This window comes from Lissotriton vulgaris, chromosome 2_1 (genome assembly GCF_964263255.1).
Source record: "Lissotriton vulgaris chromosome 2_1, aLisVul1.2, whole genome shotgun sequence".
In the NCBI taxonomy this organism is placed as follows: domain Eukaryota; kingdom Metazoa; phylum Chordata; class Amphibia; order Caudata; family Salamandridae; genus Lissotriton; species Lissotriton vulgaris.
Window position 1 is genome coordinate 2,074,613,053 of NC_141687.1, and position 288,358 is coordinate 2,074,901,410.

Consider the following 288,358-nt stretch of genomic DNA (forward strand, 5'->3'; position numbering starts at 1 on the left):
GGCTCCGTTTGTTTTGCACTAACGTTGATACATGAATATATGAGCTGAATATACAAAGCGACTTGTACTGCCAAGATTTTGTGTCATATCATGCCAAGGTCTGCGGAACGGGATGCCTACAGTTTAGGGAAAGTCCACCAGAACAACTGGTAGACTAAGGAAACCGGGAGGATACTTGGTCAGTGGCATCACCAATGCTACAGAGAAATCAGCTGGCACAGGAAAGGAATGTAGGATAGCGCAAAACAACATTTAGGGTATTAAAAATAAGCGTGTGGGACCTTCTGTGAAGCTCACTGATGGAGTAACACAGATCTTCCATCATTGATAACTGCTGTTCCCCTGCACCATCCTCAGGGAGCTGGCTGGAAAGGCAAAGCTGACCAGGACAGTAAGGTCTTTTCTCTCACTTTACCTTGATTAGGAGGAATGTTATGTTAGTGATTTATTGTATTGTAACTATTGTGAGCCAACGTTGCCAATATATGAGAGTTTCTTGCTAATATTCTCATACTGTATGAGCTTAATGTGTGATTCCTTCCTGGGTGTCCTTATTGATTTGTCCCTAATACGATACGAATAGCTTGGGGTGGTTGTGGGCAACCTGCCCAATGCACTACCTGAAGCGCCCATAATAGGTGTTTGTCAAAATACAGAGGGTGAAACTGACCATCAAGGTAACCAGGTGCCATGTGGTGAAGCCCACTTTACTACACCTTCATCAAGTGTGTAAGAGCAAGATTCACCAATGGCCCTGGCCACTGGAGTCCTATTAGTAGCTGTAAAGCTTCTGTACTAACATCCCACTCCAACACAGACTGAATATCGACATACAACTGGTAAATCTTCCTGTTACCACCTGATGCCAAAGGTGGACTACAGTGGGGTTCCCTACCTGGCACCTGCTTACCTTGATGGTCAGTTTCACATCGAAGAAGCAGCCCAAGAAGGTGAGTTTTACTGAGGTGTATCAAAAAACTGTTGAGCTCCTGAAGAGGTCATCATAAAATGCATCTGTTCTGAATGCCACTGACTACATTTAACCCTTCATTGTACAAATGGGTGCTTCAGACAGGGAGTTGGAGTGGACCTGGCTCAACTCTATAGCAAGCCTAGAGAGTATCCCATGGCCTTTATTAGCTGCAAGTTATAAGACAACAGAACTCAGGCTTGGGATCACAATTTTGTGAAAATCCCTGTGCGTGCCCCACACTCCATCGTCTTGCTCGACAGCTCTACCCAGATGAAGCCCTCCGCTACGCAGCACAACTATCCCCTATACTTGCTGAGTTATTGCAGCATGCTGTTAACCACTCTGAGACCAAGTTGCAATCCGCTGACTGGGGATCGAAACTTTGTCTAAATATCCCTGTTTCAGCCCACACTAGCTCCACCACTACAAGATATCACAGACCAGGAGCTAAGGAATCCAGAAACCCATAACTTAAAACAACCATGCAACAACATCTGAAGCCTCGATCGGAAACCTACTGGAGACGGACTTCAGGATTCTGGAACCAAGACTCCGAAGGCTATGTCCTAACATCCGACCAAGCGCGACCGCATCTCCTAAAACGGCTCAAGGGTCCTCATGAGGATTTCAGCAACAAGAAGTCTGTCGTTTTATGCGCATTGGCGCCCGGAATATGCCCTGACTTCTGGCCAGGACCCACATTCATCTCCAAAACCGGCGCAACAGTGCCCATGATGACTCAATCCCAAACCACCCTGTCCGAATGGCAACGTTGTCCACACTGTCCGACGTGGATTGGATTGATTGATAACACCAATACCGAGGATCAAATCCCCCGGTGAGAGCACCAGTACTGGAGACGAACCCAGAACGGAACTGTACACACGAGCATAAACAGCGCTGCAGTGTTCATACCATCAGCTGAGACGACTCGGCCCGGCATGAGCCCAGCTCTCCCACACCACCGGAAAAGTGATGGAAGGACCGAAAGGTGCATAATTAACCCAAAAATCCGATGAATCCAACAGGGCAGTGCATACCGAACCAATTATCTGCTGAACCTGAACCCGACCGAACAAAATAGCGGATTCCGAACAATGTTCACTTTAAGAGCATTTAATATTAATTAAGTACCCTTTCTACCCCATCAAATTTCTGCCCAACGAGACCTTAACTGGACTCACCCTCAGCAAGGTATTTACAACGCTGCTAGTAGTTCATGCATGCTATGATAACCATAAGAGTAATGAATCAAGATGGCGGCTCCATAAGCAATACGGGGCTCAGTGTTAATGTTCAGGTCTTAAAGACTACATAATATCGAAGCGATTAATAAGCCCGCTGATAACATAGCACCCACCTTTAAAAGAGCGCAACAACAGCTACACCCTATAGGTAACATGCTTGATGAACAATGCCTGACACTAAAATGGCAGCGACTTGAAGACAAGATGGTTGCGTTATACTGCCTGACTTTAATTTGGCGTAGGCACAATAACAGTGTGATAGCATTACCGATAGAGATAATCAAGACTGCAATTAATATTTATATCAGCACCTGCACCGCTTGAGGAACGATACATTCACACTACTGATTTGCACTAATTGGGTGAATCTAGACAAGTTTAACATCGACATTCTAAGGAGAGACCCCTAACGGGAGCAACACTGAACATCAGAAACAAGAGCAGTTTGTTATTTGTACAGGACAGTTAAACAGCAGTTTTATTGACTGCCCCAGACATTTGGGTAAACTGAGATGGTCTCTCAGATGGTGCTTTTCCCTACACTAAATGACATCAAATGGGAATGGAAAGACTTTGACTATTACCTAACTACCTACCCCCTACCCTCCCCACTCTACTCCTCTCTTCTCTCCTGCTATCGACCTTTGCCCTCACCTGTCCTTGCCCTAGTCCCCACCCTGTTTACCTGCGAATTTCCCATATCATTTGAGACCTAGCTATTTTGTCTGATGCCCGATGGAGCTACCTGGTTTAGCTATAGGGGAGACTGGTCAGGGATTCCCTCCTTGGACGTCACCTACCCAGTCGGTCTTTAGCCAGTCTTCCTTTCGTCTCTCCTGTCGTCTCTTCCCGCATCCTCCCTCTTTTTATGTCTCTCCTTCTCTCCTCTCTCAATGTATTGAGACTGAACTTTTTTGTCTGATGCCCGATTGAGCTACCTGGTTTAGCTATAGGGGAGATGGGCCGTGGATTCCCTCTTTGGTCATCACCTACCCAGTCGGCCTTTAGACAGATTTCATTTTGTCTCTCCTTGTTGTCTCTTCCCCTGTCCTCCCTTTCTCACCTTCCCTGTCCCATCCCCTCTACGCTCCATTTATTTTGCCCTCCTTGTTATTAAATGTTTCCCATTGAGACTTAGCTATTTGGCCAAAGCCCGGTGGAGCTACCTGATAGCTATAGAGGAGATGGGTTTTGGGACTTCCCCTTCAACTGTCACCTACCCAGCCGGACTTTAAGCAGACCTTCCTTTGTCTTTCTGCCGTATCTCCCTCCCAACCTGTTTTTTATGTGAACCTCTTCCCTTGACTCTAGAGACTCAACTACTTTGTCTGATGCCCGATGGAGCTACCTGGTTTAGCTATAGGGGAGATGGGCCGTGGATTCCCTCCTGGTCGTCACCTACCCAGTCGGTCTTTAGACAGACTTCCTTTCGTCTCTACGGCTGTCTCTTCCCTTATCCTCTCTTTCCCACCTCCCCTACCCCCCACTTCTTTCTCTCTCCTTTCTCTACTCTCCTAATGTATTGCTGATTGTTTAATGTAATGTGTAATTGTTGATCTTTTTCTGTTATATTGTTGACCCACATTGTTGCCCTTCCTTTCGTCCCTCCTGTCCTCTCCTCCCACATCCTCCCTTTATTTATGTCTCTCCTTCTCCCCTCTCTCAATGTATTGAGACTGGACTTTTCTGTCTGATGCCCGATGGAGCCACCTGGTTTAGCTATAGGGGAGATGGGCTGTGGATTCCCTCCTTGGTCATCACCTACACAGTCGGTCTTTCAACAGACTTCTTTTCGTCTCTCCTATTGTCTCTTCCCTTATCCTCCCTTTCTCACCTCCCCTGCCCTCTCCACTACTTTTCTCTCTCCTTTCTCTCCTCACCTAATTGTATTGCCTATTTACTTTTTGGATTTATTGTGTAATTGTTGAACTTTTTCTGTTGCATTGTTGATTCTCATGTAAAGCGCTCTGATACCTCTGGGTCTTGCCGGTGTTAAATAAAACTCTTGAATTAAATTAAATAAATAAATCTGTTTGGTACTAAGTTTATGTTGCATACAGATAACAAACCACCAACTGGTAGATGGCAATGAAGGGTGAGAACCTCAACATCTGGAGATTTTCAATCTCATTGCAAGGTCCAGATTTCACAGTGGTGCTCAAAGTCGGAATGAAGCACAGAAGCAAAAAACATGCTCTTGCTGTTATGGGTTTAGTATGTAGATTATTGGTGGTGGCATTCAATGTTTTGATAATCCATAAATGTGACCAGGCCTTTTTAACTGCGTCCCTGTAGGGGAGGCCTACCTGCCCACTCATGTAAAGATCGACTTCTATGTACTAACCTAGATACTAACACTAACCTTATAAGTATGTGTTGTGCATGTTTGTGTGTGTGGCCTGCAGAGTGCATGCATTGTGTGCATGAGTGAACTAGAGTAATGAAGGCATGTGGGATCCTCTTCAGGATCCCCCTAGCCCGGCATTATACACAAGATGGACTTGAAGTTTTTTTCCCAAACGGTGAAGGTGTATTGCTGACATTCCTGAAGCGGGAGCTTGAGAACCAGACACTTAAGTGAGGAGAGAGGAGACCAGGCTGTTTTAGAAAGTCAGTTAGGTTTTTTGCTGAGAAGTGCTGCTGATTAGCCTTTATGTAGCACTGCCATTTGGTAAATGGTAAAGGTACAAGGTGGGAGACTTCAGTCTCTATTGTTCAAGATGAAAGGGCCCTCTCATGTGAGGCCAGGATTTATATTCCCCTGATCGCTTTTCAGTGTGGCTGATGACAGCAAGGTGCAGAAACCGCACACTTCAGTGACTGAAGTCTCTCCTGCAGTGAGGAGCATCATTCTACACAAAGGCTATGTCTGGCAAACCACGTGGAAATTACACTTGAAAGGAGAACCACCCTACACCAATTCTGAAAGTGCAGGCAGTAAATCTACAGCTACTATTTAAAAGTGGGGCCCACTGACTCATTCCTTATTCCAGTTCTAAGTTCTCTATCACTAAGGAAGGGAGTGCTCTTTTGAATAATAAGAGGACTGCTGTGCTACCAGGGCTGGTTTCTGCCTGACAGCCAGCTCCCCAGAGGTGAGTGGACATAAACTGAGTCTATCCCTCACTGAAAAATCTAGAGAAACGCCTGCCTGCTGAAAGAGGGAAGGAGCCTGCCAACACTGCAGGTGGAGTGATTGTCCAGGAAGAGCCGGGTGCAGCGTGACACCAGTGTTAGTGGAGTCTGACGGAGGAGGAGGGCGGAGGACAGTGGTGTTGATGGGTATCAGACTCTCAGTTCGTAGTTTCAGGTGGAAACCCGTAAAAACATGGCTTGACCTGCACCACGTTGACCAGAAAGAAGACACAGTTTGACCTGCATGTCTGTGAACAGAAAGAATATTCCAGCTTTACCTGCGCAACTGTGAGCAGAATGAATATAGCTGTTTGGCCTGTGCCTCAATGACCAAAACAAATATAGTGGATTGACGTGCGCTGCTGTCTCATGAAGAAGATTGTGGCTGAACCAGGCCCCTGTTTCCAAGTGATAAGTGCCCAACCGGAGCCGCAATGCCGAGTCTGAAAAAAGCTTCACTAGAGTTGCTGTTTCGCATGACTTCCCAGAAGATAAAGAAATATGACACAACAACCAAGTCGGAGGCACCACAAACTGAGCAGTTAAGTCTCAGTAAGTGGGAGTAAACCTTAAGCAGTAAAAGACTGAGCACCCTTTCAATATAACGCGGGATAAACGGCACCTGAGCCTAATCACACTATAAAGTTGTCCCTTGGGGCAAATGCCTGGACTTGAAGGGGAGGGAACATGGGGAAAGTAGCAGGTCGAGGGCAGCCAACCCTAGCTCCTAGGACACTAAATTGCATCCTACCACTATTGTGTAAGTAGCTTAGGGCCAGATGTACAAACAATAGGCATACTGATTTCCTAATTGCGATTATCTCCAAATAGCTATTGGGAAATTGGTATTCCTTATGTATGAACTACTATTAGTCCCAAATAGCGATTCCTAGTGGATCGTATATCAACCTACATCATGAATATTAGGGCCATATGTATCATAGTTCCGTTTTGCGATTCCTAAATAGCGATTTTTAAGTAATCGCAAAATGGTATGTATAAAGAAATTCGCTTTTAATTAGCGATTCCTTAATCTTCCTTAATTGCGAATTCGCATTTTGCGAATTCGCAATTAAGGAATAATTTCCAATGCATTCCTATGGGCCAGGAGGCCCATAGGAATGATTTCCAAATAATTCTCAAATTGCGAATTCGCAATTTGCTAATCGCAATTTGAGAATTATTGCAAGGGTGCAGGGGTGTCTCAAGGACACCCTGCTGCACCCATGTAAATTACATGTGTGTGCATACGGCGCACATACATGCCCTATGGGCATGTATGAGCGTCACATGCCACAATCAAAAATATAAATTAGTGTATTTTAAACAGAAATCGCAATTTACCACCAACTAAATTGCGATTCCTTAAGCTGAATTCGCAAACAGTAAAATGCTTCATACATAGCATTTAAGGAATCGCAAAATTGCGATTCCTTAAGTGCTATGGCAAATTAAGGAATCGCAAGTATTTGCGACTCCTTAAGATGCGATTGTTTGTTACATTTCAAATCATGCTAATTAGCCTTTTGCGATTCGCAAAGGCCGAAATTCGGCGAATTTCGGCCTTTGCGAATCAAAAAAGGCTTGATACATATGGCCCTTAATGAGGTAGGTCACATTTTGCAATCCATTAAGAATCGCAGCCATCAAAGGGATGGCGGGCTGCTGGGGTCAGCAGACCACCATGTCTGTGACTGCTTTTTAATAAATCAATCTTTTTTTTTTTTTAAACGCAGCCCATTTTCCTTAAAGGAAAATGGAATATGTTTAAAAAGAAAAAAATGAAAATTAGAAGTTTAATTTTTTTATATTCTCAAAGGGGAAGGGGTCCGCAGGGGACCCTTTTGCCTTTGCGAATGGGTTACCACTAGTTTTAAACTGGTGATAAAGTATTACTGTTTTGCAACCAGAATTTACTTGCAAAACAGTAATGTATACCATACCAACTGGGTATTTGGAAGGGATATCCAAGATACGCCCCTTCCAAATATCGAATCGTAAATAACAGTTTTGATTCAGTAACAAGTTACAAGATCGGATTTTGCATTTCGTACATTTCCAAAAGCATTTTTGCGGTCACAAACTGCACAAGTCACAGAGTCAGGCCTTTTGTAACTGCAAATTTTATGATGAGTGAGGACACTACAACTGGCGACGAAGGTGGGATGTCCCCACGCGGCTAACTCGGCACCCAGAGGTCATCGACCGGCCTGGAGCTCACCCCACGTCAGGAGGTTTGAGCGCGTTGCAAAAGTGCCCATCGAGTGCCCACCTCGGCGGCAGAAGCAAGCTACTGAAAACGCCCACCGAGTGCCCACCTCGGCGGTGGAAGTGCGTTACCAAGAACGCCTACCGAGTGCCCACCTCGGCGGCGGAAGCGCGCTGCTAAAAGCGCCCACCGAGTGCCCACCTCGGCGGCGGAAGCGTGTGGCCAAGAAGAACGCCCACCGAGTGCACACCTCGGCGGCGGAAGAGTGTCAACCAGAGCGCCTACCGAGTGCCCACCTCGGCGGCGGAAGAGTGTCAACCAGAGCGCCTACCGAGTGCCCACCTCGGCGGCGGAAGCGCGCTGCAAAAAGCGCTCACCGAGTGCCCACCTCGGCGGCGGAAGCGTGTGGCCAAGAAGAACACCCACCGAGTGCCCACCTCAGCGGCAAAAGTAAAAGAGAGCTGCCCCACCTGACCGTTGACTCCAGCGGTGGATCCTGGCTGCAAGCGGTGAGTGGAAACGCCGAGTAAATGTGACTCCGGTGAAGAAAGAAAAAAAAAACGTCCGGAATCTCGCCAGAAACGAGATTCCTGGGCGGCCATCTTGAAGTCAGGCAGCAGTGTCCAATCCCCTGCGAGGGATCATCGGCGGCCATCTTAAAGCCAGGCAGAGGAGGCAAACAAGCATTGGTAAATGCAACAAGAGTAACAAACAAGCATTGGTAAATGCAACAGAAGTAACAAACAAGCACTGGCGAGTGCACCAAATAGTATAAACAAACACTGGCAGCGCAACGAAAGCAACAAACAAGCACTGGCAAGTGCAACGGAGATAACAAACAAACACAAGCCAATACAAGACATAAATGAAGACACCGGTAAATAACGACGAGCAAGCGATAAGGAAACATAACAAGCACCAGACAGTGGAAATCTCGAATGCGACAAACACAAGCAAATGCAGGTCTGGAACACAACAAGCACGAGCAAAGGCAAATACCAAAGTAAACCTTTAACGCTACGCAAAGAGAAGAATTAAAATAAAGAAGGTGAGAAAATAAATGGTCCAGAATCATACCGAGATAGCTGCGGATCTTACCAACCTAAAAGGAAACAGTCCTGTGACCGTAGCAGATCAAAATCTTCCTCCCTCATGGCGGTGGGAAAAGCAACACAACGATCCAATCCCTACATTGAAGTGCCACCCCCAGTGACACAGACTGACATTCAGAGTTTGGGTCCTAAATGGAACCGGTGGCTGGAATCACTGGACGACTTTCTTGACGCCACTGGTGAGCGAAGAGATGGAAAATGTCTGACATTACTGCTCCAGCTGGTGGGTCATGAGGGCCGACGCTTAATTAGAACATTTTCTGAAAAGGACACAGAGACTTACGAAAGACTACAAGAGACGCTACGCGCCCATTTCAACGCAAAGGATGACGTGGATCATGAACGCATCACTTTCAACACAGCACGGCAGGAACCTGGAGAATCATTGCTAAACTTCATCACCCGGTTGCAAAGTCTGGTATAACGCTGCCACTTCAACACATTTACAAATGAGGACGCAGTTCGACTCCGGGTAATCGAAGGCTGTTCAAGGTCTAGTACAAAGCACAAGATTCTTCAAGGGCATTGGTCGCTAAAGGAAATAATCAGGAAGGCCGAAGTTGGAGAGCAGGTCAAAGCAAGAGAACTATCAAAAGAACTGCACCTATGTGCAAGTCACCAAGATACCAGGAAAGAGACATCTCTAAGGTCGGTGAATAAAGCCCAAGAAATAAACAAAACCAGAAACGGGGAGGGTGAAGACAGATCAGAGATAAGACAACGGGAGAGACCAACTAACATGAAGTACTCTGAGTCAACAACACAAAAGACCGGGATGATCCAGGAGTACGACAGCTTCACTAATTCAACCTCAAATTCAACGTGCAGTGCAAGTGATTATGAAGCAGATGAAGCATCAAGTGGGACAGATCGCACCAATGGACCAGATGACAGCCTGCCCAACAAATGTGCAAGAAAAGCAAACTATAAAAGACTGGACCAGTTACGCCAGCACTGGAAATCGGTACATGATCACACCCATAACACAGATGTCAGCGCACAAAACAGGCGGGAAGAAGAAGCAAACCGGATAAGACGGACTGACCCACCCGGACACCGGAAAGAGGAAGACAAACGCATCCACGGCATCCAAGACAATGAAGAAACTGAGAGGAGGCCATTATCATCACACGAGAGAGGTAGAGATAAAATACCAAGAGATCAAACACAAGAAATAAATATGTGGTCATCAAACAACCTCTCCAGTAAGACGACACCGAAGTCACTTCGAGAAAGGTACCCGGAGAAATATGCCAAAGAGAACTCCGACTCTAGGAGCAGCTCGTCACAGCCTACCTGTTTCAGAAATCCTCTATTCAAGACACACTCAAAGGAACGGTATCAAAGGAAATCGACAGAAGACTCCTCTGATTCAGAAAGCACGTCTGTTCGATCCCTCGAGTCGACCGAGTCATGGTCCCGACGACAGCCATGGCGTCAACCACCTGAGCACACCCCAGAACCAAAGGACATTAGTCACGTCAAGAGTCACGCATCCCACACCAATGTCCCTGAGTACTCAATCACTCCACAAGACAACCTGTCATGTCAGTCGCAGGTACATCAAGATATAAGCAATATACCTTCACCCCTGATAGGGTCAGCGAGGCTGACCCAAAGGGCCTACAAAAAGAAAACAGAGATAGTGGACATTACCCACCGGATGCGAAAGGACCATCCACTCACTCTGCAAGGAAAACCAGACGTGTTAACAGAGACAGATCATCATCAGATCAGAGAGAAACATGCACAGGCCCAGACAGTCAAAGGGTTCACCAGTCCCAAACATGAGTGGAAGTGGGTGAGACAACCAGAGGCAGCGAATGAGTCCCCGAACCAAACCAAGATGGACTTTTCAGATAGCGCCTCACCGTCTGGTATACATGACTTTGAACAGGAGGGCAGTGTTGCCCTCGACCGGACAAGACAAAAAGAAGTAAAGTCATATGCGGGTGCTCGGAAGAGAACCCGAACAACATCCCCTCATGAAGGAAATCGAGTGTCAATCAAACAAGAACCCCATGGGAAGTCTGACTGCCGACATCAAGCTGAGCTTTTCACAGTCACCTCAGAAACTGAAGATGAGTGGATCACCCAGAAGTTGATTGGAAACCACCACGAACCTGAGCACAAGAAGATCACGCGAGACGCCTCGCAATTCCAAAGATGCACTCCGGTAACAAAAGATGTTCTCGTCAAAGCAACAGAAAGCCACACAAAAGAAATGGAGATGCCTCTCCATAGCTTAAATAGGCGGCCTGCAGACCGTGTGGCTGACTGAGGAATTATAAACTTGTTGGACGCTAAGTTTATTTTGTTAACAAAGGGGAGATGAAACCGTATCACTTCATCGAAGAATTCTAAAGAAAGACAGTTGCTGTTTGCCGTGGTGTATATTATTTTGTTTCTTTTATTCACAGAGTGGGGAGATGTAATGATGTTGATGCAAATTGGCCAGTGACCTAACTGGTCCGGCACTAGGACCGGCCCGAGTGAGGGACGAGGGCGGGCGGAAAGGGAGGAGCTGGGAGACCAAAGGGACAGTTAGCCGTTAGCCCGGCATGAGGAAGGAACTGAATAAAGAAGCTGATGCCTGTAACTGTGTCCGTGTCCAGTTTATGATGAGTGAGGACACTACAACTTGGTTGGACACAATTAGTTATTGCACTAGTATGTGATTGATGAGTCCTGAGCTCAAGGAACCCCCACACTACCTCCCTGAGTAGCCAGTGTGACTGCTTGTCAACACTACCACTGAGAGTCTAAAAGGGCCTAACAATAATAGAGTATATATGCTGGGGATCTATATCTAAATTTCCAGTTTGAAACTGGTATAAAAGCTGAATAATCCCATTAGCACCTATGACTGTCAGCTATGGAAACGTTTCAACCTCTCCTGAACAATGGGTACTCTGCAGATGGCTCAGCACTCATGGTTTTAGGCTGGGCATGACCTAGAGAGAGGCAGTACGTCAGAAAAGTTGTGTATCACTTTGGCAAGTTCATTATGTGTTGTTGGTCTTATGGACGGTGCAACTGAAGCATTGGCCCCTACTTTCCTCGTGTGGGTTTGGTGCCCTTGGGTGTGAGGGTAGATCGCCACCGGATTTAAGAAGGAGCCCTCTGGGTCTTGTCATTCATGACTTTAAGCTGTCGGTAATGCAGCCTAATCTGAGCCGTTTATTTTGCCCTCTTCACTTCAGAAAATAAACATTGGCAGCGCGTCATGCTCATTCCAGCCTGATCGCATCACGAGGCTCCGTGTGACTGAAGACGAAAACAAGCCTGCTCAGCACATATTTAGCGCAACCACGAAGCTATTATCGCACGCAGCACCTTGCTGTTGTTGCTCTCGGGGTAAAATGCTTACATCACCTGAAAACAAGAACTCACGAGACAGGAGGATTCCATTTTAATTAAAGCCCTCTGTCACAGAGGAGAACGCCAGCAGCTCACTGCACGCTCAGATGTTTTCTTGAACTGAAAAGAATATACCTCCGACCGAGTGGTACTTTTTAAACCGCGAACAATGACGCGAGAAAACACTGAAAAAGCGGGTGGACATGGTCTTTGTATTGCACACACAGACATGCCAGATGCCACTGCATAAGTCAGATACACGCACAAAAGTAGATCAGATGGCCAGTGCACACCTTGAGGTATTCTTGCACATGCAGACACTCATGAAGACACAGACCTACTGCTACCCTGCAGACGTAGGCAGTGACATCAGAGCCTCCGTCCAGGCCCTCCCACTAGTGCATCTCGGTGGTGAGAACACCTTGCTGAGGGCCTCCCAGATTGCACCTCGGTCCCTTCAAAGGCATCCTTCGCATCACAGCATGCCTCACCAAGGGCCTGAAGAAATACACCTACTACTTTGCCCCCCTGATGCAACTTTGCTGGTCCCCGCACCTCCTTCGAGGCCAGCTTCAGTGTCCTCAAAGCAAGCCCCAGCGGAGCGCCCGCCTGTCTGATAATAGGTCTATTTCTGGCTCCTCCCCATAATAATAACCATAAGAACACTTTTTTAGAGTGTTGTTTGAGATCACCCATCCCAAGAAATCACAAAAAGAGTAGTGTCAAAGACAGTTTTGGCAGCACAATTTACATGTAAATAAGCTACAGAGATACAGCCAATGCAGGCAGTTCAAAAATGTGAGGATGTAATTTCACGTTAACTGTCATCTTACAAAATGTTTATAGCACATTTCTTCAAGTCAGTAGTTCGTTTCCTATTATTTGTCCACCTCGCCCCTTCCAAGAAAATTCTCAGGTATATGTTTATAACGGAAGAGACAGACAAGCACCACTCTGTTTACAAAGACCTTACTTAGAAAGCAGATACACTACACTAATACTACCCATGCAGGCCTCACAAGCAGTACGAATTACATCGAAAAACCTTATCAGTGTAGCAGATGATACCCCTACACAAACAAAAAACATATCAGACATAACAGTAAGCACTCTCTGCTACCAAGGAGCCGAGCTCACCAATAAGCCGCCGAAACTCATCTAAAATGATCACTCTCATATTAGTTTTAAATGTGAGCAATGCAAACAAGTGGTCCCCAAACACTAGCTTGCCAGATTCTGAAAATGCACATATTATGCTATAAATATTATGCTTTTCATTTTGGATACAAAAGCTACACTTACACAAACAAATGGTTGTTTTGTGGGCACAAAACACAGCTTTCATTTTGAAATATCAGATTTTTATTTTTTGTAAATGCATATTTGGGTCCGAAACATAATCTTGACATTTTAATTGAGTATTCATGAGAACCACTACCACATAGGGACAGATATTCACTTTGAATGCCATTAATAATCATCAACGATGATTGTACTACTGAATATCAACCCACCAAATATCATGGTACACTATTATAGAGCGGTACAAAAGGGGGTGGTGATGGACGGAGCATCTGAATCAATCAATCAAACACTCACACCCAGTCAAAAGATCTGGGTTTAATCCATCACCTTTCTTTAGCCCACTCTGCCACCCCAGTTCAGACATGGCCAGGGTCGGATTGGGATCACAATTCGGCCCGGGCACTGACGAAAAAAGTGGCCCACATTCAAGAGGCGTGGCCCATATTTAAGGGGCGCGGCCCACATTCAAGGGGCGTGCCCTTTCATGAAACACCATTTGCACAGACAAGGAATAAAAGTGGGAGGATACTGTTCTTGCACAGGACACAGGGCCAAGGTGCCAATGGCCTACATGCTGAGCAACTAAAAAAAATAGCAAGGCCCCTTTTTGTCACAAAATTATTCCAGCCCTCCAGCACAGGAGCACCTGAAAAGCAGCAACGCCCCTGCTATTACTAACCTACTTAGCCCTCCCCAGACCTTCAGCTCAGGAGCACATGAACAGAGGTAAGGCCCCTGCAATTAGTAAATTAATCAACCTCCAGGCCTTGGGAAAATGTCCTGGCAGGGGAGCACAAAACACAGCTTTCTGGGTCATCCAAGGTAGCCAGGTAGCAAGGGGGTGGGGCTGAGGTGAAGCTTGTGCATGGGAAGTGCCTTTCCAGTGTGTTCTGGCAGTTTGAGTATTTACCATTTAGTGTAGTATTACCCTTGTACCTGTGTATGGTACCCTTTTGTAACTTGCAAAAGTCACTTTTCTCTTGTAACACACTGTTTGCTACCTCTCACTTTTGTTTGCTTTAGATACTTGCATAAATGCCACCATTGTCTACGTAACGTTTGTTCTTGTGCTGGAGTGTCTGCCATTAATTGCAGTATTATACCTCTACTTGTATTTTGTACGCTTTTATAACCTGCACACATATCACTTTTTCCTCCTGTAAAGTATTGTTTGCTCCTCTTGTATTTTGGTTGCACACTATTGTCACTTTTGATTCATGTAACTTAACGTTTGCTTTTGTAAATTGTCCACTTATAATTTTCTCCTCATGTATTATTGCTGTTCCTAGTGTGAAGCGCTCTGATACCTTCGGGTAAAGTCAGCGCTATATAAAATCGCATAAATAAATAAAACAAAAAAATTCCAAACATCACCAGGCCCCCACAGCAAGACCCATTCTTCCTCGCCCACTATGCCCTGAATGTGAAGGGCTGTGGGCGAGGTGTTAAGACTAACACCATTTCTGGGCTGCATGGGCGCCCGGGGGCCGAGGTGCAAATGGCTCAAAGGCCTGAGAAACACCTGGCCCCCAGGGAGGCCGATTATTGCAAACAATCACCCCTCCCCAGCCCAGCCTCAGCTTGATTGCTTGGCAGGGCAGGGGTGAAGGAGAGGCCACAGCTGACAATAGCTGTCCGGCCGCACAGCGAGGCTGCTTTCATTTTCTGTGTCTCTGTCTCGTGCCCTCTGTGGGCCGTTTTTTTTTTCTCCCCTTTCCTAGTCCACTCTCTGTGGACTGGGACAGGGGAGAAAAAAACGGCCCACAGAGGGCACTGAGGCACCGGCCCTTCGGCCCATTCCCGAATTCCCGCCTTGCCAATCCGCCCCTGGACATGGCCCTGTGCAAATCAGTCTGACCCTGTGCCTCATGGGAACAGTCCAGCCCGAACTGCCAAGCCATGTCTTCCCTGGATCGGAAACAAGCTACCGAGGACCGGTTTCTGGTATTCCAGCCGTCTTCAGCCCGGCTTGCTTGAATCCAGTGGCAAAGTGAGCAAGGGACTCACGTCTGAGCATACCCTGCCACACTTATGACGGCCAAAAGCGGTACAAAAGGGGGTGGTGATGGACGGAGCATCTGAATCAATCAAACACTCACACCCAGTCAAAAGATCTGGGTGTAATCCATCACCGTTCTTTAGCCCACTCTGCCACCCCAGTTCAGACATGGCTATATGCATATCAGTCTGACCATGTGCCTCATGGGAACAGTCCAGCCCGAAATGCCAAGCCATGTCTTCCCTGGACCGGAAACAAGCTTCCGAGGACCGGTTTCTGGCATTCCAGCCGTCTTCAGCCTGGCTTGCTTGAATCCAGTGGCAAAGTGAGCAAGGGACTCACGTCTGAGCATACCCTGTCACACTTATGGCGGCCAAAAGCGGTACAAAAGGGGGTGGTGATGGACGGAGCATCTGAATCAATCAAACACTCACACCCAGTCAAAAGATCTGGGTTTAATCCATCACCGTTCTTTAGCCCACTCTGCCACCCCAGTTCAGACATCACCACCCCCTTTTGTACCGGTTTTGGCGGTACAAAAGTAGGTGTTTGCCTTTTAGCATAGGTTTAGTTCGAATTGGCAGAACTAAACCTATGCTAAAAGACAAACACCTACCTCTTCCCTGATACTAGACTTAGGTTAGGTACATTGGGGTAGGCGTATTTAAGAAGCACCAGTTGAGTATTTTAGGCTGTGTTATTTATGTATGTATTTTTACATGTCATAGCAACAGACAATGTTATTACAGTATTATTTTATATTACTGTTTACGCTGTATGCATTATACTTTGCATTCTGTCTAATGATTGTAGCAGTTCACCTCTCTTGCATGAGAAAGAAGACTGTAAAATAAACCCCTTTAATTGAAATGCCCGTCTTTCTATTTCTGTGCAACTCTGTAGAAACGAAGCATGCAAGATTGACTGAGAAAAATAGTTTTCTATAGTTTCCAAAACTCTGAAGATATTTTTCGATTCTTGGGCAAACAAAGTTGTCATGTTTATGCGGTTGTCAGGAACTAATGCCTTCTTGTGTATTCGAGATAGTTTGTAGTGACCTCTGAGCTAGCTGGCACTCACAATTAAGTTTGGTATATTCGATAGAGACATACTGGCCTCAGTCCTATGTCAAATCTATAGTGTATATTATTCCAATACGCAGAGCCTATTGGGAATATAGGAACAACACTACAATATCTCCTGTTATTGGCTTATCATCTGAATACTCGCCCAGTAAGAGTAGTGAGCCTGCACATGGATGCTGCTCATACTCAGCTTCAGTCAGGTGTCTCGGAGAGCTCTTTCTCGACTCGGGCCCAGGAATCTACTGCTTTTGGACGTTCATGCCTGTTCTCACCACTGCCTTGGAGACACATGAGAGATTGGGGCATATTTTAAGGCATCAACCCATACATCCATTTATACAAACTGCCAGATTCAGCACTAGGAATGCAGTAAACCAGTTAGCCACTCACCCCTTTCTCTCTCTTCCTTGACTCATGAGGCTGCACCCTAAATTCCACTGTGGGCCCACCTTTGTTTTAGTGGGCACCTCCAATAATGCCCAATCTCACATGCCTCGTGTGTGCCTGTGAGGCAGTAGTACAACCACAGCAAACGTTTTTTCCAGGTTCAGGACAAGAAAGCATCTTACCATGACCCCTGATGGAAGCTGAGCCTAAATCTCCAGCATTTCACTCAAAGAGAGTCAGACAATGAGAAAAAAGTTGGAATGTGGGAAGGACTAAGCAGCTATTGCTCCTGAGCACATTGCTACACATATCACTTCCTGCCTCTGTCCCTACAGGGCCCCAGGTTGTCCATTGTTGCTGTTGCCTGTCACTCCCAGCTTCAGGTAATAATAGCACCCCTTATTCACTAATTTACTGGTAATAATGAACCAGCCAGGCAGTATACATAGGTGATCATTTTATGGCTAAATTAAGGAAAAAAGTTAGATGGGACTTGCGGCCTGCAAATAATAAGAATACAATTGTTATACACTGTCCATGTTCTAGTGAGTGCTATGCCTAGTGAGAATTAATATAATACATTAAAAACCAATGCAATCAAGACCCTCTCTTACCAGAAAGTGTAACAGGAACAATCTATGAGCGATGGAATGTAATAATATTAAGCTTCTACTGATTAATAAAGAAAACAGCTGCCAGCTGGGGGTCCCCATGAAACGTCCACTGTTACAAACGTCAATTAAGCCTGCCAGTAAGACAATCTGAAAAGCTTTTACAAAATGCTGCTAGGCTCAATCAATTTCTACGACTATTTCACAAATTTACAAAACCATGGCTAACCATGGCCATAGTAGAGCAAACAGAACAAGCGTTGGCGCCCTCTCCACCAACGTTTCCTTTATAAGTACTGAGCCTTTAGACACTTTTTCAACAAAAACTGGTTTTTAAAATTTCGATAAACCCTTCTTGACCTTAGTGTGATTTCTGATCAAAACCTAATCCCCTGCTTTCAATGTTAATTCTTTGACATGGTGTGTTTTGGTAAAACGTTCTGCAACCTGAATTTTCATTACTTAAACTCTGGATGCAATAGTCTGCAATTCAGGTGTGTTCTTTTTGCTTACCTCTCTCACCCAGTCAGGACATACTGAAACCTTTGAAAATATTTTGCGTAACATCATTCATAAATGGTGATATACTTGTTGTACTATGTGAAGTTACTAGATATGACCAAACTTTCTCCCTGGGAAACATTTTGCTCTCAAGACGCATGGACGAGGCTGCTTGAACATTCTCTTTTAAGAACTTATTTATGGGTTCAACTAAACTATTGGCAGGTATAAACAGCACAACTAATGTGAAAACGATCAATGAAGTCCTTCATGCGCGCTTATGTGAATTGGGTGCCATTCTCTGAAACAATTTCTTTCGGTGCTCCTTCTACATAAAAAAATATTTTTACAACCTTGATTATAGCGTCTGTCATAAATGGTGATATACTTGTTGTACTGTGTGGAGTTACTAGATATGACCAAACTTTCTCCCTGGGAAACGTTTTGCTCTCAAGACGCATGGACGAGGTTGTTTGAACATTGTCTTTTAAGAACTTATTTATGCGTTCAACTAAACTATTGGCAGGTGAAAACAGCACAACTAATGTGAAAACGATCAATGAAGTCCTTCATGCGCGCTTATGTGAATTGGGTGCCATTCTCTGAAACAATTTATTTCGGTGCTCCTTCTACATCAAAAAATATTTTTACAACTTTGATTATAGCGTCTGTCATAAATGGTGATATACTTGTTGTACTGTGTGGAGTTACTAGATATGACCAAACTTTCTCCCTGGGAAACGTTTTGTTCTCAAGACGCATGAACGAGGCTGTTTGAACATTCTCTTTTAAGAACTTATTTATGCGTTCAACTAAACTATTGGCAGGTGAAAACAGCACAACTAATGTGAAAACGATCAATGAAGTCCTTCATGCGCGCTTATGTGAATTGGGTGCCATTCTCTGAAACAATTTCTTTCGGTGCTCCTTCTACATCAAAAAATATTTTTACAACTTTGATTATAGCGTCTGTGTTAGGAACAGAGGTGAAACCAAAATGCATCTATTTTGAAAACTAATCAATCAAAACCATCATGTATCTTTTGCTAAAGGGCAATAACTCAAATGTTCCTGCAAAATAAAGTGTCACTTTTTGCCAAGCTTCCTCCGGAAGAGGGACCATATGAATAGGTGACTCATGTTCCTTCCAGTACTAAACATGTACCAAGCAGGTGGTGCAATTATTAAGAACTTAATAAACATGAACTTCCAATGCAGGCCGCCAATAATATTGTTTTATATATTGGCATGTGCTACTGACACCCAAATAGCCCGTGTGTGCCTCCTTAATGATATCATCTCTGATAGTCATAGGAGGCACACACACACATCATTATGTACTAACACCCTTTGAACAACTGATAGGTCCACTGAAATCTGTGCAAAGGTCTCAAAGAGGCCTCAACATTTCTTTCCTGGGGCCAACCATCTTTTATGAATTGGGAAACAGACTGTAACATGGCATCCTGTTTGGAAGCGTCCAAACCACTGTTTATGTGTGATCACACCTTTGTTCTGCATCCTCCACAAAAGCAATCATATTCTCATTATCTTAAAGTGTGTCGGATTCTTATCCTCTGATGGGTAACCTGGAGAGACAGTCCACTCTTATGCTTTTACCACCATGTATGTATTTCACAGTAAAATTTTATTCTAGCAGCTTTGATAACTATCTGACCAATCATGATTATACTTTCCCTTACCCTGAACCATTGCCACTTAACAGGTGGACAATGGTTTGTGGTCTGTTAATAAATAAAACTGGGAGCCCCAAATAAGAGCCTTGAACCATTCCACAGCCCAACAGCATACCAGTGACTCTCACTAAAATGGTGCTGTAATTGGCTTCCACACTACTGAGAGAGCAAGTGGCAAAGGCAATGATATAACTGTGAAAACACTGCCCCCAATACAACGTGGGAGCTGTGCATCAACAGTTATGATAAACTTTCTACCCGCTACAAATGGAGTTAAATCTGGTCTGAAATAATGAGATTCTTCACTTTCTGAAAAGCTTCTTACACATCATCAGACCAGATATACTTCATCCTTTCTTGAGCAAATTCCTCAAGGGCTGCACAATAAAAGCATACCCTTGCACAAACTTTGAATAGTATTTGCTTAGCCCGAAAAAGCAGCGAAGTGTATCTTTGTCACTGGATGAATGCGCATCTTTAATAGCTTTATCAATGAACATTTTGGAGAAATTCCATTGGGAGTGATAGAGTGTCCTAAGTAGATAATGTTTTCTGCTAAAAATGTGCATTTATCTATGTGAAGAGTTATGCCAAACTCTTTAAAGTTTGTGAAAACTGTTTCAAGAGTGTGATTATGTTCAGGTAATGATTGTTAAAAAATCAGCACATCATCTTGAAACCCTCCAATATGCTATCCATGAGGTGCTGAAAAACACAAGCTGCTGAAGCCAATCCAAAAAGGGAGTCTGCAAAACTTAAATGCTCCAAAAGGAGTCACAAAGGTAGTTAACTCTTGGCACCTTTAATCTAATGGGATCTGTTGACAAGCTGATTTGAGATCCAAAAGTGTTAAAAATTTAGGGGCAAATGCATAAGAAAGTGGCAGAGCATGGCATAGCTCCAAAATTGCTAATGCCGTGGCTCATCGCTTTAGAAACGCAGGGATGTTTTGTATTTACAATAATACAGTCCACCCCTGCATTTCTCCCTGCGCTAGTACTAAATTCAGCTGCCTAGCACCAACGCAGGCACTCTATAGTGCCATAGTGCAACAATACCTGTGTTGAGGGAATGATTGTTTATGTGTTGGAAGGTGCCCTTTCCTGTACATAAACAATCATTTAAAAATGATGATTTGCAACTTCTATGTGTGCTGCATTGTGCAGCACACATAGAAGTTGCAAATCATCACTTTTTAAATGATTGTTTATGTGCAGGAAGGGACACCTTCTTGCATATAAACAAACATTCATGGCAATTTGCTGTTTCTAGTGTGCTATACAATGCAGCACACATAGAAACAGCAAAAACGAGGCAAAAAAAAGCATTTCTCATTGTTTTGCCATGTTGAGACCAGGTTTATCCTAGTCTTAATTTTGGCACTGCCTCCTATTTACGCCACCCATGTTACTAGGGGGCAGCTTCAAAATCAATGGGTGTTGCGGCGTAACGCCCAACGCAAAACCCATTGCACACCCTTTTTCACGCTAAGTATAGCATGAAGGTGGCCTTATTTACAAGGCAGCATTAAGCCACGTTTAGTGGCTTAATGCAGCCTTGTAAATAAGGGAAAGGGTTTATCGCCACATGAACCTCACTAAAAGTGAGGTTCCTGTGGCAATAGGGGCTTGTATATATGCCCCTTAGAGTCTTGAATGTCGGCAAGTATGTCTTGAACCTTGGGCAGAGGACGGCAATCAACCACAATGTTCATGTGAGACTGCACGGATCAGCGCACAAGCGAATCTCACCATCCTTTTGGGCACAATTACAATGGAACTTTCTCATTCAGAGGAGTCATTAGGTTGGATAATGCCATCTCCAACTATCTTCTCTAATAGCTTTTTTAATTCAGCTCTAACACTTAAGGGGAACAGGTCTAGCTTTGTGTGTAACAGGTATAGAATGCCTCTTCAACTTAATTGTTCAATTCAATTAAAAATGTCTTTATTTCAGCCATTCTGGTCATAAAAGTACATTTAAAAACAGGACACATTTCATACAGTTTGGTTGTGCAGAATGAAATAACGTGCTGGAGAGTGAAATATTTAAAAGGTCTCAAAAAAGCATTAGTATACAAAAAACTACTCAATCTTTAGACAATAAAAAGGTTAAAAATTGTTTCGAAGATTAAAAAAAATCTGAATATTCCGTCAGACCTGTTGAAGCCATTGGTGCCTAATCTTCTTGTATACAGGACTAACAAATAATACATGTTGGTCTGTTTCTGGGGTGTTATCACAAACCGGGCACCCCTTAGACTGTGCACCCCCCCAGTTATTTGCAAAGGCAAATAAAGTTTTTTAGCTATGGGGGGCAGAATAGCGTCAAGAACAGGTTTTAACCTGTACTGGTCTTTGACTTTTTCAAAAATTGTGCAGTCGGTGTGCCAATGGTGGAATTTCTCTTGATCCGATTTACCTTTTATTCTCTGAAAAGCTTTGAAAGAGCCTTCCTGGAATAGTTGGACAGGATACTTCAGCGTTAGCCCATAAGTTTCCCATCCTTAGAGCAACTAAGGTATTTTTAATATAGGCTAACCATGGGATTTTGCCCCCCCTGCAAGTTTAAGACCTCCTTCATCTCATCCCTGAAAGCCACTAACTATGGTGTGTACCATAGAAGTCGCCATTGGAGAAGGGGTCTGAGTGCGCCTTCCTCAGCAATTGGACCGACCCCAAGATCCATACGGAGTGGCGTCAATGATGTATTTTTCTGGAGGCCTAGGATTTCTCTAATGAAGATATGTTCATTCCTAGAGACGGGATCAGATGGTTGATGGCCCCAGATTTCTGCCCCATATAGAGCCGCCCCCCTTGCTTGTGTCTTATAGATTTCCATAAACAGGGCCAACCACTTTATGGGTGCTTTTCTTGAGCATCTTAGCCAACCCCCCCGAAGTTTGGGACAGTCTTAAACTGGCTTTCTTAATTTGCACGTGCCACTGCATTTTATCAGTGAGGGTTAATTATAGATAATCAAAAACTGTAACTTTTTCCAGTGGTTTCCAGTCTAAGCAGGGATTTGGACGTGTGGAGTCACCTGCATTAAAAAACATATATTTGGTCTTTAAGGAGTTTATCTCCAAACCCCTACTTTTGCAGAATGAGTGGAAAATATCTAGGGTCCGCTGAATTCCCATTGGGGATTTGGATAACAACAAGGTGTTGTCTGCGAACATCAGGGCCGGAAACCCTGTGTTTTGCCATCCTGGGGGCATCAACATCACTCCCACCAGTCAAGTCCTCCACAAGGCTGTTAATAAACAAACAACAAAGGGTTGGGGCCAAAACACACCCCTGCCTTACCCCTTACCCAACTTAATTGTGTAAACATATTTCTGAATGAGACCAATCTTACCAGAAACAAATTAAGGAATTCTTTTAACAATATCTTCAGTGGGATTAAAATCACCAGTAGTGAGCAAAGATGCATTTTCTACACCAGGAACAAGCATAAGACAAAGTTTTTGCAAGGTCCTGTCGAATTAAATGTGCTCTACTTGGAAAAAAAAGAACAATATGTTGCATTGTACTATGTATAACTGCCATATATGCAACTCACAGTGTGTGTGTAGCGAGTGCTATTGCAAGCCTGAATAGTTTGTTGTATGTGTTTACAGGTATATAATAAAAAAAATTTTTTTTTTAAACCTCTAACCTTGACTGCAACGTAGATTTTAGTTGACCTTGACTTGCCTAGACAAGACTAGGGGGCTTCCTACGATTTTGGGTGTGTGCCCGACATCATCAAGGATATAGTCCCACCGAAATCCAGTCGTCGGTCCCGACCACCTAACTTTGAGGCGACCGCACTTGGTTCGGTCGCAAGCTCTCTTTTCTGTATAGGATCTTGAGCTGCGGTCGGAAACAAGCCCACCCACAGCACAAGCTCCCATACAGAAACGGGAGTTTGAGTTCATCCCTCCACTGTGTGGCAGGCACCTCATGGTTCCTGCCACATGGTGCACGGCTCAAGAGTGGGCACCAGAGGTGCCCCCTCAGCCCCTAACCAGAGGCCGCTGGCTGAAGGGGGCCCTGCTAGGGGTCCCCAAATTTGCTTTCCGACAGGGTTTCCATGTCAGAACGCCGGGTATGGAAACCCTACCTGAAACCGACATCGTAATATGAACGGCGTAAAACGTTGTCCATATGGATTACATTCCGGTTCCAACTGGCAGAAGGGCTCGTTGAGCCCATCAGAAGCCAGCCGGAATATCCAGCCGGTTTCAAAACCGAAAGCCTCTATTGTAATGAGGCATGATGGTTTTGGAACCAGCGATCTCTGTAGAAAAGCCTCCGACCTAAGGTCGGACGCTTTCCGACCGAGATTATAATCAGCCCCACAGTGTCTATGAAGAACCCAACTATATTGATATACTGATCACCATAAGCTTTAAGATGTAAGTCTGTGTGCTGAGGATAACTTTAGAACCCCACTGTTGGTAAAATAAAGTATCAGATATGATAGTAATAGGTGCACCCGAGTCACACATCATGGGGACTCTGGTACCTAGAGTTACATGACATGAAGGTTCCTCAATTTTGTTATTAGACAAGAGGTCAATCCCCAGCTTCAGGACCATTATTGATAGATCCACAGGACGGTTCACTGACAAAATATGGACCCTCAAAATAGCGCCATACTAAAATATCATGACTAAAATATTGATGTCAAAAATATCGGCATCCTATACTTATACTTATAATGGTATGTACAAAAATATAAAGACAAAAATATTGGGCTTAATATCATTGTATTAAATATTGTTTTTTAAATAAATATAAAATAAAAAAATAAACATTAAATAGTAACATTAATTTATAAAAAGAAAATTGATTTAATATATAGTTTAACAAATATAACTTTTAAAAAAGTTAAACATTTATCTAATAATTAGTGTATATATTTACATATATCTAATTAAAAAAACAATTATTAAACTAATAATTTTATTTTATATTATAATTTCAAAATATATAACAAATATAACATATATATGTATATGTTCGCCAGTAGGTAGTTATAGTTAGGATCTATTATCCATAGGAAATCCTCAACATTCTATTTGGAAAAACTTTGGCGCCGGTTGACGGATCTTCGCAAAATTTTCAAAACTCGTGGCCCGCTCCGGTCCGCTCCTGTCCTGAATGCCTCGGGGTGATGCCTCAAGTGGGGGCAGAGAAAAAAGGGGGTCCCAAAATGTGTTTTCCCCATGCAATTTACCATAGAAATATTTAGTCACAGCTACATCCCGAACTGCTGAACAGAATAACACCAAATTTGCCAGAAAGGTAGACCTTGGTTCAGAGTCGTGCCTTTTGGTTAAATGGTGTAAATCCGTTCAATAGTTCCTGAGAAAATCAAAATCAAAATTAAAATCACATAGATATCTATGGCCGCGCAGGATCCACGCACCCTGCCGAGCACGAGCTGTATGGTAATTGGCTGCCAACACTCCAAACCAGGAAGTGTTGGCAGCCCTCGGTTCTACCGAGGCACAAGATAGCAGAAAAATACAGCTGAAAACACAAAAAGGGGGCAGGGTAGAAACACCCAGCTAGGCCTGCTTGGGGAGTCCCACAAGGACCCCCAGGGCCCTAAAAACATTTGTTTTTAAGAAACAAATCTGCAAAATCCTTTGTTGCTAATTAGCCCCCGGGGAGCCAAATCCCAGGGGCATGTTAAAAAAAAAGAGTGTGGGGGGCCCAATCCACCCACACTGCCCCAGGGACCACCACCCTCCGGGCAAAGTATGAAAAATTGCGGGGGGCACACGTCCCGCCAGCAGCCCCAGTGACCGCCACCCCCCAGGGCTTAATAATTTATTGTGGTCCCCGGAACTCGACTTAGTTAACATTGCAGGGGGTACACTGACCCGTGCAGCCCCAGTGACCGCCACCCTGGGGGCTTTCAGAAAACAATGGCAGGGGGTTCATGGCCCCCCCACAGCCCCAGGGACTGCCACACCCCGGGCTCAATTTAATTTTTATTGCGGGGGCACACTGCCCCCCGCAGCCCTGGAAACTGCCACCCCCGGTGCTTTTAAAAAAAAAAAAATACCCTGTGTGGGGCTACACACCCCATTCTAAAAAAAAAAAAAAAGCCGCCATCGCTCCCTCCTTTTATCACTCTGCAAACCCGTCCCCTGGTGCGTTTGCAGAGGGGGAACGAATTCCCATTGAATACTGGGGGTCCGTGGGGGCCAACTAGCCCACCAGGAACCTTCAGTATGCGCCAGGAGACTGTGTTGCAGAGATGTGTTCTGAGGCCATGCCCCTTTTTACACCTCTCTGCAACGCAGCTCTGTGGCACCACCTGGAGGTAGCTAGTGGGCTAGTTGCACCCTAGGGACCGTCAGTATTCAAGGGGAGTTAATCCCCTAACTTGAAACGTGCCACAGTGGTGAAGGGAGGGGGCAGGGCCTGAGTTCACCACTGTGGAAACACTCCCCGTGGTGTATTTTAAGTTGGGGAATTCATTCTCTTTCAACACTGAGGGTCCCTGAGGGCCAAATAGCCCAAGAGGTATCTCCAGTGTGTGCCAGGGAGCAAAGTTGCAGACAGGTGTGCAGAGGCCACGTCCCTTTTTACACCTCTCTGCAACGGCGCTTACTGGACATTCCTAGTGGGCTAATTTTTCCCCTAAGGACCCTCAGGATTCAAGGGGGGACTTAATCTCCCAACTTAAAACGGCCACAGAGCGTGTTTACACAGTGGGGAAGGGAGGGGACGGGGCCTGAGGTGACGAGTGCAAACACGCCCTATGGCGCATTTTAAGTTGGGAAACTCATTCCCCTTTAATCCCGAGGTCCCCTGGAGGCTAATTAGCCCACCAGGTGCTTCCAGTAAGGGCCACTGGGCTGCGTTGCAGAGAGGTGGTGCAGGCCGTGCCACTTTTTACACCTCTCTGCAACACAGCTCTGTGGCGCTTACTGGAGGTATCTAGTGGGCTAGTTGGACCCTAGGGACCCTCAGGATTCAAGGGGACTTAATCAGACAACTTAAAACGGCCACAGGGAGCGTTTACACAGTGGTGAAGGGAGGGGACGGGGCCTGAGGTGATGTGTGCAAACAAGCCCTGTGGCACGTTTTAATTTGGGGAAATAATTCCCCTTTAATCCTGAGGGACCCTGGGGGTCAACTAGCCCACCAGGTGCTTCCAGTAAGCGCCACTGCGCTGCGTTGCAGAGAGGTGGTCTAGGCCATACCCCTTTTTACATCTCTCTGCTTCGCAGCTATGTGGGGCTTACTGGATGCACCTAGTGGGCTAGTTGGACCCTAGGGACCCTCAGGATTGAAGGGGAATTATTTCTCCAACTTAAAATGCACCACAGGGCGTGTTTGCACCGTGGTGAAGGGAGGGGATGGTGTAGTAAAGTGCCTCTATATATACTGGACCGAAGTAAAATCAGCCGAACTACGAATTCCGATTTACTCACCTGTTATCACGAGAGACCTCAGTGCTGCATCTTTGAGCCCAGTACTGATCCTGGAAAGTAATTCTAACCGTACTTACCAGTAACTTGAATTTACTTCCATAGGCTAACATTGACTGGCTTCACTTGGAAATTCTTCTAAGTGTGGAGTTTTGGAACATTAAAATATTCCTCTAAAAACAGCCGAACTATGAATTCCGATTTACTCACCCGTTATCAGGAGAGACCTCAGTGCTGCATCTTTGAGCCCAGTACTGATCCTGAAAAGTAATTCTAACCGTACTTACCAGTAACTTGAATTTCCTTCCATAGGCTAAAATTGACTGGTTTCACTTGAAAAATTTTCTAAGTGTGGAGTTTTAGAACTTTAAAATATTGATCTAAAATCAGCCGAACTATGAATTCCAATGTACTCACCTGTTATCAGGTGAGACTTGAGTGCTGCATCTTTGAGCCCAGTACTGATCCTGAAATGTAATCCTAACCATACTTACCAGTAACTTGAATTTCCTTCCAAAGGATATCATTGCATGCTTTTTGCTGAAAAAGTTTCTAAGTGTCGATTTTTTAAACTTACAAATATTCCTCTAAAATCAGCTGAACTACGAATTCCAATTTACTTACCTGTTATCAGGAGAGACCTCAGTGCTGCATCTTTGAGCCCAGTACTGATCTTGAAAAGTAATTCTAATTGCACTTATCAGTAACTTGAATTTCCTTCCATAGGATATCATTGTCTACTATATAAAATATATATAAATATATTTTAAAAATATAAAATAAAATAAAACAATATTAAAAATATGTAATGTAATTTAAAAAATAAAATATCTAAAAATAATTAGTTTAAAAAATGTAGTAAATCAGTATAAAAAAATAAATATAACAATACATTTTCAATTCAATTCAATTCATCTTTATTTCGGCACTTTAGAGCCATAAAAGATACATGAATATAACAATACAATACAATTTTAAAAAAAAGAGGGGAAAATCCCGTTAGTTCGTTACAATTTACACAATATTCACAGTATAAATTCATTCATGGAGGGGTATAAGATTCATAAAATTAATAAAAGGCATAATTTACTATTTACATAATGTTCTCTTAAAATACAATTACAATTTGCAGCCATTCTTTTTACGGATAAAATATATTGAAAGAAGGAATCTACTGACACTAAACACAATAGTTCTACTAGTATCGCACTTGATTATTCTCATGGCCCCCCAGCGAGTTCTTACGCCCAGGAGGTTAAATAGGGGTTTTATCCATTTCCTCCTCACTTGGGCATAGACAGGACAGAAAAACAAGACATGCTGATCATCTTCCTTAGCATTCCAATCACACAGGGTACAGACATCACTTAACATAGGGGCACTTTGTTCCGTATTGCCCTTCACAGCCCATCTAGTCAGAGTAGTGTTATACAAGAGATTACTGTACCTAAATTTCATGAATAAGCTCATCGCTAACGGAGGTTCAATCTCATCGAGAAAAATCTCGAACAGGGGGCTATCCTTGAAAGACAAAAAGTTTTTAGTTAAAGACCCACCCTTATCCTCATTTCCCAGGCTATTCGCAAAATAGCCCCAAAACGTGGACTTAAGTATTTTTTTAGCATTCTTGGGCATTTTCTCCGGTTTATCCCAAAAACTGTGACAGCCCAATTTTTTTGAACCAGTGGCAAATGTGCTTAAACCAAGGGTTAGCGTTTGCCACATCCAAAATCATTATTTCTTTTAGATTGTTCTTCTAGCCCTCAAGTTCTGGGGTACACCATAACCTTACCCAATAAGCTAAGGGCCGTAGTATGACATGATGGTCTGTATGCTTGATGTCCAAATCCAACATCAACGGAATTAAAGGGGTACCTTGTGGCATCTTCACTAAATTTCTCAAAAATGTGTTCTTGATGGTTGAAAATGCATTTTTTGACATAGGTCCCCATATTTCTGCCCCATATAATGCAGCAGACTGAGCTTCGAATTTAAATAATTCCAAGGCGGGTGTTACTACTTTACTCATACTCCCGCCATGTTTTTTTATAATGGGAATTACATTCTGGGACAGCATCAGTTTGCTCTTTTCTACTTGAGTTTTCCATGTAAATTTGGAGTCAATGGAAACTCCTAAATAGATAAAGCTCTGTACGGCTTCTAATTTTTGTCCATTCAATGCCAGGTTCATCTTTTGAGATTTGTGCGGATTTAAGGCCATGTATTTGTTTTTTTTTAACGTTTATTTACAACCACTTTTTGTCACAATACTGCTTAAAAGAGTTCAGTATTGCCTCTAAGGCTCTGGGAGTTTGGGAGATGAGTATGGTATCGTCTGCGAAAAGTAACGCAGGAACCTTTTCACCATTCAATTTAGGGGTATCATTAATACAATTTAGCAAATGTGAATGAATATCATTCACATATAATGAAAATAGCGTTGGGGCCAGCACACAACCTTGCCGGACCCCGCGCTCAATTGGTATATTTTGTGATAGTTCCCCGTTTATCCCCCAACGTACCCTTGCAAAATTATTAGCATGCAATTTTATTATCTGGCCTAACAGGCATGATGGCAACCCTTGAGCATGCAAAGAATCCCACAGGAGATCACGTGGAACCAGGTCGAATGCTGCTCTAAGGTCTACGAACGCCACATAGAGATGGCCTTTCCTTATGTGCATGTATTTCCAATAGAGGCAGCAAAATCTAAAGACCTGGTCCACGGTACTTATCCTACTTCTAAATCCTGCTTGGAACTTGGTTAGTATCAAGTTATCCTCCATCCATATATTTACTCTATCCAAAATATGTCTAGAGTAAATTTTCTGCAATATGTCCATTAAGCTGATTGGACGATAGTTGGATGGGTCCAGCCTATCGTCCTTTTTAAAAATTAAAACAATCTCAGCTCCCCTCCAACTATCGGGAAAATTTGCCCCACGTGCCAACACATTACATAGATAATTGATATACGGTGCCCATACTACCAGCTCGTGTTTATAAAGGTCGCCAGGAATTTTATCAAGACCCGGTGCTTGGCCACCCTTCACAGCATTGATAGCTTTCTCAGTCTCCTCCAAAGTAAATTCTAGTTTGACATCAGGGGTAATGGACCACGGGGCCTCCTTACTTACGGTGGTTATCAAACTGGGATTCTTAAATAAGTCTGTGAAATGGGTAACCCAAGTAAGTTCATCCAAGTAAACATCTTTTATTACCTTCCCTATATGGTTTCCATTTGCCACCAGTCTCCAGAAACTAGTATTATCCTTTGACTTGGCAGCCACCAAAAGGTCGGCCCAACTAGATTCTTCCCAAGCTATTCTTTCATCATTTTGTATTTGCTTATAGGTTTTCCTGGCCTCCCTAATTTCCACTGAGGTCTTTATTTGTATTGCCTCTAATAATCTAGTTTTTGCTTGCCTACATGATTTACCATACCATGGTTTGCTGTAAGAGAGTTTACTCAAAGTTTGATGTACTTTTTTCGGCATTTTTGTTACTAGGTTTTTTAATTGGCTAGCAGCCGTCTCTTGGGAAGTCACTTTGCCAGATTGAAAGCGGAGCAACATTTGAGGAGGTGGACCGGATTGTAATCGCCCATACCTTATCGGGGAGACCTGAGCCTGACTGTTCTGTGGGTGCAGGACTGCGAGTCCCAGCAGGCAGGGCGCTCTAACCACCAGGCACACCTGCGACTCTTCCCGCCCCACCCCCTCCCCTGTATATAGGACTGCCCACAACCGCGCACGCGGGACGCGCGCGGGACGGAGCATGGGGCGAAGCCCGGGCCAAGGGCGGGCCCGTTTTTGCCCGTTCTTGACCGGTCTAGACCAGACCGCCCCCCCCCCCTTACTTTGGTTACTTTGGTTATCGAATTTTTGCCTGCTAACTCCGTAAATCATGGCTGGACGCAAAACCAGGAGTAAGTCGTCGACAGTCGGAGAGTCAACAGTGGGAGGTATGGAAAAATGTTTGTTCAGAGCTAACACTCTTATTGACACTGAAATTTCTGTCCTGGAAAATCGTTTGTCTCAGGAATTATCGGCTATTAAAAGATCTTTCCTGGGGACTATTGCTAACGCCAAAACGCCAGAAAGGTACCTGGATACTGTCCTTGCAGTACCCTCTGTGGCAGGCCATGACATTATTCCCGAAGGGCATGAACATTTTACACAGGACTTGGACATTTTAGTTAATGAGATTCTGCCTGAAATTAACCTAATTCTCGATAATCATGCATCTACTTCTTCTGATCATGGTGTTACTATTAATAATACTTTGTCACAGGGGGTCAAAGAAGGAGCTATCTCTAAAAGAAAGAGGGCTTATAAGAAGAAAGATGGAGGCAAGGCAAAATTAGCTAAGCTACAACATGATAGTAACTCCCCATCAATCCTAACGGAGGGGCAAATAGTCCTTACAAAAGGGTCAGTCGTATTAACCCAATCCCCTTCTACTAACCAGCCTGGTAAAGACTTATCAATCGAAAGCTTGGGAGATTTATTTAAATCTATTTTATTCCCCCTAGAAGCAAAACTGGAGCAAATAGAACTTAGATTGTCAAATATAGAGAAGGTTACATCTGCCATACTAGCGAACCCCAATAAGACCTGCAAGCCGAGTGCCACTACTGTCCCTGTACTCCAACCCGGGGGGCTTCCCGCCCTAGTAGACAGCGGGGCGCAAATCCATAACTGTAGACCCCCAGGTTTTTCAGGCCCTAACCCGGTGAACCAGGTACCACCTAAGCAGACATCTGCTCCCCTACCGGGGGATAGAAGTGCCCAGGGTAAAACCGATGACGGTCAACTAGGCTTACCGGCATCAGTAAAAGAGTATAGAGCCTCCAGACCACGCTTACCAGACCTTCCACCCAAAGCAAATCACTTCATGGTGGTCTTGGCGGGAGCACCCGCATTGGAAGAAGGGGAAGAAGAAACTTTTAGCTCCCTCAAAAGTAAGGTAGTCAGGTGGCTAGACTGGAACAGACCTCTGCCGGCCCATTTACATAATGAAATTATCATGGTAAGAAGGGTGCCTTGGTTGGGTAAAACAGTTAAGACCATAATTGGGGACTGCATAACCGTCAACTTTAGAGACCCCAGAACTGTCTCCCATATCTGTGCTGGTTTTAATAGATCATTTGACTCCACTATCCAGACCCTCCCATTGTCCTTCTTTTTCCCACCTAATTGTATGACCTATGGAAGAGGAAGGGGCGACTGGATCAAGGTTGAGCGGAGGGGTAGAACTAGAAGATATGATGTAAGACCGGTTCCCATGCCCTTGAATGCTCCATTCTGTGATTATAATCGGTTCAGTTGTCTGGATGCAGTTGACTGACTACCCCCAGCTGCCCAGCTATTAATAATGAAGGGATCTTCTGACATGAGTAAAGTAATAACGGATCGAAATGATGAGCCCCACGGAAATACCCCTGTGGAGGGCTTGCGTACGGTTGTAGTTCCCCCGGGGATAGTTCATCTATTGGCCCCTACTACCATCAACTCTTTGGAGTATTCTCCAGTGGCTGTAGTTCAACCGGATATAGTTTACCCACTTGTCTCCACTGCTAATATTCCTAAGGAGCAGTTACCATTAAATCTAGTACCCCCAAGAGATTCCCTGGTCCCGGAGGTTGTCCCTTGTGAACTTGATTATAAACTAGTGAGCTGGAATATCGCCGGCTGGCGTTAGAAGGAGGTGACTCTTGGTTGGAGGGAGTCCATTATTAATTATGACATCCTCTGCCTTCAAGAGACGTGGTCTACGGCCGAGATACATTTCGATGGATTTGTGTCCTATAATTGTCTAGCGCAACAATCCACTATGGGCAGGGCAAAAGGCGGGCTGGTGATTCTTCTGTCCGTTAATTTCCCAGTCCGAGTGAAATCCCATACCACCATTGGTTCCCACTCGCAAGTACTATGGCTGAAGCAAAGTGGGGACAGAGATATTTTGCTAATTAACCATTATAACAATGTGTTTGATCCTACTAGCACTTGAGAACTAGAGACTGTTGTTATGAAAATCGGTAGGGCTATCCATAACCCTTATGTTATCATATGGGGAGGGATTTTAATATTCGTACATGCCCCCGCTCGTTCACAAACGCATGTGGTTTTGATGGGGCAAATGGGGAGGACCGGGCCCATTTTGTCCACACTTCTTATGGTGAATGCCTTAATACATTCATGCTCAACTTTGATTTGTTAATTCATCAGCCAGCTGAAGATAGTGAAGGCAACATTGTACCGACTTTTGTAGGGAGGAATTCAGCTTCTGTAATAGATTATCTGTTGGTCTCAGTCAATATTAGCCCTCATTGTGCTATACCCGAAATTGTTGATTTAGGCCTTAGTGATCATAACGCCATCACTATGTTGACATCCATTTGGGGGACAAAGTCTTTAGACAAGCGTGGGATTGTTGCTGAAATAATACCCTGCAGGCAGAATGGTATTAGGATCAAATGGTGTGGGGACAACTCTGAAAAGTTGCTGCGTAAAATCGTGGTAGCCAGTTTCCAAGAGCTGTAACGTTGTTTAGATGATGATGCAGTCGCATCATGTACTGTCGCAGAATTTGAGAAACTAAACAATATTATAAAACGGACTCTCACCATTACCAATGTTAATAATAAGAGGGCTACTGTAGGTTGGTTTGACAGAGCCTGTACGAAATCTCTACAAGAGTTAAAGAAAGCACTCTCAAACCATCCTAGGGACAGGGAAGCCGTTAAACTTCTTAGGGCAACCTACAAACACCACCTGAACCATAGAAAACAGGAGTTAAGGGAGGAAGCGTGGGACAACTTGACAAAAGCGGCGGAGCTGCGGGATAGTAAGCTTTTTTGGAGTACCGTTAACAGTCCTTTCCTCCAAAAGGAGGAATTTCCTGTATTAACTGCCCAGGTTAGCGAGGATAGTTGGGTTAAATACTTCACCGGAATCTTTAATCCGGCCGGGGAGGACTCTATAAGTTCCAGTGCTGAAATCATTGGGCCTAAGCTACCCCTCGAGATTACATTGCTTGAGGTTGATAACGCTATCCGGAATAGTAAGGGAGGGAAGGCCCCAGGACCAGATGGGGTTTCGGTTGACATGTATAAAATGGACCTATCGTTATGGAGCCCCCTTCTGACACAGGTTTTTAATGCACCGGTAAAGGAAAGCACCCCATCTACATGGGGTGAGTCTTTAATTTTACCGATCTACAAGAAGGGAGATAGAGGAGAGGCTAAGAACTACCGCCCTATCTCCCTTCTTGATTCTTCGTTAAAAATAATGAGCAGGGTCCTTTTATTATGTTTGGAGGAGTAGGCTGAGGCTAATGGCATCCTCGCGGATTCCCAATTCGGTTTCCGCAAGGGCCTTGGCACTATCGAGCAGTGTGTTAATTTAGACTTAATTATTGGCAAATACACTAAAGCCAAGCAGGGCTCTTTATTCCTCTGCTTCGCAGATCTTACCAGCGCTTTTGACCTGGCGGATCATGCTTTATTGTGGTCCACATTGCTTGAATTGGGAGCCCCTGCTGCGATTATTTATTTCCTGGCCAGATTATATAATAAGTTGTCAGCCCAGATTTGTTTCGGCCAAGCTGGGGAATGTACCAAGAAGATTAAGGTCAAATCAGGAATCAGGCAAGGTTGTGTTCTAGCCCCGTTACTTTTTTCCCTTTTTATAAATGCCATGGACTCTGACCTGAAGAAGGTTCAAGCTGATGCACCCCAAGTTGAGGGCCAAGCGATCCCGGTACTGCTATATGCAGATGACACTGTCCTACTTTCTAGAACACCAGTAGGTCTGCAGATATTAATGAATTGTTTTTTCGATTTTATAAAGGGAAGGAAACTTAAAATTAATAATTCTAAAACTTTTATTATGGCGTGCGGGAAAAAGGTGAAAAAGTTGAGACCATTCCAGTTTAGGGATCACATAATTGAAGTGGTGGATAAATTCTGCTACCTAGGAATTACTTTCAGTAGCAGTGGCACATGGGCCCCAGAGATCCTTAATATTAAGGCCAAGATGGGCAAGGGGGCCTCAGGGGTTTTTAGATTTGCTTCTAAACTAGGCAGTCGTCGTCCACTAGATATGCTAAATGTTTACCAACATAGATGCGCTTCAGTGGCACTCTATGGTTCGGGTGTCTGGGGACATTGCCAACATGGGGATTTGCAAGTTGCCAAAAATGTCTTTTTAAAGAGGCTTCTTTGTCTTCCAACGTCGGCTTCAAATGAGCTGGTTCACAAAGAGGTGGGGTTGGAATATTTGACTGATTTAACAGGATTGAGGCCCCTTATGGCTTGGAGGTCCATTTGGGCCAAGGACGAAACAAGCTTCACTAGGAGAATAATAAAAGACTGCTTCAGCCTGGACAAATTTAGCTAGATCCCTTGGCTTAAATATGTTTTGACTACATATAAAGACGTGTTTGACATGGATGTTTTTGTGGACCCAGCAAGTGCCACTAACATCTCAAAACAGGAGCTCAAACTTGTCTATTTGGGGGATAAAGCTAAACAACGTAGAGAAGCCAGTAGCCAGTTTACTTCACATTTGTTTTACAATTCTAACAACCTGGCAGGCTATGGCTTTTCTAAGTACCTAAAAGTAATTACTAAGCAATCTCACCAGTATGTTCTTACCAGGTTGAGATTAGGCATTGTTCATAATCTGGTGGCTTTCCCCCTGATGAAAAAACATACGTTAACACCCTGTCCATGTGACGGAACCACTAAACAGAGCACGTTGCACTTTTTGTTAATCTGCCCCTTGTACTTGCATCTCCGTATCGCTTATCTTAAACCCCTTTTTAAGAAATACTCTGTGTCTACTGTTACAACTGCTATGAGACTCTCATTTTCACTTGATGTCCCGGATGTGAACAATTGTTACTTACCTGTAAACAGGTGGTTCTCCAGTATTGGTGTCTTTCATAGATTCACATGCTTGAATATTCCCCGTCGTCGGAGTGGGAGTCGCACGGTAAATAAAATAGCAATAAATGCTAAATATATAATAATATACAATAAATATATATATACATAATAAGGAAAAACCAAAAAATGCATAAAATAACCATCTGGTACCTAACCAAGAGTTTCCACATAGGAATGCATGGGGAAAAAGAAGTTCCAATGCAGCCTATCCTTGTCATTATGTTAGTCCAAACTGCAGCCAATCAGGCGCCAGCAGCCCTCTAGAACCTTCTCCTCAGAGCTCAAGCCCTCAGATTTTCGTAGCACAAGAGTGACCACAGAGTCTATGAGGAGAAGCGAGCCTCTGAGGGGAGGATGGGAGGGTCGCATGTGAATCTATGAAAGACACCAATACTGGAGAACCACCTGTTTACAGGTAAGTAACAATTGTTCTTCTCCAGTATTGGGGTGTCTTTCATAGATTCACATGCTTGAATATAGAATAGTAAGCAGTCCGTATCCGAACACAAAGTTTCCAGGATGCAATGTATACACAAAAGATTGGAATCAACAGGTGTAAACCCATGTCATAGAAGTTATAAAACTATATGTATACATAGAGAAGACATGCATAAGACTGGAAACCATAGGAGGAGGGTAGAACAGAGGCTCACCTTATTGAAAAAGATTACGGAGCACAGCTTGTCCCACTGCGGTATCCCCTTCGGCCATGGCACCCAGATTGTAGTGCTTCGTGAACGTGTGCCTGCTGGACCACGTGGCAGCTCTGCAAATCTGATGCAATGGAACTCCGGCAAAGAGTGCAGTTGAAGAGGCCACAGACCTGGTAGAGTGGGCTCTCACTGTAGACTGTAAAGGCTTTCCCGCTTTCTGATGGCAGAAAGCAATCGCCGAAGCCACCCAGCGGGCTACTGTAGGTTTGGTGACTGGTCGCCCTTTTTGAAAACGGCCATAGGCCACGAAGAGCTGATCTGATTTTCGGAACTGGGCCGTTCTGCTGATGTAGAATTTTAAACATCTTTTAATGTCCAAAGAGTGCAGGCGTTGTTCCGCAGGTGATTGCGGATTGGCAAAGAAAGACTTCAATATAACAGGTTCATTAATATGGAAGTCTGACGGCACTTTTGGAAGGAAAGTAGGGTTAGTGCGTAAAAGCACAGAATCCGGTTTGAACTGTAGAAATGGTTGTTTAATCGTGAAAGCATGCATATCACTCACTCGACGTGAGGACGTCAGTGCAAGTAAAAGCGCAACCTTCCAGGTGACATACTTGAGATCTGCGCTATGGATTGGTTCAAACGGAGCAGTCATTAATTGTGACAGGACAATGTTGAGGCGCCACTCAGGAGGAGGATGCCGAACTGGAGGAAAAGTCCGAAGAAGTCCTTTGAAGAATTGACGTATCAATCTGGATGAGCATAAGGATGCGGAGCCATCATGGCGGAAGCGTGAGATTGCCGCCAGAAAAACTCTTAAAGTTGCATGTGACAAACCCGACTGAGCCAGATGGAGAAAGAAAGGGAGGAGCTCAGCGGGCGTGGCACGCAAAGGATGTACTCCGGCGTCTGCACACCAGTGGCAAAAGCGTTTCCACTTCAACTTATAGGTTTTTATAGTTGATGGAGCCCTAGCCTGAGCGAGGATGTTACGACACTCCTGAGGGATGCTTAGATGTGCAAATTCACAGTGCTCAGGTTCCAGGCTGACAAGCTCAGGGAAGAGGGGTCCGGATGGTAGATTTGACCCCTGTTCATGGAGAGAAGATCCATTCGAGGATGAAGAAGAATGGGTTTGCCTTGAGACAGGAGTAGCAGCTCTGAGAACCACGTCTGTCGTGGCCACCTGGGAGCAATCAGAAGGATGCGGCAAGGCTCTCTCCGCATCTTCCAAAGTACGCGAGGCACTAGAGGGATTGGAGGAAAAGCGTAGGCGAAGAGATTCGACCAATCCATCAGAAGGGCATTGCCTTGGGACCCTTTGTGGGGATGCCAGCTTGCGTAAGCGGGGCATTTGCGGTTCTCTGGAGTCGCAAAGAGGTCGATTGCAGGGAATCCCCAACGGTGAAAGACCATATCGAGTGTTGGCTGGTGGAGTTCCCACTCGTGGTTGGATGAACGGGATCTGCTTAGGGAATCCGCCAGGAGGTTGGACAACCCCGGAAGATGTACTGCAGTGATTTGGATTTGATGATTGATGGACCAGTCCCAAATCGCCTCTGCCAGGCGGGATAACACCGGAGACTTCGTTCCGCCCTGCTTGTTTATATAATGCATGCAGGTCGTGTTGTCCGTTTGTATGAGAACTGACTCTCCCTGCAGCACTGGTTGAAATGATTTCAGGGCCAGAAAGATAGCCATCAGCTCCAACTTGTTGATGTGCCAGGTCCTTTGATGGAAAGTCCATTTCCCTTTCACGGACAGGTCTTGGAGGTGAGCTCCCCAGCCCTCCAGGGAGGCATCCGTCGTCAGTGTTAGATCTGGGGTGTTGGACAGAAAAGACGTGCCTGCTGCTAGCTGGTGTGGTTGTGCTCACCATCTGAGCGCCTTCTTCATGGGAATGGTGATGGAGACCTGATCGTTGAAGGAACCGGTGACCTGACGCCACTGCTTGTCCAGAGCCTGTTGGATAGGTCGTGCTCGTAGTCGGCAATGAGGGACAAGAGCGATGCATGACGAAGCCATCCCCAAAAAAGATTTCAACAAGCGGACTGAAACGCATTTCTTTGCGAGAAGTAGCGAAACTAGCCGGAGGATCCTCTGTTGACGTTCCCGGGAGACAAATGCTTTGGCTAGGTTGGTGTCCAACGTTGCTCCTAGGAAATCTTTGCAAGTTGTTGGCTGCAATTGAGATTTCTCCAGATTGATGGACAGACCCAAGGAACGGAATACTGTCTGGCAGATTGCAGTATGATGTAGAAGTTGTGCGCGGGATTGAGATTTCAGAAGGCAGTCGTCGAGATATGGGTATATCTGGATGCCTTGAAGACGAAGAAAAGCCATGACCGGAGCCAACATTTTTGTAAAGACTCGGGGGGCTGAACGGAGGCCAAACGGAAGGACCCTGAATTGGAAATGAAGGTGCCCCACCTTGAAACGCAGGAACTTGCGATGAGCCGCTAGAATTGGGACATGGAAGTAGGCGTCCCGGAGATCGATGGTAGTCATGAAATCTCCGACTGAGAGCAAACGCAAGATCTCTGTAAGCGTGAGCATACGGAAGGTCTGGTCCTTGAGATAATGATTGAGTGCTCTCAAGTCCAGTATTGGTCTCCATTCTCCGTTCTTTTTGATGACGAGGAAAAAACGGGAATAAAACCCCTTCCCTTTCTGCGATTTTGGCACAACTTCCACCGCACCCTTTTGAAGGAGAAGGCGAACCTGATGAAATAGTTCTTTGAGGTGCGGAGGTGGTGGTCCGGAAGGTGGCGTTGGAGGAGGTACCTCGACAAATTCCAATGCATGGCCTCTCTTCACAATGTCGAGTGCCCAACGGTCCGTAGTAATGGAGGACCATTGAGAACCAAACAGAGAGATTTGACCTCCAATTCTCCGTTCGACAGAGGAGTCATTGACGTTTGTTGGATTGACCTCTGAAATTAGACTTCCCTCTGTAAGTTCTGGCAGGCTGCTGACGGGAAGACTGCTGGCGGTTACCGGTGTAACGCTGGTTACCTTGGTTGAAGGACCGGTATTGACTGCTTCCTCCACGAAAAGTGGACGTAGTGCCACGTCCTCGAGCACCCCGAAAGGGCTGCTTCTTAAACTGAAGGGTACCCAAAGCACGTGCAGTGTCCGTGTCCTTTTTAATGGATTGTAGCGCTTCATCAATATGCGCTCCAAATAATGACTCGCCGTCATATGGCATATCTAGGATTCGTGCCTGAACTTCCTGCCGAAACGAAGTCGAGCGTAACCAACCCTGGCGACGCAGAACGGCCGCTCCAGCGAGCTGGCGAAAACCGGTGCAGGCTACATCCACTGCACAATCTATAAGTTCTTCTGCCGTCCTCTCTCCTTCTTGCAGAATTTTCTGTGCTTCTGCCTTGGAAGCATCTGGGAGTAACGCTATGTAGGCGGCCATGTCAGCCCAAGCCTGACGATCATAACGGCCTAAAATCGCCATTGCGTTAGCTACTCGAACTGTTGTAGAGGACATGGAGGAAAATTTTCGCTCAATAGCATCCAGGCGACGGCCCTCACGGTCCGGAGGAGCAGTGATTGTAGACGCTGGATTCTTTGAACCCCGTTGAGCTGCCTGCGTGACGACAGAGTCGGGCTTAGGTTGACCTGTAAGGCATGCTGGAGATCCTATAGGAGCTTTGTATTTCTTTTCTAACCTTGGCAGCTGTGCTGGTAAAGAGTTTGGCGTCTTCATTATTTTCTCCCCTTCAGACCAGATGAAATCTATAATCGGGACTGTGTGGATCTGTTTCAAGGGCTGGTTTTTGAAATCGTATAGGAAACAATCTTCCTCTCGGTGTGCTCGTGGCAATTTGAATCGCTGTGCTGCCCTATCCATTAATTGGTGGAAGCCCGCGATGTCTACTGGAGGAGAATCCGCTGCAGGCACCTGAGAAGGAGATGGTGTTTGAGCACGATAGTCATCCCACTCCGCCAAATGTTCCTCACCATCCTCATCTACTTCAGAAACTTCACCATCTTCACGCTCTGGAGGATTCTCGTCATCATCATCCTCTGGATAGATGGTAGTGTGAACACGAACTGATGTAGTTCGGTGAACAGTTACAGGCGACGTTGGTTGAGGAGGAGCCAGAACCGGGTTAGAAACTGGATTTATTACTGATGCGACCGTTGTAACCTGTGGCGTTGGTGGGAAACGCCGATTGTAGTCTTCCAACATACTTTGAAGGTTTGATATCATGGAGATAGGCAACATCGCAGTTGGAATCTGAGTGTGAGTTGTTTGATGTTGGCCATAAACATCTTCCTCGTCGTTACTGAAGTCTTGGCACTTAATATTTAGATCCGAAAGACTGTGAGCTTGGCCATCAGACTCTTGATCAGAATCAGTCGCAAACAGCGGAGATGGAGGATTAATCATCTCTTGCTCTGTAAGAGTCTCGAACTGTGGTTTGCTGGACTGCAAGGGCAAAAGAGGCATTGTCGCAAAAGAAGAGGCCGGCGTCGAAATGGTGTCCTGCGTACGCGTCGACGGCATGACATCAATTGACTTCTGCGATGGGATCGACTTGGATGCCATCGTCGACGAGGAGACCGTCGACGGAGCAGTCTTCAACGGTATCGATGGAGTCATCGTCGACGGAACCTTCACTTTCAATGTCTTCGTCGACGGAGTCATCGTCGACGGAGTCATCGTCGACGGAGTCATCGTCGACGGAGCGGTCGTCGACGGAACGGTCGTCGACGGAGCAGATGGAACAGGTCCCCTCGTCGACGGGATAGCCGTCGACGGTGCGCTCGTCGACAAGAGCGTAGACGGAGTCAAAGCCTTCACACTTCTAGTCGACGACGACCGGGTCGTCGACGAGTGAGCTTTTTTCGTCGATGAAGATGAAATAGGAATCACAGAAGACACAGTCTTAGAGCTGAGAACCACTCTCATCGACGATGAAGACGTCGACGCTAAAGCCGACGACGATCCAGAGGCCATCGTCGTTGTGACTGTCGTCGTCGATTTGGAACCAGAGACAGCCAGTCTCGTCGACGGAGTAGAAACTCCCGTCGTCGACGGCAAATCCGTTTTCCTCACAGAAAAACTGGACCTTGAAGCAGAAGGAGCCTGAGAGCTTTGTCTCGTGGGCCCAGACGTGGTAGGCAAAGGTGAAGACACCGCAGGGGTCATTGTGAGGGAAACTTTCCTCTTTTTAAGAAATGGTGAAGGCACCTCCTGCACACTACCACGTTTAGAAGCTGCTTGAGAACGGCCTGACCCAAGACTTTCAGCGTCAGAAATTACATTATCTTTGTCTTTAAGCCTCTGAAGCCAGACAAGTAAACGGCCTTCTCTGTCCTTTTGAGTTTTCTCTGAGAATTTTCTACAGAGTTTACAGGTACCCACTTCATGGTCCGGGTAAAGGCAGTAAATACACTTACTGTGTGGGTCATCATGAAATAATCTCAGCTTTCCACATGAGGAACAAGCTCTGAAGAGAGACTTCTTACTTGAAGACATTTTTGAAGAAACTGGAACACTTGAAGAAGAAACTGAGCAGAGCTCAGGGAGACTCCCTTACACACGACGTGCGGTAGAAAATCTGAGGGCTTGAGCTCTGAGGAGAAGGTTCTAGAGGGCTGCTGGCGCCTGATTGGCTGCAGTTTGGACTAACATAATGACAAGGATAGGCTGCATTGGAACTTCTTTTTCCCCATGCATTCCTATGTGGAAACTCTTGGTTAGGTACCAGATGGTTATTTTATGCATTTTTGGGTTTTTCCTTATTATGTATATATATATTTATTGTATATTATTATATATTTAGCATTTATTGCTATTTTATTTACCGTGGGACTCCCACTCCGACGACGGGGAATATTCAAGCATGTGAATCTATGAAAGACACCCCAATACTGGAGAACTGTTTTTATACTGCGACTTTTAGCCTAAAATCAGTGTCCGCTAGGAAAAGCATGGAATTTATGACATAACTGTGAATATACCCATTCCTGTATTAAATGCTGCTATGCCGATGTTATTCCTCCCCTTGTGCAATCGTACTGAATCTTGTATTTTATCCCAATTGTTTTAATAATTTTTTACTGGAGATGTATGTAATATTTTGTGTGCTTTTATGATTGTTTACTGAATGATCGAATAAAGCTTTCAAATCGAATCGAAATTGGATGAAAAAATTCATTATGGGTGTTCATAAATTTAACCGGGTTCACCGCCTTCAATGAAACCGTTGCATACGACGAAAATGTTTTGGCGAAAAGGTGGTAAATATTTGACAAGATATCGCCATGTTCCAATATATGGGCCCATTTTAGTACACGCCTATTGTTGTTTACTAAGATTTCATCACCGGTTCCCATTGCATCAGCTGTATTATTGCCTGGGACAACCCCATTAAGCAAACTAGAGTCGAATAGCAGTTCCAATGGGTAGTGATCGCTCTCACACCTGTTCACAACCTCCATATCAACCATATATGGCCAGATATCCATGGAAACTATTATAAAATCAAGATTGCTTTTCGATTTGTTCCTTACAAAGGTTGTTTTTTTCCCCAAGTCAGCAGGAAGGCGTCCATTACAGGCCCTTAGACCATGCTATACCGAAAGCTTCATTATTTGAAATGCCAAAACAGAGCAATAGACAGGAGCTACAGTATTCAACATGGGGATGTTATTTGCACTGTCCTCCTCTTCCAATATATTCTCCAGGCCTATAATCGTCTCGTAATTACAATTTAAATCCCCCGCCAGTATGACGGGTTGTTTTTTTACCATTCTATTAAGAAAGGAGTCCAATTCACCCAAGGTCACTGACTCCTTTGATAATGCTGATGGACGGTTGTAAACATTAATTAAATATATTACCTTCCCATCATATGTATTAACCTTAAGAGCCAAAATATCCATGGAGTTAGTATCTATTACCTCGATTTTTATTTTCAGGTTGACACTAACCCAAATGATAAGGCCCCCCCGATGGTCTTCCTCTTACAGAGGGCAATGCATTAATATTAAAAGTCTTATATCCTACTCTATGGGGACAGTTAAGGGACCATGTTTCTTGGAGAAAGCAACACACACTTGTCTCTATATAATTAGACCACTCTCGGTCGCTCAGATTTTTTCCCAACCCAGCTATATTCCAGGATATAAATTTAAAATTATCTCCCTGAATATTATAATTATGTTGGTGGTCCTGTGGTTTTACGACATCTGTCACAGGTCTAGCATCTGTATAGATATTATCAGATAGGTCCTTGCATGTTACAACATCTTTGGACAAACCTGTGTTGGTAGCGTATGCAGCCATTACTTGGTGTGAGTCTGGGGGTTCTCTACATATACCCTTCTCAAAAGTAGCAATAGGTACACTGTCTCTTTGAAAACAATTAGCCTTATATTTGTTTCCACCAGACTCAATAGATAGGTATTGGTAATATTCCAAGTGGTCTGGAGAATTAGGTGTACAATGACCAGAATTAATCACTTTAATTTCACCCAATCTAGTATTATTATTGCTCATGGAGTTATTTGGGCTTAGATTATTTTGAGTACCAGTTTTACCCTTCTTATACTGGGGCAGTCCGTCTACTGCCTCTAGGCAGCTAAATCTGTTAAATGTATCAATCCCTCCCCAACTGTTCGTATTCAATGGCCTATAGCCCCCATAACCCATCCCACCTCTTGCATGGTTGGTAACCCTAGTCCAACTCCATCCATTATCTGATTGTTCCTCAGGGGTATAAAAGTAAGATAGTGGTCTCGCCACTATCACATTACCATTATATTGGGGGGCCCCTGAGCAGATGTAATCCACTGTTCGTGGGTCTTTGAAATTTACAACCACACAATCTCCCTGTGAACTTTTTCTATTATATCCCACCCAAGGAAATGAAATGAAATGAAAAATGAAATGAAAAAACAATTTATAAAGCGCGATGGCAAACATTGGGCGTCCCAGCGCTGCAGAGGTTGGGCTAAGGCGGAGTACGCTAGATTTATATCGGTTTATTGAAAAGCCAACATTTAAGGAGCTTTCGGAAGGTAAGTAGTTTAGGCTCGGATCTGATTGTGAGGGGGAGTGTGTTCCAGATCTTGGCTAGGTTGTAGGAGAGCGAACGGCCTCCACACCTTGCTCTCTTGATTGGAGGCACTGTGGTGAGATAGGATGTCCCGGATCTGAGGTGTCGATTGGGATGATAAGCATTTACAAGGGGACGGTTGATAGCGGGGCCTGTTCCCCAATAGGAGCGATGGGCGATACACATGGCCTTGAATTCAATCCTCGATTTTACTGGGAGCCAATGGAGGTCCTTCAGTCGGGCTTTGACTGAGACTCGACGAGGGATATCGAGAAGAGTCCTGGCAGCACAGTTTTGGACAATTTGGAGTCTGTTAAGCGTGGACTGTGGGGCCTCAAGGTATAGGGCGTTTCCGCAGTCAAGGCGAGAGAGGATCAGCCCTTGGACCATGATCCGTCTTGAGTGGGGAGGGAGAAGGGGGAGGATCTTACGTAGTAGCCTCAGGAGCCCGAAGCATGTGGCGGATAGCTTGGTTGCCTGGTAATTAAAATTAAGTGTTCTATCCAGCCATATGCCGAGGCTTTTGATTTGTTCTTTGGGTACGGGGGGGGCAGCCTAGGCAGAGGGGCCAGATGGAGGAACTCTCCGTACCATTAAGATCTTACTCGTCGTGTTTGGTGGTAGAGGGTAGTTGGTATTTAACCAATGGGATACCTTGTTTTTCAATGCCCAGAAGGGTTATGTAATTGATGTGGCCAATTCCAGAACCCCTGTCAAAACCACCACGTACGGGCACTCTTCTGGGGGTAGATTAATGCTCCTACGCTTTGGTACCGTCTCTATAGGGACTTTGTCAGAATTTGGAATGGGAGTATTAGGACCAACCGGTTTTTGTTTATTATGTTCACCGATTGCCAGGGGTTTGACACATGATTTATTACCTTCAGTATTTAGAGGATTTGGGGTTGGAGTCTTAGGGGTTACCTTTTTTGGCACTGTTAAACGTTTTTTCGATACTTGGGGTATACTAGCTGATGGGGCTAATAAGGCAGCCTTTTTCACCTGATCACTATTCAGAGATTGAATATCCTTCTGTAATTTGTGAAGCTGGTTTTCAATGCCTTGGAGTTTTACTTCCAAGGGAGTCAGGAAAATTTTAAGTAGCTTCCTCAAAGTATCTGTTAACAAGCCCACCATTTCATCTCTTATACCCGTACTATCAGCTATAGTGCTATCAACTATGGATTCAACTATGGTGTCATCTAAGATAGTATCATGTAGAATTCCTGAAACAGAAATTTCGGGCAATATCTCTTCCTGCCCTATCATTTGCCCATTGATTTCTTTCCCCACCTCTTTACTACCACTATCATTTGTGGGCCCTGCTTTTATTAATTTGGCTTTTCTAGATGGGGCATTATTATTAGCTCTCTTCCGTTTGGAAATTGCACCCTATTGTCTCCCTCGCAATTGACCACTGCTATTGCCATCTAGCATATCTACTAGTGTAGTTCCCGGAATAATTTCCGGAGGAGTCAAAGTCTGGGGGTCAGAGATGGTTAAAACTTGGGGATCTAATTGGGCACTGGGGATATTATGCACCTCAACTTGCATTTGCACAAGATTAGGCCTACTTTTACTTCTATCAGGCGTACATGCAGATGCGATATGACCCATAGACGACCTTTTAGCTAATGCTAAATCCTGGGACACCCTTTGTTCCATTAATACAATACCTTGGTCAATCAAGGAATTAGTGCGTATGATAAAATTGTCCAAGGTTCCTATTAATTGTGACCCACCTAGTGCAGTTTTACTTCTAGTCTCGCATGTAGACTTCTCCCTTGCAACTTGTGCAACAATCACCACCTTTTACAATTTGTACATACAGTCAACAAGCGGCGTAAGAGGGGGGCCCGGTCCGGTCTTCTTCGGGCTTTAACCGGCCCGCCCTTGGCCCGGGCTTTGCCCGGCGCCCGCCCGCAAGCGTCCCGCGTGCACGTATGTTCGCCTACATAAATAGGAAATTCTGGGGAGCGGGGCGGGAAGAGGAACCAGGTGTTCGCTATGGCGCTAAGCAACCTGGTCCTCGCAGTCCCGCTGCAGGCTACAATAAATGCCCCGAGTCTGTAAAATTGCCGGTATGGCTGGCGGCGTTGTCCCCACAATGGCAGCAGAGTCCAAGAGTCAATTACACCTTCGAGCGGCACCCAAATAAAATATCTAAAAATAATTAGTTAAAAAAATTTAGTAAATCAGTATAAAAAAATAAATATAACAATACATTTAAAAATTGTCATTTACAAAACCTTTGAAATTCACTGAAAAAAACACAGGTTTCATACATGTTATAGTTAGGAATTAGCATTTGAAAAACCTTGGAAATTCACTGAAAAAAACATAGGTTTTAGGGGTGTTATCGTTAGCTGGACATTTCACTCATTCAAAACCATTGAAATTCCTCTGTTATAGTTAGTTGTACTACCTATATCTTACATCATTCATGACCTGGTCAGTGGCATCACTGATGACATCTCAAATGACACAACTGATGACATCACTGATGACATCATCCATGTGACAATCTGATACATCTCATCATACACTAGTATAACCTTTCAACACTCATTATAAAAATGGAGAACCATATTTGAAACATACCAAGACAAGTTTCTAAAATATCCACTCAGTGATTCCTACATCTACACACACATCGGAACACTTACCTATAGATTCACTCATACATGCTAACAACGATCAATAGAACACTAATAAATATACTTATGCACCTACATTGACATTACACACATCCTATTCACTTATGCAGTCATCCTACTCACTTATTCAAACAATTGATCATACTTACATTTAGTAAGCTACACATTTATACAAACACCACTTTACTCTCCCCTGAGGCGGAAAGCCGGGGGTTCTATCCTCTATTCTTTTCTAGTGATGAAAGCGGCATTTTTATAAAATTGTAAATATTTTAACCTGTAGCGCTTTTAATTAGCGCTGTTGCACCGCGTTCTCGTGTGCAAGATTCCATTGCACCGAGGCACTTGACAAGCACCTTCTCCTCCCGGCGTGGCCGAATAGGGGCTCACATCGCAGGGAAAGGCGCCATCTTGGAGGGAGGAAGGGTTGGCGGTCCAGTGGCAGGACGCCATTCGCCCTCCAGTGTATTTAAGTAGGTCAGACCACAGCACAGTGTACAAGATTACTCTCCCCTGAGGCGGAAAGCCGGGGGTGCTATCCTCTATTCTTTTCTAGTGATGAAAGCGGCATTTTTATAAAATTGTAAATATTTTAACCTGTAGCGCTTTTAATTAGCGCTGTTGCACCGCGTTCTCGTGTGCAAGATTCCATTGCACCGAGGCACTTGACAAGCACCTTCTCCTCCCGGCGTGGCCGAATAGGGGCTCACATCGCAGGGAAAGGCGCCATCTTGGAGGGAGGAAGGGTTGGCGGTCCAGTGGCAGGACGCCTCCCGCCCTCCAGTGTATTTAAGTAGGTCAGACCACAGCACAGTGTACAAGATTACTCTCCCCTGAGGCGGAAAGCCGGGGGTTCTATCCTCTATTCTTTTCTAGTGATGAAAGCGGCATTTTTATAAAATTGTAAATATTTTAACCTGTAGCGCTTTTAATTAGCGCTGTTGCACCGCGTTCTCGTGTGCAAGATTCCATTGCACCGAGGCACTTGACAAGCACCTTCTCCTCCCGGCGTGGCCGAATAGGGGCTCACATCGCAGGGAAAGACGCCAACTTAGAGGGAGGAAGGGTTGGCGGTCCAGTGGCAGGACGCCTCCCGCCCTCCAGTGTATTTAAGTAGGTCAGACCACAGCACAGTGTACAAGATTACTCTCCCCTGAGGCGGAAAGCCGGGGGTTCTATCCTCTATTCTTTTCTAGTGATGAAAGCGGCATTTTTATAAAATTGTAAATATTTTAACCTGTAGCGCTTTTAATTAGCGCTGTTGCACCGCGTTCTCGTGTGCAAGATTCCATTGCACCGAGGCACTTAACAAGCACCTTCTCCTCCCGGCGTGGCCGAATAGGGGCTCACATCGCAGGGAAAGGCGCCATCTTGGAGGGAGGAAGGGTTGGCGGTCCAGTGGCAGGACGCCTCCCGCCCTCCAGTGTATTTAAGTAGGTCAGACCACAGCACAGTGTACAAGATTACTCTCCCCTGAGGCGGATAGCCGGGGGTTCTATCCTCTATTCTTTTCTAGTGATGAAAGCGGCATTTTTATAAAATTGTAAATATTTTAACCTGTAGCGCTTTTAATTAGCGCTGTTGCACCGCGTTCTCGTGTGCAAGATTCCATTGCACCGAGGCACTTGACAAGCACCTTCTCCTCCCGGCGTGGCCGAATAGGGGCTCACATCGCAGGGAAAGGCGCCATCTTGGAGGGAGGAAGGGTTGGCGGTCCAGTGGCAGGACGCCATTCGCCCTCCAGTGTATTTAAGTAGGTCAGACCACAGCACAGTGTACAAGATTACTCTCCCCTGAGGCGGAAAGCCGGGGGTGCTATCCTCTATTCTTTTCTAGTGATGAAAGCGGCATTTTTATAAAATTGTAAATATTTTAACCTGTAGCGCTTTTAATTAGCGCTGTTGCACCGCGTTCTCGTGTGCAAGATTCCATTGCACCGAGGCACTTGACAAGCACCTTCTCCTCCCGGCGTGGCCGAATAGGGGCTCACATCGCAGGGAAAGGCGCCATCTTGGAGGGAGGAAGGGTTGGCGGTCCAGTGGCAGGACGCCTCCCGCCCTCCAGTGTATTTAAGTAGGTCAGACCACAGCACAGTGTACAAGATTACTCTCCCCTGAGGCGGAAAGCCGGGGGTTCTATCCTCTATTCTTTTCTAGTGATGAAAGTGGCATTTTTATAAAATTGTAAATATTTTAACCTGTAGCGCTTTTAATTAGCGCTGTTGCACCGCGTTCTCGTGTGCAAGATTCCATTGCACCGAGGCACTTGACAAGCACCTTCTCCTCCCGGCGTGGCCGAATAGGGGCTCACATCGCAGGGAAAGACGCCATCTTGGAGGGAGGAAGGGTTGGCGGTCCAGTGGCAGGACGCCTCCCGCCCTCCAGTGTATTTAAGTAGGTCAGACCACAGCACAGTGTACAAGATTACTCTCCCCTGAGGCGGAAAGCCGGGGGTTCTATCCTCTATTCTTTTCTAGTGATGAAAGCGGCATTTCTATAAAATTGTAAATATTTTAACCTGTAGCGCTTTTAATTAGCGCTGTTGCACCGCGTTCTCGTGTGCAAGATTCCATTGCACCGAGGCACTTGACAAGCACCTTCTCCTCCCGGCGTGGCCGAATAGGGGCTCACATCGCAGGGAAAGGCGCCATCTTGGAGGGAGGAAGGGTTGGCGGTCCAGTGGCAGGACGCCTCCCGCCCTCCAGTGTATTTAAGTAGGTCAGACCACAGCACAGTGTACAAGATTACTCTCCCCTGAGGCGGAAAGCCGGGGGTTCTATCCTCTATTCTTTTCTAGTGATGAAAGCAGCATTTTTATAAAATTGTAAATATTTTAACCTGTAGCGCTTTTAATTAGCGCTGTTGCACCGCGTTCTCGTGTGCAAGATTCCATTGCACCGAGGCACTTGGCAAGCACCTTCTCCTCCCGGCGTGGCCGAATAGGGGCTCACATCGCAGGGAAAGGCGCCATCTTGGAGGGAGGAAGGGTTGGCGGTCCAGTGGCAGGACGCCTCCCGCCCTCCAGTGTATTTAAGTAGGTCAGACCACAGCACAGTGTACAAGATTACTCTCCCCTGAGGCGGAAAGCCGGGGGTTCTATCCTCTATTCTTTTCTAGTGATGAAAGCGGCAATTTTATAAAATTGTAAATATTTTAACCTGTAGCGCTTTTAATTAGCGCTGTTGCACCGCGTTCTCGTGTGCAAGATTCCATTGCACCGAGGCACTTGACAAGCACCTTCTCCTCCCGGCGTGGCCGAATAGGGGCTCACATCGCAGGGAAAGGCGCCATCTTGGAGGGAGGAAGGGTTGGCGGTCCAGTGGCAGGACGCCTCCCGCCCTCCAGTGTATTTAACTAGGTCAGACCACAGCACAGTGTACAAGATTACTCTCCCCTGAGGCGGAAAGCCGGGGGTTCTATCCTCTATTCTTTTCTAGTGATGAAAGCGGCATTTTTATAAAATTGTAAATATTTTAACCTGTAGCGCTTTTAATTAGCGCTGTTGCACCGCGTTCTCGTGTGCAAGATTTCATTGCACCGAGGCACTTGACAAGCACCTTCTCCTCCCGGCGTGGCCGAATAGGGGCTCACATCGCAGGGAAAGTCACCATCTTGGAGGGAGGAAGGGTTGGCGGTCCAGTGGCAGGACGCCTCCCACCCTCCTCTATAGACTATAAAATGATGAGGCCATTCCATCCGCGCAGCGGGCGCGCCAAAGGCGCGCCAAAGGCGCGCCAAAGGCAAGCCCGTCTGCGCCCGTCCGCGCCGGACACGGGCCTAGGGCCACCCCCCCTGGCCAGAATGATCGCACAAGCCTTACATCATATCCACACTCTACGCTGATGGATCTCCGCCCGCAAGCCTTAGAAAAATTTATGAGGTATAGCCCTGACGCCATATCAGCGAAAATTGTAATGGACTGTAAACACTGTCAAACTTCCATTCCCCTATTAAATAAAAGAGTAGGTAGTGAAAATCTGAACCAAACAAACCAAGTGTTCACGATAGCCCTCATTAATGTGCGCTCATTAGCTAAACATAGGCAAGAGGTAGCCGATGTACTCATCGACAGGAACATAGATATAATGTTCCTGACGGAGACTTGGCTGGATAAAGCCTCCGACCCTGACCTTGTAATAGCCGTTCCACAAGGCTTCAAGCCCTATAGACTAGATAGAATTGGTAAAAGAGGCGGTGGGGTTGCTATAATCGCCCGTGATTCTTTTAAAATTCGTACTACTGCCATTCCTTCGACGGCATGTGAAGCACTTCAATTTGACATCCACCTTTCTCCCTCACACAATTTTAAAGGTGTATTACTATACAGAAGACCAGAGTCGCGGTCGGAATTCCTCACAGAAATTCTCACTATCCTGGAAACTACAGCTATTGATAAATCGGTGACTCTGTTAGGTGATTTCAATTTCCACCTGGAATGTAGCGAAGACAAGGATACTACTTCTCTGCTATCCGAAATGGAGGTTTTTGGTCTAACTCAGCTGGTGAAAGGACCTACTCATAATGCAGGCCATACCTTAGATGGCATTTTCACCAACTTGGAAAATATATTAGTGACTGAAGTCCTGCCAATGACTTGGTCCGACCATCACATGGTATTGGCCTCAATACAAATTAACAAAACATCTACCGCCACCACACTTCCCCCCAAACGAGAAGTGTTCAAGGTCTGGCAAGACATCAATATCCCCAGTTTTAAGGAGGCGTTACAGAACTCTACACCCACATGGGCTATTGATCCAGAAACCGCTATCGAACAATATCATACATGGGTAGGCCAGGCGGCTAATACACTGGTACCTGAAAAAAGAATCTCCAGGAATAGAAGCTCCCCCTCAGCACCATGGTACACCGAGGAGCTTAAAAAACTAAAACAGCAATGCAGAAACAAAGAGAGAATCTGGAGGAAAAAGTACGATAGTGAAGATAGGATAGTGTACAAGGATTTGTTAACCAAATACAAACTCCTGATCATAGAGACAAAAAAGAAGTTTTACACTGAGCAAATCGAAAGCGCTAAAAATTCGAATAAAACGCTCTTTGAAATTACTAAACATCTTGCGGGATGCGCCCCAGACCTTAACCCTCCCTGCTCACAAGATCTCTGTGATTCATTGGCATCCTTCTTCTTTACCAAAGTGAACGATATATTTTCAGCTTTTAGCCTAGGTGATAACCAATGCCATGAAAATGCAAATACCCCATCTCCAAGTAATAATTTTCCTAGATTTACAGAGGTCACAGAAGTTCACATTCAGGACATTATTAAAACAATTAAATCTGGATCAGCCCTGGATCCCTGTCCTTTAAATACTCTCCGCTCCATTATGTACACTGTTATTCCAGTTATTACCCAAATATGCAATCTTATGTTCCGCACAGGCATCTTTCCAAACCAGTTAAAAAAAACCTTACTCAAACCCCTCCTGAAAAAACCTGGCTTGGACAATGCAGAACTTAAAAACTATAGGCCTATAGCGAACTTACCCTTTCTGGCTAAGATAGTTGAAAAAGCCATGAATATTCAACTTGCGGAATTCATCGAGCAACACCATCTGCTCGATGAAACACAATTTGGATTCCGTAAATTTCATGGAACGGAAACAGCGCTCATCAAAGCAGCGGATGACATCCGATTAATCAGAGACCAAGGTGGCACAGCACTATTGGTGCTCTTAGATTTATCGGCTGCTTTCGACACGTTGACCATAAGATCCTGGTCAACCGTGTCGGAAAGATGGGCGTGCAAGGCCTAGCAAAAGATCTGCTAGCGTCCTTTCTAGCAGAGAGATCCCAGGCAGTTATACTGGGCCAGTTTGAATCCGCTGAGTTATCACTGCCATGTGGGGTACCTCAAGGTTCATCCCTGAGTCCGACACTATTTAATATATATGTGTCGGACCTCGCCAACACCATCAAAACGCACGGGATGAACCTTACCTCATATGCGGATGATACTCAGCTGATACTGGCTGTCAGAAATGATGGGGAAACAGTGGCGGAAAATTTCAAGACAGGTATGCTGGCCATTGGAAAATGGATGTCAGCAAACTGTCTAAAATTAAATTCCGACAAAACCGAGGTGGTCACTTTCGGCCACCTCAGCCCTAGCTGGTCCCCAACTTGGTGGCCATCATCTTTCGGAGCCGCACCCAAACCAGTTACGAAAGTAAGAAATCTGGGCGTCATCTTTGATGACAACCTAAATTTCATGGCTCATGCCAATCAGACGGCCTCTACGGCTTTTTACAAGCTACGTCTGGTGAGGAAGATCCTTCCTTTTCTCCCTACCAACGTGGGAAAGACACTGGTTAGCGCTCTGGTTCTATCAGCACTGGACTACTGCAATGGATTGTTTGCAAACGCCCAAGTTAGGATAATTAAGAAAATGCAAACAATCCAAAATGCAGCAGCTAGACTTCTCCTTAACATCCCTAAATTCAAGCCTATAGCAGAATCCTTGAGGAGTCTTCACTGGCTTCCTGTCAGGAATCGAATCAAATTTAAGACGTTATGTATCGTCTACAAGGCACTACACCATCAAGCGCCTCAATTCCTGTGTGACCATCTGGTCCCATATACTCCCACTCGAATGCTACGATCAGCAGGACAAAATGATTTGGTAGTGCCACGGACTAGGCTGGTCAACTGGGGAGACAGACGTTTCCTAGTTGCCGCCCCAAGATTATGGAATTCACTTCCACAAACCATAAGATCAAGTCCAAATTTAATGTCCTTTAGGAAGAAACTGAAAACTTGGCTTTTCAACCTCTGACAACATTTCCAATATGACATAGGAGGGTAATACAGTACAGCGCCGAGACGCCTGCGGGCAATTGTTCGCGCTTAATAAATGCTAAAAATAAATAAATAAATAAATAAATAAATGTATTGATATAGATAGTAACTCATACTTAGTGTGTTATAAAATCACTATTACAAGTACTAGTTTTCGATACAGTCACTCATACAATCACTGAGTCTTATGTATACTTATTTATCTACAACAACTGTCACATACACTGCCTTTTATATTTCTACTTTGTTGGACAGGTATCACTGAGAAATATATTTACTCATCACCACACACATAAAGAGATTCACTCACCCAAACAAGTGTTTCCACATACAGTCGTAACCTCATATACCTACTAAATCAACTATTTACACATCTTTGGACAGTCACACACCTCCCACCCAACAACACACACATTCACCCAACAACACACACCTCTACTAAAGAAACCAACAGCCGACCCCGCGGATCTCAACAACTACCGTCCCATCACCAATATCCCCACTCTCGCCAAACTGCTGGAAAAATGCGCACAACTACAATTGACTAAACACATTGAGCAATTCGATCTCCTCAACCCTCACCAGTCAGGTTTCCGAGCAGGACACAGCACAGAAATGGCTATGACTCACATAATTGACGACGCACTTCAAATGATAGACCAAAATGACACCTGCCTCCTCATCCTTCTTGATCTCTCCTCCGCATTCGACACCGTTAAACATGAGAATCTACTAGAACTACTAAACAAAAGAATGGGCTTATCTGGAACTGTCCTCAAATGGTTCACTTCCTTTCTCCGCAACAGGACGCAGAAATTCAAGAGCAACAACCTGATGTCCACGCCAGTACCTGTAACGCTAGGCGTCCCACAAGGATCTTCTCTATCCCCAACTTTGTTCAACCTAGTCATGGAACCTCTCACCACTTTGCTACAAGAATCCAATGTACACTTTCACATGTATGCCGATGACACCCAACTTTACCTCAAACTGCAATCACCCAATGACATACTGCTCCTGAACTCAACGATCAGATGCACCCAATCCTGGCTTGCCGACAATCACCTCAAACTCAATGCCCTGAAAACAGAGTTCCTCCTGATCGCACCTCCAGTGAAGATATCCACCACTCAACATTGGCTTAAACTCCTAACCGCACTCAATGTCCAACCCACCATCGTGGAATCAGCAAAATCTTTAGGCATAACACTCGACACCAATCTCAACATGCAGCAACATGTCAGCAAAGCAACAAAGGGAGCGAACTTCCAGATCAATACCCTGAGGAAACTTAAACCCTACCTCCCAGCCAAAGACTTCCAAACAGCGGTGCAAGCACTAATCATCCCACGAATTGAATATGGCATCACCGCCCTCTGCGGACTCCCACTAACTACAACCGCACCACTAAAAGCATCTCTAAATGCTGCAGCGAGACTCATCACGGGGTCAAAAAAACACTCCCACATCACCCCTGACTTGAAATCCCTGAATTGGTTGCCGTTTGAAGCCAGAATACATCTGAAAATAGCCTGCATGACACACAAGGCGGTACACCTAAACTCACCCGGCTACCTTGCTCAGAAATTGACAATCTCTGGGGGAATCAGAAACACGAGAGGCGCAAACAATCTTCTGCTGAAACCTCGAAGATTCCGGAAGGAGAAAACATACAAGCGCTCTTTCTCAGGAATGGCGCCTAGGATTTGGAACTCACTCCCTCCCGAAACCAGGCTTATCTCTTCCACTGCAATCTTCAAAAAAGAAGTAAAAGCTATCCTCATGGCTAAATTCACCTGTACTACTATCTCGAACCCTATCAACACCCTGCGATGATCTGTATTACTTGCTTGACCCCTTACCTATTTGTACGAGCTGTCTTAACACCCACTTGATTGCTTTGCAGCCACCCAATTTTATGATCTGTATTGTATGATCTACTGATTTACTTATTTGACTTTGTTCCCTCATGTTCCCTTCTGTACTGTGTGAACTATCGACCTACCTATTTGACTTTGTTCCCTCATGTACTCGTCTATGTAAAGCGCTCTGATATCTGCAAAGATCTTGTTCGCGCTATATAAAACTCTGAAAATTAAATTAAATTAAATTCACTATCCCATACAAATACTCACTTAACTAATTAATAACTCATATAGACTTTCACATAGCTAGTAACAAACTTATGTAGTACTTTACACAACAAGAGATAGAGTGATATAAATATTCACACAGTTTAATCACTATTCCATATATTTAGTGAGACACTTTAAATTAGTCACGGTTAATCACAGTGCAACTAAATCCTCCAGCCAGACACATATACATCCACTCAGTCTTCAATGCAGATTGCTATATATATAATACTTATTTAAATATCGAACCAAACCACATTCACTGGATGAGATCATCAGTGATGTCATCAGTGATGTCATTTGAGATGTCATCAGTGATGTCATCAGTGATGTCACTGACCATGTCATGAATGATATAATATGTGACACCATCAGCAGTGGATTGCGGGCGCGCGAGTTATAGTTAGTACAACTAACTATAAAGGAGGAATTTCATTGGTTTTGTATGAGTGAACTGTCCAGCTAACTATAACACCCCTAAAACCTATTGTTTTTTCACTGAATATATATATATATATTTATATATATCAACACCAGTCCCAGACAGCACACAGTATGGGCACCACAAGGACACGTACACTGAAGGTTTGCGCTCAAACTGCTTTTATTTTTCTTCACATGGTGATATGATGCGTTTTGGACACAGCCATATATATATATATATATTTGGGTCATGTGATCAAGGTTCAGAGGGAAGCGAAACGCGTCATGGCGGGCACGCTGGGCTCAATAAAGTCACTTTAAAGTTTTACACAAGCAAATTTTGGGTCTACTCTTCGTCATTTTGCACTACAGGAAGAAAGCAAGTGGTGGTGACGACTTCTTTCATATATATATATATATATACATATATATATATATATATCCCACTTCGATCCCCTGCGTACTGAATGCTGCCTGCCTTGAGAGCTGCGTCGTCTCTCGGACCCCACAGGAGCAGGTCCGTAACATATGCTACATATGCTAGTCAGGCCGAATAAAAACTGATTCTCAGCCAGCTACACAAGGCGTCGATATCTTTTGCCGGCAACAAGGGTAACGTGGAGAATATATATATATATGTATATAAACACATATTGAATTCACAAGTCTGTGAACATACCTGATTGATGGCAGCAAGACAACAACATCGGCAAACACCCGATGGAGGGCTTGCACAGTGACAAACTAGATAACTACAAACACCAGCATGCAATTGTATCTCCATCCCACTATGGTGTCCACCAGGGGGTCAGAATACACCTTAAATGCAAGAGACTGTGTGTCATTCACCCGAGATTGCTGGTTGCCAGGCGTACCTTCGAAAAAGGTCAGAGGTTGACCGAAACGCGTCAGGACTGCCAGTGCTGCCAATAAAGTAATCAATATCTGCAACAACGAGTGTACGGCTTTATCTTTCCACAGAAGGGAAGAAACCTTGTCTCATATCCAGGGGTTAGTTCCGCCGCAAAAGCAACACACCACCGACCAAGAGCGCCCGCAGTTACCTCAAAAGGGACCAATCTTGTTTGCTCGTGAAAACGCCATATGGTAACGGGCTACCACCGGAAACTGAAAGCCGGCGAAGGGTCCGAGCAGCCTCGAAAATAGGACTGCCAGAGGAGTGAAGTTGCAGGGAAAAGGTATTGAAGTCACAAGCCTGTGAACATGCCTGATTGATGGCAGCAAGACAACAACATTGGCAAACACACAATGGAGTGCTCTAACAGTGACGAACTAGATAGCTACAAACACCAGCATGCAATTGTATATCCTATCCCACTATGGTGTCCACCAGGGGGTCAGAATACACCTTAAATGCAAGAGACTGTGTGTCATTCACCCAAGATTGCTGGTTGCCAGGCTTACCTTCGAAAAAGGTCAGAGGTTGACCGAAACGCGGCAGGACTGCCAGTGCTGCCAATAAAGTCATCAATATCTGCAACAACGTGTGTGCGGCTTTATCTTTCCACGGAAGGGAAGAAACCTTGTCTCATATCCAGCGGTTGGTTCTGCCGCAAAAGCAACGCACCACCGACCAAGAGCGCCCGCAGTTACCTCAAAAGGGACCAATCTTGTTTGCTTGTGAAAACGCCAAATGGTAATGGGCTGCCACCAGAAACTGAAAGCCGGCGAAGGGCCCGAGCAGCCTCGAAAATAGGACTGCCAGAGGAGCGAAGTTGCAGGGAAAAGGTATTGAAGTCACAAGTCTGTGAACATACCTGATTGATGGCAGCAACACAACAACATCGGCAAACACCCAATGGAGGGCTCGCGCAGTGACGAACTAGATAACTACAAACACCAGCATGCAATTGTATTTCCTATCCCACTATGGTGTCCACCAGGGGGTTAGAATACCCCTTAAATGCAAGAGACTGTGTGTCATTCACCCGAGATTGCTGGTTGCCAGGCTTACCTTAAAAAAAGGTCAGAGGTTGACCGAAACGCGTCAGGACTGCCAGTGCTGCCAATGAAGTAATCAATATCGGCAACAATGCGTGTGCGGCTTTATCTTTCCACGGAAGGGAAGAAACCTTGTCTCATATCCAGCGGTTGGTTCCGCCACAAAAGGAATGCACCACCGACCAAGAGCGCCCGCAGTTACCTCAAAAGGGACCAATCTTGTTTGCTCGTGAAAACGCCATATGTTAACGGGCTGCCCCCGGAAACTGAAAGCCAGCGAAGGGTCCGAGCAGCCTCGAAAATAGGACTGCCAGAGGAGCGAAGTTGCAGGGAAAAGGTATTGAAGTCTAAAGTCTGTGAAGATACCTGATTGATGGCAGCAAGACAACAACATCGGCAAAAACCCAATGGAGGGCTCACACAGTGACGAACTAGATAACTACGAACACCACTATGCAATTGTATCTCCTATCCCACTATGGTGTCCACCAGGGGGTCAGAATACACCTTAAATGCAAGAGACTGTGTGTCATTCACCCGAGATTGCTGGTTGCCAGGCTTACCTTCGAAAAAGGTCAGAGGTTGACCGAAACGCGTCAGGACTGCCAGTGCTGCCAATAAAGTAATCAATATCTGCAACAACGCGTGTGTGGCTTTATCTTTCCACGGAAGGGAAGAAACCTTGTCTCATATCCAGCGGTTGGTTCTGCCGCAAATGCAACGCACCACTGACCAAGAGCGCCCGCAGTTACCTCAAAAGGGACCAATCTTGTTTGCTCGTGAAAACGCCATATGGTAACGGGCTACCACCGGAAACTGAAAGCCGGCGAAGAGTCCGAGCAGCCTCAAAAATAGGACTGCCAGAGGAGCGAAGTTGCAGGGAAAAGGTTTTGAAGTCACAAGTCTGTGAACATACCTGATTGATGGCAGCAAGACAACAACATCGGCAAACACCCAATGGAGGGCTCTCACAGTGACAAACTAGATAACTACAAACACCAGCATGCAATTGTATCTCCTATCCCACTATGGTGTCCACCAGGGGGTCAGAATTCACCTTAAATGCAAGAGACTGTGTGTCATTCACCCGAGATTGCTGGTTGCCAGGCTTACCTTAAAAAAAGGTCAGAGGTTGACGGAAACGCGTCAGGACTGCCAGTGCTGCCAATAAAGTAATCAATATCTGCAACAACGCATGTGCGGCTTTATTTTTCCACGGACGGGAAGAAACCTTGTCTCATATCCAGCGGTTGGTTCCGCCGCAAAAGGAACGCACCACCGACCAAGAGCGCCCGCAGTTACCTCAAAAGGGACCAATCTTGTTTGCTCGTGAAAACGCCATATGGTAACGGGCTACCACCGGAAACTGAAAGCCGGCGAAGAGTCCGAGCAGCCTCGAAAATAGGACTGCCAGAGGAGCGAAGTTGCAGGGAAAAGGTTTTGAAGTCACAAGTCTGTGAACATACCTGATTGATGGCAGCAAGACAAAAACATCGGCAAACACACAATGGAGGGCTCTAACAGTGACGAACTAGATAGCTACAAACACCAGCATGCAATTGTATCTCCTATTCCACTATGGTGTCCACCAGGGGGTCAGAATACACCTTAAATGCAAGAGACTGTGTGTCATTCACCCAAGATTGCTGGTTGCCAGGCTTACCTTCGAAAAAGGTCAGAGGTTGACTGAAACGCGTCAGGACTGCCAGTGCTGCCAATAAAGTTATCAATATCTCCAACAAAGCTTGTGCGGCTTTATCTTTCCACAGAAGGGAAGAAACCTTCTCTCATATCCAGCAGTTGGTTCCGCCGCAAAAGCAACGCACCACCGACCAAGAGCGCCCCGCAGTTACCTCAAAAGCGACCAATCTTGTTTGCTTGTGAAAACGCCATATGGTAACGGGCTGCCACCGAAAACTGAAAGCCGGCGAAGGGTCCGAACAGCCTCGAAAATAGGACTGCCAGAGGAGCGAAGTTGCAGGGAAAAGGTATTGAAGTCACAAGTCTGTGAACATACCTGATTGATGGCAGCAAGACAACAACATCGGCAGACACCCAATGGAGGGCTCGCAGAGTGACGAACTAGATAACTACAAACACCAGCATGCAATTGTATCTCCTATCCCACTATGGTGTCCACCAGGGGCTCAGAATACACCTTAAATGCAAGAGACTGTGTGTCATTCACCCGAGAATGCTGGTTGCCAGGCTTACCTTCGAAAAAGGTCAGAGGTTGACCGAAACGCGTCAGGACTGCCAGTGCTGCCAATAAAGTAATCAATATCTGTAACAACGCGTGTGCGGCTTTATCTTTCCACGGAAGGGAAGAAACCTTGTCTCATATCCGGCGGTTGGTTCTGCCGCAAAAGCAATGCACCACCGACCAAGAGCGCCCGCAGTTACCTCAAAAGGGACCAATCTTGTTTGCTCGTGAAAACGCCATATGGTAACGGGCTGCCACCGGAAACTGAAAGCCGATGAAGTGTCCGAGCAGCCTCGAAAATAGGACTGCCAGAGGAGCGAAGTTGCAGGGAAAAGGTATTGAAGTCACAAGTCTGTGAACATACCTGATTGATGGCAGCAAGACAACAACATCGGCAAACACCCAATGGAGGGCTCTCACAGTGACGAACTAGATAACTACAAACACCAGCATGCAATTGTATCTCCTATCCCACTATGGTGTCCACCAGGGGGTCAGAATTCACCTTAAATGCAAGAGACTGTGTGTCATTCACCCGAGATTGCTGGTTGCCAGGCTTACCTTAAAAAAAGGTCAGAGGTTGACCGAAACGCGTCAGGACTGCCAGTGCTGCCAATAAAGTAATCAATATCTGCAACAACGCATGTGCGGCTTCATCTTTCCACGGACGGGAAGAAACCTTGTCTCATATCCAGCGGTTGGTTCCGCCGCAAAAGGAACGCGCCACCAACCAAGAGCGCCCGCAGTTACCTCAAAAGGGACCAATCTTGTTTGCTCGTGAAAACGCCATATGGTAACGGGCTACCACCGGAAACCTTAAAGCCGGCGAAGAGTCCGAGCAGCCTCGAAAATAGGACTGCCAGAGGAGCGAAGTTAAAGGGAAAAGGTATTGAAGTCACAAGTCTGTGAACATACCTGATTGATGGCAGTAAGACAACAACATCGGCAAACACCCAATGGAGGGCTCGCACAGTGACGAACTAGATAGCTACAAACACCAGCATGCAATTGTATCTCCTATCCCACTATGGTGTCCACCAGGGGCTCAGAATACACCTTAAATGCAAGAGACTGTGTGTCATTCACCCGAGATTGCTGGTTGCCAGGCTTACCTCCGAAAATGGTCAGAGGTTGACCGAAACGCGCCAGGACTGCCAGTGCTGCCAATAAAGTAATCAATATCTGCAACAACGCGTGTGCGGCTTTATCTTTCCACGGAAGGGAAGAAACCTTGTCTCATATCCAGCGGTTGGTTCTGCCGCAAAGGCAACGCACCACTGACCAAGAGCGCCCGCAGTTACCTCAAAAGGGACCAATCTTGTTTGCTCGTGAAAACGCCATATGGTAACGGGCTGCCACCGGAAACTGAAAGCCTGCGAAGGGTCCGAGCAGCCTCAAAAATAGGACTGCCAGAGGAGCAAAGTTGCAGGGAAAAGGTATTGAAGTCACAAGTCTGTGAACATACCTGATTGATGGCAGCAAGACAACAACATCGGCAAAAACCCAATGGAGGGCTCGCACAGTGACGAACTAGATAACTACGAACACCAGCATGCAATTGCATCTCCTATCCCACTATGGTGTCCACCAGAGGTTCAGAATACACCTTAAATGCAAGAGTCTGTCTGTCATTCACCCGAGGTTGCTGGTTGCCAGGCTTACCTTCGAAAAAGGTCAGAGGTTGACCGAAACGCGTCAGGACTGCCAGTGCTGCCAATAAAGTAATCAATATCTGCAACAACGAGTGTGCGGCTTTATCTTTCCACGGAAGGGAAGAAACCTTGTCTCATATATACATATATATGTATATATATATACTCACTGAACAAAAAAACACAGGTTTTAGGGACGTTATAGTTAGGCTTACATTTCCCTGATGATATCACAAATGACATCACTGATGACATCATCTAGCAAGTCAGGGTTTCTAAAAAGTGTAAGAATGATATATATGTATATATGTATATATATATATATACATATATATATATATATATATATATATATATATGTATATATATAAACGCCAAGGTGTATTGAAGAATGAGTGGGTGTATGAGTGTCTGTATGGATGATTTGTTGGTTGCGTGACTGATTGTATAAGTGAGTGATTAAACATGTCTTAGTGAATGCATGGGTGAATGACTAATCTGCGTGAATATCTGTATCATTCTGTCAGTTGGTGTGTAAGTGGCTGCATGGGTTCATGAGTAGCTACATGAGTGTCAATATGGGTTATTGATTACTTGTCTAGGTGCCTGAGTGTCTGTGTGGGTGTATGGTGGGATGTATCACTCTCTGCATGGATGTGTGAGTGGGTAGTTCACTGGGTGTATGGGTTCATGAGTGCATCTGCAAGGGGTTGTATGGGCGAGTGAGTGTGTGTATGGCTGTGTTGTAAGTGAATGGATGTCTCAGTGGTATATATGTGTGAATAACTACATATGTGAAAGGCAGCATATGTGAGTGTTGGAGTTTATAAGTGACTATATGTGAGTGTGAGTGATTGTGAAAGTGGCTGTATGGATGAGTGTGTGCTTGTGTCAGTCTCTGTAGAAAAGAATAAGTATGTGTTAGTATCTGTATAAATAACTGAGGTGGTGTATATAACTGTATAGTTGAGTAAATGGCAGTGTGATTGATTCTTTGGGTGACTGACTAGGTGTGTGAGTGATTCAATGGGTGAGTGGCGGTGTGTGAGTGTCTGTATGGGTGTATGAGTACATATATCAGTGGCTGTATTGATGAGTGACTGCGTGTATGAGTAACTTTATGGGCGAGTGAGTAGATGTGTGTGTAGAATCAGTGGGTATGTACTAATTGGTATTGGTGTGTCTATGGTTTCGAGAATGGTAGTCTGTATTTTAGAGTGGGTGTATGAAATATTATATTAGGGTGTGAGGAGGAGAATCAGATGTTAAGTAGATGATATCATCAGTGATGTCATTTGAGATGTCATCAGTGATGTCATCAGTCTCTTTCCACATACCCAAAAGAAACCTCTGCTTCGCTGACTTCGCCCTGGCAGAGACCCCATGCACCAGCAGAACCAGAGAAGGCGAAATAACCTTCTCCTAAATCGAGGCCAAGACCTGGAACAAGCTCCCAGTCATCATGAAATACTCCCCAACCCCGCACACCTTCAGCTGCACCCCCCAGTGCCTTGAGACTCTCACAGGTGAATAGCGGTCTTTAAAAACCCCTGCTGATTGATTGATTGACTGACCATGCCATGAGTGATGTAATATGTGTCATCAACAGCAGTGCATTGCTGGGGCATGAGTTCTAGTTAACCCAGCTAACTATAACAGCTGATTTTCTCTGGTTTTGTACGAGCGAAATGTAAGCCTAACTATAAAGTCCCTGAAACCTGTGGTTTTTTTTAGTGAATATCTAAGGTTTTTTTAAATGTAAGTTCCTAACTATAACATCCCTGAAACCTGTGGTTTTTTCATTGAATTTGTAAGGTTTTTTGAATGCTAATCCCTAACTATACCGTCCCTGAAACCTGTGTTTTTTTCAGTGAATTTTTCAGGTTTTTTAAATGCTAATTTCTAACTATGCCCACATATGTAGCACATTTACAGAAAGAGGAAGAAAGGTGCAGAAGGAAGCAAGAAAATGCTGAAAGAGGCAACAGAAGTCCAGAAAGAGGAAGAAAGGTGGAGAAAGAAGCAGGAGAAGTAGAGAAAGAAGCAACAGAGGTGCAGAAAGAACCCTACTTTGACTGTACCTTTCCACAGACTCATACAAAGTAGCCTAATCACTAATCTTTATCCCAAGATGTAGATGTCTTAAACCTCAATTTTCTCTTGAAGGTTACTATTCATCGACTACTCAAAATGTTAGTCCTACCAAATGTAAAACAGCGATCCTAACTATATTGCTGTTGTAAGTCTGACCAAGTTTGTAAAGGTATGCATGTGTGTGTCTCTGCTTTTATCTAGTGACATGTTACAAAGAGAGGTGCAGAAAGAGGCGAGAGAGGTACAGAAAAAGGGAAGAAGGGTGCAGAAAGAAGCAAGAGAGGTGCAGAAAGAATCAAGAAACGTACTAAAAGGAGCAATATAGGTGCAGAAAGAGGCAGGAGGGGTGCAGAAAGAGGCAAGAGAGGTGCAGAAAGAGGGAAGACGAGTGCAGAAAGAGGCAACAGGGGTGCAGAAAGAAGCAAGAGAGGTACAGAAAGAAGCAACATAGGTGCAGAATGAGGCAACAGAAGTATAGAAAGAGGGAAGAGTGGAGCAGAAAGAGGCAAGAAGGGTGCAGAAAGAAGCAAGAAAGGTACAGAAAGAAGCAAGAGAAGGGCATAAAGAAGCAACAGAGGAGCAGAAGGGGCAAGGAAACTGTAGAAAGAAGAAAGAGAGTTGCAGAAACAGGCAAATGAGGGGCAGAAGGAGGAAACAGGGATGCAGACAGAGGCAAGAGAAGTGCAGAGAGAAGCAAGAGAGGTGCAGGAAAAGCAAGAGAACCATCAGAAGGGCAGAAAGAGGCAAGAGAAGTGCAGAAAAAAGCAAAAGAGGTGCAGAAAGAAGCAATTGCGGTGCAGAAAGAAGCAAAAGAAGTATTGAAAGAAGCAACAGAAATGCAGCAAGAGGCAAGAGAAGTGTACAAATAGGCTAGAGAAGTACAGAAAGGGGCTAGAAAGGTGCAAAAACAGGCAACAAAGGTGCAGAAAGATGAAAGAGGGGTGCAAAAAGAGGAAAGGGGGTGGAGAAAGAAGCAACAGAGGTGATGAAAGAAGCAAGAGAAGTGCAGAAAGAAGCAGCAAATGTGCAGAAAGAGGCAAAAGGGGTGCTGAAAGAAGCAAGAGAGGTGCAGAAAAAAGCAAGGGAAGTGCAGAAAGAAGCAAGCGAGGTGCAGAAAGAGGCAAGAGAAGTGCAGAATGAGGCAAGAGAGGTGCAGAAAGAGGCAAGAGAGGTACAGAAAAAAGCAACAGAGGTGCAGGAAGAGGCAAGAGGGGTGCAGAAGAAAGGAGCAACAGAGGTGCAGAAAGAAGCACGAGAGGTGCAGAAAGAAGGGAGGTGCAGAAAACAGAAGAGATGTGCAAAACGAGGTGAGAGAAGTGCAGAAAAAGTAAGAAAGGTGCTGAAAGAAGCAAGACAAATGCAGAAAGTGGAAAAAGAGGCGCAGAAAGAAGCAAGAGTGGTTTGCACACCATTAGTACCAATTTAACACCCACATTTAGCAATAAGTAACAGATGAACTAGGTTTCCAAAGGGCCTTTCACCCTGCTGTAACACTTGCTGTTGCATTTTTGGTAACTTTTGAGCCGTAAGAGCTAGAAACAAGTTTTTTTAGTTCAAATATGCAGATTATGCAGCAGATGATGGATTGTGTGGCAAATGCGTAAAATGTATAATTGTGCAAAACTCAGCACAGCTGAACAATCGCATAATTCCAGTAGCCCTGCTCATACCTCTGACTAGGTCCAGAAGTGCGCCTCAGTGGTTCCTTCTTTTTTTGTCTCATTGAGTTTATTGTTTAGCTTCTATGGAAATGAGGAAGACTAAACCTGAGGTTATCACTCCACAACACAGACTACCATACCACATAAATACTCTCCATAACACATAATCCCACTCTACATAATTCCTATACACTAAATACCACATACTTTCTATCCACATAGTTTCACTGCACAACATACCACATAATGTCACTACATACAGCGTACATCCACTCCACTCCACTCCAAAAAACATTAGTAAAAAGCTCAAAAACGTACCAGCCAGGTAGAAGGCTAAGATCTAGTTCAAAATCTCTTCTTACCCCACTACGAGTTCGCGCAGTATGAGTGGAGGACGATCCTTCTCCTTTCTTGCCCCCAATCTCTGGAATAAGATTCCAGCCCATCTCCTATCCATTATTGATCATAAGCGCTTTCAGAAGGAATTAAAAACTTGGCTATTTGAACAGAAATAAAACTGTCCAGATCCGACCACCAGTCTATAGGAGTCCCGCAAGCGCCACAAGACCTTCTAGTTGATTTGAGCACTTTACATTTCTTTTGACTTGTACTTTGACTTTACATTTACATCGCCAATAGCTCTAACTCTCGCAAATGCGAGACCTATTACATACCAAATGCTTTTTAGGTCTCGCTCTGGAATTCGCATCCGAAGGATGCGTCCAGGGTCGGAGACTTATAGCTATCTGACACGGGGGAATGGGCGGACAAGAAACTGTCACGAGCTTTAGCAGGCAGATTTGGCTGCGCGAACGCGCACGTTCCGTCCTGCGCCGCGCACTTCCCTCCCATACTCCCAGCAGGTCAGCCTAACGCGCATGCATGCACACGCATTTACACTTACACAGACACGCAGGCACCCAGACAGGCAACCCCTCCCACCCCCCCACAGTCACACACACACAAAAACACACACGCATACACACAGACTCCAAGACACATACACACACACGCACGCTCACACACATACACAGCCCGCCGCGCGCGCGCGTGCACACACATGCCCCCCCACCCGCCCTCGCAGCCCAGCAACAAGGCAAAGCCCCACTCACCGGCTTCCTCAGCTCTCACCGGCAGCAGGACTCTTCCTCCCTTCTTCGGCACCGGGGCGCAGGGTAGGCTCCTGCCTGCTCCGGTGCTCCAAACAATTGCGGCTCTTCCGTGGGAGGCGGGGTAGGCTCCCGCCCTCCTACTTCCTGTTTCCGGTTGTCCCGCCCGGCCTTCCTGACTTTAGGTATTTAACAGCGGAGTATTGCCTTGTGTTGAAGACTGATATTTAGTTACATGGAATTTCATAGATAAACCTAGTAAGCAAAAGTTTTGATCTTGGGCCCCCTCGGATAAACCCTTGAGGTAAAAGATTTGCGCTATAATAATCATTGTTGGACTTAATTAGGAGGTATTTTATATACTTTTGACTAATGTAATATACATATTTATAATTTGTCCAACTATTGGCCTGGTGACTGCCTTGGGGTCAATCTTATGCTTGATACATTAGCCCTTGGTGCTGGTGTTGAGCCTACGATAAAAGTTATAGCAAGCAGGCCCCGCCCTCCCACTGCTCACAGGCCGGCAGACATCGCTGTTTATTTATTTATTTTTACTTAATACATAAAGATATGCTAATAATTGCTGCCGATGCCGAGGCTCCAAACATGTTAAGGGCATCCGTTTTAGCACTTCCCTCTCCCGTGTTATGTTTAATTTGTGGCTCCGGACCTATTTATGACCTCCCCTCTAATCAACCCCACCTGCCCTGTGCCCAGTCTCCCTCGCGCGAACACACCCAGGGAGAGACAGGCTCGTGCACGGCTCTCCCTGGGTCCCCCCTTGCGGACGGGAGGGCGGGAGGATGCCTTTCCTTGAAGATGAGAGCTGCAGGATTGGAATAATGCAGGACGGCGGGAGCGGGAGTCGGGACCCAAATTGAGGTGGCTGACGGTAAGTTTTATTTTATATATTTTTTATATTTAGCTCCCCCCCCCCACACGCCCATCATGCCGGCCGCGAGAGCAACCAGTAATTGGTTTTTGTCCAGCAGGATTAATTGGTCTGGCCGAGGCTGTATATTCCGCATTTTTGCCTGACAAAACTTTGGCGCTGAGATGAAGTTAGGCCGTTAATAGGTTAATAGTTCTCCGGGCTGGTGGTATGTATAAACAACAGGCAGGGCTTTAAGTGGAATGAAAAAACTGGGGGGTCTCTCAAAGGGGCGTGGCCAGTGTAATTGGGGGCGTGGCTTTAAATCACTTACGCAAAAAATCTGTGCATAGTGTGCCTCCCGACTTGTAATTTGCTGTTTCCGTCATTGCATCCAGATATTTGATACAAGTAACATCATACCTACAATAAGTAAGTAATATTGGCTTTGTCAATGGTTATTACTTGCAGAAGATAAATAAGCTGCAACTATAACTTGTATATAATATTGACAAAGCTTCCAATTAAATCCTTGGTGACCCTACCACAATGTTGCTGCTCCTGAGTTTCAGAAAGAGAAGGGAAATCCAGAAAGAAAATGACTCCTAAGGGATTTCCCTTCCCCCACAACGTTCACCAAGTCTTATTTACAGGCCCCAGCAAACAGAAGACGTGCTTGTTTTTAGGCCACATCCTACAGCTGTTCGTCGGGACACCTGTCTGCTCCTCCTAACTGGTTGCTCCTCCTGCAGTCACCTTCTTTGTTGCAAAGCCTACGTGTCTAGCAGTCACAACTATGATATGCTAATAATTGCCGCCGATGCCGAGGCTCTGCATCATTTGTTTCAGATGCTACACTTACCCATCCCAACCGTGTTTCTTTTTTCTTTCTCTCCCCACCGCCCCTCTGAGATTGCGGTTTAATTATTTATTTTTAATTACTAGATAGGGATTTGCTAATAATTACAGTCGATGCTGAGGCTCAAATTATGTTAAGGGTGTTTGTTTGTCCACTTTCCCCTACAGTGTTATGTTTACTTTGTGGATCTCTCAACCTCACCCACCCTCACCCTCACTCACACTCTCACACACCCTCTCACCCTCACACCCCCTCACACACCCTCTCACCCTCTCACACCCCCTCACACTCACACACCCACATACCCTCACCCTCACATACCCTCACACCCCCTCACCCTCACACCCTCTCACCCTCACACACCCTCACCCTCACACCCCCTCACCCTCCCTCACCCTCACCCCCCTCACCCTCACCCCCCCTCACCCTCACACCCCCTCACCCTCACTCACCCTCACTCACCCTCACTCACCCTCACTCACCCTCACACACCCTCACTCACCCCCACTCACTCCCCTCACCCTCACACACTCTCACCCTCACACACCCTCACACACCCTCACACACCCTCACTCACCCTCACTTGCCCTCACTCACCCTCACTCACTCACCCTCACTCACCCTCACAGGATAGCAAAACATAGCATAACATAACAAAGCATAGCAAAACAAAACAGCATAGTATAACAAAACATAGCATAGCATAACAAAACACAACAAAACATAGCAGAACAAAACATAGCATAACATAACAAAGCATAACATAACAAAGCATAGCATAACATAGCATAACATAACAAAGCATAGCATAGCATAGCATAACATAACATAGCATAGCATAACATAACAAAGCATAGCATGACATAACAAAGCATAGCATAGTATAACAAAACATAGCATAACAAAACAAAACATAGCATAACAAAACAGCATAGCATAACGAAACAAAGCATAATGTAACGAAACATAGCATAACAAAACATAGCAAAACACAACAAAACATAGCATAGCATAACAAAACATAGCATACATAACAAAACATAGCATAGCAAAGCATAGCAAAACAGCATAGCATAGCATAACAAAACACAACACAACATAGCATAACAAAACGAAACAAAGCTTAGCATAGCATATCATAACAAAACATAGCATAACAAAACATAGCATAGCAAAACAAAGCATAATAAAACACACCAAAACATAGCATAGCATAGCATAACAAAACATAGCATAGCATAACAAAACATAGCATAGCATAACAAAACATAGCATAGCATAACAAAGCATAGCATAGCAAAACACAACAAAACATAGCATAACAAAACACAACAAAACATAGCATAGCATAACAAAACAAAAGAATAGGATAGCAAACCTAAACCTAGCATAACAAATCAAAGCATAGGATAGCAAAAAAAACATAGCATAACAAAACACAACAGCACATAGCATAACAAAACATAGCAAAACACAACAAAACATAGCATAGCTTAACAAAACACAACAAAACATAGCATAGCGAAACAAAACATATAATAGCATAGCATACCAAACACAGCATAGCATAGCATAACAAAACATAGCATAGCATAATAAAACACAACAAAACATAGCATATCATAACAAAACATAACAAAGCATAGCATAGCATAACAAAGCATAGCATAGCATAACAAAGCATAGCATAGCAAAACATAGCATAGCATAACAAAACATAGCATAACAAAACACAGCATAGCATAACAAATCAAAACATAGGATAGCAAAACACAACATAGCATAGATCCTCACTCAGCACCACTCAGGGGCACCACAGCATCACTATGCGCTACCACAGCATCACTGAACGCAACAGCATCACTCGTTCGCCACCACAACACCACTCAGCGCCACCACAGCATCAATCTGTGCAACCATTCAACACCTGGTTCAAATATATTCTCTCAATGTTTCAAGCTTTATTACAAATGTCACAAAAAGATGTTAATATTTCACTTCTGTTCTTGGATTTTCGCCACAATAAAATACAATGAACATAATCTTCACAAAAGTTATTTACAAAAGTTTAATCTATTGCCATTATAAATTACAATTACTTTTATTTAAGTATTAATTATTTAAAAAAATTAAAAGCCATTGTTATTTGTAATATCAATACATCTAAGTCACGTAAATACAACACATATTGCATTACAAATGCTATAGGTGTAACATTTGTGAAAGTTAAAACTATTGGCATTGTAAATGACAAAGCTATTACTTTGCAATTTTCAAAAGCAAAACCTAAATAAAAAAATTGTCATTTACAATACCAATAACTCAAACTTTCCTAATGCGAGACCTATTGCATTGCAAATGCTTGTTTAACTAGAAGTAGCGTTTGCAGAGTGGTGGAGAAAGGGGGCTGGGCCTCTGACCAGTGCACATGAATTCCGCTGTGTAGGACTATCAGTAGGTATGGGGAGGGCTTCTTGGCCACCAAAGTACCTCAGGAGTAAGGTGGACATTATCTCCCAACCAGTAGTGTGCCAGGAGGCGTGTTTTCAGAGTGGTGGAGAAAGGGGGGAGTGGCCTCTGAAGACCTTCCAGCAATGCCACTGTGTGGGACTTACTTGAGGTAACAGGATGGGTAGATGGACCCCAAAGACATCCTTGGGGGCCAACTACCCCTCCTATTACCCCAAGTAAGTCCCACACAGTAGGATTGCTAAGTTCTCATAGCAGGCCTCGCTCTCTTTGGATGTGGATTGAAGTTTTTCATTGCTGGTGGCTCTTAGGGGCCACCTACCTGTTACCTTCAGTAAGCCCCACACAGTGGGATTGCTAAGAGGTGGACACAGGCCATGCCTCTTTCTCCACCATTCTGCAAACGTACCCCCTGTTGTGCTTGTGGTTGGGGAATGAAGTCCCCTTGCCTCCTGAGGGTCCCTGGGGGTCAACTAGCCCTCCTGTTACCTCTAGTAAGCCCCACACAGCTGGATTGCTGAGAGTGGTCAGAGCCCACGCCCCCTTTTTACACCACTCTGCAAACACGTCTCCTGGCACACTGCTGATTGGGGATGAAGTCCACTTTAGTCCTGAAGTCCTCGGGACACAAGGGGACTGCATCACCCCACCAGCAGTGTGCCAAGAGATGCATTTCCATAGTGTTGTAAAAAGGGGCAAGGCCTTGGACCCCCTCTCAGCAATCCCACTGTGTGGGGCTTACTGGGGGTACCTGGTGGGCTAGTTGGCCCCTAAGGTCCCTCCCCAGCAAAGGAGACTTCATCCCCCAAACCAGAGTGCACAACGGACCCCACATTGTTATTAATGAATGCCCCGGGGAGGTGGTGGTCCCCAGTGAGGTACAAGATGGCTGCCAACATTTCCTGTTTTGTGGCAGCCAATCAGAGTCAGGCTCGAGATCGGGAGGGTTCAAATTTCCTTTGCGGCAACCAGATACTAATATTTCTAAATATATCAATTGCTCAGGAACTACTGAATGGATTTACACAATTTAACAAAAAGAGTGTACTCTGGACCAAGAGCTACCTTTCTGCGAAATTTGGTGTAATTCTGTTCAGCAGTTCGGGCTGTAGCTGCGACAAAAGTTTCCTGTGGAAATTAACATAGAGAAAAAGTGTTTTGGGACCCCCTTTTTCTCAGCCCCCACTTGAAGTATCACCCTAAAGCTTTCAAGACAGGAGCTGACCTGAGCGGGCCATTAAGTGTCAAAAGTTTGCGAAGATTCGTCAAATGAGCCAAAGACATTGGCAAATCAAAAAACGCTTTTCCTACGGAAACTAGGTCCTAACTATCACTACCTACTGGCGACTGCCAGTAGGTAATATACACAAATTCCAATAACATAACATCTTTAAAAACCAAACTGTTCTAATTACATTTGTTTTTAAACCAATTAAAATTCTTTACATTTAGTAAATATTATTTTACACATTAAAATCATTAGAAAATAAAAATATTATAATTTTAAATAAACAAAAACATACTACTTTCTAACAATATAAAATACATTATAATATATAAAATGAAATAAATATACTATTCCCACTACAATTTATACAACACTAGGCAAACTATTATAGTAAATGTATAACCAAATGTACTACTCCTACTTCAAGCAAAGCAAAAATAATAAAACTGGGTAAAATTTACACATTTCCCTCCAATAAAGGCAAAAGTGTTGGATTCCGGATATGTAATTTTTACTATTCCCATTCCAGCCAGTACAACAGTAGGGAAAGTGTTGGATTGCAGAGAAATAACATTTACTATTCCTACTCCAGTCAGTACAACAGTAAGGAAAGTGTTTGACTGCAGAGGGGTAACATTTACTATTACCACTTCAGTCTCTACAACAGTACAGAAAGTGTTGGATTGCCGAGAGGTAAAATTTCTTATTCCCACTTCAATGAGTGCAACAGTAGGGAAAGTGTTGGATTGCGGAGGGGTTAAATGTACTATTCCTTCTCTAGTGAGTACAACAGTAGGGAAAGTGTTGGATAACAGAGGGGTCAAATTTACTATTCCCACTCCAATAAGGGCAACAGTAGGGAAAGTGTTGAATAGCAGAGGGTTAACATTTAGTATGCCCACTCCAGTCAGTACAACAGTAGGGAAAGTGTTGGATAACAGAGGGGTCAAATTTACTATTCCCACTCCAATAAGGGCAACAGTAGGGAAAGTGTTGAATAGCAGAGGGTTAACATTTAGTATGCCCACTCCAATGAGTGCAACAGTAGAGAAAGTGTTAGATTGTGGATGGGTAACACTTACTACTCCCAATCCAGTCAGTGCAACATTAAAAACACACAAAATATCTTGAACAAAATTAATTATTGCACAAACAAACTAAATAAAAAAACATATAAATATGTTGAAAAATAAAATGGAAATATATTTATAATTAACAAAATAAATACATGTGAAAATGTTAAATAGATATCACAAATACCTACAAATAATATAAATAAAATACAAAAATAATTTTCATACAAATAAATATTTTTATTTATAATTGATTTATTAACCAAAAATATTTATCACATATATTTAATGTAATTGCTCCCCTCTATAACACCACAAAACTCACAACCTGCACCTAAAACTTAGCTTTAAAAGAAAAAGATTTACACTATTCATATAAATATTTATCAACACACGAATTATCATTAATTAAATATTAATTATCAATTAATTGTAATCAATGTGCAATATACCCCACAAAACACACAGCACACACATAAAAGTAAACAGAATATTTTATACACAATTAACATAATTAACCATCAAAATATTAATTAATATTAATAAAAGAATTATTATTAATTTCTTACTTTACACCCCAATCCCCTACAAATTCCAGAACCCACATCTAAAAGCTAAAAAACTAAAATGCAATTACATAATTAATGTAATTAATTATCAATTAAACAAACATTAATTAAAAACGAATTATTAATTAATTAAACTTAATTTACTCCCCACCCTTTACCCCTATGAACCCCAGAACCCGCATTTAAAAAAAAATATATACATAAAACACTTTACATAATTATCAATTAGGTAGGTTTTCACTCCAATGACACAAGGTAAATAGTACCTGGTCACTACTACTGATTATTACACTGTATGCTGCCACAACAGTGCTCGTGCTGTTTAACTCCTGGTGGAGGCAGTAGCCTTCCACCACTACGAGGCTAGCGCTTTGGGTGCAGCTGCCAGTCCAAGAAGACTGCACTCCGTGAGACAGGCCTATGCCATGGCGCAAACGCATTATCTTTGTTCACCTATGACAGGAAAAATTTGCATTAGGGATCCAGACAAAGATATAGTTGGGCACTCAGGATACACGTCTTTACCATGTAGGCGTGTTTTCTTCCCAACAGAAACATCATTGAACAGCATGCTATTGATGCATTGCCAGAGCTCAAAGTTTCAGAAATTCCACCATCCACCATTAGCTTTGGCAGAATTTCCACCGGGCTTTCACCCCTAAAAAGGCACCTACCATAAACTAGACCGCTATTTTGGTGAAGAAAGCCCCACAATTATTATGAAAACCCCAAAATGTAGCAAACTTTCCACCAACTGTGTGGATAGGTGCCTATATCCATCCCACTGGCGGACAGAAATTTAGAGGAAAAACGCTCCCTTATGAAATCCCTTGGCATTGCTTGTTTCCCACAGTCAGTCATACACTTCTCTTCGTCTTTAAACGATGTCTTGTTATATTGAGCTTCTGTTTAATAGAACACCGGCCACTTTCAGGTCAAACGGGTTATAGCTGACTTTTGCATTCTAAAAAGCCGTTCTATGACTTGTGTCAAAAGGAAACTAGGAAATCTAGGAAAGTCCCTGCTGAATGGGGTCAGGACTCTGACGCGTTCTCGAGGGTGTGTGCGGTTACCGTGACGGAAGCCAGGAAGTCCCTTGTAATATTCAGATTAGGCGTGGGATAGTCTGCACATAGAGAAGAGAATAAGATTCACTTCTCTGTGTGTTGTAACAACCAGCGCCGTTACCTCATACTTTGATAGCGGATGAAGATTTTCCCAAGATTCAGACGAAACTAAACATCGGACCTGCCCATTTTCGCTCTCTTCTTCGGTGCCTGGTCTTCTCTCTCCCCCCCCCCCCCCCCCGCCCCCCCTAAAGGACCATTGAAAGGACAGGCCCCTACCAACTTTTCCACACTAAAATCATCAAATCCCCCTGGGTAGGTTTGTAAATCGATACTTAAAAACACCGTTCTATTCTCTCTTTGTTATAAAGATCATGCATTGCTTCTCTGTGCAAAATCAAGATGGCCTCCTGCTGGCTGTCATCATCCACGAAGAGATGGAGGAAATGCCGCATTCAGTGCAATGTCAATTCAGATGTGTCACTTAGTGGGGCTCAAATGTGCCTACAGCCCTCTATAATGGTATGCAAGCACTTTGAGACTTATTGGCACATTCTTTATGCCCATTCCCCGTATTAATCATCCCACTCGTTATTTACCACCGTGCTAATTGCCTCAGTCAGTAACAGGAGGTCATTCATTTTTTCATGGATCCACCGCCTCTGCTGAGTGCTGCTCCATGTGTTTACTGCCATTCCTGTGAAACATCTGTATGGTATCACACCAGGGCCTGCTCCCTCCAGTACCTTTGTGTATCAGTGACGCAGCCAACCTAAGTGCAAATTCTGGGAGACCCTCGCCTAATTTTGCATTTGAATCCTGTCATCTTGTGTTATGCCACTACCTTATGCGTCCTAACATTTTTCTCACTCACTGCTCGGGTTCGTCACACTGTTTACTGCAGACAGGAAAGGGGCCTAAGCCTACTGACCTTTTTAACCACTAGTAAACTGGATCAGCCTACATTTTCTAAGGTATTCCAGCAACGTTTTCATTCATTTCACCATTCGTGGCTCGTGATAAAAGAAGGACCGTCACTGCTCTAATTCTGATTCTTCAGCAATGTTGCTAAGAAAATAAGAACTTTTTTTAGGGAACTTGATTTGGCTTGAATAAAAAAAGCTGTCACATGACACCATAGTTTGGGCCACATTCACAACAAGCATTTGCAATTCAATAGGTCTCGCATTAGGAAATTTTGAGCTATTGGTATTGTAAATGGCATTTTTTTTTATTTCTGTGTTGGTTTTGAAAATAGCTATATTAATAGCTTTGTCATTTACAATGCCAATAGTTTTAACTTTCGCAAATGTGACACCTATAGCATTTGTAATGCAATATGTGTTGTATTTACGTGACTTAGATGTATTGCTATTACAAATAACAATGGCTTTTCATTTTTTTAAATAATTAATACTTAAATAAAAGTTATTGTAATTTATAATAGCAATAACTTAAACTTTTGTAAATAACGTTTGTGAAGATTGTGTTCAGTGTATTTTATTGTGATGAAAATCCAAGAACAGAAATGAAATTTTAACATCTTTCTGTGACATTTGTAATAAAGCTTAAAACATTGAGAGAACATATTTGAACCAGTTGTTGTTGAATGGTTGCACAGATTTATGCTGTGATGGCGTAGAGTGATGTTGTGGGGGCGACGAGTGATGCTGTGGCGTTGAGTGATGCTGTGGTAGCGCATGGTGATGTTGTGGGCCCCTGAGTGATGCTGTGGTGGTACTGAGTGGTGCTGATGATGCTGTGGTGGTGGTGGTGCTGAGTGGTGCTGTGATGGTGCTGAGTGATGCTGTGATGGTGCTGAGTGATGCTATGGTGGTGCTGAGTGGTGCTGTAGTGGTGCTGAGTGATAATGTGGTGGTGCTGAGTGATGCTGTGGTGGTGCTGAGTGATGCTGTGTTGGTGCTGAGTGGTGCTGTGGTGGTGCGGTGGTGGTGCTGTGGTGGTGCTGAGTGGTGCTGAGTGGTGTTGAGTGATAATTTGGTGGTGCTGAATGAAAATGTAGTGGTGCTTAGTGATGCTGGGGTAGCGCTGAGTGATAATGTGGTGGTGCTGAGTGACAATTTTTGTACGGAGCAACAATTATAAGGTAGTGAGAGAGACAAGAAAAATACTAGCTATTTACAGTGAAAAGTACAGACCTAGTAGATTAATAAGCAGAGTAAGCAGGAGGTACTGCAGCACATGTCTGTGAGCGACGAGCAGCGGCGTACACCAAGAAATTTTAAATCGCGCTTACAAGTATTTTTTAAACATACTATAGTGTAACATTTATGACATCTTTGTTATCACCGAAAATGTCCCTTACCTGAGTCACCAGCAATGAACAGTCGCTTTTGTAAAACCAACCTCATCCAAAGGTAAAAAAAGGAAATATTTTGCTTTAGTAGGATTCAGGTTTAAAGAGGAACCAGAGTCGAAAATTCCGAAAAGAGTAAATACAAAGTCGGCAATGAAATAGAGCCACTAGCAATAAACTGGCACTTTTGTAAATCCTACGGTTAGAACAAGACTCAGAGATTGAGTTGTTTTTTTGATGGAGTGGGATGGAGCCAATCCAAAGTCAATGTATAAAATTGGAAGGAAGAGTCATCAGGAGCCAGGAGAAGGATCTCAATTAGAAGCAGGGCCTAGGAATAGGACCTCTTTCTTTGGACCACTGAACCAGGGCTAATGAAGCAGTATCCATCTTATAGCTTAGGTGTGGTGTTCTGCAATCTACTAGTTGCCTCCCGTACCAGGGCTTTGTCTCTGGAACCCTCCCTAAAAGCTTCAGAGCCCTAGGTAGATTGACCCAAGACTGGTTAAGAATATGACAAACATGAGGCTGAAGAATGGCTCAAGCGGAATTTATTGGTACTGTTGGGGTACTGAAGAGGATGATTGTTGTGAGAAATAAAAATATTTTGCTGCATATTTTGGGAGGGATCGCTAGTGTCAGAGATGAAGGACTGAGTGTAACTGCAATGGGTGAGGTAATTTGTGTTTTTTACACCATCCAAACTGCTCTATTTCCAGTATTGCCACTGAGATCGTTCTGTAAGTTGCAATTTTTAATGACCTATTTTTGAGAGTATTGGACAATTTGACCTTCTGTATTATTAAATGAACAATGTGGGCAACTCTGCGTGTGTACCATTTTATATTTGGTCTAGGAGATGCAAAGGTGTGCACTTGGGATGCGGTGAAATTTAAGGCTGGAGATGTTTTGCATGAGAGAATCAGCATTGATGGTATTTTTCTCTTGGCCCACAGTGAGGCGGGCCTCACAGAGTTAGGGTTGGCCTCATTGCCGCGTGCACCATGAATGTTGAAAACGAGGACATGGACAGACCATGCGAAGAGCTGCCAGTCCCAGAGGCGAAGATTGGGTATCTTGAATTCTGAGATGTCAGGGCCCTTCCACTTCACTGGTGAACATATTGACTACTTGAGTAAATCAAAAGGTGCTGTCATATCTTTGTTTGCCTCTTGTGTGTCAGGACAGGTTATGAGTTTGCTGAGCAGGGACAGCAGAATGAGATCATCTGCTAGGCTGCCAGGGTTAGAGGTAAAAAGTTACTGCGTTTTCGTTGAAGGATTATAGACTGACTTACAGGTGACAGATTTTACCAGAAGGTGTCATGTAAACTGTGCATCATCTTTCAGCCGGACTGGGTAAGATGAAGCTTTTTTTCTATATTTTGTTAGGATATTCTAGTTAAAAAGTGGTAGCGCTGAGAGTATAGAACCAGATGTGGTTAGCCAGGAGTCACTGAGGAGTAAATAGCTAAAGCTGCTATCATAGTTAAGGTTGTGAATCCTTGTGACATGTTGGCAATACCCATACAGTGAAGAGTCCACCTCTGATGAAAAGCCCCGAATTGCATGTGATAAGCGCTGTCAATGGTAGATTCAGCAAAAATTGAGCAGAAGCATGTGAGACTGTGGGTCGAACAAATGAGGCTTCTGCTGGTATTGTTGTGCCTACTCCAAGCTTTGTGACCACTTGTGGAAATAGGAGCGCAATTTCCCTCTCATGATAAATAGGTCACAACCCTTTTGATTAGGCACTTGTCAGGTTTTCTTGTGCTATCTACTGGTAAAGAGTGAGACTTATGAGCGTATGGAGGAAGGGAGGTGCACGTGGCTGCAGCGAGAATATGCCATGGGCGCATGGTAATTGAGCAGGTGTGATTTGATGGTGAGATGCTTAGTGGGTCAGGCAATGGTGATTTCTGGACTTTTTTGCATGACTGTCCATACCTGGAATTGGAAGCTATGTGTCTTGTTTTGGTTGGTGACTTGATGTTTGTGAAGTGGAGATGCGCTCCCCTGGGTTTGCAGAGTTTAAGAGAAGGTTTGAAGTTGATGGTGGCCAGCAGAAACACAGCCTCACACTCCTTATACTACACAGGGTTCAACAAAGTACACAGGGTTCCCCATAATGCTTGGTGATAATAATAAACAAAAGCAGCAAGGTCACTGCCCCGCCCGAGAACAGTTGTAATTCAAGGCGCGTGAACTCGCGTTCCGTGGCTGCCTTACACGGGGCACGCTCTCTGTGAGGGTGACAACGTTCAACTGGCACGCGCGGTAAAGCCGCGTGCTCGGGCTCGAGCCAGAGCCGGCGGGGTGGACGGATGAAACGCTGCTGCTGGTGGATCCTATTGAGAGGCAGCAGCTGGAGGCGGTGCCCGGGCGAAAAGCGGCATAGCCCAGTATCCCTGCACAGTATCAAAACCCGCCGCTCGCACCCTAAAGGCCAAGGGATAGCCACCGCGGCCTCGAACTGGGCTATACCAGTGCACCACTTTCAGGGACTACCTTTCCTAGAGGCTGTGCTTGGCGGGCCTGTATGAGTGTAGGGGCGACAGGCAGTCCGGCAGAGAGCGGGAGCCCAGCGTCCTGAGCAGAGCTCCCACCGGGGGAGGGCGGAGTCAGCCGCGCTCAGTATGTCTTCGTCCCTGGGGGCCCCCTGGTTTAGGGCCCGCACCAGCCCCCCAAGATCCCTGACCTGAGCCACCTGACTGAGGAGGAGCGCAGCATCATCATGGCAGTCATGGACCGGCAGAAGCAGGAGGAGGAGAAAGAAGAGGCCATGCTCAGGTAAGCGCCCCCAGCACCGGTGTGTGTGCGTGTGAACAGGGGAATTCTTGTAGGGAAGGTGGAAGCTATCGGAGTGCCTTTTGGGGATGCTTTGGGGGCGCCATATCGATGGTCTTATATAGCTGCTGAGCAGGCATCTAGGAAGCTCTACCTCCTGCACTTCTAGTCCTTCAGGGGAGTGGAGAATAGGGGGTACAGAGTGGACCGAACCACCGCGAGACACTGAGCGAGAGAGCAGCGGCGCACACACTCGGATGCAGCCCCCACCGCGTGGGCAGCACACGCACAGAAAGGAACCCAACGCCAGGAGGGGCGGAGCGCACGCACACACGCGGTGCTCCCACGCCGATGTAGGACATAAAAAATATCCTATTTCTTGGCTCATTTTCAGGACCAAGTTAAACTATTGCACTGCTTTACCCTGAGGAAGACGACCAACGCTTGGGACTTGAGCAGGCAGGGCACTTTGCAAGGGTAGATGGGAGGGCACTATTAAGTTCACAGTAGAGCTCTTTGGAAGAGATGATAAGTTGTCTTGATTCAATGGAAGGGGGTATAGAAGGGAACTTTAGAAGTGAGGTGAGGTAAGGAGGGGAGTGTGTGCGTATGTGTGTGCATGTGGCTGCGCGCGTGATTGAGAGAGGCGAGAGGCGCTGTGTGAATGTGGGACAGGAGATGTGCATGGCACCGGGCTGGACATGCGCGTCCACAAACCCGAATCGCTGCACGTGCCCCGGTTTGTCTCCCTTGAGAGGCATCACGGCAACAATAGGTCTCGAGGGTGAGACCTAAAAACAACATCTGCTCCCTCAACAGCTGAAAACTGACGTCTGCCTACACAGTATTGCCAAATACAATGTTACCCCCTCAATACAAAAATCACACAAATGCCAATTATTTGGCAAATTACAACTCTTCCTGGCACATTAGGTGAAAACACACAACTGCCACCTACACAGGTGATCACTACAGGCCTGATTTTTACTAGGTGAAAAGTAATTGCCCTGTAATCCCATTTTCTTTAGCATGACAAACCCCAGAATGCTTCCTCTGCAAGAGTGAAGTCCTAGCTGCCATGAAGCAGGTTGAACATGACTGCCACCTTAGCAAGAAATACACAGGATGACTCAGATGTTGAGGGATAGCAATATAACCACTGCCTTCGAAGAGGAGCACACAACTTCCTCATCAGTAAGTGAAAATACCAAATTACCTCCTCAACAGGCTAAAAGGCTTTCAATTTCCTTTTTGGACAAAACACGACTGACTTCTGAAAAGGTGAAATGCGTCACACTATATAATAACTGCCTGTTGAGATCACAATCTGTAATAACTCCCTGGCGAATGGCATTGTTCCCTCCTTTTGTAAAACAACTTTAGTCACCCTCTCTTCAAAAAGGATACTTAAGAACCTAATATCTCTTCCAACTATCCTATTTCCATTCTTCATTTTTGTACTAACATTTTAAATATTTGGATGAATACACAGCTCATTTCTTATATTGAGGAAAACAGTGTCCTTAATGCATTTCAGTCCAGTTTCAGATCCTCATTTAGCCCAGAAACAGTGCTAGTGGCTGCAGTCAATGACATCTGTATGATCTTGAAGCAGGGAGCCGAGTCTCTACGCGTCCTTGATCTGTCATCAGCCTTTGACAAGATCTCACATGCTGTCATGCTAGAACTATTAAACGTTATTGGTTTGGGAGACAACGCTTTCAGATGGTTTGAATCCTTTATTGTAAAATTGAACACAGGCTGTTCAGAGGGCTTTATTCCGTGCAGATTTTAAAGGTACGCCCTGTGGAATCTCTCAGGGATCTGTTCTCAGTCCAACTCTCTTTAATATATATGTTACTCCATAAGCGTATCGGATCACCTAGTCTGGGTTCTAATTTTATGGCTATGCTGATGGCACACAGATCATCTCAGACAAGACAGAGGTGCTGATTTTCGGTAATCCTTAAGATTGGTGCCCCCTGCGGTGGCCCCAGGCATAAGGGGAGTGCCCTAAATTGGCAACTACTACCTGGAAACTTTAATATATACACCATATAAAAAGCTAATGGCCACTTGTTTTTTTAATCATAAAAAATTATAGATTCATCCATTCATTCCTCAATACTCCAGCAGCTGTTAATACAAGCCTTGATTCTCAGCAGGTTGGACTATTGCAATGCATTGTATGTTGGCCTCCCTGCCTATCTTATGCTGAGACTGGGGAGGCAGTTTTGAGTTTTACCTGCTGTAGACTAGCAGCATGTATCACCTGCTGAGAAGCCATTAATGCCATTTCACTTCCTGAGCTGGAGGTTATTTTTCATTTAGTGAAGGCTTAGCAATGTTTTTAATTGCTAAGACAGAAGTCTCCTCTATAGTCTGCTTATGGCTATCCACATGCTGGTATTGGTGGGCATGTCGGTGGGTTTGTTATGCTGGCAAGGCAGATCTATGTTCTCTCCTTTTGAGGAGGTAATCATATTCTTTTACTTGTTACTGGGACTGTTGGGTGTTTTCTGCTGCTGAGTAGGCATTCGTGTTTTTAACCTGATGAGAGCGCATTTATGTCCTCTCACCTGCTGAGCAGGCAGTCTTGCTTTTACCTGCTCAGGAGATATTTATGTTTTATTTCCACAAGAGGAAGAATTATTTTTGTTTGCTGAGAAAGTTGTGTGTTTTCTTCACTCTTGTGGGCAGTTGTGTGTTGTCATCTTCTGGCGGAGGCCGAGCGCAGCCGTCTAGACGAGGGGTGCCTTTTAAGCATGCCAGAGATGGAATTGGTTCGAGATGTTGGATAAATGGCTTTGTGGCAGATGCAGAGAGCCTTCAAACAAACAATTTTTCCTAACTGGGAGCCAACGTTACCAGTTGCACATAGGCACTATCAAATCTCTGCATGCCAAATATCAGTCTGGCAGCTGTGATGCGTGGAAACATACAACTGCCTACAAACCATGTACACATTATTTCTAAATTTCTAAAGCGCGAACAAATACCATAAATGGTGTCTCGGCGCTGGGCAGACAAGGAGGCACATCCTGTGCATTATTGAGTGAATAGCCATGTCTTCACTTGCCTTCTGAAGAGCAATAGTGAGGGGCTGGTTTTTATGTGATGGGGCAAGGAGTTCCAGAGCCTCGAGGCGGCCACCATGAAGCGTCTGTCTCCCCAGGCGACTGTTCTCACTCGTTGAATGCATAGTGAAGCGGATGAGGCTGATCTTAGCGCTCTTTTGGGAACGTACAGCTGCAGTGATTCCCTAAAGAAGTCGGGTCCTTGGCTGTTCAGTGCTCTGTATATAATGCACAGAGCCTTGAATTTGGTTCTCTTTTTTATTGGGAGCCAGTGAAGTTGGTAAATGACTGATGAAATCGGTGCAAACTTGGGTGTTCTGGTCAGGATTCGCGCCGCGGCGTTCTGCACCATTTGTAGCTTTTTGAGGACCTGCTCCTGGGCGTTCAGCAGAAGCCCGTTGCAGTAGTCCACCTTGGATAACACCAAGGAGGACATCAGGGTTTTCCCTGCAGACAGTGGTAGGTAGGGTAGTAGCTTTTTCACCTTCCGCAGCGTGAAGAAGGAAGAGGAGACCACTGCGCTGGCGTGATTGGTGAAACTTAGTTTGTTGTCGAACAACACTCCTAGGTTTCTGACCTTAGAAACTGGGATAGGTGGATTGCCCATTTCCGATGGCCACCAGATCGGAGACCAAGATGGTTTTAGGTCTCCAAACACCATTACCTCGGTCTTATCGGTGTTTAGTTTAGACAATTATTGTCCATCCAGTGACTAATGGCTCTCATACCGGTCTGAAAGTTGGCTGCTACTTCAATCCCGTTCTTATGTACTGCCAACACCAACTGGGTGTCGTCGGCGTACGAAGTCACTCCCATTCCATGGGTTTTAATGATCCTCGCCAGGTCCGACACATAGATGTTGAAAAGTGTCGGACTCAGCGAGGATCCCTGGGGGACTCCGCATGGCAGCACGAACGTTGGTGAATAGAAGTTCCCCATCTTCACTGACTGTTCTCTATTGGCTAGGAAAGAGGTCAGGAGTTCCGCAGCCCTGCCCTTTATGCCCATAGCTTTGACACGGTCGATCAGGATGTTATGATCGACCGTGTCAAAGGCCGCTGATAGATCTAGCAGGATCAGAACAGCCGAACCACCCTGGTCCATGATCTGTCTGATCTCTTCAGAGGCCTTGATGAGCACATGTATCCATACTGTGAGTACATATAACATACAAATGCCAGGCAGGGGGCAACCATGTGACTGCATCCCATGCAGGTTTAAACCTATGACTGCACATCTAAAAGTTGCAAAGGACTGCCCCATCAGCAACAAAAAAAGACAGAATTGTACAGCATCATTTTTAAGATATCCTCATCAATTATCCGCTATTCCTCATTTATTATTTCCTGAATCATCACTCCTCTGCGATCACCCTCATTAGCCATCCGTCCTCCCTCATCCCTCAACCATCATGTGTCAGTGTCATCATTCTAAGCTGAAGATGAATTTTATGCACGGCTGTTCTCTCGGTAAGTTAAAACACACGACTATCTAACCAAGGGGCAAAAACATACGACTGACTGCTCCTTTGGCATCTGGAAACATAACAGCTCCTCTCCTGCTCCCCTCTCTCTGCCCCCTCAGTGTGTAAAACACACCACTGCATACTTTACCACCATAATGTAAACACTCTGCGCTGCGGAACTGGGCAGGGGGCCTACCGCCGGTCCGCTTTCCTCCTCTCCCCCGTAGCCCCCGCTTTTATTTAAATTTTATTTAGTGCATTTTTATAAAGCGTGGACATTACCCGAAGGTGTCAGAGCGCTGTACAGTAGAGCTAGTTATGTTACAAGAGAAAAGTGGTACAAAATAGAACATTACAAAGAATACAAATGAAGGGTATACAAACACAAAATCCAACACAGCACACAGGGGGGTGGAATGCACAGGAAAAAATACAAATTTACAATGAAGAGCGAACTTCCAAGAGGGGCCTGAGAATGAAGGGTACACAAGCACAAATTGCAACACAGCACGCAGGGGTGAGAAATGCACAGGAAAAAATACTAATTTACAATGAAGAGCGAACATACAGAGTGCAACCACTCTCCCCAAAGACTTTTAGATAACAGGGCACAGACGGAGCCCCCAAGACCCTCAGAGCAGTTAGATTCACAGGATGGTTGCTCTGGAGCCCCAGAACTAGAAACCACATGAGATGGGCAGGAGGGCCATTGCTCGGCAGAGGGAAAGGGCACGGTGCGCTCGGGGTGGCGCTGGTCACAATAGCACCAACCAGACATGCCAATAGACCCAATTCAGGGCAGACACACACAGCCCGTCTGCTCCCGCCTCCAGCCCACTGAAAGCCCCCAGAGGAGGGCTGGAGGTCTGCCTGTCACTGGGGACGCCACCCATGAACTGGTGACTCCAACTGGGGCCCGTCCCTCCCCTCTCAAAGCATATCCGCTCTATGCCTTCTCCACAGCTCAGACCGCTTCCATCCCCTGAAACTCTCTCAGAGACAGGGCAAGGGGGCAGAGGGTGACAGACAGGGTCCACGTGGGTCTACTGATCACCCCACTCCCCTGTTCAGGGTGCATCCAGAGTAGACGGCCAGGTTATTTAAGCGCTGTAAAACAAACATATGCTCCACCCTCACCAGAATGTGTCCTCACTAAACTTCAAGGGCCTCGGGCGCAAATGGGGCCTCCTGAAGGGTTCACCTGCACCGAGCAGGGCTCCAGGGGTCTGGGTGATTCCTGTGGACCCCGGGCTGCTCCGGCCCACAGGAACCCTTCAGAAATGGAAGGCCCGGGCCTACGGGTCGTTTGGAGAGACATCGATGCGCCTGGGACTCATGTTAATAGAACCACCCCCATCTTTTCACACCACATCCAAAGTGGACTTCTCCAGAGCGCAGGCTAGTCCCAAGTCCAGAATCCCCTCTGGGACCCCTCGAGATGACTGGGGGGCGGGGCTGAACCTGGGCAGCGCGCTCGGTGGTCTGGGCTGCCGCTCTGAACATCTCCCCTCCTAGCAGCGCCAGGCCCAGGGCGAGCGTGGAGTAGAGGCCCTGCAGCTCCACTCTGCCTACTGATTAAAGGTTCAGCCCCCCCCTAAAGTTTTTCTTAGCCCCCCCGAAATATGGCTCTAGTTGCGCTTCTGGTATAGGTCATGTTTATTACGGAGGTGGGGGGAGTTACTGGACTCCGGTAGACCAGCCGGCTGGGACTAGGGCCTAGTTTCAGGGTTGCTAGGATGACAAATTCCCATAGCAGGCAGCCGAGAAAAAGACCCCGGGGGCAGCACGCGCATTTCTAACGGGCATCTTTGTGAGTTTCTCACTGCGGAGAAATAATGCTCCTGCGCGCTATGCCAGGCCCTGGGTGTGGGGAATTTATTTTACTTACAATTGGGCTTAAATACGATCACACAACCCCTCAAAGCCATTTTTATCCCCCTGCACCAAAGCCTTCCTGCACACTCCCTCTGGTATGTGTGTGACCTTCACCCCACCACCTTCAAATTACACTTGAATCTGCGCTGTGTCCTGCATGCAATATCCGCGTGTTTGAGTGTCACCAGGCCTTTCACTTTTAATTTCGAATCCGGCCCAGTTGTGACGGTGCCACGCCCCAGCCCAGACAGTGTCGTGCAATTCAAACGACTGGACAGAGATGACGGTCCTGACTACATTCACCTGCAGACAGGGGGCCGGGGGCTGGAAATAATTAAATGTTGTGCCTCGCTCTTTTTCTCCATCGTCGCCTCGTCTCTCTCTGGCCTCTGACATCACGAGATGCCTGCCTCCTTGACCTCCCCTCACCATCACGCGCACTTTGCGTGAACCCAGCCCCAATGCGCATGATCAACACCCAGACCCTACCCTAAGAGGTGAACTACACCTCGGATTGTCGGCCACGCGCAGACGCAGGGGCCAGGCAGAAGAGACATCTGCGCGCTGCGTGCGTCATGGATCTGTAGCAGCAGGTGCATTTATTTAATACATTATTCATTATGATTATGAATTGCCTAAATCGGACACGGCCAGTACAGAAGAAGTTCACAACAGTAAGTACTACTCTACAGCAGGCACTCACGTTGATCTTAAGTGACGGTGCGTGTTGTTTTTGCCAGGCTCTCTCTTATTCTGTGGGGGCGGGGGTGGGAGGCCCGGGGTCCGTCGTCACGACTCGCGCGTCATTCTCAGAGGCCCCTGAGTCCTCTAAGCAGTATGAGAAAGTGTCACTCATATTCATAGAAATGTATGAAAATGTAACAAATGGCAATTTGAAACCTTGGCAGCTATGTATGCTGGCTTGCCAGCGAAAGCGGGACAGGCGCTGTGCGCGTGGCTGGACGTGTGCGTCCACAGACCACAATTTGCGCGTGCCCCGGTCTGTCTCCCTTGACAGCCCATCTCCACGACAATAGGTCTCCAGAGCTCGACCTAAAAAGTAGTAGCTTTGCACTTACAGAGTTACATCTATATGAGAATGTAAATTCACTACGTTCTCAAATTCACAAACATTACCAGGTACACACATGGGAAGAGGTGCCAGGTGCAGGTTTCCATGCGTATTCAAGAAAAGGCCATGTGACTTGGCACCTATTCCTACTGTGTACAATTCTCCCTAGAAGAGGACTTGCAACAGGTGAACAGGCTTTCCAATGCTAAGGCATATTTATTTTCTCCTTGGGGAAACCCAATAGGGGAATGATCTATTTCCCTTCCCATCCAGGGAAAAACATTTATGCCACCCCTTTAAAGGAGTATAAATTACAGGGCAGAGAGGGGAAGAACAGGTGTTTATGCAGTGGCGGCCTGCGCTGATCGGAGTGGCGGGGAGGTGTGGGTTGTAGGGGGTAAATACAAAATTAAAACCGTACCTCGTGTCCCCGTCCCTTGTCGACCTCATTGCGTCCCTCCACTCCGTCCTTGGGCCGGAACAGAAAGGACACCAGAAACATCCAGGCTCCCGTGAGGCAATGATTGGTCTGAGCACTGTGGTTTGGCACTCAGACAGGTAATGGCAGCCTGAGTATGTTCTCTACCCAGGCTGTAATGCAGCTCACGTAGAGAGCATGCTATGTGTGCATGAATGTTTGGCAGACCCAAGACTGCTGACCAAATATTCATGAGCACGTAGGGAGTGAAAACCATTCCTTCCCCCCCTGCTACTTCAGCAGAGCAGCTACTTCCCGCCCAGCTTCCCCAAACTGCCACGTCTGCAATGAGACAAAAATCTAATGATAATAACATTGAGGTATTATCATTTTATCTTTTCTTACACTGCTGAATAGCACTGTATTTGTGATTCTCAACAAAGATCCATGTTTGTGGACATTCACAAACTTCCAAGGCTAACAAATGCCTTGAAACACCCACTTTGCCTTCACTTCAGAGAGATATATGGTGCAGAGAATTGCACACTCATGGCAGAGATATATGCACACTTAAATGGGCTTATGCCTGCTAGGAATCCTTTTGAGAATACCTGGCAAGAGTACAGAAGGTGAAACTTGCATTTATGACCGAATTTACTTTTGCAAATAGGCCCATTATGTCTACAACCCAGTAAAATTACCATAAAAGTATATGCCCTGACCAAGCGAAAAACTTGATTGTCTTTCCTCTGAAATTTGATTTGCACTCTGTTCAGAATGGAATTTGAACCATGACTAACTCTTCTAACAAACTTCTGTATGGGATTAATCATCATTTCTTTAATTATTGAAAGCACTAGACTACCCAATCAAACAACCACTCCCCAGGTTCATCTCTGTCCTGATGAGAGCCTGATATCTTGTTAAGGGTCGAAACGCCATCAATACTAAGAAAGACAGACTTTACTCCTGTGTGTTACGGGTCACGGAGGCGGCAGTCGTGGAGGCAAGCGCTGATGAGGAACTGAACTACGAGTCCCGGCATCCTTGGCGTAAAGCATTGCATCAGACGCCACGCACTAGGCGCGTCTCACGTGATGCGGATATGCGGATTTAGCGAGGCAGCGGGGGACAGACGCCGCTGATTATTCCGCCTTGCTGGAGGTTTTGCTGTCAACAGTTACTGCTGATTCTTGGTCGGGTAAGTGTGATGTGTGCACCGCTTTCCTTCTATCCTGTCTGGATATCCAAAGTACGTTTGCTCATTCGATTGGGGGTATTCCAGAGATTTCGAAGTGCTCATTGTTTTCTCTTCCCTACGTTGATGAACTTCCCATTGCATTCTAAGTTCTTGCGAGGGGAGAGATACGTTGACTTTATTGGCCTAATACCTTTCGTTCTTGGCATAATTACTGTGTGCTGAGATTTCCCTATGTTGGCGAACTTTTACTATTTCCAAAAGTTAATGCGGGGGAAAATCTTTCTCACCCAGCCCTATAACTGAGATAAGGGATCCTATATTCTGTACTGTTTTGTATACATTTATCCAGCGAGAAGAGTGACGTAACTCTTCTCGTGTTTTGGGCGCTACTGTGCTTACTCCTTATGAACACTTCTGTTTCCTCGAATGCTATGCCTTCTGCGCATTTATAGAATATTCCTTAACATTGCTTTGCTGCTGCTCATCGTTTCTATGTTCCTTTATTCTATATTTTCACAGGGGGACTACGACTGTTACTCGTGTTTGAGCCATTGTGGGTACCTCATAACCACAGGTAGATCTAGGGGACATGGGTGGGGTATTTGTAGCCATAGGAGGTCTTGTTCTGATGATCTCTTTATGCTTTACAGTATTCTAGGTGGTGATAAGAGGTGCATGCTCAAAACCCCTGTATGCCAGCATGTGTATTTTCTTTTACAGGTTAGTGGAAGTATGGGTATTAAGGGAAAGCAGGAGATAAAGAGTATTGTTAGAACAAGTGAGTAATTACCTCTCCTTTTGTGTCTCGTTACAGGTCTCCCTCCCTGCTGTCCCATCCTTCCCTTCCCCCGCTTAACCACCCTTTAGTCTGTGTGTTCTCATATCCAGACTTGAGGCTGTTGAGAGGTGGACCCCATAGAGCATCAGTTCAATCCTGAGGATACATTCAGGCCTGGGACACTGTGTGAATTAATACAGGTGTATACCCGCTGTGTTAGAAATATATATAATGCATTTTGGCTGTCTCTGACAGTAATAACCAATATACCATGTATGTTTATTTTCATTTTAACTTTTTCCTTTGATGTTTTTGGTTCTTAGCACCTGGGGTTCTTACATAATATCCCCTCACGATACACTTGAAAAATTAGGGCCCGATTCCAATGTCGTTTATAAGGCCTCCGAATCGGATCAGGCTTTCCCAGATCCAATTCGTAGCCCTTGTTTATGTCCGAATCGTACAAGGGTCCGAACTACCAAGCACGATGCAAAGATCGCATATGAGTCGACCAAATCGTTTCTTTGACCCAAACCTGTCTTTACGACTCGTTTGTGACTGAATCGTGCCGCACAATCGAGCCATATTCCGACCGAGCCAGTACGATGCACGATTTTGACAGCTGCTTTGTCTCTGTCTCAAAACGGCTGTCAGAAGCGTACTGCAGGCAGCCATAGCAAGCCCCCCTTCACCAGGGGAACTCTGAATCTGTCACCGGGGTGTGCCCATGGGTACCCCGATCCAGGCATGCACAGTGTAGCGGGCACCATGGGGTGGCCACCCCAGGGTGTACACTTTGCCCCACCCACCCCTTTTCTTCTATGGGAGCCTGTGTACACGTCTGTACACGGGCTGCCATAAAGTTCAATGGAAGTCAGAGCGAACCGAGTCCATAAGCATGCAGCAGCAACGTACTCGCTTGTGCGGACTCACAGAGCATGTCTCATTCGGAAATCCCTCTGGATCCGATTTGTACGGAGAGCTTTCCTAGCAAGATTGGAATAGGGCCCAAAGTGTACGTGAATCAGGAAATATAGTAAACTTCGATTCGGCTGAATCGAATTTATTCTAAAATACTGATTGGTTACTTCTTTAGGATTAACCATAACAGAATTTACTTTCTGCAAAAGCATTATTGTTTTGTTACAAAATTAAGTCTTTTCAGAATTTCCTGAAATATCATATCTTTGGTTAAGAAAATGAGTTCCATGTGAACACTTGTCCCAGGTTATATACTTGATACCCATGTTTACATGGACATTTGGGTTGTGCTTTTGTTAATTGGAATTACAATACGCTGGAAGCACTTCATTATATTATAGTACATTTATAGTAGGGATTTAGCAGGACTTTTGCATCAATTCTAGCGAGGTTGAACACTTTGCTACTTCTCAGCATGGCAAGAAATACATATCAAGTACTGATCTGCAGCACAGTACCCGCAACAGTGAACAAGCAGTCCGGAATGATAACAGCAGTACTTGGTAGTCTACTGCCCACTTATATGCATCTCAGCAGCCACAATGCTATGAAGCCGAAAGTGAATCCAGTCTTTGCAGACAGGAGGCTGTTAATAAGCTGTAAGACGCAATCCACCCCTGATAAGTTGAATGATGCATCACAATGCTGTGTTCTGCTGAGTGGAGCCTACATGCATACAGCAAAGGCTCAATCTCCACTCTCAGATCAGGGACAGATGTTGTGTACAAGGCAGAAGTCCCAGCACTTCTCACCAGGGATACTACTCCTTTTAATATACATCGGAGTCATGGCACTTAAGTCAGCATCGTCAGCTACAAGCCTTAGGCATCCTGACCTACCACTTAGTATAGTACTGCCAGAGGCGCCTGAGACAGCAGTGTACTAGTTCTCAGATTTCTGAATGATCACCCCTGCAGTATGTTTATGTTTGTACTGATCCAGCGCTCCTACTAAAATTCTGTATAAATGATGTCACCATCTACCACCAGACTTACCAATCAATACCAGGCCCATAGAAACAACAGAGCAGCTGAATCATGAGGCGAATGAATCTGATATGTTGTTATTAGACATTCTACAATAAACAAGACCAGCTTGTCATTTTAAAAGTTTATTTTAGAATTCTCAAAATTGCATAAACTTTATTAGCTCTTTATTAATATCAAACAATTATTTTTATTTATTCAGTTTAATGCATTAATCATTGGCTCAAAATCTGGCAGTTCAACATTGTATGAAATAATGAATTAAAGAAAACATAACCCTAAGTTAGCTTTCCGACCTGAAAAGGAAAAGAAAATCAATAAACAGTTGAATGCTTACAAGTCCATGGGAAATCGGACAGCACTTCGCCCTCAGGAAACAGTCAGCCCCGTTCCCTTCAAGAGGCCCAATTTTTTATACCCTATTTGCTCGCTAATCTAACTAAATGTAATTCTTTAAACAAACTTCAGCACCCTGATTGGTTGGTGACTGTCAGACCACCAAAATCACTTCTTCCAGGAAGAAAACGTCATCACATTATTGTTCATCCTCATGGAGTGACAACGACTTCCGAGCGTATTGCAACAAATTTAAAAGTTGCCTTTCTGACTTCCACCAAAGCTCGGCAAAATCATCCCTGTCACTTCCTCAGCCTTGTAAAAAGAACATCCAGAGCAGTTCGTGAATAAGTTCCATTGTCAGAGCCACAGTCTTTTCAAAGGTGAAGCACAAAAACATAATTCCATGGAAAGTTTCCAAGATGACTGCATATGGCTCCAACTCTTCTCACGTACAGGCCGACCAACTTTTCTTCAGAACCAGAACCAAAGCTAGGCCTCAAACCACACTCGGGCTAGTATTTAAACAAACACAAAAAGAGTGATTAATTCAGGTAAAACAAACCCTTCTGTTACCCACCCCACCATTGCTAATAATCAACCCACTAATAAATGACATCTAGCAGAAGCAAACAAATAAAGCAGCACATAAAATATCTACCATTCTTCATATAGTCCAGCTTTATGTTTCTGAAAGAGTAAAAAGATGATTAAATGATACACAGACAGACGATCACAACATAGGACAAACATGTAAGCACATATAATAAAGCACATGCCATGAATGATCAGCCGCATATTAATAGTGACAAAGACAAAAGGACAAACATGACAAACAAAACAATATTAATCATGTGTTACAAAACAGACTCGCAAATGCAACAAGAGCACATGTTATTAGTTCCCGCGTGTTCATGTGTGGTGCAAACTTAATCTAGGTTGAGTTAATAAAACAAATGATGCAACAGCTCATTAATTGATTAGTTCATGTTATAGGGAAATGAATCCACGAGTCAGAATAAAATAATTTCTGAAGCTCGCTTCATCAACTCCCTCATCTGGTGATTTTAAAATCACCAAACAACACCAAAAAATTTTCAGGAAATTTTTCACCCACTTTTGGAGACTACACACATTGGATTCTCTCGATATTAGTCTCCCTAAACCCCTGTTTCTGCTGTCTGGTCATCCCTTCCAAACTGAACCCTTCGCATTTCCTCTAACTCATATTCCTTCTCTTGTTCCTTTCTGAGTTTATAGATCCTTCTCTTTTCTTTCTGATGCTTTCTTCTCTTGTGAATCAAACAGCTAATTTTTAGCAGCATTATCACTATGATGATGACAATTACTGGATAGAGCACTTTGCCAATGATTGAGCTACCAACTTCAGAAAACCATTCTTTAATAGCCTCCATTCTTTTTCCAATTTTTTCAGTGAAACTCTCTTCTTCCAAAGGTTCTATTTCCTCATGAAATTGCGTAATGTTTTTAACAAGAAACTCTATATCCCGACTTTTGTCAGGTATATAAGTACAGCAATGTTGGACATGTAAGACCCCACAAACTCCCCCCTCTTTTGCAAGCAGAATGTCTAGAGCAAGACGATTCTGCATAACCATGCTTCTGGTAGCAACAAGTTCTGTGCTAACCAATTGGAAACCACTTGCAGTATCTGTTGACAATCTATCTACAATTGTAGAAACTTTTCTGATTTTGATTGAGTTCATAGTAATTCCCACCATGGGAATAACAGCACCAAAGATGTCTCCCAGGATTTCTGAAAAACTTTCTCTTTTGTACCTATTCAGATTCAGATGTTCACCAAATTCAAAAGTACCCTTTTCATTTCTGTCAACATGAAAAAATTTTGGAAACACCAGGCCAAGATAACATGTCCCGTACCAGTGGTCTGGGAGGCTAAAATATGCTTTATTACCACAGATAAAATAAATCCCAGGAAAAATTGGATATTTACCACCTTTAAAACCCCATCCCCCTACAATACGATAAGTATCTTCACATTGACTATTACCCACGAAATAATTATCATAAAGCGTATTGTCTCTCCTGGTGCAAAGTTAACCACTAACTGGTTCATCTATGTGAATTGCAACATTTGTATTAACACCATTTAATTTTGCGTCCTCCATCTGCCAGTATTTAGATTTAGCATGCTTAAGCATTTCATTTCTCTTGTAAACAGCCCTTCTCTCCTCAACCATGTTCAGGAAAGTCTTTTCCTCAGCTCTCATTTTGCAAGTTAAATTATTTCTATAAGCGTATTCGTAATTGAGTTCATTAGTAACTAAAAAGAATTCCCTCATCTGCTTCGCAGGCCTAACTTTGTTTAAGCTATTTACAACTTTGAGATTTGCAAAAACCTCATCAAAGTCTGAGTAATAATACTCCAGATGTCCAGTTTCATAAAACAGGCTAGCAATCACACTGCAGGTAATGCCATAAGTGAGAGGTAACATATTATAAGTCACCCCCTCTGAAACAGAAGCAGGCAATTTTACACAGACATAACAATCCTTAACATTCATTACTTTAACATATTCAGATAAAAGCCTTGAAAATGAATTGCTTGAGAAATCTCCAATAGACCTATCTTGATGAGTCTCTGGATCATGCTCAATAACTCTGCTAGACTTGCCAGCGTGTTTCTCATGTTTAGACTCAACCTTACTAGTTATATTAGTCTTAGATTTCTGCTTATTAACATGAAAAGGATAGACCACAGCTAGAATTAACCAAAGTAGAATTAATAATATCACACAAATTGAAGTCATTTTACAGCATCTCTTTAAAATCGAACACCTAGAAGTATCTGATCCAGGCATTCTAAAAATTAACAAAATTTTTAAAAATGTGAGTAAACTACAAACTATATCCCCCCTCTTACATTTTTTTTTTTTTTTAGAACAAAACCCTAAACAGCTTTTCTTTGACCTTGTGTCACAAAATATGTGCTCTCCAACTAAACAGCTTTTCTTCGACCTAAAGTCACCTAACAAATTTTCTTCAGCCTTATGCCAGGAAACTCGACCCAAAGTAACCTAACAAACTTTCTTCAGCCTTATGCCAAGAAACAAAACCCTTATCTAGATTTTTAACAATCTCAATCCTTGTCACTGAGTTCTAAATCTTCCTGACTGGTGCTTTCCACCTCAACAATTGGTGGAATAATGATATAGGTCCACTCTGGGGACTTATATTTCTGATTTGGCTTTATTACTCTCTTTGTCTTTCGAGTGATTACCTCAATTTTCTTGTTTTCGTTTTTCTTTTCAAGTTCACCTCCCTGACTAGATACCTCGTTGATTTGATCTTTTGATTTCTTCACCAGTTTGAATTTCAAATTGTCTTCAGGCCAAATGTCTCCTTTTCTCAAGACCTTTTTCTTTGGCACACATTCATTACATTCAGCTTTCCAAGCTCTTTTTCTGAATTTTCTTATTTCAGATTCTTCATCACTTTCATCAGTATCTGTATCTGAGACTTCAAATCTGTACCTTGGAATTTCTTTACTCGGCAGCTTCACTCCATTCGGAACAATATCCTTACTGGTACTTGGTAATTCTTCTTCTTCTTCAGGAATCACCTTCAGCTTCCCAGTTTCTGGCTTTTTGCTCTTGAACACAGAGTTACTCTTTTGCCTTTCAATACTTTGGCTCAGATTTTCTTCTCGCTCAGAATCTTCTGCTTCTTCTGAATCTCCCTTTTCTTTTAGAGACTCCTTTTCAAGCAGATCATCATCAACACCTCGATCTCCAGTTTCAATATTCAGATCTTCTTCATTCAAGTTCTGACTCTCATCTAGATTTTCTTGATGTTGATTTTCTTGTTGATCATCAGACTCAGGATCTTCTGGGTCTCCTTCTAAATCTGAATCAGCTGTTGTGTCGCTGTCTTCATCAGGATTTTCAGGAGGTGGCACACGAATCGTATGGCTTGCATGAATCCACCTTTTTAGTCCCTTGCACTTAACTGCATTTGTTGTAACTAAAATTATCTGTCTTGCTTTCTGCCACCTTGGGACTAAACAGTTTCTTCTTCGATGAACTTTGGTCCTTACCCAGTCTCCGGGTAACAAATCATGAGCTTGGACTTTCTCCTTTGAGATTACATCTGTTCCCACCTGATGAAACACAGAATTGACTACATCAGAGAGGTTCCGGCAATAGTCAATGATTGCACTATCATTGATACTCATCAATTTGCCAACTGGAACAAATGCTTGCCTCATCACTCTGCCCATCACGATGTCATGAGGGCTAAGACCTGTCTTTTTCTCTGGAGTGCTTCTCATTGACATTAGAACAAGTGGAAGTGCATCCGTCCACTTCACTCCTGTGGCTAAACACATTTTTGAAATTCTATTCTTGATAGTTCCATTTACTTGTTCAACAACACCTGATGCTTCTGGTCTGTAAGCACAATGTAACTTTTGTTGAATATTCAAAGATTCACAAATCAGTTTCATCAATCTGTTTTCAAAATGAGTTCCGCAATCACTTTCAATGGTAACTGGAAATCCGTACCTAGGTATGATCTCCCTAAGAAGCAATTTTGCCACAGTGACTGAGCCATTATGACGTGTCGGGAAAGCTTCCACCCATCTTGAAAACAGACAAACAAATACCAATACATATCTCAGTCTGTTGTGCATCGGCATCTCTATGAAATCCATTTGTAATCTGGTAAAAGGACCACCCTCCCGTCCTATGATTCCCAAACTTACAACAGTCTTTCTGTTAGGATTCATCTGTTGGCAGGTCAAACATCTTTGGCAAAGTGATTTTGCAATGATTCTAAATTTCGTGTTGAACCATGTTTCTCTAAATAATCTAATCATGGAATCTCTTCCTAAATGTCCTGGATCATGGTACATCCGTGCCATATCAGCAATCATGCAGTCTGGCATTACAGGCCTTCCATCTTTGTGAACCTAAATTCCATTTTCCTCTCTTTGTCTGCATTCATTTTTTAACCATGTGTTTTTCTCTTCCTCACTTGCCTCATCTTGTAGATCCTTCACTTCCTGCCATGTTTCAACTACAGAAATTAGCATGAGAGAATTTATTGTGTGACTTTCGTCTTTTTCCCGATTGATTGAATAATTGTTTTTGGCGCAGTACTGCGCAATCTCATCTGCGTACGCGTTTCCTTTGGTGATGTAATCATCACCTTTCTTATGAGCTGCACATTCGACTACAGCAATTTGTTCTGGTAACTGAATGCCATCAATCAATCTCTTGACCAACTTTGCATTTCTGATTGGTGTTCCTGCAGAAGTTAAATAACCTCTTTGGGACCACAGTTGTCCATAATCATGAACAACACCATAACCATATTGACTATCAGTCACTATGGTTACTCTTTTGCCAGCTGCTTTTTCACATGCTCAGATTAAACCAATTAGCTCTGCAATTTGATCAGAACGAATTCCATCTAAAGGTGAACCTTCAACAATATCCGAAACTGTGCAAACTGAATATGCTGCCCTTAGAATTCCTTCATCATTCCTCAAACAAGATCCATCTACAAAATAGACTATGTCTGATTCAGGTAAAGGAACATCTTTTATGTCCTGTCTTGGTTTTGTGCAGTAATCTACAACATCCAGGCATTCATGATCAATGTCATTTTCATTACTTACCTCAGTAATAACTCCATCTGGTAATAGTGTAGAAGGGTTTAAATTCACGCACCTAACAATTGACACATTGTCTGATCCCAGAATTGTTTTTTCATATTTTGTCAGTCTGCTACTTTTCAAGTGTTGAGTCCTACTTCTGGTAAGAAGAATTTCAACTGAATGAGGTACGTATACCTTTACAGGAAATCCCATAATGATACCCTCACTTTTTTCAAGACTTACACTTGTTGCGGCCACTGTTTTTAAGCAACCTGGCAAAGCTTTTGCAACAGGGTCCAAAACAGCTGAGAAATATGCAATTGGTTTTCTCAACTTACCATGCCTCTGAATCAATACAGACAATGCACAACCCTCTCTTTCACTGCAGTACAGTTCAAATTCCTTTTCATAGTCTGGCATACCCAGAGCAGGAGCTTCACATAAGCTCTTTTTTAACTGCTCAAAAGCTTCCAATTAAATTTTTGACAGACTAATTGGATCTTTTATGTCTGCTTTTGTTAATCTCTGCAATGGTTTTGCAATCACTGAAAATCCACTGATCCATTGTCGACAGTAACCAACCATTCCCAGAAACATTCTGACCTGTCTTTGTGTGGTCGGTGGTTGAATTGCTCGAATCATTTTAATTCTTTCAACTGTCACTTTTCTCGTTCCCTTTGCAATTCTGTGACCAAGATATTTCACTTCTTGTTTACAAAACTGCAATTTTGCAGGTGACACTTTATGTCCCTCATCTGCCAATCGATTTAACAGGGTAATGGTATCAGTAACACAATTCTCTCGTGTTTTGGCTGCCACAAGCAAATCGTCAATGTACTGTACCAATGTGGAATTACCAGGCATTACCAAATCTTCTAGGGATTTCTTTAACAATTGATTAAAGAAAGATGGACTCTCAGTATACCCTTGAGGTATACAACACCATGCTAGGATCCTATTTTGGAACCTGAAAGCGAACATTTGTTGGCTTTCTGGATGTAAGGGAACAGTAAAGAAGGCATTACACAGGTCTATGACCGTGTACCATTCTGCATCATGTGGAATCTGGTAAAGAATTACTGCTGGATTTGGAACAATTGGACAACATGGAACAACAATCTGGTTAATTTTTCTCAGGTCCTGAACAATTCTGTATGTTCCATTTGGCTTTTTAATACCCATAATCGGTGAGTTACATGGGCTGCTTTCAATCTCTTTTAACACACCTTGACTTATGAATTTTTCAATCACAGGAATGACACCCTCAATTGTCTCTGCTTTCATTTTGTATTGAGGAACATTTGGAAAATCAATTCCCTGCTTAACAGTGATTTTTACTGGATCAATATTTTTCATGAGACCCATATCATTGCCTGTTAGGTCCCAAATTGCTGGATTAACTGGCTTTTTTAGCTCTTCTGGCAAGTTATTTTTATCAAACACAGGAAACAGTAATGTTTTCTACTCATCAACCATTAGCATAGTCAATTTATAAAGTCCATCTTCTTCTGCAGTTTGCATTTCAATGCCATCTGGTGAGCAATATATCTTGCAATTCATTTTGCACAATATATCACGACCCAACAGATTAACAGGACTGCTGTCACAAACTAGAAATCTGTGCTTATCTTTGTAGTTGCCTATTTCCACTTTTACTGGTTCTGTTAAACTTGTTTTAATTTGCTGATTAGCCATACCTACAACTTGGATGGACTCCCCAGAGAGAGGAAGATTTTCTATTTCTGCTGATCTAACAGTAGAACGGGTAGCACCTGTATCCACAAGGAAGGTAACATCTACATCATTTACTTTACCATTCACAAATGGACCAGACTGATCTACCTCAAGAGTGGGTCCAAGCACACACTCTTCTTCCTCTCTCAGGCACCGTCATGAGTAATCTTCTGAAGAATCACTTTCCTCTTTATCTTTTAACCAAAATTGAGAAGCATTTGACACGTTAATTTTTGACACATTGTTTACCAAATTACCTCCACAGAAACCTGTTTCGGAAGAAAATCTCTGTGTGTTAGCACTACCAGGGAATGGTGCTTGAGGTACCTAACTCTGCTGAATTTGACTCTGCTGTACCTGGTTCTGCTGAAACTGGCTTTGCTGTATCTGGCTCTGCTGATTCGCTATCTGTCGTCGCTGCTGACTTAATTCATTTAATTGTTGCTGTAGCTGTTGCTGTTGCTGCGGATTTAACTCACACTGCACCTGTGGGTTCAACGAATTGTTTTTAAAATTTCTGGGCGGGTTTTTACACTTGCGTTTCCAGTGTCCAATTTCACCGCAATTAAAACATGGGAGCTTTTGTTTTAGCTCTTCAACATTTACATTAAATTTTGGCTTATTATTATTAAAATTATTCTTGAATTTCCCCTGATTCTGCTGCTGCATAGAAGCTAACTGTTGTTGTTGCTGCTCTGCTACCTTCACCTGTGCCCACATTGCCTTCTCCTTAAGATATTTCTGCTTCGCGTCTATCTCATCACTGCAATATTTTGCCTTCCTCAGGATGTCATCAACTGAAAGTGCTTGCCAACAAACAATTCCATTTCTAATCATGTCACCAATTTCAGGTCTCAGGCCATATACAAATCTGTATATAAAGTGGCTCATGTCTTTTTCACTTAATTTTTCATAGCCACTGTATTGTTTAAAGACTAACAGTAATCTTTCATAAAATGAGTGAACTGATTCTTTTGGTTCCTGGTTTGTTCTGTCTATTTTAACCCAGTCCACTTCTTTCGGGGGAATTTTTCCTTTCAACCAGTAAATTACTTTATTATAAATGTCCATGACATCTTTTGCTGGGGCACCTGTAACCGGGTCTCGGGGAGGTTCTTCTTTTGGCCAATCTATAGAAATTTTGCATTCTGTCCAAAGATCTGATGGGACAACAATGTCAAAGAATCCATCTAGATCAATCCACAGAACTTTTGACACCTTTATAAATCTGTCTACCTGTCGATACCACTCAACTGGCTTTTCTCTCAATCGTGGAAAATAATTAGTAAACAGGAGAATATCCTGTATGGACCAAGGAACATGCACATACCCTCCTCCAGCTATTTCTCTCATTGGAAATTCAGAAACTACATCGTTTCTTAGTCTTTTATCTTGTTCTTTCTTTAACCATTTTATTCTCCATTTACCTAATTCGCCTAATTTTCAGAGAAAACTTATTAATTCTCTTATATGTGTCATCCTTCCAGCAGCATTTAAATTATCAATGTCTCTTTCAGAGAAATCCACTCTGTAATGTTTCTGCAAATGTTTCTGTTTACTCAAGTCAATTTCTAATTCAGCAGCCATTTCTTCCAGTTGTTCATACCTGTTTTTCGTTGTCCACTGAATACTTTTACAAATAAACAGTAATTCATCATCCTGATACAATTTCAAATTGTCAGTACCAATTGTGCCAATGATTAATTCCTCCAGGTCAGCTTTTAATTTAGCTACATCAAGCTTTTTATAATCAGGAGCTTCAGGGCTAAATCCATTTTGGGATAATTCTATTCTATTCAAACTTTTCTCTGACAGGCCTGAATCTGAATCTGCCACTGATGGTGTTTGCGAACTTGACAAACTTCCATTTAATGTTAAATTTGGCATCATAGATTTTTCTCTATGAATCTCTTAAAGTTCCGAATAAAATCTCTCAGCAACTTTTTGAATTTCTGCATTTAGTGGAACTGTCAAAGCTGTTTGTCTATTGTCTCCTTGATCAAAGACCGGTACAAAAGGACCAATAGTAACTGGTACTGTCACTGCTTCCATGGCTTTTGTCAATTGTTGAATTAAATCTTGCTTCGCTTTATTATAACTAGAAATTTCTGGATCAGCAGGTAATCTCTCTTGATTTCTCACAAAATTATTTTCTTGTGGGACTCTGCTTTCTCTGGGTGTACTACAATTATTTACTGATCCTACTCTTTCAGGTAATTTCAAAAATCTGGGAGAACCTTCTTCAGCTTCTCTAGGAGGTGCACTTGGAGAAGTTCCTGTAGAAACTCTCGGGGTATATTGAGAACCTGCTTGATAAGGTGGCGGTTTGCGTTTAGTTGCATAAATGTCTTCTAAAACTGCATCATCTAATTCCTCATCAATTCTCCTACCAGCTGTCTTTTGTTCTAAGTCTTCAGTAATCATTATTCTCACTGGATACAGACCATCGTACATATCTGCCTTTCTCCAGCGCCTCACTTTATCTTCATGTGTTTCTCAATTTAAAATATATTTTGAATTTGTAGGTGCCAGGCATTTACGTTCACGCTCAAGTTCCATCATCTCAACCTCCCATTCAACCAGTGCCTCAAATTGTGTAGGTCTTGGCTTTGGCACAAGATCCATCATTTTTTCTCTCAAATCTCTCAAAACTTTCATATTAAATGACCAATCCTCCGGCCATGCTAATACACCATCTTTTTGTGTATAATGCATCCAATTCACCTTCCATATAGGCTGTGGGTGTTTTATACTTATGAAGTAATTTACCACCACGCGTTTCAATTTTCTTGACAGGTTTAAAATAATTTTTCATTTTCTGAAACCATGAAGGCTTCTTTTTCTCATTATTATTCCAATAATCCATGTTTTTAAGTCAAAATCGTTGTTCCGTAAGCTTCGAAAATGTTTCTCTGGTGTTCCGCTATTTCAACCAATCCGTGCGCGAAAGACACCAACAAGCCAATCAGGTTAAGCTGCGTCACCACCTTTCTCTTCCAATAGAAATACAGTATTCAGAACTGACCAATCCGGTACCAGCTCGTCACAGTCACGTGAGCCAATCAGTGCGCTTTCTGTGACGTATGTTAACCAATCACAGCGCGAACCGAAATGACGTATGCTACCGCTGCAGCTTCTCTGTGTGTTACTCCGTAAACTCACCCCTCCTTCACAAAACTTTTTCACGGCGCCATTTTAAGCAAAACTTTCCAATGAAATTTAAATTAGTAACTACGAATAAACAAACCACTTGTCTGTTTCGCTAATAAAGTGATAGTTTTTACAGACATTCAGAATTCACTCTCCGCATAAAATAGACGATGCTATTCCTATACGATCATTTATTCACGCAAAAATACGAAAACCCTGATCATTCACACACGAGATCTTGGCAGGACTTGAACCAACCATAGAAAACGTCAAACGTTGATAAGAATAGACAACACTATCTCACCCTTCTCTCAAGCTTGGATAAATCCTACTACTCTTTTCACAAAAAGTTTTAAAACGGGCAAGCAATTCCCTATGCTTAATGCTACGATTTCATAGGCAATCCTCACTATTACATTCAACCAGTCAATCTAAGGTCCCTAAACTTGTGTTGTACGTCCACAACACGTGATATATTCTATACCACCATTTTGAAACAGACCAAATGCACTGTGTAACTCTTCTAGTCACAATACCTTTTGCCGGCAAATAACCAGGAATTTTTCACACTGCTGGAAAAAATCCTTACAACTACATATAACAATCTGACAAAATCAGAAAACTCAACATATGTTAAACATTAATCCTATGACTATACCTACATATATGTAACATGCATGTCAAAAACAACATATAACCGTACGAATGCTACCAAAAACTGATCCAGCGCTCCTACTAAAATTCTGTATAAATGATGTCACCATCTACCACCAGACTTACCAATCAATACCAGGCCCATAGAAACAACAGAGCAGCTGAATCATGAGGCAAATGAATCTGATATGTTGTTATTAGACATTCTACAATAAACAAGACCAGCTTGTCATTTTAAAAGTTTATTTTAGAATTCTCAAAATTGCATAAACTTTATTAGCTCTTTATTAATATCAAACAATTATTTTTATTTATTCAGTTTAATGCATTAATCATTGGCTCAAAATCTGGCAGTTCAACATTGTATGAAATAATGAATTAAAGAAAACATAACCCTAAACCCTAAGTTAGCTTTCTGACCTGAAAAGGAAAATAAAATCAATAAACAGTTAAATGCTTACAAGTCCATGGGAAATCGGACAGCACTTCGCCCTCAGGAAACAGTCAGCCCCGTTCCCTTCAAAGGCCCAATTTTTATACCCTATTTGCTCGCTAATCTAACTAAATGTAATTCTTTAAACAAACTTCAGCACCCTGATTGGTTGGTGACTGTCAGACCACCAAAATCACTTCTTCCAGGGAGAAAACGTCATCACATTATTGTTCATTCTCATGGAGTGACAACGACTTCCGAGCGTATTGCAACAAATTTAAAAGTTGCCTTTCTGACTTCCACCAAAGCTCGGCAAAATCATCCCTGTCACTTCCTCAGCCTTGTAAAAAGAACATCCAGAGCAGTTCGTGAATAAGTTCCATTGTCAGAGCCACAGTCTTTTCAAAGGTGAAGCACAAAAACATAATTCCATGGAAAGTTTCCAAGATGACTGCATATGGCTCCAACTCTGCTCACGTACAGGCCGACCAACTTTTCTTCAGAACCAGAACCAAAGCTAGGCCTCAAACCACACTCAGGCTAGTATTTAAACAAACACAAAAAGAGTGATTAATTCAGGTAAAACAAACCCTTCTGTTACCCACCCGACCATTGCTAATAATCAACTCACTAATAAATGACATCTAGCAGAAGCAAACAAATAAAGCAGCACATAAAATATCTACCATTCTTCATATAGTCCAGCTTTATGTTTCTGAAAGAGTAAAAAGATGATTAAATGATACACAGACAGACGATCACAACATAGGACAAACATGTAAGCACAAATAATAAAGCACATGCCATGAATGATCAGCCGCATATTAATAGTGACAAAGACAAAAGGACAAACATGATAAACAAAACAATATTAATCATGTGTTACAAAACAGACTCGCAAATGCAACAAGAGCACATGTTATTAGTTCCCGCGTGTTCATGTGTGGTGCAAACTTAATCTAGGTTGAGTTAATAAAACAAATGATGCAACAGCTCATTAATTGATTAGTTCATGTTATAGGGAAATGAATCCACGAGTCAGAATAAAATAATTTCTGAAGCTCGCTTCATCAGTACCATCTTTACTAACGTAGGGCTTGTTAATAAAATGTCTGACTGTCTCTGATAGGGTCAGTAGCATAACAACAAAGCAAAGTGTCCATGTCAGCGCTACCAGAGATTCTCAAAGCAACAACAATTGACAGGCTCAGAGAGTTTCCGTTCCCCGCCTGGGCTTTGGGTCTCATGCATCCTAGACTCTAGGTAAGACAGGTACTTTTCTAGCTGAAACTGAGGAAATTAGAGCTCAAGTTTATGAGGATTGAATTTTGATAAAATTAAAAGAGAAAATAGTTTAAGAACCAGAAATGCCAATGGAGAATATCCTGACAGTAGAGCGATCAGAAGAACTGTCAAAAGCCCAAGCATTCCACAAGGAGCAGTCCTGCAAATAGCAGTAAAAACACAAGCTAGTTAACCAGATTATTGAATCTAAACTCATGGAGAGGAAGAAAGAACAGGCGGTCATCAGCCAATCATGTGGCTATTGCAGAGGACAGCTCAGCCTCAAAGTGACTGCCCAGCCAGCGTCATGCACCAAGTGAACGACTTTGTGAAAGTCTGTTGGTCCACCCGTACTCACAAGGCAATGGCAGTGAAGCAGGTGAATATGGTCACTGGTCCCGGTAGTGTGGCTGTAGAGGCTGATCTGGATAATGATGAAAAAAAGGGCACAGTATACATAGTACTTGTGGTTGACTAGGTCCAGTGAAGTTGACATCTGCCTCTGAAATGACAAATATTGATTGGTGGCAATCCAGTCACTGCCATCATTGACACTGGACATCCATTACGGTGATGGCCAATGAATCGTATGAACAAGTTTGCGCATGCCCAACCCTTACATTGATATGGGTAAGAGTCTATGCCTCTTGCCATTCCCAGCCTCTGACTTCGGCTTTTTAGCAAACGTCACTTACAACTCCATAACCATCCCGTCCAAAACCCACATCACTCAAGGTTGGGTAGAGATGCGACTACGTTGACAAACAGGAGCATATTTCTAATTGGTACAATCTACTTTGAAATGGCTGTAGGGGCCATTGCGTCGGTGTCCCTGTTGTAGTGATTCACAGACCTATAAAGCCAAAATAGGCGCAGCTGTGTGTAGATAGGCTCCTCCAGAATCTGGCGACATTGACATTGTGAGTGAGTTGAATAGGGGAGGTTTAGGTCTCCAAAAGGGACCTTCAGCCTGGGTATCATCAGCATATGCTGTTCCCACAGTCCAGTTATGACTCTACATTCTCAATGCACTGAGCACTTGAACTTTGGAATATCCAGTGCAACAGATGTATTTAAATATGCACTCCAAGAGGTCCTGTCAGGCCTGAGCTGCATCATGAATGTCAGCAATGAAACGTTTGCATATGCTTTATCTGCGGAGAAACATCACAATGACCTCAAAAAGCGCTCCAAAGGTTGAGATTGTGGCCTCACATTACACAGAGAAATGTGTGAAATTCTGCAACCTGAGTACTGCTATTCAGAAGAAGGGGTGAATCCAGATTCTGCAGAGTTGCCAATATCAAATTGGCTCACTCCATGTCATCTGTCACAGAAGTGCAGACCTTCTCAGGGATGCTCCACTTTTGTGGACGTATCATTAATATAGCATAGTAAAGCTGTAAAAGCAGAAGGTTACAGCAAAGAAAATTGAGGAATATGTTAGATATATGATGGAGTGATCTCAACCTTTGCCAGTACCGCTGGCCAACATCTGGGTGGCCATCGCAGCAGGTGAGTGCATCCAAGTATGATAGCTGCCATGAACAAGTGGAACTGGACCACTCTGAAGTTTCATTTTTCACATTGAACTAGGGAGGCTCAGCCAGTATTAGATTCTCACTACAACATCCAGCACGAGCGGGCACTTGTTCCAAATGGCTGTCTCCTGAGAGGGCATTGCTTGGCTATACCAAGGAGTCTCGCCATGCAGGTGATATTTTAGCTCACGTGGAGAAGTGTGGCTCAATTCTTCGGCAGACCTTGATGCAGAACGCTGGCCAGGGACCAGGGTTCGATTCCCGCCTCGGCAGGTCTCGGGCTTAAATTCTACTGACCGGATATTCTCGCCTCAGTGCCGATTCTAAGCATGGGTCCCACGCTGCAACTCTGGGCAATAGCTTGCTTAGTCTCCACAAAGGCCCCCTGATACACAAGGGATGCCTGGTTTCACCATGGGATGCCCAGGAGTGGACACCCCACAAGGAAAAGCCAGGAGGGGTTCCCTTGTGGTAGGAGTTCAAGCGCCGGGATGCCTCCGGGTCACTGTTCGCGCTATACAAATACGCCACATTTACATTTACATTTACATTAGAGATGGTGAAAACAAGTAATCATATCAGGGGCAAGGTTTGGCTTCCTCAGATTGGTGAGCTGGTTGAATTGGTGGTCACAACACGTAAGATGTACCATGCATCTGGAAATCTGGATCTTCCAGCTCTTATCATCACAGAAAAAAGTCTTGATGGTCCATATATATTAGCGTGTGCTGTTTTGGCAGCCTTCCAAATGGATGGTATGTGATAATAGTGATAATTGCTGAAAGTGTCTGGAGGTAGCGATTTATTGACTATGTCAGCAGTGAAGTGATTCCTAAGTTCGAGAAAGTGATATTGAATCATGGTTTGCTGTGAGAATTCCACACAGAAAATAGTCCTCATTTTAAGGGAGAGAAGAAATCATAGTACCTCAAATCATTGAATATTATGCATCAGAAAATAACCCCCTGATGGTCACAGACCAACTGTGAGGCAGAATGCTTTATGTGCACTATCAACAGAGTTATCCATATTGCTCATGGCAACCATCACCCACTTACATGACCATTATATTCTCTCATCGGGAAGCGCAGATAGACTTTTCATATGACCATGGTTGATCCCAGAGCCAAGTGTGCATGGCTCGAGTTGTTAAGGATGTCATTCATCATCACCCGGTCTTTTGGACAATAAACAAGTGTCAAGAATCACTGCATTTAGTCTACAGAAGAGGGCCTGGGTATCAGACCTGAAATGGGTGAAGTTTAGCTGGTTCGAGACAATCACAGAGGCGCCATAATATGTTTTCCTGTTCAAGTCTGCTCAATAGCAAGTCATATTCAACAGGATACATTGGTATCTGCTCGTCAAGATGGTGAGAAGAATAAAAGAATTCTGTAAATGTTCACGCAGTTCTGGGACCAAGCAGGTACTGTACCCGGGGATGATGAAGGAGACACCCATACATCTCAGTGAGGGGACAGTACGGTTCTTGGTGAGGAGGACAAGACAGTCTAGAGATATTCCCTGATGAAGCAAGCCAGTATGGAAAGTGAGTCGAGAATGAACCTACCAGACCTGGACTGTTGATGCTCCAGAGGCCGGTTGGAAGGCCCTGTGGTTGAGGACAGTGGAAAACAGCCTTGCATAGTCTAAGAGGCAGTGCTTTGACTTCTGCTTGTTACTGTACCATGTATGTAATTGTGTGTGTACTTTTATGGATAAATGTAATATCCGAATAAAGTGTATTGACTTGACTTGTTACTGTATTTTTCATTTAGTAGAGGTGGACAAGCCATCAAATTAACAGGGAGAGCAGAGCCGAGCAAAGGGTCTGGCTCGGATCTTAGAGCCCATGCAGGAGCTAATCCCTGAAAATACTTTCTATGTAGATTATACGACAATCATCATGCAAAATATGATAAAGTCTCTTCAAAATTAAAAAAAAAACTGTATTTCTTTTAACGTGGAAGCTTTGACAATAATTAGAGACATTATAGCACTGCTCTTTATTACACCTCTTATCTTTATAGCACTGCTCACATATTAATAGTGATAATTTTGTACAACTGGACGTCTAAACTCACTTATTTAAAGTGTGCTAATACCCGATAATGTAGAAAAGATAACATAATTTATGCCAGGAAGCCGCAATGTATCCAGGCTTTCTGATTTCACTTTATGCCAATTTTCTGGTTATCTATTTGTCTTTGTGTAAGTTAAGGCTTTGTTTTTACCTCTTAGTGCATTATTATACAGTTTTTAAAATACAGCGCTAACTCGGCCTGAAGATATTAGAGCACTATACTTGAGCACCAGCATTACACAAGGTCATCTACATTTTTTAAAGGCATGGGTTGATTAAGTGAATTGCCTACAACCACAGGTCACTGAGTCAACTGCGAGACTCGAACTTGGGGGCATATTTACAAGAAATGACACATCTGCATCAATGCGTCCGATTTTTTGCGCCTGCCGCAAATGACCTAACGATGCCATGGATGCACAGTATTTACAATACAGTGTTCCATGGTGCAAGGATTCACAGACGAGTCAGAATTTCTGATGCAACTTTTGGTGCTAAAGTGACGCATTGCTGGAGTAGGTCATAAGACTAATGCAGCTCCTAAAATGTGTCAGAGCAAAGAGGCAAGTTCCATGTTAAAAAGCCTGCTTCAATCCTAACGCCTGGTTTGAGAAGGCGTATGGATTTTGATATAGTCAAGTCGTAGAGTGACGCAGTGAAAAGTTGTACATTTCACTGCATCTACGTGGCTTTTAAGGTGGGAACGCCTACCCTACAAACATACCTGGCGCAGGTATAATGTGATGCAGGCCCAATGTGTCAGTTTTGTGAATATGGAGCAGTGTTGAGCACTTCACCACCCCAGTTCAGACCCAGCTATATACAAATCAGTCTTGACACTGTCCCTCATGGTAACAGTTCAGCCCTAACTTCCAAGCCAGATCTTCCCTGGAACCAGAAATAAGCATCCTGCGACCAGTGCCGGGTAACACCCATCATCAGCCAGGCTAGGTTCAATCCAGGGGTGCAGTGGGCACGGGACCCACGTCTGGGCATACCCTGTCAAATTAAGGCACACAAAGCAAACACAAGGAAATGATGGACGGCGTGCTGAAACTTTTCAGACACTCTGCCCCAGTCACAGATTTGAGTTGAATCCATCAACGTTCGTAATCTCACTTCGTCACCCCAGTTCAGACCCAGCTGTCTGCAAATCCGTCTTGACCCTGTCCGTCATGGGAACAGTACAGCCCTAACGGCCAAGCAAGGTCATCCCTAGACCAGAAACAAGCATCCTAGAACCGGTTTCGAGGTAACACCCCTCATCTGCCATGCTAGCTTGAATCCAGTGATAAATTTAGCAAGGGATCCACATCTGGGCATACCCTGCCAACATAAGGCAAACACAAGGAGATGATGGACGGAGTGCTGAAACTTTTCAGACACTCACCCCCAGTCACAGATCTGGGTTGAATTCATCATCGTTCTTTAGCTCACTTCGCCAACCCAGTTCAAACCCAGCTATATGCAAATCACTCTTGACCCTAACCCTCAAGGGAACACTCCAGCCTGAACTGCCTTACCAGGAATAGGCACAGGATCTGCCCTCTTTGCCATCTGGGATGAACTGAAGAACACAGTTGACTGCAAAGGGGTTGCAGCTCTACTTCTCTTGGACCTCTCGGCTGCATTTGACACAGTTGACCATGACACTAATACAAAGCCTCCACGAAGCCGGAATAGAGGGGACTGCTCCATCCTACCTTTGCAACAGATCTAATGTCATCCATACCCCCCCTTTCGTGTTCAAACAGTACATCAGAAAAGCAGGGGTCCTTCAAGGCTCTATTATGTCGCAACATCTTCATGAAGTCATTACTGGCACTGATCAATCAATTTCACCTCATGTGCTATAACTATGCAGATGACACGTTATTACTCCTTCAAATACAATGCCCCAAAGACAATGGAAACTCGCCAATTTTCTGTTGTCTCAGAGCTGTGGATCCATGGATGACGTGGAACCATCTCAAATTGAATGCTTCCAAAACAGAAATACTCATGTGTGGCAATTGGAAACATCATGACCCACTCGCCATGTGGCCTGATAATCTGGGAACACTGCCTATAATATCGAAGGAAGAAAGAAACCTCGAAATGACCAAGGACTCCAATCTATCGATGAATGCCGAAGTGGATAAATTAGCAAGATCAAGCTTTGTTACTATAAAAACTCTGCAACAAATCTTCCCCGATTTGGGATTTTCAAATAAGGTCCAGGCTACCATCTCCATTGTTTTGTCTAAACTCGATTACGCCAATAGCCTCTACCATGGATTACCTTTAACGACCATGAAAGACTACAGAGGATTCAGAACTCGACTGCCAGACTACTCTTACATATAAAACCGCGAGGCCACTTCTCCCCTGCTTTGAAAGCCATACATTGGTTACCGGTTGCCAGAAGATCCATGTTCAAGCTGCTTTGTATCACCCACAAAGTGATACATGGAAAAGGACCCCTCTTCATCAGGAATACAATCACCATACACATTCAACAAAGGAACCTCCGCTCTAGAGTGGCACCTCACCCTAAAAAATCCCAAGGTACAAGAAAATAACAATTGATGACACATCATTCTCTGTTCAAGCAGCCAAACTATGGAACTTTTTACCCCTCAACATAAGATCCATGGTTAACCATCTTATCTTCAGAAAACTATTTAAGAAGTGTCTCTTCCCCACATAAGCACCATACCTAAAGAGATAGAAATATACATCAAATCTCTCTGTAAATAAGCATTTATTTGTACTACAGCTATGTACCTATATATGTGAATTGCTTTGTATAAACGTGTAGAATACTTATCTTTATATAACAAGGTAACTGCTGCTATTTCATGCATATATCTATCGGTACATTGTTTACTGTTTTTTACCACTACTTTGTATTTTTATTTACTCCTTATGCAACTGGTGTTATTGTTTTTGTGCTAACTCTGTAAAGCACTCTGATACCTTCGAGTCAAGTTCACTCTATATAAAACTCATAAAATAAATAAATAAATATTTGAAAAATATATATAGTTATTTATTTGTTCTGCTTAACAAATGTACATATTACAAATAGTTACATTATTCTATGTTTTTAAAATGTATAGAAGTGACTGCATGAATGAGCAAATCTTTATATCATAAATATGTTTCTACAATTGATCTACAAATAAAACGAATTTAAAGCCAGTGTTTATTTAATGCATCTTTAATTTACGTATACTACCTTCCTTTCTGCATCTATACACCTTCAATCAATCAATCAATCAATCAATCAAGACACTTGTATAGCGCGCTACTTACCTGGGAGGGTCTCAAGGCGCTTGAGGGAGGGGGTCCGCTACTGCTCGAACAGCCAGGTCTTGAGTTGTTTCCTGAAGGCGAGATGGTCCTGGGTCAGTCGGAGGTGGATGGGGAGGGAGTTCCATGTCTTGGCCGCCAGGTAGGAGAAGGATCTGCCTCCGGCGGTGGCTCTTCGGATGCGTGGTACGGCGGCGAGGGCGAGGCTGGTGGATCGTAGCTGGCGGGTGGGTGTGTAGAAGGTCAGTCGGTCGTTGAGGTACTTGGGGCCCAGGTCGTGGACAGACTTGTGTGCGTGGGTGAGGAGCCTGAATGTGATCCTCTTGTTGATTGGGAGCCAGTGCAGGTCCCTCAGGTGGCCGGAGATGTGGCTACGACGGGGGATGTTCAGGATGAGTCGGGCGAGGGCATTCTGGATGCGTTGGAGTCTCCTCTGTAGCTTGGCTGTGGTTCCGGCATAGAGGTAGTTTCCGTAGTCCAGTCGGTTGGTGATGAGTGCCTGGGTGACCGTCTTCCTGTTTTCGGTCGGGATCCAGCGGAAGATCTTGCGGAGCATGCGTAGGGTGTTGAAGCACGATGAGGAGACGGCGTTGACTTGTCTGGTCATCGAGAGGGAAGAGTCCAGGATGAAGCCCAGGTTGCGTGCGTGGTCTGTTGGTTTGGGAGCGGTGCCCAGGGCAGGACGCCACCAGGAGTCGTCCCAGGTGGAGGGCGATGGTCCCAGGATGAGAACTTCCGTCTTGTCCGAGTTCAGTTTCAGGCGGCTGTTCTTCATCCATTCGGCGACGTCTTTCATTCCTTCGTGTAGGCTGGTTCTGGCGGTGTCGGGGTCCCTGGTGAGAGAGAGGATCAGCTGGGTGTCGTCGGCGTAGGAGATGATGTTGAGGTTGTGTTGGCATGCAATGGCTGCGAGCGGTTTCATGTAGACATTGAAGAGGTTGGGGCTGAGTGATGATCCTTGTGGTACGCCACAGATGACTTCGGTGGCCTCGGAGCGAAACGGGGGGAGGCGAACTCTCTGTGTTCTCCCGTCGAGGAACGAGATGATCCACTCCAGTGCCTTCTCTTGGATGCCGGTTTTGCTGAGGCGTTGAACTAGGGTGCGGTGGCAGACCGTGTCGAACTCTGCGGAGAGGTCCAGGAGGATGAGTGCTGCTGTTTCCCCATTGTCGAGCAGGGCTCGGATGTCGCCATGTACTTATGGATCTATATCTTTGTTACTTTAATATATCTTTTGGATCTATATCTCTATTACTTTTACTTATTTATTACATTTCTTCTAATTCAGTATATCCAATGCCCTACCCGTGTTTTTCACCTTATCCCTCTCTCAATATATCCTCTAACTCAATTCTCTGACCCATCGCAAACCTCTTTGTACTACTCTTTCCAAAGCACTAGCCATTTCTCACCCTATATCTCTATCAATATATCCATTACCACCACTCTCTCATTCATCGCAAACTTCATACCACTACTATGATCCTCAAAATAACCCTTTCAAGACTCTTCCCTACTCCACCCCTCCATGCATCATCGCATAACTCTTGTTACTCTTCTGATCTCCCAAAACAAGCCTCTCTAAACCCTCCATATAACTCCTCTGCCTCCACCTCTATTTTACTCATCCCCCTCCACCTCCCTTTTATTCTTCCCAAACCTCCTCCTACTGCTACGAGCCCCAAAACAAAAAGAAAAATTCCTTCCCTTCTATCCCTCCACTATCCTTTTCAATCCAAATAACAGACTAACATGTCCACCACTCAAATTAATTTCATAGTTCACTATAATAATTCCTCACCAATCCTTTATGGGTTCTGGAGTAGCGTGTTACTCACTGAAAAAGCACTTCAACACCTCATCAGGGGTAGCAAGCTCTATATAAATGCAAACCTTTTTACCTCTTCTACCCCTTCGCTATCCTTCACAATCCAAATAACTGACTAACGTAATCACCACTCAAATTACTTCCATATTCTATTATACTAATTCACCTCTAACCCTGTATGGGTTTCAGTAGCGTGCTACTTGCCAAAAAAACTATTCAACCCCCATCAGGGGTAGCAAGGGCTACATAAATGCAAACCTTTTTACCTCTTCTATCCCTTCACTATCCTTCTCAATCCAAATGACTAACTAACATATCCACCACTCAAATTACTTTCATATTTTCAATACACTAATTCACCTCTAAACCTTTCTAGGTTCCTAAGTAGTGTGCTACTCGCAGAAAAAGCGCTTCAACACCCCATCAAAGGTAGCAAGCGCTATATAAATGCAGACCTGTTTTCCTCTTCTATTACTCCAGTATCCTTCTCAATCCAAATAGCTGACCAACATATCCACCACTCAAATTACTCTCATATTTTCACTATACTAAGTCACCACTAATCCCTTATGGGTCCCGGAGTAGAGTGCTACTTGCCGAAAAAGCACTTTGATGCCTCGTCAAGGTGGTTAGCGTTATATGAATGCAATTACAATACAGATTGCTCTGACAGTGCATCAAAAAAAATTATGCTGCAGCAGCATTAGCTCCTTGTAAATATGACCCCTGGTTTCCCAGCTCCACAGTCGGCAGCTCTGGCCTTAACTCCACATCTTGGGTAGAGGGTGACAGGCAGAGAAGTCACACGAAAGCTCGGCTCGTTATAGGCTCGATGTTCTTACACGACCTCCAGCTGAGCCAGAGCCAGGCTTCAGACTTGAAGTTTTCAGTCTCTCGCTCACCTCCATCAAATAGCCATGTGTTTGTTCGAGTGAGTGGGTAATTCAGGACTCAGTTTGCGATATCTGTTTTGAACCTGTCATATTTTGAGAGGAATGCAATGGTGGGGATTTGACTTCTTGCAGGGGTGTACCAGTTGACAAATGGCTGTCTGGTAATCCTCTTGGAATGTTTTTTTGAGCTATCTGTAGTAGGGTGACCAACCGTCTGTAAATTTCACAGACAGTCCGTAATTTTTGCCTTCTGTCCATTGTCCGTGACCATATGTTTAACGGACGCCATTTGTCAGTAATTCTGCTGATTTTGGGTGACAGCCAACAATTTTGTGGCTTTCACTCTCCAACGGTTGGTCAAGACGTGTGGAGAATCTAGGATTGGCTTGAAAGCCTTCAGCCAATCCTAGTGCTCACTGCTCCTCTAATGCAGGACTGTTCTAATTGGCCCTGATATTTCAGGGCCAATGAGAACAGCTTTAGGGCACCAGCCTTACATTACTTTAGTAGGTGTAGAAGCATGCTTTCAGTTTTGGTTTCATAGGGTTTGACTCATGCATTTTACGTAGAGTGACGTTGTTCGCCAGGCAAGTAATCTATCACAGCCCTAGTCTCTGGACCACAGAGTCAGCTCCATTACCCCTTGCAAAGAACTTCTCAAACAGTCTGTAAGTTAAATAGATGTGCTTTCCATTGTTCTTTTACGTGTGTGTTTATTTCCAGTTCATTAAAAGTTTGTCTGCTATTTTCACAGTTTCCCCAAGTGTACTAGTTCCTAGGTTCTCTCCAGCTTTCTCTCTATCTCACCCTTTCCCCCTTCAAGCTATGCCTCACTCTTTAGATAAGAGGAAGGCTTATTAACCAGATAAGGGGATACTGGGCCGAAGTTAATGACTTCAGTCACTGTCTCCCCAATTACAAGGAGTCACAAGTTATTGCACCCAAAATCGGGGAAATCATGCTGAATATGGAATTACCAAGTTCAAGTTTAGAAAGTGTTTCCCGATTTAAGGCCTTGTGCCTGAGCATTCAACAGAAACACATTTGTTTTTACTGTTTGCATTTCTGCACCCAGTAAAGCTGGAATCTGGAGAACAATATCCCATCTAACATGAAATGGGTTCCTCAGTATTCCTGAGAACAGGAGCAAAATATCATATCAATATCACAGCATGTTTTTCTGTACATGTTGTTTATGACTAAAGAAACCCCATCAAGGGTTTCACCTCTAATGGAGAAGATTTTCAGCCTCGCTGTACATTAATGTTGAATGCTCATTATTGTAAGAAGGATCCTGTAGGCATGTAGGTTCTTCAATTGTTCTTTATTGATATTCAAGTAATGGCGATACAGCAACACGATAGTACTTCCTCCGTCCTCCCTTCCAGTAACTGACTACCCCAGCATTCGCCCTTGCATACATTCCACGCATTCCACACGAGCACATGCACACACGCGCATACATACACATACACGCACCACAACACGAGACACACACGCGCACAACACCAACACGATACCACACACCCTCCTCCTCAAAGAGTCTAGGTACCCACAACAGAATCAACCTAATCTATAATCAGAAAACCGGACAGGCAACTTCCTTACTCTATCACTACGTCAGAGACACTCATCATCAACGCCGGAATGAGAGAAAGAAGGTCTAACATCACCAACATCCCCCACACCATCACCAGGCTCACAATCGGTACTACAACTACCTGTACTACAACTACTTGCATCACTAGATAACTCCAATTCTTTTGCTAGGCCAAAATCATCACCTAATAAATAACCGCTACAAGACCCACCATCATGATGTGCACCAACCACACCACTCCTCTCATTACAAAGACTCAATTGGCGAAAATTCCATCTTTTACCATCTTCTAATTCAACAGCACTACCAAAAACCTTTATTACTTTTAAAGGTTTAGACCATACACTTTCACCCTTCAACACTTTCCTGGGGTTCTTCACCCTGACCAACTGACCAATCCTAACTAAAGGCCAAGCATGTCTACTACCATGATACTGCTGGTTACGATCTTGATATCTCTTAACCTCGGATCTGACTTCTTTATCAATATTCCTAGTGTTGCATTGCATTTTATCATTCCTTTTCCTCAACCACCAAGGCACCAACCCAGAGAAGGGTTTCCTGCCCCTCAAGATCTCGAAAGGCGTTCTCCCTGTAGCTGAATGGGGGGTAACACGATAAGCAGTCAGCCTCTCTTGCAAGGCTTTCCTCCAAGGCAACCCTGCACTCAATGCCAACTCAATTGCTTCTTTAACCACTCTGTTGAAGCGTTCAACTTGGCCGTTGCCTTCTGGGTGATATAATGAAGATCTAACGTGTTTGATACCCATCACTTGTAAAAATTCTTCCATCTTCTGTGATACAAATTGGGGACCATTGTCTGAAACTAATATTTCAGGAACACCCTCTCTAGAAAATACATCCTCTAAAAACTCAATAACCACATCAGATGACATCCCACTTACCATTCTTACCTCGGGCCATTTTGAATAATAATCCACTAGTACAATGGCATAACAGTCCATAGATGATAAAGCAGAAAATGGCCCCATAAAATCAATAGCTACTTTCTGCCACGGATATTCAGGTAATTCTACCATGGTTAATGGTACATGTAATGGTTTAACCACTTTATCACTAGTACCACAAATCTTGCAATCCCTTACCAGTCGGTCCACCATAGAATCTAACCCTGGCCACCAAAACCACTCTTTGACCCTTCTTTTCGAACTGGACATACCACCATGTCCTAAGTGGCTTTTCTCAGCAATATCTTTCCTTAAGCCCACAGGGGGAACAATCCTGTCGCCTCTTAGGATAATATCATTGACAATACACAATTCATCTCTAATCTTAGAGAATGCAACACATTCACCACGTAAACTGGACTCTCTTGGCCAACCCTCAACTATAAAACGTTTAATCTCTTTCAGAACTACATCTTTCTCCATCTCATTCATCCACGATGTTTCAGAGATACCACTAATGGCATCCTGAGTCCCAACAAGAAATACATCATTAGTGGTAAATGCTACTTCACAATCAGTATTGGTTACAACTTCCTTAGAATCCACATTGGGTAACCTGGATAATCCATCCGCAACTACATTATCTTTACCCGGAATGTACTCTATGCTAAAATTAAACATCTGCAGCTTTGAAGCTAATCGAGCTAACCTTGGGGTTAAGTTTTTTCCTCCCTCAGGTCTTAAAATATTCACCAATGGTTTGTGATCCGTGCAAATTCTAAATTTCCTCCCCCATACATACATTCGAAATCTTTCAGCTGCCCACGAAGCAGCCAATAATTCTTTCTCAATCACGGAATAGTTCCGCTCCGCTTGGGTCAAGGTGCGTGAAGCATATGCTACTACCCATTTTTCAGACTTAACCCGCTGGGAAAATACAGCCCCAATTCCATAACCAGATGCATCCACAGATAACACACATTCAGCCGTTGGCAAAAAGGGTTTCAGACAAGGAGTAGTAACTATCTCCTTCTTCACTTCCTCAAAACATGTCTTTTGTTGCTCATCCCATGTAAAAACTGCACCTCTTTTTAATAACAATCTCAAAGGTTCAACTTTTGAGGCATAATTTTCAATAAAACGTGAATAGAACTCTGTGAGTCCAAGGAATGACATCAATTGCTCCTTGCTAGTAGGCTCCGGAACAGCTAAGATAGCATCAACATGACTGATTTTAGGTCGGATCCCATCCTTAGATATCACATGTCCTAAGTATTCAACTTCAGATTTCCCAAATACACATTTCTCGTTTTTTATGGTCAACCCACTTCTTCTCAATGCATCTAAAACCTCAAATAAACTTTTATCGTGACATTCTTTGTCTTTCCCATATATTAAAATGTCGTCTTGAAAGACCTTAGCATTTTCAATACCTTGTAAAACCCTGCACATTTCCCTTTGGAATACAGCAGATGCACTGGCGAGACCAAATGGCATTCGTTTGTACCTGAACATTCCTTCTGTAGTAATGAAGGCAGTGCAATGTCTAGAATCGTCATCTAATACAATTTGATGGTACGCACTGGTTAAGTCAATCTTGGAAAACCAAGATGAGCCACCAACAGACGATGTAAGCTCCTGCAAATTAGGAAGAGGGAATGTGTCCACCCAGATAGCTTCATTTAAACATCTTAGGTCCACACACAGTCGTAAATCGCCATTGGATTTAAGCGAAATTACGACTGGCGAAACCCAATCCGAGCTTTCAACAGGTTCAACAATGCCATCACTACATAGTTTCTTAAGTATCTCACCTAACTTCTCCCTATAGCTGATGGGAACATTCCTAAGTTTTTGTCGAATAGGACATGCGCCCTCTCTTAATATTATTTTATGTTTGAACCCAACCATTTTGCCAATCCCATTCGAAAACACATCAGGGAATTTTTCTTGTAAGTTTGAATAAGTATTATTCTCAATGCATTCATCCTGAATAGAATAGACAGGACATTCCCGTCTGGGGTCGATTTTCATGCCCAAATCAAAAATATGTGGCCACCCCAAAATAGTTGCACCTTTGTCGGCCACATAAATTTTACCCTGGCAGGAATTACAGCCAAAGGTTATTTTAGCACTTATGAACCCTTCTAAAGGTATTTTATGCCCAGTGTAACTACCAGGTCGTACATCAGGACCTAATAATGGTCTAGTAGGCCAAAGAGATTTAAACAAATCCATACCCATAATGGTGTACCATGCACAAGAGTCTACCATGACCTTTACTTCCAAACCATCAATGGTGACAAGACATGACGGTAATTTTTTTACATTATTTGTTCCTTTAAGAGACTCGTCCTGTATACTACATACATCGCCTACAACGTAGAAAGCATCATCTTGATTATTAGCATGAACACAATTAATATCATCTTGCTCATCATTTTGTAAATAGTTAACTTTAGCTTTGAAATCCCGACAAACTCTAGTAAAATGTCCCTTTTTTTTACAATTGGTGCATATTTTGTCAAGAGCTGGACACCACTTATAATTTGCTAGATGTGTCGAAGACCCACATCTAAAACACGCAAACTTTTTTGATTCACCAGTTTTTACATAAGTTTTTTCATTCCCCTTTTTATTAGAATAAGATGAATAACTAGTCATCTTACTATCAGTCTTACTATCAGTCTTAGGTTTATAATTATCAACCCTATTCACAGCATTAATAGATGTAGAATCACTATCATTTTTTTCATTTCTAACTTCACGAATGCATTGGTCAGAAATTTCTACACTTCTAGCAACTTCAATTGCATTCTTCAATGAAGTGCTGCCAGATGACCATAATTTCTCCTGGATTTTTTTAGATTTAGTCTTCATAAGGATCTGGTCCCGCAAAACCTGATCGTATGTGATGGTTTCAAATTCGCAGGTGACTGCTAAACCACTTAGAGCGGAAACAAATTGATCAATTGACTCATCACTTTTTTGAGCCCTTGAATAAAACTTAAACCTTTCCATCACTACGTTAATTTTCCTTCCAAATCTTTCCTGCATCTGTTTGACGGCACATTGATAAGCACCCATATCACCAGCATTTTCAATTTTCGGTAAATTTTTGAATTCCCTCAACCCTACAGCACCTAATCTATGTTTAAGTAGTGAAACCTTCCTATCTTGAGAGGGTTCCTCTTCATTTAACACTTCAACATAAGCCTCAAACATATCAATCCAAAGATCCCATGCAATAGGAGGTTCACCAGATTCCGCCAGAAAAAATGGAGGTGGATGAATTGAAGACATTACAATCACAATATAAAGTAATACAATTTAACACTTGCAAAAAAGAAGAAGAAAAAAAATATGCTTTGCAGATACTTGCGCAAACAGTTCACCAAAGTTCAAGTTAATATGCAATTTCCTTGTACAAAAAGTTCACCAAAGTTCAAATAGTGTGGAAAATGAATAAGACTTTGTACTTGTAGCAAAAAAAAAATAACATCAAAATAGTACATAAGGATGTTACCCACAACGTAGAATCAACTGGATGGCCAGCGTTAATTTTGCTTATAAACGCCGTGTATGTATTTATTTAAAATTGACATCTGAACACATTGCTTAGATGCAATGTTGAACGCGTTGCTCTGATGTTGTTTTGATCGCGTTGCTCAGACGCTATAATAATCTGTCGACGCGTTGAAATGATGAAAAAAAAACATCCAAAATGGCCACACGTTGTGCGTAGTACGTGATGACACTATCACGTGACGGTGACAATCCGCTACGGGAAGACTAGAGGTTCATCCGCACGCGCAACTGTTCTTCACGAGTTCAGTTCAAAAGATGCACCATACGTTGCTGTAGATGGTTTAAAGAAGGTAACTTTTCACTTCCACAAATTACAAGTTCTGCCAATGGCTACTCACTGTTGTTGTTGAAAGTCTCTAGTAGTAATCCGTTAGTAAGTAAATGATAACAATCCAATATTCACTGGTCCAACGAAATTTTAAGGTAGAAATTTTTTTTTTTTTCTTTAAGGAAATCGATGTTGCTGCTGCCAAATCCCGCTCGTCGCCATGTATTGTAAGAAGGATCCTGTAGGCATGTAGGTTCTTCAATTGTTCTTTATTGATATTCAAGTAATGGCGATACAGCAACACGATAGTACTTCCTCCGTCCTCCCTTCCAGTAACTGACTACCCCAGCATTCGCCCTTGCATACATTCCACGCATTCCACACGAGCACATGCACACACGCGCATACATACACATACACGCACCACAACACGAGACACACACGCGCACAACACCAACACGATACCACACTCATCCTGCCTCGGTTTGTCATTTATAAGCTATTGAGTGGATGATAGTTTGCCTGGATTTAAAAACAATATTTGAAAACGCCTGTTCCGGTGGGTACCACTTGGTTCTAGTAGAATTCCCTGCTACTTGGATGTGGTTAGGGGCAATTTTGCAGATCTGTATCTGTAGGAGTCTCAACTGACTTTATTACCTGTTCTGTCACTTTTTACCTCTTTCACCTGTCTTTCTCCTCTCTTATAACCCCTTGTGTGTCCTTTTTGCACTAGTCTCAATATTAGGTCCATACCTCTCACCTTTCCTCCTTCCTGCCTCTCCCCAGCTGTTTTTTTTTCTAACCTGTATCTGTCTTCTTATTCCCACCTTCTTTTTCGTTCTATCTCACTATAAACGACATAATCTATCTGTCACTTTATCAATACACTCTCCATTGTCTCCCTTCTTTCATCTGTACTTTTTCACCTGTCTACCACCCCACCCTTTCAGCTGTCTTGTAACCTGTCTCTTTATTGCACCTTTCTCACATCTGTCTCTCCGCTCTTCCTGTCTCTCTTCGGCATCTGCCTCTATGTATATCACAACTCTCATACTGTCTTTCTATATAGCCAGTTTTCCTCTCTCTTATTCTTGGCTGTCTCGTTGTCAACTGAATATCTGTATATCACCTATCGCTGTCGCATGCCTCATTCTTTTTCACACATCTACTTTTCACTTACACCTGTCACCCTTCTCTAGTGTACCTGTCTCTCTTTAGCATCCTCTTCATGCTCTTCCTTCCTTATTCTCCCCTCATAGTTTTTCTCTTTCACCAATTTCTCCTCCTCTGCTGTACTTATTTTTTGCTCCTTTCACACGCTCAGGGGGTGGAGGAGTAACCGGTTGGTTCCACTTTCAGAAATAAATAATTGTTTTGCAAGTGTGTAGCTTAGCTTACAGCCGGCTACTGGTTAGAACTTTCATGACTTTAATTTCAAATGATATAGCTGAAAGGTACAGAAAGTAAACAAGTAAACAAGGTTCATTAGAGCTTTGTATCACTCTGGTTTCTGACACCGCCCTTACTACTCTGAGACCAGGGTGTCACTGTTGCACTCATAAATGATGCCCATGACATAATCTTGTGAGTTCAAGAACACTTCTGCGGGAAATTCTATGTCAAGGGAGTTCAAGAACACTTCTGCTGGAAATTCTATGTCAAGAGATTTGTGCTCCAGGTTTCCAAGTACTGTGGGTGGGAGTTTTGATCTCATGGATATTTCCTTCAACAACATCAAAGTTTTATCATTTCAGCCGGATGCCAGTCAAATATGGTTGTTTTTCTGGTTGAGAACTGTGAGCCAAGACAGTTAGAACTCTCTGGGAGGTGGCTACCCAAGGAAAAATGGCAGTCCCACAGAACGTCTGAAAAATACTTATTCTCCTTTCTCCACTATCTGATCTAATCATGTGCAGAGATGTGGAGAACAGTAGAGCCAGACAACAGTTCATGGAGAGTCTTTTGAGCTTGCACAAATGAGACACTTCAGGGCTGAGTGGGCAGGATTCATGCTCTTTTAATGTCTTGCCTGTAATATACTATTGCGCGACCTCCTTCGTAATGTCTTTTAAACGTACCCTTTGTCCTGAATTGTTGTCCTGAATTTTGACATTCCATCCTGAATTTTTGTCCGGAATTTTGACCCTTTGTCCTGAACTTTTACACTTACTGTTCTGAATTTACAGCCATGCCAGTTGGTCACCCTAATCTGTAGAGAGAAGGGGCTGTTAATAAAAGGTTCACCGTTACCATTGGCAGGGTACGTGGCATAACACCAATGGCAAGTAGCCATGTCATGGTTACACGCTAGAAGTGACGCCACAACCAGGTCTTTAAGTGGGCTGGGTCTCGCCAGGTCCGGCAGTTTTTTGAAGGAGGCCTCGAAACAGGTCTTTATTGGGCTCTGTTTTGTGCCCTGGCACAGGTCAGGCGGTCCGTTTTTTTCAAGACTGCAGTGACAGTAGGCACATTGATGTGCGTGTGCTCACACTGCTCACACTGTTCACTTGTGGAGAAGTTACGGCATGATGTCATGCCAGGTGAGCGTTATAGGGGGAAGGGAAATCCTTTAAAAAGAGACATTTTCTCTCTGGATTTCCCTTCTCTTTTTGAAACTCCGGAGCAGGAACATCGAGTTAGTGTCACCAGGGCTTTAAGTCGAAGTTTTTTCAATATTATATACAAGCCATTGTTGTGTGTCGATTTAGATACAGTTTATATGTTTCCCAATATATGCCCTTATATAGGCAGAATTCTCATTGCCCTCATTTAGGCATAGAAATCCTACCCTTATTTAGGCATTCTCCATGCTAACCAAATACAGGCATGGCCTCCTACATCCGTCCATCCACGTCACAATGAGTTCTTGGAAAACCAGACACTTAAGCCTTTAGGGATTCCCCTTGCTTGGATTATTGATTTTTCCAAGATCTCATTTGATATGCATGAACATCTATTCCTTAGGGGTTCATTCCTGACAATCCTCTGCCCAACTTTTACGTCAATACTGGCATTCCTAAACACTTTTAAGGTATAAATATACCCTCACTTGCCATGGCAAGTCACCGCTGCATACTTGCACGGCTCGCCAAGGCTATTTCGGAAGGAACTCGAGTCCCCGCCTGATGCAGGGACTAGCCGCTGTCATCCTCCTCACACAGAATCCAGCTCCAGTGTTTCTGACTCCCCTTGCGAGGTGTTAGAGATCGAGACCCGGAGAGAGATTCCAACCTCTCTCATTCTAAGGTATGGAGCAGACTAGAACCTAGAGGGACGTTTGGCAAATCTTGGCAACACTAATCCAAACTATAGCTAAACTAGACTATAGAAAAACAGCACCGACTTTTTACCTCGTACTACACTTAGGTTAGGTACACTGGGGTAGGACTAGCTAGAAGCACCAGATGAGTATTTTAGCCTGTGTTATTTATGCATGTATTTTTATGAATATATGTCATAGCTACAAACTATGCTATTGCAGTATTATTTTATCTCACTGCTAACGCTGTACGTATTATACTTCGCATTCTATCTTACGATTGTAACAGTTCATATCTCTTGCAGGCGAAATAAGACTGTTCAATAAACCCTTTTTATTGAAACGCCCGTCTACCTATTTTTGTGTAAACTCTGTAGAAACGAAGCATGCACGATTGACTGAGTGAAACTGGCATCTATTGTTTCCACAATTCTGAGACTATTCCGATTCTACAGGGAAACAAAGTTGTCATGTTTAAGCGGTTGTCAGAAACGAATCCCTTCTTGTTTATTCGAGAAGTTTCTAGTGACCTCTGAGTTAGCTGGCACACACAAGTAATTACGTTTAATGTACTCAATAGGGGCATACTGACCCCAGTCCTATGCCACAAATATAGTGTATATTATTCCAATGAGCAGAGCCTATCAGGGATATAGGAACTACACTATCCCATAGTTGCTGCTTATTTATCTTATGCAGCTAACAATCATTGACAAAGCTAATGGTCCTGACTTGTTGTAGGAATGGTGTTACTTGTTGTCTCATATATATCTGGATGCAATGACAGAAACAGTAAAATACAAGTCGGGCGGCACTCTATGCTAAGCACAGATGATTTTTAGCTTAAGTTTGTAAGTCACGCCCCTAATTTCATTAGCCCCTCCCCTTTGAGAGACCCCCCCAGTTTTTTAATCCCACTTAAAGGCCTGGCCACAACAATTCTGACTTCCCTCAGCAGGGCTCTCCACTCCCATGCTGCTCACCTATTGAAACCTGGTCTCTGACTCCTCTTCTATCTTTCATTGTAACCCCCTTTTTTCCCCATCTCCCTCACCCTGATTTTTCCTGCCTCAAACATTCTAAGCGGTGCTTTGCAATACTTCACTTCAGTCGCCTTTTCTTACTATTGTTCCTTTTCTACCCTTCCCTTCTGATTCTGTTGTAATGTCTGGCCCCCTTCCTCTCAAATGTCATTCTCTTCCTCTTTCCTCCACTTCTTAATTCTGTTTTCCAAACTCTTCCATTTTGACCTCTCCTTCTGCCCTACCATTTCCCCTTCTGCAACCGTCCTTTCCTCGGCCACCTCTTCTCTTTATCCCCTTCTTTGTCCACTCAAGTATACACTTCTCAGCTCCATCTTTCTTCTTCCCTATTCGCCTCCATCTTTAAACTACACTTTCTTCCCTTCCGCCTTCGCTTCATCCTCTCTGCTTCCCCTATCCCTTCTTTCATCCACACTATTCCACATCCTCCCTTATTCCTTTCCTCTTTCTGAACTGAAAAGAAACACCACAAGCATTGGCAACTTTTGAGGGATGATTTCAGATCATAATTCTCCTCCAGCTTAAACCGGGGTAAATATAGCTCCACCTCATCAGCGGTCATTGTTTCTGGGTTTGTCCAATCTGCAAATTTCTCATAGGTAAGTTGCTGTTCAAGCTTTGGGACCTTATAAGTGTTTAGACGTGCAACAGTTGATGTTGTTGCACCAAGCATATTGTACTGCATAACTAAATACTTATAAGGTTCCAAAGGCAAGACCTATTGGCTATGCCAATGTTTGTTTAGCTTAGTAAGCTGCACGACAGTTAGAATGCGGAGAAAATTACTAAAGTTGGGGAACCAATGCTTGGGGGTTAGGCACTGGATTCAAAACAAGAGGAGCAAGGGAAAGGTAACCATTATCTATGAAATATCAAAGAATAATTAGGGTTAGTTCCTAAAGGAAGAGTGGTGTTCATGGGGATATCCAGTGAGCATTTGTTTGGGTTACTAGTTATAACATATGTTTATTTCTCTTTACTTGGCAAGCGTTGACAATAGGGAGGAATGTATATCCAATAAGATTTAGGCTGAAATAGTCGATAACTGAACGTGCTAACAGTGATGGTTTAAAAGCAGTACAATGATTGAGCATGGGGGTGCTGCATGACATCATGTAATTCCTTTCTGCTTGCAAATGCGTGCACATACTTAGAATGCATCACAATGTATACCTAACAAAAACCAATTAGGAAAGTTTTGAAAACAGTGGTCATCAATGGTGAGATTTCAAATAGGTAGTATTTTCATTTAAGCCAGGTGCTGAGGTCCAAACTTCATATTAAGAAAACGTTAATAATGTCAAGTTTATAAAAGTTACCTCGATAATGTGTTACTGTAGTGTGGGGTGTCCCCACATTTTCCTTTTTTCTTGGTGTCTGAGTTTTGCTAGATATTTTACCTAATGTTATATTGTGTTTGTTTTCCTTTTCTTTCTGAGTGAGGAGATGCATTATCTTTGCAGTGTCACTGAAGTCTGCAGCAGTGCCTGGTAACCCTGCTTTCGGAATTGTGTGGAATAGTTTGGTGGTGGTCAAAAGAGATGTAAAAATCACCTGGACCATGTAATGCTGCTGAGTCTGAGTTACATATTCCAAATAAAGTTTGAACTTGTTATGCCTCAGTGTCATTAGAAAGTGCTCAAGGGTTTGTGAATCAGACTGTTACATGGAAACCTTCCCTTACAGTGGCATATCTACGATATTCAATCAGCGGGGTTCTCCTAAATATTAAAAACGAATGAAATTACATATCTGTAACCTAATCACTGTACTCATTAAGTGCGCAAGTGAGAGAGAGGGAGCGGGAGCAGGAGGTGAGCCTGGGAGTGGTGCGTGCGTGTGTGCACGCGGAGTCTGCTAATTTTCAAGCACTGCACTCGTGCTTGTGGCACGCCCCTTCTCGCTCCCGCAAGGTGAATGCAGCCACAAGCACGAGTGCGTGCTTCCAAAAAGAGCAGAGCAACATCTAAAGGTCCTCTTATGTAGCGCATGCCCGCTGCGTAGGGGAGACCTTAAAATCTGTAGCTGGCTACATGCCACATGATGGCTGTAATGGGAACTGCAGCATTCAACATCACTGACTACGTCCCTTTGATAGGACTAGATGGGCAAGAGTATTTAAAATGGCACAAGAAGTCCATGGGTGTGCTGCTAGTGCCAACAAATTATTCACTAAGAGTTATCTGGAAATGGGGAGCAGGGGGGTTAATGTATGTAGAACAGGCAGCTGAAAAAAACAAATGGTTAAAGCCTTAATATATAGCTTATTAATTAAGAAAATATACATGACTGTAAATCCTGATTTGTTTTTTTGCATTAAAGCCTTGTTGTTCACATAAGTGGCGGATGCTTTTCCATACTGCATACTGTGTTGATTACAAGTAAGCACTTCACCCCAGTGGTGAATGTTCTACATTATAATTACCTCCTTATCGCTAAAATGAATTCAGATCTGAAATGAAAACATGAATTATGGAAGCTATAACACAATGATGCGTGTGGGAAAGGATTTTGCTGATTGTGCCGCTCATGCAGCAGTCACATGCTACAGCACATGAGGGACGCATTAGCAAACTCAAGAACTGTGTCCTGGCAAATAATAAACTCGTTAGCCATGGCAATAGGTCTAGCTTTTAGGTTTTGCTAATGCTTTTTGCTGGTGCTATGAAAAATGGTTAATGACAATGTTGAACGGCAACGTCAAAAAAAATTATCAAGCATGATAAATAATGAATAGTCACACATGCATCACCACTAATCAGGGCTGGATTTGGATAGCAAACGAGCCCTGGCAACTACATCCAACCAGCCCCGCATGTCAGGTGCTGGTGGGTCCGCTGCCACTGCACTTTTGTTACATGGGCCGATTTTGCAGCACTGCTGCAAAACTGGCACCCACCCCAGTAACAAAAAAACGGCTCCCACCGGTCGAAAACTAGCCCCCACCCTTCCAACCCGGTGCCTGCTAAGGCCAGTCCGGCCCTGTCACTAATGAGTACTTTTACTTCATGACGCCCTGCTCAGTTGCTCCATTGTGATGGCGGTTAAGTATGCACGCATCACCACATATGTACATGTTTGCATCATGCCGCTAAGGCAGCCATTATTTATTTCTTTTTTAATTTACTATTTTGAGACGGCGTACACTCATCTAGGAGCCGTAAGTTAAATATATATATATATGTGTGTATAAAAGCACTTATTTAGAAAGAAGCGGCCTGTAAAAACTGCAGCTGCAGGTTCCTAAAAAAAAATTGAAAACATCAAAATGAAAAAACAAGATGTGAGAGGTAGGGATCGGGGAGCAATGATGAAGCGAGAGGGGGCAGAGCAAGTAACTTCTGCAGAGCAGCGTGGCAAAGGGGAGCAGGGTGGCGGGAGCAAGGAGTAACCTGATGTGGGGTGGTTAATAATAAATACATTGGGCCAAACAATGACCTTAAAAGGGTATTGAGGGGAAGGGGGAAGCAATAAAGAAGCAAACAAATGATTTTTACAAGACCTGAGGCTCATATTACGCTATCTTCTCTCGCTTTATTTTGATAGTTTTTGCTACATTATTTGATTTATTGTGTGGTTTTCTCACCTCTTGCAAGGATTCAGTAAAGCTATTATGGTGCTAGGAAACTCGTAATGACCAGTTTCCAAACCATATACTCAGGATGGCTTTACTGGGCAATTATAATATCTAAGAATGGCCTCAGATATTTTAGGGGCCTGTCTCCTCATGCAGATAGGCCCTCACACGAGGGATATGGCACCCTGCCTTACCTAGGCTCCACGCAGTGCTGGGCAGGCTTAGCACACAGGGATGTATGCCATGTTGACTCTTCACTTGTATCTGTACCCAAACATGCAGGCTGCAATGGCAGTGGTGCATGCTGGTGTTGAGAGGTCTTTGAGGGTGCATATTACATGTGCCAGTCCTCAGAGGCCTTTTCTCTGGCTACAATGCCCTTAGTATCATAGGTACCCCCTTACAACAGACTTACAGGTGAGACAGAGTTGTGCCAAATGTGGAAACAATGCTACAGGTTTAGGGTAAGAACACAGGCCATGGGTACCTGATTGGCAGGGACCAATGGCACACTCACCCAAAGTGCATTAGAAGTCTGGCAAAAAGAGGAGGGTTGGGTTACTGCAACAGAAACCCACTTTCCTACATTTTCCATTAGGAAACTTGTCAGCTTACTATTTTCCATAATTTTCTGGAGATTTTTTTTCACTTTACAAACAATATTTGCATTATTTCTCATTATGTCTGAGGAAGCAGACACTCAAGTGTTTAAGGATAACTTGAAATCCTATATTAACGATGATGTTCAGCAAGCTGTAGCAGTTTCGATGCTGGATGTGTCAAAGAATTTAAGGAGTGTCCCTTTCTAAAATGCTTTCTTGCCCTGCTAAGAAGGGCAAGAAATGTGTAACCACCTCTGGTGTCGCTAATAAAGGAATTCTCTGAGCACTGGTCCTCCCATCCGAGAGGTTTCTTTTTTGGGGCTCCCTTCCTCTTCCCTTATTGTTACCCATCTTAAAGCCATTGATGATGATGATGATGATGATGATAATGTCATGAAAGACTAACAATATTTATGGACTTCCAGATTCTATCAAATTATGGACCTCTGGAGAAAAGGTGGAACATTTCTCCTAATGATGCTGGTGTTTCGCATACAGTGTCTAATGATTTAGTGGACCATCTTGTGGAACCCATGTTTAACCCCTCCTTCATTCATCACCTCAGCTCTACTGAGTGGTTCCCTTCAGAGCATATGGCCGATTATATGTCTTTTTACCTTTGCCACGCTCTGGATAAATCTTCATGAAATGTTGAAATCGGAATATCCCCGTCCATTTTCTTCTCAACAGCATTTCTTCAACTCCAGTTATTGATCTCAATATGCTAAAGGTTCTTTTTACAAAGTGTGGGAAAGACCCAGAGAAAGGTGTTGACAGATCATGGTCCAATAGTCAAGATCAGATTTAGGATATGGTTGGCCCTCTGACTAGAATTTTGAATTTAGCTGAAGAGGCTAAGATGAAAGGCATGCAGGTGGATCCAGACACCTTATCTAACTGGGCCCAATTGGCTATATGTATTTCGAGCAATGTCCGTATTTCTTAGGAAAGGAGGACAAGCCTACGATGTATAATTGACCCCAAACTCAGTAGTCTGGCCACTAAAGAAGAAGGCCCTTTGGCTAATGGCCTTTTATTTGGAGTGGTTTTTTTTAAGGAACTTGGAAAATATACCTCAACCTTTGCTACTAAGGACAAGGCCCAGCTTTCCCTCAAGAAAATATTTTCTTCTCTGGCTTTTTCCTGGCAAAGGTAAGATCACTTGCTTCCCTCACCAGAGGCTCCTTTGGCCAGTAGTCCCAGGTTGATGTCTACACTGGCTACAAACCCCTGTTCTATCCCTCATCATTCTAGAGGGATACGTTCCTGGGTATATTGAAAGAAAGGAGAACAATTCTTAGGTAAGAGTTTCCAGTTCTGGCCTACTTCCTGTAGGAGGCAGATTAGCTCTATGTCTAGATGCATGGTTTTCTCCTATGACAGATCACTGGGTAATTCACACCGTTCAAGGTTATTGAGTAGAGCGTTACCAACCTCCACTGCAGTCCTGTGTTCCTCATCCTTTTATTTTTTCACAGGTGTAAATCACTTTTAATTCACAACAAAACCCATTCTCCTAAAGCCAAACAGGCAGTCGAACAAACAAATCTCAATCTCTCAGGTTTTCTCTGCACCATCTTTCTAGTGCAGTAGAAAAACAAACACATTCCTCTTGTGTTAAATCTAAAAGTTTTCAATAATTTTGTTTCAAGATGAAAACCATTTTCCATATCAGAGTTAAACTTACTTCAGGACGATTGATTAGTCAGATTGGAGCTTCAAGATGCTTGCCTGTCAGTTCCAATACATACTTGTCACAGAAAATATCTTGTACCAATAGGGAATTTTCTTCTTCTGCTTCAAACCTCTACCTTTTGGCCTTTCTTCAGCTCCTTTGTGTTTCATCATGTCACTTGGTTTTCCATTCTCAAACAAGGCTTTAAAGTAATCTGTTTCTTCTATACTGGATTTTGATGTCCCATGGTTTAGTATTCTGTAACATGTGGCTGCCTCGAGCGCAACTACACACAGATGGGGGCCGCGAAAATACAAACGGCTCAATTTTTGTTCAAGAACTGCTACTCCCATGAGGCCTTGCACCTCGCTGTGACGAGGCGGGTCCACCCATATATTCACGTGGGCAACCCGGAAGGGTGTCGGAAATTCTTCCTACAGTACCCTTGGTTGCAGTTGGCTCTATTTTGGATTCTATCTGGAGGGTATCGCGGAGGTGTGCCCTACTCCTTGTTCCAGGGTCCTCCCTTTGCTCTGAGGTGAGGGTTGCTATACTGAAGAAAGACCGATTAGCGAGGCTTCGCACGATCGGCATTGTCGGCCGTTAATCACGAGTCCTCCGTTGGTGAGCCCATGTCTGGAGCTTGTGTGGAGGACGGTTGTTGATCAGAACGACATTTTCAGCCGTTCCTTGGCTCTGTGTCCTCCGTTGGCTAAGCTGCCTCTTAGGAGCTCGTGCGGAGGATGGTAATTGACTTGAATGGCATTGTTGGCAAACACTGGGACCAGAGTTCATGCAGAGGACGTATCCACATATTCTAATTCCTACGCAGGTTGGTATGTCCTCAGCTTGCGTGCATATACACAGGAGCAGCAGTCAACTCGACGCTGCACTGCAGGTACCATTAAGTCCTGATGGGTGCAGATTAACCTGAACAGGAATATAACTTTATTGGTTCTTTTCCTTTTGATGACTCTCCTTAAATAAACTGTTGGATTCAGGCTAATACTGTGCAGCGGGTTATTGTGAACAGCTTTCCCTTGGGTGTTTGGTAGCATTAGTTTCATGTGACATTTCTATTACAGGAAGAGAGGTATGTAGTATCAACCTGAATTAACGAGAACTATGTCTTTAGAACATCCGCTTCCTTGAATTATTGATGCATCTGTTGATTCTTTATATTCCCTCAGCAGTGGTATCCTTTTCTTCTCGCCACACCCAGAGAGCTCAACAATCCAGACTGCTAGTTCTATACAAAGCCTATTTTCTTTATTTTACAGGTATAAAGAGAGGGTATAGCATAGATGAATTGATATGGCAGAAGTGTTGGTACAGGTTATGTGATTATTGTGTTTTGTCATTCCAGATCTCCCTCCTCGCAGTTCCCTTCCCTTACTTCCCTCACTTGATCCTTCTATTGACCTGTGCCATTACAGCAATCAGGCTTGGGTAGATCAAGAGGTGGACCCTTTTATGCATCAACCGATCCTGAGGACTTATGAAGTAACATATTCAAAGCATTTCACAAACTTCTACTTGTACTAGGCGTCCAAGGCCAATAGTATTGTGCTCTCATTTTATCCTCATAGCATTAACCTTCAGCCACTTTGTCTGCCTCATGCCTCGGGTGGGTCTAACGACTCAACATGAAACAGATAACTATGAAGCCTTGTTTGAGAATAGAAAAACAAATTACCCAAGGATCTGCACCAATCCCAGTCTCTAGGAAGAGCTGCATGCCAATAGCAGGATAGTCTAATACTAACCAGATACCCGCTAGTTGACCCACCAGTCCTTAATTGGTATCTCAGATGGTACCGAAGAAGGTAGGTGGTAGTGTAAATAAATGTCCCCTCCCAAAACATTCGTCGACTGGAGTGAACAGGATCCCAAACCACAACAATGGATGAAAAAAGATTCTGTTTCCCGTTGTACAAGGACAGTGATTTTAATGGGTGGTTGGGACAAGTATGAACGTGAAAGGTGAGTGAATGTATGAGTATGTCTGAAAGGAGAGAGTGGTGTTTGAAACATTTAGGAGTATGATTATTATAATGGCAAGAGGTATTTATTTCTTCTATATGTCTTTGTATAAAGTTATGTCTCTGTGTCTTGGTATTTCTTTAGCGTAAGGGTTCTTTACACCATCTTTGAAGTAAAAAGCATTGATCAAAGAACCACCCATTTTTGATAAAACTGTGCTGCACTATATATACTGTATGTATTGACACAATGTTTTATATATAATCACATAGTGATTTGTAAAATGTGTAAAGTAAAGAATTAAACAAGAAATTAAAAAAAGAAAATAGATTGACACAAAGACCAACTGTATTTGCTTTTAGGGAAATGTATATATAAGGCGAGCTGTAGTAGCTATTTAGTAGTTCCTTAGGAAGCAATACAGATCATGTGGCATGGTGTTTTTCATTATGTTGTTTAGCTCTTCTCAGGCAACCACCACAATCCTTGTCATGGTGAACCACAAACGTCACTAAATTAACCTGTTCTAAATATTCTGGTAGCGTGCCATAAAGCAATCAGGCTTAACTTAGTGGAAAAGTATAACGTATTTATGCAGCACACAAGACAAAAATCCAATCAGCAGAATAGGACATAGTTTTAGTGTCTTGCGAGATTAATGACAGAATCCTTTTAGCTCCTAACGTACTCCATAGAGCTGTGACGTAGGTGTCAGAGCGGAATGTAATTAAAGCTTGTTTTAGAATGTTGAGTTCGAAATTACACGCAGATGAATAAAGACATGTAATATTAAGCTCCTTGTGTGGCATAGCCATTGACGGCTATATAGGCTGGGGAAGACACAACTACTGGCGATGAGATAAGGGATAAGTAACCCAAAAAACGACTGTTGTCTCCCAGAGAGTTAGCAGTGGTCCAAGCAAACTGCAGATGCGTGGCAAAAAAAAAAGGCCCAAAATATAGACAAAGAGGAGTTACAAGAAAGTTTAAGAAAGAGAGAGTGAGAGACAGAGCAAATAAGTGGTGAATCATACAGAGAAAAAGGGGAAGATCACAGAAATATTTAGTGGGACGAATTACAGGATGGTAAACAGGGAAGAGAAGTATAAGGAAGCAGCCAGAATCGACTAAAATATATTTTTGGAAAGGCAAGAGAGAACAAGGATGTCTGATGTTTTGCCACACAAACAACCGCCCCTGGCCTTGAATTCTGAGTCAGGTTCTTTGGATGCACTAAACAGTAAGGTAGGACTGGGACAGACAACGGGCCATGGCACCAAAGTAAAAGTGGCGACTATTAGTCAATTAAATAACTAAAAAAGTGTTTCATGTAGCCAAACGGGGGCAGGTTTACATTCGTATAAATATTCTGTATAAGTATTTTGCAAGGTATGGAAGACTGCATAGATTTGAGCTTACTGTAGACAATTTTTATTTTAATATCAGGGAAACCAACAGTAAAAACTGGCCTATAAATCATTAAAAAGGCCCCAAACCAGCCAAAAAACAAGCGACCACATATTGACCTGTCAGACCAGTCCTGCGGGCACTGCCTAATTGCTTTATAGATCAGTACAACCCTGGTAAGTAGCAACAATCAATGGTTATGCCATTCTCAATCTGGCAGTTGTTTTGCAATGGAGGGCTGGCTGTGAGTGGCCAGGAGTGTATATTAAACTTCAGTGTTTTGTCACTTTCTTTCAACTGCTGTGGCAGTGGGTGATCATAAGTGGTAAGCTGACCAGGTGGGCCAGGGGTTGTTACCTCCGACTCTACTCTGTCCCCTGTCATAGTGAAGCCTTACTTTTTCTGAGATCATTGCTATCTACTCTGAGGTTCCAGGCCGGCAGAGCTGGACTGCATAGTGCACATGGGGGCAGCCTACACCTTTTTCCTTTATGAATAATCATTCTGAAGGCAAGTAAGTGTTGGTGCCTCACCTGGCCGGAGTCATGTGCCACTCTTATCAACCGTGCTGCAAGCTTCAGAACTACTAGCTTGCAGGGGAATAACAAAGGCCCCCGCAACCCCCACAATGCCGGGGACCCCCAAACCTCCAGGGGCCCCCCCTCAGCACAGAACTCTGGCTGCAGAGCTCCTGATTGAGCCTGGAGGCGTCCCCCTGTGCCTTGCAGGGAGGCCACCTCGAATTTCATTACGCCATTGCTACCTTGGCAACAGCCAAGACAGCACTCATTGTTATTAACACTTTGAGTGACACAGCTGCAGAATATATGAACTTATGTCACCAGCATAGGTACTGTCTGTGCAAGCACAGTGTTAGACAGAATACACAGACATTGCAGGAGTCAGGAGAAATCTGCTATAAAGTATGGTCTCTCTGCAGTGGCGAATGGTTCAGGGAAGCGAGGTGGGATGGTGTGGTGGGGGCGGGGTAGAGTGGGAGGAGGGGAAGTCGACAGACAACGGAATAGGTATAATTAAATAAATAAATAATACCTATTCCGTCGCCTTCCCCGTCTGACGCGCTCACCAAGCTTACCTGAGCCAGCCGTCGCTGTCTCTCTGTAAGGCCTTTGCTGATGTTCCAAGGTGCTGTCTTAGCTCTGACTCCTTCATAACACCTACGGTGACATGCATCAACAAAACGTTTTGCGATTCCTTATTAGCGATTTTTAAGGAATCGCAAATAAGGAATCGCAAAACGGGATGCAACAAGAAAATAGCGATTTACTAAGGAATCGCTAAAAATCGCAGAAATATTTGCGATATCGCAATTTGCGATATCGCAATTTGCGATATCGCAATTGCAAAATCGCAAATTGCGAGGTCGCACGTTGATGCATATTGATGATGTCAGAACCAGGAACTGTGCCCTCCAAGCCTCATTCTGAAACAGAAAGTTTGCTCTGAGAGCCTCATTTTCACTGCAGGAGCACAGACAGAGGAGGGAGCTGGTACTGGGAGCAGGAGATTAATGCTGTTCTGCACTGTTTAACCTCACAGATGCAGAACATGGTGAGGCCGGGGACAATGATGTCCAGGACATCCAGCTCAGCAGCGCCTCTGAACCAGAAAACACACCAGCTCCGAAAAGCATCCAATCACGTGTCCCACAGTCACGTAGGACACCTGTCCAAAGTCTAGTACCCTATCACACTGATGATGAGGCTGATGCAGCACCTCATGCCAGCAACCCACGAAGTACCTCCGCCACAAGTAGATCATCCTTCAACCGGAGAGCCAATTCAAGGTTGACAAGGAGACGACGCAGAGCACGAAGGCAACAGCAGGGGAAACAGTTGAATGAGGTCTGGGGTGGCTTGGAGGGACAGATGCTTCGGTCACATCGCCTGCAGGCAAAAAACACAAGATTGATCAAGGGCGAAATTGCCAAAATGTTAGGTAACCTAGCTGTGCTTGCCACTAGTCTCCAGGATATGACAAGAGTCATGCAGGAGGGTCAAAATGCACACAATGCACAGCATCAAGAACTCATGCAGCAACTGAAAATGCAAGTGGCGTCCAATAACACACTGGCCACAGCAACAGCTATGTTGACACGTAGAATTTCAACAATGCAGACCGAAATGTCCAATGATAATACTGATGTTGCTACAGGATTACAGCAAGTCACAAACGCAGTAGAGATGGTGACTGCATCTACAAGTGGTGTAAACATCCCTGCACCAAATGTAATCAGTGAGGGTGCCTCAGGCATGATCAATACACCAATGCCAATTGTTAATGAGGCTAGACGGTCCAAACGCTGTGCCATCACATCCAGACCCAGCCTAGGGCAAGAAGATGCTGCTGCCGAGAGGCGTCTCGGTGTTCGGGGCAAGAAACGCTAGGCTCCCATGCACAAATCCTGTTGAGATGGTGAATTAACCATTATCACATTGTGACCTCATCACTGACTGACAAGTATTTAAATTTTTTAAGAAATAGTAAATGTTGTTGGCAACAAAAGTGTGCCCAAAGTCACTTTTAAAGTGTGCCTCTGTTTCCAGGTCACATATTCTTATTATTAAAAATTACTTTGCAAACCATACTGTCTTCGTGTCATCATTACTCACCTTAAAAGTAATTTTGTGTGACCTCCATTCTGCGTCTGCGTCCTTCTGCTGCGTCAGATCCTTGTTGGGCATGTTGGTGAAGGATTGGCTGGTTTTCATCCTCAGAGTCACTGTCAGAAAGGTCAATTTCCAGGCCTCCCTTTGTCGCTATGTTGTGCAGCATGGCACATGCTGCCACAATTTTGCAGCATTGCTCTTGGTTGTACTTCATTGCTCCTCCTGTCTTATGTAGGCGTCTGAATCTGCTCTTTAGTAGCCCAAATGTTCTCTCTATCACGTTCCTTGTTGAGATATGCGCTGCATTGTATCTTCTTTGGGCGGCTGTTGCAGGATTGAGATAAGATGTCATGAGGTAATTGCGCAAGGCGTATGCGCTGTCGCCTACATGTGAGAAAAGAAGATATCTCAACTATATGTTTCAGATATGCATTTGTGACAAGTTTGTAATGCTGTGTAACACATATTTACCTAGCAAATGTCCCTCTCCATACTCTCCCCTTGCAAGTCGGGTCTGCATGCCACTTTGCCTGAAGATGAATGAATCATGTGCACTGCCAGGAAATTGCGCAACAATGTCTGTTATGATGGTTTTGGCATTACACACAACCTAAATGTTGAGGGAATGGTAGCATTTCCTATTTCTATACAAATATTCCTGTGTAGCTGGGGGACATATTGCAACATGGGTGCAATCTATACAACCAATTACTTGTGGGAAGCCAGCTATTTGATAAAATTCCTGCTTAGTCTTAGCTAGGTCATGGGCTGAGGTAGGAAAACTTATATGTGCATGTATCCGGGACATCATGGCATCAAGGAACGCTTTCAACATTCTTGATAATGCACTTTGTGAGACACCCCCGGCTACTGCAATTACTCACTGAAAACTGCCTGATGCCAGTAGGTGTAGGCAACATAATATTTGTACGTGCGTTGGGATGGCTTGGGTCCTATGTGTCTGTCGTTGAAGAATGGGGCCCAATTCATTAATTAGATCAAGTATCATTTGTTCATTCAGCCTATACTTATCGTATATTTCGTCATCCTGCTGCCCAAGCAAAGTTATGCGCACTCTGAATATGCGTTCATTGATTCGCCTCCTTCTCTGTCGAGCACCTAGCAGCTGCATCCTCCTCGCCATCAGGTACAGACCAGCCATTTTGAGCTCTGGGGCCTTGTGTGGGTGTGTTTTATACAATTTCAGTTGGTTTGCAGGTGTTTCAGGTTCGTTTTTTTTTTTACCACCTGGTTGTGTCCCTTCTTAATTTGCAAGTGCAAAATTGCGATTTTTGTGCAAATCGCAATTAGCGATTTTTTTATGCATATCAATTGCGATTCCTTATTTGCGATTCGGTAAATGCGATTCGCAGATAAGGAATCGCACTTGTATTCTCAGAATTTTTTTGCGATTTCTTGTTTTTATGCAAATAATTTGCGATTTTCGCAAATATTTGGATGATGCATTTCTACACTGTCAATTGCGATCGCAATTTCTCTGAAATTGCGATTCGCATCATTTGCGAATTCGCAAACGCTTGATGCATGTGCCTGCTAGTCCCTTACAGGAGAAATGTGCAGAAACTCTTCAAGATTAAACCGTTCATAAAATGGGCCATGAATACCTTTTATCACTGAACCCACACAACTACAAGAACAAGGCTAAGGCAAGAAGTTGAGTGCTGTCTGATATTTATATCAAGGTCATGACTCATCTTTCTGACCCTTTAATTAATTAATTGTACTTCTTCTATGCATTAGTGCTTGAGCAGGGGCGGTGGGTGACATCTGAAAGTGGTGAGGCGCAAAGTGTTTTGCATACAGCACCGTAGCAAGCAAGCGCAGCAAGCGAGCCCGAACCCCAAAAGGGGGGTTTGAGTGGATTACCTCTCCAAGAAAATTTTGAAAAAAAAGAAGAAAAATCGTGCATTTTCAAGCAAATTTGAGAAAGCATGAAGGTTAATAAAGCAATTGTGAAAGCGCAGCTATTACATTAATAGATGGCATAACATAGGTAGCTGCTTATTCAGTATAACCACAGAGCTTCATACATTCCGTCCTATTACGCTCAGGTGCTGAATTCAGACTATAAGACTTTCATGAAATTCTCAGCTCCAATAGTAGAAGAAGTTGCACAGCAGTTGGGAAATAGCCTTCACAAAGCATTGGTAACGGACAAGTGTTGACACGCCAACTGCATTTTCCTGAACAGTGAATCATTGTAACAGTCATTGCAGAACCAAAGCTTTACTAAGTATTAGATCAATACTTTATTGTGATATGCTTCAGGAAAGCAGGCACACTAAGTTATGCCTGCTTGATATATTTGCACAACCGCAACATCACAATCAATTCATAAGTGTTGAAATGCTAGCAGAAATATCATATGAGGGACTTCCACAGTTCTGCCGCTGACCTGGCCGTGTTTTCATCTGCCGAGGCCACCTTCATACCATTCATAGCATTTGTATTCGTAGAACGCATACATTCCAGAGAAGATACCACCAAGTTGACTCAGTGACATGTAGAACATTTCCCCTGGTTTCACTTGCACTAGTGCATACATGAATGCCTCCACAGGAGCACGCACCTGCAGTGGTGCAGCACGCACCTACGCATGCATCTGCACCAGTGCTCTACCTGCACTGCACATGCATAACATGTTCACTCATATCACAACAGCACTGCACTTCACACCCTGAACCTTACACTGTAGTTGTAAGTTAACCACTGGAGTGGCCCCACTCACCCCAAGATTAAATAGAAAGATACCTCACAACGGCGATTGCCTCCCTCTGGCCCTAAATCACCTTTTGGTGCTCCCCTCCCTCTTACTGTACAGGGCTGAGTATCTCTCTCCAAAATGCTGATGCTCCCAAGACTCCTATACTATTTCACTAACTTGCCAGTGGGTATTCCCAGGAGCACATTCAGATTACTGAATGCAATGCTCGGTGGCCTCATCTGGAACAAGGGGAGGCGCAGAGTAGCTCTGACCAAACTGCAGCTCCCAACAGAGCGAGAGGGTTGGGCACCCCGGTCCTTGAGCACTACTACCTAGCAGAACAACTACAGCTGCCTACCGGCTGGCTGACGGGCACCATTTAGCAGATATAGACATGGAGCCCAAGAAGAGGGCACTTTGAGTTGTGCAAAATGATTTCTCTCCAAAGCAGTGCTGGCCATGCCCTGTAGCAGCCTCCTAAGAATGGCATACAATAGCTTCAGAAAGGCACTGGGAGTCATGCTGGAAATGTCACAATATGCTCGGGAGATCCCCCCATACACAGAGGGTGTTGGCCACCTGGCTTACTATGGTCCTTTTATGTGAAACCCAGGACCAACAGATGTCGCTCATTCGGGCTTGGGAGAATGTTTGTGCTATATAAAACTCCACACAAAAAAGATCTTGGACCCTGTACTTCTGTTGTTCCTCCCTATCCCTTTTGCCTCACTGAGAACGTATGCAAACCACTCTCATGCCAGTATCTCGCGTGCCATTTTTTGTGCGCCATCTTCTCTTGTGGAGAAAAATTACTCGCAGCAACTGAAAAACTGTAATTTGCATAGCACAATTAATGTTGTGACAATTAAGCATATTTTTCACAAGGAAAATTGCCTTCCCTTACACTAAATGAGAAATTACAACTGGAACTTGAAGGCCAACAAGAGACATCCTTTGCATAATGCACCTTTTTGAGGCACACGGATCCTAGTTCAGTATATTGAATGAATGCTTAAAATGGCTGGCTTAGCAAGGTTCTTTATTATTAAAAAAAATGAGCACACAATTTTATAATCAAACACACTGCGAGGACTCAGACCTCTGACCCAAGATTTTAGACTTCTCTGCAGTGGACACAGTGGACGGAGGAGAGGGAGGAGACTTTTTTTTATAACCATACATGTGATGATGGTTAAGGAAAGAAACGGCAGGGATGAATGAAACCTCCCATACTAAAGTAAGGTTTTAAAAATGTTGGTCAGACACGGGACCAACATTACACTGTTAGCAAGAGTAACGATGGGTGCCAAGTTGGGTGCCACGTGCATCCCTTCTGTTACAATGGCTCAGCAAGTAGAGCACTCACTGCTGCCATCCGTCTGTGACTTACAACCCGACTCCTAAGCTAGAATCGCCAGGTGTCCATCACTTTGAGACTAATATAGTCATTACATTCGATTTGCTTACAGAAGACTTAGTGTAGAAGACAAATCTGTTTTTGTAGAAATAATGCTGATTTAAAAACAGCCAGGCTCTAGGGGCCACCTTGCTGCACAGAATCATTTTATGCGCATACCCAGCATGGACCATCTGCAGAAGCAAACTTTACAATTTAAATAATTCCTCGAGCGAGAATGATATGCAGGAGATGGATGCAGCTTAAGGCACACCTTTCATCTGTGCTCTTGATGGAAAATGCCTTTTCAATCCACTAGTGGTTAGTGTAACTGCAGGGTAGTTCACTGGAGTTCCATCTCATCTCTTCCTCTCCCTCACCGTCCCCTCATACTTGAACACAAAGCAGACCCCGACACAAAGCAGATGCCAAATGAAATCAAAAGTAGCTCTCGTAAAAACATATTCAGAGTAGTACCCTTCCCTTCTCTTCCCTAGGGGGGCACCGTTCAATACATAGGAAGCATCCTCTCGTTATTGTGCAGGCCCGGGGCCGGACCATGAGGTGAGGAGTGAGTGAGTGTGTGAGCTGCCCCCCACAGAGCAGTAGTGGCCAGAGCAGCCTCCGTGACCGTGCACACTTCTTCTTGTCAGTTGTCCCACACAGCAGCAGTGAGTAAAAAAACATCACAGTCACACACATACACAGGCCATCAGCAGGGCAGGCACACTTCTTCCTCGCTTGTACAGAGCCGCCGCTGCCGCCCGGGTGGCACATACATATACATACATGTGCGCTGAGTTAGAGTAGACAGGAGCATCCTGACTGGCCGGCCATCTCGCCTCGTCGCCACAGGTCCTGCCTGTTCGCTTTACTGAGTCCGGATCTCCGGCTGTGGGTTCTAGCACACACAGGACGGTTCTGTTCTGTATGACAGGCATCAGTTCGACTAAGGCACTTACTCAAAAGCTAAGCATATGGAGGTGTTTTACGGGAATATAGAGAACCGAGATACAGAACACGCCAAAACATACATTTCTATTTACTGCATAAAAAAGCTGCATGAAGGTGAACTGGGCCCAGAAAGAAACGTAAAGGTGTGAATGGGAAGCATTATTATTGTGAACCTGTGGTGTAAGAGTCGATGTAGCTCAACAATTTTCCAAAAAGTGTGCATAGGGAACTAAACAATGAATATTAAAATTTTGCCATAGGTTTTAATTAGAACTGAATAATACAGATGTTCTATCTTTGTATATGCGGCCTATCTTCTATCATTCTGCCCCGTGAGTAATTGACAACTGGCATTTGAATTGTGGCCTCTCAGCTCAAGAAATAAAAACCGAATTCGGGTGAGGATTCATAATTATTTTGAGAGATTGAAATATTTAGGAAAAGGCCAAAAGGTTAAAAAATACCCAGGGGCTAGAACTCACTCCTTTCGGGGCTTCCATGTCGAAGGACTATATGTGTGAAAATAGACCAGCCAATGCTGCATAATTATCAAGGCAAAACACACAGTTATAAATGTGTAAGTTTCCCACCAGTATATATGTCTCTTCTTTTAGGCGGGCTGAGTCAGCGGAGGTGTCAGGGCGGCCCTTCATGTTTTGTGTCTGCTGCGTTGTGTACACTGTAAATACTGCCTTGTCCGTGCCACACCAGCCGTTTACCGGTCGCCAGCCTGCCTCGTGCTTGCTGTTACTGAGTAAAGATTAATTCGAGCACTTGATGGGTTTGTAAATCAATCAGCGTCTCATCATTGTCTTGTTGTCTGATGATTCGCGAACCTAACGGTAACATTAATTACTGCTCAGCCTCAGCCTCAGTCACAACTCTGTCACTCTCAGAGGATTTATTTGTTTTCATTCACTAATCAGTAATGAATTATCAACACTCAGTCTCACAGTCACTCTTAGACTCAGACTTACTGACTTTGACTTAGTCTTCTTACTTTTTCACACTTGGAGCAGCAGATGATGAATGGATCGGATCTACGCCACCATCCACGAGGGAGCAGGTCAGTCTCTCACTGTCTCAGACTCTACTCAACTCAGCAGGATAGAGGATGGCAGGGGTCGGGGATCGGATCGACTACACCGGGTGGGTCTCCACGACTGTAACTACACGCGACTGCTGCCTGCGCACGACGAGCCACCACGAGCCCTGGCCTAGACGACTAGTCTAGAAATTGAGGACGTCATGGCGCGCGCGTCCCGAAATGGCCAATCACTGCATGGCTTCACATGAAGTCACACAGTGATTGGCCATATGCAGTGCAGCTGCCACCACCCATGCCCGGCATCCAATAATGGATTGCCTCCCCTTCAGCGTGGTGGACCTGCTAATCCTGGCGCTGCATGCAGCGCCTGGATTGGCTAGGAGGGCACAATGACTACTCGCCCGGTCGCCCTATGCAACCTGCAGCTTGGCAAATGCAGCCCCCCCTTGGTCCCACTTTAAGGGGAACTTCAGTCAGGTAGTGTGTGAATGCTCGGGCTAGTAATAGCCCCAAAATTCACTTGTGCAGTACTGCTTCTGGCCTGCGGCAGCTGAGTGTGGACTGTCACTCAAGCTGCAGCAGGCCAGCTCCACCCCCTACGCACTCCGGATTTAGTCGGGTGTGTCCCGGCTGGTAGCACGCTGCTGCTGCTTACAGTTATAACATTGATTCGTCATGTTTATTGCAATGTTTTTTGTGTGCGAGTGCGACAGTGCGTCCATGTGGCTTAGTGGGGCTACGCCCCTACGCCACAATGGACGCACCGCGGCTGTGTTTGAGGTTGTGATCTTGGCTAATTACTCTCCTGCATTCTGTCAAAGGGGTTGTGCATGCTGCTGGGCAGCAACAGGGCAAGGCGCCACTTGGATCCATGTGTGCCGGCGTCTGTGCAGCACAGCTGTTTAATTATTTTGTTTTACTAGCTTTCATGTAATTTTACTGAGAACAGAGATCTCATTGTGCACAGACACTCTTGGAAACCGGGCTCTGGCTTTCACAGTGAAGAGTACTGTGGCTACACATGCTGTGACAGAATACCTGCCAACTCACAAAATAACTTTATCTTGTGAGAAGGGGGTGAGGCCTAAGAGGGGGCAGGGCCTGGTGTCAGGAGCTACCTAAGAGGTACTCTGCCCCTACTAGGCCGCCTCCATAAAAAGAAAAAAAAGAAAGGGTCATCGAGGCTGTCACCAATGGACATCGGTTGCCTTCAGCCTCCTAAAACGAGCTGGAAAGCCACTGTTTATAGTGGTTTGCAGCTCATTTTCCCTGCCACATGTGATTTTGGCTTCTCACAGGGTGGCAATGTGAAATGAGCCAAAACCGTGTGCGTTGACAGGTATGTGACAGTATAGTTGCAGTGAGACAATAATAATTTTTAATTCGTCCAGGTAGCAGCCTATACAGCACACCAATTTTACAGTGCTGCCTTGACCTTGTTTAATTGATTTTATTCTTATTTTCTTAATTTTTAGGCCATCTAGGCTTAGTACCTTGTCCATTTCTCGTCCTTTCCTATGCTTGCTCGGCACAGTTTATCACTTACCGCCACCCACGCCCGCCTCCCCAAGACCCCTGCTAGCACCTACTTAATGAATGCCTCAGTGCAGCTGCACCACTGGCACATCAAAGGCAAGCTTGTCTGGACCTGGGCCATGCACCAGGAACTCTGGTCCTCCGGACACCCACACGTACTCCACCGCAGATCTCCGAGCCCTGCACCCCAGATGCCAAAACATCTGCAGCCTCATATCTCTTCATTCCACAGCAACACCATTCACCTGCCACAGCTGTTGCTTCACCTACAGTGTAGGACCACTTGCTGTCACAGAGACCCATGCCACTCCCACTGTAATGACTAAGACCACCCCAGAATCACTCCAATACCTACTGATCAATGCCAGATCTCTCTGCAAATACGCTGTAGAAGTCTGGGACACCATCTCCACCCTCCCCAGGGATGTAATATTCATCACAGAGACTTAGATAATCCCCTTCCTGCCCCCATAATTGCCACCACAATGCCCAACTGTTAAAAGATGACACCCCAGGACTGCACTAAAAGAGGAGGCAGTGTCATCATCCACAAAGAAACAATCCACTGCACCACCATCGTCGACGACACCATACCGATGATGTAACATCTCAATTTCTAACTGCACACCGATGACAAAACAACCATCAAAGGCACACTTGCCTACAGACCCCTTGGACCAGGCACGGGCATCAGCGACACCATCACAGACTTGCTATCAAGCCCAGCGCTACATCTTCTTCGGAGACCTCACCTTCCTCCTGTAAGATCCAACAGACACTAACTCCGTCAACCTCCTGGAACAAAAAAACAACATTGGCCTCACCAAGCTGGTCACAGATCCCACACACAGAGCTCAACAAACTCTGAATCCTATCTTCACATCCAGAGGCAGTCAAATACAGCCATGCCACAGAACTCACTTGAACAAACTATTCTATTATCCACTTCATCATAGCAGGCGCACTCTGCACCACCTCAAACCCCCCCAACACCTCCTTCTGGAGCAAAGTAACACAGACACAACAGATGGATGCCATCTACACCACCCAGCCCGACGCCGCAAGCAACCTGGCAGAAGTAGTCCAGAACCTCATCACCTGGATCACCAATGCTGCCGACTTAGTTACCCCATCAAAACATCTAAAACCCACAGATCCACCAAACAAGCCAGCTGGCTCACACCAGAACTCAGTACGATGAAACGCAGCGGCAAAAAAATGGATGGAAGATCACACACCCACAAAGACGCTAAAGACCGAGCTACATTTAAGTCAGCCCACAACAAATACTACTGACTACTCAAAGACGCAAAAAAGTACGCCCTTGCAGGCAGCCTGTGATCAGGCCCAGTCGCCCCCATGCTCCTTTGCTGCTCCTGCCTGCCTACCTGCTGCCGCTTCCTGCCTGCTGCCGCTTCCTGGTTCTTCGTGCTCGGGCGACCCAGCCGCCGCTGAGCTGCCCGCCCGCACCAGCTTCTTCCTGCTGCTGCCTCCCTGCGGCCCCGCCCCCCGCCAGCCCATTCGCCGCCCCGCTCCCGCCAACCAGCTGTTCCGCCCACCCGGCTCCCTACTTATGCTGCCCTCACGCACGCGCAGCGGTCACGCGCAGCGGGCGCGCCGATTGTGCACCGAAGACACGCCAAAGGCAAGCCCGTCTGCACCCGTCCGCGCCTGGACCGCGCCCAGCGCCAGGACCCCTGCTCCCCACCGCCGAAGCAAGACTTCACGACAAACCTACGACGCCGCCACTCTCAACGCACTCAATGCTGGCCGGAACCCTGCCTGCTACCGAGCCACCCCGAGACACACCCACGGACCCTTCGCCGGCAAAGCCTGCCGCTTCACCTGCTACCGGACCTGCACCGCCCCGCCCCGCCGAGTCCAACACAAACAGCAACCACCTGAAGTGCATCCTGCTGAACACCCGCTCCATCCACAGGCACGCCGTGGAACTCTGGGACCTGCTCGACGCGACAGCACCGGACGTCGCCTTCCTCACCGAAACCTGGATGAACGCCTCCTCAGCGCCCGACATTGCCACAGCCATCCCGGACGGATACAAGATCACCCGGAAGGACCGCATCAACCAGACGGGAGGAGGCATTGCCATCGTACACAAGAACACCATCCACATCTCGACTAACTCCGACGAAACCTTTTCCACCGCCGAGCACCTGCACTTCCAGATACACACCGACCCCAAGACCACCCTCCGAGGCACCCTCATCTACAGACCACCGGGACCACGCACACAGTTCAGCAAAGACATCGCAGACTTCATCAGCCCGCACGCCCTTCCCTCCGCCGACTACATCCTCCTAGGGGACCTCAACTTCCACCTGGAGAACAACAACAACAGAAACACCACCTCCCTGCTGGACAACGTCGCCAACCTCGGACTCAAGCAACTGGTGAACACCCCCACCCACTACGCCGGACACACGCTGGACCCCGTCTTCTCATCCAGCAAGCACGTCTCCTTCAGCCACGCCACCGGACTCCACTGGACAGATCATAGCTGCGTCCACTTCAGCTTCAGTAGAACTACGACCCACCACCAACCGCAACGGGTTCCCCGCCGCAGCTAGCGCAAGATCACCGCCGAGCAGCTCACCGCCTCCCTCAGCCAGAACACTCCCACCAGCACAACGGACCCCAACGAAGCAGCCAGCAACCTCACCAAGTGGCTGACCGCCTGCGCCGATGACCTTGCACCACTAAAGAACCCTCCCAGCAGACCCGGCAGCATGAAAACCCCCTGGTTCACCCACAAACTCAAGGAATCCAAGAAGAACTGCCGCACCCTCGAGAAAGCCTGGCGGCTCGACCACACCACAGAAAACTGGACCGCCCTCAAGCACGCCACCCATAAACACCATCAGCTGATCCACGCCACCAAGAAGACGGCACTCAAAGAACGACTGGACAACAACGCCCACGACAGCAAGGAACTCTTCAGCATCGTCAAAGAGTTCTCCAACCCCAGCGCCGGAATCAACAACATCACTCCCTCGCAAGACCTCTGCGACTCACTCGCCTCGTCTTCCACCACAAGATCGCCGACATACACAACAGCTTCAACGCACAGACCACGCACCCTACCACCGAACCAACGCCCGCCACCACCACCCTCTGCAACTGGACCCCGATCAGCACCGAAGACACCACCCGCACGATGAACTCCATCCACTCAGGATCACCAACCGACCCGTGCCCACACCACGTCTTCAACAAAGCCGACGCCACCATCGCACCCCATCTCCGAGACACCATCAACTCCTCCTTCCACACCGCCACCTTCCAGGAGAGCTGGAAGCATGCCGAGCTGACTGCACTCCTGAAGAAACCAACGGCGGACCCCACCCACCTCAAGAACTACCGTCCCATCTTGCTCCTTCCTTTTCCGGCCAAAGTCATCGAGAAGACCGTCAACAAACAGCTTGCCGCCTTCCTCGAGACGAACGGATCCCTCGACCTCTCGCAGTCCGGATTTCGGCCCAACCACAGCACCGAGACCGCCCTGATCGCAGCCACCGATGACATCAGAACCCTGTTCGACAATGGGGAAACAGCGGCCCTCATCCTCCTGGACCTCTCTGCAGCGTTCGACACGGTCTGCCACCGAACCCTAGTGAAGCACTTCAGCAACATCGGAACCTGAGAGAAAGTGCTGGAATGGATCATCTCGTTCCTCACCGGAAGAACCCAGAGAGTCCGCCTCCCTCCGTTCAGATCCGAGTCCACCGAAGTCATCTGCGGCGTACCACAAGGATCTTCTCTCAGCCCGACCCTCTTCAACGTCTACATGAGCCCCCTCGCAGCCATCGCACGCCAACACAACCTCAACATCATCTCCTACGCCGACGACACCCAGCTGATCCTCTCCCTCACCAACGATCCCACCACCGCCAGAGCCAACCTACGAAAGTAAGGATGAATGACGTCGCCGACTGGATGAGGAACAGCCGCCTTAAACTGAACTCAGACAAGACGGAAGTCCTCATCCTGGGATCATCACCCTCCGCCTGGGATGACTCCTGGTGGCCCCCGGCCCTGGGTACCGCTCCCAAACCAACGGACCACGCACCGCACGCAACCTGGGCTTCATCCTGGACTCCTCCCTGTCAATGACCAGACAAGTCAATGCCGTTTCTTCCTCGTGCTTCAACACCCTGCGCATGCTCCGCAAGATCTTCAGATGGATCCCCACTGAAACCAGGAAGACCGTCACCCAGGCACTCGTCACCAGCCGACTGGACTACGGGAACGCCCTCTATGCCGGAACCACAGCCAAACTCCAGAGAAGACTCCAACGCATCCAGAACGCCTCCGCACGACTCATCCTGGACATCCCCCGACACAGCCACATCACTGGGCACCTGAGAGACCTGCACTGGCTCCCCCTCAGCTAGAGAATCACGTTCAGACTCCTCACCCACGCACACAAGGCTCTCCACGACCTGGGCCCCAAGTACCTCAACGACCGCATGACCTTCTACACGCCCACCCGCCGGCTACGATCAACCAACAACGCACTCGCCACCGTACCACGCATCCGCAGAGCCACCGCCGGAGGAAGATCCTTCTCCTACCTGGCAGCCAAGACTTGGAACTACCTCCCCACCCACCTTCGGCGAACCCAAGACCATCTCTCCTTCAGGAAGCAACTCAAGACCTGGCTGTTCGAGCAGTAACATACCCCTCTCCCCCAGCGCCTTGAGACCCTCCCGGGTGAGTAACGCGCTATATAAATGCTGTGATTGATTGATTGATTGATTGAGCATCAAGGCCACTGCTAACCATGCCAAGGAACTCTTATTTATTTATTTATTTGCGCTTTTTGTAGAGCACGACACTCATCCCAAGGGATATCACGGCGCTTATACCAAATAGGAACTGCTGATGGCGGAAGCTGAGGTACTAAAGATTGGGAAAAAGGTGGGTTTATAACTTTTTCCGAAACTGGAGATAATTTGTGGTATGTCTCAAGTCAATAGGGAGCTCATTCCACCTTTTTGCTGCCAAGGAGGAAAAGGAACGGCCACCTCTTCTAGCTTTGTAGAGGCGTTTGGTCATAGCCAAAGCCAATTGACATGAGCGTAGGTTCCTAGTAGGGACATATAATTCGATCTTCCCTTGAAGAATTGTGGGGCCAGTCTTATGTAGAGCCCTATGGGCATGGCTAAACAATTTGAAGGCAGCCCTCTGACGCATCGGGAGCCAATGAAGTCTCTTTAAGCATTCCGATGCCGAGTCTCGTTTGCCTTTGTTGCAAATGAGTTTGGCTGCCAGATTTTGCAAAACCTGTAAGCGAGAGAACAGATGTTCATTCATCCCTACAAACAGCGCATTGCCGTAGTCCAGGCGACTAACCAGTAGGGCCTGTGTGACTGAGCATCTGCAATCCAAGGGTATCCAAGGAAATATCCTGGCGAGAAGTTTTAAGATGGCAAAGCTCTTGCCACAATGGGATCGAACATGATCCTTCATGGACAAGACATTATCCATGATGATTCCCAAGTTCCTGGCATGTTGTTTTGGAATGGGGGCCAAACCCAATGAGGGTGGCCACTATGTGGCATCCCACACCCGTTTGGCACCACCAAACAGAAGAATCTCAGATTTACCTGCATTCAATTTTAGGCAGTGCGCATGCATCCACTGGGCCATTTCGGAGAGGCAGTCATGTAACTTATAAATGTGGGGTATTTGTAAAGCGCACTGTTACTGTAACCGAGTGTCCTGGCGCTGCAGACCGCTGGGGAACACGTTCTGTTTTCCCTGTGAGATGGTCCCTTACTGGGTATCTCCAGGGTGAAACCAGGCATCCCTGGCGTCTGTGGGGGGCCGTTGTAGAGATGAGGCAAGCTTAATGCCCAGCGTTACCGAGTGTGTTCCCAGGTTAGAGTAGGCACTGAGGCGAGAATTACCGAGTCCGTTGACCCCTGGTCCACAACCCTGCCGCGTCGAGAATTGAACCCTGGTCCCGGGCCGTTCTCTGCTTACAGGTCTGCCGCCTCTAACCAGTGAGCCACACCTCTCCACTTAACCAGTGAGCCACACCTCTCCACTTAGTTTTGGTTACATCAGGCCCCTCATCCATGGCCACCATCAGCTGCGTATCATCCACGTAGGAGCAGATGCCAATGCCCCACTTCCTTCCAATGTCGTGAGGGATGACATATAGACATTGAAAAGAGTGGGGCTCAGTGAGGCGCCCTGGGGGACCCCGCAGCCAATGGAATTGGGCCTTGAATGGAACTGACCCATATGTACTGCCTGAGTGCGGTTGCTCAGGAAAGAATGCAACCAATTCAATGCCGTGGATTGGACTCCTTTACTCCGAAGTGTGTTCAGCAGGCAGTTGTGGGATACCGTGTCAAATGCTGCTGACATGTCAAGCAGTATCAGCGCCACCGCTCCACCTTGATCGGTGGAGGATCTGATACTGTCCGACACTGCCAGCAACGTTGCCTCTGTGCTGTTATTGGCTCTAAAGCCAGTCTGGGAAAGGTCCAGGAGGAAATTACTTTCTAGGTACCTAGTCAGATGTACATTGACCAATTTCTCCAAAACTTTGGAGAGGTAGGGAAGCTGAGAGATGGGTCTATAGTTTTCTGGATTGAGAATGTCAGATCCAGCTTTCTTCAAAAGGGGGGTCACAGAGGCGTGTTTCCAGGCATCAGGGAAGATGGCAGTACTTAATGATTTATTAAAAAGTTGTGTGATCAGGGGGCAGAGTGTGGACGCAATTCTTGAAAACACAAAATGAGGACAGGGGTCCGAGGGGGAGCAAGATTTAACTGTGTTCAAGGCTACTAGGACCTGATCCACAGAAAGTGGTTCAAAGCCGGTTAAGCGGGGTACATTTCCTAAGTCTGGTACAGCTATAGATACTTCCGATAGAATCATAGTCTTGGATGGATTCTCTGTGTTGCTATAAGTATGTTGGGGAGTGAAGAAAGAGTAAATTTTCTTAATTTTTTCAGCAAAGAAGGTGCTAATACGATCACAAGCCTCAACTGAAGAGGTGAGTGTTTGTGAAGTACTAGATGGTTTGCTAAGCTAATTCACTATTTTAAACAGTTCTTTTGCTGAATTACTGTTTTCTTGAATGCGCTGAGTGAAATAATCCTTCTTTGTATTTTTGATGGCAAGAATATACCGCTTTCGTTTATGGACATAGTTTAGTCTCGCTTCACTGTCCTTGGACTGTCTCCAAAGATGTTCAAATTTTTTACATTCTTTTTTAAGATTTTTTAAATGAGGGGTATACCATTTCTCGGTTATAGATTTTTTCCTGGATTCCCGCATCGGGGCTAGTTTATTTAATGTTTGCAATATTCCAGCGTCTAGTAAGGTAACGTCCTTACAGACAGAGGAGTCCTCTGGTAGTTTAACATTAGCCTCTTGAAAATGTTTCTCAAAATTGGATTCATTGATTAGCCTCGAAGCTCGTTTGGAAATCTGAGGGACTACCTTAGATTTCAGAGGTTTACCGGGAAGGTGAAGTGAGAAGGATATCAGGGAGTGGTCCGACCAGGATTGGGGATGGACCTCTCTTATGTTAGTGGATTCAATGTTAGTAAATAGTAGGTCCAGTGTATGGCCAGCTATATGAGTGGGGCCCACTACCCACTGCTTAAGATTAAGGATCTCCATGTCATATTCCAGCTGGGAGGTTCCCAGAGCATCCATTTTCTCATAATGAATGTTAAAATCACCAACAATTAGATAGTTTTTATGTTTTAGACAAAGTGGCAGAAGTTGATTCAGTAATTTGGCGCCAAGACTGGCTTGTTGTCCATGGGGGTTGTATATAACTGCACCAGCTAAGATGGTAAGACCCTCATAGAGGACTTTAAAAGGTAAGGTCTGATGTTTGATGTGGGCAGTTATTGGTTCCGCCAAGCATGTTAAGTGATCCCTGAATATCACAGCAACCCCACCTCGTCTTTTACCAGATCTATCTTGCATAATGATTTTATACATGAAATGTTCTACATCATAAGAGCTCTCCTGCCCAACAGCCATCAAGAAAAGTATTACTCCTTCACAGGAACTCTTCAAAGCTTTAGCAAATCATTTCCACAACAAGATATCCACTATCTACAGGAACTTAGAGGCCGAAATCATTACTTCCTCAGCCTCCTCACCCAAAAAAAAGCCTCCACCGCCCAGCAACTAACTGCATGGGAGCAGGCCACCACACCAAACACCAAATCCATCATAAACTCCATTCACTCAGGAGCACCCACGGACCACTGCTCCCACCACCTCTGCAATCTAGGAAGAAATTAAATCAGCCACCAAATCACCACAATCGTCAATGCATCCATTGCCACAGCCACCTTTCCCCATGCATGGATACACGCAGAAGTCAGACCTCTCCTCAAGAAACCCTTTGCCAACCCATCTTACTGCACCCATTCCCCACAAAGCCCTGAAGGAGGCCATCAACCGGCATGACACCAAACAACAATCAGGTTTCTGCACCAACCACAGCACTGTGACTGTACTTATCACTGTCACGAATGACGTCCTCACCTTGCTCTACAGAGGAGAACTGGGAGCTGTGATCCTGCTCGACCTCTCTGCAGCTTTTGACACAATATCCCGCCACACACACACAAATCAAGAGACTGCACCACATCGAGATCAGGGAAAAGACACTCAAGTGGAATGCATGATTCCTCTTGGGATGAACTCAGAGAATCCTCCTACCTCCCTTCACTTTAGAACCCACAAGCACCATATGAGAAATCCCTCAAGTTTCATCCCTCAGCCTCACCTTATTCAACACCTACATGAAGCCTCTAGCCAACCTCATCAGAACCCGCGGTTTCAACATCATATCCTATGCCCATGATATCCAGCTCATCCTCTCCCTCTCAGCAGACCCCACCACCGCTAAAAACAAACTTCCATAACTGCATGAAGAATGTCGAGGATTGGATGAAGGACAAGGATTGAAGTGCTGATCTTTGGCAACAACACATGGTGGCCCACCGAACTCGGACCCACTCTCATATCAAAATACCATGCCTGCAACCTCTGCATTATTCTGGACAGCAAACTCACCATGAAACAACAGAATAACAGAGCCTCTTCCGCTTGCTTCCATACTCTGCTTGCTCCAAAGCATTTTCAAATGGCTCCCCATCAGCATTAGAAAAACAGTCACTCAAGCCTTAATAACCAGACACCAGGACTACAGCAATGCACTGTATGCAGGAACCACCAGCAAACTTACGAGAAGGCTCCAGACAATACAGAACTCAGCGGCCAGACTGATCCTCAACCTGCCCTAACAGACCCACATCCCCAAACACCTGAGAAACTTCCACTGGCTCACTGTCAGGAAAGATGCCAATTAAAGTTACTGCCACACCTCTACAAAGCCCTCCACAACCATGTCCAGATTACATGAACCACTGCATGAATTTATAACCATCCAGAAACCTTTGCTGCACCTCCCTCGTCCTCCCACAGATGCTGTGCATCCGCTGCAGCCACAACAAAGGATGTTCCTCGCTAGCAAGTCCTGGAATGCCCTCCCCCCTCCAAACACTACCCTCGCTGAGAGACTTCAGGAACATACTCAACTCCTGGATACCCTCAACAGTGATTAGCTGTGCTTTACAAGTACTGATTGGTTGGTAAATAATTATGAAGCTCAGCTCTCTAGCACCGCATCGTGGGTGATTCCAGAGATGCTATATATATGTGACTAATGCATTTTAGTGCGCCGCTGATGAGGCTAGTCCTGAGCAAAAGATTTTGGGGTCTAACTTAGAGTTCAGCAGATGGGTTACTCCTTCATAAACATGAAGGGTATCCCATCTTCGGCATCACAATTCCATTATATCCAATGGCACTTGATCTAAGAAACGTTTGTGATTGAGTAATCAGTCTGCTGAACTCCAAATTAAAGCCTATAGTCCTTTAAGACCTTATCCACCATCATAATACACTTCTAAAGCCCCCAGGGAGGGGCCTGGCCAAGATGGAGGTGTGAGTGGGCATGTTTTGGTTGTTCTCTGTCCCCACCGGTCCTAACGCATTGTCATAGCACCTGATCCACCAAGACTGCTGGCCCCAGGACTGCCACCTCAGTGGTGCGTGGGATCCAGGCACTGGGGACCGTGGAAATATGATGAGACCACCCCCCTGAAAGCAGCTGACTGGTGCCCAGGATCACCTGAGGCAGGAACAGCGGCAGGCTCTCGTCGCTGGACTAGCAACGCAAGAGTGGGGTAGCCCTCCGGTCCCATCGGCACCAGCTTGGCGGGTAGAGTGGCACCCTTAGCACAGAACAGCAGCATGTGGAAGGGGGCCCGTTTGACAGGCCACGCCGGATCTCCAGGAGCTGGGTGTGACAACACCATGAAGTGATTTCTATCCCCTGGGACTAGGTGGGCAGATGGGTCCTGGCAGAGGCACCATTGCGTGAATATTGGAAGCGCATCTCGTGACCACCCCCTTCCATGGCAAAGGGGCAGATGATTCTGACTCATAGCTGAGTAGGGCCCGCTGGCTCTTGCTGGCTCAGGGCTGAATCGGTCAGAGTGAGGCTCGTGTGCCTCCGACCCATAGGTTATCTTGGGAAAAGGAGCTGAATCAGCACAGTGAGCCTGGGGGTGCATCAGGCACTAGCGACACATATGGGACAGCAGGGCCCTTCACCAACAGCCACTTGCCCTTGAAGTCCTCTACACCAATTGAGCAGCAATATGTCATAGGGGGGGGCCTGCACTGAGAGTAACCCTGGGCATATACTCTGCTCTGCATGCGGAGCGTGCAGAGATTTGCCCACTCCGCGTTCCGCTGGGAACACGGAGTATAGGGCAAAACTCCGACTCCACTGTAGAGTTAGCCAGCCCACCCCCCTAAAATACAGTTACAAACTATTTTAAAATGAAATAAAAACACACTTACCTGTTCTGTGGCATGCACAGTTCTCTCAAGATGTACCTCACAAAGGAGAGAGACGACGAGGAGGAGGGCAGCCCTGGGATGCAACAGGGTAGGTAAGTGGTTTTTTTTTATTTTAAATTAATCTTTAACGGTTTTTTATTATATGGGAGTTGAGGCGGGTGGCGGAGCGCAGCGTGGTGGAGTTCCATGGAGTTTCCACCCAACTCCGTGCACCTCCGTGTAGTCTCACTACGCCAGCTCCATCGGGGTTAGCCGAGAGCAGGCATGTTAAGACTGTCATACCTGTTGAGACTGAGCTTCACAGATACCCCGCTTTCCCTTACATAGCTTTGCAGGACACTATCGGGCTAACAGGACTATACTTTTTATTCCACGGCCCACAAGACATATCCTCCATTAGACCACTTTCTAGCTTCCCTGTCTGCTGGGGAGCAGGTGCTTGCTTCTAATATTGAACCCTGCTCGCTGTCAGACGATGCACATATAACATTAACCCTACGCACTTCCTCCCTCCCTACGCAGATACCTCCCTAAAAACCATAATAAGAAACAAAGAAGAAAATATATTATTTCACATATGTGCAGAGTAACAAGGTTATGAAATTCATGAGTAGCAGTCTTAAAGCTAAACATAGAACGCTTCTACGCATCAAGCCGGTGGTTAGGAACTTATTATTAAATGGGGAAGACTAGCTAAATTAATTTAGAACATACTATTGATCCCTATACACCACAAAAGAGACCCTCCTGTGGAACAGTGTGACTGCAAACTCTGGTGCAGAGTTCCCAAGCAGAACTCATTGCAAATCTCGTTTTAAAAAAACAATCGTAGGTGAAGAAATTCAGAGAGCAATTAATTCTCTCAAAATATATAAGGTGCTGTTCCTGATCATATAAACGCAGAAACCCACCAAACATTACTTTGAGGAAAAAAAATCAAGGAAGCACTTGATGAATTCTAATTTGTTAGTCTGTAAATGTGACTACACGCTCTGAGGTAGCCACACTACACTTTACAGTGCCTTTCTAGTATAGTACAGATTCCACAAACAATTTACAGACAGAAACAATTGTGATGTGGTTGAGCAGACCTGAATCTGGGTGGCACTAAATATGAGACACACTCCTTTTCTTGGAAGTCATTGAAAACCACAAGCAACAAGCCTTACAGTGCCTAATTGGCATGATGAAGCTTCTAACAAGTGGCTTTGAAAAAATGTACACCTAGAAGCAAGATAACTTCAAGAGTATTCGCAAGAAATTACTAGTCCAGAGCGATGAATTTGAGCAGATGTGAGTTCTGGGCATAGTCAAGCCCTTTCATTCTAAGAAGTCAAGAAGGGTTCTGTGAAGCTGTAGGGAGGTGTTGGGGATGTCTGATATCACGTTGATGAGTCTGTAGATAGCACTTTCATTTCCAAACATACTTCAAGGCGTTATCATCTATGTAGCTGAGACGTGCAAAATAATCTTGATTTATGTGCAGTAAATAACCCATTCTCAAAGGATATCAGCAAAAAAATAACCACTCACTGAACGTTCCACTGTGCCTATTTCAAAAGTGTTAACATCTGCCTGTACCCTAGTATTATATTTAATTTGTTCTAACTTTTAGACAGTGAGAAAGTGAATCAACATGTGGATCAAGTGTGTTTGGTTCAAGGGTGTATTTCACATCTATTGCTGCGATTCTATCTGCATATTCCTTGTGGCAGGTGAAGAGAGCAGAATTTCTATTATGGCTGAGATACCCGCCACCCCCTCTCAACACAATCCCCAAATGAGGGAAACCGGAAACAGTTCTTGAAGTTTTTGGAAGTGGGAGGGAGTGACCCTCCCGGCCGTATTTATTAAAACAAAAAATTAAAACATTTAAACATTAATGTACAATTTCATACCACACTGCGATGTTTGGCTAACCTTAACAGATTCTCTAATACAGAGGTTCTCCTAGCCGATCTAACATCCTACAAAACATTTACTTGAAATATTGAAATTGTACATCCTATCGTTTAAGGGCCAACGGCAAGGTCGTAACCGGTGTCAAGATCCCTAACCAGACATACCCCGCCCACTTGGGAGGGGCGACAGCACTGAGGCGTACTCACGTGCAACTACTACAATTTCCCTTGTCTTGACGGGGGCACTTATCAACTCGACGCCAGTTAAAGGTCGTTCGAAGACTCGTGTGAGGTATCTAGAAGGTATCGTAGACCTCCCCCCAACCCCACACAACTTACCGCATCTGCCGTCGCAGATGGCCCTGGCCCCGGGAAATTCCCCTGGAGGGGGCTGTAACCCCTCCTACACAGGAAGGGGCCTTGACCGCCTTTCCTCTTCTTCCGGCGACCCATCCTTAGAAGGGACCGCCTCCCCGTTGAGGGGCCAAAGGCCACCTCCCCCGAGCGCTCCCATCCGTGTTGGGTGACGCCCACTCATAGGGATCTTCCAATTAGTGCTCACCGATCATGACCTTACCGCCTACCGACTAAAATAAATACGACAAGTGCTAACTAAACGAACAACATTGGCCACTATGACCGAAAAACCTGTGTCTAAATGGACTTTAAATCCGACATTCTTTAATCATCAACTCGTAACATTATACCAATCTTTATTACATCAAATATCAACATAACACCAAAACAACCTGAAAACGAAATAGATTAACTGATCAACTTTATTAAAACAACTAGCTGTCCTCAGGGGCTGGTGGGTGGGTCAAAATTGGCTCTTCGTTCCGTCTCGAGCTCACGTGCAGCGGGGAGGTGCAGCTTCAGAGCACAGGAACAAGAGGATGTCTTCTGGTCTTGCGTCTCCTTTTATCCATCTTCAGGGCGGGCGTAAACCCGCACCTGCCTGCCCCGAGGGCGTGGCCGGCGGCGTCCGTGTCTAGGCCAGCCCACTCACGGGCGGGAAAAAAGCGCGCCCCGGCTACGCCGCTTCGGGCATACCAGCCGAGACGCGCCTCCCGCCCAAAATGGCTTCCCGGGGGGATCGAGGCACTCTGCCATACGTTCGGGGGGACCGAGTGGTCGCCCCTTTCCATATGGCTGAGATACCCGCCACCCCCTCTCAACACAATCCCCAAATGAGGGAAACCGGAAACAGTTCTTGAAGTTTTTGGAAGTGGGAGGGAGTGACCCTCCCGGCCGTATTTATTAAAACAAAAAATTAAAACATTTAAACATTAATGTACAATTTCATACCACACTGCGATGTTTGGCTAACCTTAACAGATTCTCTAATACAGAGGTTCTCCTAGCCGATCTAACATCCTACAAAACATTTACTTGAAATATTGAAATTGTACATCCTATCGTTTAAGGGCCAACGGCAAGGTCGTAACCGGTGTCAAGATCCCTAACCAGACATACCCCGCCCACTTGGGAGGGGCGACAGCACTGAGGCGTACTCACGTGCAACTACTACAATTTCCCTTGTCTTGACGGGGGCACTTATCAACTCGACGCCAGTTAAAGGTCGTTCGAAGACTCGTGTGAGGTATCTAGAAGGTATCGTAGACCTCCCCCCAACCCCACACAACTTACCGCATCTGCCGTCGCAGATGGCCCTGGCCCCGGGAAATTCCCCTGGAGGGGGCTGTAACCCCTCCTACACAGGAAGGGGCCTTGACCGCCTTTCCTCTTCTTCCGGCGACCCATCCTTAGAAGGGACCGCCTCCCCGTTGAGGGGCCAAAGGCCACCTCCCCCGAGCGCTCCCATCCGTGTTGGGTGACGCCCACTCATAGGGATCTTCCAATTAGTGCTCACCGATCATGACCTTACCGTCACAGGCCGGATAGTTGACCGGCTATCCGGACCCCCCAAAAAACTCCTACCTAAAGGTCATGTTTCAAAGATTTCAACCATGCTAAGAGGTCCCCTAAGAACAACTCATTCCCCACCCAAGACAAATGCACACCATCCCCCGAATACATCCTGTCATCATTAATACAGCTATGAGAAATAGAATGCAATGTCCTGGAACGGAACAACCTATTCACTTTATTGTTAAGTTTTCTAACAGAGTGATTCAAAGCAGGTATAGAGATAGCCCCCCGCCACACCTTTCGTGGGATCAAATGGGACCATGCAATTGTGCACCCCGGAACTCTCCTCGCCAACCAACTTACAGTGGAAAGCATTGCCTCCAGGAGTAGTCGTCTACCGATGGTGACCAAATCATTGCCCCCAACATGCACTATTACTATAGACGGCGGTGACCTTGTCCGCCCTAACAAACCCTCAAAGAATGTTTGAAACTGGTCAATACAGAGACCGCCCCTTCCGTAGAAGGACATCCTGTACCCGTATTCCCCAGCTACGTGAATCATGTCACCTGCTTTGAATACGTCCGTGGCACGCCTCACGTATGAGTGGCCCACGACCCACACCTCCTTTTTCACAGCCGGTGATGTCTGACCGCTGGCCCGGTGTAGGGTCGACTGCATAGTCCGCCCCGCCTCGTAGGCTTGCGTAACTGAAACCAAACAAAAAAACAAGAAGCGTGAGTACAAAGTACATAATTACAGCTTCACAACATGTGCAACCGCACATATCTTTTATAACAATTGGAGGACCAACGCCCCATTCGTTTCACTTGCTCAACATCAAGACCCCTTGCTGTAGCTTCCGTAGCAGCCCCTATCCGAAAGGAATGGGTCCCAAATTCGCCCGGGTTCAAGCCCGCAGCGGCAACTGACATCGCAAGCACCCGCTGAAACTGAAATTTCGTCAGTGGGGTGGCGTCCGCGTGTCTTAACAACGTCCCCCCCCATGATGCCACCCTTCGTGCTAGGTAATCCTCTAAACACTTTACCGGACATATGGAGGACCCAGGAATCCTGCGTACGACGACGCAGTCACCCATCCCATCTTGGTCAGTCTTAGACCTAACAAAGGAGACAGTCATCGTGTCTCCCCTGATCTGAACATGTTCCCGGCACAAACCCCCCGCCACATCCAGTTTGTTCCTTGCAACTAGTTCGCTTACTCGCATTGCTCCGTGAAATGCTAGCGTAAACGCGGCTCGGAACAGCACTGCCTCAAACTGAGATGAACATGTGGCAGGAAGTGTAGCCAACAACTGGGACAATCTATCCAAACCTATCGGGCGCCTGACATCTACTCTGCGACCCTCAAGGCGTTGCCACCCACGCAGCGCTTTCTGTACAACGAAAGACGCTGTTGGGTCCTGGATAACGTGTGCTCTGTCAATAAAGGAAATGTCAGCACGATGCCTCTGGGCCGTAGCCACCGATTTCCCAGCCCTACGTAAGGACATCAGGAAATTCACCACCCATTCCTCATGCCCCCAAAGTTGCTCTCTATCACTCCCCAAAAAGGCTAAATAGGCCCGAAACGCCCCTTCATATGCCATCCTCGTCCTTGGTGCTAGACTCTCTCCCACGAGGTGACGAAGTTCGGGGCACCGAGAGACCAGAGAGCTTCGGTAAAGGGTGCCGGCTCCGGGTCCGCTGAGGGAAGGAAACCCGAAAAGGCCTGCATTTGAAAACGAGACAGTGCGTCAGCTGCCTGATTCATCACCCCTGGCACATGTTTTGCTCTGAATAGCACGTTCAATTGCATACATAATAACACAATTTCTTTAAGCAGTCTTAAGATCAGTTTACCACGTGCTGCCTGACTATTGATGCACTCGACCACGGTCATATTGTCCGACCAAAATATGACCGAGTGATTTTTGAACCCATCGGGCCATGTTCTCAAGGCCACCAAGATGGGAAACAGTTCGAGGAAAGCAATATTACTCGTCAGACCCCTCTCATGCCACCAAGTCGGCCATCTTTGTGCCGACCATTTCGTGCCGAAAATGGCGCCAAAACCTATGCTTCCCGCAGAATCTGTCCATAGCCCCAGCTCCTCAGCAGACACGGCTGGTTTATTCCAGACGATTCTACCATTGAAATCCGCCAAGAATGCTAACCAAATACGCATGTCCTGGCGGATCTCGGCCGATAGTCTCGTGCGATGATGGCCTTCTTTAAGGCCGACCATCGCTTGGGCAATTGAACGGGAAAAGGGGCGGGCCATTGGTATTACCCTCAGGGCAAAATTCAACTGTCCCACCACCTGCTGTAATTGTTGCAGCGTAACTTTTGATGCATTTATACACAGTTGCAGCGCAGCCCTGAACTTCAACACTTTCTCGGCTGGCAAACGGAAACACCCCTCAATGGAGTCCAACTCGATCCCCAGAAACTCGAGGCAAGTCGTAGGACCCACTGTTTTACCCGGCGCCAATGGCACACCTAACTGTTTCATCAATACACAAAATTCGGCCAAGGCCCGGCCACATTCAAGACCCCCAGCTGCCCCAAGAAATAAGAAATCATCAAGGTAGTGCATTACATCTTGGAAACCCGTTTTCTTTGTGAAAACCCATTGAAGAAACGTACTGAATTTCTCGAAATAAGCACAGGATATAGAACACCCCATTGGCATACACCTATCCATGTAATAATCACCCTGAAACATGAAACCTAGGAGACGCTGGTCGTCTGGGTGTACCGGGAGCAATCGGAACGCTGACTCGATATCTGATTTCGCCATCAGCGCCCCGGGCCCCAGGCGATTCAAAATGGCTACGGCCTCATCGAAGGATGCGTACCGCACCGAACACACTTCTGGATCGATTGCCTCATTTACGGAAAGACCTCGTGGGGCTGATAAATTATGAATTAGTCGGAACTCTCCAGGGTCTTTCTTGGGGACTACCCCTAAGGGAGAACAAACAAAATTCTGGACTGGGGGTAGACTAAACGGGCCAGCGACCCTACCTCGAGTCACCTCTTTTCGGATCTTATCCCGTACTACGGTTGTATGCTGTAAGACAGAAAGTTGGTTTTTACACTTATCCACACCCTGAAAGTCCCCTACCGGGATGCGGAAACCATACGAAAAACTGTCTCGCAGCACCCCAGCAGAAGTACGATCCGGGTAATCACTGAGCCAAGGGATCATTGCCAGGGTATCAATGGGAGTGGGTAAAGGCGCCCCTCGGACTATATTAGACCTGTTTGGCACCTCCTCTCCCCCCGTTATCACCCGTTCTGGCTCTGCACGAGGTCTCAGGATGGGACGACCCACAACTACTACATTCATGTTTGAATTTACACGATCCCTGTGGTCTCGTACATTTTCCTCTGTTGTAATTAAAACAGAAACCCTTCCTTCCGGTATTGCCGGTAGGTTTCGAGTGATCCTCGCCCCCCGAACCTGATCGAAAGGGCGTCCCCGCATATTGTCGGGAGGATTCACCCACATTACTTCCTACCAACGGCATTTTTAACATCCCTGACTCCTTCATTTTATCCCAGGTCAAGGCATCATAACAATCCCAGGTTAAACTTTTATTATGCTCCTTTTCCTTTCTGAACATATTATCGTAACAAAACCAATGATTACCCTGGTGCGATGTCGAGTACCCCATGATTCGTGATTGGTAGATTGGGAACTCGGAAAGCAACTCAGGCCTACGTTCCCCCAGGATTGATGTAAAGATTCCCCAGGCATTGCCCCAATTGGCGATATTCTCATTCACTTTAAAGGCGGCCATCTTTGCGCGCCAAACACTCGGATGCATGAGGTCCTTCTGACTCTTTACATGCTCAACCTCATAATGATCCACAAGTAACGAAAAAATGTTCACATACTCCCCCGCCCAAATCTTCTCCTTAATTGCCAAAGGGACATGTTGCCCCAACTTTTCTCTCCGAGAGGGTGTTGACTCATCCCTCGCGATCGGCAATGGCCGCTTACCTGCACCTGACGCTGCCTCTGTGGTCGCAACCGTCCCTGGTGTCTTGTCCCCCACTGCAGCCGGCACGGGCACCTTGGCTGCTTCCCGTTTCTCACGCAATTGCTTAAACAGCTCCTGCGCTTCGACAGCCGTGGCGCCCTCGTTACCTTTTCCCAACCACGCTGCCAATTGTGCTGCCAACTCAGGCGGCATATCATCCTCGGACACGGGGGTGATCGGATTCCCCTCCTCTGGCACGGGAGTTGGAGCCTCGAGCGGAGCACTGGGACCGGGGATCTCCTCTCCCATTGCCCCCCTCCTGGGCCTCTTGTTTTTCCCTCCCGGGACTGCTCCCGCCAAAGGACGTTTCGGACCCCTTTCCTCATTCTTGTCCACCCGCTTCTTTAGCTCGGACATCTCTTTCATGATAAAACGCAGCATCTGGTCGGTATTCATGCGCTTTTCAACCTTCTTCGGCATTCTCCAACAAAGTAACTGAAAAACAAACAAGAACGATTAAAACGCTCAAAATTGGCTCTTCGTTCCGTCTCGAGCTCACGTGCAGCGGGGAGGTGCAGCTTCAGAGCACAGGAACAAGAGGATGTCTTCTGGTCTTGCGTCTCCTTTTATCCATCTTCAGGGCGGGCGTAAACCCGCCCCTGCCTGCCCCGAGGGCGTGGCCGGCGGTGTCCGTGTCTAGGCCAGCCCACTCACGGGCGGGAAAAAAGCGCGCCCCGGCTACGCCGCTTCGGGCATACCAGCCGAGACGCGCCTCCCGCCCAAAATGGCTTCCCGGGGGGATCGAGGCACTCTGCCATACGTTCGGGGGGACCGAGTGGTCGCCCCTTTCCATTCTATTTGGTACATTAAGATTTTACCTAGCTAAATATAAGCTAAAATAACTACTTAAACAACCAAAAATCACACAAATAATGGCATACCAAATTTGGAGGAAACCCTAGAAGAAATGTCACAGGAGGAATGGGACATGAACACGCTGCATAACCTATTAAAAAAAGGGCCATCACTGCTGGTATTGCTTTTCATGTGGTGAGAACATTGAGGATTTAGCAAAGCTATGTGGTGAGAGATCGCGAATATCATAATTTTAGTCTCTATGGCCACAGCTTTATCTGCCACGTCATTAAAACAAGCCATCTGATCAACATTTATTAGATTTCCTCTCATCTCACTCCTATCACCTAACTCTTGCACAAATTCAACGCTACATAAATGCTGTAGAGGATGTGGCCACCGCCAACAGCCATTGATGCAGATCATCCGTATGTGTCCTTAATTGCTTAATTGCTGGATCTGAGAAAGAAGCGTCCATGGCCCTGTTTTATGAGGATCGGAGCATGTACGGTTGATGAAAAAATAACTTATGTCTTCAAGGGACGCATCATCAACTGAATTTCAGACTGGTAAAATATATAGACCTGGCAACCAAAGAAAAAAATAAACAGAATTGCTGGGAAATAACCAAGAACATGATTTTACCAAGGTCTGCCAAAACTCCCTCTTGAATATCGTCCCTGTTGAGGAATTTCAATTTGCTTTTACTTTAGTTTACCATTGTTGCGATTTGCTGGGGTGAATGAATTGACTCTCGCTATATTTCTGTGTAACATTGTATTGTATTGTATTCTAATTGAATTTATATAGCGCTTACTATCCCTGACGAGGCGTCAAAGCTCTTTTTTGGCAAGTAGCATGCTACTCCGGGATCCCATAGAGGATTAATGTTGAATAAGTATAGTGAAACATGCAAGTACATTTTAAGTGGTGGATTGGTTAGTCAGTTATAGGTTATTCATTTATTTGGATTCAGATTCGGAAAGATAGCAGAATCGTGAAGCACGCTAATCCGGAAACCCATAAAGGATTAGTGCTGAATTAGTATGGTGAAATAGGAAAGTAATCTGAGTGTGGATATTAGCCAGTTATTTGAAGTGAGAAGGGTAGTGGAGGGATAAAAAGGAAGACAGGTTTGCATTCATGTAGCACCTGTTACCCCTGATGCGTGTCGAAGCGCTTTTCTGGTGAGTAGAACGCTACTCTGGAACCCATAAAGGATTATTGTGGAAAACTAGTATAGTGAAGTATGAAGTAATTTGAGTGGTGGATATGTTATTCAGTTATTTGGATAGAGATGTGTAGGTTGCGGGATAGAAGAGGGAAAGAGGTTTGTATTTATATAGCTCTTGCTACCCCTTGATGAGGTTTTGAGGTGCTTCATTGGCGAGTAGCACACTACTCTGGAACCCATAAAGGATTAGTGGTGAATTAGTATAGTGGAATATGGAAATTGAGAAGTGAACATGTTAGTCTGTTATTTTGGTGCTTCATTGTACCCACAGTGTCCTACCTGTCTTGTCTGAGAGGCAGAACTGCGTGCGCCCACCTTGATGGCCATGTCTATTAACACCTTCCGTGCGGCGCAGATTCTTCCCCGGTGCTGGACATTCCAGAACAGGGTGTGGTCATGATGGAACCATTCCGTCATCAGCACAGCTCAACCGTGACTGATGACAGAATGGTTCCGTCACCAGCATTGAAGGGGTTAAAAGAGGCTGCATCCATCGAAGAGTGTGAGGTAGAGGAACACAGCACAGATGCTTTATTGTACCCACTGTGATCTACTTGCCTTGGCTGAGTGGCAGCACTGTGCGCACCTTGATGGCCATGTCTATTAAAAAAGACTGTATCCATCGAAGAGTGTGAGGAAGAGCAACACTGCACAGATTTTTTATTGTACCCACGGTGTCCTTCCTGCCTTGGCTGAGAGGCAGCACTGCGCGCACACCTTGATGGCCATTCTATAACATAGAGCAAACTTATTGCACACACTAGCTATTCGCAACAGATGGAGAGAAGCTATTGATTTGGGTTAGATTCTAGTGCAACGTACAGGAGGATGGAGAGAATGAAGATTGTATTCACGCCTGGCAGTTCACTCAGTATCTGCTGAATATATGACGTTACAACGCAAACAAATACAAAGCATGCTTTTACAACGCAACTTTTACAATGCAAGTGACATTACATCACAGGCTTTTACAAAGCATACCATTACAGCGCGAATATAGTATAATACATTGAATGATCCATTACAATGCATATTACAACAACGCACACTTTTACAATGCAATATATATACTTTTTTTGTATAATAAACTCCTGGAGCGGGATGCAGGGAAAATAGGTGTTTTGGGTGGGGAAGTGTATTAAAACATGGATATTGGAAATTAATATATAAGTATTAATACTCGAGTACTGAAATTAATAATCAAATATAAATTGAATAAATTATAAAATAAAAGTAAATACATTTATTTAAAATATTGTTGCAAAAGATACTATTTTATAACACAATATTTAATTAAAATTGCCCTCTTCTAAAAAAAGAATACTCGAGTAATACAATTAATACCCAAGTACTTTTTTCCCAATGTTTCTTTTTTTAAATATTTATACTAAACATTACCAAAATATATAAAACACATATAAAATCAAATTCAAACTTAAAGCAACAAAAATAATTTATATACAATATTTTAACATAACATACATTTAACCAACATTTTTTAAAAATTTACTATATAAACAAAATACAAATAAACATTAATACACGTAATAAAAAAAAACTACCATTAGTAAATCTCAAAGGTCCACATAACAAAACACTATAACACACAAATACTATCAACACAAAAAATAAATCTTTCATTTTTAAATTCCGAAAACAAAAGTCCTACAACTCTTTCAGTGAAATTACTTTGACTTAGAAATACTCAAAATGAACGTTATAGTATACAAAAAAAGTTACTAAAACTAACATAACAAAATAATTATTTCCATTCTCACATACCATTAAAAACACAAAGAAAAATTGTACACAAAAATATTCCTTTTAAATTACGTGCAACACAGCAAAACATATAAAAGAAGCTGACCACTATTTTAAAAACTGTACTTACCTGATTACCAGAGACTGCACATGCGTTATACTACTGAGAACGACAAACCTCATAGTAAGCCTTCAAAAACACAAAGTAAGTACAAACTATACAAATGTTTAACTACTTAACAACTTCTAGATAAGCAAATATACTACAATAAAGTATGTTACATTTTTTTCAGTTTATTTGAAAACATTCAAAATCCAACTAAACATTGCAAAATACTCTATTTTGTACAATATATACATAAAGTAAGTGACTAAAACTATATATACATTTTTTTACAGTTTTTAAATAAATGTATAATAGTGGGTTTATTAAAAAAAATTCAGAAAATAAAGTATACTGTTCCAAATACAAAATATTCCTGCATGAAGCAGTGGTATATTAAAATAACTATTCCTACTCCAAACACTGTTTCCGTCCTATAAAATGCTGCATAGTTGTGGGTTTAAAATTACTATTCCAAATCCAAAAGCTGCTTCCCTCTCAAAAAATGCAAATTAATGATGAGGTTAAAAATACTATTTCAACTCCAAAATATACTATACAGATGCAGGATAGTGTTATGTTAAAATTACTGTTACTACACCATAAGATGCTTGCCTCTGAAATGAGGCAAAATATGAAATTATTAAAATAACTGTTCCTACTCCAAATAGTGTTTCCCTCTAAGATATTGCTCGGTAGTGGTGGGGCTAAAATTACTATTTCAACTCTAAAAGGTTTTTACTTCAGAAAAGGTGCAGGACAGTGGTATGTTAAAATTACTATTCCTACTCCAAAGTGTGTTTGCATTCGGTAAAATGCTGGATAGTGTTGTGAATAAAATTACAATTCCAACTCTAAAACATTCTTGCCTCAGAAAAACACTTGGGATAGGGTGGGTTTAAAATTCATATTCCAACTCCAAAAGGTGCTTGCTTCAGGAAAGGTGCAGGATAGTGGTATCTAAAAATTACGATTCCCACTCCAAAGGATGCTTTAAGTCACAGAAAAAGCTGGAAAGTAATGGGGTTAAAATTACTATTCCAACTCCAAAAGGTGCTTGATTCAGAAAAAGTGCAGGATAGTGGTATGTTTAAATTACTATTCCTATTCCAAACGGTGTATATGTCCTATAAAATGCTGGATAGTGGTTCATTTAAAATTACTATTCCAACTCCAAAACATGCATACATGGGGACAACGCTGGATAGTGGTGGGGTTTAAATTACTATTCCAACTGCAAAAGGTGCTTGATTCAAGAAAGGTGCAGGATAGGGGTATGTTAAAATTACTATTCCAACTCCAAAGGGTATTTGCCTCCTGGAAAATGCTGGATAGTGTTGTGCAAAAAATTACTATTCCAACTCCAAAAGGTGCTTGCCTCAAAGAAAACACTGGATAGTGATGGGGTTTAAATTACTATTCCAACTCCAAAAGGTGCTTGCTTCAGAGAAAACACTGGATAGTGATGGGGTGTAAATTACAATTCCAACTCCAAAGGGTGTTTGCCTCCTGTCAAAAGCTGGATAGTGTTGTACATAAAATTACTATTTCAACTCCAAAAGGGGCTTGCCTCAAAGAAAACACTGAATAGTGATGGGGTTTAAATTACTATTCCAACTCCAAAAGGTACTTGCTTCAGGAAAGGTGCAGGACAGTGATATGTTACAATTACTATTCCCACTCCAAAGGATGCTTAAGTCACAGACAACGGTGGATAATGGTGGGGTTAAAATTACTATTCCAACACCAAAAGGTGATTGCTTCAAGAAAGGTGCAGGATAGTGGTATGTTAACACTACTATTCCTACTCCAAAGGGTGTTTGTCTCCTGTAAAATGCTGGATAGTGTTGTGCATAAAATTACTATTCCAAATCCAAAAGGTGCTTGCTTCAAAGAAAAAACTGGATAGTGATGGGGCTTGAATTACTATTCCAACTCCAAAAGGTGCTTGCTTCAGCAAAGGTGCAGGATAGTGGTATGTTAAACTTACTATTCCTACTCCAAAGAATGCTTAATTCACAGAAAAAGCTGGATAGTAATGGGGTTAAAAGTACTATTCCAACTTCAAAAGTTGCTTACTTCAAAAAAGGTGCAGGATAGTGATATGTTACAATTACTATTCCCACTCCAAAGGATGCTTAAGTCACAGACAACGGTGGATAGTGGTGGGGTTAAAATTACTATTCCAACACCAAAAGGTGCTTGCTTCAAGAAAGCTGCAGGATAGTGGTATGTTAACATTACTATTCGTACTCTAAAGGGTGTTTGTCTCCTGTAAAATGCTGGATAGTGTTGTGCATAAAATTACTATTCCAAATCCAAAAGGTGCTTGCTTCAAAGAAAAAACTGGATAGTGATGGGGTTTGAATTACTATTCCAACTCCAAAAGGTGCTTGCTTCAGCAAAGGTGCAGGATAGTGGTATGTTAAACTTACTATTCCTACTCCAAAGAATGCTTAATTCACAGAAAAAGCTGGATAGTAATGGGGTTAAAAGTACTATTCCAACTTCAAAAGTTGCTTACTTCAAGAAAGGTGCAGGATAGTATTATGTTATAATTAGTATTCCTACTCCAAAGGGTGCTTGCCTTAGAGAAAACGCTGGATAGTGGTGTGGTTTAAATTTCTATTCCTACCCTAAAACATGCACACCTCAAAAATAATACTAAATAGACATGAAGATAAAAGTATTATTTCTAATATAAATGATAATGAAAAATAAATTGCTAATCTGACTAAAACATCAACTTATCTCAGTAAAACATTATGTTGTATTTTGACCTACATGAGAAATGTTTTCACAAACTAAACATATTTATACTTCTTTTTAATATACCAACAGGTTACTACTACATCCAAAAACAAAATACCTAGAACATTTTCACAAGAATACATATCGAAATATTCACAAAAAGTTGAGAAAAGCACATTTCAAGGTAATTTCCTTATATATAAACAACAAGTAAACAAATTAAACAGTATACAAACACAAATGAAACTAATTTAAAAACATCATCATAAAAATGTCCAAATATTTTTTCTTTCAGCTTTCAAAACTTTCAACAATCATTTAAAAGAAAAACATAACAAGTTCATTTTCACATCAATACATTTTTATATTAAAAATTGTACTTCTATCAATAGAAATAAATTGATGTTTTTCTTCCACAGAAAAAGATATATAACAGTTAAATAGATAGTTTAAACATCATTAAAGAAATGTAGACAAATAAGCACAAAAGTATTTCTTTAAAAAATTGCAAAATTGTTGTCCAATTATAAAACCTGAAACTGTTCTTCCTTAAGCAAAATTATATTATTATATTTCAGACAAATAATGTTTAAATATTTTCCATATACTAACAATAAATATCTTTCTACTTTTTCAGAACACAACTCAACTAAAACACACTCACAAAATCAAGAAACAACCTAAACAATAGGATAAAGGTAATATTTCAGAAACAAAAACCAATATAAAAATATTAACTATATTTCTCTCCCTAGGAAGCTTTTCAATAAACAATATATATATAATAAAACCCCAAAAATATATTTCTTTTCAGAAACATAAAAGAAAAGCAATAAAATCACCAAAGAAGAAAAATCAAACCACAGCTAATTCAAAGGTAAGAAAACTTGAACTATTTTTAAATACAACAAATTCATGTTTTCGTCTCCCAATAAAGCAGTAATCCTTATGTAATAAACCTACTAAGTTAGAAAAACAACAAAGTTAAAACATTAAACAGAACATGAAAATGCATAAATTGTAAACTGCAAAAATGTATTATATAAAATATACAGTCATTTCCCCTCTAAACAGGGTGTGTTTATTGTAAGGAGAGACAACCTGAACCCAGGTGTCATTGGAGGTGTGTGCAATATTACTCAACTCATTGCAAAGGCAGAGTGGTTACTCTTGGTGATACTGTTTTAAGATCCACAGACCATAAGCACTCGGCCTCTGCAGAAGAGATTGAACTTAGAGAAAGGATTAATGAAATAAAAGATATTGCATCCACCTCCAATTAAACCCCGACATGTTGCAAGTAGTATGCCCAACTTACCTAATTTGCAAAGAATTATTAAACATCAAAAACAAACAAGTAACCCACAAAGAGTCAGACCCCAAACCTACTCTAACACAATAATTCCACCTGAACTCTCTGTTACCTATTCTAATGAACCTTTTCTCTTGCATGACAACGAAAACCCTCAAAAGAGAATAATAATCTTTAGCACACCCCATAACCTAGTAAGATTAGAAAACAGTGATATTTGGATGATGGATGGAACATTTAAAAGCACGACCCATCCATTCACCCAAATATACACTATTCACACATACATTAACAATACTGTAGTTCCCTTAATATACAGTTTACTCCCTGATAAACAATCCTCAATATATATTGAATCGTTATCATGGATAAAATCTAACACATCTAACAAAGGTCCTAGAAAAGTAATAATTGACTTTGAATTAACTATGTTTAATACAATAACAAAAACATACCCCGATACCCAAATTCAAGGATGTTTCTTTCACTTTTCTCAGGCATATTGGCGTAAACTACAAAAAACATCTTTGATTGAGGATTATATATCAGATAACAAACTTCAGTTTGAACTTTAAAACTAATTGTTCCTCCTGAAAGTGTAAAAGAGTATTACACTTCAATGACAGAATCAGAATATTTTACAACAAATGAAGAAAAATTGGCACCCATACTCAATTATTTTGAAGACACATGGATTGGCCCTGAAAGCAGGTTGGGTCACAGGAGGAGACCACATGTCCATGTGGAGTGGTGGAACTGTTACTCGACCTACTTAGAGGGAGGAGCAAAAACAAACAATGCCTTAGAGGAATGGCACAACTCCTTCAACAAATCAATTGGCAAACCTCATCCTAACTTCTATCATTCTGGGGAAATTTTGAAGAAGGAGCAAAGTTTCCAAGAAATGAGAATCTTGCAATCATTATCAGGTAGTCTGAACCCACGTATTTCTATCAGAACTAAGGACATTTCAGAATTCAACAATTTACGTTGACAATGGCTTCTGAATACCTTAATAATTTTGCTCACATCCTACATTTCTAACACACAAAATATTTTTACTTGTCTGTTTTGCCCTAAAACAACTCCGACTATTTCAATTAATTATTTCCCAAAAATATTTAAATTAATAATAAAGGTCGGGTCTCCTTACCTTAAGAGGTTTTCTTTATTCAACTCTGGACATCCCATCCAGTACTTTACTTATTTTATAATCCATATTAAATAACAGAAAATCCATTTGAAAAATCCATAGTCCAATGAAAACAATATTAATATGCACACTAAAAACTGTGCATATAAAAATACTGTACCCAATAAAAAAATCACAAAAAATAAAGATATTGCTCCAAGAAACGCAACAAATTCCAACGTTGCAATCCAATTCTTATCAAAATAAAATATCATTTCAAAATCCATAGAAATCCAATATGAAGCGACCCAATAAACAAATCCCGATATTTGTTCTTTTAAAAAAAACACAACAAATTCCAAATAATCGATCCATCGAGCCCAAAAACCCTGTTGAAAAATACTGATAAACACATCCAAAAGATATTTCTTTGACTGATATTGTAAAAAAATCTAACCGCGACGATGATAAAAATATCTTTTTTAATATAAAGCGTGTTGCTAAACTAAAAAAGCACACATTTCAAAACACTTTTGTTTCATAAAGTGTTTAATATATACCATTAACCACTTTACGAAACAAAAACAGTTTCTTTTAAAAAAGAGACCCGACGTGGGCCTACTACTGCAACATATATTGGCGGAAATTAGTTGGTAAACACACATCAAAACTACGTAAAACTACGTAAAACACATTTGTTACATCGATCTCCCTCTCTCGTCTCTCCGTACAATACACACTACCACTACACTATGGGGGATATTATGATGCCTGCCTTCGTCCCGAGAAATAACACCGCCAGCTAAGGGTACGGTAGTTCTGCAAGGGCAATTAGGATGCGCCTGCCACACAATTTTTACATTGTGGCGGGCGGTGCTGTCAGCAGCACCCGCTACAGTTCAAAAAGGGCATTTGTGCATTTGAATGCACAACGTGGCAGGCGGTGCTTGCCACGTCGTACATGCAAATGCAGGGGGGTACCATAGATACCCCCATGTGCCCCCCCCCACCAACATCCTGGGGGCCCGCAATGGCCCCTAACTCAGGAATCCGCATGCCTTTCTGTGGTGGCAATGCCGCCACTGAAAGGCTGTTTCCAGCTGTCATCGTAATATAGCTGGTGGTGTCTAGCAGACACCGCCACCATATGCAACCCTTTTCCGCCCGGTTGACCCGTTGACCGGGCGGAAAAGCGGCAGGCGGTCTTCCCATCCGCTGCGTTCCCCCCGCCATTACAATATGGCGGGGGAAATGGGAGGCAGGTGGGGGATGATGTCGGGCGGATCGCCACCACCATGCGGGTGGTGGCGATCCGCCGACATCAAATAGACCCCTATGTATTTTAATGATGTAAATTTGTCTTACTTAACGCAGCTCTCCCTTGCTTCTATTCTATCCAGCGATGATCTCCATAATGATGAAACTCACGTTAACGCGTCAACGTCATATCAAAAGGACAATTTCTCCCATTGAAAGCAATGTAAAAGCATGAGAAAGTTGTACAAAAATGTATTTAATTTTTTTTTACTGGACATAATAAAATACACATTTTATTTTTTATGAAATGTGTATATTCGTACTGTATTTTTTAATATATCTTTCTTAATTTATTTCACTAATTATAAATATGTAAAAAAAATTAAAAATAGTTATAAATACATTACATGTGTTGTATATGTTTATACATTTTATTTATATCCCCAAAAAATTAAACTGCACTTTATTACCTTTTCTATCAGAAGGACTACTTTTCTGTTAAGCATCACAGTATAAGTCAGGAAAATACTAATCGTCTGCATGCGATTCGTATTAACATTCCTAAGCGCTTTTGGGCAAACAGCAAATTTTGACAATTTGACATTATTTCAATTGTCCCAAAACGAAGACGCACTCAACCAGGAAATCTCGGCAGAGTTCTTTTATTGCAAAGCAATACCTGGCATCAGCACTCGGATGCAAATTAATCGCCTTACGCATTTCAGGCCGCATGGCCCTTGTTAACAGGCATGAAAAAAAAATAGTTGCATCAGCATATAGAGGCTCCTTCCCCATGACTTAATTTTACTTTCATGGGGCCTCTCAGGTGAGTTCAATTACCAGCATGCATGCTGGGATTCGTAGTTCCTCTGAATGTAATTATACCCTCCGATGGATGTGCTCCACTTTACCATATTAATTCAATATTTCTGCCCTCCAGTGGGTTTCTGATATGGATATATACATATCTATATATATATAGATAGATATGTATATGTATGTAAGCAAGCCATTTGGTAAATGAGCAACAAACAAGCGATGTGTTCCCCGTAAAGGCCACCAGGGAAACGATATCCGTAAACAGTACAGGAGTTTCAAGAGGCCATCAGGGGAAAGTTCTGTAAAGCAAGAGGAAATAATTATTAACTCCATAAAAGCTTGGTTTTGTGAGAAGTGGAACTGACATGCATATAGAAATAACACGTACTTGAAGAAATAATCAAATCAGGAAAATGGAAGCGCGAGCTGCTAAACGCGCAGATAAAGCTAACAACATGTTCAAAACAACTAAAAACAGGCAAAGACAAAGAAATTCCAAGTGCTAGTAATGCTAAAGCACCACAAATAAATGTCTTGAAACAAATGTACAATCAAGTGGAGAAATTGTATAAAAAAGAAATAAATAAAAGTTGGGAAGTGATTGCCCTTGAGAAATATATCGAAGTAAAGAGAATACCGAGGGGGCTAAGGATCTTTACAATGCCGACTCATCCGGAAACAAAAAAATAATTAATTGAAGAATGGGTACAAAACATCACAGTATGCTCACTCAACATGATGCGCATCTTAATAAAACATGCAGAAATTGACATCACTGACATCACAGCTAAAATTAACGAGATTGAAGATAAAATTAAACAATATGCCAATAAAGAAGAAACTACAAAATTGAGGAAAGAAATGTATGACAGACTAGAAAAATATGAAACTGAAATAGAGGAACGCAAAGAACGCAAATTCAAAAAAGACGAAAAAGATTATGCATCAGGGAAGATTTTGACCTTTGCTAGAAGATTTGACAATCTCAAAAAGAACTTCCCGAAAAATGTCACAATTGCACCTACCAGTACCAGCAGATCAGAAACAAGTGACCCAGATGGAACAGACAGTGGAGCAAGTGACACTGGTTATGATTTTTTAGAGGATGTGTGGCTCTGGAATCTGGACAAATCCCTGTCCAGAGGAGGGGGCCGCGGAAGAGGAATATCACAGACCCGAGGAAGGGGGCCAAACATCACTGCCGGAAAACAAGGAAAACCAGAAGAGCCAAAAGAAAAAAAAGCATATCCTCTACGGAATCGAACATAGAGAATCTAATAATGAATTTATCCAAACATAAACTTACGGAAGAAGAAGAAACCTCTCTATTGAATAAAGGACTATCTTTCTGTCCGGAGAATCATTTCAATCCCATCGAAGTAAGAATTGATCTTTATAAATACATACGCAAACTTAAATTAGCTAAGATGCATGCATGACGACCTAAACGAATTTCAGATGTAGAAGCAGTTGAGACACCGGATGATAGATCAGATTGGCAGATCCAAGTGATCCCTGATCTCCAGAATATATTTGGATTACTTTACGATGATGAAACCACGTTAATATCAGGATCCCAACTAATGGAAGACTTGAATGTGAGAACTGACCAGAGAATCAAAAGCGGTTTGAAAAAGAAATCAGGATTCTGTCCGACATTATCACCAGGCAACAGAATCGACATGTTCTCTGAAGCAGTGATAGAGGAAATAGAAAAACTCTCGAATCTAAGGAAGAAAAATAACTGAGAAAACTTAACAAGTAAAGAGAGGAATGCCATAAAAACACTAAATGACGATCCTAGTCTGACAATAAAGCCGGCGGACAAAGGCGGCAATATCGTCTTGATGGAAACACAAGACTACATTAAAGAAGCCAACAGGCAATTGAATAATCCCACCAACTACAGCAAATTGAAAACAAATCCAATGAATCAGATGACAATACACCTCAATGGATTACTAGAGAACTGGCAAAAAAGTGGATTACTAACTGAAGATGAGAAGAAATTCCTCATTAATGAATTTTCAGTGACCCCCACGATTTATTTTTTTATCAAAAATACATAAGACACAGATTGATCCACCAGGGAGACCAATTGTCTCGTCCTGTTCAAACCTATATGAAAACGTTTCACAATACGTAGACTTATTTTTAGCACCGATTGCGAAAAGTCAGAGTTCATACATTAAAGACACTAGTCATTTTTTACGAATACTGAAAAACATCACTTGGAATGAGAACTACCTAATGGTGACAATTGATGCAGTCTCCCTGTATACGTCCATAAAGCATGAAATAGGATTACATGTGTGTCACTATTTCCTAAAACAACAGAATATTGGTAATTTGAAACACACAGAAATGCTCATGACTATGATAAATCTTTGCCTTACTAGTAATGTGTTCTTATTCAATCACCAACTATACAAACAAGAATGCGGAACATCTATGGGCATTTCATTCTCACCGAACTATGCGAATATCACGATGGGATGGTGAGAAAAAACAATTGCATGGGACCCCACAAATCAAACGGACCTGGAGAAACTAATCCTATGGGTCCGATACATAGACAATTTGTTTTTAATCTGGAATGGCACCAAATCTGAATTTGACTTGTACTACTCCAAACTGTGCAACAACAACATAGGACTAGAATTCACATATAACACAAGTAAAAAAGAAATAGATTTCTTAGATTTGAAAGTATATGTAGAACACGATCAGATACAAACTACTCTTCGGAAAAAGACATCCACGAACAGCATCCTGCATGGGACCATCTTTCACCCGCAACCACTACTTGCAAGCATCCCATATGGCGAATTTATTTGCATGAAAAGAAACTGTTCAAATGAAAATGATGCAGAAATAAAGATCAAAGAAACAACAGAAAGACTGAAATCTCGTGGATACAGTGAAATAACTCTTGAGAAATGCAAAAAGAAAGCTGCGATGAAAACTAGATCAGCAATACTAGTTCCTAAACCGAAAGTAGATGATTTACAAGGCCCACCACGCTTTGTGACAACATATAGCAAAGAAAGTGGAATCATCAAAAGCAAGATCAAAAAATACTGGCACCTCATATCAGAAAAACTCTTCTCTCAAGGACCAATTGGTGCACAGTCACTTTAAGGAGGAAAAATCTAACAATAAAAGCAAATGGCTCACTGACCAAAAAAACTGGTTCAGAAAATGCAATGTCTGGAAAGCATGCAAAATTGGCCAAAACAGAACCACTTTTGAAGAAGTAGATGGAAGAAATACCCCGATCTCCGGAAAAATAACCTGCTCCTCCACACACGTAGTCTATATTGTACAATGTAAATGTGGATCAAAATACATCGGAAGCACAATCTGTTCTTTGAAAAAACGTATCTTAGAACACATTAGAGCTGTGAAAAACAAAGATATGTCATATGCCACAGAGAAGCACATGGCGGTTTGTCAAAAAAGCGACTGGAGAGCTATGTCCTACTATGGCATACACATGATAAATACGGATGACCGTGGTGGTAACAGGCAGCGTAAACTGAGACAGACTGAATCAAAGTTCATAATCAGACTTAAAACAAAAATGCCCGGGAGGATAAACTTTGACGGAGAACTTCATGTACATTTAGAATGAAAATGGAGAAACCAAACAGAACTGAAAGAACAAATGGAAGACATGTAACAGCTATAGGAAATAGGGTACTATACCCAAGTTAAAACTTGTACATGTGAATGCAATTTTGAACTGGTACTATACCATAATGACAAGGACTGGCGCATAAATGCAGCGCGCTATTATATACTTTTGTGTGAATATCATAACAAAATACAGCGCGTAACAGCAGCGCGTGAATATATTATCATGTCTAAAAATGTAGTATGCGTTTAAAATACTGTATGTCAGAATATTGAAAATGTTATTGTTGAAATCATGAACCACTAGTCCCACAATGCACCTTAACAGCAAGGTGGGATAAATAGTAAACATAGAAGATTGCCCACATACCGTGAACAAAGTCTGTTTCTAGGCTGAAACGCATTGGTCTGAGCTGGAGTAATAAACTGAATTGCAAACATTTCAGAACTTTGTGTGCCGCATCCTTTGTGAGAAAATTGTACGTTTGGGCCTGGAACCGGCCCCTATGCAGAGCACCCACAGCTAAGCGCGCCCGGAATCGAAGGATCACTTTGCAGAGAAGTATATATATATATATATATATATATATATATATATATATATTACCTACTGGCGGTCGCCAGTAGGTAGTTATAGTTAGGATAATTTTCAATGTTAAATCTCAACATTCTATTTTGAATAACTTTGGCGCCGGTTGACGAATCTGCCTGAAATTTTCAGGAAAATGGTCTCATGGCGGTCCGGTCCTTCCCTGAAAGTTTGGGGGGGATTCGTCAAGCGGGGGCCGAGATAAAAGGGGGGTCCCAAAACACGTTTTCCCCATGTTAATTTCCATAGGGCGGTCGATTTCACTTTTAGCCCGAACGGCTGAATGGATTTCCACCAAACTTGGCAAAATTGTAGGGACTGGTAGCCCGATGTGCCTTTGCTATGTCTCAAGATATGTGCTCCAGTGGATTTTGAGTAATTTAGGTTCAAAAAAATATATATATCTATAGGCGCTCTCCCGTGCGCGCACCGGAGTGCGCTCCAGGCGCGACACGCGACTTGCGCGCAGGAAGCTGATTGGCTCTCAGTTGTCTGTAAACATTCTAAACAGTGCGGAGCGGCCGCCATCTTGTGTCTCGGTAAAATCGAGACACAAGGGGTTTGAAAAAAAAAGGGGCAAATGACCATAAGGGGGAAGAGTAGACCCCCTCTGACCCCCTAGGTTTGATGTAGGGACTAAAATAGGGTCCTGCAGGGCATTAAAAAATTTTTTTCGTTTTGCGCGGGGGAAGCGCATGGTACGCGCACCGGCGAAGCACGGGGAAAATCCAGGACCATATTTATGAAGGCCTTGCGCTGTTAGTTTTGCGCTTCCTGTGCGTCAATTTTTGTGACGCACCAGCGGTGTAAAAAAATGCGCATTGTTATGCAATATTTAAAAAGTGACGCATCTATCTAGATGCGTCACTTTTTAAATATAGTGCAACGAGGTACATTTTATTACACTGCTGGTGTTATGCGTCACTTTTCTGTGCGCACTCCTTATGACATTCCAGATGTGTCATATTTAATGTATGACGAATCATGTTGCAAGGAGTTACAGATACGTCAGTATTTCTGACATATCTGTAAACATAAAAGTGATGCGAGGCAGGTGCAAGATTTTGACGCAACAGCATCCTAAAAGTGACGCAGAGAAATCTTATAGATTTCAGTACGTCGTTATTACCAAGCTTTTTGCGGGGGAATGCCCCCTTTGCATACATTATACCTGATGCAGATACAATATGGCGCAGAGTTTTAAAAAGTGACCCATGTACCTAGATGCGTCACTTTTTAAAAATAGCGTCAGGTATAATGCATGCAGAGGGGGTGTTCTCCCGCAAAAAGCTTTGTAATAGCGACGCAGTGAAATCTTTGAGATTTCACTGCGTCAGTTTTAGGATGCTGTTGCGTCAAAATCTTGTGCCTGCTTTACAGCAGGTGTTAGACTGAGGCAAGACCTTTCATATGCTGCTTTCCCCATTTGAAAGGACACATTACTGGAGTTGCGTCACTTTTGTGACGCACTCCAGCAATGCGTTACTTGGAATGTCATAAGGAGTGCGCACAGAAAAGTGACGCATTGCACCAGTAGTGTAAAAAAATGTGCCTCGTTGCGTTATATTTAAAAAGTGAGGTATCTAGGTAGATGGGTCACTTTTTAAAATCAAGCGCCACATTATATCTGCGTGAGGTATAATGCATGCAGAGGGGGTGTTCTCCCACTAAAAGCTTTGTAATAGCGACGCAGTGAAATGTTTGAGATTTCACTGCGTCACTTTTAGGATGCTGTTGCATCCTTTAAATATAGTGCAACGAGGCACATTTTATTACACTGCTGGTGTGATGCGTCACTTTTCTGTCCACAGTCCTTATGACATTCCAGATGTGTCATATTTAATGTATGACGAATCATGTTGCAAGGAGTTACAGATACGTCAGTATTTCTGACATATGTGTAAACATAAAAGTGATGCGAGGCCGGCGCAAGATTTTGACGCAATAGCATCCTAAAAGTGACGCAGAGAAATCTCATAGATTTCAGTACGTTGTTATTACCAAGCTTTTTGCGAGGGATTGCCCCCTCTGCATACATTATACCTGATGCAGATACAATATGGCGCAGAGTTTTAAAAAGTGACCCATGTACCTAGATGCGTCACTTTTTAAAAAATAGTGTCAGGTATAATGCATGCAGAGGGGGTGTTCCTTGCAAAAAGCTTGGTAATAATGACGCAGTGCATCACTTTTAGGATGCAGTTGCGCCAAAATCTTGCGCCTGCTTCACAGCAAACCTTTCACATGGTGCTTTTTCCATGTGAAAGGACACATTACTGGAGTTGCGTCACTTTTGTGACGCACTCCTGCAATGCGTTACTTTTGTGTTTACAGATATGTCAGAAATACTGACATATCTGTAACTCCTTGCGAATTGATTAGTCATATATTAAATATGACATATCTGGAATGTCATAAGGAGTGCGTCCAGAAAAGTGACGCATCGCTATTTTCACGTAGCGATGCGTCACTTTTCAGAAATGAGGCCTCCAGTTTATTCACTGTGTCATAACTTTCTTTTCTAACACTCACCTTCTTTCATTCCTCCTACTTCACTTCCTTTCACCTCTCATACCTTTCTGTTCTTTCTTACTCATTCTCCTTTCAATTATCAATGCACTATATTTCACTTACTCTTCATTTTTTAAGATTATAGCTCTTTGATGAGAATTGGAGGTAGTTCTGAAAAGAACTTTTGGTTTTCTTCTTTTAACTGAAGAGGAACAAAAACAGGGAATAGAAACTGCTCAACAGGAGCAAAAAGAAAAGAAAAAAATTAGGGGTGGGAAGGGCAGTGATGGTTCTCCAATGCCCGAACCATGAGCAGGACACTTTGCTCCCCATAGGTGAGGAGTTGATTGCAGTATCTGCATCTGACGACCCCATGGTTGAATGCAGGTTGAATGTTTGCTACCTGCCCCTGAGATTGTTCTCTTCCAGAAGAAGTTGCTCCTCCTGTTGATGTAGAGGCCCCATCTCTGGGAACCTCCTGTGCCAGAGCCCTGACACTTTCCCGGGCAAAATTCTGGGGGTGCCTCCTCTCCACATGGCGAATCATGGTGAAGTTGCCAAAAGAGTATTTTTTTGGGGGGTTACCCCGTGACAGGACCTGTTTGCAGATCCTGCACTCTACTTTTGGTGCATTCACCTTCTTCTGGCCTGCTGGAAACTTAAAAAATTTCCAGATGAAATGTTCCTTCACCTTTGGGGTAGGAGGCTCTTCATCAATGAAATCATTGGAGTCATCTTCACTGCTGGATGGTCTGGCAGCCATGATGAATCCAGGAATATGGAGCAGCAAAAAAGGCAGGTCTTTCAGTCACAAAAGTGAAAGAAGAAGTGAAGGAAATGGGTGGGGATTTCATTCATTGTAAAAAAAAACTGTTAGCAACCAATGAAAAGTGTTATTTTAGGGTCACATGACCCGACGCGTTTACGCTGCGCGCTCCGGAGCACTTCCGGGTGCGTTTACGCAGCGCGATCGTAGGCGCTTCCGGGGCGCAAACGTGGCGCGATCGTAGGCGCTTTTCCGTGCGTTTATGCGCCGCGCACGTATGCGCTTCCGAGGGCACTTACGTTGCGCGCCGAAGTGACGTCATCAATCTTTTATAGAAATGCATAATCATTTTCCATATTAAAAAAAACAAATTTTATTTGTATGGTACGAAATGTTTTGCATTATTATTAACTTTTCATTCATATTTTTTTTTCACGAACGACAGTTGCGCTCTGGGTGCGCTTTCAGATGAGCTCTCGGAGAAGCTTACAGGAGAGCTTAGCTGAAAGCTTCCCGGAGCGCGCACCCAGAGCGCAAAAGAAAAAAATTATTTAAAAAAATGAATACTTAAAAAAAAACAGCAAATTGTAAAAAAAAAAAAGGTTAGAAACTCGATATACAAAGGAATTAGCATTTAAAAAACCTATGAAATTCACTGAAAAAACCATAGGTTTCACACCAGTTATAGTTAGGAATTAGCATTTAAAAAACCTATGAAATTCACAGAAAAAACCATAGGTTTCACACCAGTTATAGTTAGGAATTAGCATTTAAAAAACCTATTAAATTCACTGAAAAAACCATAGGTTTCACACCAGTTATAGTTAGCTGGAAATTTTACTGATATAAAACCATTGAAATTCCCACGTTATAGTTAGATGGACTCACTATAACTTGCGCGTGCAATGCACTGCTGATGATGTCTTATTAAGCCAGTTAACCAATCAATTTTTAAAAACCATCCATTTAGACACTTATTTAAACATTTATTCTTCCATCAACTTTTACATATACATATATAAAATATATTTATTTTTCAGAAAGACACACATTCACTGGATGGTGTCATCAGTGATGTCATGAGTGATGTCACTGACCATGTCATGAGTGATGTAATATGTGATGTCATCAGCAGTGCATTGCACGCGCAAGTTATAGTGAGTCCATCTAACTATAACGTGGGAATTTCAATGGTTTTATATCAGTAAAATTTCCAGCTAACTATAACTGGTGTGAAACCTATGGTTTTTTCAGTGAATTTAATAGGTTTTTTAAATGCTAATTCCTAACTATAACTGGTGTGAAACCTATGGTTTTTTCAGTGAATATATATATATATATATTACCTACTGGCGATAGCCAGTAGGTATATATAGTTAGGACCTAGTTACCATAGGAAATTCCGAACATTGTATTGGGAATAACTTTGGCGCCGATTGAAGGATCTGCTTGTAATTTTCCTTAAATTTGCCTCGCTCCTTCCCTGGATTCATCAAGCGGGGGCCGAGAAAAAAGGGGGGTCCCAAAACGTGTTTTCCCCATGTTAATTTCCATAGGGACATTCTGACAAGTCTACAGCTCGAACGGCTGAACGGAATTACACCAGATTTGGCAAAATGGTAGGGACTGGTATGCAGCAGTGCCTTTTGTATGTTTGGTGAAAATCCCTCCAGTAATTATTGAGAAAATTGAATTTGAAATTTTTCAAATGGCATTTTCTATGGGACCTTTAGACACGGCTACAGCCCGAACGGCTGAACGGAATTACACCAAACTTGGCAAAATGGTAGGGACAGGTATGCAGTAGTGCCTTTTCTATATTTGTTGAAAATCCCTACAGTAGTTGTTGAGAAAATGTATTTGAGCAAATTATATATCTACATGCGCTCACCGTACGCGCACCGTATGCGTACGGTACACGTACCGTACGCGTACGTGCGCGTACCCTTACGTGCGCAAGCGAGTTTCTGATTGGTTGGCAGTCGACTGTCAACATTCCAAACTGTCCAAACCAGGAAGTGTTGGCCACCATCTTGTTTTTCAAGAGAACTGAGGCACAAGAGAGCCCAAAACAAGAGTGGAAAACACGAAAAGGGGGCAGGGTAGAGACCCCGAGGGCAAAAAAAAAAAAATAAATTGCGGGGTACACGCACCGTATGCGTACCGTGCGTGTAGCCCGCGATTTAAAACCCCTTCTGGGATCCCCTGAGAAGGGCTTGGGGGTCAGGGGGTCTCAACCCTGCCCCCTTTTCGCGTTTTCCACTCTTGTTTTGTGCTCTCTTGTGCCTTACTTCTCCTGAGGAACAAGATGGCTGCTCAGGTGGTCCCAGAAGGATAATAACATATATAAACGTTATCCGCTAATAGAATTATCATTTACAAAACCTTTGAAATTTATTGAAAAAAATATAAGTTTCACGCCTGATATAGTTAGGAATTAGCATTTAAAAAACCTTGCAAATTCACTGAAAAAACCATAGGTTTCAAGCCTTATATAGTTAGGAATTAGCATTTAAAAAACCTTGCAAATTCACTTAAAAAGCCATAGGTTTTACAGCTCGTCATGAGCACACGAGTAGTGTACTGCATGACGAGCTGAACTCGTCATGAGCATGGAAGGGGTTAAAAAACCATAGGTTTCAGGCCTTATATAGTTAGGAATTAGCATTTTAAAAACCATTGAAATTGCTCCTATATAGTTAGTTGTACTAACTATATTTCGCGCACCCGCAATCCACTGCTGATGATGTCACATATTACATCATTCATGACATGGTCAGTGACATCACTGATGACATCTCAAATGACATCACTGATGCCATCACTGATGGCATCTCATTTGACATCACTGATCACATCACTGATGATATCATTCATGTGATTATACAATGCACCTCCTCACATTCTAATATAACCTTTGATACACCCACTGTTAAATACAGACTGCCATTCTTGAAACCATTGACACACCAGTTACTACATACGCACTCACTGATTCCTAGGTCTACACACACACATTCACTCATTCACCCATAGAATCACTCATACATACAGTCACTCATCAATACAACACTATCATATGCACTCATGCACCTATACAGACACTCACACACTGCCACTCATCCATGGAGTTACTCACACACCTAGTCAGTCATGCAAAGAATCAATCACACTTCCATTTCCTCAACTATACAGTTATACACACAACACCTTACTTATTCAAACATATACTAACACATACTTACTCAATTATACAATCACTGATACAAATACACAATGATCCATACAGCCACTCGCACATTCACTGGCTCTCATGTATAGTAATTTATATATGCCAACTCTCATATGCACTGTGTTTTACATATGTACTTACTTGGACATGTAGCACTGAGATATCCATTCACTCACCAACACACCCATGCACACAGTGAACCGCCCATGTAGCTGTTTCAACATGCACTCTTGAACTTGTTGCGTGTTTATCTAGGTTCCTGATCGATACTGTGACCTTATGCCCCTATTCGGCTATAAATCCATTTATTCCCTATATTGGCATAACCGTTCAAGTGCGATTTTCTGAAAAGTCATCTCTGGCCTCACACGAACAGAGCCACATTCCAGCATGACTCTCTGCTACTTCCTTTGCGACCAATTAGTGCAATGACAGTGCAGCAGTCCCTATCTGATATTCCTAGATAACACTCCGAGTTCTTCAACAAGATAAAAACTTAGCAAACCTGGAAATCCCCGCTTGCTATGTTTTGATTAGTAATGGAACTCTAATGAGCAACTGATAACTATCACTTCCTAGTGACATCTTTAATTGACGTCTTATGTCCAGCAAACTTGCGTCAAACCCGGCACCTGTCAGGTATAAATATTACCAACGTTGCCTTAAGCAATGTTCATTGCCTGTTGCTGATGCCAGCTGCCTGCATGACCCTGTGTTGGTAAATCTAGCACTCTGTCGCTGCAGCCTGCTATCCTGTGGTGGTGAAGCTGCTGATTACCATTATCGCCGCTACAGCGCGAACTATGGTGCAGTACGCTTAAGGAGCTGAACAGCCGTCCTCTGCGAAGACATCCAGCAGATTCCAGCTGCCCGCGGACGCTGTCACCCCTCCTTCCTCGACGCGCTGAAGAGAAGCCGCTGCCTTTCTCGTGCAGAGAAATCCAGTCCCGGCGCTTCCGGTTTACCCTCGCGGGTGACTGGGATATCGAGAGAGACCCCTGAAGGAGATACCAATCCTCCATCATTCTATTCAGAGGTATGGTGTTGACTAAACCCTTAGACGAGAATTCTTGAAACAAACCTTGGCAAAACCAACTTAACTTAAAGCTACTTACTTACTCCCCTTTCACGTGTTAGGCTTAGGTCAGGCACACTGGGGTAGGCTTAGTTAGAAGCACCAGTTGAGTATGTTAGCCTAATGTATATATGACTGTATATATGTTTTATTACTTTTAAACCATTGTATGGCTAAGAAACCATATCAATGCTTTTACAGTTCTATTTCGCAATACTTATCTTACTGTACGTACTTTTTATAATAACAATTATTGCAATTGTGGCAATACATTTCTCTTGTACGAGAAGAAAGACTGTTCAATAAATGTTAACCTTTATTGATACACGCCCGTCTCTCTATTCTCTACATCTCGTGAAAGTAAACTGCACTAGACTGACTGAGTGAAATCCATGTCTATTGTTTCACACGACCCTAGAGATTGACTCTTGATCTGAGGAGCAAAGTTGTCATGTTGCACAGTTGTTGGAAAACTGAATCCCTTCTTGTCTGTGCCAAGGAAGCTGATCACTTCCTATGCAGAGAAGAAAGTTTCCAGTGACCTCTGAGCTAGTTGGTAACACAACCCAATTAAGTTTAGCATAGTCAGTGGAGGCTTGGAATATCCGCAGTTCCACGTCGATACTACTGTTTATGTTATTCCAATGCGCAGGGCCTAGTGGGAAACTAGGAACTACACTACATGGCGCCCAACGTTTGGTAAGGCGATAAACTAACGCAAGACTTGTAGAGTAACTCAGTCGTGCATATTTCACACCCCTTTCTCCCGTAAATACTCCAATAGACGTCTGGAGTGGGTGAAAGGTTAAAATCCGCCCGACCTTAGTAGGAAGAGATTCCTATGTAAAGCTCTGGTTTATTCAACGTTGAAGGATACAGTGTTCCAAAATATTGTGCATCTAATCTTTGTCTCCTTGGAGACCTACTCTGCAAACCTCGCATTTTTACAATGCCAGAAAACGGAACCTCTGGGGCCGCAGCAGATGCGACTCAGCAAGGTCCCGAGTACACAGACCCGGATGCTATTATCATCCCGGTCCACTTAAGAAGATCTATAACTTTAAAACTTATAGAAAACGGACTGACACCTCAAGGTGGTACAGTAATTTTCGTGATAGAGGCTCACGAGTATCGGCAGACAGAGGTATTCTATTCATGGATAAACTTTCCAGCGGTAAACGCTATAACAAAAGAGTTTCACTATTACAAAATAGAGGAACCTCCGGGAGAGTACGCTCCTTTCGAGGAGATTGAAATCCCACTTAAATTTCAAGAGCACCTGCTCTGGTTTAATGGCGCCCTAAAACACAATGATCACATAACCAGGCTCGGTCCACTAGGTAGACCAGGAGCCACGTGGCCGGTTCTAGCCAGCTACACACCACATCCTGACATTGCAAAAATGTCTAAGGAAGAGCTGTTAGCACAGCTAAACACATTAATAAAAATACATAGGCAATTAGTCCAATATGTAATGCGGACTGCAACAGTCCAGCCAGCTGTTAATGTACCACAGCTGACCCCTCATCAGGGGAACACAAATAAAATTACACCACAGAACATACAGTCATGTCTTGGTAAAACACCCGTAAAACGGGAACAAATTCCTTTCTGGTTAGCCCAGAAAATCACTCAAATAGAGGCAGTATTTCCTGATACTACCCCTATTGAGAAACACAGAATCTTGACCATCTGCCTTCCTATGGGAATCGCACCACACGTGGAGGACTGCGACACTTGGGGTACAGTCTTTGCTTCCATTTACACAAAAACACACGGTGTTCCGTCTATGGCGGTAATACCAGAAGTGCTAAAACAGATTCAAAATGAATTCGGTCCAGAGCCCGCTTTAAATCTAGGTATGAAATTACTGAAAGACTTCAAACAGGTCACGGCTGTATTATTAGCCAACATAAAGGGAGAAGCAGCATCTCTGACGATTCGCCAGAAGTTGAAGGAAACAGATATAAAAGATCCTGTTGAGCTTGCAAAAATCATAGAAAAATGCTATGAAGAATTAGGTAGAGACAGCTTGGGTGGGAAACCGGTAAAACCCCAACTACTCGAAAATCCTGAAAAATTATTTATTAAAAATAATTCAAATACTCCTAAAAAGAGCTGGGATGGAAATAAACAATCCACTCCCAAGGAAAAAGTTTTCCAGTCCAGAGGAAGGTCTCCTCGACGGAGGGAAAGAACTCCGACTCGAGAACGCCAGTCTCCCCAGAGGGAGCCCTCTGAGAAAAGATATAACCTTAGAAATAGGGATAATCTGAAAAAACCTGATAGATATCAAAGTATTGATACACGTCCCTCTCGATCTCTTCCACAGAATTCGGAAAGAAGAGGACGGTCAGACCCAGGAGAGCACACCAAGTCCAAAGACAAGGAACTTGCTCAGAGTAAAAAATCTCAATTTCAGAAAAAGAAGGTAGCCATTATTAGAGTAATCAACCATGCCGAGAATACTGAGGACACAGTTGAAAAACGGGGAGTGGGCATTGACAATGTTGGACAGTGCAGCAGAAATCAGTATAGCGCGCAAGATCTTGATGAGTCATCTGGAGACAGTGGACACGAATGAATTCATTCAGGTTGAAACTGCCGACGCCAGACTTAGCGAGCCCCATAAAATATACGAAATAACATTGCGTATAGAGGGTGATACGACTAGGAAAATTAAGAGTCTATTTTGGGATAAGCTCTCAAAAGGCTATGATATTCTGTTAGCTGAAAAAGATTGGCCCCCAGAGTTTGTCAGGGAGTGCCCTCGTGGCGAAGAAGTGATTATGCCTGCCTTCTCGAATCACATTCCGATTCATAAAAAATATACATATGCAAGGAAATGGGCAGTGGCCCAGGCACATGCATTGTATAAAAATCATGTAGGATGGGATGAGGATTCACCGCCTCACAAAATCCAACTAAAAAGTGAACCAACTGCCCAACGGCAGTATCCCATAAAGCAAGAAGCTAAAAAACAAGTCAGGGAGATCTTAGATCAACTTGAGTACCAGGGGGTGATTGAAACATGCACCTCTCAAATGAACAATCCTTTGTTTCCTGTCTCCAAGCCAGACAATTCATATCGTCTAGTTTTGGACTACAGACATCTTAATACATGTTGCAAAACTTTTGCAGTACAAAACTCGCATAGTGCAGCCCTAATGAATAACATAGTTAGGAAAAAATATAAAACGACATTAGACATTTCTAATGGTTTCTTTTGTCAAAACATTGCACCAGAAAGCAGATATTTGACCGCTTTCTCCGCATTTGGGTCGCAGAAAAAATTCTGTCGACTCCCACAGGGGTTCAAGAACAGCCCAGGACTATTCTCAGCTAGGGTAACAGAGTTACTACAAATCTATGATGATGAAGCATTATCTTACGTAGATGATATTTATCTCACAGACGACGACTTGGATACTCACTTGAAAAGAGTGAACACCATTATACTTGGGTTCGCAGCAGAGGGTTACAAATTCAACTTTAAAAAGTCCCGAATTGCCCATCTGACAGTACTGTTCTTAGGGTACGAATTATCAAGTGAAGGGAAAAGCCTAGCGGACAACTTCTTAGAGAAGTGCGCTGTACTCCAAGCTCCAAAAACGCTGAAGAATTTATAATCAATACTAGGTTTTCTGAATTTCGGAAGAACTTACATCCTAAATTACGCAGAGAGGGTTAAACCTCTCTACGAACTAATAAAACCTGATTTAAAACAAATCAATTGGACTCAAAAACACACAGAAATTTTGAGATCACTGCAAACAGACATGTTAGCAAAAACTAAATTAGATACGCGTGACAACACGATCGATCTTGTAATCCGAGTCATCCCAGGAAGATGCGGATTCACGTACCTAACCTCTAATGAGGGAGAAAAGGTACCAATTTCAATTAAATCTCACTTGTACACACAAGCAGAAAAAACATTCAGTCACACAGAAAGAACTGTGAACGCAGTGCAAATCGCATTAGCAAATGAAAGAGAACTAGCACACGGCAAACGGATTAATATCCTTACAGCGGAATCCGCCTTCGAGGCGCTATTCAGCCCAGTAAACCTGCCTACAGTGTCACTGGATCCGAAATGGATACAGTGCATAGATTCTCTAGGAGCTGAAGACGTGAAATACTATTTCGCCCCGCAATTTGAAGAACTGAATGATTTAGAGTATGAAGAAGAATATCCTCTGCCAATCGAAATTCTGCCTCTCCCACAATACGCATGTATAATCTATACAGATAGCTTTGTACAGCATTTCAACGTATAGAGAAAATCCTACGATGCAGCATGTGCGATCATTAAAGGTCGTTGGCTGTGCGGTAAATTCAGACCGAAAGTAACAAAAACTGAATCTGTAAGAAACTGTTCGGTTCAAAGAACTGAAATCAGATCTTTAAAGATGGCGCTCGAAAATGCAGAACGTGAATTCCCGACACTTATAGTGTGCGATTCTTATTTTTGCGTCAATTCTTACAACAATAAACTGCAGAGTTGGATCGAAAACGACTACAAAGATGACACAGGTGCCACAATAAAGCATAAATTGCTCTGGAACGAGGTAGCTCTTTTACACAAAGAACTACAAAAGACTCACGTGATTCACGCACAGAGTCTTCGACGTGATGGCGTTCACGTTGCAGGGAATTCATTGGCTAATACAGCCAAAGCGGAAGCAACTAAACCGGCTTCCGTAGCCACAAAAAAGCGTACAGATAAGTATATAGACGGGAAAACCATGCTGGCAGTAAAAACGACCGTAAAAGGCGACTGTGCAGCACTACCCGTAAACTATCCACTCAATTATGCATACATAATCGATGCAAACTCCGTTCCTTTTGCTCGAATCCCTGGAGTGGGGGACAGAGTAATTCCAAACAGGAGCAGGAGGGGCTTCCTCTTACTGGAAGCACACATGGGGTTGGGTCTGAGACACCAAACAATCAAAGCCTCTCTGAAAGAATTGCAATCAGAGTACTGGTGGCCGGACATGAGTGAAGGAATTCATGACTTCGCAAAGAACTGTCCGGACTGCAACAGAGATCGCAGTGATGAACCGGCAAGTATAGTTTCAGAAATCCTGATAGACTGCATAACGCGATCTATCTGCGCACTCAAAGATGAGAAGCGCGCCCCAGTGTACACAGTTAAGACGAAAAGCACTTAAAAAAATGAGGCCCCAGCACTCGGCTGACGCTAGAACGGTTATAAAAGATTTGCGAGTCTTTATCGGCACATACGCAATTACCACGTTCCATTCTGACCAGGGTCCTGCTTTCAGCTCTCGAGCCTATAAGGAGGCCATGGCTAGCATGGGGATTGGGTTGCGGTATTCTTGTCCGTCGCACCCGGAAGGGAATAGTGTGGTAGAAAGAAAAAAACGTGACATAAAGCAATCTATAACAGCGAAGGTATTAGGTTCAGGCGCTGGGTGGGTCAAACATTTAATAAGTGTCCAAACTAGTCTTAACAACATGCCAAGAAATTCTCGACAAGGTTTCAGCCCATACGAACTATTGTTCGGAATTAGAATGCGAGTTCAGGACCTCGATAGTCAGATGTCAGTGGTACAAGAAGAAACAACGCACTTTGATGTAAAAGATCGTTTGGCTGTTTTACAGGAACTGAATGAAACAAGAAAATCATTAAGCAACATAAAGTTAAAGCAACAGCCAAGTACCACTGACGAGGCACCACCCGCAACAGCCCCAGCAAGGCCTGTCTGGATTCCAAAGATTGGGGATCTAGTCAGGGAAAAGATCGCGGTTAAGAAGGAATTTGGGCCTTCTTACAGAAAAGCAGTACCTGTCTTAGCAGTCACTGGAACAAGATCAGTTGTGCTACCGCCCCTTGCTGGTAAAAAGGAGAACAGAGTCGTGTCTATCGATCTGGTAAAACCACAAGCATGTGGCCTATAATCAACAGTAGGCCCAGTGGACTCCCAAGAAACAACAGAATACCCAAACTTGCAACAATCCAAGAGGTTCAAACTGAAAGACTAATCACATTCGATTAGCCTGCAGTGCATAATGAAGGACTATGCAATAATGCCATGGAACTCGTGCCTCTTGAAACACAGATTGAAACAGTTCGTCGAGAAACATCACCAGTCTACAATGATGTGGCATCAGAAAGTGCTACCGAGAGACAGATTGAAAGAACAATCCCATCAATTGAAGAACTGCCTCTGGTTATTTCATCAACTTCGACAACTTCTCTGAAGATTTAAACGACCCCGAAGTGATGCCAGAAACTAAAAAGACTTTTGGAAAGGGGCGACCATTCGGTCCCCCCGAACGTATGGTGGAGTACCACGATCCCCCTGGGAAGCCATCTTGGGCGGGAGGCGAGTCTCGGCTGGTATGCCCGAAGCGGCGTAGCCGGGGCGCGCCTTTTCCCGCCCTGGAGTGGGTTGTCCTAGACACTGACGCGGCTGGCCACGCCCTCGGAGGCAGGCGGGGGCGGGTTTACGCCCGCCCGAAGACGGATAAAAGGAGCAACAAGCCAAGAAAGCATCCTCTTGTTCCTGTGCTCTGAAGCTGCACCTTCCCGCTGCACGTGAGCTCGAGACGGAACGAAGAGCCAATTTTGAGCGTTGTAATCTTTCTTTTTGTTTTACAGATATCTTCGTTTGAGAATGCCAGGCAAGAAGGTCGGAAAGCGGGTCGGTACCGATCAGATGCTCCGCATGCTCATAAAGGAGGTAGCCGATTTGAAGAAGCAGATGGCGGCTAAGAACGGGGAGGGAGGACCGAAGCGAGGCATCGGACCAGCTTTGCCAGGAGTAGTCCCTGGTGGGAGAGGCAAGAGGTCCAAAAGGGGGGCACTTGGGGGGGAAACCCCGGTTCCCGATACCCCACTCGAGGAGCCAACCCCGGTTCCGAAGGAGGGGCATCCGACCCCCGTGACCGGGGAAGATATGCCTCCCGAGTTAGCGGCACAATTAGCAGCGTGGTTGGGAAAAGATAGTGAGGGCACCACGGCTGAAGACGCCCGGGCAGTAATGAGACAACTGCGGGAATCTAGAGAGGCTGCGAAGGCACCATCTTCTGTTACCCCGCCAGTTCCGGCGGCGGAAAATGCATCAAGCCCAAGTTCGGCGGCAAATGCAGCATCTGGTTCAGGTAAGCGGCCATTGCCGATTGTGGGGGAGGGGTCTGTACCTTCACGAAGGGAGAAGGTGGCTCAGCACGTTCCACTGGAAATTAAGGAAAAGATTTGGGCGAATAAGTATGTGAACATTTTTTCTTTGCTTACCGACCATTACGAGATGGAGCATGTTAAGAGCCAAAAGGAGCTCATGCATCCGGGTGTTTGGCGCGCAAAAATGGCCGCCTTTAAGGTTGATGAGAACATAGGTACTTGGGGCAGAGCGTGGGGTATTTTTACCTCCATCATGGGCGAGCGCAGGCCCGAGTTGCTGACCGAGTTGCCTATTTATCAGTCACGTATCATGGAGTATTCCGTATCGTACGGGGGCAATCAGTGGTTCTGTTATGACAATATTTTTAGAAAAGCTAAGGAGCACGACCCAGTTCTAACTTGGGATTGTTTCGACTCCGTTTCATGGCAAAAAATGGAGAGTTCAGGAATGTTAAAAGTGCCATTGTCAGGGAGTAACGGGGGGGAATCTTCCCGCCAATCCTCTGGGACACCCTTTCGGACGGGTGCAGGTAACGAGTACCACTCGAAGCCGAGTGGCAACGCAGGTAAAAAGGGGATTTGTTGGAATTTTAACAGGGGAAAATGTACGAGGCCCCAGGGGTCATGCAAGTTCAGACATGAATGTGGGGGGTGTGGGCAGCCATCCCATCCTGAGTCCATGTGCAGAGCCAAAACGGGTGATAACGGTGGTAGGGGAAGCGCCAAACAGGTCTGAAATAGTCCGAGGGGCGCCTTTACCTACTCCGATTGATACCATGGCAATGATTCCTTGGCTCAACGAATACCCGGATCATGCTTCCGCTGGGGTGTTGCGAGACGGGTTTTCATATGGTTTCCGCATCCCAGTGGGGGATTTTCAGGGTGTAGCAAATTGTAAAAATCAACTGTCGGTCTTGCAGCATACGGCGGTGGTACAGGTAAAGATTGGGAAGGAGGTGACTCGAGGTCGTGTCGCCGGTCCATTTGATTTGCCACCGGTTGCTAACTTTGTTTGTTCCCCTCTAGGGGTGGTCCCCAAGAAGGACCCGGGTGAGTTTCGGCTGATACATAACTTGTCAGCCCCACGTGGTCTTTCCGTTAATGAAGCGATAGACCCGGAAGTGTGTTCGGTGCGGTACGCATCTTTCGATGAGGCCGTTGCCATGTTGAATCGCCTGGGGCCCGGGGCGCTGATGGCAAAATCAGACATCGAGTCAGCGTTCCGGTTGCTCCCGGTGCACCCAGACGATCAGCGTCTCCTTGGTTTTATGTTTCAGGGTCGCTATTACATGGATAGATGTATGCCAATGGGGTGCTCGATATCCTGTGCCTATTTTGAAAAGTTCAGTTGTTTTCTGCAATGGGTATTCACAAGGAAGACGGGTTTTCAGCATGTTATGCATTATCTCGATGACTTTCTGTTTTTGGGGGCAGCCGGGGATCCTGAGTGTGGACAGGCTTTACATGAATTTTGTGTCTTAATGAAGCAATTCGGTGTGCCATTGGCGCCAGGTAAGACTGTGGGTCCCTCAACTTTGCTCGAGTTTCTGGGGATCGAGCTCGACTCGGAAGAAGGTTGTTTTAGATTACCCAGGGAAAAAGTGTTAAAATTCAGGACATCCCTTGAAACATGTATTCGTGCGACAAAAGTAAACCTGCATCAATTGCAACAGGTGGTGGGTCAGTTGAATTTTGCCCTGAGAGTAATGCCAATGGCACGCCCCTTTTCCCGCTCGATTGCACAAGCCATGGTCGGCCTGAAGGAAGGACATCACCGCACGAGGCTCTCGGCAGAGGTTCGCCAGGACATGCGCATTTGGTTGGCATTTCTGGCGGATTTCAATGGTCGAATTGTCTGGAACAAACCGGCAGTGTCCTCCGAGGAGCTGGGGCTTTGGACAGATTCCGTGGGGAGTGTAGGTTTTGGCGCCATATTTGGTACACAATGGTCGGCTCAAAAATGGCAGTCATGGTGGCACGAGTGCGGGCTGACGAGTAACATTGCCTTCCTTGAACTCTTCCCTATTTTGGTGGCCTTGAAAACATGGCCGGAGGGGTTTCGTGATCACTCTGTGGTGTTCTGGTCTGATAACATGACTGTGGTTGAGTGTATCAATAGTCAGGCAGCACGTTGCAAATGGATTCTGAGACTGCTCAAAGAAATTGTGTTATTGTGTATGCAGTTGAATGTGCTCTTTAGGGCAAGACATGTCCCGGGGGTACTGAACCAAGCGGCTGATGCGCTTTCTCGTTTCCGTATGCAGGCCTTCTGGGGTTTTCTGCCCGCAGCGGACCTGGTGGCAGCACCCTTTCCCGAAGCTCTCTGGTCTCTCGGTGCCCCGAACTACAAAACCTCGTGGGAGAGAGTTTAGCACCCAGGACAAGGAAGGCATATGAAGGGGCGTTCCGTTCCTATTTGTCCTTTTTGGGTTCTGCTGGGGGGGAGCTTTGGGGACAGGAAGAGCTTGTCGTAAGATTTCTGCTGTCTTTACATCGGGCAGGCAAATCAGTAGCTACGGCCCAGAGGCATCGGGCCGCCATTTCCTTTATGGCAAGGGCTCATGGGATCCAGGACCCGACAGCGTCTTTTGTGGTGCAGAAAGCGCTACGTGGGTGGCAACGCCTTGAGGGTCGCAGAGTAGATGAGAGGCACCCGATAGGTCTGGATAGGTTGACCCTGTTATTGTCCGTACTCCCGGCAACGTGTTCATCCCAGTACGAAGCAGTGTTATTCCGAGCTGCGTTTGCGCTAGCATTCCATGGGGCTATGCGGGTAAGCGAAATGGTGGCGAAGAACAAGCAGGATACGATGGGGGGACTGTGCCGGGAGCACATTCAGGTCAGGGGGGAGACGATGACAGTCTTGTTTGTTAGGTCCAAAACCGATCAGGGTGCAAATGGGGACTGCATAATCATTCAGAGGATCCCCGGGTCTTCCATGTGCCCTGTGGTGTGCGTAGAGGAATATTTAGCGCAGAGGGTGGCATCATGGGGGGGCCTTGTTGAGACACGCTGACGCCACCCCACTGACGAGGTTTCAGTTCCAGCGGGTGCTTGCGAAGTCGATTTCGGCCGCGGGCTTGAACCCCGGCGAGTTCGGGACCCATTCCTTTCGGATAGGGGCTGCTACTGAGGCTACAGCCAGGGGTCTGAGTGTAGATGAAGTAAAACGTGTGGGGCGTTGGTCCTCGAACTGTTATAAAAGGTATGTGCGGTTGCACATGTTGTGAAGCTATAATGATGTACTCACGCTTCTTGTTTTTGTTTGGTTTTCAGTTGCGCAAGCTTACGAGGCGGGGCGGACTGTGCAGTCGACCCGACACCTGGGGACCAGCGGTCAGACATCACCGGCTGCGAAAAAGGAGGTGTGGGTCGTGGGCCACTCATACGTGAGGCGTGCCGCGGACGTATTCAAAGCAGGTGACATGATTCACGTGGCTGGGGAATACGGGTAAAGGGTGTCCTTCTACGGAAAGGGCGGGCTCTGTGTTGACCAGTTTCAATCCTTTTTCGAGGGTTTGTTAGGGCGGACAAGGTCACCGCCGTCTAAAATCATAGTCCATCTTGGGGGCAACGATTTGGTGGCCACTGGTAGACGACTTCTTCTTGAGGCAATGCTTTCCACAGTAAGTTGGTTGGCAAGAAGAGTTCCAGGGTGCACAATTGCATGGTCCCATATGATCCCACGGAAAGTGTGGCGGGGGCTATTTCGGTTTCTGCTCTGAATCATTCAGTAAAGAAAATAAATAACAAATTGAGTAGATTGTTTCGGTCAAGTACACTGCATTCTGTTTCGCATGGTTGTATCAAAGGGGACAGTATGTATTTGGGGGATGGGGTTCATTTGTCCCGGGTGGGGAATGAGTTACTCATAGGAGACCTCATAGCTTGGCTAAAGAGTTTAAAACATGACCTTTAGGCAGGAGTTGTTGTGGGGGGTCCGGATAGCCGGTCAGCTATCCGGCCTGTGGCGGTAAGGTCATGATCGGTGAGCAGTAATTGGAAGATCCCTATGGGGGGGCGTCACCCATTACGGATGGGAGCGCTCGGGGGAGGTGGCCATTGGCCCCTCAACGGGGAGGCGGTCCCTTCTAAGGATAGGCCGCCGGAAGGTTCTGGTTTGGTCTAGGTGTATTTTTCCTCCTGCTTTGGCTCATCATGGTACTGTGTTTGGGAAAATTCATTGAGGGAAAATATATTACAATGGACACAGCAAGTCAGAACATCAACCTAGTCCTGAAACCACACAGATCATCCCACGTGAAGAAAAGAGAACTGTCAACAGTAAATGTCACAGCAATTCCAATACCTGGTGGGGTAGTATGGGAGAAAACTGACTATGAGATCTATGGTCCGGTCGAAATCCTGAAGTATCCTCATCAACTGAAGGTTTCCTTAAGTGACTTTTTGACACCTAGTACATTCTCTGATGATTGGGACTTTAACAGTATTAATGTCATGATGTCTGATTTAGTAATGTCAGCTAGATTCACAGATCATGATTATTTACAAGGTTCATCTAGTTATGAGCAGTTATTCTGTTACACCCACTATGGGAATCATTACTTGCATAAATCTGCACAGCCTAGAAATGTTTTTATGTATAATCAATGGGAACATTGTTCTACACCACCTAAAAGCAGTTCTAAAGCATTCTTTGAGAAATTCAAATACTTCTCAGGGTTTAACACCAGTGATGCAGAAATGTTTTATTATAAACTGTTAGATAAAACAGGAATGAAAACAATGCTGACAAATTCTAAATTGATATATTCAGAAGCATTTTATGACAAAATGATGACATTTGGTTTTGATTATTGGAAAAATAATATTGAAACGAAAACAATTTGGGGTACAAAAGATTGGCAGGTGCAAGGCATAGAAGCACTATTTAGAACCTGCATGATACCAGAACAAATGTTGTTTTTAAATAACACAGTACACCAAACATCTTGTCTTGGCCTAGCTAAGATCAAAGACCTTAAAACACTCTATACCAAAGCCAATACCTGAGAATACAACCACAGATATTGAGTTAGACGTATCACAAATTTTACATTTCAACAGAACACATCCTGATTGGAAAAAGTGGTTAATCTGGCCTACAGACACCAATAGCTGTCAAGATAGGTTCCTGAATAAAACACAGGGGTTAAAAATGACCAGATTAGACTCCCAGAGACAACATCCAGGGATTATAACAACATACAGTGTAGGGAAACTCTGCCTTGAATGGCTAAAATCAACCACACTGGCTGAAATTAAGCAACACTTGTCTTTGCTAAAAGATGGTGCTGATTTGCGCGATTTCATTCTTGGACCACTCAAACAGCGTCACAAGCGTTTCATAGCGACCAGCATCTATGCCGCTTACAACGAGGGTTGGAAAGTAAAGCAAATTGAAACTGCTGAAAAAATACGAGAAATTGATCGTATTAATTTGGAGAAATCACTTTCTGTGGTAGACAATGGGTTAACGACTCTGTCTTCCAGAATATATTCTTTGGGCAATATTGTATCCTCTGCCTTTGATGTGATAGACAGAGATTTGCTAATGTTACAACATGGCCAATCTCAATTACGCTCTATTATAGAATTAGGCTGGACGCTGCAAAATCTTCGTTCAGGCTATGTGCCTTGGCGTTTAATCAACACAACGTCATTATTTTCTAGTTTTAACCTTACTGATAAACAGATCAGTTTGGCACAGAAAGGAGCAGACTATACAATCCTGAGCATCGAAAAACTCGAGAGATTACCATTGACAATGTCAGAGAGTCCTGTCATTGAATGGATAATACACGGAATTATCACAATTCCGATTACAACTTTCCGATTTAAAAACTGCCTTGAGTACATACCTGCTGGCCAATATGAACAATTGGGTAAGGGATATGTAAAATCCGAATGGAAATTACCATACACTCATTCTTGCTATAGTGACAGCGACAAAAATGTATTTCTTAGTGGTGACAACTGTAAACACTCACTAAGCGGTATACTTTTGTGTCAGGGTATTAATTTACCAAAAGGAAAGAAGGGCTATTGAGGATCATAATTGGGTGGAAATTCAGACCGCTGCAAAAACATATAATCAACGTAAATACTGGTCCTTAATCGCGAAAATAACAGGCACAAAGAAAAATCTACAATCGATCCCGGTTCCCCCGAATGATTGGGAACTATATCTCTCAGATCTCTATAAAGCAAACCCAACAAAACTCGAAGTAAGCAGCAAAGATTTGAAATATGAAAATGCCGAGAGTTTTTTAATACAAACTACAATCATTTCGGTGGAATACAATATACGTAAGGCAAGATCTACAGGCGCATCTGGTCCAGATGAGATCCCGATAAAGGCGCTACAAGTTGCACCGAAAGAATGGAGCAAATTATTATGCCCTCTCTTTAATTACATCTTTGAGACTGGACAAATTCCAAAATCCTGGCAGGGGAGCATAATTATCCCAATTCATAAAAAGGGAAGCAGAACCCAAGCTGGAAACTATAGACAGATCGCGCTCATGGACGCAGTCGGCAAAGTGTTCGCGGCAGAGGTGTTAGATCGCTTGAAAGAATGGGCCTTTACGTCAGGATTGATACCCATGTGTCAAGCGGGCTTTAGGCCTAAGCATTCGGTTACGGATAATATAGCAGTAATTCAGGTAATCTTTGATAAATATATTACCCTGAAATCCCAGGTAGTCTATGCCGTATTTATAGATTACTCAACGGCATTCGATCGGGTCGATCGACTTACCCTATGGAAAAAACTTAGGGGGCTTGGAATACAAGAACAACTGTTGCAAGCAATAATAAACCTTCATACTACTACCTGGTGCCAAGTCCAGATGGGGGGAGAAAAAGGACTTACAAAAAGAATTCCAACGGAGAACGGTTTAAAACAAGGGTGCCTTCTAGCCCCGCTCCTTTTTTCCCTCTACTTAAGTGATCTGCCTAACCGATTGCAAACTGGTTCTAATTTACCGCCAAAGATCGCCCAACAAAGTGTAATTTCATTACTATACGCTGACGATATAGTATTATTAGATCTAACTCCTTTCGGACTGCAGACATCATTGGACATTTTGTTTCAATATTCAAAAGAAAATTACCTCATACCTAATATAAAAAAAACCAAAGTGATAGCTTTCTCAGGAAGAAAACGTAGCGCCAAGTACACCTGGAAGATCGGGGAAGAAAAGTTAGAAGAAGTAGTTAATTATCCTTATCTCGGGAGGATTCTTTCCAAAAATCTAACGAATACAACCCAGGTTACTAACCTGCAAAGGAAAGCTGATATTCATGTCTCTGCTCTTTTGAAACTATACAGTGCAACAGGGAATAGACATCTTTCTGCACTGTTGGGGACATATAGAGTAAAAATACCTCCTGTGTTAACCTATGCGACAGAATACATTCCCATTAAGCAATGGGCTTTCATGGATCTAAAAGAGGGGAAAATTCTTCGAAGGATCATGAAAGTTTCCGATGCTGTTCCTGTGCAGGCACTGAGACTAGAATTATCAGTCGTAAGCTCTTACGCAATAGCTATCGCCAACGTAATAAGATGGGCCTACAATTTGATACATGCAAAAGAGAATACTTTAAGGTCCGCCTTAAAAAAAGAGACTTTTTGTGTAGAGCCGAAAAAACAAGTGTTTTTGGAAAATTTGGCTGTGGCATTTCGGCTGGCACACATTGATATTGAAATGTTGAGCTTTTGGACTCCGGCGCAACTAAAATTGTTCTTAAAAACTTTCACCCCTAAACTGAGCTACGAACTGGACTGCTCACACTGCAACAAATTGTCTATTTATAAGCCATTTGTGGAAAAGCTCGAATATAAGCAGACCCAAACTTATATTGGGTTTACTCTGCCACATGGAGTAAGAAGAGCAATCACAATGTATCGGTTGGGCATTCTACCTGTCCTTGTATTTACTTCCAGATGGCTCCCAGGAGGATCTCCTATGTGTACCTTGTGCACTGGTGGTGATCAAAGTATAGAACATTTGCTGCTTGTGTGTCCCAACCATAAAGTAACCCTAGCTCGTACCAGATATCTTAATCCAATATTTCGCTCTTGCAGAATTACTAGGGGGAGAGAACTTTTGGACTTATGTGGTCAACCTTTGAATGAATTTGTTTGTTACAACTTGTATAAATTTTTAAAAGAATTTTTATCTTTGTACTAATTGTGCAGCATTTTTTGTATATGAAATGTAAAATTTTATTGTGGTCCTCTGTTGAGTACCAACACAAATAAATTTTTGACTTTTGACTTTTACATGGAGCATGTGATGGAAATTCAAACAACCTTTCATGCCACCAGCTAGTCACACCTGCAACTCAGATAGAGCCCTTCTTTATGCAACTCGCGAACGGGAGTTACATTCTTAGAACGGATCACAGATGTTGTGGCCTGACGCCAGGGAAAAGTTATCTAGTACAAGTTACGTCCATGGTCAAATGTTGTATGCAAGCATTGTTCCCGAGCGGGCCTCCAGACATAGTGACTCCCCTCTGGCCTCGTCTGAATCTCTATTCTATACGAATTGATACATTAAGCAAAATGAAATCTGTACCTTTACAGACAACAGTGCCTATAACGTCATCTAAAGAGACGTATGATCTTCTAGTCGCAAGGACGGCTACTGAGGTTCATGACCTTTTATCAACAAATTGCCCCGTGCATTTCGTAGAAATGTTCAGCCAACTCCTTAACATGTCTAGTGCAACAAGCATCCCAGGCATATTTAAGACAGTCTTTACGGGACTGCTAACACCCTTCCAGGCAATTTTGGGAATCTTTCCTAATTTTGTGCACTCCATTTTTGGCAGCATACCACTATTTTTGGGACTCGTTGCAGGGATTCTATTTTTGACCCTCCTGCTACGTTATGGCAAGCCTCGGCTCAGACATAGCTCCCATGGGAATGGAAGAGACAATCCTAGCAATGCGCTACCGGGACAGGATAACTAACGTCCTCGGATTGGCCAGGCTGAGAGATCTAAACATGACCTGGTTCCTTTCATTCAGACCGATATGGCAAAATTGCATTTTACCTGTGCTACGGTGTATGCTTTGCGGCGATGAATGTGTGTTGGACATCTGTCTTTCACTTCCATCAGCAGTACCAATGGACGTCGATACTTTGCTCAGTCCAATAACGGCTCACGCATTGTGTTGTCCCCAGCGGCTACCAATCCTGATGACGGCATTCGTGGAGACTCCTGTACTACAGCCAAGTGGTAACAGTGGAGCGAGTGACAAAATCAACATCATCCAGGTACAACGTTCTGTGAGCATTGCTGGTCCTGCCTTCGATGACAGCAATCATTCTCACACCTGCCAAGTTACAGCGCTATCTAATTTGGTTGAACTATCACCTGATTTTGTAGACCAATTCTTTGAGAGCCTGTCTGATACGATGTTCTCACCCACAGAGAAACAATAACTTTTGAAAAGCTTTCCGACACACAGCGTTCCCATGAACTCTGAATTCGGCCTTCAGTTTTGATCAACAAAAACTGCCAAGAGCTTTGGAAATCTATTTTCTTTGAATTGGACAATTTTTCTAATATTGACCCTTTTTGGCACGAACAATTCTTTGCTTAACGTAAAAACTATTCTTAGAGAACAGAAGCTTCACACTTCTATTTCTAAACACATCTAGAGACATAACAACATTACACCAGCCTCTAGCACACATGTTATTACAATGCATTTTTATGTGATGATTTATCTCGCATTTCTTCTGTCAGAGATACTTCATGTGTAATTCCTTTTGCATAATCGTTCATTGATTTCATATGCAATATTTTTTTGAATGATTACTATGCTTTAAAAAACGTACAGTACCTAAATTCCATGTATTACAATTACGCCTATTTCGAATGCATTTATGTATTTTGGGGTGGGCAATGTTACAAATGCATCTAATTGCTTTAGTTTTAGTAATTTTGATGGACATGAAAACGTGGAGTGGGTGTTGCGTGTTTATCTAGGTTCCTGATCGATACTGTGACCTTATGCCCCTATTCGGCTATAAATCCATTTATTCCCTGTATTGGCATAACCGTTCAAGTGCGATTTTCTGAAAAGTCATCTCTGGCCTCACACGAACAGAGCCACATTCCAGAATGACTCTCTGCTACTTCCTTTGCGACCAATTAGTGCAATGACAGTGCAGCAGTCCCTATCTGATATTCCTAGATAACACTCCGAGTTCTTCAACAAGATAAAAACTTAGCAAACCTGGAAATCCCCGCTTGCTATGTTTTGATTAGTAATGGAACTCTAATGAGCAACTGATAACTATCACTTCCTAGTGACATCTTTAATTGACGTCTTATGTCCAGCAAACTTGCGTCAAACCCGGCACCTGTCAGGTATAAATATTACCAACGTTGCCTTAAGCAATGTTCGCTGCCTGTTGCTGATGCCAGCTGCCTGCATGACCCTGTGTTGGTAAATCTAGCACTCTGTCGCTGCAGCCTGCTATCCTGTGGTGGTGAAGCTGCTGATTACCATTATCGCCGCTACAGCGCGAACTATGGTGCAGTACGCTTAAGGAGCTGAACAGCCGTCCTCTGCGAAGACATCCAGCAGATTCCAGCTGCCCGCGGACGCTGTCACCCCTCCTTCCTCGACGCGCTGAAGAGAAGCCGCTGCCTTTCTCGTGCAGAGAAATCCAGTCCCGGCGCTTCCGGTTTACCCTCGCGGGTGACTGGGATATCGAGAGAGACCCCTGAAGGAGATACCAATCCTCCATCATTCTATTCAGAGGTATGGTGTTGACTAAACCCTTAGACGAGAATTCTTGAAACAAACCTTGGCAAAACCAACTTAACTTAAAGCTACTTACTTACTCCCCTTTCACGTGTTAGGCTTAGGTCAGGCACACTGGGGTAGGCTTAGTTAGAAGCACCAGTTGAGTATGTTAGCCTAATGTATATATGACTGTATATATGTTTTATTACTTTTAAACCATTGTATGGCTAAGAAACCATATCAATGCTTTTACAGTTCTATTTCGCAATACTTATCTTACTGTACGTACTTTTTATAATAACAATTATTGCAATTGTGGCAATACATTTCTCTTGTACGAGAAGAAAGACTGTTCAATAAATGTTAACCTTTATTGATACACGCCCGTCTCTCTATTCTCTACATCTCGTGAAAGTAAACTGCACTAGACTGACTGAGTGAAATCCATGTCTATTGTTTCACACGACCCTAGAGATTGACTCTTGATCTGAGGAGCAAAGTTGTCATGTTGCACGGTTGTTGGAAAACTGAATCCCTTCTTGTCTGTGCCAAGGAAGCTGATCACTTCCTATGCAGAGAAGAAAGTTTCCAGTGACCTCTGAGCTAGTTGGTAACACAACCCAATTAAGTTTAGCATAGTTAGTGGAGGCTTGGAATATCCGCAGTTCCACGTCGATACTACTGTTTATGTTATTCCAATGCGCAGGGCCTAGTGGGAAACTAGGAACTACACTACAAACTCATACACCTAGTGAATCAACTGCTCACACATCTATGCACAGAGTCACAGACCTCCCAGCCACCCACACACTCACGCAGTCTCCCATTCAAATACTTGGGCAACCAATCAATAACCCATATAGCCACTCATATAGCTACTGATCAACACATGCAGCAGCTTACACAGCAACAGACATACGGATACACACATTCAGACAGTTTAGTCACTAACCCATGCATTTAGTAAGACACATTTAATCACTCACTCATACAGTCAGTCACACACCTACTAAATCCTTCATCCAGACACTTATACATCCACTCATTCTTCAATATGTAAAACATATTTAAACTTTACAGAAACACACAGTCACTGGATGATGTCATCAGTGATGTCATCAGTGATGTCAAATGAGATGTCATCAGTGATGTAAAATGCATGGTCTCATATTTTTTTGTCTAATATCACACTGTGTGTCTGTGTACATTAATTAATTATATTCTCCCCTTTTTCCACATTTTCTACCCTCTCTTGCCATACTCCTTTTCCTCTGTCATCATACTGCCCTTCTTTGTGTTTATATTTCCCTGTCTGTACTCATATTCCTCCTGCCTCCTCATTTTCTTCCCTCTCTCTTCCTACTTTTTTTTGGTTGTTTTTTTTTGTTAGGTAAATATAACTTTATTAAGATAAACCTTCAAAGTGTAATCTTGTGACAAGTTCATGTTCTTCAGTAAAGAAAAGAATTCTGCATCTGAATATTTGCTCTTAACCTCTGGACACACAATAGATCTCTAATCTCTAATGCCATTTGGTAGTAATGGACATAGAAGACACAATTTAATCAGGTTAACCAAATAAGTGGGTTTAAATGTAATTTTTAGCTTTTACCATGTCTTTAGCAGTAGTGAGAATTTTATTAAAAATGCTGCAGAAATGATTAGGGGATTTAACGATCGGGGGAGCATGAACTCTCGCCCAATTAAATTGGTAGTTTCCCCGCTTCACACTCAGGTGGAGAATAGCCATGTTTCTGATGGCAGCTCTTAGCCAATAAACCTCACTGAGGACAAGGAGACGTGGTACCCTTGCACCAACAATAATAATAAATATACAACGTGAAATGATCATGTGGAAAAGCTGACCTACACATCCAGAAACCAATACAGAAACAAAAAAACGAAAAAAAACAATTAAATGTAAATGTACTGTGCAATCTCACGTTTAGCCAAAAGGAAGCCCAAGGCCACCAGTCGGTGTACCATCTTAGGGAAATTTAGTACAAACCCCAAAAGTGCGATTTCAGGTAAAGGAGAAAGGGCTATGGATAATATGTCACCTAAGGTGGAGTGAATATCAAGTCAATAGTCGTGAATTTTAGGACATGTCCAGGTTAACTGTGCAAAGTCCGTGAATGGGGTAAGACATTTGCGGCAATGGTGAGGCCTAGAATTGTCAATCCGGTACGGATGGGCCGGGGTGAGATAAATCCGTCGAAGAAATTAGAAATGGAGCAGCTTGTGACGGCTGTATTCACACCTTTTTCCATATTTTCCACCCTCTCTTGTCATACTCCCTCCTCTCTCTTCTTACTCCTTCCTCTCTCCTGATACTACCCCCTTTTTCTTATATTCTCCTTTGACCTCATACTGCCCTTCTTTGTGTTTATATTACCCTGTCTCTCTTCATATTCCTGCTGTCTCCTCATTTTCTTCCCTCTCTCTTCATACTTCATCTTTCTCGTCATACGCCCTGTTCTCTCCTCTTTCTCCTTTCTCTTTCTCTGTGTAGACTCTGGGGCAGATTTACAAGCCCCTTGTGCTTCTTTGTTGTTTTATTGTGTCACTTTGTTTGATTTAATGTTGGTAGAAATAATGTAGTAAATTGCATATTTATTTGCAAAAAGATTTAGGGTTGTTCATTGAAATGTAGTCGTTGTTAGACCTGGCACCTTGGCGTGAGTCTCCCTTCCACTTTTTGCTGATGTGCCTCCGATGTTTTGCTGGTTCTCCGATACTCAGGGCACTGCGCCACGGCTGATCCGTGCTGCAGTGCAAGTGCTCCCTACTGTAAATTGTACATACGATTGGTATCCATGATTGGTGCATTGGATTTACTGTTAGTCCCTAGTAAAGTGCACGAGAGAGTGCCGGGGCTTGTAGATGCCAATACTGCTGGTGGGCCTGCAGCGCTGGTTGCGCCACCCACCGAAGCAGCCGTAAAGATGTGTCCGGGAACTGCGACCGCAGAACCCGCGTGCGGTCTCGTACTGTCACGCTAGCTGGGCAAGTGTCCCCACTTGCCCGCCCCGACCCTTCCCTTGACTACATATTAGTCACCCCTATGGTAGGCCTGCGGGCAGGGTGCGTTGTAGGTGTAAGGTAGGACAAGCCCTGACGTGCGTGGCATGTCCTAGTAGTGACTTACAACGAAGACCGTATTTCACTACTGAAGGCTACCTGCTCCATTAGGCCAGACTGAGCTGCGAGGATTATTACACCCTATAATCCCCGCAGGCTCAAGGAGCATGGTAGTGAGTCATGTTTAGTATGCCTGAACTCAGGATAATGAGATATTTCTTGTAGTCAAGTTTATTTTAGTATCCTGGGTTTGCAAATGCTACTTTTAGAAAGTTAGCATTTGCTTGCTTAACCATTTCAGCCGCCTCTGTTGGTATGTGTATCCGTCTGTCTGGGATGTGTGAGTGACAGGGCTGGAGGGATGACAGGTGGTGAATGCGCAGATTACACCTTAGTGGGAGGTAGGAGTGCCTCTTGACTCGAACTGTCACTGTGCTCGGCCACCACAATGCTGGCTCCACCCTCCTGGGGAGCGGCGGATGACTCTGCCGGCACCTGGCCCAGGAAGGGCGAAGCCCCCATCAACAAGGTACTTTGGCCACCCCTGTCCGGACAATGCTGGCTCCACCTCCTGTGGGGCGTCTGATGCGCCTGCCCCTCACACTGAAAGCAGAAGCCGGAGTACACCCGCCGGGGTACTCCAGAACTGAGAGTGGCTATGCAAAGGCCCCCCTGGCCTGCGAGAACAAAAGAATTGGCCTATAAAAGAAGGAGCCCTGCTCCTTGAAAATTAGATCCGGTTTGGGCCACAGAAGGACTCTGCCCTACGAGAAGGACCGTGAGAGACAAGGAAGGGTGCTGACTCTTGCCTGTGTCTGGTGCCTTGCTGCGGAAGGAGAGGAAGACGAAAAGACTACGAAAAGACTTTTACTCTACTTGTGCCAAACTCTGCTAAAGAGATCTCCAAGGGCTTGCAACCGAACTTGCCCCCTGACCAGCGTCCCAGGACCAGTGGACGCTACCCCCCTTGGAAGGAAGCGACTGCGGGTGCTGACCATCACCGCAGCACGGACGAAGGAATCTCCTCCAAGGCAACGACATCCACCTGACCACCGTGACCGGGGCCCACAGCAACAGCGGGAGCAAAGCAAGGACCAGCCGCCGCTGGCCCGAACACCGTGACCGCAACTGCACCGGGAGCCCGAGAGCAAAGCAAAGGAGGACCCGTCCGGTCCGAGCTCTCGAGGGGACTGCATAACGAGCAGCCACTCACCTGCAAAGACGGACAGTTGCCCTACGAGAATCCGCAAAGTCGGTAGTCTGCCCGACAGCCCAGCTGGGAGCCCACAGCTGCACCGACATTTGGCTGGGTACGTCCTGCACTTGGGGACCGTACTGCCACTTGTCACCACCGCACAGCCGCCGCCTCCAAGGTCGGAGCGGACGACGAGGAGAGGACCCTGCCGCCACTGAACACCGCTGCCCCGGAGGACCCATGACCTGCTCGGCTGAAGAGCCGCAACGATCAACGACCCCGGGAAGGCAACGCGACGTGGGACAGATCCCCTGGAAGCCGCCGGCTCCACAAGAACTTTGAGTAACACCGGCCTACGGGCCTCAAGAGAACTGCATACGAACTGTGGTAACCCGAATCAAGTAATCTGCAACCGTTTCCCATAAAGTATATTGACTGTATTCACAAAGCCTGCTTAAAAACTATATAAAGATATATATTTTTACAGAATACAGTCTGGTCTCGTTGTGTGGTGGGTTGGTTGTAAAGGTGTACTGTTGCAAGTGTTTAACCCTATGTGCCCCAAAGATTAGCCTGCGACTGCTTAAGCCACACTACCTAGAGGGTAAGCAGAGGTTGTCTGGAAGGTAACCCTCAGCCCTGACGAGGAAGAGAGAATCCCTGCTTGACGCTAGTGCTACACTGCGCCAACTAGAGCCTCCCCCTTCCTACATTGGACGCAGCGGTGAGGATTTCGAATTTACACTTGCGATATCTATACCTGAGCTTCTGACCACTACACAAGGATTACGGTCCAGTTACTTAGCCACAGACTTTGCTTTTTGAATTTTGCCGAAAGAAGATTCCGAGTGCAGAAACCATGCCGGGCACAAAGAGCCTGGATGGAGCGGAGTCCACGACCTCCGAGGTGTTGGAGGTGGAGTGGGACCCCACCAAAGTGGATAAATATTCCAGGGACGAACTGAAGTTCTTTTGCAAGAAACTCAAGGTCCCGCACGCTGGCTGCAAAAACAAGACCCAGCTCTCCAAGGCCCTGAAAGCCTGGATCGAGTCCCGGAAAACCCCGGAGGAGCAAGATGTCCTCGCCGAGCAGAATGCGACGGAGGAGCAGAATGCACTTGGGGATCTGATCGATCTCGAGAGGCAAGACAGCGAGCACAGCTTTGGTAAAGGCCTGTCGCCAGAGGAGCTGGCGGACAGGAAGGAAACCCGGAATCACGAGAGAAAGTTGGCAGAAATGAAAATCCAGCTGGAGCTTGAAACCAAAAGAATGGCGCTGGAAGAGCGAAAGCACCAGATGGATTACGAAATAAAAATGAGGGAGATAAGTCTCAAGGAGAGAGACTTGGATCGTCCTCCCTCTGGTGGCAGCACATCGCCAGTGCAGGTAGAGTCAAGAGTGCACATCCCGAAGGACGTAGTTAAGGAGTTCTTTAAGGGGGATGACATAGGACAGTGGTTTAGGGCATACGAGGTAGCCATGTCCTCCCACCGGGTCCCTGACAAGGATTGGGGAGCGGGGTTGTGGGGAAGGTTCCTTAGCGAAGGGAGAGATACCTTGCTAGATTTGCCCGTTGAGAATCAGAGATCCTATGCCCACATGAAAGAAGCTTTATTGAACAGGTACGGGCTTACCCCTGAAATGTATAGACAGAAGTTTAGGGGATGTACTAAGCGGCCTGGGAATACGTATGTGGAGTATGTGACTTACTTTTGCAGAGCACTGGATGGTTGGGTGAAAGGTAACAAAGTTAATGATTTTCAAGGTCTCTTTGATTTAATTGCATGGGAGCACTTGTCTGATCACTGTTTTCCTGAGTTACGCCAACACCTGATCGATAGCAAGCTGTCCAACCCGAGGAAGCTTGCTGAGGAGGCGGACCGCTGGCTCAGCACCAGGGTCCACAAGGGTCCCGTGGGAGATTCTGCCAAGAGTGGGCAGGGTCCCCAGCAGAAGAGTGGGGGGGACAAAGGGGGAAAACAGAAAGGGTTCCAAAAAGGCCCCCAAAGTAGTTCCCAAGGGAATCCGCAGCAGGGTTCTCAGCCTCCCCAACCCCCGAAGCAGAATGGGGCCCCGACAGGTAAACCTGTTCCAAAGGGGCCCTTCAATTGTTTCAAATGTGGCGAGCCTGGGCACATATCCAGTGACCCCAAGTGTCGCCTATTTGGAAAACCCGCACCCACTGGTGCTCCGCCCCGACAAGTGACTAGCGTTCACCTGGGAGAAGAAATGATGGTCCCGGGGGGGTGGAGATCCCGTTCACATGACCCTGGTCTGGTTAGGAGACAGCGAGATGATCCCTACGAACTACCTGCCCTCTAACACTAAAAAATATGGGCAGGTGGTGATCATCAATGGTAAGGAAGCCGAGGCTCTTAGAGACACAGGAGCCAGTGTGACTGCAGTGAGGCAGCACCTGGTGTCTCAGGAGCAGGTTGTACCCCATGCCTACTGTAGGGTTATCAACGCTGATAATTCTGAGAGTCAGTGTCCGATGGCTCAAGTTCCCTTCGAGTGGGGGGGGGTCTCTGGTACTCTGCAGGTCTGTGTGAGAAAAACCATGCCTGTTGACTGTTTGCTAGGGAACGACTTGGAGCACTCCCCTTGGGAAAAGGTGGAGAAAACGACTCACCTGCGGATGGTGGGTCTGCCTGACTGGGCGTGCGTGACCACCCGGTCGATGGCAGCCAGTAGGGGTGATCGAGAGGTCCTGGGGCCTGAAGGAGAGGCCCAGGAACCGGCCTTAGGGAGGAGGCGCAGGGGGCGCGGGAAACCGGCCCCTGAAGTTCCTACGGTCCAGGAGGAGGCAGACCTTGAGGGGGATGCCCTGGAGCCTACAGGGGAACAGATCGCCGAACTGGGGGACCTGCCTGAGCTGACCCATTGGCAGCAAGAAGGAGGACCCTCCAGGGAGGAATTCTGCAGGGAGCAGAAAGAATGCCCTTCTCTCGTGGGTATGCGGCAGCAGGCTGCAGACCAGGCCAATGGTGTTCAGGCCAAAACACATTACGTGTACTGGGAGAACGACCTCCTGTATTCGGAGCCTAAGGCGGCTGAACCTGGGTCAGCCCGTGTGCTGGTGGTACCCCAGAAGTTCAGAGCCTTCCTACTGGGTCTGGCTCATGATGTGCCTTTAGCAGGACATTTGGGGATGGACAAGACCTATGACAGGCTTGTCACCCACTTTTACTGGCCCCAAATGCACAAGAGTTCCGATGCTTATTGCAGAACCTGTCCGACTTGCCAGGCAAGTGGGAAGACGGGAGGGAAGAACAAGGCTCCCCTCCAACCCTTCCCTGTGGTTGGTACGCCATTCCAGCGAGTGGGTATTGACATTGTTGGGCCTCTGGACCCCAAGACAGCCATGGGCAACAGGTTCATCCTGGTCTTGGTGGACCATGCCACCCGGTACCCTGAAGCCATCCCTCTGAGGACAGTGACGGCTCCCGTGGTGGGGCGTGCACTGATGGGAATTTTCTCACGAGTAGGATTCCCTCTAGAGGTGGTGAGCGACAGGGGAACCAATTTCATATCGAAATATATGAAGTCCCTTTGACAGGAGTGTGGCGTAACGTACAAGTTCACCACACCCTACCATCCCCAAGGTAACGGGTTGGTTGAAAGATTCAACCGAACCCTCAAAGGCATGATCATGGGCCTGGAAGGTCCGATGAGGCGTAAGTGGGACGTCCTCTTGCCATGCCTGCTTTTTGCATATCGCGAGGTACCACAGAAGTCCCTAGGGTTCAGCCCCTTTGAACTACTGTACGGCCACCCCGTGAGAGGACCACTGAGTTTGGTAAAGGAAGGCTGGGAGCAATCTCCCAGGAAACCTCCCCAGAATGTATATAGCTACATGCTGGCCTTCAGAAACCAAACCAGACGCTTCAGACAACTTGCCGAGGCAAATCTGGAAGCAAGCCAGGAGGAAATGAAGCGGTGGTACAATCAGAATGCCACTCTGGTCGAGCTTCAGCCTGGACAGGAGGTGTATGTCCTGGCCCCAGTGGAGCCCTGTGCCCTTCAGGATAAGTGGACAGGACCATTTGAGGTTGTGGAGCGCAAGAGCCCCGTGACATACTTGGTGGACATGAAGACGCCCAGGAACCCTTTGCGGGCCCTACATGTCAACCGCCTCAAGCCCCACTTGGGAAGGTCCGAAGTGGGCATGTTATTGGCAACCGATGACGGAATGGAGGAGGAGTCGGAGCCTCTTCCTGACCTCTTGGTGGCCTGTGAGAAGGATGGGTCAGTGGATGGAGTTAACCTCTCACCCTCCCTGACCGCCGAACAACAGGAGGACTGCCGCCAGTTGCTGGGGCAGTTTCCAGACCTGTTCTCCCTGGTTCCGAGTGTCACAGATTGGTGCGTCCATGATGTGGACACTGGAGACAGCTTAAGGCATAAGGCTTACCGGGTAACTGACAGGGTACGGGCCTGCATCAAGGAGGAGGTCTCCAAGATGCTTGCCCTCGGGGTGGTTGAGTCTTCCAGCAGTCCTTGGTCCAGCCCCGTGGTCTTGGTTCCGAAGGCTGCTGCGCCGGGAGCCACACCCGAACTCCGGTTCTGTGTGGACTACAGAGGACTCAATTCAGTCACGAAGACTGACGCGCACCCCATCCCCAGAGCTGACGAGCTCATTGATCGGCTAGGGGCTGCCCGGTTCCTCAGCACGTTTGATTTAACGTCTGGGTACTGGCAGATCGCCTTGACCGATGGGGCAAAGGAGAGGTCGGCATTCTCAACCCCAGATGGGCATTTCCAGTTCCGGGTTATGCCATTTGGAATGAAGAATGCCCCTGCCACCTTTCAGAGATTGGTCAACCAGGTGTTGGCTGGACTGGACGAGTTCAGTGCCGCCTACCTGGATGACATCGCGGTGTTCAGCGGCACTTGGCCCGAACACCTGCGACACCTCTGGGAAGTGTTGATGGCCCTGCGCAGAGCAGGCCTCACAATCAAGGCAAGCAAGTGCCAGATTGGGCAGGGTTCAGTGGTGTACTTGGGACACCAAGTTGGGAGTGGCAAGGTAGCCCCCTTGCAGCCCAAAATCGAAACCATCCTGGCTTGGGAACCCCCCAAGACCCAGACTGCAGTGAGAGCCTTCCTGGGGCTCACTGGGTATTACAGGAGGTTTGTCAAGGGCTATGGCACGATCGTGACCCCCTTGACAGAGCTGACTTCGAAAAAGCAGCCCAGGAATGTGATTTGGACTGACACCTGTCAGAAGGCTTTCGACACCCTGAAGACTGCCATGTGCACGGCGCCCGTGCTCCTGGCCCCCGATTTCTCCAAGGAGTTCATTGTGCAAACAGACGCTTCAGAGCATGGTGTAGGGGCTGTTCTTTCACAGATGACTGAGGAGGGCTTTGACCAACCCGTAGCCTTCATAAGTCGGAGGTTACTTCCACGGGAAAGTAGGTGGAGTGCAATAGAACGTGAAGCTTTTGATGTGGTCTGGGCGCTGAAGAAGCTAAGACCCTACTTGTTTGGGTCTCACTTCCGAGTTCAGACGGACCACAGGCCCCTCAGATGGTTGATGCAAATGAGGGGTGAGAACCCGAAACTGTTGAGGTGGTCCATTTCTCTACAGAGTACGGACTTTACGGTGGAACACCGCCCTGGCACCGATCACGCCAACGCTGACGGTCTGTCCAGATTTTTCCGCCTTAGTGATGTGGAACTCCCTGGGGAAGGGTAGTTCCCCCCACATTTCAGCTGGAGGGGACACATGTTAGACCTGGCACCTTGGCGTGAGTCTCCCTTCCACTTTTTGCTGATGTGCCTCCGATGTTTTGCTGGTTCTCCGATACTCAGGGCACTGCGCCACGGCTGATCCGTGCCGCAGTGCAAGTGCTCCCTACTGTAAATTGTACATACGATTGGTATCCATGATTGGTGCATTGGATTTACTGTTAGTCCCTAGTAAAGTGCACGAGAGAGTGCCGGGGCTTGTAGATGCCAATACTGCTGGTGGGCCTGCAGCGCTGGTTGCGCCACCCACCGAAGCAGCCGTAAAGATGTGTCCGGGAACTGCGACCGCAGAACCCGCGTGCGGTCTCGTACTGTCACGCTAGCTGGGCAAGTGTCCCCACTTGCCCGCCCCGACCCTTCCCTTGACTACATATTAGTCACCCCTATGGTAGGCCTGCGGGCAGGGTGCGTTGTAGGTGTAAGGTAGGACAAGCCCTGACGTGCGTGGCATGTCCTAGTAGTGACTTACAACGAAGACCGTATTTCACTACTGAAGGCTACCTGCTCCATTAGGCCAGACTGAGCTGCGAGGATTATTACACCCTATAATCCCCGCAGGCTCAAGGAGCATGGTAGTGAGTCATGTTTAGTATGCCTGAACTCAGGATAATGAGATATTTCTTGTAGTCAAGTTTATTTTAGTATCCTGGGTTTGCAAATGCTACTTTTAGAAAGTTAGCATTTGCTTGCTTAACCATTTCAGCCGCCTCTGCTGGTATGTGTATCCGTCTGTCTGGGATGTGTGAGTGACAGGGCTGGAGGGATGACAGGTGGTGAATGCGCAGATTACACCTTAGTGGGAGGTAGGAGTGCCTCTTGACTCGAACTGTCACTGTGCTCGGCCACCACAATGCTGGCTCCACCCTCCTGGGGAGCGGCGGATGACTCTGCCGGCACCTGGCCCAGGAAGGGCGAAGCCCCCATCAACAAGGTACTTTGGCCACCCCTGTCCGGACAATGCTGGCTCCACCTCCTGTGGGGCGTCTGATGCGCCTGCCCCTCACACTGAAAGCAGAAGCCGGAGTACACCCGCCGGGGTACTCCAGAACTGAGAGTGGCTATGCAAAGGCCCCCCTGGCCTGCGAGAACAAAAGAATTGGCCTATAAAAGAAGGAGCCCTGCTCCTTGAAAATTAGATCCGGTTTGGGCCACAGAAGGACTCTGCCCTACGAGAAGGACCGTGAGAGACAAGGAAGGGTGCTGACTCTTGCCTGTGTCTGGTGCCTTGCTGCGGAAGGAGAGGAAGACGAAAAGACTACGAAAAGACTTTTGCTCTACTTGTGCCAAACTCTGCTAAAGAGATCTCCAAGGGCTTGCAACCGAACTTGCCCCCTGACCAGCGTCCCAGGACCAGTGGACGCTACCCCCCTTGGAAGGAAGCGACTGCGGGTGCTGACCATCGCCGCAGCACGGACGAAGGAATCTCCTCCAAGGCAACGACATCCACCTGACCACCGTGACCGGGGCCCACAGCAACAGCGGGAGCAAAGCAAGGACCAGCCGCCGCTGGCCCGAACACCGTGACCGCAACTGCACCGGGAGCCCGAGAGCAAAGCAAAGGAGGACCCGTCCGGTCCGAGCTCTCGAGGGGACTGCATAACGAGCAGCCACTCACCTGCAAAGACGGACAGTTGCCCTACGAGAATCCGCAAAGTCGGTAGTCTGCCCGACAGCCCAGCTGGGAGCCCACAGCTGCACCGACATTTGGCTGGGTACGTCCTGCACTTGAGGACCGTACTGCCACTTGTCACCACCGCACAGCCGCCGCCTCCAAGGTCGGAGCGGACGACGAGGAGAGGACCCTGCCGCCACTGAACACCGCTGCCCCGGAGGACCCATGACCTGCTCGGCTGAAGAGCCGCAACGATCAACGACCCCGGGAAGGCAACGCGACGTGGGACAGATCCCCTGGAAGCCGCCGGCTCCACAAGAACTTTGAGTAACACCGGCCTACGGGCCTCAAGAGAACTGCATACGAACTGTGGTAACCCGAATCAAGTAATCTGCAACCGTTTCCCATAAAGTATATTGACTGTATTCACAAAGCCTGCTTAAAAACTATATAAAGATATATATTTTTACAGAATACAGTCTGGTCTCGTTGTGTGGTGGGTTGGTTGTAAAGGTGTACTGTTGCAAGTGTTTAACCCTATGTGCCCCAAAGATTAGCCTGCGACTGCTTAAGCCACACTACCTAGAGGGTAAGCAGAGGTTGTCTGGAAGGTAACCCTCAGCCCTGACGAGGAAGAGAGAATCCCTGCTTGACGCTAGTGCTACACTGCGCCAACTAGAGCCTCCCCCTTCCTACATTGGACGCAGCGGTGAGGATTTCGAATTTACACTTGCGATATCTATACCTGAGCTTCTGACCACTACACAAGGATTACGGTCCAGTTACTTAGCCACAGACTTTGCTTTTTGAATTTTGCCGAAAGAAGATTCCGAGTGCAGAAACCATGCCGGGCACAAAGAGCCTGGATGGAGCGGAGTCCACGACCTCCGAGGTGTTGGAGGTGGAGTGGGACCCCACCAAAGTGGATAAATATTCCAGGGACGAACTGAAGTTCTTTTGCAAGAAACTCAAGGTCCCGCACGCTGGCTGCAAAAACAAGACCCAGCTCTCCAAGGCCCTGAAAGCCTGGATCGAGTCCCGGAAAACCCCGGAGGAGCAAGATGTCCTCGCCGAGCAGAATGCGACGGAGGAGCAGAATGCACTTGGGGATCTGATCGATCTCGAGAGGCAAGACAGCGAGCACAGCTTTGGTAAAGGCCTGTCGCCAGAGGAGCTGGCGGACAGGAAGGAAACCCGGAATCACGAGAGAAAGTTGGCAGAAATGAAAATCCAGCTGGAGCTTGAAACCAAAAGAATGGCGCTGGAAGAGCGAAAGCACCAGATGGATTACGAAATAAAAATGAGGGAGATAAGTCTCAAGGAGAGAGACTTGGATCGTCCTCCCTCTGGTGGCAGCACATCGCCAGTGCAGGTAGAGTCAAGAGTGCACATCCCGAAGGACGTAGTTAAGGAGTTCTTTAAGGGGGATGACATAGGACAGTGGTTTAGGGCATACGAGGTAGCCATGTCCTCCCACCGGGTCCCTGACAAGGATTGGGGAGCGGGGTTGTGGGGAAGGTTCCTTAGCGAAGGGAGAGATACCTTGCTAGATTTGCCCGTTGAGAATCAGAGATCCTATGCCCACATGAAAGAAGCTTTATTGAACAGGTACGGGCTTACCCCTGAAATGTATAGACAGAAGTTTAGGGGATGTACTAAGCGGCCTGGGAATACGTATGTGGAGTATGTGACTTACTTTTGCAGAGCACTGGATGGTTGGGTGAAAGGTAACAAAGTTAATGATTTTCAAGGTCTCTTTGATTTAATTGCATGGGAGCACTTGTCTGATCACTGTTTTCCTGAGTTACGCCAACACCTGATCGATAGCAAGCTGTCCAACCCGAGGAAGCTTGCTGAGGAGGCGGACCGCTGGCTCAGCACCAGGGTCCACAAGGGTCCCGTGGGAGATTCTGCCAAGAGTGGGCAGGGTCCCCAGCAGAAGAGTGGGGGGGACAAAGGGGGAAAACAGAAAGGGTTCCAAAAAGGCCCCCAAAGTAGTTCCCAAGGGAATCCGCAGCAGGGTTCTCAGCCTCCCCAACCCCCGAAGCAGAATGGGGCCCCGACAGGTAAACCTGTTCCAAAGGGGCCCTTCAATTGTTTCAAATGTGGCGAGCCTGGGCACATATCCAGTGACCCCAAGTGTCGCCTATTTGGAAAACCCGCACCCACTGGTGCTCCGCCCCGACAAGTGACTAGCGTTCACCTGGGAGAAGAAATGATGGTCCCGGGGGGGTGGAGATCCCGTTCACATGACCCTGGTCTGGTTAGGAGACAGCGAGATGATCCCTACGAACTACCTGCCCTCTAACACTAAAAAATATGGGCAGGTGGTGATCATCAATGGTAAGGAAGCCGAGGCTCTTAGAGACACAGGAGCCAGTGTGACTGCAGTGAGGCAGCACCTGGTGTCTCAGGAGCAGGTTGTACCCCATGCCTACTGTAGGGTTATCAACGCTGATAATTCTGAGAGTCAGTGTCCGATGGCTCAAGTTCCCTTCGAGTGGGGGGGGGTCTCTGGTACTCTGCAGGTCTGTGTGAGAAAAACCATGCCTGTTGACTGTTTGCTAGGGAACGACTTGGAGCACTCCCCTTGGGAAAAGGTGGAGAAAACGACTCACCTGCGGATGGTGGGTCTGCCTGACTGGGCGTGCGTGACCACCCGGTCGATGGCAGCCAGTAGGGGTGATCGAGAGGTCCTGGGGCCTGAAGGAGAGGCCCAGGAACCGGCCTTAGGGAGGAGGCGCAGGGGGCGCGGGAAACCGGCCCCTGAAGTTCCTACGGTCCAGGAGGAGGCAGACCTTGAGGGGGATGCCCTGGAGCCTACAGGGGAACAGATCGCCGAACTGGGGGACCTGCCTGAGCTGACCCATTGGCAGCAAGAAGGAGGACCCTCCAGGGAGGAATTCTGCAGGGAGCAGAAAGAATGCCCTTCTCTCGTGGGTATGCGGCAGCAGGCTGCAGACCAGGCCAATGGTGTTCAGGCCAAAACACATTACGTGTACTGGGAGAACGACCTCCTGTATTCGGAGCCTAAGGCGGCTGAACCTGGGTCAGCCCGTGTGCTGGTGGTACCCCAGAAGTTCAGAGCCTTCCTACTGGGTCTGGCTCATGATGTGCCTTTAGCAGGACATTTGGGGATGGACAAGACCTATGACAGGCTTGTCACCCACTTTTACTGGCCCCAAATGCACAAGAGTTCCGATGCTTATTGCAGAACCTGTCCGACTTGCCAGGCAAGTGGGAAGACGGGAGGGAAGAACAAGGCTCCCCTCCAACCCTTCCCTGTGGTTGGTACGCCATTCCAGCGAGTGGGTATTGACATTGTTGGGCCTCTGGACCCCAAGACAGCCATGGGCAACAGGTTCATCCTGGTCTTGGTGGACCATGCCACCCGGTACCCTGAAGCCATCCCTCTGAGGACAGTGACGGCTCCCGTGGTGGGGCGTGCACTGATGGGAATTTTCTCACGAGTAGGATTCCCTCTAGAGGTGGTGAGCGACAGGGGAACCAATTTCATATCGAAATATATGAAGTCCCTTTGACAGGAGTGTGGCGTAACGTACAAGTTCACCACACCCTACCATCCCCAAGGTAACGGGTTGGTTGAAAGATTCAACCGAACCCTCAAAGGCATGATCATGGGCCTGGAAGGTCCGATGAGGCGTAAGTGGGACGTCCTCTTGCCATGCCTGCTTTTTGCATATCGCGAGGTACCACAGAAGTCCCTAGGGTTCAGCCCCTTTGAACTACTGTACGGCCACCCCGTGAGAGGACCACTGAGTTTGGTAAAGGAAGGCTGGGAGCAATCTCCCAGGAAACCTCCCCAGAATGTATATAGCTACATGCTGGCCTTCAGAAACCAAACCAGACGCTTCAGACAACTTGCCGAGGCAAATCTGGAAGCAAGCCAGGAGGAAATGAAGCGGTGGTACGATCAGAATGCCACTCTGGTCGAGCTTCAGCCTGGACAGGAGGTGTATGTCCTGGCCCCAGTGGAGCCCTGTGCCCTTCAGGATAAGTGGACAGGACCATTTGAGGTTGTGGAGCGCAAGAGCCCCGTGACATACTTGGTGGACATGAAGACGCCCAGGAACCCTTTGCGGGCCCTACATGTCAACCGCCTCAAGCCCCACTTGGGAAGGTCCGAAGTGGGCATGTTATTGGCAACCGATGACGGAATGGAGGAGGAGTCGGAGCCTCTTCCTGACCTCTTGGTGGCCTGTGAGAAGGATGGGTCAGTGGATGGAGTTAACCTCTCACCCTCCCTGACCGCCGAACAACAGGAGGACTGCCGCCAGTTGCTGGGGCAGTTTCCAGACCTGTTCTCCCTGGTTCCGAGTGTCACAGATTGGTGCGTCCATGATGTGGACACTGGAGACAGCTTACCGGTGAAGCATAAGGCTTACCGGGTAACTGACAGGGTACGGGCCTGCATCAAGGAGGAGGTCTCCAAGATGCTTGCCCTCGGGGTGGTTGAGTCTTCCAGCAGTCCTTGGTCCAGCCCCGTGGTCTTGGTTCCGAAGGCTGCTGCGCCGGGAGCCACACCCGAACTCCGGTTCTGTGTGGACTACAGAGGACTCAATTCAGTCACGAAGACTGACGCGCACCCCATCCCCAGAGCTGACGAGCTCATTGATCGGCTAGGGGCTGCCCGGTTCCTCAGCACGTTTGATTTAACGTCTGGGTACTGGCAGATCGCCTTGACCGATGGGGCAAAGGAGAGGTCGGCATTCTCAACCCCAGATGGGCATTTCCAGTTCCGGGTTATGCCATTTGGAATGAAGAATGCCCCTGCCACCTTTCAGAGATTGGTCAACCAGGTGTTGGCTGGACTGGACGAGTTCAGTGCCGCCTACCTGGATGACATCGCGGTGTTCAGCGGCACTTGGCCCGAACACCTGCGACACCTCTGGGAAGTGTTGATGGCCCTGCGCAGAGCAGGCCTCACAATCAAGGCAAGCAAGTGCCAGATTGGGCAGGGTTCAGTGGTGTACTTGGGACACCAAGTTGGGAGTGGCAAGGTAGCCCCCTTGCAGCCCAAAATCGAAACCATCCTGGCTTGGGAACCCCCCAAGACCCAGACTGCAGTGAGAGCCTTCCTGGGGCTCACTGGGTATTACAGGAGGTTTGTCAAGGGCTATGGCACGATCGTGACCCCCTTGACAGAGCTGACTTCGAGAAAGCAGCCCAGGAATGTGATTTGGACTGACACCTGTCAGAAGGCTTTCGACACCCTGAAGACTGCCATGTGCACGGCGCCCGTGCTCCTGGCCCCCGATTTCTCCAAGGAGTTCATTGTGCAAACAGACGCTTCAGAGCATGGTGTAGGGGCTGTTCTTTCACAGATGACTGAGGAGGGCTTTGACCAACCCGTAGCCTTCATAAGTCGGAGGTTACTTCCACGGGAAAGTAGGTGGAGTGCAATAGAACGTGAAGCTTTTGATGTGGTCTGGGCGCTGAAGAAGCTAAGACCCTACTTGTTTGGGTCTCACTTCCGAGTTCAGACGGACCACAGGCCCCTCAGATGGTTGATGCAAATGAGGGGTGAGAACCCGAAACTGTTGAGGTGGTCCATTTCTCTACAGAGTACGGACTTTACGGTGGAACACCGCCCTGGCACCGATCACGCCAACGCTGACGGTCTGTCCAGATTTTTCCGCCTTAGTGATGTGGAACTCCCTGGGGAAGGGTAGTTCCCCCCACATTTCAGCTGGAGGGGACACATGTTAGACCTGGCACCTTGGCGTGAGTCTCCCTTCCACTTTTTGCTGATGTGCCTCCGATGTTTTGCTGGTTCTCCGATACTCAGGGCACTGCGCCACGGCTGATCCGTGCCGCAGTGCAAGTGCTCCCTACTGTAAATTGTACATACGATTGGTATCCATGATTGGTGCATTGGATTTACTGTTAGTCCCTAGTAAAGTGCACGAGAGAGTGCCGGGGCTTGTAGATGCCAATACTGCTGGTGGGCCTGCAGCGCTGGTTGCGCCACCCACCGAAGCAGCCGTAAAGATGTGTCCGGGAACTGCGACCGCAGAACCCGCGTGCGGTCTCGTACTGTCACGCTAGCTGGGCAAGTGTCCCCACTTGCCCGCCCCGACCCTTCCCTTGACTACATATTAGTCACCCCTATGGTAGGCCTGCGGGCAGGGTGCGTTGTAGGTGTAAGGTAGGACAAGCCCTGACGTGCGTGGCATGTCCTAGTAGTGACTTACAACGAAGACCGTATTTCACTACTGAAGGCTACCTGCTCCATTAGGCCAGACTGAGCTGCGAGGATTATTACACCCTATAATCCCCGCAGGCTCAAGGAGCATGGTAGTGAGTCATGTTTAGTATGCCTGAACTCAGGATAATGAGATATTTCTTGTAGTCAAGTTTATTTTAGTATCCTGGGTTTGCAAATGCTACTTTTAGAAAGTTAGCATTTGCTTGCTTAACCATTTCAGCCGCCTCTGCTGGTATGTGTATCCGTCTGTCTGGGATGTGTGAGTGACAGGGCTGGAGGGATGACAGGTGGTGAATGCGCAGATTACACCTTAGTGGGAGGTAGGAGTGCCTCTTGACTCGAACTGTCACTGTGCTCGGCCACCACAATGCTGGCTCCACCCTCCTGGGGAGCGGCGGATGACTCTGCCGGCACCTGGCCCAGGAAGGGCGAAGCCCCCATCAACAAGGTACTTTGGCCACCCCTGTCCGGACAATGCTGGCTCCACCTCCTGTGGGGCGTCTGATGCGCCTGCCCCTCACACTGAAAGCAGAAGCCGGAGTACACCCGCCGGGGTACTCCAGAACTGAGAGTGGCTATGCAAAGGCCCCCCTGGCCTGCGAGAACAAAAGAATTGGCCTATAAAAGAAGGAGCCCTGCTCCTTGAAAATTAGATCCGGTTTGGGCCACAGAAGGACTCTGCCCTACGAGAAGGACCGTGAGAGACAAGGAAGGGTGCTGACTCTTGCCTGTGTCTGGTGCCTTGCTGCGGAAGGAGAGGAAGACGAAAAGACTACGAAAAGACTTTTGCTCTACTTGTGCCAAACTCTGCTAAAGAGATCTCCAAGGGCTTGCAACCGAACTTGCCCCCTGACCAGCGTCCCAGGACCAGTGGACGCTACCCCCCTTGGAAGGAAGCGACTGCGGGTGCTGACCATCGCCGCAGCACGGACGAAGGAATCTCCTCCAAGGCAACGACATCCACCTGACCACCGTGACCGGGGCCCACAGCAACAGCGGGAGCAAAGCAAGGACCAGCCGCCGCTGGCCCGAACACCGTGACCGCAACTGCACCGGGAGCCCGAGAGCAAAGCAAAGGAGGACCCGTCCGGTCCGAGCTCTCGAGGGGACTGCATAACGAGCAGCCACTCACCTGCAAAGACGGACAGTTGCCCTACGAGAATCCGCAAAGTCGGTAGTCTGCCCGACAGCCCAGCTGGGAGCCCACAGCTGCACCGACATTTGGCTGGGTACGTCCTGCACTTGAGGACCGTACTGCCACTTGTCACCACCGCACAGCCGCCGCCTCCAAGGTCGGAGCGGACGACGAGGAGAGGACCCTGCCGCCACTGAACACCGCTGCCCCGGAGGACCCGTGACCTGCTCGGCTGAAGAGCCGCAACGATCAACGACCCCGGGAAGGCAACGCGACGTGGGACAGATCCCCTGGAAGCCGCCGGCTCCACAAGAACTTTGAGTAACACCGGCCTACGGGCCTCAAGAGAACTGCATACGAACTGTGGTAACCCGAATCAAGTAATCTGCAACCGTTTCCCATAAAGTATATTGACTGTATTCACAAAGCCTGCTTAAAAACTATATAAAGATATATATTTTTACAGAATACAGTCTGGTCACGTTGTGTGGTGGGTTGGTTGTAAAGGTGTACTGTTGCAAGTGTTTAGCCCTATGTGCCCCAAAGATTAGCCTGCGACTGCTTAAGCCACACTACCTAGAGGGTAAGCAGAGGTTGTCTGGAAGGTAACCCTCAGCCCTGACGAGGAAGAGAGAGTCCCTGCTTGACGCTAGTGCTACACTGCGCCAACTAGAGCCTCCCCCTTCCTACAGTCGTTATATACATGGAATGTGTATAGTCACGTAACTGTTTTACAGTAGTAAATGTGTTTTGGTAAAATGCATGGTGTCATATTCTTTTGTCTAATATCACACTGTGCGTCTGTGAACATTAAGGAATTTTATTTGCCCCTTTTTACATATTTTACACTCTCTTGTCATACTCCCCACTTTCTCCTCTTACTCCTTCCGCTCTTCTGATAGTACCCCCTTTTTCTTATATTCTCCTCTGTCCTCATACTGCCCTTTTTGTGTTTATATTTCCCGGTCTCTCCTCATATTCCTCCTGTCTCCTCATTTTCTTCCCTCTCTCTTCATACTTCATCTTTCTCTTCATACTCCCTGTTCTCTCCTCTTTCCCCTTTCTCTCTCTCTGCATACACTCTGGTGCAGATTTACAAGCCCCTTGTGCATCTTTGTTGTTTTATTGTGTCACTTTTGTTGATGAAATGTTGGCAGAAATAATGTAGTAAATTGCATATGTATTTGCGAAATGATTTAGGATTGTTCACTGAAATGTAGTAGTTATATACATGGAATGTGTATAGTCACTTAAACGTTTTACAGTAGTAAATGTGTTTTTGGTATAATGCATGGTCTCATATTTTTTTGTCTAATATCACACTGTGCGTCTGTGTACATTAAAGAATTATATTTGCCCCTTTTTCCATATTTTACACTCTCTCTTGTCATACTCCCCACTTTCTCCTCTTACTCTTTCCTCTCTCCTGATACTACCCCTTTTTCTTATATTCTCCTCTGTCCTCATACTGCCCTTCTTTGTGTTTATATTACCCTGTCTCTCTTCATATTCCTGCTGTCTCCTCATTTTCTTCCCTCTCTCTTCATACTTCATCTTTCTCTTCATAAGCCCTGTTCTCTCCTCTTTCTCCTTTCTCTTTCTCGGTGTAGACTCGGGGGCAGATTTACAAGCCCCTTGTGCTTCTTTGTTGTTTTATTATGTCACTTTGTTTGATGTAATATGTGTAGAAATAATGTAGTAAATTGCATATGTATTTGAAAAAAGAGTTAGGGTTGTTCATTGAAATGTAGTCGTTATATACATGGAATGTGTATAGTCATGTAACTGTTTTACAGTAGTAAATGTGTTTTGGTAAAATGCATGGTGTCATATTCTTTTGTCTAATATCACACTGTGCGTCAGTGTACATTAAGGAATTATATTTGCCCCTTTTTCCATATTTTACACTCTCTCTTGTCATACTCCCCACTTTCTCCTCTTACTCCTTCCGCTCTTCTGATAGTACCCCCTTTTTCTTATATTCTCCTCTGTCCTCATACTGCCCTTTTTTGTGTTTATATTTCCCTGTCTCTCCTCATATTCCTCCTGACTCCTCATTTTCTTCCCTCTCTCTTCATACTTCATCTTTCTCTTCTTACTCCCTGTTCTCTCCTCTTTCCCCTTTCTCTCTCTCTGCATACACTCTGGGGCAGATTTACAAGCCCCTTGTGCATCTTTGTTGTTTTATTGTGTCACTTTTGCTGATGAAATGTTGGCAGAAATAATGTAGTAAATTGCATATGTATTTGCAAAATGATTTAGGATTGTTCACTGAAATGTAGTAATTATATACATGGAATGTGTATAGTCACTTAAACGTTTTACAGTAGTAAATGTGTTTTGGTATAATGCATGGTCTCATATTTTTTTGTCTAATATCACACTGTGTGTCTGTGTACATTAAGGAATTATATTCACCCTTTTTTCCATATTTTCCATCCTCTCTTGTCATACTTCCTCCTCTCTCCTCTTACTCTTTCCTTTCTCCTGATACTACCCCATTTTTTTTATTATATTCTCCTCTGTCCTACAACTTCTATTTTCTCTTCATACTTGCCCCTCTTTTTGCATACTTCCCCTACTCTTCATATTCTCTCCTGTCTTCATATTCACCCCTGTCCTCATAGTTCTTACTGTCTCCTCATAGTACTACCTCTTTCCTTATACACTCAGTCTTCCCTTATATTTGTCTTTTCTCCATATTTTTGTCTCTCTCTCTATATATATCCCTTCATATTTCTTCATACATACTCTTCTCTCCTTATATTCTCCCTTTCTTCTTACTTTCGCTCTTCTTTGCTCATACTCCCTATTCTTTTCTCAAACTTTTCTTTCTCTTCTCATACTCCCCTCTCTCTGCTCACACTTCTTCTCTCTTTTCTTATACTCCCCACTCTGTCCTGATATTCCCCTTTTTTCTTATTGTCACCTTCCTCTCATCATTCTCCCCCTGTCCTTATACTCCCCCCCTTTTTCATATTCTCCTCTCTTTCCTCCTACTTCTCCTATTTCCTCATACTACTCCCTTTTTCTTATAATCCCTTTTGTCCTATACTCCTTCTCTCTGTGTTCATCTTCTCCTGTCTCTCTTCATATTTCTTTTCTCTTTTCATTTTCTCTTCTCTCTCTTTATACTTCCCCTTTCTGTTCATACTGCCTGTTCTCTTCTCTTACTCCTCCTTGACTCGCTGTGTTCACTCTGCAGCACTTTCCTCATACTCCCCGTCTTTTCATAGTGACCTCTCTCTTTATATCTGTTTCTCTTGTCATTCTCCACCCTCTTTCCTCCTACTCCTTTCACTCTTCATATTCCCCCATCTGTTTATACTCCTTCCTTTCTCCTCATACTGTATCCTCTGTTCTTGTACACCCCTTTTCTCCTTATGCTCCACTTTTCCTCACATTCTCCCTGCTCTCTTTTGGTACTCTCCTCTCTCACCTTATACACACCCCTCTTTCCTTATATTCTTTTTATGTCCTTATACTAGTGCCTCTTTCCACATATTCCTTGTTTTCTCTTTATAGTCCTTCTCTCTCTTCTTATATTGCCCCCCTCTCTCCTCACACTCTCTCTTTCTTCTTATACTTTCGTTTCTCTCCTCATACTCCCACCTTTCTCCTCATAATCCCCCTTATCTCTTCATACTTTCCAGTATCTTCATAATTTCTTTATCCCCTTATACTGCAGTGTCTGCTTATACTCCCCTTTCTCCTCATATTTTCCCTTGTCTCATACTTCTCCTTCTCTTGTTGTAACTCCTTCTATTTTCATACTCCCACGTTTGTCCTCATAATCCCCCCTCTCTTCTTATAAGTAATATAATAGTATATTTCAGATATTTATTTTTTGTAATGTTATATATATTATTTATAATAGATTCTATTTATCAACACTGAAAAAAATTCATCATGCCTACAAAACCTGAAAAGAGGAAACAACGAAAGAAAGCTGTTTATTTAAAGAGAAGTCATCCATAAGATATACCGAACAATGTGTTAACAAAAAGAAAAAAAGTCCGAGTAAGAGAACGAAGACTTTTCTGAGAAAATTATTAAACACTAAGGGGTCCATTAGGATGTCGGCGGTGGCGGCGGGGCGGAAAAACAGCTTTTTCCGCCCGCGAGCAGCGGAACTCACGTCCGCCACATTAGGATAGGTAAACATAGGTAATTTCCCGTCCACCGCGGAGCGACGCGCACCGTCATCAAAGTGTGCCCGCCACCACGGCGGCGGTAGCCAATCGAGACTCTCCACCGTGCCGAATGACGTCCGCCCGCTCGACAAATTAGGATGGCCCAAACAAGCAGACGCACCACAGCGGAGACACTGCCCAGCCAGAGCAGGCGGAAACTCGACAGTGGAGCAAGATAGCCGAGACCTGGTTGTGAACGCCATGAACCCAGCCCTCCATATGCATCCGGTGATGTTCCTCCTACAACAATATCGTCAGATGGACCGCTGCGGACACCGCCGCAGGTATGCAAATACCCATATGCAACACACAACACACAGGCAGACATAGGGTCCAATCACCACACAGACAGCCTGCTGGGGGACACAACACATCCACACAGGCACCCACACATCACCCACCTCACAACATGGCACCCCTCAGCATCCGGGATACACATCGACCACCAACCAGCAGCAACGTCCCGGTCCCGGTCACGTCACCGCCGCGTTCAACACATGCGCACTATGCAGAAGGCAGGGCCACTCCAAGGCATGGGCAGGGCACAAACACCACAGGGACACACAGCCCCCAACCACACAGCAACACACCCCATCAACCCACAGGCCAGGTGCCCATCCCGTGCACTCCCATGCACACCAACAAGCACTGCAACAACAAGCACAATACACACTCTCTGCACCACACAACACACAAACAGGGAGACAGCCACTGCAGGAGTGGCAGACAAGGAACACACAACACCACTGCCACACACACTCAAGGCTCACAATCCTTGCCAGCACACACACAAACAAACACACACCCTGGGTGTAGCCACAAACACAACACACACACAGGGATGCCTCAACCGATGCCTGCACAAGAACAACACACAAACAATACAGGAACACATACTGAACACTAACAGAAACACACATACCCTGTCAGCCAAACTGGGGAAAATCAATGGGAGAAGAGACACAACAGGAGTACACAACAACATCACTCAGGAACAAAACACACACACCAGAACACAAATCACACAAGAAGTGCATCTGGACCAACACACACAGCCACATCAAACCCATCACAGATGCACATGAAACCTCAATCAACAAACACCACAAGACATCAGGGGATGCACATCAGGCAATGCAAGGCCACATACACACAGCACCACATGCACGACAGCATTGTCTGCATAACAGGCATGATTGACACATCCGCATCACACACCACAAATCAGCACTGCACAAATACAACACCACACCCAGGAACTGAAGCAATACCACACCCTACATCCACACATCCAACACAACAACTACACATGCACCACTCTGGGATACAAGAGTACAGCCACCTCCACCAGAGCACTGGCCAGCACACACAGCTGAAGTGCACATGACCACTACAGAATGGCCAATAGCACAAGGACAGTACACATAAACCATTGGGCCAATGTCCAGAGTGGAACAACACTTATGGCCCAAGAACTGCACCACAAAGAACAAGCACACATATGAAGTGATGGCGAGGCGCATACACATGGACACCAAGGGGAAAGCTGACATCTAAGTTTAACGGCCTGCATGTCAGTAGCAGACATGACGGAACACCCACAGTGGCCAGACACAAGTGACACACATAGGGGATGGCCTAAGACCACACACACCATGCCATACAGGAGTGCAAAAACCACCATGTGCCTGCAATGCATGACAAACACAAACACAATGCCAGTGTGGAGCAGCAGGGCCACACAGTTCACACAAAAATACCCAAGACACATTGAGGATCAATCAAACACAACACTGATGTGCAACTCACACACTTTGTACACTCCAAACTGACAAACACAACAAGGAGGAGTCACACACAACACCATGGACACACCAACACACAGCACAGTGCACTACAAAGAGCTCACACAAGTGCATACAATCCTCTACCCAGGGCAAGACAAAACAAACAACAGGCATACAACTCCTGGGTGACACATGTGTGTCTCACTCAATACAGGGGCACACACACATCCACTACAAACTGACACCCTTCACACTGCACACCTCTGCTACACCCAACACCACGCATCTCATGTAGGCCATGGCACCAGGACCAAGGCCCAACACAAGTTGACCATACACATACAAGGATGGGCACACAGAAAGCAATCCACACACATACTTCATTACATATCCCAGCCAGCTTCGTAACATTTGCACAGCATCACACCCTGTGCTGGCAGTGTCCCCCAACCAGACATGTGAACAGTGTAGGCAACAACTGCAAATCACTAACGAGATGACTGCATGCCAGGTAAAATAGCCATCACAGATCACACAATTTGCAGGCTCAGAATGGACTTAAGACCCTGTCACCCTTGCCCAAAATTGTGATGGCTGCAAAGAGCCTTGCAATGTTGAAGTGATACATGAAGCATGGTGCACAGGCAATCAAATGCGAACAGAAACAGAACTTTAATCAGCAAAGACACCGACAAAACACACACCAGAAGTAACTGTATTTATTCACATATTGCACAGATGCAGCGGTACAACAACAGCAAGGCTCAAAATGATGCAAAAATGCTATATACCATGCACAGGTGAAACACAAACAGGAAGGCCAGTGTCCATAGCACAGGTGAGAGCACGACACAGCAGAGCAACAGGGCCAGTGTCCATGGCAGGGTAGATGCCAACACAGCAGAGCAACAGGGCCAGTGTCCAAGGCGCAGGTGAGAGCACAACACAGCAGAGCAACAGGGCCAGTGTCCAAGGCAGGGGAGAGGCCAACACAGCAGAGCAACAGGGCCAGTGTCCATGGCAGGAGAGAGGCCAACACAGCAGAGCAACAGGGCCAGTGTCCAAGGCAGAGGAGAGGCCAACACAGCGGAGGAACACGGCCAGTGTCCATGGCAGGGGAGAGGCCAACACAGCAGAGCAACAGGGCCAGTATCCATGGCAGGGGAGAGTACAGCACAGCAGAGCAACAGGGCCAGTGTCCAAGGCACAGGTGAGAGCACGACACAATAGAGCAACAGGGCCAGTTTCCATGGCTGGGGAGAGGCCAACACAGCAGAGCAACAGGGCCAGTGTCCAAGGCACAGGTGAGAGCATGACACATCAGAGCAACAGGGCCAATGTCCAAGGCAGGGGAGAGGCCAACACAGCAGAGCAACAAAGCCAGTGTCCATGGCAGGGGAGAGGCCAACACAGCAGAGCAACAGGGCCAGTGTCCAAGGCAGGGAAGAGGCCAACACAGAAGAGCAATAGGGCCAGTATCCATGGCAGGGGAGAGGCCAACACAGCAGAGCAACATGGCCAGTGTCCAAGGCACAGGTGAGAGCATGACACAGCACAGCAACAGGGCCAGTGTCCATGGCAGGGGAGAGGCCAACACAGCAGAGCAACAGGGCCAGTGTCCAAGGCACAGGTGAGAGCACGACACAGCAGAGCAGCAGGGCCAGTGTCCAAGGCAGGGGAAAGGCCAACACAGCAGATCAACAGGGCCAGTGTCCATGGCAGGGGAGAGGCCAACACAGCAGAGCAACAGGGCCAGTGTCCAAGGCAAGGGAGAGGCCAACACCGCAGAGCAACAGGGCCAGTGTCCAAGGAGGCAGGGGAGAGGCCAACACAACAGAGCAACAGGGCCAGTGTCCATGGCAGGGGAGAGTACAGCACAGCAGAGCAACAAGGCCAGTGTCCATGCTTGTAAACAATGGCCGGGACTAGCACACCTGTATGAGGCACAGGCGCATGAGGGGGATGTCAACTCACTCCTGGAAGTCATGCAGACTTGGACCTGGCTGTGTGTCGGTGACAGCAGGCCCACCTAACTGGGGTGACAGAGCCCCAGGTAATGTGGGTCTAACAGTGGCTTGGCAATCTGGAGGGCTGTGTGGACCAGGTGGCATAGTGGCACGTGGAGGTGGAGTCATGCAGACTTCTGACACAGTGTGGACAGGAGAGGTTGGAGGGGTACCCTTCCACTTTTTGGGAATATGAATTGGCTTCCCTGTCTTGGGGTTGATGGGAAGTGTTGATGACCCAACAGGCACACACACCAACTGTCCCACACCAGGTGCAGACACTGGCACTACCTCTAGTGATGTGCTGGATCCTGCGGAACGCTTGGTCTGGCTATGCCTCAGGACCTCCTTCCCCTCTTTGCCTGGTATACCCCCTACAGTGCCCTGCTTTGCCTTTGTGCCAGGGGTGGCGTCTACAGTGCCCTCCTTCGCCTTTTTGACAGGGGTGGTCTCCACAGTGCCCTGCTTTGCCTTTTTGACAGGGGTGGTCTCCACAGTACCCTGCTTTGCCTTTGTGCCAGGGGTGGTGTCTACAGTGCCCTCCTTTACCTTTTTGCCAGGGGTGGTCTCCACAGTGCCCTGCTTTGCCTTTGTGCCATGGATGGTGTCTACAGTGCCCTCCTTTGCCTTTTTGCCAGGGGTGGTATCCACAGTGCCCTGCTTTGCCTTTGTGCCATGGATGGTGTCTACAGTGCCCTCCTTTGCCTTTTTGTCAGGTATTCCCCCTACAGTGCCCTCCTTTGACTTCTTGGCAGGGGTGGTCTCTACAGTGCCCTCCTCCACCTGCTTCAATGGACTCGGAATTGGGGTAGATGTGGTGGGTGGATGTGTCCCTGTGCTCTTCCTAGGTGTACCCCTGATATGCAGCACCTCCTCAGTGGACACAGACACTGCATGGGTAGGTCTTTGTGTAGTTTCAGTGACAGGAGCGTCTTTTGCTGGTTATGCCTCTGCGGCATGTGAGCCTGATGTCTGCCTCATTGATCGCCTGGCCTTGATCTTCCCTGACTGGCTCTCGTCTGTGCAATGTGGGATGGCCCTGCTTTTGAGTGGGGATGGTGTCTGTGGGCAGGAGTGCCTGGGTTGTGTCTGTTGTGTGCTCCTTGTGCTGTATCTTTTTGGTGACGCAGGTGAACCGCGGTCACTGTCACCTGATGTGGCCACTGACTGGGGGGTGGACAAAGGCACCTGAGCTGCAATGGGAGCATGTGCCTGTTGAAGGGACGCCACTGTGAATGACAATGCCAGGACTGTACGGTGTAACCCACCCACGTCAGAGTGTATGCCCTCCATGTATGCAATCATCTGGCCCAATTTCTTGTCATGGTCACTGAAGGCATTGAGCAGGGCGGACTAGCCCACAGAGAGCTGGCGCAGGAGCTCTACACACTCTGCAGTGAGGGCAGCAATGGGGACAGGTGCAGGGGCAGCGGTGCCAGGTGTGAATGTGACTCGTCCCATCTTAGTGACACGGATACGGGCAGCACCAGAAGAAGTAGATGTGAGGCTGGGCACTGGCCACTGGGTGGTGGATGATGATGCAGACTCCCCATCCCGTGTGCTGCCAGCATGGATGCATCTCCGCTGGCACCAGATGATGTGGTACTCTGTGTCTCAGCCACGGACTCCTCCTGCATACTTCTGTCCCCCTCAGATGCGCTGGTGGGCTCTGAATCACTGGCCTACGCTGCAGCTGTAGTGCTACTCTCGCCACCACTGGGTTCGGGCTCATGTTCCTCCGTGGTCTCTTGCGAATCTGCATGAGAGAGAGATACAGGGTTGTGTAAGTGTCATCATCTGGTCACACGAATTCAAGACAATGCACTGCAGGAGAGGCCCAAATCTACATGGTAACCACCACCCCCTGCAATCACTGTGCAGCTACACACAACATAGACCACAACAGTGCCTGAAACGCTGAATATCTGCCATGTGTGAGCCATGTTGATGCCACACAGCACTACACCCTGCCCGTAGATGAAGTGTACAACACACACAACTTGGCCTGGCCACAGCTTGGGACATGATGAGGGTACAACACTTGTTACCACTAACCGACCTTAAGGGAACAGGAGGGGACAACACACACACCTATTAGGACATCACAGTCCCCAATGCCACGTAGGCCATAGCAAGCACCATGTGGTAATCTTGGGCACATTATTTGAAGATGTTGGGGGACCAATGATCATGGTGCAGGCAAAGTCGGCATACATGAATTCCCACTCAGCAAGTGGACACTGCTGTTCACCCTATAATAGATCACCAACACCATCCCAACACTGAATAACCATGCTGAGCCTTATACATCTGGCAATGGGAAAGGACAGCAGGGAGTATCTGCTCAGTAAGGCCAGGGTGGCACAATACCTGATACAAGCACACATCACAGCAGCCACTAACATGACACAGCACAGCACACCAACACACGCACATCGCATGGCTCACCGCTGCCACAGGCCCTGTACACATGCATCCACTCCAAGCAAAAGTCACGCTCCCCAGATACTCACCACGCCTGCCTTGCTGGCGATGCTCCTTCAGACGTGCATCCAGGTCTGGATGAGTCACTGCCAAGAGGCAGCCCATCACTGGAGTCATGCCGCGCCGTACTAAACGCCCTGTGCATGGTAGCATTCCTAATGTCATCTCAGCCACGGTTTTGGCAAGCCGACTGATGTCGTCCCACCTCTTGTGGCAGTGTGTGCATCGGCCGTTGGATACCCCCAGGGCTCGCACCTTTGCCGCAATGGCCCTCCACACAGCCTTACGCTGGTTTACCTTGAGCTGCATGTATGAGAGAAAAGAAGGGTTAATGACCAGTTCCACAATGTCAGGTACCAACATCTATCAGTACAGTAGCAAGACCCAGACTCGAGGCCTATTGTAACCTCCCTCCATCCCAAACTGGGGGACCCCACACAAGGGCACTTTGCATGGTCCACACAGATGTGATTGCATGCACACATTGGGGCGTAGAGGGTCCAGGATAATCTCACAAATGCAAGATCCATCAACATAATTTGCATCGACAGAAGTGTGTACGTCTGCAATTACACAGGGCACAGATGTGGCATATCTAATATTTAGTGGGAAGGAACTGGTGCAAGGAACATGTAAGTCTGGTGGTGTTTTTCGTTTGTGTGGGCAGCCACTGGTCCAACTCTCTGGGTCACACTGAGTCAGACAACAGGGGCACACAGAAATACTCACACAAGCAATTACTGTCCTGGCACCTACATGGCAAACATTTGGTGGCTCTGTATGGCTGACTATGTAACACTCCCCACTCACACATACAGGTGCAGGCATGGCAAAGAGTGACATTGTGATACACACACTCCCTCGCCCTGGAGACCCTCAGGCATATACTGCAGCAGCACAACTACACATCTGACACGCCCCTGCCCGACAGCTACCTTCATGGTGACTTACCACGACATTGGGACCACCAAACAGCCTTGGGTACTGTGCCAGCACCTCATCCACAAGGACCTCTAGCTCCTCGCTGGTGAATGGACTGGCACGGATCTTCTCTGTCCTTGCCATCACTGTGGACATGGAACACCTGTGGCGGAAGTGAGTGGTGAGGGGTCCCAGGCAGGAGGCTCAGGAGGCAGCAGCAGGAGAGGGTCCCAGGCAAACAGGCTCAGGAGGCAGCAGCAGGAGAGGGTCCCAGACAGCAGGCTCAGGAGGCAGAGCAGGAGAGGGTAGCAGGCAGCAGGCTCAGGAGGCAGGAGAGGGTCCCAGGCAGCAGGCTCTGTGAGCAGTGGAAATGTGAGGCTCACTCCCACAAACTTATAGGCCCCTGGGGTTTTCTGTAAGCTACAAAGCAGCACCAATTGGTTGTCCAGGTCTGCCTCTTTCAAAATCATCCAATGACGCGCTGGCGGAGCACACCTTCCCCCTTTTTCAAATGTGCCTCATGCCATCGCTCCCATTGGCTGGAGGCAATGCTCCATGGCGGTGATGCACCGCGGGTGCCCGGGGTGCGCTACCGCGATGGTGCATCATACAAATGCATCCAATGACCGCCTACGCGCTGGCGGAGCACACCTTCTGCCTTTTTCAAATGTGTATCATGCCACCGCGATCATCGCTCCCATTTGCTGTAGACAATGCTCCATGGCGGTGATGCACCGCGGGTGCCCGGGGTGCGCTACCGCGATGGTGCATCATTCAAATGCATCTAATGACCGCCTACGCGCTGGCGGAGCATGCCCACCACCATGTACACATGTCCATATGCCAATGGCTTCTGCACTTGTGAAGGGGGTGGTGCTGGTGTCACAACGCCGGGGACAGGCGGTAGGTACCGCGATTCGTGCTGGTGGAGCATGCCCACCACCATGTACACATGTCCATATGGAAGTGAATACGAGAGGTACCCCTTAACTGTAGTCAAGGGAAGTGGGGTTGGCAAACCAGTAAAGCAAAATTTTCCCTTGAGAAATGTTAACCGGAAGAACCGGTATGTCAGTTAAAAATCATAACAAAATACAAGTAAATATAAAGAATTCTTACAGTTTATTAAAGTTACAAATGTTAAAAGAAAAGTGGTCCCAGTGGAACCCACTTACAACAAATAAAACATTAAAAGAGATTTTTTACTTTTTTGACTTTCAATTTTGCCAGCAAGATTGAGTCACAGAGACAGAAAAGACAGTAAGACATAAAATTAGTACAATACTTTTTGTATATTCGGACTCTATTGGTCACATCTAAGCTATGTGCACTTGTAATATGGTATATCAGCAAAAGATGTGGAGATCCTAAATTATACTGAGTGAAGCGTCGACGTCGGGGCTGTTGTTTTGAGCCCAAAAGCTCAAAACAACAGCCCCTCCTCAAATGTACATGGCGGTGGACAAATATCACTCTTAAATCCGACTACTTTCCGTTCTTGAGGGATTAGGAATACAATCGCTCTTCAATATAGAAAGAGGTTTATAGCAAGAAGCAAATTGCCAAGTATATGACCATATAATGTGGAGGTATCATTAATAACAAATGTTTCGATATACATGTATTAGAATTGTTGATTTAACCCCTTAAGTGCTGCTGACGGCCAATGGTCGTCAGCAGCGCTACCTCCCCAGTGCTGCGCACGACCATTGAACGTCCATTCAGCACTAGTTCTAATGGACAGCGCAGCACTGGGGAGGAATGTGTAATAGCAGCTATGAGGTTAAAAGACTTATAATGGATTGCACTAGAATTGTTGATCTAGAAGATTTATAATGAATGTACAGCGAACGACTAATAATGGTGTGCACAAGTGCGGATAAAACAACACACTTGGACAAACCAACTTACCAATATAAAAGTAGTTATACGTATGAAGAGCCACGTATCAATTGCATGGATGCATTAAACTCAATTGCAAGGTCATTTGAATAAACCAACCGATTAGTACAAAATTAGGTGTACGTATGAAGAGTCACATATCAGTTGCCATTGGCTAAGCAATATGCTGTGTTGTGTATGCATGAATTCATTAAACCTAATTGTATGTTCATTTCCCTAGGGTAATTATACTGATCCCAATACCTCAACAGAAAATTTAAGGTGTCTTGATAAAGGTGGTCAAAACTTGGGAAAACCACCGAAACGCGTCGACGCTTCACTCAGTATAATTTTGGATCTCCACATCTTTTGCTGATATACCATATTACAAGTGCACATAGCTTAGATGTGACCAATAGAGTCCGAATATACAAAAAGTATTGTACTAATTTTATGTCTTACTGTCTTTTCTGTCTCTGTGACTCAATCTTGCTGGCAAAATTGAAAGTCAAAAAAGTAAAAAATCTCTTTTAATGTTTTATTTGTGTTAAGTGGGTTCCACTGGGACCACTTTTCTTTTAACATTTGTAACTTTAATAAACTGTAAGAATTCTTTATATTTACTTGTATTTTGTTATGATTTTTAACTGACATACCGGTTCTTCCGGTTAACATTTCTCAAGGGAAAATTTTGCTTCTCATGTCCACATGCCAATGGCTTTCGCACTTGTGAAGGGGGTTGTACTGGTGTCACACCGCCGGGAACAGGCGGTTGGTACCGCTATTTTCATAACCATTGATGGCTATGTCAATCCTGAACACTGTATCAGTACACAGCAGCAACATGGTGAAGGGCACATCATTGTACACACAATGCCATACTTCCATGTCATCCACAGGTGGACGCACGTTTAGTCGGACACACTTTGGTCTGTGGTCCCTGCCATGTTACTTATGCATTTTATAGCTGATTATGCTTGACACTCTTGAGCTGGTGTTCATGATGTGGTACAAATCCATTTGTTGTGGGTCAGTGATGACCTTGACAAGGCTTGTATCACTGCATTGTATCGTATCAGACTGGTGCATTCACAACAGCTCTTGCACACAACTGAACGTTTTCCTGATACTGTGATCATTGTGTTGATGGATGTGTGCATAGTTTACATGATGCATTGAGTTGTGACAGGTACAGCAGATGGGTATAATACAGACATGGTAATTTCCAAAACATTGGCGGATGTTGCCGCACCTTGCCTGCACATGTGAATTGTGTTCTCCAGTATGTGCACATTCACATTCTCCAATATGTTTGTGGCACTTGTGTATTGTCAGTGGAGAGGTGTGCCCTGTGTGTAACAAAAGGCCAGACATGTAACCTGGTGTGCCATGCATCTCTCAGGCAGTCGATGTTTTTCCATGACATCATTGATGGTATGTGCTGTGGCCATCTCATGATGGTTGTCACTGACATTTTCAATTTTACTTCTCAACTAGGAGACAGTGCTGGGGGACATGGAGAATGAGGCAATAATACGGAACTTCCACCTGGATAGACCAACACTAAAGATCCTGTGTGATCTATTGGAGCCCCACCTGCAGCCTCACCGTCACTATCCTACAGCATTCACACCCATATACAAGGTGATGGCAGCACTCTACCTTTTTGCGACAGGTTCCTTCCAGGAGACCGTGGCTAGCGCTGGAGGGATGTCGCAGCCCATGTTCAGCATGGTGCTGAGGGATGTTCTTGCTGGCATGATGCTGTATCTGAATCGCTACATCCATTTCCCTAGGGGAGGAGAATTGGCTGCCGTGGAGGGGGACTTCTATCCCCTTGGGGGCATCCCACATGTTGTTGGTGCCATCGATTGCACCCATGTAGGTCTGGTGGCACCACAGGCGACGGAGCACATTTATAGGAACCGCAAACATTATTTTTATTTATTTATTTATTTATTTCGATTTATATAGCGCGTTATAACCCAGGGGTCTCTAAGCGCTTGTCCGATAAGCACCGCAGGAAACCTGAAAAAAGACCCTTCCCAGAAATTTATAACCCACCCCAGGCCTTCTGGAAAAGAACAGTCTTCAACCTCTTCCGAAAGGACAGCAAATTAGGTTCTTTCCGCAAGTCCGCCAGTAGACTATTCCAAACTGCTGGGAGGGTGTTCGAGATGGCACGACCGCCCACTGTCGCCAATCTAAAACGTGGTTGTGTGAGAAGGGTTGCCTCAGCAGATCTTAGCACCCTGGCCGGTTTATATGGAATCAGGCGGGTCTTAATGTATCTTGGTGCCTTACCATAAAGAGATTTGTGTGCAATACATAACCCTTTGAAGAGCACCCTCTGCCTTACTGGGAGCCAATGTAGCTCACGCAAAAGTGGGGACACGTGCGTGCTCCTGGGTTTCTTATGAATGAGCCTGGCGGCATCATTCATCACCATCTGAAGTTTGTCCAGGAGTTTTTGGGGTAAACCCAAATAGAGCGAGTTGCCGTAGTCCAATCTTGCTAGAATCATTGCGGAAACCGCCCGTCTCAATGTGGAATAGGACAGTAGTGGCGCAATTTTTCTAAGTTGACGGAGCAGGCCAACACAAGTTCCTACCACCGTGGTAACTTGTTTCCGCATGGAAAGTTTGTCATCCACATGGATGCCTAGGCTTTTTACTGCCACTGCCGGCTCCGGGGGCGGTCCAAGTTCTCTAGGCCAGAATCCATCATGCCATGGATTGCCAGCGATGGTAATAGGTAGAACCTCCGTCTTGTCCGGGTTAATTTTTAGGGAGTTCAGCGACATCCAATTGGCTGTGTGCTTCAGAATGGTTTGCAGATTTGCTGACGCCCCAGGAGCATTATCCATTTGGATAATAATTTGGGTGTCGTCAGCATAGTTGTATACCTGACAATCCATTTGATTCAGGAGTGCAATCAATGGTTGGAGATATATATTGAATAACAGGGGCGACAAAGCCGACCCCTGTGGCACTCCACATTATCATTCCATCAATGTGCAGGTGGTGTGCCTTGCGGACATGACCATTTCTCATGTATGTGCGCATGATTCGTACATCATGAGGAACAGCATGGTGCCACGGATGATGGAGAATCTGCATCCAGAGCGTGCTTGGATTGTGGGTGAGTATGCCTACTGATATGGTGTGCTGTGTGTTACCTGATGCACTCTTGCTGTGCAACATTGCAATGGGTGTTTGTCATTCACAGGTGACTCAGCATATCCCAGTAGGCCATGGCTGTTGAGCCCCCTCAGGAATCCCAGGACCCCGGCTGACATCCGCTACACTGAGGCCCATGGCAGGACCCGACGGGTAATTGAACGGACTTTTGGCCTGCTGAAGTCAAGATTCCGCTGCCTTGAAAGGACCGGAGGTGCACTGGCATGCTAACCTGGGAAGATGTGCAAGATCGTTGTGGCATGCTGCATGCTGCACAACTTGACCATCCACAAGAGGGTCCCCCTGCTCCTCGACGATGGTGAGGAACTAAGGCCACCACCTGCTCATGGACCGGAGTCCAGTGATGAGGACAGTGGAGAGGAGGAAGGAGTAGATCTGCGCCTGCAGCTCATAGACCGCTACTTCACTTGAAGGTGGGTGACGAGGTACAAGGTGTACATTGTCTGGTGGGTGTGGTTGCTGTTGTGAAGGGCTATGCGTGGATGTAACCGACAGGCACACGTTCAGTCACCTGTGTGTGGTAAATGTGACATTGACGTTCCATATAGGGACGTATGGTGGACCCTATTCGTTCACACCTGCAGCCCATTGTCTAGTATGCCTGTTGTGTCTTGTGCATGTTTTGTGTAGTGTTCTGCTTGTGATGCCACAATGAGACCAGTGACTGTTGTTCTGTTGTGTCTCCCTAGGTGCTACAGACAAATCCTGCACTACAAACTGTACAGCATTTGGACACATCATGGACCTTGTCAACATTGTAAATTTTGCACTAAAAACGATACTGCACAAAATCTGGTGCGTCAGGTATTTTATTTTGGCAGTGGACATGTGATTTGTGCGGTAATATTTACATGACAGTGGGGAATGAGCAGTGAGTTGACAGTCCTGTTCGATGAGACGCAAGAGTAGAGTCCACATGGATGTGGTGACCCAGTTCAACAGACAGGTGCCATTGCCAAGGAAATGTGGTGAAAGACAGTCCAAACAGTCAATGCAGTAGGGAAGAGGGTTGTCATCACGGCTGGCTCCGTGACTGGCGTGTGGCAGGTGGTTTGCCTCCGGAGACTCCCAGCCTCTTCTTTGGATGCCCCCTAGGTCTTTTTGGCGGTGGGGGCCTGCTGAATGGCCAGCGGCATCAGGGGACTTGTCCCTCTCTGTTGGCGCAGGGGAGGATGGTGCACTGTCATCCTGCGGCACAACAGGAGGGGATGGAGGTGGTGGTTGGGACACAGGCCTGTCCCTCTGTAACACCACTTGCTGGCCCATGAGGTCCACCATCTGTCCAAGGCGGTTGTCGATGGACCTCATCAACAGGATGAGCTCCCTTAAAAGTTAATCCGACCGGCCACTTTGTCCCTGGACCTCTTGGTATGCCTCCACTACTCTGGTGAAGTGGTCCAGGGATGGTGTCCACTCCTCCCAAGGTCTGATGGTGACCCTGGGCCACCGACCTGCTCTGCTGCCACGGACCTCTTGCCTCGCCACTGTGGGTCCACACACTCTCTCCCTGCCCTCAAAAGTTGTTGCTGAGGCCTGGTCGTCCCCTGGGACAGGGAGGGTGCTGCAGGTGGTACTGGTGGTACTAGTGGCGGTGGCGGTGGTGGTGGCTGCGGTGGAGGCAGAGGCCGTGATAGCAGGAGTCTGCTACACTGTTGCAGCAGATGTGGTGGTGGGGAGGCAGGGGGCCTGGGACCTCTGGGTCTGTGGCACACCATATGGGCCGGGCTGGAGCTCATCGTGCAAACTGTCCTGGGAATCCACATCTGAGAGTCCATGTGCCGGGGGTGGAGACTGGGTCTGCTGGTCATTGGTGTGGTCCTCAGCAGTGAGTTCTTCATCACCTGTGGAGTAGATGGGGAATGGTCAGTGTTGGGCACTGCGCAAGTATTGTGTCAGCTGCGTATTAACGACTGTCTGTACACTACACAAATATGAAGTAACCAGTAGTACAAATCATGGCAACACTGTGTGTAATTTCATAGTGCAGAGGAACATCATTTACTCATACATGTTGGATCTCAATGCATTGCATGCAATTGTTGCTGTGTTTAGGAATGCAGGTCTCCCACACACACACATCAGGAAGAGTTAAGATAGCTACCTACCAGTTAGGTGAGGGTGAAGAGTGCAATGGCTGACACATGCTCCTGGGTGGGGGAGGCCTCCATGCTGCTGGAGTGTGGGCCAGGAGACATGCTGGGAGTAGTGATAAAGGCCTCCCAAACTCCAACAGTGCTCCAATACAAGATGGCTACCTACCTGTAAGTCTGTTTGTTGAGCAGAACAATGGCTGACACATGCTCCTGGGTGGGGGAGGCCTGTATCCTGCTGAGCTGTGGGACTGGGGGCATGGTGGGAGTGGTAGTGCAGGCCTCCCTCCAACACACAGACATCACTAGCAAGATAGCTAACTACCTGTTTGGTGAGGGTGAAGAGTGCAATGGCTGACACATGCTCCTGGGTGGGGGAGGCCTCCATGCTGCTGGAGTGTGGGCATGGGGACATGCTGGGAGTAGTGATACAGGCCTCCCAAACCCCAACAGTGCTCCAATACAAGATGGCTACCCGTAAGTCTGTTTGTTGAACAGTACAATGGCTGACACATGCTCCTGGGTGGGGGAGGCCTCCATTCTGCTGGAGTGTGGGCCAGGGGACATGCTGGGAGTAGTGATACAGGCCTCCCAAACCCAAACAGTGCTCCAATACAAGATGGCTACCTACCTGTAAGTCTGTTTGTTGAACAGTACAATGGCTGACACATGCTCCTGGGTGGGGGAGGCCTGTATCCTGCTCAGCTGTGGGACAGGGGGCATGGTGGGAGTGGTAGTGCAGGCCTCCCTCCAACAGACAGACATCACTAGCAGGCTAGCTAACTACCTGTTTGGTGAGGGTGAAGAGTGCAATGGTTGACACATGCTCCTGGGTGGGGGAGGCCTCCATGCTGCTGGAGTGTGGGCCAGGGGACATGCTGGGAGTAGTGATACAGGCCTCCAAAACTCCAACAGTTCTCTAATACAAGATGGCTACCTACCTGTAAGTCTGTTTGTTGAACCATACAATGGCTGACACATGCTCCTGGGGTGGGGAGGCCTGTATCCTGCTCAGCTGTGGGAAAGGGGGCATGGTGGGAGTGGTAGTGGAGGCCCCCCTACAACAGACAGACATCACAAGTAAGATAGCTAACTACCTGTTTGGTGAGGGTGGACAGTGTAATGGTGTTTTGGTATTGCAAGGAAGTACTTCTCAGTGTGTTGTTTGGCATGTGTTTGTACTTACCAGCCTCCGCTCCTCCGGCTACTCCTGTGAGACTCTCAGGCAGCAGTATGGCAAGCACCTTCTCCTCCCACGGTGTGAATGTTTTCGGTGGGATGGGAGGGCCACTGCCAGTCACGTTCGCCAGCGTCCAGTTCTTACTCCTCCTCTCCTTGACAACCCTCTTGAGATCATGCCACTGCTTCATGATCTCCTTCTTGGATCTTGGGGTGGTCCCTACTGTATTCCCCCTTTGGACTGTCCTTTCCCACATTTGTGTCCTCATGGCTAATGGTGTCTGTTGGACCAGGCTACCAAACAGTTGTGGCTCTACTCTCACAATCTCATTGACCATGACCGTAATCTCACTCTCGGTGAATTTGGGCATTTTTTGTGTTGTCATGGTGTGTGGTGGTTGAGGTGTTTGTGGGTGCAGGGGTGTGGGTGCAGGGGTATGGTGTTGAGGTGTGAGGTGTGTTGTGTGCTGGGGGATTATTTGTGCTGGTGTAATGGTGGTGGTGGTGGTGGTGGTGGTGGTGGTGCATGTGTGTGTGTGCTGTGCTCTTTTGCCTATCCTGTTAGATGTGGGGTATGGCCTTCTATTCTGGAGTGTTGCAAAGGAGTGTGGTTAGTAAAGGGGGTGGCTTTCTACTCAGCTGTATGGGTGTGTCCAAGTGGATTTTGGGTGTCAGGTGTGTTGTGGGAGTTGTACTGTTTTGTTTTTTTTGCTTTATTTGTTTGGGGCATGGCTGATTTTATTTGTGCACTGTTTGGCATCACTGCGGTGTTTTGGCATCGTCCGCCATGTTTTTCATGTCCCGTCCGCTGCGGTGTCTATGCTGCAGTTCTTCCGCTATTTTTCCCATTCACTCCTGTGTGCGACCGCGACGGTCGGTAACAGCGGTCCGACCGCGACACCCTCGGGGTTATCTTAATTTCCCGTGCGGTGTGTCCGCTGTCCTTGCGGCGGGTTGTTGCTTTTACGCAGCTTTTCTGCCCGCCACGGTCGTTTTTTGCCCATCACCGCCCGCGTCGGACGGCTTTGCTTGGCCCGCTACCGCCGCGGTCGGTCATTAGTGGCGGTTGATCCTAATGTGGCAGCCGGTGTATCCGCAGTGCAGGCGGGCAGTTGGTTTCCACCTCCATGGCGGTCGGGGCGGTTTTCCGCCGCCATCCTAATGACCCCCTAAGAGTAGTGTGCACAAAGTAAAAATACTATTAGTGTATCTGCAACTAAGAGAAAAGAGAACAACCAAGGAAAGTCATCTTGTGAAAAAAACAGTGTATAGTAAAAGGAGGAAAAACCAATTTAAGGAAATTAGGAAAAAATGTTTTATAATAGAGTTGTGTCGAATTTGATTAAGGAAGTGAAGAATTGTAAAAAAAAAAACAGCATTTTATAAGAAGAAGAAGCGTATATAAAATCTAGTTGAGAAAGCTTTCAAATTGAAAAGAAAATTGTTTGCTTTAGTAACCAATAGAATTTGATCACTAGATAAGCCAAGCCATTTATTGAAGGCTAAAAGAAGGTGTCTCCCAGGGTAGACCCTTTATACTCCCATCAGGATCTGATCTGTCTGAGACCCGGCTGGCTTGCATGCCATTTTACTTGCTCACCGGACACTCTTCGAGAAGCCTTCTATTACAACTGTTTTAGCACTCATGACAAGCCTCCAACAGCTTGGTCTTCTAGACCTCCCTTGCCTACTGCCTCCTCCTCTATGGTGCCTCCCAGGAAGGATTGGGGTTTCCTGATCAATACTAGATCTTTGGCGAAGAACAACATCGCCTTTCGGGATTTTGTTACAGCAAGGAAACCCACATGGGTGTTCCTTACCGAAACTTGGGCTACTGAGGCTTCGTGACCGGACCTGGTGGAAGCTGTTCCTGATGGGTACTCTTTAGCTAGAATGGATAGAGTGGGGCGTAGAGGAGGTGGTCTTGGTATTCTTTTTAAAACGTCTTATTCCTGCCACACTATTCAACTCTCCAGGTCCTCTGATTCATTCCAAGCCCTTTATTATCTTATTAAATCCCCAGAGGCCGCTTCTTTTGCTGGCATCTTGGTGTATAGACCCCCCAGGCCCAGGACAGATTTCTGCAAGTCTCTTTTTGAAATCTTGGAGCCCTATTTTGGATCTGCTAGTCTGACTGTCCTGGGTGATTTAAATTTTCACCTGGATGACCCAGATTCTAAAGATTCCTTGGCCCTGCTGGAGTCACTAGCTGCATGTGACCTTGTTCAATTGGTCAAACATCCTACACACCAGGCAGGGCACATATTGGATGCGGTATTCTCCAATGATGACAGGCTTAAAATAGAGATGCCCTTGCCATTGGCCTGGTCCGACCACTTTGCTGTCCCGCTGGAGTTGCACATCGCCCCGTCACCGGCAAAGATTGGGGCTCCTAGTAAATTTACATCTAGGAGAAATTTTAGAAATATCACGAGTGCCTCACTGGCCCCATTGATGCACAACTATAAGGCTGATCTCTTTGAGGATGTTAATAATGCCGCTTCTGAACTGTCCAATACCATAAGAGTGGCAGTCGAAGTGCTGGCTCCCCCGTTTTCTTGCTATTCTGCGAGAAAAAAAACCTCGGCACCCTGGTTCTCGGAGCCTCTTAGGCTCATGAGACAGGGTTGCAGGAAGCAAGAAAGGGTGTGGCGGAAGAGCTGGAGTATGAAGGAGAGGGACAATCACAAGAATCTCCTTAAGGAGTATAGGAGGGAGACTGTCAGGGTGAAGCAAGAGTACTTTGCTAACCTGACAGTCGCTCTTTCTTCTCCAAGGGATCTTTCCAAAATAGTGGACACGCTCTGTAAATTACAGATGCCGGATCACGTTGTAAGTTCCCAGGAATTCTGCGATGAAATTGCCGGTTTCTTTCACTCAAAGATCGCGGATATTTACTCTGATCTTGAGATACAAAGATCTGCTATTCCTCTCCAACCCGCCTCTCCGGTTCTGTTTGCGAAGGAGGCTTTTTCTATCATCTCTAAGACTCTGCCTGAGTTTCCACCTATTTCTTATTCGGAGCTTGATTTGCTTTTGAATAAGATAAAGTCGGGGTCTCCACTCGACCCTCGCCCCCTTAAAGTCCTGAAGGAGTGCAGAGACTGTTTATTGCCCTCTTTGTTGGACATCATGAACAGGATTAGGAGTGAGGGCATCTTTGCTTCTCAATGGAAGAGCGCGGTGGTCAAGCCCCTTTTAAAAAAGCCTACACTCGATCCCGAGGTGCTTAAGAATTACTGCCCCATCTCTTTGCTCCCAGCACCGGCAAAGATGATGGAGACTTATCTCAATCAACATCTGGCGGCTTTTCTGGACTCCTCAGGTCTCCTGGATCATTCCCAGCATGGATTCAGGAGGTACCATAGTACAGAGTCGGCCCTTACGGTGGTTTTGAATAACATCCACATGAAGGTAGATATGGGACACACTACTATTCTGGTCCTTTTGGACTTGACAGCTGCCTTCGATACTCTGTCCCCTTCGGTTTTAAAATCTCGCCTGAGGGAGATAGGGGTGGAAGGGACGGCTTTGAGTCTGCTGGCCTCCTTTTTGGACCAGAGAGTGCAGAGGGTCAAGTTGGGAGAGTTCTTATCTCCATCACTTCCGGTGCAATGCGGGGTCCCACAGGGGTCGGCATTAAGTCCGACCCTTTTCAACATCTATGTGACCCCGCTTGCTAGGCTTGTAAGATCTTTCAGGATGGAGGTAGTCTCTTATGCCGACGACACACAGATCTTGGTGTCCCTTTCCCATCTGGGGAACCTGTCGCCGTTCAGTTTTAGGAGCTGCATGGAAGCAGTTTCCTTATGGATGATTCACAAGTCACTTAAACTGAACGGCGAGAAGACTGAGATCTTGTTGTTCGGTCCCAACCAGAACATCTGGTCGCCTGATTGGTGGCCGCCTTCTCTGGGAGCCTGTCCCACACCCACGGAGTCGGCGCGAAACCTGGGGGTGTTAATTGACCCCGCTCTCTCCATGTCTGCAGGTAAATAGAACGGTGGCGACCTGTTGGGGTATTATTAAAATACTCAGAAAAATAAAGCACTATCTGTCTCCTCAGGCGCGGAAGCAAGTGGTGGTATCTCTTGTCGCTTCGCGACTTGACTACTGTAATGCGCTTTACATAGGCATGAATAAGAACCTGCTACAGCGTCTTCAGACTGCCCAAAATGTGGCAGCCAAATTTGTTTTGGAGGCCACCAGATCAGCGTCAGCAACAGCAGCCAGGAGGGCCCTACAATGGCTTCCAATTGAATCGAGGATTACTTTTAAAATTCTTTGCCTTACCTCAAATGCTCTCTCTGGTAAAGGTGCTGGGGGCGTTAACAAGTTGCTTTTACCATATGTTCCGGGGAGAGAGCTCCGCTCCTCTTCAAAGAATCTGCTTGTGGTACCTTGATTCCGCAGGATTAAGTGGGGTGGTAGGGCCTTTTCTACAATGGCTCCTAAGCTATGGAATACTCTCCCTGGCGAAATTAAATCAATGTCCTCCGCCTTGCTGTTTCAAAAAGCCCTGAAAACTTGGCTTTTCGCTAGGGCGTACCCGTAGTTGTGTTTATACTTAGTTTATGGTTTTTTGTTAGGCGCCTTGATGCCTATGGGCTTAGTTGCGCATTATAAGATTTCTTTCATTTCATCTAATTTCATAGACCCTTGCAGAGTGGGAGAAAATACTGGTTTGCAAGGTCATTCTCTGGCTTGTCTTTCTAAAAATGTTTGTCGAAGTGTTTTTCCCCATTTCAGGATGCTAGCAGTTCATCATACTCAAATGAGGAAATTAGTCAGAAGATTGTATTATGCAAAAAGTACAGGACTAATGTTAAAAAAGTTGAACAGTGCTCCTTTGCGTGGATCTGTATCAGATGTAATGAATATTTGTGATGAAATTCAGGTTAGTTACTTCGGTCCTCAGGAAGACAGTGTAGAAACTGAGACATTAATAGAAGGAAATGTGGAAGAGAATGTACAACATTTTAGTACATAAAGTATTACAAATTTTAGGGTGATTTCAGGTGAAAGGTCAAATTATTCTTGTATCTGTTGTCAACGAACTCATTATAAAAATCAGACCAGGACTGTTAATTTGTATTTAAAAAGTGAAAAGGAAAATAATAATGAGTGGAAGGATTTTGCAACTTATTTGTTGGTAGAGAATTGTTTTGATTTGGGTTCTGATCAGTGTATTTGTAAATATTGTTATAACTAATTAGACGAGAACAAAATGCCTGCTAGAGCTGTGCATAATAATTTTGAGTTGGTAAATATTCCTCCTGAACTGATGGATTTAAATACATATCAGTCTATTCTTATTCAATGTGTGCATCCATTTCAGGCTATTGTTCGTATGGAGCCTAAGACAGGGAAATTGCCTCCTTCAGATTTACAGAGAGGAGTAAAGGAAAGAGTTGTATATTTGCCTCTAGATTTAAAGAAAACTATTGAAACAATTGGTGTATTAATGTAGAAGATGAACCTTTAGTTATTCTTGTTAATGGTGTACCTACTAAGAGTAAGAAAATCTGGCAAGAATTAGTGGATTTTAGGAAAGTGAAAAAGGCAACGTTGTATCTGGTAAAAAATAATCAATATTATAAAAATGTGTATGTGAGAGAAGAAGAAATAACTGTAGAAGAAGATAGTGACTCGTCATCTGGACAAATTGAAAAAGTGGATGTGTCCAGTACTGAAGAACTCTACGAACATTACAGTGTTCATCCACTTCATTCCAAAGAAGTGATGTGGAATACTATTGAGTTATTCCAAATGAAAGAAGCAAAGGGGAGTCCATTAGTGTATGGGAAAAAGCTTGGAAGCTCGTTGTTTCCCTCAGTTGTTTCCCACAGGAAAAGAAGGACGATATGATGACCGACCTTTGCAGATTCCTGCATTTGAATACCAGACATCACGATTGTATGCAGAAGATCCAAGATTTCGACAATTTATTCCGTATTTGTTTCATCTTTTGTTTGAGCGTGATTTGTCTGGACTTTCTTATGCAGTAAACCATATATTGAAAACAGGTGTTCATCTGCGAAATGTTTCGGCAAAGGAATTTATGGATAAAGTACTGCAGAAAGATAATGTTTTGGAATCTCAGCTAATTAATCTCATGCATATCAGCGTGGTACTAATGAGTACTGGTACCGTCGTCATGGAGAACTTAAATGTATGATAAGGAATTTAGGAACTCCTACATGGTAATAGCAGATAATGTTGAGGTTGTGATAGTGGGCCACTTGTGTAAGGATGCCTTGTAGATGTTGAATAGTGTCAAGTTGAGGGATGAGCCCTGGGGGCCGTTGCAAATGACGTCGGTGGTTTTGGATCAGAAAGGTGGGAGACGGATGCGGAGGATTACTATTGAGGAACTTCTTTACTAAGAATTTGAGATATACTAGTTGGCCATGAGGAAAAGTATATAAAACTATTAAGGACTAATTGTTGTATATTTTGCCATTATATATTTAAAAGTAACTTTGTTTACAGTGTATGAAAATTAATTATAGTGTTTTGGTATTTTAAGATTCTTTGAGATATCTCATAGTTATGTAAGAAATTGATGTTTGTCAAAAACATTTAACATATGTTTTATTTCTATTTTTTAGATTGTTATTGAAAATGTTAAATGTTTTTTTTAAGATAATCTTATTGATTGTCTTTTTTTTGCCCGTTGTTATGTGATGAGTACTATTGAACTCACTGTTTCTAGTGAAATTCAATATATTCTGAGAACAGCAAAAAAGGCAAATGAAATGCTTTACAAATTATTTGGTGTTGTAAAAGATATATTGTAACTGTAGTTTTTTTTGTCTTCCACAGATGCTAGTTTTATCATATATAATTTTTTATTATTTATTATTTTTGAAGGTAAGTATAAGTAACTTAAAAATGATCGATGGGATGTGCTTCTACAGAGCTGAAGTAACAAAACATAGATGGAGTACATAAGTGTGTAAAGATGGTTTGTATCTTTTAAACACATTTGAAAAAATTTAAATATATATACTGAGTGTACCTGTATTCTTTGCATTTTACTACAACACATCTACTAGTTTGGAACAGGTGAGGTGAATAGACACATTGTACTATTTTTAGTACCGCATTGTATTATAACAGCCTTAGTTTTTTCCTATAGTGATAAGGAGTGACTGGTTTAAACATTTAAGACAATTTTATAACTGAACATTCAAATAAATAATTATATTTATATAATCTTATAAAGTTGTTGAGAATGGTATTTGTATAATATTTTTAAAGGACAAAATAGTTGATAAAGCTAGTTTTGTATTATGTAAAAGGAAAAATGATAAAAATGAAGTGTTTATGTTTTTGTACAAGGATCTACAACATAAGAAATTTACTATGGAAAAACAACAGAAAAATATAGAAGACGGTTTCGAAATTAGTAACACTCTCATAGAAGAGCTAAACATACCTTTCATGGGCAGCGAGAATGAAGATGAAAAAATTAGTGCTGCAGATATCAGCTGTGATTTCCTAGACGAAACCTTGGATGCTGATTTTGTGGAAGCATTAGAGGACATCGAGTTTGATCACATGACTTTAGAAATTGATAACCAGGAAAATGAAATACCTGATGAAATTATTTTAGACGCTATATTAAATTATGAGATGTTACAAGAATAAATGTATTATTAGATAATAATAATGGTTTGAGAGACTCTTCTTGTAGAATTGTAATCATTCAGCTAGTACCCAAGTACTCATTGTGCAAAGTGGGCCTTAGGGCATGGACTGCTTCAAACCCCTATATACTATGCATGCACTCTTCTATGCACCGGAAAACTTGACTTTTATAGCTTCTTTTTCCCAGTCTATATCCTTACACTTCCAGCAAACACTCTGTGATAACTGATTCAGTATTGTACTGAGGTATTCAAAAGAATGTCCTTATCTATGCACTGTGCTAAAAATGAAGCTCTTATAAATTCAGTCATGCAGTCTCTTTCAGAACTGTAATCATACAGTCAGTACCCAAGTAATTATGGAGCAAAGTAGACCTAAGGCCATGGACTGCTTTAAAACCCTATAGACTATCATGCAGTCTTCTATGCACCTGCACACTTGTCTTTTATACCTTCAATTCCCCAGTCTGTATCCTTGTACTTACAGCAAACACTCTGACACTGCTGTGCTTATCTATACACTGTTCTAAAAGTGAAGCAGTTACACATTCAGCTTGACACTGTTGCAGAACTCTTATAATCCAGTCAGCACCCAAATATTCATGTAGTAAAGTAGGCCTTAGTATATGGACTACTTCAAACTCCTATTTACTATGCATGTACTCTTATATGCACCTGAAAATGTGTCTTTTAAACTTTTAATTACCCAGTCTCTATCCTTATACTCCCTCCAAACACTTTGCCAATACTGTTTCAATATTGTAGTGAGCCATATAGCAATATATGCTTATCTATACACTATAAAAAAGTGTAGCAGTTATACATTCAGCTCTACACTCTCCTTGGAGAAGTGTAATCATTCTGCCACTACCCAAGTAGTCATGCAGCAAAGTAGGCCTAAGGGCATGGACTGATCCAAAGACCTATAGATAATAAATGCACTTTTCTAAACATCAACAAACTTGGCTTTTAAAGTTTTAATTGCCCAGTCTGTATCCTGACACTTCCTCCAAACATTTTGCTACTGCTGTTTTAGTATTGTAGTGAGTTATACATCAGTATGTTCTTATGTATGCACTGTTCTAAAAGTTAAGGTGCTATATATTCAGCTAGACAATCTCTTTGTAGAAGTGTAAGCATTCAGTCGGTTTCCAAGTAGTCATGCACCAAAGTAGGCCTTAGGGCATGGACTGCTTCAAATCCCTATAGACTATGCATTCACTGTTCTATGCACCAGCAAATTTACCTTTTATATGTTCAATTCCCCAGTCTTTATTCGTACACTTCCACCAAACACTCTGTCATTCCCGTTATAGTTTTGTAGTGACTCATTGATCAGTGTGTATTAATCCATTCACTACATTCAAACAATAATCAGCAGATGTACAATAAGTGGTACATCCCCAGAGATATGCCAGTTATTGTGCACTGTGACATCACCACAATGGATGCACCATATTTACAATGTGATGTATTATGGGGCAAAAAGGGCACAGATATGTGATGTATTTGTGTTGTGAAGGTAGCGCATTGCTTGACTTGCATTGCAAGCACAACGCAGCTCCAGCAATGCTCTTGGGGCCCTATGCTTACAATGCTGTGTCAATACTTACACCTGATTCAAGCAGATTCAGGGTTTTGATGCAGCATAAGCGTAAAAGTGACTGAATGAAATCTTATAGATTTCACTCAGTCACTTTTAGGAGGCGTTCCTGCGCCAGAACACTTCCACCCCCCCACCTCTGCGCAGAAAAGCCTCCTTCTGGTGCAGGGCTTTACAATGTGATGCACCTTCCATATGCATCACATTGTAAATACCACACACCATGGCACATCTTTTGCACCACCGCTGCATCACAAAAGTGACGCAACAGATGTGTAAAAGAGGCACAAGGGCGTTGTAAATCCGCTTCTAACACATACAAATTCACCCAGGCAGTTTCACCAGCAGTGCAAATTGAAGCATAGACTTGTAACATATTTACATGGATATGTTACATTCAAGTGCTTCGGAAGTACTACAGTATAGTATAGGTAAACACCTTATAGATTTATCTGTAGCACTTCTTATAGTTCTGCACTTTCACATTCACCATACACTAGTAATGTATTCATTCATTCTTTTATAAACTACACATTCATTCTGACAAACTTTTACACACTAACATAGAAATATAGTTATTTCTTTGCCCAGTGAAGGTAGTTCTAAAAATAACTGTTTTTTTGTGTTTTTAGTTTTCTATTTTTTTTGTATTTTTTCAACAAGTTTTTTTTTTAAACCAAAAAAATGGAACTGGAAACTAAAAAGTGTTCAACAGGAAAACAAAATGGAATGTGAAAAAAAACCCTAATGACGAGGACAGCGATGCTCCCGCTTCCTGCGTTTTATCAGGTCGATAGACTGTTCCCCGTAACATAAAAGTTCGTCACAATAAATGCAGAGGATTTTAACCTCACCAAAATCAGATTCGATCTGTGGGTGTGGACTGCTTCCCACAGGTGGTGGTTGTGGTGGTGCACTTGATGTACTTGCTACAGCAGCAGGAGGGTCCTTTTGCAACCTCCGTGTTGCAGCTCTCACAAAATTGTTGGGGTGCAAGTTCTTCACGTGCCGCACCATACTTGCAGTGCCAAACTAATAATTTTTTGCAGGATTGCCCCCAGAAAGAAATTTTACAGGTCACAAGAGGTGCATTGACCTTTTTTTCCCCTTCTGGGAAAGTAAAGAACTTCCAAATAAGCGCCTCTTTTTTCTTCCTCTGAGGTGCTTCTGCAACAAATTCTCCATCAGAGGAGTGGCTGGAAGATGAGTCCATAGGTGTTGTCATGGTTCTAATTTGACAGGCTTCCGAGAAGAGATGCTTCTTCTTAGAAAGTCAAAGTACAATGATTAAAATAGGAGGGGTCTTTCAACAGTTGGAATAGGAAGTGTTATGAACCAATCAAATCTCTTCTTTTTAAGTCTCATGGCTTTGCGTTCGCTTAAGGTGCTCTTACGCTGCGAGTACGTACGACGTACCTCCGCGATTTGTGTAATTGCTTTTAAAAGTAATATACGCTTATTAAGAGTAAAAAAAACTAGTTTCATGATTATCCCAGCTAATGTCTTCCCTTAATATGTACATTTAATACATAAATATATGTTTTTGTACAATGAGAAACTTTCGCGCCGTACGCGTACGGGGCGCAATCCATGTCGTCACGCAGAGGCGTTGATGCGACGCTCAACGTCAAAGCGTATCCGTAACGTGTGTGTGGGTATGCACAGAGGCCGATTTACCATACAAAGTATGGTGCGATCACCGTACGCGTACGGTGCGATTACCCCAAAAAAATAAAAATGAAAAAAGAATTATATAGAATTAAATTTTAATATATTTGGAGAAAAAAATAATTAATAAAAAAAATTGAATTTAGTTTTCTTATTATTTTACATTAAGAATATGAAATATAATTTTAAAAATAAAAATAAATATGAATATTTATAATAAAAATATAGGAAATTAGTATAAAAAGAAAGAAATATAATAATTAATACATTTAAAAACTATCATGTACAAAACCTTTGAAATTCACTGAAAAAACCATAGGTTTCACACACGTTATAGTTAGGAATTAGCATTTAAAAAACCTTAGAAATTCACTGAAAAAACCATAGGTTTCACATATGTTATAGTTAGCTGGACATTTCACTCATACAAAACCATTGAAATTCCCCCGTTATAGTTAGCTCAGCTAACTGTAACTCGCGCGCCCGCAATGCACTGCTGATGATGATGATGTTACATATTACATCACTCATGAAATGGTCAGTGACATCACTCATGTCATCACTTATGACATCTCTAATGACATCACTAATGACATCATCCTTGTGAAAGAGTGAGTGGCACACCTCCTCCTACCCTAATATAACCTTTGATACACACATTGAAAAATAGAAACTAAAATTTTCAAAACAATGGATATACCAATACTAGTTAAAACAACCTATTCAGTAATTCCAAAATCTACATACACATTCACTCATTCACCAACATTTCTATATAGTCACTCATACATGTACTCACTCATCAAATTTACTCATATACCAAACATCCTGTTACACACCTACACTCATACATACAGTTACTCACACACATACTCACACAATTAACTTTCAAACATCCATTTGCTTGCATATATAGCTATACACACACCACTACACTTATTTCTACCGAAACGTACACATACTTACTCTCTTAAACAATCACTTATAGAAACACATACTTATTCATACAGGAACTCTTCCAATCTCTCACTCTCATATATACTCACTTATATACATCAATACTCAAATATACTAGTTTAAAACATAAGTACTTACTCATAAAGACACTATTGAGACAGTCATTCACTCACTAACACACCTTTACACACACTCATCCACCCATACAGTCCTGCACACATGTTGTCTTCAAAACACATACAAACAGTGAGTCACTCATTCATGCATCTATGAGCCAAGTAATATCCCCCACCAAACCATATAGTCACCCAGACACTCATACTGAGCCTCAAAAAACAAACTAATAACCCATATACACACTCATGTAGCTACTCACCAACCCATGCAGCCACTTATACACAGAGTGAGACACTGCTACAGATATTTACATATTTAAACATTACTCGCTAATACATGTATTCACTAAGAGGCACTTAAGTCAGTTATACAATCAATTTTACAAAAGAAAACATCAACTTAGATACTTATTTACCCATTCATTCTTCCATCGAACTTTAGATATACATATATAAAAAATATTTTTTTTTTAGGAAGACACACATTCACTTGATGATGTCATCAGTGATGTCATGAGTGAGGTCATGAGTGATGTCACTGACCATGTCATGAGTGATGTAATATGTGACGTCATCAGCAGTGCATTGCGGGCGCGCGAGTTATAGTAAGCTGAACTAACTATAACGGGGGAATTTCAATGGTTTTGTATGAGTGAAATGTCCAGCTACCTATAACATGTGTGAAACCTATGGTTTTTTCAGTTTTTTCACTATGTATTAGTGCCCCCTTTTCTCTAGTGTGTCTCTGTCCTTTGGCCATTGCACATCTGTGGCCTCCCTCCCTATCTACGTTTCAGTTTTATCACTGTATATTTAATCACTACACTTATTCCTCACTTGTAAAATCATGATGAATTACTGTTTTTAGAATAGCATTTTTATACTTACGTTTTATTATATAATATGGCTTTGCCCATATTTTTATTACTGGTAACGGGTTTTATATGCATTCTTTACAAATATTAACATATATATCATGAATTTGATCACTCCTGTGATGTGAATATTTGCACTTTAGATTTAGCCTCTTTGCACACTAGACAAGGTTGTCTTAGCTTTAGGTGGTTGACACTATAGCACTTTTTTTGCTCACTTGCACACCTAGCTGCCCAATCCTCTGTGCAAGTGCATAGAGGTCTGGTTGAAATTATCAGCATAGACACAATTCCAGTCATCAATGTTGTTCAGCCATATCTATGGTGATAAAACGGATTTATCCAGTTATTTTGCATTCATTTATTAGCATGAACTCTATGTTGAAGTATACAGAATGGTGTCTATATCTTAAAAATGCATTTATGCATAGTATATATTTTTAAGTGCTATAATTTAAAATAATTTACACTGGTTTTTGCATATTATTGTTTTCTATTATTAGCAAACATGTACTGTTTTACAAAACTATGTTGTTTAACTACGAACTCAGGCATACTAAGTCTGTTGTTTGTGTTAGCAGGTCATATGACCCTGTAGAAGGCGGCTAGGAGGCGGAGCAAATTGCACTTTAAATATTACCAAATGTAGCTACTCCCAACATGTGAACAAGGGCTGCAAAGCCCGAAACGCGTCATGGTTGGTTGCACCAGAAAAATCTGCAAATAAAAATCAGTTACCTGAAGTTCATGGTCTGTCTCCTGCTTCGCCGGTTCTATGGGATTGGAGGTGGCAACTTGGAGTCTCAGCACATATATAGATATATATATATATTCATATGGCCAGTAGGTAGTTATATTTAGGACCAAGTTTCCATAGGAAGAGCATTTTTTGTTTTGCTTAGAACTTTGGAGTCGTTTGACGAATCTTTATGAAATTTTCTAAACAAATTCTTTGTTCATATCCGCTCCTATGTTAAAAGTTTGGGGGTGATTCATAAAGGGAGCCGAGAAAAAAGGGGGGGCCAAAACTTGTTTCCTCCATGCAATTTCCATAGGAAACTTTAGACGAGGCTACAGGTCGAACAGGGGATCGGAATTGCCCCAAATTTGGCAGGGAGAAGGATCTTGGTCTAGAAAGCACGCTTTTGTTAATTTGGTGTAGATCCATTCAGTGGTTTCGGAGAAATATCGCAGTTTACAGATATCGATATTTGGGAATTCTGCCATCTGATTGCCTGAGGCGTTACGAGCACAAGCTTGCTGGCCATTGTATGCGAACGGTTGCAACTAGGAAGTGTTGACAGCTATTTTGTGATTCCGTTGACACGAGTAGGGGGAAAAAAGGGCAAAAAAGTAGGCAAAAAGTAGGAAAGAGGAGGGTATGAGTGCTGTGAGCTCTGTGGGGTGGTTAGGGTGTGCTATACAGGGAGTGTGAAGCAAAGTATTCACCCCTACCGGTGTGAAAGTGCTGTTTTGCCCAAAGTGAGATGGTGCGGAGGTGACCTGCTGGTACACTCGGGGATTAAACTGTGCGCTTTAACCAGGAGCTGATTGCTGTAAACTGATGTGCTCTGGGCTCTGAAGCATACTGGCCGCTGTAGATAGCTTTGCAGTTGGTGTTAGTATGCGCTTAGATCATAGCGGGAGTGGGAGTGGGAAGCAAACTGCTAACTCCTACCGGTCTGAAGACTCTGGCTGAAACCGTGAGCCTAAGCCGTGAGCTGATTGCTGTAAAGTGATGTGCTGTGGGTGCTGTAGGATACTGGCCGCTGTAGCATACCTGTGTAGGTAGTGTTAGTATGCGTTTATTCTATACAGGGAGTGGGAAGCGAACTACTCACCCCTACTGGTCTGAAGACTCAAATGCAGTGTTTTAGCAAGCAGGAATAAAGAAATAATCGTGAAGAATAGAATGCAGAATGTTGCAATGCCACAGAAGACAAATGGTGAAATCAGGTGTGTTTAAGAAAGTGGCTGTGTGTAATAAAGCGATGGAGTCGGCAAGTTATATACAAAATGTGTCTTTATTTAAGTACCATAAATGGACCCACTGGTGTAAGAGATGAGGCATCCAGTTGAGGCAAACTACAAACGCTTCTGCTGTATTCAAACGTAAGCTCCTGCATCAGTGAATTCCACATTACATGTTACACTTCCATGTGACACAAACAATACCTATTCGACATTAATGACTCTAAATTCTATAATAAAAATAAAGGTAGTATACGATTACCACATGTATCTTTTAAGAAAACAAAAAAAAAAACTAAAATATTGAAAAAATGTAATCATCAACCTTCTTAGGTACCCTGGTACTCCTTTTTTGTTACAAAAAATTATCGACAGCAGAACAGTCAGCAATCTCTTCTCCAGTAGATTCAATCTGGTGCGTGTCAGAATTAGTAATAGCTCTACCCACATCGAAACTTTGAGGAGGAACACAAACATTGCGCTTCTCAGAATCACATTTGGTACCCTTCTCGTCAAACCATACATTATAGTCTTCAGCCCTTTCAAAAAAACATTCTTGCACAAGAACTAAGGCATCGAGCTGAGGCAAACTCCAACCGCTTCTGCTGTATTCAAACCTAAGCTCCTGCATCAGTGAATTCCACATTACATGTTACACTTCCAAGTGACATAAACAATAGCTATTAGACATGACAGACTAAATTCTATAATGAAAATAAAGGTAGGATACGATTACAACACTGTGCCAACCAGTTCCTAAACAATGTTGTGTTTTTTGACCTTGATGGCCAGCTTGTGAGCAGAGGCTGAGGATGAGCTAATTTGTGTGAAAGGGCTTTGTGGATAACAGGGAGGCAGAGAGACGTGTGCACAAAGAATAGACATGGTTTCAAAATGGATGTTGGGTTTAAGCTAATTTAGCAAGTAAATGGCGTATTTGCATAGGCCATACATCACCCATCCCTGGTTAGGCTGAAGCGTAAGGGGAAATAATGAAAATAGAGTTCAAATGACTGAGCATACTTAGAAAGTTATTATATGAAAATAGTTCAATTGAAGTGTATTAAAAAAATTATTGGAAAAAGTAAATAAAAATTGGAAAATAATCATTCCAAGAATAACGTGAATTTCTTACAAGTCTTGGAGATTGCAGTCCGGAAGTTCTTCAGTGGCTTGAGATGCGTAATGTTCCAAGAGGCGATTGTTGCCATTGTGTGAGAAAAGCAAAGCGATCCAATTCATATCCTTGAAGGGACAGTAATGTTCCTCGAATGTTGGAGCGGCAATTTGAATTTTCAGGCAATCTGCGATGTTGTCAAACATCGCACGTTGCAGGAGATATTTTGCGGCTGTGTAGAAATCCCATTCTGCCAGGATACCTTTTTGCGTTGCATCTACCATTGCTCCACTGCCCGAACAATCAAATTCATAGTTTTCAAGATACTCCATTACCTGCTGGATATCGGGAGCGATTGTTGGGATGTTGGCAAGGCATAGATCCATTTGCCAATCGAATGGGCAGGTTTTGCAATAAAAAGATGGTTGCACGCAGATTGCATATGTGTAAATAAATGTCATGTTCTAGCTGGCTCCGATAATAGATAGAGATAGGCAGCTTAAAAGTTGTTCCATTTTTTTCACGGTATTGCTGTAGCTTCGCGTAGAGGTGTATTCTATCAGACATGCTTTTTACCACAGGGAGCGCAGCCATTTTTTACAAGCAAAAATTAAGTCTGGTAGTATACCAAAAACAGTTTGAACGCCTGTGAGAAGGCCGGAAGAGACAGTGTTAAAAAAGTGTGCCAGAGATTGAGTTTCAGATGTGTTGAAAATTGTGTAACAATTCACAAAGTGTAATAGGAGGTTTGTATTTAAAAGGGACTGTATTTTACTAGAAGCTGGTGCTATATGCAGTCGACAAATTTCTTTTGCAGAAATGAGGGACACTTCTGTTTGATACAAAAGCGCTTTCAGTTTGCTCAGTTTAAATAAATCTATTTTCATAGTAGGAGTTGAAGGCCAAGTTGAACTTTGGGAGTTACTTTGTGTGGGTGGGAATAGACATTGTCACAGGATGTTACTAGGTTTAAAACAGTAAGGACATACAGTATGCCAGATCACATTCCATAGCAGTCCATGTTATTAAGAAACAGATAACTGCAGTTAGAAAGCTGTGTGAATGTTCGTCTGATTGTGGGAGTTGGCGTGCTCTTAAGAAAGCACGCAAGATTGGGGGTTGTAAGCTTAGAAGATTCGTGCAATTGGACATTCTTGCATAGTAATGAATTGATGCCATTGTGGTCGCACTTTTCACCTGTGAGAAAAACTTCTGTATCAGAAACCACTGCTCGTGAATAAACAAGCTACCTTATATAATCACATACAACATGACAAACAATATTTATACCTAGCAGACACAACACTATGTACTATAGGAACCGTGGCTAGCCATGTACATAAACCAAACATGGCATGGCACCTCTGCCACACAATGCAGAATGCGAGCAGAGAATGGAGTAAAGTATGTGAGAAGGTGGCTCAATTATAAAAGTATACAATGCAAAGTGTTGAGGGAATGTGCCGGACACACTTGAGTATGCAGAGCACAGACATGTACATGTCAACATACACTGATGGTCTACTGAGTAAAGTGGACAGCGGATGCAACCATAATAGTGCAGTGAGTAGGGAAAATTATGAAAACATAGCGCGTAAGTGCCCTCTCCCCCAAAAATCTTTAGCATAGTGAGCTGGCTTGGCGTATGCAAGACTAGCGTAGGGGAATGAATTAAAGACACGTTTCTCTGGGTGTGGTTCTACTCTGGAATGGCGAACTTGTCTGTGAGGTCTTCGCAGCTTACACTGCCACGAGCCTGACGCCGTGAGAAAAAGTGTCTGCGTGAATAATGCTCTCAGCCTGCTGGTACCCAGAAACCGGCATGGCCGCTGCGACGCACATATGCCCCACAGTTCACCTTTCGACACCGGGTGCGAAAGAGGGCCCACTACATGCCGGCGGAAGCTCCTGGGCTGAGTTCTGCAACCACGGAAGGTTCCTGAGATCAACGCTGGCTACCGCGACACAGGCACACAGTGCCCAGCACCATGGAGTGCTCTGTATACTACTAACACAGTAGACAAACAGGTACCAACATGTTCGAACTGCATCTGAGAGTGGAGATGAAGGTACTCCCTTTGACCAGGTGCAACCAACTCTAGGTCCCAACAGTGGTACGGTGTCTTGATCACACAATGGACGATGTTAGAACTGCATCTGAGAGTAGAGCTGAAGGTACTCCCTTCGACCAGGTGCAACCAACTCTAGGTTCCAACAGTGGAAGGGTGTCTTGATCCCACAATGAACGATGTCCGATATTACCTGCTGCTTGGTTTTCATACAACTCCCTCCGAAATGAGGTACATCACACTCTGTGCTTCTGTAGCTAACTGCTGCACATGATTATTGGGTTTGGCTGACTGCAGTCGCTGTACTATATCCCAGTACAGCAGGTCCGAACAGTGAAACGGGGTCTTGATTCTATGATTGAGGATGTCAGAAGTAAAAGTCTGTGATGGTTTCTGTGTACCCCCTCCGATCAGGGTCAACCAACTCTGTGATTCCGAATCCAATGGCACGTGGCTATGAGGCATTAATGACCACTGCCTCTGGGGTACACTGCGGTCAGCAGGGCTCACAATTCCAATCGAGTGGTGATTGTTTAATCACAGAATCCAGTAGGCAACTAACTACATCGTCTATTGAAATATACACATTATCCTTTTAGTATACTTGCTTGAAGAATTTTTTTTTAGATGAGTTATAGGTTTGCTACAATGACCAAATTCTTCTTGATAGTGGAAAAGAACACTGATTAACAGTCTACACTGTGGACAGCTGAGATCACAATTCAAATTGTTTTGATGTATTTATTGCAGAGTTTTTGCTATTTATGTTGTACGACCCGCCCGCAGCACGCATCATCACTGGCTGTGCACATGCTTAATGCTTTTGATATGGCTATCTGAGTGCCCTAGAACTGATGGACCCTTTATGATACAATCTTTTTGTGTATTATTTCAGATCAACTGCCTGTGTCTAAGTATGCCACAAGTTATGGTTCTTTTACAATAGAATCTTTTGTGTATTATTTCACATCTACTGTCCCTACCTTACTGCAGCACAAACTATTGACCCTTTTATTATTGAATCTCTGTGTGTGATCCAATGATTACTGTTGTAGTTGATGCTAGCAGCAACCATTCCCTGAGGGCTGGTTTACACTCACCCCACACGCATCTAGCATAGATGTCACTGGATATGTGACCCTGGTAATAAAAAAAAAGAGTTGAGCGCACGTGCCAGTACTCACTTCCACTATCTATCTGTGTCCGTGTGTTCATTTTCAATGCATGATACTGCCCCTGGGACGTACCACATTACATTGTGCTGTGGAGAGCGTATGCAACCATGTTACCTCTGGCAGTGGGGAAAACTTTGGTTATGTAACTTTTAGGTGCATGGCTATCACAGGTGGAAGGCTAATTTACAGACCATGAATATTGATGAAGATGATGGTTGCATGTTGTGTGTAGTGCGAGATATATGTACGTAGCAAAACATTTTCAAAAAAGCTCTCTAAGCAGAAGAGGTGTGTCATCAAATGCTGTAGAGAGAATGACTAAAATGGGTGGCGTTCTCAAACTGCTACTATGAGGAATGTTACGAATGAATCAAATTTTGTTTAAGGTCACATGGCAATCGCGCACCCAGCCCGCAAGGAGACCGAACCAATGCAATTTTTAGAAAATATATTTACCATAATATAAGTTTCTTACAGTTAGAAATATATAAATGTTTAACATAATTTAGATTATCGCTTGCTCTCATATACAGTTTAAAGTTATTTAGATATAGTTTTGAGACATAAAAAAAAATTAGGTAATGGCGTACCCAGCGCGACACCGTATGTCTATGACGTAACACACGGACTGGCAGCGTGCACTCGTCGCATACGCAACGCTCAGTGGGCACGACCCCATACATACAAGACGGAACGCGGGGCTTGGTACTGCGAACCCATTGAATACCGAAGTAGCAGCTGGCGCGACCTCATACGTATATGATGTTACGCGGTAGGCGGTGCCACGAACCCGTCGGATACGAAATGCGCATCATTGATGAGTTTAGCAATATGCCGGATAGGATTTGCGTAGTGATGGAGCTTGGTACACTACAGATACAAGACTCCAGTTTTCTAAAAAAAATAATAAATACATATATTTTTTGGGAAGATATAAAACATTACATCATTTTTAAAGTTAAAAAAGGATAAGAGAGTTCCACAATATTACAAAAAACAAATATAAAAAATATGTTTTAGGTATATTAAAATATGAAATTAACATTTAAAAAACTTTCGAAATTCACTGAAAAAAAACATAGGTTTTACAGATGTTCTAGTTAGGAATTAGCATTTATAGTTAATTGGACATTTAACTCATATAAAACTAGAGAAATTCGCCGTTATAGTTAGTTGAGCTAACTATAACTTGCGTGCCCGCAATGCACTGCTGATGACATCACATATTACATATTACATCATATATCACATACTACGAATGTCGTAGAGGCGCGCTACGAAATTCGTTTTGTTTAATTAAATTGCTTACTTACCTTCAATTATCCATACTCCAGTTTTTAGCAACCTCCACCCTGCCCCTCCCCCGCCCCGCCTCTTCGCCCCACCAAAACTCCCTCCAAAGGCCGTGGCTGGACCTATTTGTAATTTCTCAAATATAACGAAATTATTGAGAATCATCAATATAGCCACTTTTTTGTAATTTACCCCCCTCCTATTTGAAGCCCACAGATACATGGCTAATGCTCTTTGAATCGCTAAGAGTTATTGCTTGTATAATAAAGTGCTGGTTCGAGATGAGAAATAATTAAGTAATTTATCATGTGTTCATTTTATTAAAGTGAAAATGTCCTTGGGTTGTACGAAGAGGACGCTCAATCGATGGGGGTGTATACGGAGCATATCCTTATATGACTGCTACGTTCTTTCATAATTAAGTGATGTTTTGATTTGCAAGAAAAATGTAAAATATTTTGAAGCTTTATGACATGACATGTTTTTCTGCTAAATAAGACAATGGCTTATGGTGTTAATATTTAATCAGTTTACTTTCTCTTAACTTGTATGAATACTTATATTATTGCAAGATGGCAATAAAGTATGGAGAAAATGCAAACGGAGTCCGTTTTCCATGTTTAGGGCTCTTTGAGATCAGATGGTGCTCTTATACAAAATTCAGGTATAAGATGATGCTGATGTAGCACGCTATCACGAAAAGTACTCTTCTTGGAGACAAGCCTGAAAGAGATCAGTAAGAAAATTCCTGAATCGTGTTTGGCTAATAGACTTATGCGCATTAGTTCACATTTCTGATAATTCTGTTGGGGTTTAATATCAGGGGGTAGGATGATACGTACTGAGTATGTACTTCCTATGTCAACAGACTTCACAGTTTACACTTTATATAGAAGACTGGTTGTGATGTGGCACAAGATGCCTTTTTCATTCGTATGATAGTGTATGCCGACAATGAGACTTGAATTGAAAATGGAATGATTTTTTGGCCCTAAAGTTGTCACATGGTCTTATGGAATGTGGGATAATTGAAGAATAGATATTTGAGGCGGCCACAGATTTGAGATAGTATGTCCAGCATTGATCACTTATTGCAACCTAATGAACAGTATAGGTGCGATTATAATGTGTGGATTTTTTCTCAGTAGATATTGGAGCTTTTAGATACAATTTATAAAAGACGACAAAACTGTTCAGAACAAAAATAAGCTTTTGGGAGTAGAACGCCTGTATAGGCGAGGGGGTAAAACTTCCCCCTCGATCACAAGAACTCAAACATGGGTAAATATTGTGGTATACCATTTCTGTGAATTCTGGAGCATTTAACACAATCGGTGCTTTCCCCCTTCCTACTTTATTATCTTTTTAAGTACACACATGTAATGTTCTAACCTCCACCACCTCTAGAATTTTGTGCACAAAAGGAGGAATACTATTTAGCATGGAATCGAGCATTTTTTGGAATGGATGATTCTTTTCCAAAAGAAAGAAATTCTTGTTCCCAAATTAAATGTTCTCATTTTTACTCTTTTGTTTGCTGCTTTGGTTCTATATGAAAGCACTAAGTTTCAATACAGGATGACCTAGTCTGGTCTCCCCAAATACAGTTAGATTAGGAATTATTTAAAATGCTAAGAGTGGGTTATTGAATTGTATTGTTCCTTTTTCTAGCACTGAGGAAGGCAGTGATTTACTGCATGGACGAAACACATGTTGGTTGGCTATAACACCATTTGGGTGTATAACAAGAATGTGGATAAGACTGAAGTTTGAAAATAAATGAAAAAATACAGCTTGTGCGCATTTATGTTTGACAATTGCTTGGGATAACCTTTATTCGGTTTCCGGAGGCTTCTGCCTCCTCTTTAAAAATGTTGAGTGGACGTTTTTGTATCCCTTGAGCATGTTATACTGATTATTGTTTCTTTGCGCAAATAATCATTCCTACCACCTTCCTATTACAACTACAATAACCATTTTAGAGTATTTCTTGCTGTTCACAGTATTTATTCATTTATTCACTGTTCTGTGTGGTTACAATTTATATAATTTGCATTAGATTGGGATTTTAAAATGAACATTTTGACATGCATATTCTTTTTTCCAGTGCTGCCCCAGTGAGTGGTTCATTTATGAAAAAGATTTGGGTTTCCACTGAGTGTCCTTGTTTAGTCCTTGTTTAGTCTCAAGGGACTAACCGTCACCAGAAACCCATCTTACGCAAACATTGCTCACTGGGGTATGTATTGGTTGAAGTCCAACTTGTTTTTGTGATTCGGGTTGGCACATTGACAAAGTCCCTGGTGCCGCGGGGTCTAGAAAACGGAAAAATAATTTTCAGAAAATCTCTAGAAAACATGAACGTACGAGGGGATAACAGTATGAAGGGAAGACAATGAGACACTGGTTCAATAGAGGATATTTATTAACAGGATAAACAGGTACAGAGCCGTCCTGGCAGCAGCGTCCCAGAACATAAGAAGCAACTGCCACATAAAGAACACTCATGGCATGAAGCTCTTGTCAACGCTAAAGATGACATCATATCAAACATTCTGCCAGCATCACCATAACTCCCTCGTTTTAATAAAACATTTCTACATATACACACTCCTCCAAAGTGGTGAAATATACCTGGAAAAGGTACAGAATAAAAAAAATTAATTATCAGAGAGAATTAAATATCCTTTAATACACAAACTACAAGATAGTGAAAACAGTACAACTAGCAATCAAACGTAATCATGTAATTTGCGACTAGACGGTGAAGACAGTAAAAGGAGCAATCAAAAGTAATCCTGTAATTTGCTGGGTCTGACATGATCCCTGGTGCTTTTACTGACTCTCTCATGACCATCCACGCTGGTAGCAACCCCGTCCCCCTGTAAAGCATCCCTGGTTGTATCAATCATCTTGGAGCGCACACAGGGATCCTTTGCAACACGAGCCGTATGCCACCTCTTCCCATTGGATAATTTCACAGCATTCTTACGTACTTCAACAATCTGTTGAGATTTTAAAAATTTGGAAAAAACATTTTCTAACTGAGATCAGATTTTTTACTCCGACCCAGTCTCCAACATTCAGTCTATGAGTTTCTCTTCTAGCAGTGGATTCACAATTCTTTAAGCTGGCTTCAACTGACTGCTTGTTTGCAGACTCCCACACACACTTCATAACGCAATCTGCATGAAAGGTCTTGACCATCCCAAAATGGGTAAGCCTGAGTCGATGCCCTTCTTCCCCTCATGAGTTTGAAAAGAGTGTAGTTTGTTGCAAAATGGGATTAAGTACGATCTGACCAAACTAAATGCTTTATAGCTTGAAAAACACAGGCTTTGGTACTAAAAGCTGCCTGCACACTTTCCACAATAATTCTGTTAAATCGTTCCACCTTGCCATTACTCTGAGAGTGATAAAGCAGAGTTGTAATATGCTTAATGCCACATGTGCGTAAAAATAAATTCATTTCCTGCTAGACAAAATAAACACTATTGTCCATTACGATTTCTTCAGGATAACCTTCTCTAAGAAAAACTTTGTTCAAACAATTAATTACACTCTTAGAATTTAGAATGCTGGTTGGCTCAAGTTCAACCGGCCTAGACAGATGATCTACAAAGACCAGAACATACCTCATATTAGAAGCAAAATTTGAAACAGTCCTAAAAAATCCACCCCTAATCTCTGCCAAGCTCTACCAGGCATAGAAACAGGAGAAACAACAACACCCTCCAAAACCAAAGCGTAGTCACTGGTGTTACATTGCACCCACTGTTTAACTAATTCATCGATTTGAGAATCCATTTTTGGCCACCAAAAATCAGTTTTAACCTTTCTTCTTAGTAATTGTGGCACCCAAATGACCCGGATGTGCAGCTAAAATTAGCTTGTGCCGGAAATATTCTGGAGGAACAAGTTGATCACCTCAAACAACTTTGCCACCCCAAATGAATAATTCATCACACACTTTCCAAAACATTTGTAATTCTGGTGAAAGACACTACACCTGACCATATTCACATGCATCAGCATTGAGAACAGTGTGTCTACCATCCACAAATGCTTGCAAAGCAGGAGCTTTAACAATATGATATTTGATGTTTTGAAAACCCTTTTTGCACTCCTCTGGCCATATGAATGTTACCAAACTCAGCTTGGTGTAGTAAGCCAATAGCATTGATACCCTTTCTTGCCAAATAGACCTTGCCTTTGATGACCTCTCCCAAAACACTGATAGTGGCCCGGATATAACCTAGTAGCTCAATTCTGCTACCTTCAAAGGCCACCGTAAGTACACCAGGTGGTAATAAACCTTTCATCTCCCAATACATAAAATATTTTTCTTGTGACAAGATAGTGATACGTGCTCCTGTGTCAACAAAAAGTTGAATTTGAACACCTTCAATGCAAACATCATCCTCTGGATCAACAATGAGAGATGTTTTATGTTTAATACCATCTCTCACCGCTACAATGTATTGTTGATTGGTAACATCGTCATTATGACTTTCAGATTAATTCAGAACACACCTGGCATTCTTCCTTTTTGCTCCCCTACAGACTATCAAGAAATGGGCCATTTTCTCACATTGCCCACATTGTTGATTAACATCTGGACAGTTCTTAAAAGTTGAAACATGCCAAGGTGAACCACATCTGAAACAACTACTTTTCTGACTGTGGGCCAGATGTAGATAATTTCTATTTACCAAATCCAAAATACCAAATTTTACCGATTCGGTATTTAAGAATCAGTATATAGAATGTAGGTAACAAATTGGTAAATTTTACCGATACAGTAATTTTCGTTATTAAAGATTCGGTATTTACCGAATCTGTAAAAAGGAATACCTTCCCATTCATTCCTATGAGCCTTGAGGCCCATAGGAATGAATGGGAAACCGTTCACTATTACCGATTCGGTAAATACCGAATCTGTAATAGGGGGAGCATATTCAAGGGTGGCAGGGTGTCACATTGGCACCCTGTTGCACCCCTGAATAGTGCATGTGTGCACATGTGGCACACATACATGCCCTAAGGGCATGTATGTCTGCCACATGGCACTTTTAAAAAAGCACAACATTGATTTTTTAAAGGTATTCGGTATTTACCACCAACTTGTAGTTGGTGGTACATAACGAATCCTGTAAGCAAAAATGCACTCACTTGAGTGTCTCCTACATACCTTTTAAGGATTCGGTAATTTACCGATTCCTTAAAATAAGAATTCGTTATTTTACCGATTCCTTAAAATAAGGAATTGGTAAATTACCGAATCCTTAAAACCTGCCTCTACATTAGAAAAGGCTAAATACCGGTCAGGATAATTAGCGATTTTCGGCTGTTACCGACCGGTATTTAGCTAGCTACATCTAGCCCTACATGCTCTATTTTGCAAAAAGTTTCTTCCACCTCTGAGCACATTTTGTTTCCTGGCATCATCACGGTTGATAATTGGAGATTTACTAGAAACAGCACCTAAAACAGTGGTATTGAACAGAGCAGTTTCGAACCGTTTTGCCTCCACTTAGGAACTCTCAAAGCTTTTAGCAATATCCACTGCTTTGTATAAAGAGGGATTCTTACAAGTTAGCAACCTTACTTAAATTCTTTTACTATTTCACCTTCCAACGCAGTGATGAAAGTATCAATATATATCTGTGGGTTTCTGCACTATGGAAAAAAATGTGTACCTGTGTACCACAATGTTTTACGTTTTTGTGAAATAGTCATCAAGATGAGCCACTGGTATCTCAAAATAATCGGGATCTTCGCCTTTAGGTGGGTCATATGGCGGTACATGACCAAAAACATTCTGCCCTTCAATCCCTGAATGATAGTACATAAGACTTGTTTTGCTTTCGGGACTAAACCTTTTACCGTCAATAGCACCCAAATAAGCTTTATAAGACCTGAGCCACAATTTCCATTCTAATGGTGGATCTCCTGGTTCTTGCAAAAAAGGTGCTGGAGCTGGCAGGGTATGCTCAGACGTGCGTCCCTTGCTCACTTTGCCACTAGATTCAAGCTAGCCTGGCTGATGACGGCTGCAATGCCAGAAACCGGTCCCCGGATGCTGCTTTCCGGTCCAAGGAAGACATGGCTTTGGCAGTTCGGGCTGGACTGTTCCCATGAGGCACAGGGTTAGACTGATTTCCATATGGCCATGTCGAAACTGGGGTGGCAGCGTGGGCTAAATAACGGTGGTGGATTAAACCCAGATCTGTGGACTGGGTGTGAGTGTTTGATTGATTCAGATGCTCCGTCCATCACCACCCCCTTTTGTACCGCTTTGTTGGCCCTAAGTTGGCAGGGTATGCTCAGACGTGAGTCCCTTCTCAGTTTGCCACTGGATTCAAGCTAGCTTGGCTGATGACGGCTGCAATGCCAGTAACCGGTCCCAGGATGCTTGTTACCGGTCCAGGGAACACATGGCTTTGGCATTTCGGGCTGGACTGTTCCCATGAGGCACAGGGTCAGACTGATTTGCATATGGCCTTGTCTGAACTGGGGTGGCGGAGTGAACTAGAGAATGGTGATGGATTAAACTCAGATCATTTGACTGGGGGTGAGTGTTTGATTTGCTCAAACGCTCCGTCCATCATCCCCTTTTGTATCGCTTTGGAGCTGTAACACTCTGCATGACAATTAAACACCTGTAAACAAGAAGTTGATTAATAACAAGAAAATGAGTAGCAAAGGGAAAGAAAAGAAAGCAAGGAGGAGTAAAACAAAAAAATGAAAGAGGGAAAGAAGTTTTTCTTTTGTTCTTTCTCCTGTCCTTTTTAATTAAAAAAAATTGTCTGTAATAAATGTATTTCTGTGAGTGAAATATAAAGGATGATGAAGTGCTTTCTTTGTTTTCTTCCTTTAGTGCAACCACGGAGGATGAACAAGTCCTTTCTTTGTTTTCTCACTAAGAGAAAGGAAGCACAGTAGTCTTCTTTTTATCTCTTCTGCTCAGATTGCCGAACGTTTTTGCTGGGAACGCCCTTTTCAAACAAAGAAGCTGTGAACCCCACAAGAAGATCTGATATAGGCTTCAGCATTGTGTGCCCCAAGGAAAGACCCAACACTGGCTTCAAGGCTCCCAGTGAAATGAGAATGCACTTGGACACAGAGAACAAAGATAGAGTGCGTGCTACGACTCAAGCTCGAGCGCTGAAAGTAATTGTAAATTGTTAATTGATACTTGTATAGCGCAATACTCACCCGCAAGGGTCTCAAGGCGCTTGTACGAATACCGCTGTTGAACCCATCCTGGCTTTCCCTGGGAGGCGTCCACTCCTGGGCACCCCCAAGGTGGAGGCCAGGCATCCTTAGCGTTGTGGGGGCCGTTGTGGAGATTAAGCAAGCTATTACCCAGAGTTGCAGAGTGGGACTCCATGATTGGAGTAGGCACCGAGGCGAGAATGATCAGGTTCGTGGAATTTTTGAGGTAGGATTAAGTAATGAGAAGCTGCTACAGCACTAAACAAGATACAGCACAGCGTGGCCTTGAAGGTTTCTCAAAGCTCACGAAAGGTGCTAAAATATGTAAAAGCACCGGGAATCGACGTTGGCTATATTGAGTGCGAGATCGTAAGGTTAAAAGCCGAGCTCACATCTGCTGTGGTGAAAGTCAGAAACACTGCGTCGCCTTGAGGTGAAGTAAGAAAATGAGGATGCTATGTGTACCCCTGCACACATCTGTGTCGCAGTGAAAAGGAAACAAAAATTATGTACTTACAGTTTTTGCCTAAAAAGCAGAAGCTGAATGGTTCAAACCGGTACCTCGTAAGGCTACTCAGAATTCAGTTCCGTCTTCCGAAATCTCGCAAAAGTGTCACGCTGATGAAAGTCCAATCCCGTCTTCTATCACCAGTGAAGGGAAGAAGATAAGACACTGGTTCAATAGAGGATATTTATTAACAGGATAAATGGGTACAGAGAGCCATCCTGGCCAGCAGTGTCCCAAGGCACAAGAATCAACTGCCTCATAAAGAACACTCATGGCATGAAGCTCTTGTCAACACTCCAGATGACATCACACACAAACACTTTGCCAGCTTCACCACACAGTAACATTTAAAATTTGGATCCTTACCCCTGCTCTCCAATTCAAGAACCTTTCTAAACATGGTGAATTTGGTACTAACCAAATTGGCATATTACATTTACCCCTAGTAAAGTGGTACAACATGTACCGAGGGCCTGGAAATAAATGATACTAGTTGGCCTGGAACACTTTTTGTACCACCCACTTAAGTAGCCTTTTTAAACATGGCTCAGGGCTGTACCCTGTGTGCAGTTTTAAACTGCTATTTCAACTTGACAAAATAAATATTTTTTCCCTGATGTTAAATTCTTTTTTCATACATGTAAGTCACCCCAACGTTAGGCTCTTAACATTGACGAGGGCATTATATTTAATACAATTTGGCATGTAGTTTTACAGAATACATTTTCTGGTAGTAAAAAACTCTTACATTTATTTTTCAAAATTGCAAGGTCTCCCTCTCCCATAGGATAACATTGAGTTGCCTTATTTTATTTAAGAAGTGTTACCATTTGATGGGGAATAGGTAGAAAGACCATGTTTGGTGTCTAATGAATTGTAATTTAAAATCCTCTTTAATGCAGATGCAGGATTTTAAGACACAATTATAAAAAAAATGCCACTTTTAGAAAGTTGGTACAGCAAACAAATGATGGACGGAATGCTGACAAGGCAAACTTTCTCCCCCAGTCAAAAGATCAAGGTTAAATCCATTGTTCTTTTGCCCTCTACACCATCGCAGTTTGGACCCAGCCATGTGCAAATCAGTCTGGACCCTGTGCCTCATAGGAACCTCTGGGTGTTTCCTGGTGGCTTTTGGGCTTCTTATTGTCATCTTCAATGAAGACCCAACAGGTTTTATGGCCTTTCCCATCTGAGTATTGTTTCACGTGAGATTTCAACATATTTATTGATTTGTACCACTTTTTCTTTCCAGGTCTTCAGTATTGACTGAGATTTCCTGTTACAATGCTATCCATTTAGGGTGTGCAAAGGTGATCTCCCATGAGGTGGGGTGGTGTGTTTCTGTCTCGCCTTTCCTTACCCCTTAATCCCTCTTTTCTGGTTCGGACTGATCAAGGAGTTGGGGTTATCTTTCCGCCTCTCAGTAAGTCCTAAAGAGGAGATTGGCAGATTATTATCGAAGTTCAGAGTCTGGTTCTCCCTGGTGGAAAAGGTGTTTTCTAGAGTGGTAGCTGTCTTTAGCATATTCGATGTGTTTGCTACTTGCAGTGATTCAATTTCTGGTGTTTTACATTCCCTTAGGTAGCCACCATCTGAACCTGACCCAGCATGGTTATGTTGACTCAAAATACTACCATACACACCAACCTCATATCCTATGATATTTCTTTAGGGCAAAAGAGGAAAACCCCATCACCAGTGTGGCGCTGCATCATTCTTGGTGATTTCTTCTTTTCATGCAATTTTTCCAGTACCCCTGAACTATCAGGCCCTACAAAGGATAAAAGGAAAAGCCCTACGATCTGGTCTTTGGTACGAGGACTGGATTACCCTGGACCAGGAAGCCCAATTGGAACTTACCTGGTGGCTAGATATCCTAGAGGCATGGAATGGCAAAGCAATCTTTGGATTAGAGCCAGATTTTGTTTTAGAATCGGATGCTTCTCTCCATGGGTACACAGTCAAAATATCGAGTAGGAAATATCGACCTCCCATAATATCGAGTCTGAAATATCGAAGGAGCATAATATCGAAGGCAAGAATATCGTAGGACAGAATATCGACCCAAGGTAAGTAATATTGAAATTCTTAATATCGATGTAAGTAATATCGAAGTTAGTAATATCGATAGCATATATATCGATGTTACTAGTTTCGATGACACTAATATCGATATTTGTATTATTTTATAGTTTTTTATTATGTATGTGTTATATGTTTAACTTAAGTATTTAAAATAATTACTATTATATGTGTATTAATTTTATATAAAAATAAAATAATTTATAAGAAAATTGTATGTTTTAGTACTGGAGCGGGTTGTGGGTTTATAGGGGAATAGGGTGGGAAGTAATTTAATTATGTTAAATTGATTATTAATTAGAAGGATTTAATAATAAATTATAATTAATTGGTAATTATTTGAAAATAATAGGAAAATAATTTTAAATAATTTATTAATTGATATATATATGTTCTGTAGCGGGTTGTGGGTTTATAGGGGAATAGGGTGGGAAGTAATTTAATTATGGTAAGTTGATGAATAATTAGTAGGATTAATCATTTATAATTAATTGCTAATTATTATTAATTAACAGAAAAAAAATGTATTAATTGAATAATTGATATATATTTTCTGTAGAGGGATGTGGGTTTATAGGGGAATAGGGTGGGGAGTAATTTAATTATGGTTAATTATTTAATAATTAGTAGGAATTATACAATACATTTAAATAATTGGTAATTGATTTTAATTAATAGTTAATTAATTTTAAATATTTGCTAATTATTTTACATTAATTCATAAATGGATAAATGTGTTATGTTGTGGATAGTGGTTTTATAGGGAAATATGGTGGGAAGTAAAGTAAATTTAATTCATTAATAATGTATTAAAACGAATTGTATTGTTAATAATATAATTGTTAATTAATTATTAATTGGTAATTAAATATTATTAAATGGTATTATTTTAAATTTATTTTAGGTAAAATATAATTTGCTAAGCATGTGTTTTATAATTAAGTATAGGTATTGTATATGGTTTATATTTATTTAATAGTTTATTTTTTTATAACTACAAAAATCGTTTATTTATAAGTATGTTATTTTAACCCTTATACTATCCAACACTTTCCCTACTGTTGCACTCTCTGGAGTTGGAATAGTATTTTTTACCCCTACGCTATCCAACGCTTTCCCTACTGTTGCACTCTCTGAAGTGGGAATAGTAATTTTTACCCCTACACTATCCAATGCTTTCCCTACTGTTGCACTCTCTGGAGTGGGAATAGTAATTTTTACCCATACGCTATCCAACACTTTCCCTACTGTTGCACTCTCCGGAGTGGGAATAGCAATTTTTACCCCTACGCTATCCAACGCTTTCCCTACTGTTGCACTCTCTGGAGTGGGAATAGTAATTTTTACTCCTACGCTATCCAACGCTTTCCCTACTGTTGCACTCTCTGGAGTGGGAATAGTAATTTTTACCCCTATGCTATCCAATGTTTTCCCTACTGTTGCACTCTTTGGAGTGGGAATACTAATTTTTACCCCTACGCTATCCAACGCTTTCCCTACTGTTGCACTCTCTGGAGTGGGAATAGTAATTTTTACCCCTACGCTATCCAATGCTTTCCCTACTGTTGCACTCTCTGGAGTGGGAATAGTAATCTTTACCCCTACGCTATCCAATGCTTTCCCTACTGTTGCACTCTCTGGAGTGGGATTAGTAATTTTTACCCCTTCGCTATCCAACGCTTTCCCTACTGTTGCACTCTCTGGAGTGGGAATAGTAATTTTTACCCCTACGCTATCCAACGCTTTCCATACTGTTGCACTCTCTGGAGTGGGAATAGTAATTTTTACTCCTACGCTATCCAACGCTTTCCCTACTGTTGCACTCTCTGGAGTGGGAATAGTAATTTTTATCCCTACGCTATCCAACGCTTTTCCTACTGTTGCACTCTCTGGAGTGGGAATAGTAATTTTTACCCCTACGCTATCCAACGCTTTCTCTACTGTTGCACTCTCTGGAGTGGGAATAGTAATTTTTACCCGTACTCTATCCAACGCTTTCCCTACTGTTGCACTCTCTGGAGTGGGAATAGTAATTTGTACCCCTATGCAATACAACGCTTTCCCTACTGTTGCACTCTCTGGAGTGGGAATAGTAATTTTTACCCATACGCTATCCAACGCTTTCCCTACTGTTGCACTCTCTGGAGTGGGAATAGTAATTTTTACTCCTACGCTATCCAACGCTTTCCCTACTGTTGCACTCTCTGGAGTGGGAATAGTAATGTTTACTCCTACGCTATCCAACGCTTTCCCTACTGTTGCACTCTCTGGAGTGGGAATAGTAATTTTTACCCTTACGCTATCCAACGTTTTATATAATTAATTGTAAAAAAATTAAATGTTTATTTTATTTTTTATATTACTTACATTTTATTTATGTTATTGTTTTATGTTTGTAAATGTATTACTAATTTAGAATATATTTTATTAATTTATAATTTAGTAAAATAAATATTAATAATTATTGTTCAGTACATAGATATTATATATTTACTGTATATATTTAATTAATGTATTATTAATATACATGTATTATTCATTAATTTTAAACATTATTAGATACTTTTAAATATGTATATTTTATTTATTAGTGTTATATACTTAATTTTACATTTATATATTAAAAGAAAAAAAATCGATATTTTTTACATCTATATTATTTTTTCGATATTTTTGTACTTACCATGTTGTAGATAGGATGTCGATATTTTTACCTTCGATATTGTTGACTCGATATTCTTGTAGGTCGATATTTATGAGGTCGAAATTCTGTCAGGGATCCCTCTCCATGGTTGGGGTGCAGGTCTTCCCAATCAGAACACTGGAGGGATCTGGTCCCAAGAGGAATCTTCTCACCACATAAATTATTTGCCGCTAACAGCTGGCCTTTATGTCTAATGAGCTTCAAACATTCTCTCCAAGGGAGTTCAGTCCTCTTAAAGATGGACAACATGTCCGCAGTTGCTTTCTTCAATTGTCTGGGAGGCACAAGATCTGCCGACCTCTCCAATCTAGCCAGGAGACTTTGGATGTTCTGTCTGGAACATAAATTGCACTCAAAGCAGAATACCTTCCCGGGAAGTCAAACATCTTTGCTGATTGGAATTCCAGATTCCTTTTAGATCACAGCGACTGGAAATTCAATGTTTTCATTTTCTGAACCTTCAACAGGATCTGGGGCCCACTAGAGATAGACCTTTTCGCGAGTAGACTAATGTCACAACTCGAGAAATATTTCAGCTGGATGCCCGATCCCGGTGCCCTAGCAGTGAACGCTTTTCTACAACCATGGGCAGGAATCAATGCTTATGCCTTCCCTTCCTTTGCCATGATTCAAAGGGTCTTACAGAAAGTGAGACAAGACCACTTCTCCCTAGTCCTGATAACTCCGTTCTGGCCCTCTCAGGCATGGTTCCCCCTTCCTAATCCCTACACAAGAGAATCTCCTAACAGACGTAAATGGAGATTTTCACCCCCTAATCCAAACAGGGAGTTTAAACCTTCTTGCTTGGAAAGTGCCAGGAGATCCAACGAAACCTCAGGGTTTTCGTCATCAGCTGCAACTCTCCTCAGAGAGGCTTGGGCCCCAGGCACTCACTACAGATATAACATCTGGAAATGCTGGGTTCATTGGTACCTGGAAAGGAACTGGATTCCTTACATGCACCTATTGTTGACGTAGTTAACTTTTTAGTCGAACAATTTGATAAGGGTTTAAGCTATAGATCTATCAATTGTTATAGATCGGCTATCTCCGCTGGCCATATACTTGTCAATGGGAAAACGGTAGGTAAAAATTTCATTGTTTGCAGAGTACTGAAAAGCATTCAGCTAAGAAAAATATTAAACCCTATGGGATGTAAACTTAATCATGGACCTTTTTAATTCATGGCCTGATAACTCCCTTTTAAATAGGAAGTTCCTTTCCAGCAAGCTTGCTACTCTTCTAGGTCTTATCTCTTGCCTTAGAGTCTCTGACGTCAAAGCTCGGGAGATCTCTAACAGGTCTTATAACATCTTTGGAGTCAAATTCGAAATTTACAGAAGAACCAAAACCATGTGTGATTCTATTTTCTATGCACGTTTCGATCCTTGCCCAAAACTCTGTGTTGTTGAGTGCATGCGAGTTTACGAACAGAAAATGTCTTCTCTACGCCCAGCAAATGAGAAACAACTTTTAATTTCATTTGTTAAACCTCATAAAGCTATAACCTCAACATCCATTGCTAGATGGGTTAAAACTGCCTTGAACTTAGCAGGTATTGAATTAACAAAATTTCAAGCTCACTCGGTTAGAGGTGCTATGGCCAGTAAATCTCTGTGGCCTGGAGGTAAGTTGGATGACATTTTCAAAGCGGCCGACTGGTCGAACGCTAACACCTTTGCACATCACTATTGCAAACCAATTGAACATATGTCTAATGTTGTTTTACAAAGCTCCCAACATGCATAATGTAGCCTCCGTTCTTGTAATGAAATTGCGATTCTCCTATTACGGTGACTAGAGAATCTGGATTTGATTAAAGACACGGAGGCTGACATTATCCCACCCTTCCCATTCTCTAGTGTATTGTGATTTCTTTATCAATTCTTATTTGTTTACATTGATACCTGTAGTGCTTTTGAATTAACTATTATCTTGTTTTTCATATGGTTTGCTTATTATAGAGACATTTACTGCTCTCTCTCTCTTTTCAGGTAACCCTTCTTCGTAACCGATGGTCTCTTTTGGTTACTTCCTTCTTCACTCCTCCATTTGGATCCTTTAGAAGCTTTCAAGTCTTCAATCCGAAATCTCTGAAGTATATCATATCTCTGAACGTACTTATTTTCTCATTGTCATTTAAAAGAGGCTTATTTTCTTTCAATGTTCTTTTCTGGAACCTTTGCATTGTGATGTATGCGGCTGCTTGGAGACTGCATTAAAAGATATTGCATAATGTCAGCCTCCGTGTCTTTAATGAAATCCAAATTCTCTAGTCATGGTAATAGGAGAATCACAATTTGCATATAGCTGTGTCTGAACTGGAGGGGGGGCAAAGTCAGCTAAAGAATTATGATGGATTCAACCCAAATCTGTGACTGGGGGTGAGTGTCTGAAATGTTTCAGCGCTCTGTCCACATTTCAGACACTCACCCCAGTCACAGATTTGGATTGAATCAATCATCATTCTTTAGCTCACTCTGCCATCCCAGTTCAGACACAGCTATATGCAAATCAGTCTTGACCCTGTGCCTCATGGGAACAGTCCAGCCTGAACTGCCAAGCCAGGTTTTCCCTGGACCGGAAACAAGCATTCAGGGACTAATTTCGGGGTAATACCCCTTGGCTAGCTTGAATCCAGTGGCAAAGTGTGCATGAGATCCTCTTCTGGGCATTCCCTGCCAACTTAGGGTGAACAAAGCAAACACAAAGAGATGATGGACAGAGTGCTGAAAAGTTTCAGACACTCGCCCCCAGTCACATATCTGGGTTGAATCCATCATCATTCTTTAGCTCACTTTGCCACCCCAGTTCAGACACAGCTATATGCATAGCCAAGTGTATTAGTCATTAAAACGTTTTGAGCCACTGCTTTGTCTGGTCTCATGTTCATCAGTGAAAGTACGGATCTTCGATCTTTGTTTAATAACTTTTAAATAATTGGCTAGTAATTTGCCTGCTTTATTCTGACCATAATATTTTTGCATGCATTTTCTAGGGGTTGCCAATAATACTGAAGTTTGGTTCGGGGCAATTGTGTCAAAGGGATTGCCTGCATGAATGAAAATATTCATGATAGAGTGTTTAGATTTTTGATAAGCAAATTTGAATAGTCTTTAAGGGCTTTAGTTTGTTTTGGATTGTAACATAACCAGTAATAAAGCCTCTCATCATCGATTTAAATGCATCCTAAAATAAATGCATTGGTTTCTCGGAAGGGAGATGGACATTGAAAAGTCCATTAGAAAAAACTTTAGATTGTTCAACAAAAATCTTATCACGCAATAGGGCATTATTAAATCTTCATGTATTGGAACAAGGAGTCTCAGTTAGGATATCTCGATCTACTAGAATAGTGACATGTTCAGAAATGAGAATGGATTTAATATAGTCCAAAGTGGATTGAAAAACATTTTGAGATAGAAAATATGTAATCTAGTCTACATCTGGAATGAAAGGTAAATTCTTGTTCATTAGGGTGAGAAGATCTAAATGCATTATCAGTCCTCTGCAAACGATTGTGTAATAGCTTTTTGCATTTTGGTGGGTATAGATTCAGTCTGAGTGCTTTGATTAATAAAGGGGCCCATTTACTGATTACAGTCCCCCTCCCCCTTACATTAAGGTTTTCTGATAGGCAAGATAATAATTTAGTTGAACATTTTTCATCGTAATGTCTATGGCCCCTTGGGGCCAAAGACATTACGAGTAGAGAGAAATGTGTTGTTTGGCTTAGAGTTTTAAAAAAAAAAACATTTTTTGGTCATCCTTAGCTTTTTTCTCATTGTGAAAATGTACATTTTCTATGGATGAGAATAATATTTGTTATTGTTATGGGCAGGGAAGCAAAATGCACTCAGTTTACCCTTAGAGAGATATGGTCCTGTTCTTTAAGGTGAGTTTCTTGCAATATTGCAATGTGACATTTCTGTAGGGATAGATGGGTGAGAACCCTTTGGGTTTTAAAGGCGTTACATAAGCCTTCACCATTCCAAGAAACAACACATAACTCATATGAGATATGAGTTAAGAACATTAGGTGTTATAACTTCAAATAAAGCAATATTGACTAATGTAAAAACCTTAAGAGAATATAGACTATATAAACACATCAAAAACCAATAAAGGACGTTTGTGTAAGGAAAAACAAATTGCATTAGGGACAAATGAGTATAGAGGGAAGGAAGATACTAAGAGAGAGAAAAAATGGTAGGTACAAATGTTCCCTGTTAGTGTTAAAGAAAAGATGTCAAAAAGCCGGGAGACTTTTTGCCACGGCTGTGAGTGTTAGTAACAAATTGAGAGGTATAGTAAAGGTGGCAGGGGTTGAAACAAAGGCAGAGGCCAGCCAAGACACCAACCAAACCCCTCCGGCATCTTTTGGTGCAGATGTAACCCAATAAAAATCTAAAAGGGTTACTACGTTCCTGTGAGTGCTTTCCATTTTTTGGTGCGAGTGAGCTTTGGAAGAGGATTCCACACAGAGTCTGTCACTGCGTTACAGCACCCAGTCGAGAGTGAAGGGAGTAATGGCGGACACCGGAGCTTTGTATTCTTTCCTCTTCACCGCCAAGCAAGCAAATCCAATATTGCAACATTGTATCATCGCGGCTTCTTTCAAAAGCGGCATCCGACCTCGGAGGAATTGGCTTCAGTGAGAGGTATAAGCACGCATGAAACGAAAAGCGGTGATTTAAAAATAACACGTGTTGAGCCTTGAAAGTTATCTGAAATTCAACTCAGCAGACTGAAGGAATGGATTGCATCAGTACGGAGCAAATAAGCTCAATCTGAGTATGTTTGATGAGGAGGAGCACCGGGAGGCAGCCACGGAGATTTTCCGAGGGAGCAAGAAATATACACAACAACCCGCAGAGCAGAGCCGGGGGGGGCGTGCAGCCAGCTCTGGATTAACCTTACTGAAGGAGCAGTTTGTGAAACTTGAAAGACTTTGGGAACGAGAGACCCGCAAATGGTGGGAGGCAACCTCCCTACAAAATTATGTAGAGGTTGAGCGTGTGCCTCGGGGGCTCAGGATTTACACGGTCCCAGCATACGAAAATTCCAACCCATTGCTGCTGAAAGAATGGGCGGAACACACTGCGGCGTCATCGAAAATAATGCTTCAAATCCTAATAAAATATGCATGTTATGATAGAGACCAGGCACTAAATTTTTACCCAGTAATTTTTTTCTGCTGCTCTGCATTTGCCCGGGATTGCCTCTCCTTCGGGTCTTTGTCAAAGCGCCGGGACACTCCATGGAGTAGCCGTGCGCTATAAAAGAGCCAAAGTAACATAACATAACATAACAAAGGATATTGCGTAGCTGGAAACCCTAATTGCGAGTAGCACTGACAATCAGAACCAGGAGTCACGACGGGAGGCTATGAGGAAACGCCTTAAAGCATATGAACAAAAGATGAAAACAAAGAAAGCAAGACAAATTCGAACGGGACGAGAGAGATTATCAGCAGCGTAGCATACTGACCTTTGCCACAAGATAAGATCAACCAAGGAAGCAGCTATTAAGTAAAAAAACGAAGATAACAGCCGTATGCCCAGAAACCTCTGAGTCCGAAGTCACTGATGTAGAACACAGTGAAGAAGAAAGAGAGGGAGGAGTTTCTGGAGCGACACAACAAGCAACCTCTGCAATCTCTGCCCCTGCACCTTTTTTAGACAAGTTTCAGGTGATCCGAGAATCGCGGGGAACAAAGGCACCAGAGAAACCCCCCCAAAGAAAAAAAAGGAAACGTCGGACGAGGAGGGGTGGGTGGAGCAAGCGACAATACCACCTCGCCAAGAGTGACGCGGAGCAAAAAACAATGGAACAAGAAGTAGAGATTGCGATGGAAGTCCTTACAGATGTGAACTTAACCCTAAGGAAATTAAAGCCTGTGGAAGAGGAAGTTTTGCAACTGGGACTCAGTTTCTGTCCAACCAAGGTATCCGAGTACACACAAACTCGAATTGAAATTGAAATTTGGGAGAAAATTAAATTTCAAAGGAAAGGATATCACAATATCAAGTCCAATGCAACGGACTTGGACCACACGGACAAATTGACAGCAGGAGATATTGAAACCCTGGCAGTGATGGAGTATCTAGTGGATGAAGGTAATCCGGTAACACTGATGCCATCATCAGCTTTAGAGATAAGAAGAGTTGAAGCTATACAAGTGAATCCAGGTAGCCCCTTCAAACCCAGATCCAGATTCTGTCCAGTAATGCCGATAGACTCCATTGATGTATTTACTGACGTGACAATAAAAGAACTTCTGAAATTGAGAAGTAAGAAAAATAGACCCAATGTTAAAGCAAATATTACAGAGTACCAGAGAAAAGCGATTGCAGATTTGAAACAGGATCAGACCATTGTATGTAAACCATCCGACAGGGGCGGGAATGTAGTGCTGTTAACAAGGGAATTGAAGAAAATTAGAATACCCAAGTGTGTCCCCTCTTGCACCCCTCCATTTTTTTCTTTTCTCCTCCATTCATACCCGCACAATATTCCAAATATAGCACCACCAAGATGTGCTACATGCTCAAAATATCCTCAAACCAAGGATTAAAACCTGCCGTGCCCGGCACTATAATAGCCTTCAACGCGCTCGCATCTGTGAATGTACCGACAGGTTAATCACAGTTTCATCGGCGCCGACCTGACTGGAGATTCCCCGCACCCAGTATTGTCCAGCTCAGATAAGATCACTTGCCTATATTTGGTTAAAGAGTTCACACACAATATTCACAAACAACTGCCCGACCTGACTGGAGATTCTCCACACCCAGTATTGTCCAGCTTAGATAAGATCACTTGCCTATATTTACATTTATATTCACGAACAATGGCCCCCCCGACCTAACTGAACATTCCCCGCACCTGGTATTGTCTTATGAGCACATGACGAACTAGATGAGATTACCTGCTTGTGTTTGCTTTGAGTTTTTTTTCCCTGTTGCATGCCAAAGGAACTGTATAAATGCTGTACTCTGTGAATAAAGCAGCAGACTACTCCTGAACCTGTTTTGGTAAAGGAGCTCTCCCCTAACTAGAGTTATTGAAGAAAGCCCTTTTAACTCGATCACCACGGACTCCTCATTTTTACCTTTTATATCTACTTGGCACTATAGAAATTCCGATAAGGTAATAATAAATTTAACACATTATTTGGCGCCCGAACAGGAACGCTCCCTTTTTCCCCACGCGCCGGAGATATAGGCCCGGTTTTTGCCCCCTCCAGACCCTCGACGGACTTCAAGCGCGCTTCAGCGGGGTATTCCCGCTAACTCCCTCGAACGAAGGTGGAGGCAGACTGCGGCTGAATATCCACACGAGGCAGTGAAGAAGACAGCGGAGTGTCCCGAACCAAAGCCCGACCCGTGAACTTATCGAGTCCGAGGTTTTCCGAGCCCCGACTATTTTCCGGTTTTTGCTGCGCCCCAACACAATCCGATGACCAGGTCTTCAAGTTTTCAAGTTCTGCTTCTCGGTGAGTACTGCTGAGAATGTATCAAGACGGGTTCTAATTTGAACACGGTAAAGTTTCGCTAAAATGTCTAGCGTATAAACAATTCGAGTGAATATTTATAATTCAAGTTATTGTCAAAATTCAGTCAAGTTTAAAACATGCCATTGTTTTCAAAGTTACGTAAAGTAGGCACGAAGTAAGGGCTGCTGGAACAACCCGTTCCGGTCCCACCCAGAGACACGCCTGGCCATTTTATGTATACAAAACATGGTATAGGAGCGGTTCTCTACCTAGGCCTCTGGGTTGATTATACAAAAGATTTAGAGAATGTATACAAATGGCCTGCAACAGGTACATGGGATATGGAATGTATAATAAGGGTAGAAGAACAGTTGTGGAAGAGGAAAGTCAGGCCCTCTCAGACAGATGCAATAGAATTGTGGCGAAAGGAAGCGCATCTGAGGGCCCAGAAAGAAATAGGAAAAGTCGAGAAAAGTCGGAGAATGTCAGAACAGGTCCAAGAAAAGAAGTTACAAGAAGAAGGTGAGAAGGCTGTGATAGAACAAAGAGACAGGGAACAAAACACTCTTGTCACTGGTATTTACCCAGTCCTCTCAAACGAGATTGCCAATAATGACACACAAGTGTGTGAAGAACGTAAGTTTAAGACAACAGCCCCACCAGATTTCATTACATCCTATCTGATGGAGCCCCCTCCGGCTTATGCCAATGCACCTGGGGTCCGGTAAATCCCGCCCCCCTATTGTACCTGACCAACTCCCCGGTGCCTGCAGCCCTGAAGCTAGAGACGCAGAGAGCAATAAAGAGGACAAAGCAGGCGCTGCAATAACGTCTACTGTATTTAAATATGATCCACAGCCGGGGGAAGGTCCAATGGTGGTAATATCCCGCCGACTGAAAGAAGCTTTTGACAAAACACAGAATCTCCCCAATATTGAACAACATTTAAATAATGTTTACGATTTTTTTAGGACAGTTCGTGAAAAAGAGACCCTGGCCTCCATCACAACTGGTCGCTGCTTGGGAGACAAAATATCCCTATTAAAGTTTGCGGTTTCCTGTTTTATCCGAATAATGGATTTGGGGGTAGAGAAGTTCCCAAATGAGCGATCACAATAAGTGACTCATTAGAAAGAGGTGACTATTCCAAAATGACTGTAGCAAATAGGTTGGTTACAACATTCGCCAAAGACGTTATCGATGCTCATTCTGAGACTGCAGAATGACAGACAGAGGTAGAGGAATCGCACGAAGACACAGAACAAAGTTTGGATAGAATGAACTTTGTAGGTGCGGTTCGGCGTTGCCTCGGCAGGCAGTACCGCCCCCACAACATGGGACAGACAATTAAAAGGACAGGACCCTCTCCAGAGGATTTGTTTAAAAAAACTGTACGAACCTTAGACAGTTGGATAGATGATGAGCCACCACTTACTGCACAAGAAAAAAAAATAGCTCGGTCAGCGACACAGTGGGTGTCGCAGTATCGAGTGTATGGCCCTGACATAGTAGCCCAGATGTTTTTGTCTCTCCCACTAATAGAACAACGTCTGGCAAGCAGTTACATGATACAACACTTAGCAACGCTCTATGAAAATCATTCCTGCTCTCCTGGCAAATTATACCAATTATTGCGGAATTGTGAGGAAGACAGATGGATCACCCGAGGCCAGGAACTGATAGACATCCTAGAGCTCAGACATAGATATGAACAGTTCGTTTCAGAGGCAATAGACATAGTGGAATATGAAAAAGGCCAGTATTCTCTGCGTGAAGTACACCCAGTAATCCGTGCAGACAATACCCTACAACAGGTTCATGTTTATACGCCACTCACGAAAATGAAAATATCAGAAGTGAAGAAAATGGTTCCACAGCATGAAAAAGACCCCGGGGGTTTCCACAGAGAACTAAAAGATTTCCTTCAGATGGGAAATTTTACGTATACAGATATTGTAATTTTGCTAAAAGTTCTCCTGCCCACTGGAATATTTGACAAAATAAAGGAAAAGGATTGGGAGGAGTGAGACAAGGCAATACGGTGGGAAGCCCTGGAATTAGAAGAAAAAAACACGCACCCCGGACAGGGATTGGGCCCACTTATAAAAGAACTCCCTAGCCTCCTAATACAAGTCTTGCCCACATTATTGACAAAGAAATAGGATTGGGATGCAATATCAGCATGCAAACAGAAACCAGAAGAAGACACTGGAGATTACTATACTAGGTTAGAGAAATGTTTTGCCAATAACAGCGGTCTTCCCCCCAGTAGCGAAGCTTACCCGCATCTTTTTGTTGCCAAATTAGTGGAGAACGCTTTGCCACAGATTAGGAATAGAGTCCTCAAAGTAGAGAGTACTTGGCAAGCAAACACCCCTTCCCAAATGTTGCAAATTTTACAATACCACCATAATAGGATTAGGGAAGAGTAAGACAGACGACGCATTAAAGATACCAAGATGAAGGTCCTGGTGGCCCAACTGTCCCAGTTAACACGACGTCTAAGACACCCTCGACATCTGACAAAGGAACATGCAACTATTGCAGAAAGCCTGGACACTTTGTAAGGGAATGCCCAGTCCTGAAACACAATATAGCCACAGGTAGAACACAGGTACGCCCTTTTGTTCCAAAACAACAAGGCACCTCCCAAGTACAGACATCTACACCACAGCCCCAGATGTATCAACATACCCAATCTGATTACCCAGAATATCCAGAATATTCATGAAACAGCCTGGAGAGAGAGAAAGACTTGCCCCTCATACCCATGCCAGTGGACCAAAGTGGTCCTAATGTACAAGCACACATCTTGGGTCCGGATAGGAAATTCCTTCTGGACACTGGGGCAAGCCGAACAACCATAACTCACAACGAGGTCCCAGAGGTACCTCTCTCTGGCTCACACAGCATATCTCTGGGTTTTTCTGGAAAGCCAGTCATCAACAAAGTATCACAACAAGTCTCCCTAGGCGTAGGTCCCCTGACAAGAACAACAGACCTGGTACTGACAGGGACATGTCCAGAAAACTTACTGAGTATCAAGACAATCAAAGAACTTGGGGCGGTTATAAGCTGCTCCCCCAAGGATGTCCGATTATTTTTGAGAGATTTCAAAAGTCACTACACCACCAAAGAACTTGACTGTCGATTAAAAAACATACCACCTCACCCATGGGCAAAAGACTCCACTGATGTAGGTTATATGGACATTACACCCAATCAGGTCACCTTGAAAGAGGGTGTGGTACTCCCGCATATAAAAAGTATCGTATACCTCCAAAGGCAGAACAAGCATTGTTACTGATAATAAATGATCTCATTGAGCATAAAGTAGTCAAGGAAACTGACTCTAATATATGTAACTCTCCGGTCCTTCCAGTCCTTAAGAGAACAGACACCAAAGCACCATCAGTCTATAGACTAGTAGTTGACCTCAGAGAATTAAACAAGTATGTGGTGCCACAGTACCCAGTGGTGCCAGACATTTCATCACTGTTGATAGCAATAGACCCACAGGTTATATTCTTTATAGTCATTGATTTAAAAAACTAATTTTTCAGCATCCCAATACATGAAGACAGCCAATATCTTTTTGGTTTCTTGCTCTGAGGTCGTAGCTTCAGGTTCACCAGAGCTCCCCAGGGGTACACAGAGAGCCCTAGCATTTATAGTCAAGCACTCAAAAGACAACCAGACAGTATACAGATGCCCAAAAACACTACATTAATACAGTACGTGGATGACATCCTCATTACAGCACGGACAGAAACAGACTGTGAACAAGCGTGCCTCCAGGTTCTTCTC